This window comes from Mytilus edulis, chromosome 3 (assembly GCF_963676685.1).
Source record: "Mytilus edulis chromosome 3, xbMytEdul2.2, whole genome shotgun sequence".
In the NCBI taxonomy this organism is placed as follows: Eukaryota; Metazoa; Mollusca; class Bivalvia; order Mytilida; family Mytilidae; genus Mytilus; species Mytilus edulis.
The window spans coordinates 8,051,298-8,303,614 of record NC_092346.1 but is presented as its reverse complement, the minus strand read 5'-3'; the positions used below and the strand labels follow the sequence as shown (position 1 = coordinate 8,303,614).

At 32.0% G+C, this 252,317-nt stretch overlaps 9 protein-coding genes and 4 long non-coding RNA genes across 18 annotated transcripts in view; 8 read left to right on the top strand and 5 right to left on the bottom strand.

Annotated features, from left to right (window-relative positions):
• The first annotated feature begins 2,861 nt into the window (after positions 1 to 2,861).
• On the top strand, positions 2,862 to 3,077 carry LOC139514166 (uncharacterized). The gene is made up of 2 exons (XR_011662577.1): positions 2,862 to 2,985; positions 3,017 to 3,077. It is a non-coding gene; the product is annotated as an uncharacterized lncRNA (long non-coding RNA).
• Positions 3,078 to 21,295: 18,218 nt separating this feature from the next.
• LOC139514167 (uncharacterized) lies at positions 21,296 to 27,851 on the top strand. Of its 3 annotated transcripts, none has more exons than XR_011662579.1 (4): positions 21,296 to 21,326; positions 25,695 to 25,763; positions 26,974 to 27,085; positions 27,741 to 27,851. It is a non-coding gene; the product is annotated as an uncharacterized lncRNA (long non-coding RNA). The 3 variants fall into 3 exon arrangements; XR_011662580.1 differs by lacking the exon at positions 21,296 to 21,326 and adding an exon at positions 21,805 to 21,823; XR_011662578.1 differs by lacking the exon at positions 21,296 to 21,326 and having other exon boundaries at positions 25,638 to 25,763.
• A 3,614-nt stretch (positions 27,852 to 31,465) lies between these two features.
• Positions 31,466 to 69,899, top strand: LOC139514161 (L-asparaginase-like). Of its 2 annotated transcripts, XM_071302946.1 has the most exons (15): positions 31,466 to 31,672; positions 33,642 to 33,759; positions 40,360 to 40,392; positions 47,357 to 47,465; positions 48,039 to 48,164; positions 54,829 to 54,912; positions 55,390 to 55,516; positions 56,089 to 56,201; positions 58,078 to 58,263; positions 62,004 to 62,117; positions 63,468 to 63,584; positions 65,610 to 65,705; positions 66,044 to 66,291; positions 66,913 to 67,012; positions 68,118 to 69,899. In XM_071302946.1, exons 1-15 carry the CDS (start codon positions 31,498 to 31,500, stop codon positions 68,289 to 68,291), a joined length of 1,920 nt encoding a protein of 639 aa, XP_071159047.1. In that variant the 5' UTR covers positions 31,466 to 31,497; the 3' UTR covers positions 68,292 to 69,899. The 2 variants fall into 2 exon arrangements, with proteins under 2 accessions (XP_071159047.1, XP_071159048.1); XM_071302947.1 differs by lacking the exon at positions 40,360 to 40,392.
• A 267-nt stretch (positions 69,900 to 70,166) lies between these two features.
• LOC139514168 (uncharacterized) lies at positions 70,167 to 75,766 on the top strand. Its single transcript, XR_011662581.1, has 4 exons — positions 70,167 to 70,695; positions 72,730 to 73,467; positions 73,920 to 74,507; positions 74,832 to 75,766. It is a non-coding gene; the product is annotated as an uncharacterized lncRNA (long non-coding RNA).
• A 3,290-nt stretch (positions 75,767 to 79,056) lies between these two features.
• LOC139515715 (large ribosomal subunit protein mL49-like) lies at positions 79,057 to 84,833 on the bottom strand. The gene is made up of 4 exons (XM_071305378.1): positions 84,693 to 84,833; positions 80,656 to 80,845; positions 79,980 to 80,113; positions 79,057 to 79,390 (listed from the first exon to the last, which is right to left on the bottom strand). Exons 1-4 carry the CDS (start codon positions 84,777 to 84,779, stop codon positions 79,238 to 79,240), a joined length of 564 nt encoding a protein of 187 aa, XP_071161479.1. The 5' UTR covers positions 84,780 to 84,833; the 3' UTR covers positions 79,057 to 79,237.
• Positions 84,834 to 86,442: 1,609 nt separating this feature from the next.
• On the top strand, positions 86,443 to 108,336 carry LOC139514160 (mitogen-activated protein kinase kinase kinase 9-like). The gene is made up of 8 exons (XM_071302945.1): positions 86,443 to 87,482; positions 97,544 to 97,724; positions 98,686 to 98,834; positions 100,272 to 100,447; positions 101,372 to 101,618; positions 102,684 to 102,806; positions 103,536 to 103,703; positions 105,552 to 108,336. Exons 1-8 carry the CDS (start codon positions 86,756 to 86,758, stop codon positions 106,649 to 106,651), a joined length of 2,871 nt encoding a protein of 956 aa, XP_071159046.1. The 5' UTR covers positions 86,443 to 86,755; the 3' UTR covers positions 106,652 to 108,336.
• Positions 108,337 to 115,800: 7,464 nt separating this feature from the next.
• Positions 115,801 to 123,673, bottom strand: LOC139514159 (U11/U12 small nuclear ribonucleoprotein 48 kDa protein-like). Of its 3 annotated transcripts, XM_071302943.1 has the most exons (10): positions 123,540 to 123,673; positions 122,070 to 122,205; positions 121,091 to 121,207; positions 120,177 to 120,228; positions 119,655 to 119,708; positions 118,123 to 118,311; positions 117,544 to 117,662; positions 117,169 to 117,245; positions 116,323 to 116,567; positions 115,801 to 115,877 (listed from the first exon to the last, which is right to left on the bottom strand). In XM_071302943.1, the coding sequence occupies exons 2-9, from the start codon at positions 122,199 to 122,201 to the stop codon at positions 116,363 to 116,365; spliced, it is 945 nt and encodes a 314-aa protein (XP_071159044.1). In that variant the 5' UTR covers positions 122,202 to 122,205; positions 123,540 to 123,673; the 3' UTR covers positions 115,801 to 115,877; positions 116,323 to 116,362. The 3 variants fall into 3 exon arrangements, with proteins under 3 accessions (XP_071159044.1, XP_071159043.1, XP_071159045.1); XM_071302942.1 differs by lacking the exon at positions 115,801 to 115,877 and having other exon boundaries at positions 116,250 to 116,567; XM_071302944.1 differs by lacking the exon at positions 115,801 to 115,877 and having other exon boundaries at positions 116,250 to 116,567; positions 123,624 to 123,644.
• Positions 123,674 to 126,224: 2,551 nt separating this feature from the next.
• On the top strand, positions 126,225 to 130,479 carry LOC139514158 (NPC intracellular cholesterol transporter 2-like). Its single transcript, XM_071302941.1, has 4 exons — positions 126,225 to 126,603; positions 127,917 to 128,021; positions 128,433 to 128,608; positions 129,097 to 130,479. The coding sequence occupies exons 1-4, from the start codon at positions 126,516 to 126,518 to the stop codon at positions 129,181 to 129,183; spliced, it is 456 nt and encodes a 151-aa protein (XP_071159042.1). The 5' UTR covers positions 126,225 to 126,515; the 3' UTR covers positions 129,184 to 130,479.
• A 4,827-nt stretch (positions 130,480 to 135,306) lies between these two features.
• On the top strand, positions 135,307 to 173,552 carry LOC139514157 (exocyst complex component 5-like). The gene is made up of 18 exons (XM_071302939.1): positions 135,307 to 135,434; positions 137,859 to 138,092; positions 140,892 to 141,089; positions 141,431 to 141,498; positions 143,794 to 143,822; positions 144,901 to 145,010; positions 145,706 to 145,750; positions 147,512 to 147,652; positions 150,210 to 150,286; positions 150,942 to 151,052; positions 154,184 to 154,279; positions 154,789 to 154,957; positions 168,282 to 168,390; positions 168,618 to 168,741; positions 169,316 to 169,511; positions 170,676 to 170,832; positions 171,411 to 171,571; positions 172,508 to 173,552. Exons 1-18 carry the CDS (start codon positions 135,399 to 135,401, stop codon positions 172,592 to 172,594), a joined length of 2,148 nt encoding a protein of 715 aa, XP_071159040.1. The 5' UTR covers positions 135,307 to 135,398; the 3' UTR covers positions 172,595 to 173,552.
• LOC139518135 (complement C1q-like protein 3) lies at positions 164,095 to 167,051 on the bottom strand. Its single transcript, XM_071309829.1, has 3 exons — positions 166,889 to 167,051; positions 165,812 to 165,895; positions 164,095 to 164,474 (listed from the first exon to the last, which is right to left on the bottom strand). The coding sequence occupies exons 1-3, from the start codon at positions 166,968 to 166,970 to the stop codon at positions 164,095 to 164,097; spliced, it is 546 nt and encodes a 181-aa protein (XP_071165930.1). The 5' UTR covers positions 166,971 to 167,051.
• Positions 173,553 to 175,715: 2,163 nt separating the features above from the next.
• On the bottom strand, positions 175,716 to 199,376 carry LOC139515714 (uncharacterized G-patch domain protein DDB_G0278987-like). The gene is made up of 8 exons (XM_071305377.1): positions 199,235 to 199,376; positions 190,461 to 190,501; positions 189,751 to 189,937; positions 188,753 to 188,871; positions 184,087 to 184,126; positions 181,821 to 182,029; positions 179,111 to 179,530; positions 175,716 to 177,255 (listed from the first exon to the last, which is right to left on the bottom strand). The coding sequence occupies exons 1-8, from the start codon at positions 199,287 to 199,289 to the stop codon at positions 177,205 to 177,207; spliced, it is 1,122 nt and encodes a 373-aa protein (XP_071161478.1). The 5' UTR covers positions 199,290 to 199,376; the 3' UTR covers positions 175,716 to 177,204.
• Positions 199,377 to 221,318: 21,942 nt separating this feature from the next.
• LOC139514154 (uncharacterized) lies at positions 221,319 to 238,165 on the bottom strand. The gene is made up of 13 exons (XM_071302938.1): positions 237,863 to 238,165; positions 236,450 to 236,592; positions 235,462 to 235,552; positions 234,357 to 234,436; positions 233,204 to 233,283; positions 232,323 to 232,509; positions 231,654 to 231,878; positions 230,988 to 231,059; positions 230,384 to 230,555; positions 229,560 to 229,757; positions 228,979 to 229,065; positions 226,723 to 227,852; positions 221,319 to 226,161 (listed from the first exon to the last, which is right to left on the bottom strand). Exons 2-13 carry the CDS (start codon positions 236,540 to 236,542, stop codon positions 225,619 to 225,621), a joined length of 2,958 nt encoding a protein of 985 aa, XP_071159039.1. The 5' UTR covers positions 236,543 to 236,592; positions 237,863 to 238,165; the 3' UTR covers positions 221,319 to 225,618.
• Positions 238,136 to 252,317, top strand: part of LOC139514156 (uncharacterized) — a 19,213-nt gene continuing 5,031 nt past the window's right edge. The window contains exon 1 of the long non-coding RNA XR_011662575.1: positions 238,136 to 238,213. This is a non-coding gene — a long non-coding RNA (uncharacterized lncRNA). The remainder of the gene's footprint in view (positions 238,214 to 252,317) is intronic.

The window sequence follows — 252,317 nt, the reverse complement described above, 5'->3', positions numbered from 1 at the left end:
AGATTAATAACCCTAAGCAATTCTTTAAATTTTAGACGCATTAAACAATTGTATCTATACCTGCTAAATCATATACAAGTACCTTGTAACTAATAGATTAATTCACTGATTTTTATCCAATCTAATACAGATTAGTTATAACAGCTTTGTTGACCTTGAGCAATTTGGTGTAAGTGTTTTAAAGTTTGTTTCCATCTTATTTCTCAGCACCAACCAATGAAACTACAAATGTCGGAATGTGCAAGTAGACAAGTTACGGTAACGATATGAAAAAGAATTTTCAGAAATCCGAATGTGCAAGTAGACAAGTTACGGTAACGATATGAAAAAGAATTTTCAGAAATCCGAATGTGCAAGTAGACAAGTTACGGTAACGATATGAAAAAGAATTTTCAGAAATCCTGCATCTAGGACTTCACATAAGTACAAATGTACACCACAGATTTGGATCACTTGTTTATAGAATTTATTTATTTAATTGGACAACTTCTCAAAGAAAAGCCAAATATTATGGCTATAGCTAGGATTGATTTGTAGAAATTTGTTGAAAGGATTCACAAGATATAAAACCATGCCAATTTATATTGAAAGAAATTAAAGTTGAGAAAGTTCACCTATAAATATAAAATACCAAGTTTGACTTGATACTGAAACGAATTCTGAGTATTGGATGTTTGTTGCAGGTTTCCATTTCTGTTTTAATTTAGAAATCTACAAAATGAAAATGCAGGAATGGCTGTATAGTTTATATAAGATCAGAATATTTGATAAAAAGGGATAGATATATTTGGACAAAGATGAGACCTCATCCTTGAAATTTTGATATAGTTTTCACACGCTGTGTGTTACCCTTTGAAGCTTTGTGGTGGAATAGGGTTATATTTGGACATATAAGCTATTTATACATTTTACTATCAGCTAGTATACGTGTGCGGGATGCATAGGATTAATTAAATTATTTTATAGTTAAGAGGACTATCTTATTGGATATAACCATAATAGATGCAAGACATCCCTCAATATAGAAGTACATCCCTCAAAAATGAAGGCTAAATATGGCAAATATGATTGAACCAACAAGAAAACCATTAGCAAGAAAATAAATGATAATTTGTTTAAAGAATTTTATAATAGCTATACTTCAGTTTGCAGACCATATCAACCTTTTGATCTAGATTCCTTTCAGATTATCTATCCATTGTTTCCAAACAGGTCTAATTTATGATTTAGCAAGTGAGGAAATGCTCGCCCATTCTGCTGTAAACGGACAATGCTTCATCTTATTCTTGGGATATTTTCACATGCTATAACTGAAAGCTTTCACTGGACTAGGGTTGTATATTGGAACAGATGTATATAAAAACTACATAGATTAACAACAAACTCAAAGTAATTGATTAGATGCAAGTGAACCCTGAAAAAAACTGACGGGCAATAAGGATTGCACCAAATTAATAGGTATAAATAGGTCATTTACAAAATTTATGAAGGTTTTAGCAATTCAGATGTTGTTTGGGAAAATGCAGACGGGATTCCTTTCAGCTTAAAATGTCGTAAATCTAGTGTTAAATTCAGCATTTTGTGAGGCAAGGCTTGACCATAAACGGCATTCTGCAGTAAATGGATAATACTTCTTGGCGTTTAAATACTTGTAATTTTCATACCTTTTATTCAGGCTTCCTGTAATCAATGCAGTCCAGACTTCAAGGATAAGATTTCTTCCAGATTAATATGTCCTTTGCTTTAATCCAAATTCAAACAGATCTGAGGTAAAATTAAGCATTTGTGAGGCAGTGCTCCACCTTTTCAAAGTAAATGGATAATGCCATGTATCTCCTGCTGAATAGATCAATTTTTGGATTGAATTCATTTGAAGTCAATTTTTGCAAACCATCTATTTAGGTTACCAGATTGAGAAACCCTTCAAGATGATTCTAAAAGCCAGTCAACACGAGTAGATTCTTCAGGATTCTTATTGGTTGAAATTAATTGGTTCATCTATTTCAGATTTTTAGATGTAATGAAATTATCAAAAGGTTTCTTTGCATTCAGTCAACTTAAACAGGACAAAAAAAAAAAAAAAAAAAATTCTTAATATTCTAGGAAGACTAGTTTAAATGTGCTGTTTGCCCAAATAAAACCAAGGAAAAGAAGACTGAACTAAACAAAACCACTTTATTTCCAAATTATATTCAAATGATGTCAAAGGTTTTTGCAGTAAAAAAGATTTATTTAAGAAGAGACCACAACTGCAATGGGATTTCTTTCAGGTTTGGATGTTAAAAAGAAAAGTTCTGGTGTTTGATATTTTGAAAAAGGATAGAAGTACCTTTGCAGTTTTATCCAGTAAAATTTTCAGATGTCTTGATCAAATATAGGAACCAAATCCCTATTAGATGCAAAAAGAAATACAATTTCAGCTCGAGCATGGACTTTTTAAAATATTTTTATCATTGCACATTTCTAATACAGTTGAACATAACCAACAGCCCATGTGGATGCGCTCTTTATGAAATATCTACCCAAAGCGACTTGAAATCAGTAAAGAAAATGAAAGGTATCGCAATATAAATTTTATCACATTGGTCAAAACCCATTAGAAGATAATAGGACACAGCTTAGAGTTGTATCAACTTGTATTCAAATTAAAGCGTCTTAGAAGATTGTCATATTTCAGATCCAGTTTCAAGTCTAATGCTTAAAGTTAAATATAAAATGCAGATGTTTTCAATATCAAGATGGATTATGTACCAACATGTACCTAGTAGAAATTTATTTTAATTTTAGACGTGCTTCCATATAAACAACAAAGCTTTAAAAGAAGGGGAAAGAAAAGCCACCCAAAGGACTAATTATAGAATTATATCATCACATAGTCGAGCAATTGTGGCTCTAATAACAAATTATAATTTTAGAATTTGCAAGACTTCACTAACAAAGGGAATATAAAAATAGGCAAAACTAATCAAGATGCTTCCATATGAGGTACAAGGCTGACTTTGCACTTCCATATGAGGTACAAGGCTGACTTTGCAAAGCACCAATGGAAGATAAAACTCTGCTAACCTAATCAACAATATCATAAGATATATAAAGTCCTGTTTTAAGGTGTAACCAATATTTGCAGAGGGAAGTCATAAAGGGAAGTAACTTGAACTCATGGATTTATGTTTCTTTTTTGAAGTTCTAGCAGACAACAGATCTACTGTTGGACAGGGTAATATTTTTAGGTTAAGCGATTGGGTGTTCACAATTTGATATTTCGACAAAGAACCCTTGCATTACAGTAACTGATGTTAAAAAACAAACTTAATTTTTTTCCAATTCAAACAGAAATGTATATATGCTAGCATACAACTGAACTACACAACATTTTTAGCCTTTTAAGGAAAAGATGAATAGTGTCAATTGATTCAAAGCTTTTGAGAAAAAGAAATGGAATGAAACCGATTTTCAGGAGAAAAAATGTAGTTTTAATTGCAGAACCACTATCAACATTTAGACCCATTACTGAATTTGATGAAGCTAAGTTGAGGCTTTTTATATATTGTTTTCCATTTACCAAGCCTGAAGATGTGTTCATGTATTCAGGCAACAAATATTTCTTTTCATAGAAACAGTCGGGAGGCTCTTTTAAAAGAAGCAGTTTAAAAGCTGTAAAGAATTCACAGGTTTAAGATTTGGAAGAAGAGGTGGCCATTTCAAGAAGAAACTAGTATTTATATCCATGAATATGCATTCTTTAGTGTTCGTTAATTAGATGTTCCAAAATTTTAATTCCAAGCTTAATCATGAAGTTAATACAGGTCTCAAGTTATAATCTTGACAACATTGCAGAATCAAATAATTAATTAATGCACTTTTCAATCTAACAAGAAATTTCTTTGAGTTGAAACATTTTCTTTTTAGTTATAATTATAATTGCTATAGTATGAGTTTCTTAATAACTTGAGCTTAAATATATATATTCACAACTTTAAATTATGGATGTTGCATGAAGTCCGATGGTTTATAGATGTAAATCTTGAGGGTTTGGGAGGGATTAATCACTTCGCTCTTTATAGTGCTGTCATTGTATCAAGATGCTGAATGAATGTGAAGCTTGCATATTTTGATGAATCGCTAGCCTGTACAGTGAACCAAAAATTGGAGGTAGTGTTTGTTGTCTGTCTGTATCATTGAAACAATTATTTGCCTGAAACTTTTTTGATTTGATAAACATTAAGCATGTGTTCAAAAAATTATGGTTTCTTTTTTGTAAAAGACATTTGAAATGCTTTATATTCACTTTGAAAATATAGATATAATCAAATAACAGTAATTAATACTTAAATATTATCAAAATTTTTGTGAATGTATATACATGCTGGTATGCAAATGGGAGGGGTTGATTTTCAGGGCAGTTTCATTGTTTTCATAACAAGACCTGCTGTGTGTTGAGGGAAATCTACATGCCATTATGGTAGTAAGAGGAAAGGGATTAAAGCTAGGTTAATAGTCCTTATCCAGATATATGCTGTCTCCTTCAATCCAAACGCCAGATAATATAGAAGCTTAACAAAATATCTGCGGTATGAAGTAGTTGTAAAAATGCATGAAATATTTAAAAAGTTTTGTTTATAACTTTCTAATACAACTTGTTTGATTTCTCATTTGGACAAAGAATAAATGCACCTTTGAAGTTATCTTGCTACCTATAGTATACTTAATCATCTTCAATTAGCCTTTCAATTTTTGCTTACTTTTGAAGTTAATATTTTCAAGGTATATTAATGTAAATAAATTATAGATTAACTTCTAACTATAAATGCAATAGTCTAGTTTGGGGGCGGGGATTAATATGCAATAGATTTTTTTGGCAGTGAATGTGGTGATCATTAACAGCAGATTTCTGCACATGCACTAGGCCCAGTTGTGATACAGCACATCTGGAATGGAGTCCAATTTAGTAATGATATGGGAAAATATGTAGTTTATATTCCAACAATGGAAGCACAGAAAAGTTTGTCAAGTATGTTATAAAGATCATTATGGGATTGAGAAGTCTGATGTAAAATGTATACTGTATTGAAAGTAAGAACACATTTATTGATATACAAATTTATTGGTAATTTACAGTCATGACTGTTGATAAATATTTTATTGTAGATTTTGATTGTCATGTTTTTTTTTAAATTCTTATACAATGCATACATATCACAAATTACTTGATTAATAGAGTTGTCTAAAGCATATTTAACAGGAAAAATAATGTCTTATTTTGCTACATTTGTCTGGTGTTTTATATCATATACAAATATAAGTTTTGGCAAATAACAGTATCATTTGTATTAATATTGTTGTGTGATTGTTAATATCTATGCATCAGGAAGGGTTGATTTTCAGTGCATTTTCCATGTCCTCAAAGATCTGTTGTATGTTGAGGGAAATCTGTATGCCACTCTAATCAAAAGGGTAATAAATGTCGGTCCAGGCTGTCTTCTCTCCTATCCCAAGATGTTCCATGCTAGAAGCTTTTTCACCAAATCTGCGGTATGAAGTAGTTGGTAAATTTGCATGAAATATTTGAAGTTTTGTTAGCTGTTTAATAACACTTGAAAGGATTTCTCACCTGTACAAAAATAAATGCACCTTTGAAGTGTACCTTGCTTCCTATAATATACTTAATCATCTTCAAGTAGCTTTTTCAATTTTCATCAATAAATTAATGTTCTGAAGTACAGTATTATAAATGTATGCTTAACTGCTAACTATATAAATGCATTAGTCTACAGTTGTAGTTTGGGGGAGGGGATTAATATGCAATAGACTTTTTTGGCAGTGAATGTGGTGATCATTAACAGCAGATTTCTGCACATGCACTTGACCCAGTATAATACAGCACATCTCCTGGAATGGAGTCCCATTTAGTAATAACCCTAATGAAGATGATACCATGTGTATAATGAGAAGAAACAAAATCTGTACAGAGATGTGGAGTAATATTGAGTTCAGTTGGTAAGCCCATTTTCTAAATGGCATTTTTGTTTAAGTAAAATAGAACTGTTGAAACTTTACAGAATTTATTTTTTTAAAATGTGTGTTGACAAAGAAATTAAATGTAGAATTAATGCAAAAAATATTTGACCTAAATTAAATATTAATAATAACAGTAACATGATTATCAGATAAAAAGGTCTAATTAATTCAAATTTTGATACACTTCTGAAAAAATTGAAGAAATATCTTTTAAGCATAAAGGTACTGGAAGTATACAGTAATTTTGTAGTTAACTTTATAATCATAATGGGGGGATTGGGAATACATATATTTTTTAATTGCTACAGATAGCGATATTATCATGTACTCCTTTCCGTGACCAGTTCTAAAAGGAACAATCTCTGTGGTCGTATTTGGCCAGCATCTGACCCTGTTGCTTTAAAACGAAGATAAATTTTACAGGTATTGTGTTTGAATCTTATTGTTCTGTGTTGATCTCATGATTTATGATGAATTCTTGTGAATGGTAATTTCTTTCCTTTCATTGTTTCAGCAACTAATTTTACAAAGAAAATAGATTTTTTATGGGTTATATAGATTAAAAATTTTAGGAATCCAGCTTTTAAAGTTTGTTTTCAGGTCCGACATGAATTTAAAGGCAAATGAGGATTTGATTTTCTAAAAACAAATTTGGGTGGGGGTTTGTGTACTTTTAATCATTTATAGTTTATTGTCAGGAAATGACTATGTTGAGAGATAAGAAAATAGATCAGTGACCCCAAGAGTGACCTGGTAACCATTATAACTTATTTTGTGTTGTACTGTATTTTATTTAGTGTTTGATTTTCAAATGAAATATAAATCATTATTAATTTAAAATCAATTAATTTCATAATAATTTCATAAATCATATTTTTATGTGGGAGGTTTCTCAACTTGTATTCAATTTTTTTTGTGAATCAAACTACCTAAAAGTGGGAAATTTGATGGAAAAGGGCAACTAATCATATCTTTTGTCAGTGATACCTTTGGTAATAGGAAGACTCAGCTTGTGATTTGCTAGCTTAAGTTAAGTATAAAAGAAACCTATGGGACTTAACAGATTGAATGCTGTTTAACATGTGAAAATATGCAAGTTAAATTTCTTGATTGGAAGCACAGAAAAGGTTGTCAAGTATGTTAAAAGATCCTCATTGGGCAAAGAACATCGATGTAAAATGTATACTGTATTGAAAGTAAGAACACATTTATTGATATACAGATTAATTAGTTATAATTTATAGTTTTGACAAACATGCTATTGTAAATGTTTGATTGTCATGGTTTGTTTTATAATTCTTGTATTTCTGATAATTTTATCTTTAAAAAAATCTTTTACGCATGTTTAACATCAAAGATAATGCTTAAGTTTGCAATATGTATCTGAAGTTTTAAACCATATAGAAATATAAGTTTTGGCAAATAACAGCAACACTTGTATTAATATTTTTGTGTGATCATAAATATCTATATACCTCGGGTGGGGTTGATTTTCAGTTGCATTCGTACATGTTCTTGAAGATCTGTTGTATGTGGAAGGAAAACTGTATGCCACTATGATCATCTGCTTAAAGAGTAATAAATGTCAGTCCAGGCTGTCTTCTCCTATCCCAAGATCGTAACAAGCTTTGACCAAATATGCGGTATGAAGTAGTTGTAAAATTGCATGAAATATTTGAAATTTTTTGTTAGCTTTTAATTACCACTTGAATGATTTCTCACTTGTACAAAGAATAAATGCTCTTTTGAAGTCTAACTTGCTACCTCTATAAATATACTAAATAATCTTAAATAGCATTTAAAAATTTTTGCTTCATTTTTCAAGTTTATATATTTCAGTAAACTTGATTTTAATTAAAATACAGAACTTTTAAGAAGTAGGTGCTTTACTGCTAATTATGATATATTTGCTTGGTTTGGGGGAGGGGATTAATATGAAATATATTTTCTTGACAGTGTTGTGTCATAACCATGAACAGCAGATTTCTGCACATGTGCTTTGCCTAGTTATCATGCAGCATTTATCTCCATCACTTCCTGTCTAAGTAGTTAGAACTACTATGTGTATAATGTAAATCAGGTGAAAAAGGAAATATGTTAAACGATGTGGAGTAAATTGAGTTCAAATTGGTAAGCCCAATTTTTTATTGTCTTGCTGAAGTTCAACCATGATTTTGCAAAGTAAAAAAGAATTCAGAATGCAGTTTTAATTTTTGAGACAATTAGAAAATATTCAAATGTAAAATAATCGTAACCAAAATATATTTATATCTTAGAATGATGAAAGAAAGAACTTGTTACTTTTGTTTATTTTCTTGTACTTGTATAAGCATCAATTGTGATTGCAAGTTATTTTTTTAATGGATAAGTTAATTGTACGCTGGAAGTAAAAGCTTATATTCGTGTTGTAGTTATTTTATAATAATAAAGGGGGGATTGGGTTATAAATGTTTTTTTCCTTGCTACAGATAGTGATTTTTACATGTTCTCCTTCCTATGAGCATTATCTATATCATCCCATTTATCCAGCATCCATGTCTCTTGATTCAGTAGGAAAACCATAAAATCTACAGGTATTGTGTTTCAAACATATTGTTCTGTTTTCATCTCATGATAACTTATTAATGGTAAATTCTTTGTCTTTCATTATTTTCAGCTAAGACTAAGATACACATACATTTCTTATTGCTGGGTGATTTTGGTTCAAGTTTTCATCAGGAGCCTTCTTTCTTTTAAACTTATAAAGTTTATTTTGGAACATGAATTATAAAGATAAATTGAGGATTTGATCTTTTAGACATAAACTGGGGAGGGGGTATGTGTATTTTTAATCTCTTAAAGTTTATTGTTAGGAAATAGTGAGGTTTATTGTCAGGAAATGTTAAGAGATAGAAAACATATCTGTGACCTGGAGACTGGTAACCATTATAACTTATTGAGTGTTTTAATTCAAATGAAAATAAAGCAGTTTTAATATTAACAACTTATTTCTTTAATATTCAGATTTTATTGTTGTTGGTTTCTCGACTTGTATTAAAATTTTCTGTAAATTAATCTTTTATGTTTTAAAAAAGTGGGAGAGTGGCAGGGGGCACTGCATTACTAATAATTTATTTGTCAGACTCCTTGAAAACAGCAGGTTAACTTGCAGTGGTAAGGCATCCTCACAGTTTCTTTTATTGATCCTGCTTGAAAGAATCATTTCCCATGTAAAGGTAGAGAGATTAACACGTCCTGTACCAGAACAGTAGCTTAAAACTGCCTTAAAGTAGAGAAGTTCATGAAAGATCATATGCATAACCATGAGTTGTAAAACGGTAACCTATATGTCTTAGTGTATTAAGTAAATGATTTCAAACATGTCAAAAACAAGTTTTCACATATCTGTACTATTTAAATTGCAAACATAATTAATATAAAATCAAACTTTAATGATATTTGTATTGTAAATATTATTGTTTGTTCAAGAATTACCTATAAATCTTAACTTCTGTTAGTATTGTCAGTTCATTAATTGGTCAAATTAGAAAAATAAGGTGTTAGGCTGTTATTAACCAATTTTTTACCAGCTAAGTACGACCTGTGGAAGAATGTCCTGAATTAGAGGAAAGAAGCATAGCATGTCGTGTGACAGAAAGCTTGAAACAGACAAAGTTAATAGAAAGAGGTTCATTATGATAGCCTGTATAAAATAATATTTAGCAGAAAGATCAGGGGACAAAAGAATGTGTTTTCTTTTCTCATTAGAAAATGAAATTTGAATATATTGAATATTTTTTTTATCTATAGTAAATATATATCTTGTGAAAATGTTGAGAATTTTATAGGTTAACCAATGCTTAATGAAATGTTGTATCAAAACTTCTACTTGAGTAATTTATATTTCAATTATTTGAAATTTGTTTTCAGTTTGAATTTATGGATAAAAAGGGGTAGGGAAGGGTTATACTGATAATATTCTTTTTTGTTGGTGAAACTATTTGAATGGCAGATTGTGCTTTGGATATCAGACAGTTTGTAACAAAGAACTTTCCATAATACAGTTACATGTTTGACCTCTGTAAAGTAATAGCTTGAAAGTTGAACCTACACAGAATGTTTGAGGGTAAATAGTAAGTGGATGAGATTATTCTTCATATATTGTGAAAGGGAAGCTAAATGTCAAAAGTTAACTTACAGTGTCATCTAAATATTCAAAGATTATATCTTGTATACAAATAGAAAGTTAAATGTTATTTCAGAATTTAAAATGAATCGGTGTAAAAGTAGAATATATCAGTTTAAGTGTATATTATTTAAGTATGCAAGTTCTTTTATTGCTTGTTTTGTAGCTAAATATTTAAGTTTCTGTGTTAAAGTTGGGTTGGGGAGGGATGGGGTAACCTATAATATCTTATTTGTCAGTGGTCCTCGAAGATACCAGATTCACAATCAGTGGAAAAGACCCAAGATCTGCTTCCTGTGATGGTCCTTGTACCCTGTTCCAAGGTAGATAGAACGATGATCCCTGTTCAAGAAAAGTTTGGAACTAGACATTAAATAAAAATAAAAATTTGAAAAAGGTTTTGCTTTTGAGTAAGCTGTGAATATGGCATGATTTAATTTGTAACATAATAAATTTTGAGAATTTAAGAAAGCTTAAATATTAGTACAAATTAAAAAAATATATTCAATTGTTAAAATGATCAGATATGTTATTCAAATTAATAAGTTAATTCAGAAACTGGGGGATGGGGTATGATTAACATTTCTTATTGCCAGAAAAAGAATCAAAAATTTAAAAGGAATGGAAACGTGTGGATATTGGCCCTCAAGTCTATGTAACAGTCAAAGGGAATAGTACATCCTGTGACAAAGGTTTAAAACAAGTACAGTAAAGTTTGAAAAAAGTCATGTATTAAAAAAGACCTGAAGCCGAGAAGGGGAAGAAAGAGAGGCTTGGACAAAAGAAGGGTATTTCATATATCTAAGTTATATATCTATAATTTTTATCTTACAGATTTTTATTTTATAAGTTGTTTAAATATTATAACTATATGAGGTTTAATTAATTGGAGGTTTTGTTGTCTTGTAATTTTTTTTATTAAGAACAAATTAACTATAGATTATAGTGAATTGTAGGATTGTTGCTTTGACATATATATATATTGTAGGTATAAGAATTTAATGATGCAAGTTTGGTATCATTTGACAGTGAATTAGGTGCTTACATTCCCTTATTGTTCTGCTGTAAAATGTACTTGTATTAACTGTGTGATTATTTCAAAGCATTTGTAAGGAAACATTTATTGTTAAGCGTGATTGAGTATATTTATAAGCTCTTGAATGGTCCTATCCATATAATATATGTAATGTTGCATAATATGCTTGCACTTATTTCAATTGAAATCATCTAATTATAATATTTAGTATTTTTTTTTAATGTATGATTTACATTGATATTGACTTTGACTATACTCGTGATAATGGTGGGTGGGTGCATATTAATTACAAGTTTTTGCTTTTATGTTAGCTCGGTATAACAGATGGATTGAAATATGTGAGATGACTAGTGTTGTGTTGTGCCTCAAACTAGGTTGAAAGTGTAGTAAATATCCTTTGATGAAATGTGACTGTGTTTAAAAACCATAAGTAGATATTGAAATATGTAATGCCACTATAGAAGCTTATTGAAACGAGTTGTTTATTTTCCACTCAAGTGTGACCTACATTACATGTAAAGGTATGCATTGGTGTTGTTTGCATGAAATTAATTTTAAAATATTTTTTTATGGGAAAGAAATGATGTTATTTACTGATGATAACTGAATTGGAACTTTGTAGGGTGGGTAGGGAATTATATTTTTGTTGTTGATTTAATTGAAATGTTGACAAGATATATATGTAAATATCTTAATAATTGTAGAATTAAAAAAAAACAAACTACGGGGTGGGATATTATTATCAGTCTTTAGTGTTCACAGTTTGCACCATAAAAGACCAGCGAATAGAGAATGTCCCTCCAACAGTATAAGCAAAGACGTTCAAACTATATACATGTATTGCGTTTCTTGTTAGCTACTGATGCTGTTTGTCAAGCTTTCACAAGTAAGCATATTACTTTCATAGTTGAAAACACTTGCAGTTTCTTGTATTGATATTAAAACATTTATTATAGTAGTTGAAGATAGCAATGTTTGAAATGAATGAGAATAATGCATAAATAATGATGAAAAGTAAGAAGGTATTATATTGTTAGTGAATATTTCTATTTCAAGGTCATATAAATATTCATGTCTTGTTGAGATTTTTCCTCCGATTTTAAGAACTTATATGTATATACTTTATAGCCATACCATATGAAAATTGAAAAAAGATAGAAAACTAGATGTTATTGTATGTAAAAATTTGGAGGGGGTGGGGTTGTAATTTAAATCGTTAGTATTCCAGTGTGACACAGTTGAAAAAGCATCAATGGTCCATAAAGTTCCAGACAATGTAAAATTGAAATAGGTGGCCTGGAAGTTTTTGGTGCTGACCGTCAAGTTCGGTGGCAAGTAACAAGTTTATTACTCTAATGAAATTGAAAATTATTCCTTCTGTTTGTAGGAATTTTGTTGTTGTATCCTTGTATTTGCTTTTATTTTTCACTAACGAAATTTATTCAGGAAAGAAAAGATTTTGTATTCTATTTTGATTTATACCTGTTTGTTGATCTTTGCTTTGTAGAAAGTTTTAATCACTAAATCATAATGCTAAACGGGGGATGTTGGGGGCGTACAAATTTCTTTCTTTTATAGTATAGACCATATTGGTTAACGCTTGTGGTATCTCACGAGGTATGGCAGTGCAGCTTTGATGGTGTGTAATATACTCCAATATTTGACCAGTACATGCATCACATTACTTGTATTATTTTTGTAACTGCATGCAATTAGCAAAACACATGCTCCCACTTTACCAAGTGTCACCAGTTTAGTTTAATTCTTGGATATTGGTTCTTCTTAATCATGTTGACCTTTGTTATTATATATACTAACCATTTTCATAATCTGATTATTCCTTATTAGTTAGTCTAGAAGTGTAGCTCTCAACTTGTATATGATTTGTATTGTCACTTTCTGATGGCTGAAGTTGTTTTCTATTTATAAGGTCTTTCCTTATGTATTGTAACAGGGCGGCTGCTTTTGAATTTGTTTTCAATATTTTTAATCATTTATCCACAGCTCTTGCTTTTTGTACCTCAAAAGTAGGCAAGTGAAGGTATGCATTAATTTTTCCCATTATTTATAATATTGTGTATGTTTGATGTTTAAATTGATTTACATTATTTTTTTTCAAATTATTTTAAATATCAGCAATAAGTGGAAAAGAGATTTTTTTAAAAGGTTTTACGAGTTGAGAATAATAAATAAAGGGGTGTGAAAATTTTAAAGGGGGTGGGGGGGGGGGGGGGTAATTATAATTCTTATTCACAGTATTGACTGTTCAAGACCAGTGAAAAGTGAAGCAATATTGTCCCTCCATGAAAAAAAAATGTTACCAAAACTGAAACCTGCCTGTCTTGTTGACTTTTGATGCTGTTTGTCAAGCTTTTGCTTTGGGAGGCAAGTAAACATTCATTTGTTTTTGTCATGCTAAATAAAATAGATACTAGAACAATTATTATACTACTATAAAAATGTGAATGTCTAAAACATATTACATATGAGCATAAATGATAACATAACAGTAATAGTGATCATTCTATTTATTTTATTATTCTGCTAGTCTTAAAAGATCTTATCTCAGATTTAAAGGTAAATAGATTAAGACATATCATATTGATGTTTGAAAAGAGGTAGAAAAACGTACTTGTATATGAAATTTTGGGGGATGGGGACTGTTAATAATCATTAGTTTTCCAGTGTGCATCATCATCACCAGAAGTAAAGGTCCATCTTAAAGCTCCAGACAATAAATAAGATTGTAATGAGCATGTCGCATATAAAGCTATTTCTGACGAGCTTTCAAGTACAGTGGCAAGTAAACATACATTTATCAGTTGCATACTTACCAATATAGCAGTTCCAATTTTATTGCGCAATACTAATTAAAGGATCCTTCTATTAGTTTGAATATTTATAATGAATACAGGCATTTTACATTTTCTTATAAAATGTTGCAATTATATTGTAATGCAAGGATTTTATATTCATATTTTTTATTGCCAATTTGTTTTCACTACCATTGTAATGATGTTGGGTGGTTGGGGTTTTTGACTAACATTGATTTGTTTATCTCAAAAGCACAGACTGGATTGAAAATCCTGTAGTATGAAGAAAGTGGAAAAGTTGGTTGAACATAAGTGGTACATTGTTATCTGTAGTAGTCAATAAATAGTCGTTTAAATTGTAAACACTTCAGAACTTACATTTTATTTTGACCTACTTTCGTCACTTTGCAGTGAAAATCATAAAAAGATATGTAACAATTATAATTATCTGATGAGGAATGACTAGTTTTGTTCTTTTAGATGTGCTAAAAATTCTCGCAATCTCATCACTTTTGTTTTATTAATCTTCGCTTTGTAGAAAGTTTTTAAACATGCTGTAAATCATGATACAGGAAAACTAGTTGTTATTGTATGTAAAAATTTGGAGGGGGAGGGGTTGTAATTTAAATCGTTAGTATTCCACAGTGTGACACAGTTGAAAAAGCATCAATGGTCCATAAAGTTCCAGACAATATAAAATTGAAATACGTGGCCTGGAAGGTTTTGGTGCTGACCGTCAAGTTCGGTGGCAAGTAACAAGTTTATTACTCTAATGAAATTGAAAATTATTCCTTCTGTTTGTAGGAATTTTGTTGTTGTATCCTTGTATTTGCTTTTATTTTTCACTAACAATTACATTATTCAGGAAAGAAAAGATTTTGTATTCTATTTTGATTTATACCTGTTTGTTGATCTTTGCTTTGTAGAAAGTTTTAATCACTAAATCATAATGCTAAACGGGGGATGTTGGGGGCGTACAAATTTCTTTCTTTTGCAGTATAGCCTTTATTGGTTAACGCTTGTGGTATCTAATGAGGTATGGCAGTGAAGCTTTGTTCTTGTTATTGTGTTACATATACCAGTATTTTACCAATGCATGCATCACATAATTTTATTTTTGTAACTGCATACAATTAGCAAATCACTTGCTCCCACTTAAATAAGTGTCACCAGTTTAGTTACATTCTTGGATAATGGTTCTATTTAGTCATGATTTTTTACTAACCAAATTCATAATCTGAATATTCCTAGATAATCTGCTAGTGAAGCTTTTTTTACCTACATGATCTTGTGTTTAAGTGTGCAGTTGCCATTATAAATATGGAAATGGGGTGGGGGAGTTCACATTTTTTCTTTTGTAGTATATACTTGACTGCTATGGTCAATGTACACAGTTATCTGGTGAGGAATGATGGTGAAGCTTTGTTCTTGTTGGTGTGTTAGATATTCCAGCTATTTACCAGTGCATGTATGGCGTAACTTTTAATTTGTACTCGCATACACTAAGCAAAACATGCTCCCACTTTCATACTAGCTATCACATCTTCTTGGATATAAATGGTTATATTTATTCATGTTGATCTTTGTAATATTTATTTACTAACAATTTCCGTAATCTGAATTATCCTAGCTAGTGTAGCTTTTAACTTTTTGTTGACAATGTTGAGATTTTTTTGTCCTACTTTCAGTAATACTTGATATTGTTTTCCATTTTGATGTTTTTTCATCCTTGTATTTAAAACACAGGAACTGCGCTTGGATTGCAATCAGTTATATTGTTTGATTTTTTTCTATAGCACTAGCTTCAAGTTTCTACAAGATATATAAGCCAATTTTAGATTATGCATTTTCTAGTTGTAATATTTAAAAACCTATATCTATTTAATTCTATTTATAATTTTTTAGGGATTTTTTTTTAATAATCCCATAAATAACATTAGGTTTGCAGAGTTTTTATTTAGGTCGCTGTATCTGTGTGCCATGTTTATGTAAATGGACCTGCCAATGACGTAAGAAAATACTTTTGGGAGAATAAAAGGAGGTGGTTTTGGGAGCCTGACGTGGAAGTAACTTTTTTTTTTAAACATATTTGTTTATATTATATCAATAATAGAAATATTTTAACAAAAAGTTCAATGGGTTTGAAATTTCTTTTTAATATGTAAGTTTAACTATTGATTCATTAACTAAGTTAAATCTTAATATGCCAAGATAATGAAGATATATATAGAAATTAAAGAAAATGATAATTAAAGGGGTGGGGCGATGATAATAATTTTTATTGTTCACAGTGTAAACCATACAAGTCCAGTGAATAGAATAGCAACAAAGTCCCTCTGTATAAAACTTGGAAGGTAAACATGAAATATGCCTGTCTAGTTAGATATTGATGCTGTTCCGCGAAAGGCAAGTAAACATTAAGTTGTTACTTTCATACTTTGAAGTATCTTGCAACGTTTCTTGTTTTTTTGTAACAATTATGTAGGAGTTGAAAATGACTGTTTCCTTTGAATGAGAAAACTGTGAAGTTGCATTTAAATGTATATAATGGATTAGCAATTACTTATTTATATTGAGAGGTTGAAAAATACAATTTAGATTATGTATAATGGAGGGGGGTAGGGGAATGAATGATAATCATTAGTATTCCACAGTGTACACCATTATAAAATGCGGCGAGTGTCCATCATAAAGTTCCAGGCTATATAAAATAGAAACCGGCATGTCTAGTAAGCTGTTGACTTTTAGCTTTCAAGTAGAGTGGCAAGTACACATTAATATATTACTTTCATGCAAATGAAATGATTGTTTTATCGTTACTGGATTTATTTATTTTTTCATTCTTTGTATTAAAGATTGTTTATACTGTAGAACAATTGTAATGTAATGCAAGGCTTTTTTTTAGTAGTGTTATTTTTGAGATTATATCTTTTTATACTAGTAGTTGATTGATGTGGGTGGGTGGGGTGAATTATATGTTCCAACTTTATTTGCCAGAAAGAAGCAAAAGTTGAGCTGAGATCAATTGAAGAAAATGGTATGAATTGTCAGATTTATTTCTGTCTTGTTTATAGTTTTGCATTTTTAGTTTTAAACATTTTGATTTACATTTGTAAAAAAGGAAGCAGAGTTCTTTATTAGATAAAATCAAGAAAATTTATTTGATAAGATTACAGGTGAAAGTTGCACATAAACTGACTATAAAATAAGAAATTATTTGTTGATTTTTCATCAAAATGGGTAGGGTGGGGATTTGACTAATATTGACATTTTTTCTCAGAAAGAAGCATGCAATGGATTATGTAGACAGTGGTAAAATTGGTGAATGATGTGAGTGTTTTTAAACCTCGAAGGGATCAATAAACAATAATATAATTTATATACACTGAGGAAAGAAGATTTAGATTTTTATTTTGACCTATGTGTTAATCTTGCAATGACAATGTTTTGCAGTAAATGATGTCTTTCACGTTGGAATAAGGGGGTGGGTAGTTCACATTTATTTCTTTTGTAGTATCAACCATAGGTTATCTGGTGAGGAATGATGGTGTAGCTTTGTTCTTGTTGGTGTGTTACATATTCCAGTATTTTACCAGTGCATGCATCACTTTAATTGTTTTTTGTACTTGTATACACTTTAGCTAAAAAATATGCTCTGTCTTTCATAGATGTCACCTGTTTAGTTAATTCTTGGATAATGGTTCTTTTAATCGTGTTGATCTGTTTTATACTATACTAACCAATTTCATATTCCTAGATTATCAGCTAGTGCAGCATTGAACTTTATGGATATATAATATATGTGTATTGTCACGTTCTAAATGCTGATGTTGCTTTTTATTTTGAGGTCTTTAATCCTTATCTATGATAACAGGTCAGCTGCTTTTATTTTGCATACTCAGCATTAATGATTTATCCACAGCACATTTATGTATAGATATTTGGTTTGTCACATTCTAAGCTTTTTTAATTTGAGGTCTTTATTGGTAATGTATTATAACGGGTCAGCTGCTTTTGATTTGTGTATATGTCATCATTAATTGTTTATCCATAGCACTTTTTTTATATACATATGCAAGTTGGGTAGCAGAAATTTTCAGCAAGCATGAATCCGTGATGGAGAAGGTAGAAGTAAATATATGACCAAGGAAGGCAAATAAGATAACTATGCAAGGGTCCTGATATTTGGCTCACTAAAATTGGCATGCAAGGAAGTGAGACAACACTGCCAGCTGGTCAGAGCAGAGGATAAACCTACCTCCCTCTCTCTCAGTTTGGCTTGAAAGGAGAGAGTAAGGGTTGGGTAGCCGGCTCGCAGCAATAACCTGTGCACATTAGACCTCCAAAATATAAATGTCTTTTAGCAAATTTGTTAGAATAATCAATTAATTGATCTTTCAACTAGTGTTCATTGTTCAACTTAAATAATGCTCATTATGGATAATTTGGTAATAAACTAAACATTATATTAAAGAAAAAAAAAAAATGCTTCCAAAATTTAAAAGAACGTTCTCAAAATGTTGTATTCAGTAACTTTATTTAGCAACATCAATAATGGTAATTTTAAACCAGTTTAATAAGCTAAAAATCTATATAAAAAGACTAGATAAAAAAGGAAAAAGATTTTGAAGTAATGGAATGATTTAAATATTGTTAATTGTGCAGAGTACTAGTAAAAAAGAATTGTAAATATTATTAAAGTATTGAATAAAATTTATCATATAAAATATAATTGAGTTTGTTGTTACTTGTTTTTTTAAGGAACAATGTTATAAAGCATATAGTGTATAAAACCAGAGTTGGTCCACTTCAGTGGTGAAGATGCATTTCAAAGATGTGGAATGGTGGTGAAGATGCATTTCAAAGATGTGGAATGATCACCAATGATAATTCTCCTTCCATTTTTATATTTAAGAATTATAGGTCAATCTACAACTCAACAATGAGCAAATGGCAAAGTTGGCTGCAAAAGACAATGAAATGTCACATATAATAATAAAACAATTCAACTGAAAAAACTGGGCAGGCATTATATACAAATTAGTAACAAATACATTATACTTCAACAAACAACCAACAAATTATAGGTTCTTTGGACAGGCACATGGAAAATATTTCTGGGTTTATTGGCGTCATATTTTGCGAGGCTACATAATTGAGATTAATGCACTTCAATGATGAAAATATGTACTAAAATGTACAAGTATTTTAAAAAAGGCCATCATGATCACAAAGAAAAACACTGAAAATATCAAGTGTAAAACTTAAAACAGCTACTTATATTTAGTAAGCTCACCAAAAATTCTGAATAGATCTTGAATGCTCCAGACTGGTTAATCTGACTCGTCGATTATAATGTTATGTTCCAGAGGTTGTGTCCCTCATTTGAGTTTATGTGGTGTCAATCACATCGTGCGGTTCTTCAGTGTCAAAATAGCATTGCAGCAGCTCAAGATCGTATTGTAATGCAATACCTGATCTAAATATGACTTTAAAATCAGTATTCACTGTAACTCGATGAGCAGTTGACTTGTAATGATCTGCTAAGAGGTCTACAAATGTTTTTAGTTGTGCATACTACATACATAGACAGACAACTATTTACTTTAAAAAAAAAATAGGGGAAAACTCCTATATCCACACGAGACCTGTGTCCATTGAATAATCTTAATACCTATAGAGACGTGAATTAAGCACAGTTTGAATGTAAACTTCAAAGAAGTTTTAGCTTGTACAATCTATACAATACAAATTAAAAAAAAGATGGCAAAGCAACTCCTGTCAGCTTGAAAAGAAAAATATATTTACAGAAAAAGTGAACAAATCTAGTAATAAAACAAGACAAAATTAAATGCTTGATTAGACTGAACAGATGAGAAATATTTCCATTATATATTGTCAAATTGGGTGAGCAATCCAAAATAAACACCAACAAAAAAGTTGAGTTTTTTATTTTATTACAAAATTGTAACAACATATGATTTAAATAATAAAAAAAATAAAGTTATGACATGTCAGAAGCATCATGAATGTTTATCACTCACATTCATTAGGATTTTCTTTGTATGGAGCGCGGGAGGGTCAAAATGCGAAAATGAGTATAGTGTTATTCAAAATCAATTTCTCGGCCATGCCCGAAGTGCATCAATGAAGGAATGGCAGGCACACCAGCAGCTGCCCTTAGTCAATGCACTACTCTTGTGGCCGGTAAAAACTTATCACATGTTGATGAAAAGCGAAAGTGGCGCTCCTCCCTTGACGATAGTTTTTCTTGGTCTACGAAATATCGATCTATCCCGTGCAGTTGCAATTTGTCGATATCTGTTTGTTAGTCACTAAACTGTTGACTTGTGTACATTTAATCAAGCCACGACATCAGAAACACTCATTCTGGCATCAACCATTGCAATAGCCTTCTGACGGTCATTTTCGGGGAGGCCAGGTTGACGCCCCATGCAATTTTTTCAAACTTTTTTTGTGTTTTTCTTACCAATGGTGTGTTTTTGAACGTTAGTGAAACAAAAAAATAAATTTTGTTTTTAAAGTACAGATACACAAGGTAAAACATCAATTACACGTGGAAAGCTAAAATGGCGCGAACTCGATCATCCAGAAAAAAAGTAAGACTGTTAAAAATTACAGGTAAAACTAAGGATTAAATATCAATGATGTTTAAAAAAAAAATTACAGAAAAAAAAAAAGAAAAATTGAAAAAAAAAGTGTTGCTAAACTTTTTGGGCTCAGTATACATATTATATACCTTATAGTAAAACATAAATAAAACAACAGTATACAAATGGAAAAAAAAACCTTATTAAAACGTGTTGCATCAGAATTGCCTTGGCACCTACCTGCATCGGGAACATCCAAAATGAATAAATCTAGAAGCAAACATACTGAGCCAAATACATGGACCCTGGTTCCTTAATTGTTTGGAAGGACACAATTTACGAAAGCATTGCATAGCTGAAACAAACATTTTGAACAATTCCAAGACCGAGTTAATTTAACTGAGAAAAACTTTGGGAGAATTTCTTCATTATCTCCATTTCATCTGGACTGATGGAATAAAAAGGGTACATTTTAAAAATATACAGACGAAATACTAGGATGACAGATTTTGAAATTATATATAGTAATGTCAACTCAAATATATGATGGACAATAGATGGTGTTCAGCACCAAATTCAGAACTGTCTTGGTCGTGGTGGTCTGTTTTTACAAGGGGTACAATCAAAATCACGTGATGGATATACACACACCGGAAGTAACAGTCGAGCAGACCGCTTGAAAGGTAAGTAGTCGTATTAACTTGTTTATATCAATAAAATTTAATAAATAAGGTAGTGCACCGAATGTAAGATACTATCTAGTTTTGAAATACACAATTATCCTTGCTGGAAAGCGTGCAGTTAATGCGAACACTTCGACACAGTTCCAAAATTTCACCGTCGAAGTGTTTGCAATAACTGCACGCTTTCTAGCAAAAACAATTGTGTATTTTAAAACTACATACCATCCGACATTCGGTGTGCCAACTTATAAATCAAAATTTAATTGATATAAACAAGAAAATGCAACTACTAACCTTTCAAGCGGCGAGTTCGACTAACTTCCGGTGAGTGTATATCCATCACGTGATTTTGATTGTACCCCTTGTTTTATACGACTGCAAATTATTTATCGTATAATAGTATGACATCGTTGTTGTGTTACGAAGATAGTTGGATTCTGGACAACAACTTGAGTATAAGTGACAGTGTATTGATCTCTATGAACCACAACAGGAAGGTTGGGATTGACTTTTGGGGTTATTTGCCTAACTGCTGAGGAAATAAGGACTAAAACAGCCATTTCAGGACAATGTTTGGTGTATGCATTGTACCACATCAAAAGGAAGGTTGGGATTTGATTTTGGGGTTGTGGTCCAAACCACATAACTCAAATTTTTGAACGTGGGGGTTCTTTAATATGCTGAAATTAACTCTGTGGATTTCGTCCAATCGGGGTTCAAAATTCAACTTGGATTGATTTCAACAAAATTGAATAAATGGGGTTCTTTGGTATTCTGAATCTGTGTACTAGTACTAGATTTTTTGAATTTTGGCTCTGTTGTCGAATTAGTCTAAATTGAGGTTGAATGGGTCCACAATTTAACTTTGTTTGATTTCATCAAATATTGTACTCTTTGCATTCTTTGATGTCCTAAATTTAATATGACAAACAAAATGTGCTAAGATTGCCATTGAGACAAATCGAACCAATATATCCTCTTCAGATTTTGAATATTGGATCATAATAGATAAATATCGGATTTTGAAATTTTTATGTTAGACCACATTCCATCTGTTTCAGAAACGTTTGATATGTGAAATCACAGTGGTACGGTCTACTGTTTGAAATTTACTGATCGCTATCAGATTTTTTTTAAATAACGAGGTAAGCTTTATAGATCTTTATGGCCCATTTATAGGCATCATGTTTTCTGGTCTGTGCGTCCGTATGCAGTTCGTTCGTCCGTCCGTCTGTCCCACTTCAGGTTAAAGTTTTTGGTCGAGGTAGTTTTTGATAAAGTTGAAGTCCAATCTACTTGAAACTTAGTATACATGCTCCTAATGATATAACCTTTCTAATTTTAGTGCCAAATTATAGTTCTGACCCCAATTACACGGTCCACTGAACATAGAAAATGATAGTGCGATAGGGACATCCGTGTACTATGGACGCATTCTTGTTCAAGTAGGCTTTGTATACATGTTTATTTTTTAGAACTTCCTGGAAGTTTTAATTCTTGGTGTTCTTGAGTATGCATATGCTGTGTCAAATATCTAATCGAAATCCAAATTCAGAGCTGTTTCATGCTTGAGTGTAGTGCCCCGACTGTTCAATGTTCCATTCTATGTTGCGCAATGATGAGCATTTATTATTGGTATAGGAAGCAGGAATATCCAGATAGAGAGAACCCCGACTTTCTATAGAACAAGAGTGCACTCGCTTAAATGTGTCGCCACCTTTACTTTTATGTTGATATTGTCCTAAATATAAAGCTTTTAATACTGCAAGTATCCAAGAAAATGAGGTCAAGGTCAGATAAACCAAACCGGAAATACATATACACCTTACAATCATTCAATACACCACATATAGATGACCTATTCTTTATCGTTTTTAAGAAGCAGAGTTCAAGGCCAGATGAACCATGCCATACATATGTGTACATCCTACAATCAATCTTTGCATTATACATAATTCATGTATTACTTAAAAGAAACAAACGTAACCATGAAAACTTAACATTGACCAATGAATCACGAAAATGAGGTCAAGGTCATGATTCCTGCCAGACAGACATATGTACACCTTACAATCATTCCATACAGAAATATAGTTGACCAATGGGTTATAGTTTAAAAAAAATAAAACACAAACACTGAGCAATGAACCATGAAAATAAGGTCAAGGTAAAAATAAAACTGCCAATCGTCAAATATTTCCATACACCAAATATGGTTGACCTATTACTTATAGTGTTTAACAAAAAGACCAAAAACACACAGAAATTTAACTTTATTCACTGAACCATAAAAAAATGAGGTCATGGTCAGATGACACCTGCCAGTTGGGCATGTACAACTTACAATCATTCTTTGTACCAAATATAGAACGCCTATTGTTTATAGTATCTAATATATAAACTTAATCACGAAACTTTAAAATATGACCTTGTTCACTCATCCATGAAATGAGGTCAAGGTCAGATGAAATCTGTATGACGGGCACGAGGGCCTTGTTAGGTACGCACATACTAAATATAGTTATCCTATTACTCGTAATAAGAGTGAAAATTACTTTACAAGACATCTTAACTTTTTTTCCAAGAAGTCATTGAACCATGAAAATGAGGCCAAGGACAATGAAAAAAATTATCTGATTGTATATGTTTTACACGTGCTCGATATCCATGCTTTTTTGTTGATTGTTTACTATAAGGTGACAATCGATAAACTTCTGCTTTTAACGAGAAGGGTCATGCTAAGGTCACGTGCATATACAGAAAATTGCTGACGAATTGCTTCCTGGAAGCAAGCAATTAAAATAGTGCAAACTTCTTCTAAATGTGGACAAATTAAAGAATTTTCTTCAGAAAAAGGTATATGTACATAAGTTTTATATTGCAAACTATCCATTTTAAAACATCATATGCATCATTTTTTTTAATTTGAGGTTTCATATGAATTTAAGATTAAGTCGAACACGCCTGCTGCAATTGTAGTTCGATCTTACAACCTGTCAGAGTGTTGACAGGCTAGTGACAAAAGTGAATTACTTAGTCCACTCCGTCTCGGCCACTAACAAACTCATAAAAGTAGAGTTAGACACAAACTTTTGCAATATACCGAGAATAAATCTACAGAATATTTATGCAGATAAAACAATAAACAAAAAATATACACTGGTCCCAATTGTTGAACAGCATAAGTAAATCTTTATCGAGGATGATAAAACGTTCTTTCCCCAAGCACTTGGAGTGGGAAAATTTCGTATCACTCTATGGCTCGACGTTAGGTTCCAATCATTTGCATCAGCAAGGTAATAAAAACCATTATGGTCACATTGCAGTACTTGAAAAGTCAGTTCAAAATACCAGGTTAAATTCAATTTTAGACTTGTCTCATCATTGGAAATAGTGAGCTAGACCGAATTCTTCTGTCCCTATATTGCATATATTTACTAATTTACATTTGCTTTTTATTAATTTTGCAATTTTTAATTTTTTTTGCAATATAAATAAAAAGCAAATGTAAATTAGTAAATATATGCATTATAGTGACAGAAGAATTCGGTCTAATAGTGAGCACAAACGGGCATATACTCTAAATTTCGAACTCATTAATTGATATTCATTGAAATTTGAAACCGTTTGATCCATCAGAGTAGAGGCCAAAAAATCCAAAACAACCACTTGTATGCAAGTTGTGTGACAATGTCGCATATAGAACAAGGAGTACATTTCCATTTGAATATTACATCTTAGATAGAAAAACGTGCTGTCTGTCATATCATTCTGTTTCTCGTTTATTTTGTAAAAAAATCTGTGTTTTTATTTTCCTTCTTTTGAGTTGTGTCACATTTTGTCATTTGGGTGCCTTTTGTCAAACTGCTATGTATCGAATGAAATTTATCCGATCATTTTTTATGTTTTTTGAAAGGGTCAAAATATTATGTCAAAATTAATCGAGTCAAATTAAGTTTATACAATGTGTTCTGTACCACTTAATAAATCGACGTCAAATATCTTTTATTTTATAAGTTCGTAGTCTTCAATCAGACTTGGATGGAGTGTTGTCTCATTGGCACTCACACCACATCTTCTTATATATATATCTGTATATAGAAAAAGACAGAGCAAATTGCCAATTTTCACTCAAACAGTTATTCGCGTTATTAACCACACATAGAACAAACTCACCAATTATTGACTCATTATTGTGCAATGGAACATCAATATTTCCCCCTCTATTTAGTTAATGAGTAACACTCACTTTCACTTGGAATATAAACATGTCATTACTAACAATTATAACTGTATAAAAAAGGAATTAAATCTATAAATATCAGTTTAAATATAGACACGGTTACGTTTATTGATATTATATTCCAGAAAGACATTTAAACATTTATATTGGTATTCGCCATTTTGGAACTGGACAGGCTTTAAAAGGTTTGGACGGTATGTATTTATACACAATTAACTTTGATTATTGATTCTCCATATGTTTTCACAACATTACCAAACTATTTAATACAGCTGTTATTTTCTTCGTGGTCGCGTTCTCGAGTACAGCTAGGAGCTGCTATATGAGTTCACTTGCCAACCAAATACATTCAAAAAGATTTTTGCAGCTTTTTCAATTAAACGGCTGACGTGATACTATCCAGGAAGAGTTAAAGATTGGCTCTGACAAAATTATATGCATTTCTTTGTACACTGCAGGGTCGGATCCAGGTGGAGGGTTTTGGGGGGTTGTAACCCCTTTTTTGAACGATCAATGCATTTGAATGGGGACATACATGTATAGTTGGACCCCCCCCTTTTCTCCGGGGTTGGGATCCCCTTTAAAAGTGACTAAATTTGCCACTGCACCGTGACCTTTCCCGTTAAAATTACGACTGTAGCTCAAAGCAGGATTAATTCATTTTCATATTGTAAACAAAGTAATGTCCATTATTTCCATGTGCAACTTTGTCCATATTATATAGATATTTGTATGAAATTGTCTGGTTAAAAGGAGGTTATTCGAGGTCATATATACATGGACATTTTTTTTATTACTGTTGATACTAAAGTATGTCCTCCAAGGGAAAAATACTATGAAAAATATTCGGCAGGTATTTATGTTAATGAGACAGTAATCCAACAACAAATATTACCGAAATGCATCTGATAGGCAATATCCAGTCTTGAAAAAAGACGGGTGTTATACAATATGTCAAGCTGTAAATAATAGTGTAATACTTACACTTTAAAGTACAATGTAGTACAGCCAAAGAATGGTACACTTGACCAATATTATCTTATATCTATACTGTTTATGTACGTACGACAGAAATTACTGATCAAAACTGAATGGGGATCAAGTAAATGAAATATATCAAATAGAGAGGCATCCAGCTCGATAAAACCTATAGTACATGATAGACAATCGAAAATCAAATTAAAACCTTTCTTAAATAATTTCTATACAGTTCCAATCTAATGAAAATATATAATAGAACTCTGATTTCATCCGTATGAAATAAGAGTTCTATACTGATTTTAATTAGATTGTATATAATTCACGTTGTGAAATATTCTCAAACTACAAAACTGAATGTTTGCATAATAATGTCATGTGCAGTCTTAGAACTCTTATTAAAGATAAAAACTTTTGTTTTTTTAGTGAGGAAATATAATGGATTCTAATGGGCTGCTGTACAGGGGTTTGCTGCTACTTCTGAAACTTATTTTAGCCTTTTTCGCTGTTTTAGCTCTGTGCTATATTTTTATTATCGGTAAGTGCACCCAGGCATAGAAAAAATGCAATGTAATTATAATGTAAGCTTAAACTCTTGCGACACATGGATTTTAAGGAGATTTGGGAATACGAGACAATGAGGTACTACGTAGTTTCACCCAAACAACATAAAAATACTTAACACATAAAAACCTGGAAGTAACCATATGACCTTTATGGATGGTCAATCTTTCGTACAGCAAATAATATTTTATGTTATGACAAATCATGTCACCACTATATTGAACTACATTTGGGTTTTGAAAATGTACCATCGACTCGTAAAAACAACTAAAAAACATAGAATGATCAAATATTGATGTGATGAAAGCACCGATGGTCACCCCTATATGATGAAATTGATAATAAATACTATATTTACATTAATAAAGCAATCACGTGATGGTCAGTAGTTAATTTAATTTGTACCTTTGAAATATGTCAAATAGAATCATAATTGACTGAATTTTGGAGAGAACTAATAGTAAATGTGTGTGTGTGTTTTTTTTTTATTTTAATAGAATTATTCCAAAGACCAGGAAGGGGAATAGGTCATTATATATTATTTCTATCTTAGCATCTGCAGATATCAAACTATATATCGACAATACCGTTTCATGCAGTGCTCATGTACAATCCGTTTTCTTTTGCAGTTACCAGAAAATGATTGAAATAACTGAACTAGAAACGCAAAGACTACAGTTGTTGAAATCCACGTGATCACTGCAATATTGTGCTTGCTACTGGAGATTCATATAGATTGACTCGAGAAAAAAACACTGAAACAATTGTTACATGATAATATATGCTACAAAAAAGAACTTGTTTTAAATACTCTTTATTTGAGTCAGGTGAAATAAATTGTTCTTGGAAATATTTCTTTTGTATTTATAGTATCAGCTCATTTCTATACAACAACAAGCTAGTATTGATTTTGCAGCAAAACAATGTGAAACGCATGATACATTGATATACACTACAGTTAATCATAGACTCTTGCCAAATGAATTATATCAACTGAAAGATGTACATATTAGGCCATGTGATACTGCTGTTTAAGTTTTCATACATAAAATACGAAAGTTCAATATTGGAAAATTGAGTTAATCTCTTCTTACAGAGTAAGGTGTTCAACAAACCGTCGCTACCGATTTTTACAGATACAATTGAAGGTATATTTAAGAAAAAATTAAGAAAATGTGCTATGAGTGCAAATGAGACCACACTCCATCCAAGTCACACTGTATAAAAGTAAACATTATAGGTCAAAGAACGGTCTTCAACATGAAGCGGCTTGGCTCACATCAAACAGCAAGCTTTTAAGGGCCCGAAATGACTAACAGGAAAACCAAAGGTCTAATCTATAAAAAAGACTAATGAACCACATCAACAAACGACAACCACTGAACAACAGGTTCCTATCTTAGGAAAGGTGAAATTTTATATAAACGGAATCTTTTTTGTATGCATAAGACGTACTATATGGGTAAATTAGATGTAAAATATATGCAAGACTAATACACAGTCATTAAGTATGATTATAATCCTTAGTATGACAATGATTTGATAGCAATTCATTACAATTATGCTGGCGTTGACAGGAGCAAAATTTAACCATCGTAGTATTATCAAGGGGTATTCTGAGAGATATTCGGAGAGAAAGAAGCTTAAACTAGTTCATTCCAATTCACCAACTAAGCTGGCATTGTATCATTGGCGTTTTTATCTACAGCGAAGAAAAAATGTAATACAATAGTCAACAGATCATCCTCGGTAAATTCCTCCAGAATGCCACGTTGTCACCCTTTCAAAGCTGTTGACTTTATATTGTTTTCTAACTTTAGACAACATCAATCAATTTTATGAAAGAGAAGCGAAAGATACCAGAACGACATTTAAACTCATAAGTTGAAAATATAAACAAACAACAGTATAAAAAACACACAACACAACGCATAAAGACTGAGCGACTGATCTTATGTGCTCTGGAAATATATGCATATCCTGCTCAGTATGTGGCACCCGTCGTGTTGCTCGTACGTGTAAGTACAAACCTAGTTATATTAACTAAGTATAATTCGGAAGGTCGCATTCTTGGAAAAGGGGACGGGATTGTGGTTACGACAATTGGAACATGCTGTTGTCATCTGTGAAACAGACATTCCACAAAGGCCAATCAACTGGAAATGGCGTCCGTGAAATTTACGAAAGAATTGTTTCAACTTCATCACTTGATACTATTGGTTTGATAACTGACTAGATTGTTAGCAACATTAAACATCTATCAAGGAAATCATTAAAGAAAATATATAACTTTTGGAATAACTTTTCAACTGTGAGATATATACTTACTTGTACTCTGTATGCCTGCACTTCTGGAATTTGGCGGCGACATAGATATGGGAAGTTAACAATTGAAATAATCTTTTTTGTCGAAAAGTTTTGTTTTCAACCGACCCTCATGCCTTGTCAATTTCTGGATGTAAGTCAAGATATGAGGCTGACTTAACTGTATCTTGTATATTTTATCCCAAGTTGGATGGGATAAATGCGTTCAACATAGTCGACAAATTTTGAATTATTTAGTAAGAAAACATCATTTATTTAGCGGAAAGTGAAACTTATTCACTACTTGAACGCTTATTACTATTAAACACAGATCATATTCGAATTTGGGCTGTGATGTCAGTATTATTGTTCTCGAGTTATATCCCTTAAAAACTGGAAAAAAGGATTCCGTTCTCTAACTTTAATTCCTCACCCAAATGATCCCCAATGTCATGAAACTTAATTGTGCTTTACTGATAAACACAGATCAAGTTCGAATTTTGGTAACATCGAGCTATGTCTCTTCATTAATTGAAAATTTGATGAAATTGCTGTATAATTAAAAGCAGCGGCATCCAAATCTATAGTCCAAATAATTATGACGTCTTGAAAGGCTATTAATTAATTATATTTTTTTTCTTTGACGCCTTACTTCGAACTACCAAATCTAGAGGACACTTTTTTTTCATTATTAGATAAAGTGTGACGAACAAGTGTTTAGTTGGTTATTTTGCCGTGATGCAACTTGAACTCAATTAAGTGTGTATTCTTGTGTGTGTGCTGTCTTGTTTGGTGTCTACGTTTCACTCGTACACGGAACGACAAATGCCAAGTATACTCTTTAACAGGGTTACCCTAAAAATCTCTGGTAGCGTGATTAAGGGAATCCTGGTCACATAAATAAATAAATGGATCCTGGTATAGTCTGAACGAAGTCTTGCAAGTTAACATAAACACAAAGTCGATTAAAAGTTCAATACTGTATTATTCAATAATCCAAACTACATGTAACAGTAATATAAGTTTACAACATCTAAACTGCAGGCTCAACAATACGGTGGTATAATCATAAATCGGAAGTACACACCTCTCGTACACAAAATCGTCTCCCTCGTATATCGTATCTCGTCTCCCTTCTCACTATCTATTTCTCTCTTTTATACTACTCTAGTAACCTGATTACAATATGGTTAAATGACTCTGAACAAAGAAATATTCTACAGGAGCTATAAAACAGGGACGAAAGATACCAAAGGGACAGTCAAACTCATAAATCCAAAACAAACTGACAACGCCATGGCTAAAAATGAAAAAGACAAACAGAAAAACAATAGTACACATGACACAACATAGAAAACTAAAGAATAAACAACACGAACCCCAGGAGCCCGAAGCCCGGAGCCCGGAGCTAAGGTCAACCGAAGCTAAGGTCAATCGAGACACCTGTATAAACTTAGCACAGGGGCACCAGCTGATTAACATGATTGATCTGACATTTAACAAGTACAATCTGATTGAAGGCGATAAACATAGATTGTAAGGAATTACTTTATAACAGTTAATGCGGCTAAGTAATTAATCTAATTATATCATGATCATAAAACCCAGTGATGCATGTAATAAACGAAAAACGTTACAAAAGATAACATCAAATAATACAATATAGAGAAAAACTCTAATCATTCAACAAATTCATGTAACCCGACTGAATAGTGAATGGGAGAAAACATTCTATTAATACCCGTCAGAAGTGCTTTTCTGAAAAAACCTGCATTGGAAAAACTACAACATAAAATCTATCTAATATCGGTATTGAGAGTTAAACTCAATATTAACATATCAACAAATCAAGTTTTTATTCAGCGTTGAACTTGAAATCCATACAAAGTGAAAAAAATAATCACTGTTCATGTTGTGAACCAGACTACTCAGAAGAGGTGTGCCTACATTGGCTGAATTTATATTACAGATTACAGATTAATTTTCGGTCCTTCCTATTCCATTCAAAATCAGGACACCTCTGGTATTTAGCAGTATTACATGATTTCTTCTTCAATGTGAAAATAGAAAAGTTAAATAAGGATGGAATCAGACGAAACTCTCACAAATGGGAATTCAAATGAGTTTGATTTGTCTATTAGAGAAGCAGAACTTAAGAAAATTGTTATACATGAATCTATTGATCAAGAAGCGGAGGCCAGAATTCTGGTTTTGTACACTGGTGGTACAATTGGAATGAAATCAAATAATCAGGGAGGTATAAATGAACTTCTGCAATTACATGTATACATAACTTTGGATTATTGTTCTTGACCTCTGTCATACATTAAAGTAACACCATTAAGGGAAAACGTTGTTAATATCTTATTTAATCCGTATTAAGATATTCCAAAGCACTTACATAAGAATTTAAGACCAGCAACTGAAGAAATCATGAGAGACTCCTTCCTGTTAAATCATGGCATTGTACCAAGTTTTCACGAAAAGCCTATACTGTATTAGAAGTAACCTTAAAGGACTCATGCCTGAGCTGGTACTTTGCTAGTCCAAATAATTATGACGTCTTGAAAGGCTATGATATTTTTTTCTTTGACGCCTTAGGACATGTAGGAAGGAGTCAAAGCAATAAGATAAAATAGCCTTCCAAGACGTCATAATAGGGCTATTCACGGTAAGGTCGACCATATTGGATAGGGGGCAGATTTTCATAATGGAAGTAATAATGGTGTGAAAAATACGGGAAAACATCATTAAAATAGGGCAGTTGCTTAGAAACATGCATAGGAATCGCTTTTTGTCTGCCATTACTAGATATCACACAGGTTCCCGTTAAATTTTGACACCATGAAACAAAATGTCTGACGCCACAATGGAAAAGAGATTGTTGTATGCGTCAAAAGTTCAAGCGGACGTGTCAGCCATGATAAGGGTTAAAATTTATTCTGAATTTCCTCCATTTTATACAGCCTAGGGTATACAACTTATACAAAAGATACCAAAGAGTTATTCAAATTGACATTGCCATGGCAAAAACATGTCATAAAAACCAAAGCTGTTCAAAACACAACAATGAGAAATAAAGACTGAGTAACACAAACCCCACCAACATTGACCAAAACCCAGGGGTGATCTGAGGTGCTCTGGAAGACTAAACAGATCCTGTTCAACATGTGGCATCCAGTGGTCCAAGGACACAGTTATCGTCCTTTGGTTTTCGTTGTCTACGAATATAGTCCCTAGTGTAAAAAGTGTATAACTTGCATGTTTTATTTGATACACTTTCCAAATTTATTTCTTGATATTAAATGCATGAAATATTAAGTAGGAGGATGTATTTACATGTTAAAAAAATTTGGGTGCTGAATCTTTATGTTAAGTAGTGATTTGGTCCAGTTCAAAAAGGTCAAATTTTATCACGTCTGAAGCTGTCAAATTGAATTTTACACCCCCTTAACACAGAATTGTCAATATTTTGAGTTAGAGCTGGTAGAAGTTTCTATAATTTTGATATTATTTGTCTCACTGGTAGTACACTACACTGTAAAAATCTTTTTGAGAAAGAGCAGGTGCGATTTTTTTAATTTGAATTTATGGTCTAAAAGAAATGTACTACGAAATAACTGTGTTCTCGGGACAGTGGTGTTGTTCATATTGTGAGTACAAACCAAATATTCCATAACACTCAACCAAAGTGGATGGCGACTGTAAAATTTTGTTAACAATTGTATATTGAAATGATAGAGCATTAGAGAATCGCTTTATTATGTTAAAAAGCTGACATAAGAATTTCAAAATATTCAAACTATTTGTGTCATTTAAGCTTCAATTAGGCTCATGGTACCCTAGTTTCAATAAACATGAACAAAAATTATTGAGACATGGGGTATTTATCCATGAAATTTTCAGCATACAACAAGGTCTATTTACCCTCATTTCAAAAAGCTAATTTCATATTTTAGGTCCTTTTTGTCTTGCCTTTCAAGACATAGGTGTTGTTTATTGGCAGCTTTTGCATCTTAAATGTCTTAAAAGGCGGCATCATAAATTGTAAGTTTTCTGGATATGAAGCCATGTTGAATACTTGTTAAAAAAGAAGTTTTCCAAATGACATTGTGATGTCCTTAATTTTAAGTTGTTCAGTAGTCAAACATTTGTTGTCCAATTGTTAACTTTGGTACTGGTAGTCATATTCTGTTATTCTCAATAATAATTTCCTTTTTTTTCAGTATATGAGCCAAAAGCAAACTTCCTTGTAGGTGAGTTGAAACATCTTCCAATGTTTCACGATGTTGAGTATGCTGAGAAATATCTTACATCAGATGATGCAGATTACCTTGCAATGCCGTAAGTCAATTATAACATATGTAGGAATAGCACCTTTGCAAATAAAAGAGGCGGAAGTTTTGTATTAAAAAAAACCCATAACATTAGAAACATTCATGCAATACATTTTTGTTACTGGTACAAATGTATTTTGTATTACATGTATTTAGAAATCAAATGTTTAAGTGCACAGAAAAATCACTCATGAATGTTATTTGTTCATGAAATTGAATCAGAGCAAAAATAGGGTGAATACTGGTGATAACATGCTAAAAAATGCTAATTTAAGATCCTTTCAGGTAAAAAAAGGTAAACAATTCAGAGGAAATTTTGATTATATGATTTTTGATAAAATATTGTATAGTTTTGATTTAAAATATGCCATCTTTATGGGACAATGATGGGTTATCAATATGCTTTTGAAATTTTGCAGTCACAGACCAGACACTAATATTTTGAGAACTTTTGCATATATATATATATATATTCTATTGGCCTGCAGTAGAAATTCTTATAGTGTAGTAATTTTACAACACTGGGTGACACTAATGTGTACTATATTCTATAAGTAAAATTTTTCTTGAAATAAGCCTGTTTTTGCAAAAAATAATATTGCACGTGAGTGTCACCAGGAACATATATATTAGATATAATGTTCCCAGGTGTCACCAAGGCTTTGCTAATTTTCACATTTTTTAAAGCTTTTCTTAAGACTCTTGAAAAAAATGTGGTTAGTAATGATATCAGACAAATGTGCAATAATTTATTTTTCAGGGCCAATTATTCCTCTAATTTCTTCCTTCTCCTTTGCCAGATTTCTGGATTTTAGACAATTTTTGGCCCTCTTATATTACCGGTATAGCTTTACTAAATATTGAAATTTTTCTGAATTTCTTTTTTGACACTTTCTGTTGTTGTGAGAGTGTTTTTATTATTTAATCAATGAGTAAACTGAAGAGCTTTTATCTGCTTAGGAAAACAGCAGAATCGAAAATTTATAAAAATAACCCCAGATCATATAAATATGTAATAATTTTTAGCTAAAAGCAAATACATTCTGTCTTCTAATACATTGTAAAAATTATCTCTTTTCAAAGACTAGAACGTCCTTCTTGGTATGTTTTGGTGTTTATTTTGTGGTACTCACTGTGCTAATGAATGAGGGTTTGCATGGGGACCAGGAGGTCTTCATTTATATATTCTATAACCTTGTAGAACATTTTTTCTCATTTATTTTTATCTTTATTATACCCCATGGAACCATAGGGTATATTTTGACCTGTCCGTCAGTCAGCCTATCTGTCAGTTCTGTTCTTGTCATCTCAACTCCTCTATAACCACACTACAGAATTTTATGAAACTTAGTAGACAGGAAATTATGATTAAATTTTTATTCTAGGAGTTATGGCCTTTGAACTTAAAAAATTTTGGCCTAATATATACTACTGCATCAGTTTGTCATCCCAACTCCTCTGAAACCACACAACAAAATTTCATGAAACTCTGTAGATAGTTAAAACATGCCATGTATATTATGTAGATGTGCATATTGACTGGAAGTTATAACTAAATTTTTATGCCCCATTTATGGGCATTATGTTTTCTGGTCTATGCGTCCGTTTGTCCGTCCGTTCATTCATTTGTCCATTTTCCGTCCATTCGTCCTGCTTTAGGTTAAAGTTTATGGTCAAGGTTGTCTTTGATGAAGTTGAAGTACAATCAACTAGAAACTTAGTACACATGTTCCCTATGAGATTTTCCTCTAATTTCAAGGTCTACTGAACATAGAAAATGAGTGTACTGGGGACACATTCTTGTTATGCTAGGAGTTGTTCTCCTTAGAAATCAGAATTTTTGCCTAAATATACTTCTGCAAGAGTTTCAATTATGAATGTTATTGCAACTATTCTGTCACCACACAACAGAATTTCATGAAACTTTGTAGATAATAAGGACATAATATTTAGATGTGCACGTCTGCAAGACATTTTTATCAAATTTACTTTTGTAGGAGTTTTATAAGTCTTTCAACTTAGGAATCTGGTGAGATTTAGTTTGCCCAGTCAAGTGAGTAACAATGTTGGGGCGTGGGGTCTGTGAGCATGCTCAAAAAGGTTCTTTAATTTCTAATATTTTTATATCAGCACCCCTTTTTCCTCTATTCTTTAATGGTTTTGCCTATTGTTCACTTTCCTATATTGTTGCCCATATTTCTCTATTCTGTAACTGTTAACCCCATGCAGATCCTCATGAATGCTTCAATGTTTTTTAAAATTTAAATAACACATTGAAATGACTTTGGCAGTAACACAGATTTTATTATGTGTATTATTATATTTGTAAAATAAGTTACAATTTACAACAATACTTGTATTAAATAAACTATTTTAATATATTACCAACTTTTGACTGACTGCAGAGTATATGATTTTTAGACAGGTTACCTACTCTGTGATAGGAAATTTAAGTAGGTCTTACTTCTTTGACATTGTGATTGAACTTGAGGCCTTTAGTTACAGGAGGTATAAAGAGTTAAAATACCAGATTTATTTCATATCAGGAATTTTTTTACTGGGAAATCAAGGTTTTTTTTTTTGGGGGGGGGGGGTCAAACATCGAATCGTTATATGCACTAAACCTAACTAAACCTAAACAGCACAAGGTTTACATTTATTATAAAAACATTTCCAGATTCCCTGGAATCATTTACTAACCTACTGATGTTTATATTCTGAGGTTAGAGGTCAAGCTTAGTTTAAGGGTCCAGTTTAATCCTTGTCAAACTTTTCGTAATGGTCTTCAGGGTAAAATTGGTCTAATTAAGTGCTGGTATATATTATTAACCATTGAACCCCCATTTCTACTGAATATCAAGGTCAAAGATTCAGCTATAGTTGAAGGTTAAGTTGGTCAGGTCATTATATAACCATAGACTGGGTGTATTTTTTTCATGCTCAGTATAAATTCTGGTGAGTTTCAAGGTCATATGTAAAAGGTCAGAGGTAAAATTGATTTATCATATATTCTGTTACAAAATTTATTTGGTGACAATGAGATGCTTTGCTTTGCAGTTTAGACTAATACATTTAATGTGCATTCTGCATGCTTTGTATAGTTTTTCATTGTACTCAGCTTGAAACAGATAGAAATTCTTGGCACAGTCTCACAGTCTACCTGTTTTTTAAGCTTTGTACAAACAAATTTTATATTTCAAGACTATGTATAGTTATTCTACATTTGTTCTACATTAGTAATCATGATATATTATAAGAAGATGCAACAATTTATGGATTTTTTTCTACCATAATTACGTAAATAACAGTTCAGTAAATTGTTGCATTACTTCTACTGTAAAATCAATGTACGGTAATTGTGCACTACCCTTAGAACTACTGTCAAATTATTGCATATAATATTATCTGTCTGATGAACTCAGGTGCTCTAGAAGGGAAAGCAGTAACAAAATCAAAATTGCTTATGACTTTAATATAACTTACTTCACTTCCAACATAATTTGTTTTTACGTTTCAATTAATACCTTAGAACTTTAAACAATTCTTAATAAAATTAAAGTTGTAAGAAAATAAGTTAACACCCACATGTAAGTCTGTTGCTATTGATTTTCACCTGCCAATTTGCCAATATATATTGCATTCAAGCTATTTCTGTCTCCTTGACGGAGTCAAAAAGCGAGACATAGGTATGCTGTTTCCGGCGATGACGGCGTCAACAATGTATTAGTTTGTGATTAGGTCTAGTTTATGGTGAATCACAGGCGGTAGGTCAATCATATTTGGTATGCTGTTGTATAAGCATTGGCACATCTCATTGCCATGGAGATTATTTGGCCCTGCCCCCTCAGTCATGGTCTATTGACTTCAAAACTTTTTCTTATTTTACATGTATTAGTTTGTGATTAGGTCAGTTTATGCGGAACCACAAGTGGTAGGTCAATGATATTTGGTATGTAGTTGTGTAAGCATCGCCATATCTCATTTCCATGGAGATAATTTGGCTCTGCCCTCTTAGTCATGGTCTGTTGACTTCAAAACTTTTTCTTATTTTACATGTATTAGTTTGTGATTAGGTCAGTTTATGCGGAACCACAAGTGGTAGGTCAATGATATTTGGTATGTAGTTGTGTAAGCATCGCCATATCTCATTTCCATGGAGATAATTTGGCTCTGCCCTCTTAGTCATGGTCTATTGACTTTGAAAATTTTCCTGATTTATCATATTAGGTCAATTCAAGGGGAACCATTAGTGGTAAGCCAATGTTAATTGGTATTCAGTTGTATAAGCATTGGCACAGTCACAGTCAAATGACTTTGAAACTTATCTTAGATTACTATTAGTTTGTGATTAGATCAGTTTAAGATGAACTGCTAATGTTAAGTCAATGATATTTGGTATGCAAATTTATTGGCATTTGCAAGTATCATTTGCATGGAGATTATATAGCCCCACCCCCTCTTATTGACTTTGAAACTTTTCTTTAGTTTACTTGTTAATGTTTGTATTTAGATTTGGGAACGACTTATTATAAGTCAATGGTCATGATGGTATTTGGTATGCAGTTGCATGTAAGCATTGGCACATCTCATTTACATGGAGATTGTTTAGCCATGTAACTCAGTCATGGTTCATTGACTTTGAATATTTTCATAAATTGTGTAAGATGTGTATTGCTATTTTGATTTCAACATTTGCATAATCAAAATTACAAAAAGGCGAGACATATCTCTGTGATAACAGTTTAGAACTGTTAACCTGATATTCTGACTCAGGTTGCATGTTTGTTTTGGAAATGCATTCGAATGCTGAATTTATATAATGTTTTTACCACCGAAACTAATCATATGAGAACAACAACTACGGCAATTCTGCAAACACTCTAGACAAAGTCTTTACACATGATTAAAAAAATTATCACTAAAACATACTTTATTCTATATATATATGCACATTCATATCTAACTTCTACAACTGTAGAAACATTATAGGAAATATAATGTAGAAAAAATTAATATAATGAAAGGTAAAAGTACAGTTTACAGTATATTACTACATGTATACACATGGTGATTCATTTAGAAATCCTACATGCTTCCATAAGTGAATCACAATGAAAAAATGGGATTTCTGGTGATTGAAGTTGACAGTAATATGATTTGCAACTCTGCCATTTATTATTTTTGAATATGCTGATAGATATTTCAGAGTGAATAACAGTCAAAATAAATTACCCACCATAACCAGCATTCAAAGAGAATCACCAACAACTACCAGTATACAGAGTGAATCTCAAAGAATCACCAACAATCACCAGCATTCAATGTGAATCACCCACCATAACCAGTATTCAGAGTGAATCTCAAACAATCACCAACAATCACCAGCATTCAATGTGAATCAACCACCATCACCAGTATTCAGAGAAATCACCTACATGTAAAATCACAAGCAATCGTCCATAATTACCAGCATTCAGAGAGAATCACAAACAATTACCAGTTAACAGGACGAATCACCAACTTTAACCTGCATTCAGAGAGAATCGCCAAAAATCACTGACATTCAGAGAGAATCGCCTAAAATCACTGACATTCAGAGATAATCACCTACATGTACAATCACAAGCAATCGTCCATAATTACCAGCATTCAGAGAGAATCACAAACAATTACCAGTTAACAGGGCGAATCACCAACTTTAACCTGCATTCAGAGAGAATCACCTAAAATCACTGACATTCAGAGATAATCACTTACAAACGCCCACAATCACCAGCTTTCAAGCTGAATCACCCACCATCACCACTTTCAGAGAGAATAACCTACATTCACTGGCATTCAGAGAGAATCACTTCCAAATACCCACAATTACCAGCTATCAGGGTGAATCACCCACCATCACCACTTTCAGAGAGAATAACCTACAATCACTGGCATTCAGAGAAAACTTACAAACACCCACAATTACCAGCATTCAGAGTGAATCACCCACACTCATCAGCATTTAATATGAATCCATCATACCCACCAGCATTCAGAGGGAATAACACATTATCACCAGCATTTAGCTCGAATTACCAATTATCACAATCATTAAATATGGATCATCAACAATCACCAGCATTTAGTATGGATCATCCATAATCACCAGCATTTAGTTTATATCACCCACAATCAACAGAAAAATTTGATTGAATGACCCATGTTGTCATCAGAAATGAATTTACATTTTACAAACACCAGCAGTGAAATTGTGGCATACCAGTAATCTTTTATCACCAGCATTCAGAGTGAATCACCCACAATCATCAACATTAAAATTGCATCATCCACGAACACCAGCAATGAAATTTCATCCCACAAAATCACCAGCATTTAGTTTGAGTCACCCACAATCACCCACTCTCATATTGATACCCCAACAATCACCCCAATCAAAGTGAATCACCAACAAGACCTACCATTCAGTATAAAACATTGCCACTATTTGTAGATTTTAAGTGAATCACCAACAATATCTAGCATTTAGTATGAAAAATCACCTTTATTCATAACTTTCATGTAAATTATTACTGTAGTAATTAACATTATTGGTATATTTTCATAGTTTTTATAACCATCCAGATCCAGATGTGAATAGGTAAACATTCTTTGTTGTTCACTTAACTTCTAACCATCCTTGGAAACTCAAGATTTTCTTTTGCATTCCTTTCTCTGTCGTTCTGATGTCAATTAGAATAAAATCTATGTTGTGGTAACTTAAAGAAAAGAATAAGTTGTCATAAATACACCAATTTTGATTTAAAAAGATAATTTTCTACAAGATATATATTTAAATACAGTATCAAATTGATATTTTATTTATTTCTGGAAAGGAAGCACAAATATTTCCTGCAGATACATTGCACTAGGAAAAAAGTGATTGAACCAATCAAAATCATTGTTCTATTTGACTTGAAGATGAACAGAGAAATGAATAGGAAAAGACAACCCTGGGTTTCAATTGAGGACTAAATGTATTAACATTTTGAATGGCTATTTTATTGTTGTATGATTTCTATGGCTCCTAATTTTATAGTTGGTTTCCATGGCTACCTAATGTTTTTGTGTTGGTGTCTAGATGGTAGTTGTACTTCTTTGTTGTTTATTTCATAGAATGCTGACAATAAGGGCAGACAACTCTATTGTCTAAAATATTGTCAGTAACAATAAAAATTGATAACTGTTGAAATTAAAATTGCTCAGTAGAAGTAAGAAAAAAATCAACTTGACTCAACTGAGGCAAGTAATTTTCTCATGTGCAATTTTAATTTCAACAACTAACAATTAATATAAATTTATATAGGAGTATGTACAGGAATATATGTGGACTAGTAAGTGTCCCCTGCAGTTTGAAAGTCTTTATGTATATACTTATATGTACTTATTACCCATGCATGGATTTTTTTTCAAACATACTGAAACTGTGGATTAAAAAAATCATTATTAAACATGGGATAACAGTTTTTTGTGGTAAAATGTAACCCAGCCACTATATAAATGTTAAACAAAAATAAATATTTTCTTTAGGATTGAATGATTTGGACACTACGAAATCAATTATTTACAAAAATGTTATTTTTTTCTGTAATCCACAAAAATGAGTACCCACTAAAAATTTCAGAATCCACAGTAACTTTGTTATGGTGAAAATTCTGTGTAAATGATTTGTCTTAAATTAGGGTGGTACCTAACACCTGAACTAAAATTAATTTGGCTCGTTTAATTTTCTTAAAATTTTGACAAAGTATTTACTTTGAACTTTTGACAAAAATATAAAAGTTTCAAAAAAATTGAACCAACCGTTTAATCTTTTACACTGGTTATATAGCAGTTTGACAAACACTTATTTTGATTATTGAGAAGCTTAATATTCCCTTAACAACACAACGTAATTAAAACGTTTAGCTGATTTTACAGAGTTATCTCCCTGTAGTGTTAGGTACCGCCTTAATAATGTAATTAGCCATTTAACACTATAAAGCTGAAAATTTTATTTATTGTACCTTGTATCCTTCTTGCCTTGTAACGTCTTTTCATCTCTTGGCATCCATCTTCTATTGATATACTAAAACATATTTACCGTAATACAAATTTTCATAATTATACCCCCGCTTTAAAAAAGGGGGGATATACTGTTTTACCTCTGTCTGTCAGTCTGTCCGTCCATCAGTCCGTCCGTCCGTCAGTCAGTCAGTCAGTCCGTCCCATGAAACTTTCGTCACATTTTTCTCAGGAACTACACATCCACCCTTTCTGTAATTTGGTATCAACATTTATATATGTCAGCCATACCGTGTGATGCGTTTTCAGATTCATCACTTGACAACTTCCTGTTTACCGAACACTTGTCTGATTTTACACATGATAGCCAAGTTGAAAATTTTCGTCACATTTTTCTCAGGAACTACAATACAAGGATTTCTGAAATTTGGTTTCAGGATTTATATAAGTCAGCTATACCGTGTGATGCGTTTTCAGATTCATCACTCGACAACTTCCTGTTTACCGAACACTTGTATGATTTTACACATGATAGCCAAGTTGAAAATTTTCGTCACATTTTTCTCAGGAACTACAATACAAGGATTTCTGAAATTTGGTTTCAGGATTTATATAAGTCAGCTATACCGTGTGATGCGTTTTCAGATTCATCACTCGACTACTTCCTGTTTACCGAACACTTGCATATTTTTACACTATTAATATTATCCACTTGCGGCGGGGGTATCATCAGTGAGCAGTAGCTCGCAGTTTCACTTGTTTGTTTACTCTTTAGTGTATGCTTAGATTAATTTACTGAAACTTTATTGGGATTGAATTTCAAAAGGTATCTTAAATCATTGAATTTAAAGATCTACCATTTCATTATCATGATTTTGAATTAAATTGATTGAACAAAAAATATTACAAAAATCTTATACATAAATTTTCTAGTATGCTTGGATAAGCTGACTACAAACTTTACACTGTATTTAAGGTGAATGAGGGCTCCCTTTTAGTATTGAAAATGTTCTTACAACAATTTCAATATGCAAACAGAGTGGTGTGTCATGTGCCTCTAGCACAGCTGTTTATTAGTAACTGCCAAACTAAAAAGTAAAATCACAAAAATACTGAACTCAGAGGAAAATCAATTCGGAAAGTCCATAATCACATGGCAAAATCAAATAACAAAACGCATCAAAAACGAATGGACAAGAACTGTCATATTCCTGACTTGGTACAGGCATTTTCAAATGTAGAAAATGGTGGATTGAACCTGGTTTTATAGCTAGCTAAACCTCTCACTTGTATGACAGTCGCATCAAATTCCATTATATAGTCACCGATGCGTGAACAAAACAAACAGACATAATAGGTAAAAATGTCAAAAATAGGGGTACAGCAGTCAACATTGTGTTATCATCTTAATCACTATAAAAACAAAAATGTAACGAAGAAGCACAAAAAGGCATACATCAAATTATTTGTCTATGTAAGATGCACCCATCAAGGAAGGAGGGTATGGGTACTGGTGTAAAATTGCGCGTTTGAAATTCGCACAGGTAGACATGAAATAATTTTGTCGTTCAAAGTATGACGGGATGCATAAATACAGTCACGCAAAATAGATATAACAAACACTGACTTAGCAGTTAAAGTAATAATAATAAATAAAATAATAGTGTGGTTCAAAGTATGACGTGATACATAAGTACAGAGTCACGTAAAATGTATATCACAAAAAAAGTTGGTTAACAGTAAAAGTAATATTAATGAATAAAATAAATTTGTCATTCAAAGTATGACAAGATACGTAGGTACAGAGTCACATCATAAAATAATTTTGTCATTCAAAGTATGACAAGATACATAGGTACAGAGTCACATCATAAAATAATTTTGTCGTTCAAAGTATGATGGGATACATAAGCACAGAGTTACGTCAAAAGGATATCTCTAAAACAGACAACAGTAAAAGTAATATTAATAAAGACAAATAAAAGAATAATATAACACGTAATTAAGATGATAAACAACGTCAGTACGCAAAATCTATACTTCAAGACCATCGTGTATTATTTGTGAAGTTGATACGGAATATTTATCAACAAGTTCTGGGTACCTTCCGATGAACTTTTTTAGAAAAAGGACGAGACGTTCTTTGACATACCCCTGGTTCATCAACTTTCTGCTCAGACACTGGTGACGTTTTACAAATTCTGAGTAGGAGCTGCAAGCTCTTGAATACCGAATAAGTTGGGAAATGTATATTCCATATGCAGGTGAAGTTGGTATGTTGCTACTAAGGTGGGGGAAATTGATAATTTCAAAATCAAAATCGTCTCGTTTGTCATAGATTCTGGTACTAAGATGACTGTGTATGTCAAATTCGAGGTATAAGTCTAAAAATGAGGCGGATGAAGCCGTGTCTGTTGTCTCTTTAATTTCTAGTTCTGGTGGATATATTAATGGAACCCAATCAGAAAAGTTTGGATTGTTAATGGAAAGAACATCATCAATATATCTGAAAGTGAAATTAAATAACCTGGCTTCTTTGATCTTCTTGTTTTTGACAAGTGTCTGAAGGAACTCTGATTCATATGAAAACAAGAAGAGGTCAGCAAGGAGAGGCGCGCAGTTCGTTCCCATAGGAATGCCGACAGTTTGTTGAAAAAGTCTACCTCCAAACTCAACAAATATGTTGTCGATAAGAAACTCCAGCATACTGACCACTTGTTCTTTTGTGTAGCAGGTTTTACCTTTTTGTTTGTCACTATTAACGAAATATGCCTTATGAAATCCCAAAGTAATAAATTTATAGCGTATGCTACCATTTTTATGTTGAAAGGCATTGTGGATTATTTCTTTTAGGCGATTTTTCAATTTCACATGGGGAATGGTGGTATACAGGGTTGAAAAATCAAAAGTTTTGATAGAACTAATTTCAGAAATAGACCGAGATTTAAAATTGTCTAGAAGTTCTTTAGAATTTTTAAGAATCCACATATGGTTAATACCACTACGCGAGTAAACAGTTTCACAGTATTTCTGAAGACCCTCTTTCACTGCGGATAAAATTTTAGTCAATCTAATGGACAATTCTTTAGTGGAACATGAAGATGAGCCAGCAATATACCGTTGTTTGTACGGAATTTTATGAAGCTTTGGTATCCAATACAAACAAGGTAAGTCCTCCGATTTGGTGTTCAATGTAATGTTTATGGAAGCCATGAAGGACTTATGATTTGCTAAAATCTCATCCTTGTCAAATGATATGTCTTTGTATGTGGGATTACCTGAGTGCTCCTTTATACCCAATTCTTTTACAAGACATTCGTAGTAATACGATTTACATACAAAGACAATATTATTTGAAGCTTTGTCCGCAGGAACAACAACATACGTATCATGAAGAGATGATAGACATTTCATGGCCTCTTTGTCTCTGAAAATGGACTTTGGTCGATCGTTAACACAGTTTTTCAACTTGTGAATGCGACGTTTTATCAGAGACCTGATAGTTTTAACCCATTCTGACAAAGTGTCCAGTTCAACTTCTTCTCGTTTAGCCCATGCTCTGGCGTAGTCCTCAATGGAATCCATAATTATTTTGAAGTTATGGTTCCAATTGATGTGTTGGGGTTCTCTAAACTTAGGACCATGAGAAATCACCTTTCGGAGATTTTCATGTTGAATTATGTTTAGATCTCCAGTTATAACATGACCAGAGGGGCTGTAATTATAAGGCGAGTGGGAACAGTCACATGTCGGAGGGCTTTTTAAGTATTGTTCTAAGTCAAGGTCCTGCAATGCTTGTTTATAGTTAAATATTTTAGGTGCAATGGTTTTGGTGTAACTGTAGGATACAATAGGAACAGATTGATTTTGAAAATAAATAGGAATTTTAGATGTTACCTCCTTGTGATGTAGAACGTTGCCGAGATTGATTGCATCAATTCCTCTATTGGCAAAATCAACAGGAAGGAATTTCCTCTTTTCCTCATGTAAAGGTTCCGATCTTACTGGTTTGAAAAGTCGGAAAAGAGCTACATCACAAATAATACTGACTAGTCTGTATATTGTAGAAAATGTATTGGTGCCTCCTTTGTCAAGTGCATAATCTCTCAAACGTTTTAGAAAATTAACTGGCAGTGAAAAGAGAATAGTTCTTATGTAATGTAACCCTAGTGGATGATGAAGATGTGAAAGAAGGTCATCAAAGCTCCCAGAGAGTGATCTAGATTTGGAAGACTTTTTAACATTAGGCCGATGGTAATGTTTTTGCCCATGACTACGTTGTTGTCGTAAGGTAGTATTAAATAAACTCATTACATTAATATCACTGCAGGCAGGACTTGACAAATTTCCTACTCCTTTAATATTGTCATTGCAACCATATGGCATTGCAGTCCCTAACTCCCTTATCCAGAAATTTTCTCTATCTTTGCGGAAAGGAGTACTTAGTACAGGGCTATTTGTGTGGTGATAAATTTTCTCAATGATGCGTACTTTCATAGATAAAGAAGGATCATGGTCCGGTTGATTAAAATGGTTATAAAGAACTCTAAATTGAGGATCTTTATTATCAGACCGGTGTTGATTCATTCTTTTACGCAAAGTTTGACGAGTTTCACCAACATAAAGTAGTCCACACAAAGTACATTCGATTCCGTACACGACATTGTCCGTGGAACAGTCCAGAGGCTCGAAAGATTTAGTATAATAAGTTTTAGATGTTAAATTACTAGTGAAATCAGGAGTCGTGATTAACATATCACATGTCTTACATGTGCTCCTTTTTCCTTTTTTATACTTGAATTTAATTTTGATTTATATAGCTTTTGCAATTGTTTGAATTTGCATATTTTGTTCAACTTAAATTCAAATTTACTCAAAAAATTGTGAGTAGGATATTATATTATTTCTAGGCACCTTTCATTAGAAGAAGAAAGACAATAGATTGATGATAGAATATATGTATCATGACCACTCTTGTTTTATATGAAGTTTATGCAGTTTAAAAATTGTAGGTTTCATGAAAGACAGGTAATAATTTGACGGTATCCTTACAGACAGGTAATAATAAGACTAGAGAGTCAAGCTGGCCTAACAGTTTCTTATTAAATGTAATAGAAGAAGCCTAATAATGTTTGAAAAAACTTATACACCATACCCTGTCTAGAATTTTAGCAGTCTTTCAGGCACTGTCAAACAAAGTATGACTGAAAATTCAGAAATAAATGCTAGCATTTATTATTTTGAAATTCTTGACTTCCAGCAAAAATGTAAAATCATATTAATTTGATTGAACTTTTTTTGAACAAACATCACTACTGCAATTACAAATTTGAAAGGTTTTATTAATGCAAATTGTGATATATTTTTTGCATGAAAAAAAAATGTACATCTCAATAATTTCTGAATTTGCAGTATTATAATTTAGACATGACCTATGTTTAATTTTATTATACATTTACAGGTGTCTGTTTTTTGATGTTTTTGAAATGTTGAACATGGTCAAATAAATGAAAACATTTTTTAGTCTTTGATCCATTAACGGTTTGTTTATATTTTTGTAGGTATAGCAAAGGAAAAAGAATATTATACAAAATAATTGAATATGATCCGTTATTAGACTCCAGTAACATGAACATGACTGATTGGTTTAGAATAGCTACAGATATACATGTAGGTATTTGTTTTACTACCGCCCACTCTGTGTGTATGTATGAGGGAGTAATTGATCATTTATATGTACAACAATACATGGGGAAAGATTTCCTTTAATAACAGGGGTATGAGAAGAATGGTTAAGGTGGCAAGTTCCTTTTAAAATTTATTTGTCCTCTGTCCCCCTTTAAAAATTCCATGCCATTTGAATATCGTAGTATAAATGAATAAAATTAACTGGTCTTATAAGCTTGCTCTGTATAAAATTAGCTTGTTACCAGTCCAACCCCCTCTACCAATATTATACTAGTGGTATCTTGATCGATAAACTGGGTAAAAATGAAACTGGATTATAGTTCAGATTGATGTGATGCCAACAATAATAAATTGCAAACATTTCTGAATTTACAGTAAATGAAGATATAAAAAACATTTTTTTCATGTTTTTATGCAAAATATCAAATGTGTTTTTATATTCCACCCAAGACAGTTATTTATGATATGGGCTGGTGCTGAAACTCTATCCTAGTTGATAGTATTATTCAGTCAATTTGTCCTGCTATGTTATCTAACTGATTATACATTTTATAGAGCCATTATGAGCAGTTTGATGGTTTTATAGTTCTTCACGGAACAGATACAATGGCCTATACAGCTTCAGCATTGTCTTTTATCTGTGAAAATCTGGGCAAACCAATCATATTGACTGGATCACAGGTATGGTATTTTATGAAATTTTATACATTAAATCTATGGGAATAAGTGAGGTATACATCATTAAGTCAGCAAACAAACATAGAAATTAACCAATACCAGTAGACATCTTGAGGACAACTATACAACCTTTAACAATAGACCAGAGTTTTACAATATGTCACTCAAGCTCTAACCCTTCTCGTCTTTAATACTTATGAATAAATCAGACAGTTCTCTTCTGAATATTTTTTTGCAGGTTGATTTTTAGCTCACCTGGCCCACAGGGCCAAGTGAGCTTTTCCCATCACTTGGCGTCTGTCGTCCGTCGTCGTTAACTTTTACAAAAATCTTCTCCTCTGAAACTACTGGGCCAAATTTAACCAAACTTCGCCACAATCATCACTAGGGTATCTAGTTTAAAAAATGTGTCTGGTGACCCGGCCAACCAACCAAGATGGCCGCCAATGGCTAAAAATAGAACATAGGGGTAAAATGTAGATTTTGATTTATAACTCTGAAACCAAAGCATTTAGAGCAAATCTTACATGGGGGTTTAATTGTTTATCAGGTCAAGATCTATCTGCTCTGAAATTTTCAGATGAATCGGACAACTGGTTGTTGGGTTGCTGCCCCTGAATTGGTAATTTTAAGGAAATTTTGCCGTATTTGGTTATTATCTTGAATATTATTATAGATAGAGATAAACTGTAAACAGCAATAATGTTCAGCAAAGTAAGATCTACAAATAAGTCAGCATGACCAAAATGGTCAGTTGACCCCTTAAGGAGTTATTGCCCTTTATAGTCATTTTTTACCAATTTTTCGTAAATTTTAGTTATCTTTTACAAAAATCTTCTCCTCTGAAACTACTGGAACAAATTTAACCAAAGTTGTCCACAATCATCATTAGGGTATCTAGTTTGAGAAATTTGTCAGATGCCCGCGAACCAAGATGGCAGACATGACTAAAAATAGTACAGAGGGTAAAATGCAGTTTTTGGCTCATATCTCTGAAATTAAAGCATTAAGAGCAAATCTTCTGTGAATAAAATTCTTCCTTAGGTTAAGATCTATCTGCTTTGAAATTTTCAGACCAATCGGGTAACTTGTTGTTGGGTTGCTGCCCCTGAATTGGTAATTTTAAGAAAATTTTGCAGCTTTTGGTTATTATCTTGATTATTATTATAGATAGAGATAAACTGTAAACAGTGATAATGTCAATGAAAGTAAGAGCTACAAATAAGTCAGAATGACCAAAGTGGTTAATTGTTCCCTTAAGGAGTTATTGCCTTTATAGTCAATTTTTAACAATTTTTATAAATTTTGTAAATCTTTGTAAATTTTTACAAAATATTTTCCACTGTCACTTCTGGGCCAAGTTCATTATAGGTAAAGATAATTGTAAGCAGCAAGATTGTTCAGTAAAGTAAGATCTACAAAGGCATCACCAACATCAAAACACAATTTTGTCATGAATCCTTCTGTGTCCTTTGTTTAATATGCACATAGACCAAGGTGAGCGACACATGCTCTTTAGAGCCTCTAGTTCTGTTATACACAACATTAATACAGTAACCCAACAACAAAAGTTTACAAAAAAAGGCAAAGACTAACTGACATAAAAGTAAACAGCTATAGGTCATTGTTAATCCTTTAACAATGAGAAAAACCTGGTATATAGCATGATTAGCTAGAATGTAAAGTACATATTTCACCAATTAATCTATAACATTCTTTGTAACTTTTCTGGGCAAAAAAAAACAATTTTAAGCAATTAGTGACATGATTCTTTACTGAGCATATGACTGGGTTATGATATATTCTTAGTTTCCATGAAAATGTGAGATATTTGTAAAATACTACAGTACACATGTAGTAAAATAAGATTTATATTGAGTAGAATGTTAGTAAATATAAAGATTTACTTGCATAATGTTATTTATATATTTGCTGCTAGATTATTGCAAAATAAATTTATTATCTATATAGGAATCATAGGTTGGCATTAGTGGTACTATCCAAATCAACGTTTTCACCAGTTCTAGGTTTTTTCTTTACTTAATTATTTTTCACATCTTTTTGAACATATATTATATATTTCGCCTCTCTTTTTAGCTCACCTGGCCCGAAGGGCCAAGTGAGCTTTTCCCATCACTTTGCGTCCGGCGTCCGGCGTCGTCGTCGTCCGTCGTCTGTCGTCCGTCGTCGTCCGTCGTCGTTAACTTTTACAAAAATCTTCTCCTCTGAAACTACTGGGCCAAATTGAACCAAACTTGGCCACAATCATCATTGGGGTATCTAGTTTAAAAAATGTGTGGCGTGACAAAGTCAACCAACCAAAATGGCCACCACGGCTAAAAATAGAACATAGGGGTAAAATGCAGTTTTTGGCTTATAACTCAAAAACCAAAGCATTTAGAGGAAATCTGACATGGGGTAAATATGTTTATCAGGTCAAGATCTATCTGCCCTGAAATTTTCAGATGAATCGGTCAACCCGTTGTTGGGTTCCTGCCCCTGAATTGGTCATTTTGAGGAAATTTTGCTGTTTTTGGTTATTATCTTGAATATTATTATAGATAGAGATAAACTGTAAACAGCAATAATGTTCGGCAAAGTTAGATTTACAAATAAGTCAACATGACCGAAATGGCTTGTTGACCCCTTTAGGAGTTATTGCCCTTTATAGTCAATTTTCAACCATTTTTCATAAATCTAAGTAATCTTTTACAAAAATCTTCTCCTCTGAAACTACTGGGCCAAATTAATCCAAACTTGGCCACAATCATCTTTGGGGTATCTTGTTTAAAAAATGTGTGGCGTGACCCGGTCAACCAACCAAGATGGCCGCCACGGCTAAAAATAGAACATAGGGGTAAAATGCAGTTTTTGGCTTATAACTCAAAAACCAAAGCATTTAGAGGAAATCTGATGTGGGTAAAAATGTTCATCAGGTCAAGATCTATCTGCCCTGAAATTTTCAGATGAATCGGTCAACCTGTTGTTGGGTTGCTGACCCTGAATTGGTAATTTTGAGGAAATTTTGCTGTTTTTGGTTATTATCTTGAATATTATTATAGATAGAGATAAACTGTAAACAGCAATAATGTTCATCAAAGTAAGATTTACAAATAAGTCAACATGACCGAAATGGTCAGTTGACCCCTTTAGGAGTTATTGCCCTTTATAGTCAATTTTTAACCATTTTTCGTAAATCTTAGTTATCTTTTACAAAAATCTTCTCCTCTGAAACTACGGGGCCAAATTAATTCAAACTTAACCACAATCATCTTTGAGGTACCTTGTTTGAAAAATGTGTCCGATGACCTGGCCATCCAACCAAGATGGCCACCATGGCTAAAAATAGAACAGGGGTAAAATGTAGTTTTTTGCTTATAACTCTGAAACCAAATCATTTAGAGGAAATCTGACAAGGAGTTAAATTGTTAATCAAGTCAATATATATCTGCCCTGAAATATTCAAATGAATTGGACAACCGGTTGTTGGGTTGCTGCCCTCCAATTGGTAATTTTTAAAGAAATTTTGCTGTTTTTGGTTATTATCTTGAATACTATTATAGATAGCGATAAACTGTAAACAGCGATAATGTTCATCAAAGTAAGATCTACAAATAAGTCCACATGACCTAAATGGTCAATTGACCCATTAAGGAGTTATTGCCCTTTATAGTCAATTTTTTTTTCTCTGTTACTAATGGGCAAAGTTCATTATAGATATAATTGTAAGAAGCAAGAATGTTCAGTAAAGTAAAAACTTCAAACACATCACCATCACCAAAATACAATTTTGTCATGAATCCATTTGTGTCCTTTGTTTAATATTCACATAGACCAAGGTGAGCGACACAGGCTCTTTATAGCCTCTAGTTCATAAATCTAAGTAATCTTTTACAAAAATCTTCTCCTCTGAAACTACTGGGCCAAATTAATCCAAACTTGGCCACAATCATCTTTGGGGTATCTAGTTTAAAAAATGTGTGGCGTGACCCGGTCAACCAACCAAGATGGCCGCCACGGCTAAAAATAGAACATAGGGGTAAAATGCAGTTTTTGGCTTATAACTCAAAAACCAAAGCATTTAGAGGAAATCTGATGTGGGTAAAAATGTTTATCAGGTCAAGATCTATCTGCCCTGAAATTTTCAGATGAATCGGTCAACCTGTTGTTGGGTTGCTGCCCCTGAATTGGTAATTTTGAGGAAATTTTGCCGTTTTTGGTTATTATCTTGAATATTATTATAGATAGAGATAAACTGTTAACAGCAATAATGTTCAGCAAAGTTAGATTTACAAATAAGTCAACATGACCGAAATGGTCAGTTGACCCCTTTAGGAGTTATTGCCCTTTATAGTCAATTTTTAACCATTTTTTGTAAATCTTAGTTATCTTTTACAAAAATCTTCTCCTCTGAAACTACTAGGCCAAATTAATTCAAACTTAAACACAATTATCTTTGAGGTACCTTGTTTGAAAAATGTGTCCGATGACCTGGCCATCCAACCAAGATGGCCACCACGGCTAAAAATAGAACAGGGGTAAAATGTAGTTTTTTGCTTATAACTCTGAAACCAAATCATTTAGAGGAAATCTGACATGGAGTTAAATTGTTAATCAAGTCAATATATATCTGCCCTGAAATATTCAAATGAATTGGACAACCGGTTGTTGGGTTGCTGCCCTCCAATTGGTAATTTTTAAAGAAATTTTGCTGTTTTTGGTTATTATCTTGAATACTATTATAGATAGCGATAAACTGTAAACAGCGATAATGTTCATCAAAGTAAGATCTTACAAATAAGTCCACATGACCTAAATGGTCAATTGACCCCTTAAGGAGTTATTGCCCTTTATAGTCAATTTTTAACAATTTTCATTAATTTGGTAAATTTATGTAAATTTTTACCAAATATTTTTCTCTGTTACTAATGGGCAAAGTTCATTATAGATATAATTGTAAGAAGCAAGAATGTTCAGTAAAGTAAGAACTTCAAACACATCACCATCACCAAAATACAATTTTGTCATGAATCCATTTGTGACTCCTTTGTTTAATATGCACATAGACCAAGGTGAGCGACACAGGCTCTTTAGAGCCTCTAGTTTATTGGTAATTTTTGCTTTATTTTTCCTTTTATATGCAGTACTAATTTTTACCTCACTTGACCCTTAGGGACCACATGAGCTAAAACCATCAATTGGCATTATTGTAATATATTGCAAACTTTATCAAAAAACTTCTCCAAAAAGAAATACACAAACCAATACCACTTCTGTAGGAGTTGTTGTCTGGAGAATTTTTACCTATTTTTTTGTGTTCGTGGCAATTTAAAAAAAAAAAAACTGCTAAGAGGGAAAAAAAAACCAGTATTAATCATCTACAAAATAAAGGTGAAGGAAATTAGTAATTGACTATTTATCACAAATTTTGTCCTTAATTTTGCAATAACAATGTGTAGAAAATCAGAAAGTCTATACTTACCGGTATATATTCTGGGCAGGAATTAGAATCACACAAACAATCCTACTTTGAATTTTAAAGATGACGGCCATTGTTGTAAACTTTTTATGGGAGCATCTTGTAAGATCGACTATTCTTTCTATCTCTTTTCTCCTATTTTTCTGGTACATTGATTTTTTATTTTCTATTTTCTATTTTTCTAGAATTTGATATAATTAATAAAGATAATTATTATAATCAGCAAATATTTCAAATTATTTGTCTGTCTTATTCTATATCCAAATATACAGATACATCTTTTGTGCTTAAATGAGATTTATTTTCTGCTTTACTCAAGTTTTTAACTTATATAATTTTATAGGATGAACTTTTATAATTATTAGTTGCAATTTTCTGTACCATAGTAATTATTTTGCATGAAGAAGAAAAGGAGTAGTGAAATATGTCAATACAGGGGTGGATCCAGCCATTTTGAAAAGGGGGGTTCCCAACACAGAGTAAAGGGGGGTTCCAGTTATATGCTCCCATTCAAATGCATTGATCGTCCAAAAAAAAAGAGGGGGGTTTCCAACCCCCGGACCCTCCCCCCCTTTGGATTCGCCAATGCAACAAGATAGCAATCTAAAACCAATAAAACAAACACAGAAAGCCATATATAAGTCAATATTGTACTAGCTGTCTTAATCAATTGTCTTTACCATATGTGTAAACTCTGAAGTTTAATTAGAATGAGTTCAACATATTCATATCTCTTTTTAACTGTTTTAGAGTTGCTGTCATTGCTTCTTTAAAAATTCTAAATTTTGAAGTTTTATTTACAAAGAATCCCTCAGTGTAATGGATTTTAAATATTATGTACAACATAAGATAGATTAAACATGTAGTCTCAAGCCCTCACCCTATATTTTATATTTCCTGATTTTGATGGTACTTTTATATCAGAGTGATTTTAATTAAATCAGCTCTTGATTTTTATAAAAAAGGTAAATTTTGTGGATTCAGGTTGGTGAACATACCACTCAACTATATTAAAACCCATTAACCAAAGACTGAAGAGTGTAAGTTTCCCTAAAAATAGACACCAAGAGATGTTTTTAGTCATAGGCTATAGATAAGCACTAACATGTGAAGTTCTGAATTCAATTGTTTAGTCTTCACAAATCATTAGGGAATTTAGTTCAATGAATGTTATTTTTTCATTAATAGATACCAATATTTGAGATAAGAAGTGATGGAAGAGACAATTTTTTGTCATCGTTGATATTCGCTGGACATTATTGCATTCCAGAAGTAAGTTGCTTCTCATATTTTATTGCGACTTGAAGTTGTTCACTTTAGAATCTAATGGATTATGGGTAAGGTAAGTTCATTGTGCCCAAAAACGAAAATAATGTCACACGTTTGGTTATATTTCTGATTTTTAGGACTTTGTTAACCAATCACAAAAAATAGTACATGCACAGCAAAGAAATTGCTTTTATTGCTGTTTTTCATCTGAAAGTCTTAGTGAGGCCTTCAACCATCGCAAAACATCTCTCACATCACTGTAAGTTTTAAGACAGTCCCTGGCACTGGTATGAGCAGACTATTTGCAAAAATAATTCAGATAGACTTTGGACGGTTTTAAAAACTCTCTTTCTCTCTCTATCTTAAATGATATATAGATTGTTAATAACTTACCTTTAGTATGATCTCCATAGAAAAATGGGATAATTTGATGTAATGTTATTGGAAGAAAAATGTATTTGCTTTAATTTTGTTTATCAGGTCATGGTTTCTTTTGACAACAAAATTTTAAGAGGAAACAGAACATCGAAGAAAGATTCTTCCAGTTTTGATGCATTCTGGTCACCAAATCTTCCACCATTGGCTAATCTCGAAATCAAAGTAACGGGTATGAAAATTACTTTATTGAAGACATTTACTGTCATTACTGAAATTATCCAATTTATTTCACATGTAAAATTATTGGTTTTTATTTCACTGGGAAATCACAGTAGTTTATTGCAACCAATGTAATGAAGAATTTTATTAAATGTGGTTTTGTGAGAATGTTTACTGAGTTCATGTGGAGAAAAAACTGCAAATTTACATTGGGACACTTTTTATACATTGACCTTTGGATTTTATAATTCTTTATAGAAGTTGTAATATTTTTTTTTGTAGTTGATTGGGATGCTATATAGAGATCTTGATTATTTGAGAAGTTTTATGTTTTACTTGTAGTTGATTGGGATGCTATATATAGATCTGGATCATGTGAGAAGTTTTATGTTTTACTTGTAGTTGATTGGGATGCTATATATAGATCTGGATCATGTGAGAAGTTTTATGTTTTACTTGTAGTTGATTGGGATGCTATATATAGATCTGGATCATGTGAGAAGTTTTATATTTTACTTGTAGTTGATTGGGATGCTATATATAGATCTGGATCATGTGAGAAGTTTCATGTTTTACTTGTAGTTGATTGGGATGCTATATATAGATCTGGATCATGTGAGAAGTTTTCAGTAGCTACAACTTTCTGTAGAAATGTTGGTGTATTGAGATTGTTCCCAGGAATCACAGCACAGACTGTAAGTATACATAGCTAAAGGGTTAGCTATTCATAGTTATTCTTAAACAAGGTAGTCTGGTCCTCTCTCCTGTCCCATACAGGTAAATTGAAAAGGCCACAACATCCTCATTATGGTCCTTAGTTGATTACCAGAGAATTGGCACAGAGCAAATCATTCAAAAGTTTGTAACTCATTTCAAATTTGATATTGTGACTTAAGCAAAAGATGTACTCCACAAACTTTGAAAGATACCCCTATTTTAGAAACAAAGCAGTATGATAAATAATACATAATAAACTTATGTTTAATGCATTCCATATCGCATCTGTTTGCATACAGATCAAATATCATCATACTTAGAGATGTCCATTCTTTTAATGCAGATTTTTCTCTCTCAATCAAACCAAATAAAAGTAGACAAGTCAAGGTTGGCAAGTTACCATGGTTACTTTACATTTTCTTATTATTTTTCCTCATTATTAGCTTTGAGATGTGTGCCCTAGAATTGTATATACCGTATTTATTCTATTTAAAGCCCCCCTTTTAATTAACGCCCCCCTACCAAAAATAGTGTGTTCAGAACTTTTGACTTCTAATAAAAGCCCCCATTTTGTAGTTAAAAAAATAAAATTGAAACTTACCCATTACAATATTGCAAAGACATCGACCCGGTCACTCAGAAACATGAATGAAAAATCAATAACGCCCATGTTTTAAGGTTTATGACCCCATTTCATTTTCATTTATCAAAACAGTTTTGATACTATTGAAGTTTGAAAAGTTCGTACAAAAATGGCTACAGAAGGGGTCATAAACCTTAATCCACTCCGATAATACAACACAATGTGTACAAGTTCCAAAAATAGATCTGTCAGTTACACAGTACACTATTTTAAAAGTTCAACGTTATAAACAGGCATGCATTTGTAAACTAATATTGAATAAATTCATTCGAAAATTTTAACAAATTATTAGATGAGGTCACATTACCGATAAATGCTATTTATAGATTATGGAGACAATAAGAAACACGTGTATGTTACTATAGTCTGTTTCAACAAAATTCAGGTAAAGGTCAATGAAGTAAGGTACGGAATTCGTTTCTCTAATGACGCCCCCCTTTCGGAAATTGTCTTCGCCCCCGGAGCATTTATTAGAATAAATATGGTAAGCTATTTTTTGTAGACACTTTTGCATTGTCTGGCTAAATTGTTCATATAATTGTTGCTGATACTTTGACTTGACTTACTTGACTTAATCCACTTCGTCCCAAGGGGGACATAGGGCGACTACAGTTTCTCTCCAATTCTTCCTTTCCATGGCTGTTTGTTTTGTTTCTTTCCAGGTCCTCCCAATTTTGCTTAGCTCAGTTGTTAGTCCCCTGCGCAAGGTATTTTTTGGACTCCCCCTTTTTCGATGTCCTTGGGGGGTTCCATTCTAGGGCTTGCTTGGTAATGTTTGTGTCTTTTTTTCTGAGGGTATGCCCGATCCACTTACACTTTCTTGTTCTTATTATCTGAGTTGTTGGCTGTTGTTTGGTTCTTCCCCATAACTCATTGTTGGATATTTTGTTTGGCCATCTGATGTTGAGGATGTTACTCAAACATTTATTGACAAAAATTTGGATTGATTTGATAGATGCAGCTGATTCTCTCCAGGTTTCTGATCTGTATAAAAGTACAGATTTGACATTTGTGGTAAATACCCTTAACTTTGTGCTAGTTCTTAAAGCATTACTCCGCCAAACAGGTTTAAGCATGGAAAATACCTGCTATGCTTTCTGAATTCTCACCGATATGTCATCGTCTGTGCCTCCTGATGTACTGACAATACTTCCAAGGTACTGATACTTTGAAATGGAACATTAATGCTATGGTGGAAATATGTTTTGTAGGTTCGTGCATTTATGTCAACACCGATGCAGGGTGTAGTATTACAGACATATGGAGCAGGTAATGCCCCCAGTAATAGACCTGACCTATTACAGTCGTTTAAAGAGGCTACAAATATGGGAGTTATCATTGTGAATATCACTCAGTGTAATAGAGGATTTGTTGACACATCTTACGAGACAGGAAAGGTAAACTTTATTTGTTGATTAAATTAAATGGGGTAATTAATTAAAGCCTTTTGAAACCTATTGAAGAGATGCAATTAGAAATGTATTAACATGATCTAAATCATAAGTATTTTATTTCATATTTATATCTTTTATGGGTCTGCTTCATTAGTTCAAGATCAGGCTATGCCAGGTAAGCAAAATCACATGACCTGGTTAAAAGTGGCTAAAAGCAAAACGAGGGGAAAATACTGAATCAAAGATGGTGACTAAATACATTTATATTATTTGCTTTTCAAGCTGTCAAATCTAAAAAAAAAAGAAGGGACCTGTTATATATGTACGATTTTTTTTCGAATACCTTATTTGTTGAAATTACCTTTCTCAGAGATAATTTTATACGTTTGGAAATAAAATATGGTGAAGTATTCTATTTATTGTCCTAGTGGACCATTACAGGATCACATTACAATATAGTTTGATTGAAAATGTTACAATCTGCATCTTTCAATGTTGACATTTTGTGCTTTGCGTTTTTTGACTACTCTGATTATTCTTTGCTGGTTTGTTAAGACTGACAAGGGCTGCTTATGCCTATATTTGCCTGCTTCTGATTTATTAGCAAATTAAGTGACTGTGCCTATACTAGAAGTACCTACCTATATTAAGCTGGAGTTTGTATAATATAAAGAAATAATATAGTTCAATATTTTGAAAAAGATATGTAAATTGTTTTAATACATTACTAACAAAGTAATACCTTTAGACATGAATGGTCTGTATAATATAATTAATCATTGATAATTTATGTATCAAGATAAACAATAAGGTAAGCTAGAGCAAGGTCTGCACACCTTTCTGATGCATGTATTACATATGGTGCAATTTGTATGGTTCATATAGGATTGGTACAAATGTTAGCAACGTAAATCTCGTATATTAAATCAGTTAAAATGATGCCAGTAGACTGTTTTGGAATAACTGCTGTCAAACTTGTAACTGATACTTTTCTCCTATAATGATAAAACAGTTTCACCTAGTTCAAAAAGTTTCTGTCCTAATTGTGGATGAAACATTTTATATTGTTTTCAATCATCCTTCTGGTGAGGGAACTTAAGGTATCATTTAAAAGAATCAGAGACACATATTTCATGCAATTTTTAAACATTTATAAAGCTACTGAAAAAAGTATGATAAAAAATGAAATAAGTTCTATGGTAAATCTCTATCTGGGTAAAGATGCGCAATTCATTTCAGATAGGCGGTAATGGTAGCTTTTCTCAATTCTTCAGCCTATTGAAACATAGATATGTATGAATGCTCGTGTCGAAGCTGAGACATTTTGCACATATGTGGTTAAATTTTTAGGGTACGAAGTGAGATTCATTTTAGCACATCACGAAAACCCTTTTGTGATGTGGCTTCTTGAGGTAAAAAAAAACCCCTTTTTTCACACAACATGTATTTTGAAAATTTAGATCTTTGCATACATTTATTAACTCCATAGTTTGTATCCCATTATTCTATGGTCCTCTGATCTCAAAATAAGCAAAAATGGTTAAGCTCAGTCATTAGTTAAATATTGAAACATGTCCAATATCACTACACAGAGATTTTTTGTTAACACACTACTTTTGAGTTCCTTACTTTGAGGCACATTAGGGATATTAACCCATTTAAAGAACTTTCTACCTAATTGAGATCCCACACTTTGAAAGTTTAAAAAGTTGACATTTATGTGCCACAGAATATTCACAGATATATGCTTTAATTATTTTTATGCCCCACCTACGATAGTAGAGGGCATTATGTTTTCTGGTCTGTGCCTCTGTTCGTCCGTCCGTTCGTCCGTCTGTGCGTCTGTTCGCTTCAGGTTAAAGTTTTTGGTCAAGGTAGTTTTTGATGAAGTTAAAGTTACATCAACTTGAAACTTAGTACACATGTTCCCTATGATATGATCTTTCGAATTATAATTCCAAATTAAAGTTTTGACCCCAATTTCACGGTCCACTGAACATAGAAAATGATAGTGCGAGTTGGGCATCCGTGTACTATGGACACATTCTTGTTCACTTTGTGATATTTATTAAAATGCACTGTTTTCTTGCACAGACATTGTTTGATTTCATGGTCAAGTTCTATTTGCTTAGACAAAAAAAAATAAGTTCAATATATGCATCACAATTATAATATACTTTGTAAAATTATTCTCACACTTCATAATTTGTTAAAATTTATATTTAGGAAAAACAAACTATTTATAAATAGAAGTTTAGATTGATTGAACTTGAAAATTTGCACAAACTTTGTCTTGACTCACAAAATTCCCAAATATTTTGGTTGCTTGTCAAATCCTCTATTTGTTTTGTCTTGGCTCTCCAAAGAATCAAAATTTTGTTCACAAGTTTTGCTGTGATTCACCAACATAGTTTTGCTGTGATTCATTAACATCTCACAAGTTTTGTTGTGATTCACCAACATCTCAAAAGTTTTGACTTGATTCACCAAAATCTAAAAAGTATTAAATTGATTCACTTATATCTCACAAGTTTTGCTGTGATTCACCAACATCTCAAAAGTTTTGACTTGATTCACCAACATCTCAAAAGTTTTGATGTGATTCACCAACATCTCAAAAGTTTTGATTGATTCACTAACATCTCAAAAGTTTTGACTTGATTCACCAACATCTCAAAAGTTTTGATGCAATTCACTAACATCTCAAAAGTTTTGACTGGATTCACCAACATCTCAAAAGTTTTAACTAAATTCACCAACATCTCAAAAGTTTTGATGTGATTCACTTACATCTCAAAAGTTTTGATGTGATTCACTAACATCTCAAAAGTTTTGACTTGATTCACCAACATCTCAAAAGTTTTGACTTGATTCACCAGCATCTCAAAAGTTTTGACTTGATTCACTAATATCTCATAAGTTTTAACTTGATTCACCAACATCTCAAAAGTTTTGACTTGATTCACCAACATTTCAAAAGTTTTGACTTGATTCACCAGCATCTCAAAAGATTTGACTTTATTCACCAACATCTCAAAAGTTTTGATGTGATTCACTAACATCTGTAAAGTTTTGATGTGATTCCCTTACATCTCAAAAGTTTTGATGTAATTCACTAACATCTCAATAGTTTTGATGTGATTCACCAACATCTCACAAGTTTATATTTGATTCACAACAGTTCACAAGTTTTGCTGTGATTCACCAACTTCTCAAAAGTTTTGCCCAGACTTACTAATATCTCACAATTTTTGCAGTGATTCACCAGGATCTCAAAAGTTTTGACTTGGTTCATCAACATCTCACAAGTTTTGCTGTGATTCACAAACTTCACACAAGTATTGCTTGATTCAATAACTCAAAGTATTGCCTTGACTCACCAAATGCATAAATGCTGTCTTGACTACCAGTAATTATAATAATAGTTTCATATGTTTCAACTCTTCAAAGTTTCACAAATTTGATCTGAACTTGTTTATGTTCAATAAGTATTTTTTTCTGAACTCACCAAGTTGAATTTGCGTCTGGCGTATATACTAAATTTAGTCCTGGTATCTATGATGAGTTTATTTGTAATATTTATCCCCTGGCCTTGCGGTCAGAAAACTTTCGAGCATGATTTTTGTACTCAGACTCAAGAATCAACCAATCAAAATACTGGATTTTGTGTTTCGAGCATGATTTTTGTGCTCCGAGCACTGAGCAAAGTTTTATGACTTCAACCCCTGGTATACATTTTACAGGCATTGTCAGATGTTGGAGTTATTGGAGGGGGAGATATGACTCCAGAGGCTGCACTGACCAAGCTATCTTACATACTGGGAAAGGAAACCTACACAAATGAGAAGAAAAGGGCGGTAAGTATTTTTCATTGTCAGCCATGAGTGAGGTAATACCAGGGTAGAGGTATGACAGATATGACAGCTGTGGTAAAGTTGCTGTTTAAACTTCAGAAGGATTGTAACCATGCCAAAATCAGGAAATTTCAGAAGGAAAAAAAAAATCGAAAAGTTAATAATTTTAAATTGTTGTGAAATTATTTAAGGAATGACTGTCATATTTTTTCTGTCTATTTTTTTATGAAGAAATAACATAACAAAATTGGTGCACACTGAATAACTCACGTAGCGGGTTATTTAACAGTGTGCACCACATTTTTTATGTTATTTCAAATAGACAGAAAAAATATTACAGTCATTTCTTATAATTTAATTCTTAATTCATATTAAACTGTAGAAAACCATGAAAAAACGTTGATGACGTCACGGTCACATGACTTAATTATGTCTATGGGCTGAAAACAAAATAACGTCAGCCAATCAGAAGACATGTTACATCCAAAATTAAATTATTTCATAATAATCAAATATTATACCAAAGGAGTCAGTCAAATAAGATTATTTTACATGGTATTTATATTTATATTTCTATAGATTTAGGTCTCAATAAAGTCATAAGAGACTTGTAGATTATTGTTGTTTTTCCAAAAAGAGGGTGTTTCTTAGCTACAAACTCATCCAGGGACAACAGCCCTAAAACGAGATATGGCCAAGAAACATACAAGTTTGAAAGACCAATGATAATCTGTATATCTCTATTTTGCCTATAGTGTCTTTGGTGTTTACATTGACAACAGCACATGCACCCTTCGTTTGTAGCAATACTTTTCTTTCTGAAGCGAGTAGCTATGAAAAATTATCACAAAAAAAAGGTCAGAGGGAAAAGTTAACAAAATAGCGATAAATAATGTATCTTGCAATAGCTTCTATTATGAGCTAACTGTAATGTATTTAAAACTGCTGTTTACATAGCTGTTCAATTTGGGAGTCATCGTTGTGGTCCAAAGCCATGGGATGTCAATTTCTTAAACAACAGAAACTCAAAACTTGGAAATCAATTAGGAAACATTTTAATGACAATCTTAAATTTCATGATAAAAACAATACACTCGCATTGTCAGAAAATATGTATTATATTCGAACTAGCCACTAAAAAAGAGAAGAGCTGGGAATAGCTCAGTGGAAAAATATAACATGTAAAATAAAAATGTGAATGGAGATAGGGAATGTGTCAAAGAGACAACAACCCGACCAAAGAGTAGAAAAGATGTCTTCATTTAACATGATCAGAAGTATGGATGTTGCTTGGATACCAGTTCATTAAATGATTGTTCTGTCTTGTAATATTTTTGTTTTCTTTATTGATAGATGATGAGTCGCAATCTGAGAGGAGAGTTGAAGGTTGTAGTCAAGGAAGACATGTCTATAATGGATTTTGAGTTAATAGAAGGTGTGGCTAAAACGTTATGTCTTAGTAGTAAAGAGGTAAACAGTTTACACTATTTTTATAAAATTCTTGTATGATTTCCATATCTACAATTCTTGAATGTGATTAAAGTGTTAGAATTGATTTCTTGGCTTGCACTTCGATAGATCAAGCTGTGGAATTTATGTAACCTATGTCGATTTCACTGTGACAGATATTCATGTGCTATATACAGTGTTCTCCCCAGGCCGTTTAAGCGCCGCGATTTTCAGTGCTATTACAATTTCCTGCTGTTCTATTGCACTGACCACAGCGCTATCCATTGCAAGCTCGTCGCTATATTTTTTTCGTAATTTTCGTAATTTTTCAAATTTCACGCTTATTTTCACTTCGGATCACATGATCGACTAGTTTACCATTTCTGAATGAATTATTTCCGTTGTATTAAGTAACTCCGTGGGACCAGTCTTACAAATTTTACAAAATGGCGACTTTGAAAGATGAAAATAAACAAAGATTTCAACATTGACATCTATTGTTTTAATTGATAGAATATATAGAGGCATATATGAATAATTAAAATGAGATGAAATAAATTGACCGCATTTGCCAACAACACTCAAAATTTTGTTGAACAAACTTTGAGAACAAACAATGATTTTAAAAACGATCAAACACAGGGGTTTGTTACAATTTGACGGTCTTACTATCCATACGAACCTCAAAAATGAGCAAATCTTTGAAGTATTAATTATAACCTTTTTGAACTAATTATTGGTAAGGCAGCAATTCTACAGTAATGAATTTTACCATTTGAAAACAATTGAGAGGATATATGATTAGAAAAACAAACCCTAAGCTGATACGACTTGAGAAATTCACTTTCTCGATGTCCAGCTTGGATGAAGCCATTTGAATATTATATAATGTTAAGGTCAGAAAAATTACAAATCACTATGCTAAAAAATGTCAATTCCTGTCAAACGTTGTAAGGTTAACAGTACACTGCTACAGTGGGTTACAAAACCAAATACAGAAGCTGACAATGAATGACTTTATTGTTGGTCCTACATGTTTTGCAACATCACCTGTTAGTGATAAGAAATCTTCACATAGGCAGTCTTGTATAGACCCATCATGGAAAAGACTGGAATAAATTACAACCTGAAATTTCAAACAGCACTTCTACAGACTAACCCATGAAGTACTCCTTAAAACCTTTTCTCACTTAAACTAAATGTACCTATTGTTTTTATCTCAATATAAAAATAAAATAAAATAAAAAATGTAAAAATTAAAAGTCCAATAAAAATTGTAAAGTTTATAAAAAAAATAGAGAAAAATTGAAAATAATTTTAAAAAGCAACCTCAATCAGGCATGCGCCAGAATGTAATCTTCAAAATGTTGATGGTTTTCTGTAACTAAAGAAGATTACAAGAGAAAACATCAATAGCATAATACATGTATAAGAAAAACACAAAACAAATCAATTACAAACCAACCGCGCGTCGCGACAAAGTTAAAGAGAATTGTTGAAAATCACGCGCTTACCACAGCGCTATCCAAAAATCCTGGGGAGAACACTGCTATATATGAAAAATGGAATATAAAGAAAAATTATAACTAACATTCTAGTTCAAAATTATAAGGATTATTCACATTTTTGCCAGCGGTTTGATATATAAACTGGGACTATCCACTCACAAACTGGACAACAGTCTTCCTGTTTAATCCAATAGTAACTCTAAACATGATGTCATCTTGAAAGCATATTTGCTACATTGACACATTGTACATTTTGTTCATAACCTTAAGGTCATCAGGAAGTTAATGAAAGTCAACAGAACACTTTCAGCAACTTGAATGAAAGCTATTCCATCAAAAGTTGAGGTTGGGGTGGAAAGCCCAGTAGATGTATAAAGTATGAATGATGGAGTTTTTGACACTTTAGAATACGAAGATTTCTTATTAAAGCATTTATTTGAGGAAATGAGAGAAACAAAATGCTTATTTTCCTAATTTGCCCTGGCATGTATTTTTATTGGGATAGCCATGACACATGATATATTTTTGTATATTACAGGAAGTGGTCAAATTAAAGGATGCATTGTACCCCAATCTGATGTGTACCTCGGCTAAAACTGGAGATATTCTGGCTTTAGAGAAACTTAGAGGAACTGTAAGTAGGACATTTTATGAAGTTATAAGTCGGCAACTTAATTTATTTTAAATTAGGTAAACTAATCTCTTCTGTCCATATTTAAAAGAGAATTGTTTTTTGGTGAATTATAATTTACAGTGAAAGTTTCAATGTAAATTGATCCTTATTATAGAAAATTTCCAAAGTATTTAAAATAGATTCTGTAGATCTCTTTTTAGCATGCTTTGTTGCATTAGTTAATTTCTGCTGTCACATATATTTTGAAATTCTCTCTCAGAAAATCATCTTTTAAAGATTTTAGAATATTTACTTGTAAACAATGAAGTAACTTATTTTAACATTTTATTTTTCTAAAGGGCGGTAATTTTTCCTCAGCAAACCAAGATGGCCGAACAGCTTTACATGTGGCTTGTAGAGAAGGACATTTAGAGGTTGTACAATATTTGTTACAACACGGAGCAAGTGTCCATGCCAAAGATCTCGACAAGAAAACTCCTTTGATGGATGCTGTTCAAAACAAACATTTCAGCATAATATCTATACTGGTACAGACTGGGGCTATTATAACCTTACAACCAGTCATTCTTGCCATGGAATTATGTAGGTATGTAGCTTAGAATGGCTTTAGTACAAATACTCAATCAATTAAGATTGTTACAAAAATTCAGCTTTATAAATCAAAATTGTGGGGTAGAATTGGGAATATCATTAAGATAAAGATATTTGGATCAAGCTGTTTTAAAAATAGCATGAACAATTACAGAATAAGGTTGCAGGAAATAAAGTCACAATAATAAATTCAACAAAATAATAAGTAAATTGTTAAATTGAATTTTTGTTTTGTATTTGTTCTGATAGTGTTCATTTCGGAGGTTCCTCATGGGGGTGTCAAAGTAATCACATAATCGCAAATTGTTTGCCAATATAATCACATAATCATTAATTATTTTTTAAAACAAGATAATTAAATAATCGAAAATACAGTCCTAGTTTATCAAATAATCAAATAATCATTGATTATTTTTTAAAACAAGATCATCAAATAATCGAAGATACAGTCCTAGTTTATCAAATAATCAAATAATCATTAAATATTTGGTCCGGTAATCAAATAATCAAATAATCATTAAATATTTGGACTGGTAATCACATAATCAGAAACCCCATGAGGAGCCTCATTTTTTTTCTTTCTTATAGACTTAATATGAAAATACTTCTCTTCTAGGGCCTCATCTCAGGAGGATGTTGATACATTAAAAGCCTGGAAAATAGCGGGAGCAGATTTAAACGAAAGTGATTACGACAATAGAACAGCTTTACATGTGGTATATTTCATTTTTAGTAGAAATAGTTCCTCTAATCTTGATAGCTATCAATGAACAAATTTTAGTAGAGGCAGGGATCTGCCAATGTTTTAATTTATTATTCTATCTCTGGCCACTAAAACTCGTGTTTGCCATGGTCATTTCTGACAATGAAAAATTAATTTCATCTTACAGCATTTCAAGATTACACATGTTCACCATGTTCACATGGTGACAAATATAATTCATATATATATGGAAGTTTTTAACGACCTTGACTGGCTATACAGCCCTTGCACGGTCGGTGAATATAATTCTATTCAACATTGTTCATTTATATAGGGCTTTTATTACCTTTGATAAACTGATAGACCCTAATTGTTGTAAAAAAAAATTACCAACTGACAAAAAGCATGCACCTGTTTGTCATTAGGAGAATTGTCTAAGTTACCGTCTATGGACAACTGAAAAATTGTTATTGTAATGTAAAGTGAGTAATAGTTTTATTTTGTTATCATTAAAAAATAATATAATATATTAGTCTTTCTGTAGTCTGTTTTTCTTTGTGCAATCTCATTTTACAAATAGTAGTCAAGTAATAAGGTCAGAAATCTATATATATACAGTGTTTCGATCAACATAAGGTTGTATAAATAAAAATAAAACAAAATAATCATATTGGTAATACTAATTGACAATAAAAAGAATAATGGCGCACTCGCTACATATTCTTTTTGATAAAGTCAGTTTCTTGTGTATAATTAGGAGTTTAGTATGACGTTCATTATCACTGAACTAGTATACATATTTTTATGGAGCCAGCTGAAGGATGCCTCCGGGTGCGAGAGTTTCTCACTACATTGAAGACCCATTGGTGGCCTTCGGCTGTTGTCTACTCTATGGTCGGGTTGTTGTCGCTTTGACACATTCCCCATTTCCTTTCCCAATTTTATTTTTAGTATAAAGCTTAAAAATGCCATTATTCTATATTCATGTACATTTTTGTCTCCCTTTGTTAGAAATAGGAAAGATAAGCTTAGAATTTTTTGAAACTAAAGTTAGCAATAAAGTTTTGGCTAATTGTTATAAAGCTAATTTTATTAAATAATTTATTACTTTTTCACAGGCTGTAAGTTTAGGACATGTTGAAACTGTAAAATTTCTGCTGGACAATGGAGCATCATGGATGTTAAATGATGCATTTGGAAAAACAGCAGAAGAACATGCAGAATTATTAGGAAGAGAGGAAATATTAAAACTGATCAGCAAGGCTAAAGAAAATCATACACAAGGAACATAACTTTTTGTTTAGAGCACAATATATCCTTTACATCAAAATTTACATGAATGTGATAGTTTGAAAATGTTATGTACCGGTGCTGTGAATGTATTAATTGGCACCATGTGTGGTACCTATTTTTATCAATCTTTTATTCGTGAAAATTATTACTAATGAAATACAGGTACACATTTGTAAGTTGTTAATACAAAATTTATTCTAATTTCATCCAGTACTTTTAACATATGTGTTAAATTACAAGCTTTGGTGTTTGTATTTACCCTGACATCTTCCTCAAATAGTTTATGCCTTTGTGTTCAAAGCCAAAGATCATTCTTGTCTTACACTGTATTTATTTTATTTATTAGGTAGTTGAATGTTGAGGTCTTTAACCTTCTTCATAACAACTTAATGATTTAAGTCAGATGGCAAAATATTTATACTTAGAAATTATATTAAAGTAGATTTGTCACAGTCAAACCTGTATATTTAGGTCATTCTTTAAAAAAGAGAAAAGTAACCTGATATGTGGGTCGTAATTGTGGTACCTTCATGAAAACAAACAGTAAAACATACATCTTTTCAAATGAGGTTCACAGTAATTTTTAGTGCATGAAGATAAATTGAACACTTTTCTTAACGTTATAAAAATCGACTGATTTTGACAAATTATCTTTTTTTTTTTCTCAAAAAATAAAGGTAACAAAAATTATTTGAGACCTCTAACAAAACACAATTAGGATATGTTGACGAAACACAGTAAGATTTTGAAGGTTTGACTGTATTTAGAAATTTAAGAGAGATAAAAAAAAGAGTTTGATTTTGTTAGTATAGTACATTCCTTTGTTTTTATATTGAATTGAATTTTATCTTATCTCTTGTCATGTTTAGATAATAATCTTTAATGTTAAGTTGAAGTGCTATTTGATCTAATTGTTTTGTATTGAATTTGTTTTGAATCAGATTTTAATAGATGGTTTTTACAATCAATGTCTGAACTTAACATGAATCTCATTTTGAATTAATACTGTAAATGTGAAATTAATGCATTAATTTTTTTTATTGTCTAAGTGGTCTGTTTTTATTATTTGTTTATGCCATTTTTCTCTGGGCTGGACCGCATAAATACGCCTCTGAATGGTGAACTTCAATATGAGGATATGTAAAATATGAAAACCAGAATACCTTTAAACTAGCTCTAATATATTTCAGCTTAGAACCCGCCAAAAAAAATTGGACTTCTGACCTTACAATTCTTTGCAAGTAACTGCACAAATGTATACATAGTTTTGCATTGTTAACTTTACATATTGTTATTAATTGTTTTCATATTTATTGTTATACATTGTTATAAGTTGTAAGGCATTCAAGTTAATCCGAGTGAGTATGCGTGGAAGTCTTAAATAACAAGATTATTTTATTGAATCTCCCTAGAATGCTAGGCTATCAGGGTAGAAGTGCTGTAGAAATAGAAGTGCTGTAGAATAAATCTATAAACTGTAAACTCCTGCCAGTATTAGACACTGATCAAATTTTCTTTGATGAACAAAGTTTGTACAATGAATCTCTTTCTCAAGTGCACCTACACTTAAATAGTTCTCGTTTAAATAAAAATGAATAAATGATTTAAGGAAAATTGTTCTAAAAGTTGTTTTCTTAGTGTGTAATTTATATAATACTGTTTATTAAATATAAAATAATGATTATTTATTTATAGAAAACATATCATTATGTAATTGAATGCGTTTACTGTAGATTCATTATTTTTGTTGGATACCAAATCTCATGGTTTTCTCGACTACAGGGGAACCACATATTTTATATGTTCAACACATTTCAAGTTTTTTTAAGGAATGTATGTTGACTTTGCCTAAACCAGGAAATTTAATATCCATGAAAATGCCAGTATTCTTCAATCCACGAAAATTGGTACCCACAAAAATAAATGCATCCAATATATGTCATCAACAATTTGTGCAAGAAACAAAAAAGCATCTGTGTCCTTATTTGTTTTCTTTTGACAACAGATGTTGTACATGTATATACCAGTATACTGTTGTAATTTAGTCCACATTTTACACACATAGTACATAATTACTTGGTCAGGAATCAAGATTTTTTTGTTCAATTTTGTTTGTCAAAACATATTTACTCAAAACATATAAACTTATTACATTTAACTTTAAGAAAAAACTTTAATAAAATAGCATTCTTTTACAATCTTGTCAATATTTAGATATTAGGAACAGTCAATAAAATATATTTTGCTGCCAGAAGTCTATACAATGTTTTGATGTGAGTGAAATATCTTTGTGCTCATATTAATATTGATAAAAAAAATATGTTTAATTTTAACTTTTTAGGTCAAGTGTGTGAATATTTACTTGATTAATGATGTCACAATGACTATACAGATGACATTTCTGTAACAAGATTATATCATATCTTAATTTGCATATATTGAATATTTATACTATTTCTACAATTTGAAGGACCTAATTATGGCTCCTATTACAAAAATAATTCTTTGATGTGACACATATGGTTAGGCTCATAAATATTGATTCTAGTAATGTATGTTTCAATGGTATTTGTTTTTAGTGATTTTTATTTAATCTTTGTTATCATTAACAGTTTGAGTTAATGTTGTGAATTATTAAGTGCTTTATTTTATTTTGTGTAACCATGGAAGTATTATATTGACAGGAACTCCAACGAAAAATTAGCACATTCGCACCCCACTGATTTCTTTAGGAAAATAAAAGGTTCCGACTCAGTATGTCAAGTATGTGATAACTCCTTTGTGGGGTATCTGCGATGCCGCCCTCGCGTGTGTAGTTTACAGAAACTGATCTTATCACGTGATCTGTTATCGAGGGTCTAATCTACCTACCAATGTAAATAAACACGGAAACTCCCGTGGCTAATTGCGAATCGCTACATGAATAACGACACCTGTTTCTATTCAATAATTGAAGACTACAGCTGAAACAATCTTAAAAATCGGTCCATATTTAACAGAATGACAAAAGAAAAATGACTGTATTTGGAAAGAAGATAAGATTATTTTTAGTTTTGTCTAATATGTTTTTATCACTAGAACTAGGAAATCGGAAAATATCGGATTATGCAGATTACATGACTCTGAAGTAGAGTGTTTGCAGAAAATAATTTGATGTCCGTGTAGTGTGCCTGATGGCGCCTGATAACTCAAATTTTAAGTTAAAGATTGTAAATTTTAATCCAGTGTAACACAAATATTAATAGTTTCTCGATCGTAAAATGTAACTTAACATATTTATAGAAATTGTTTTAAGCACTAAGAGGTGGATAGTTATACGCCCGTGATTGTCTCTAGTATGTATCAAGTTAAAACACAGATTACATGTACACCTTTTTTTTTTTTTAAATTCAACCTGGTCCGAGATTGCTCTGGAGTCTGACGGATTTGCATTGGGAAATTTATAAAATTTTCTTTTTGTTGAAATGAATGAAACATTTGACACGGGACTTTCAGTAAACAATTCAACAAGTGATTTGTTAGCAGTAAACCTCAATTATACATGCAGATTACAACTATTTGTTTCCTTACACAAGACATTTATTATAATTCAATATAAAAATAAGAAGATATGATTGCCAATAAGACTACTCTCCACCAGAGATCAAATGAAACAGAAGTTTTCAACTATAGGTCACCTTACAGCCTTAAACATATTTTAGCAAATCCATTTCATATATGAAAAAAATTCTATTGGCCTGATTGTGCACAAAACAAATAACAGAGAAACAAATAAGCGAATATAAAGAATAAATAGATATTTGCGATTGAAAATGATGTCTATGCAAACGATTATGTGTTTTTTTCTGTTTTTTTTTGGGGGGGGGGGGGGGGGGGATCATATGGCATCTGTTTGAAATTAATCAGTTAGTTGTCAGTAATGATTTTGTTTCACATTGGTAGCGCAAAAGGGGGATGGTTAATTTTTTACTACAACTGAATCAAATGAAGAATAGCATTACTTTTTTTTCAGTAAACTGATATGGCGGAACTGTGGTGGAAAAATTTTGTTTTGCAGTCGGGTCCTTCACACGGAATCATCTTTTCTACTGAACATGTTTCAGATTTACAAAAGCAATGAAACTCTTCAATTTCTTCTCCGATAATTTTTTAAAATTATTCATCATCAAAATCGTGCATGTCCATATTGATTAGTGAAATATTTGTAAATGTTGATAGTTTATTAACATAGAAAACCTAAAAACTATAAATTGTCAACTGTCAAATATTGGCATCCTTGACATTTATGTATACATCCGGTTACTTCGGTAAATTCCGTAATTACGAGTATCCCGAAAACGTCGTTGAACCCATGCATCGATACAACTAATTGAAAGATGTCAAATTAATTAACAGATATTTAACGATTTTGCGGCATCGCACTATAAACGTTTGAAGTCGGTTTGTTGGAGTTCCTGTCAATATAATACTTCCATGGTGTAACTTAAAGATTTAATAGACACCTTATTACAGAACTGATTATTACATGTGAAGCCATCTGTTGCTCAGAGTTTTTTGCAAGTTTTTTATACCTACAATTATCTATGGATAAACGTAATAGAAAAATGCATTTTATTATACATCAGTACATTTTTCAAACTAAATGTTAGATCCTAATGATTCAAAATGATTAGTGTTATATCAGTTTTCGTGGATTTACTGGGTATGGATTAATTTAAATAATTTAATAACAATACATGTAGTATAAGAATAGAAACCACTGGGATTGGAAAAATGTCTCATGGGGGTCTCATTGGGGGGTTCTGATCCCGATCCCGCTTACTGTTTTGTCAGATTCCCGTATCCTGCTTACACTATGTACGTAAGCAATTCTCATTTTTTTGTAATTTCCTGTGTCCCGCTAGATTTCGTTTCCTGTTTTCACAGCACAATAATTTGACTTTTACGTGTCACGCTTACAAAAATTGGCAATCCCGTGTCACTCTTAGACCCCAATGAGACCCACTCTCATGAACTCTCTACATTATTTGGTTTATATGTATATTTGTTTTCAAAATAGTTTTTTATGCCCGACCTACGATAGAAGGCCATTATGTTTTCTTGTCTTTTTTCGCCAATCAGACTGATTTTATCATTTAGCAAATATCCTTGTCTCTCCTGTTATTTACAGATGCTGTTTGTCATACAGATTGTGCAAAATAACAGCACACTTCATTTCAAAATTTTGAAAAATCTTTAATATACTAAATTCAATAAGTAGTTAACAAAGTTTTCAAATATATATAATTTATAAATAAATGTGTTTGTAAGTAATTGTGCATACCTACTAAAAAAAACTAGAGGCTCTCAAGAGCCTGTGTCGCTCACCTGTTAATGTGTTTACTGATGTCGGCCATCTTTGTTGGTAGGCGGGGTCATTAGACACTCTTTTAAAAAATAGATACCCTAGTATTATGATTGTGGCCAAGTTTGGTTAAATTTGGCCAAGTAGTTTTAGAAAAGATTTTTATACAAATCCCATGATTAAAAAAGAAAAGAAAACAAGTACACAACACAATATAGAAAACTAAAAAATAAGATGCAAGAACCTCACAAAAAACTGGGGATGATCTAAGATGCTTTGGAAGGGTTATATTATATTATGAAGTTAAGTTAACATCAGTTTGAAACATAAAACACATGTTCATTGTGGCTACTTGTGAACTTTTTAGAATAGACTACTGTAAATTCAGAAATTATTGCAAGGTTTTATAATTGCGAAAAATGTGAGAAACTTTTATGAACGCAATAATTTAAACTCCCATTTAAAAAAAATTTATATGAATTAAACAGGACTTTTCTCAAAATCGTAAAAATTAACATTGCTTTTTTGACTGAAATGACGAAATCGCAATTATAAATGCACGCAATTATTTCTGAATCTACAGTATTTTCATATGACCAATTGGTGACTACAGATTTTCATTTGTTTCTAAGGTTACCTAATCTGTTGTAGTACATCCTGGTTCTCAGCCAGGTAAGAACAATAAAAAGAAGTAATATTATCAGGTTTGCAATTTTGGAGGGAAAGTTTACTGTTTTCTATTTTTTGGTTGTCCATGGAAAACACAAAACAGTCAATTTTCTCCCAAATTTGTACCAATTGACAGCTTGGTTTTACTTTTTTGTGTTGCTCTTAATTGACCAGTTCCAGGATGTCCTTGAGTAGGTAACTAGTAAAACAAGAATGTGTCCTCAGTACACGAATGCCCCACTCGCACTATCATTTTCTATGTTCAGTGGACCGTGAAATTCGGGTAAAATCTCTAATTTGGCATTAAAATTAGAAAGATCATATCCTAGGGAACATGTGTACCAAGTTTGAAGTCAATTGGACTTCAACTTCATCAAAAACTACCTTGACCAAAAACTTTAACCTGAAGCGGGACAGACGGACGAACAGACGGACGGACGGATGGACGAACGGACGGACGGACGGACGGACGGACGAACGGACGGACGCACAGACCAGAAAACATAATGCCCCTCTACTATCGTAGGTGGGGCATAAAAATATGAACTCTGAATTCATAAGTCGGTAACATGAAAATAGTCTGATAGGGTTTTGACCAAAATTTTGATGTTCACTGAAGTGTGGGAAATGTTTTCATGAGGACACTAGTTCTTGCTTGTATATTTTATTATATTCCTTTCTGACTTTTGAATCTCCAATTAGTTTTTTTTAGTGCAGCTATTTATGTTGATATCATTCATTAGATAATCAAATTGTATCATCAATGTCATGTAGAATTTTTATTCCTGGGTTTCAAACTTAGTAGATTTTACATTTATTCATAACGATAAATATACAGTATATGTACATTTTTGGAAAATATATGATTTATTTGTACAAGCTTTAGAAACAAGACAGAAAGACACGTCTAGCTTTTCTCCTATTTCATAGCCAGTACAACTACATTTTCTATTTCTGACAATATGTATATACTGTTTTTTTATCCTGCAATTTGCATCTGGCACTTGAAGCTTTAGTTGTCTAATTCCAAATCATTGTCTCTGATTTTCTAAAAACTTACCCTCAGTTAACTTCCCACCAATGTTTACAATACATTACTTGGTCAGAAATCAATATTTTATTAAGTCTTATACAATGTATATATATATATATATATATATATATATACGCTGTAATCCTTCAAACAGATAGCATTTAAATGAATAAAATCACCCTATTCATATATCCATAAATGAACCTAATATTGAATGGATCATTTCATACCATCTCCTTTGCACCCAGGAATAAAAGTGCTGCTTGCATAGTACATCCATTCTTAATATACTATTAAGTTTTATGGTTTTTAATCCAGTGTTTCTGTTTAAGAATAATTTCAGTTAATATTTATTAGGGTGCTTTTTCATGTTTTTTTAACATTTTTGTAGTGAATCATTAAAAATTAAATAAAACTTTGAAAATTTATTTTGTCTTTGATTTTATGTTTAGTCATAGACATCAGGAATTTTATCTGTTCAGGTGCATGCGACAGTTATTTTTCTCTTCATTTGTGTGCATGACTGATTCTATCTGTTAAAAGAGAGACAAAAGATACCAAAGGTCATAAATTGAAAATAAACTGACAACGCCATGGCTAAAAATGAAAAAGACAAACAATAGTACACATGACACAACATAGAAAACTAAAGAATAAACAACACGAACCCCAACAAAAACTAGGGGTGATCTCAGGTGCTCCGGAAGGGTAAGCAGATCCTGCTCCACATGTGGCACCCATCGTGTTGCTTATGTGATAACAAATCTGGTAAATAGTCTGATTCGGTAGGTCACATTCATCAAAGGGAAGGAGATTGTAGTTACGACGTAAGGAAAATATCCAATATCATTGGTGAAACGGTGATTCCATAACAGTCAACCAACTCGTGATGGCGTCCGAAAAATTTACGAAGGGATGATTTCAACTTTAGCATTTGGAACTCTTGGTTTATCGGTAATAGCTTCCTTGTGAGCAGCAACCCTCTATCAAGAAAATCATGATAGGAAATGCAAGCATGGGAATATCGTATCAATTGGGGATATATACCCCGTATGCAGGTGCTGCTGGAATGTTGCTACTTAGAAATGGAAAGTTCACAATTAAAGCTGAAATCATCTCTTTTGTCGTAAAGTTTTGTTTTCAACCGACCCTCATTGTCAAGGTGCTTGCCCAAGTGAGTTGATTTATTCGTTTGCTTGCACTAGAGATTCTATCTGTTCAGTTGCATGCATAATAAATTGTTCAATCTTTGTGTCATCTTGAAAGAGTAAAAAAACAAGACTTAGGTATTCTGTATTAGTTTGTGATTAGGTCAGTTTATGGGAAACCACTTGTGGTAGGTCAATGATATTTGGTATGCAGTTGTATTAGTATTGGCACACCTTGTTTCCTTGGAGATTTATTGGCCTGCCACCTCAGTAAGTTTACATGTATTTGTTTGTGATTTTGTCAGTGTATGGGAAACTACTAGTTGTACAAGCATTGGCACATGTCCTTTCCATGGAGATAGTTTGCCAAAAATAGTTAAACTACTGCTTATACCTGTAGTATCTGAGAACCAGACCTATCTAAAAAATACCAATGACCCATGAGGTCAGGTGAACCCTGCCAGAAAAACCTGTTCACCATACAATGATAAAATACAACAAATATAGTTTACCTATTGATTATAGTAGCTCAGGAACTGATCTAACAAGGAAAGCTTTACATTGACCATTGAACCATGCAATTATTAGTTCAAGGTCAGATGAACCTTGCCAGACATGTACAACTTTATTATTCCATACAAGTTACAACTAATATAGTTGACCTATTACTTGTACGCTTTACTTATAGTTTCTCACAGACAGACCAAACCACAAATACTTAACATTGATCAACTAAAGGTGATAATGAAGTCAATGGGTATATTCACCTTATTATTCTATACACCAAATATAGCTGACCCATAGCTTATAGTAAAACATGTCAAACTATGAAACTTGACAAAGACCAATGAGTCATGTAAATAAGTTAAGGTCAGAAGACTGCCAGACAGATATATACACTTTCAAATTATTTCAAACCAAGTATAGAGTTGATAATCCTATTGCTCAGATAAACAGACGTTTCTAGGAGAAGTTAACATTGACCATTGAACCATGAAAATGAGGTCAAGGTTGGGAGACTATCAGACTGACATGAACACATCGCTATGTTGTTTATTTTATTCCATTGAAGCATTCTAAAATTTAAAGCTTTATACAAATAGTTAATGTGCTGCTTACTCCAATACTGCAAACCTTAACCATAAAAGATTCCCCGAGACCAGCTGGATTAGGCTTGGTGTATCTAAACATTTTCAGAATTTAAAAATAAATTTAACATTTTTGGCCCCAAGTTGTTGTATGTAATATTAAAATAACACTATATAAAATTTGAAGTGATTTTCTGGATGAACCTTCAAAATTGATGGCCAAGGATTTTTAAGTATCATAACGTGTTAGAAACAATAGCATATAACCTAGTGATTATGTTATGTGTTTGTTGCATGTCTGTCTCATCTCAACAAGGCTGACAAGGTCAATAAGATTGCATATTTTATAAAAACCAGTTGTTGGCATGACACGGGTTATGTTCTTCTCATATATGTTATGATTGTATGATACTAAACCCCTAACAGGAAGGATTTTGTCTGATATTCATATGATGAAGACATAATCTTTCAATTAGTTTAATTGAAGTCTGGAGCTGGCATGTCAGTTAACTGCTAGTAGTCTGTTGTTATTTATGTTTTGTTTATTTTCTTCGGTTACATCTTCTGACATAAGACTCTGACTTCTCTTGAACTGAGTTTTAATGTGTGTATTGTAATGCGTTTATTTTTGTGCATTGGCTAGAGGTATAGGTAGAGGGTTGCGATCTCATTAACATGTTTAACCCTGCCGCATTTTTGCGCCTGTCCCAAGTCAGGAGCCTCTGGCCTTTGTTAGTCTTGTATTATTTTAAATTTTAGTTTCTTGTGTACAATTTGGAGTTTAGTATGGCGTTCATTATCACTGAACTAGTATATATATTTGTTTAGGGGCCAGCTGTAGGACACCTCTGGGTGCCGGAATTTCTTGCTGCATTGACGACCTGTTGGTGACCATCTGCTGTTGTCTGCTCTATGGTCGGGTTGTTGTCTCTTTGACACATTCCCCATTTCCATTCTCAATTTTATGAGTTTAACTTATATTCCATATGTTCTTGTTCATTCACGAATACTTGCTATAGGATAAATTCTGAAATATTTATTGCCTACAATCGTATTATTTGGTATGTTGGTGCATTTGAGAGTGTCTGACAATGCACTTCAGATAAGGTCACATGACACAGTTCTACCAATCACTGTAAAAGAGGGAGACTACACCAAAGGGGCATTCAAAAACCAAAACACATCACCAAACTCATAAACCATCAAAACAAATATATTCTCTATAAACCCTAAACTGGGCCAACATAAAACTTTTGAAATGACAACATGGTATTCAGGACAAAGGATAGACAAGACTGTCACAAGTAGAAAACAACACAGACATTAAAAAGAAATAAGGAAAAAGTAAAACTGAAAAAAAGCAAAAGTTAAAATGCAACCCTTTGAAACAAAACTCAGGTACTCCTGAAGGGTAGGCAGTTCTTGTTCAACTTTTGGCACCTCGATGTGTTCCTCATCACTAATAATGATTAAGCATCTAGATAACTTATATGAATAATTTATGTTTTAATAATAAGCTGATTCAAATAAAACATAAATTATTTTCCCTGGCGAATAAAATGATTGCAACATTTTCTTCAACTCTGATAAATCAGACAATCTTCAGTTCTAAGGAAATTTATAAAAAATAACTTTAATAAATGAGTATAAGATTTAAAGCTATCTAAAATCCTTTGTCTATCAGCCATCTTCCAACTAATTCAACATGATTTCCTTTTAATGTCACTCTTCTTGTCACTTCAGATACTTCTGTTAATAACGGAAATCTCATTGCAACTGTGTCTTCTATGTGACTCTTCAAATCCTTTTCAAATTGCTAAAAATATATACCATAATCTGCATTTAGATGATTTAGTGATAAAAGATACCAATAAATTGTCTGTTAATAGATAATTTATTAATAGAACAGATAGCCAAAATGCATCTTCCATTAAAAGAAGGCTTGTGCATTATCATAGAAATGGCATTATTTAAATTTGTGTTATTTCCCTTGGCCACCAACCAATTTTTTAAAAACATTTCATCTCCCCTTTTCTATTTTGACATCCTCACCCTGAACTAAACCTATGGAAAGTTGACATTATTACATGATAGTGTGTAAAATTAGATCAGATATGAATAAATGAAATATTTAGGATCTAAAGTATAACCTCCGATCTAAATTATAGAACTTAAACTTTGTATATTTTCAATTCTTACTAAACTTATTCTATGCTGAAAGTTTTGTGTTATTTTCTTTTTTCCTTTTGGCAATCTGGATTATGTCCCTTGGCATATCTGACATTATTTAACATTTTTGAAATTTTTTGATTATATTGCTTAAAATTCTAAAATATGTATTTTATTCATTCATTTGCATATCAACTTGAATATCAACAGCTTTTCTTTCGTCTAAACAAACATACCCATATATCACCATGAACTCTATTGATAACTGTTGTAATTTTTGTTCCACGCAGTGTTGTCTGTTTCACGTAAACTGGCAAATTGTGATTCTTGTTTCTTTCTACTGAATATGGAAGATCTTTTGTTTTCTCTCCTTAAATAAAAAAATAAGGTAAAAATGCACTCAATATCTATATTCAATATGAATAATCGCATCAATTTTTTTTTAAATGTTCTACATAATTTCCTAAAGGATGAAACTCAATACTGAACAGTTGACCTACTGAGAGCCCATCACTATGTAACCAGGTATTTAAATTAAATAAAAGATGAGTGTGTTTGAAGACATAAATGCCCTCACAAAAGGGGTAAACTCTAGAATGTGACTCACTGCCCACATTGGAACTCTGCTAGTTTTGGTTCTTAAAAAACATTGTGTAAGAATTTCATAAAATTAAGATAAAGAAAACTTAGTTATAGTGTGGAAACAAAAATGGCACAAGAGAGATGGAAGGACAGAAAGATGATCAACACTGAAATAAATGTGTCTGATGCCTACGGCAGGTGCATACAAATTTGGGTAGGTAGATGGGCTATTGAATGATTTTTTTCTGTTGACCATAGAAATAGTTTTGAGGTCTTGGGTTACAACCTGATCCCTATATATTTCTTCCCCTGTAAATTATTAAAACTTACTGTCAGGAGGTACCCAGCCTGATGGTGTTGGATATGAAGTATGAACAGGTAGGTCAGGAATATTTCTTCTTGGCAAAATTTTTTCTACAAATTTAAACTCCTCAGTTGATTCTTCAAATTGTGTCAAAGTATCCTTTGGTGGCAACTGCTCTGCAGTGTACAAGTATTTTATACTAACTTGACATGGAGCCTAAAAAATAAAATCATTTAAAATATATATATATTAAAACCAGATGCTCTGCAGGGTGCAGCTTTATACGACCGCAGAGGTTGAACCCTGAACAGTTGGGGCAAGTATGGACACAACATTCAAGAATTTGGATTGTGATTAAATAGTTGACACAGCAAAGGTTTCGGACACAGAATGAATGTGGTCTAATGAACTTAAAATATTTTTTTGGCCTTTGAGCAATTCACTATGCTGTTGAATATTAATCCTCTCAAAAAAATGTTTGAAGAAATTTTCTTTTTATTTATGAAATCTGAAATGAGAAAAATTTAACCCCCCCCCCCCTTTTTTTTTCACATCCCCCTTTCCCTTTTTCCAAAACTGATCTCAATTCAAATTTCTAATGAAGTTTGCAACAATAACTACTCATTTAAATACATCATAAAATATTAAAATGTAACAAAAGGTGCTTGTTATCATTGAATGGTAAAGATTGTTTTAATTTATCAGTTGGTAGTAAAAGTGAATATACATTGTATATTGTATAAAACAATGATTTAAGTTGATTCAACTACTATTCTGGACAAAGAAAGATAACTCCAATCAATTGAAAAGTTCTTGCTATTGCACAATATTGTGCAATTAGATCTTTCTTGCTATTGTGCAATACTGTGCAATTGAAAATATTTGCTATTGCACAATACTGTGCAATTGAAGAGTTCTTGCTATTGCGCAATACTGAGCAATTGAAAATTTCTTGCTATTGCACAATACTGTGCAATTGAAGATTTCTTGCTATTGCTGAATACTGTGCAATTGAAAATTTCTTGCTATTGCACAATACTTAATATAATAATTTTGGATCCTGATTTGAACCAACTTGAAAACTGGGCCCATAATCAAAAATCTAAGTACATGTTTAGATTCAGCATACCAAAAAAGCCCAAGAATTCAATTTTTGTTAAAATGAAACTTAGTTTAATTTTGGACCCTTTGGACTTTAATGTAGACCAATTTGAAAACGGGACTAAAAATTAAGAATCTACATACACAGTTAGATTTGGCTTATCAAAGAACCCCAATTATTCAATTTTTGATGAAATCAAACAAAGTTTAATTTTGGACCCCGATTTGGACCAACTTGAAAACTGGGCCAATAATCAAAAATCTAAGTACATTTTTAGATTTAGCATATCAAAGAACCCCAAGGATTCAATTTTTGTTAAAATCAAACTAAATTTAATTTTGGACCCTTTGGGCCCCTTATTCTTAAACTGTTAGGACCAAAACTCCAAAAATCAAACCCAACCTTCCTTTAGTGGTCATGAACCTTGTGTATAAAATTGATAGATTTCTATTTGCTTATGCTAAAGTTATGGTGCGAAAACAAAGAATAATGCTTACTTGGGCCTCTTTTTGGCCCCTAATTCCTGAACTGTTCAGACCTCAACTCCCAAAATCAATCCCAACCTTCCTTTTGTGGTCATACACCTTGTGTCATAATTTCATTGATTTCTATTTACTTATACTAAAGTTATTGTGCGAAAACCAAGAATAATGCTTATTTGGGCCCTTTTTTGGCCCCTAATTCCTTAACTGTTTGAACTTAAACTCCCAAAATCAATCCCAACCTTCCTTTTGTGGTCATAAACCTTGTGTCAAAATTTCATAGATTTCTATTTACTTAAACTAAAGTTATAGTGCGAAAACCAAGAAAATGCTTATTTGGACCCTTTTTGGCCCCTAATTCCTAAAATGTTGGGAACAAAACTCCCAAAATCAATCCCAACCTATCTTTTGTGGTCATTAACCTTGTGTTAAAATTTCATAGATTCCTATCCACTTTTACTAAAGTTAGAGTGCGAAAACTAAAAGTATTCGGACGACGACGATGATGACGACGCCAACATGATACCAATATAGGACCAAAACATTTTTAAATTTTGCGGTCGTATAAAAAATACTCACTAGTGGTTCTATAGACTGTCAAAGTCGTCTAAACCGCTTCTACCCAAATTCTCATACTTACATAACCTTATCCAATTCTTTCAAAGACCCATACACTTTTGTTTATCAAAATATTGAAAATTGATAACAATATCATGAGGCCAACTCAAATGGTCATAATGCATTATCTAAAGGAGCATTAGCTGTCAAATTCATGATCAGCTATTTTACTTAAATTCTTACATTTGATTTATAACATTCTTAAACATAAATGCAAATTACAAAAAAATCAAAAGAAACGACTTACAATGGAAAGACTAGGAATAACGTATCAGCTTTTAATGTGTAAATTAGACTACATTTTTAAAAGCGAATCCAGGGCCTTTTGCCCAAAAACATATTCGCCCTTTTCACTTTCGCACCTTATTTTATTGGTTTTGTGTTTAATAATTTTGTAATTGTTTATACTGTATTGTTATAACAAAAAATATCATTTTTTAAAATAATGTGAAAACATTGCATTTTTTTATGTGTTGATGAATAAATCTAAAATTATGGTTGGGTTTAGAGTGTATTGCTAAAAATAATATTTTTGTTCATTGTTTCCAAATTAAGTGGGATCAAAAATGTTGTAAACAGTTATCTTTCACGTTTTTCATTTGAAATCTTCAATGTTTTACTTTTACCAACCTAAATACTTGCAGTATTTACATAAAAAGCAATCATGATTTTCAAACACACCACAATAATACCAAATTAAGCTGTGTATAAATACCAATTAGCAGTAATCTAAATCATTTAGTAATTAGTCATCAAATTTTTTTGGGGTATATATTCATTAAAAAAAACAACCTTATAATTCAAATGGAATTTGAATAAACATTGGGTGCAAACTGTAGGGTGGGAACGTTTATAAGGTACAAATGTCTATTGGGCGCGAACGGACCTGACAATGCTACATGCCATCAACATTTTAAATAACCATCAAGATTACCCCTCTATACAACTTATCACTATTTTGAAATCTGTCCTGATTGACCCAAGAATCTGACCTGCTTGAACTTTTAAAGTCAAACAACAATATCTTTTCCATTGTGGCATCAGATACTTTTTATTATGACGTCAAAATTTTACGGGAACTTTTGAGATGTCCAGTAATCATGGTAATGGCAGACAAATAGCGATAAGTTGTATTTAACTTGTATGTTAATTTTTATATGATATCTAGAGGCGACTTGATTCAGTCTGCACAATTAGCCACTAGTCCGATGCCCCAGACTAGTAAAATTTCATTCGGACTAGTAAGTTTTTGCAAAACTTTGTTTGGCCCAATCAGAAAAATGTCAGAATATTGGTCTTCGGACTAGTAGCTGAAAAAGTTTTTGATGCAGACTGACTTGATTTAAAGCTTTTTAAACTACAAAAGGTTAACCTGAACTCAGGATATATTTTAAGGTGTAAACAAAGCTACTTTAACCCTCTTGCTGCCGGGGGACACATATGTCCACACCGGCAGTGCCGGAGGGGCACATATGTCCATGGTTAAATTTGTGCAAGCTTCTCATCAATGTTGTATCTCTTTTAATTAGAAGACCGAAGCTTAAACAGTGTTGTGATTTCTCCAATGGGTCCCAAATGTAACGGTCATTATGTTGTGACGTCATATATCGAATAACGTTGTTGTTTTGGCAAGTTTACGTCACAGACGTCGAGCTGTCATATTTTCCGGCATATGAAATGCAACCTTGAAAAACGGTCGGCAGCAAGGAGGTTAAGTATATCTGTAAAATGATGAACATGAAAACCCAAAAACTCCAAGGGCATCACTTTAAATCACTTTAAATAGTTTGTGCACGCCTTGGCGAGGTAAACTGTTCACTACTGCAAAATAAACTATATTCTTATCGTTTATTTAACAAACCGAGTTATAAATTGTGTTATGGGGCTGTATATTTGTCCTTTGTAAAATTCTGAAAATCAATCGAAAATTCTTCATGGAGGCTGCCATTTTGTTTTACTTTTTCAGTAACGACAACTCTTTTCTGGTTTTTTTTAACTGTTATCCACACTTTATTGTTGTTATTATGAATTCAAATATTTACTGAAAACCAAAGCTTTGAAATCCTTTTTTTTTTAATACTTTTCATGCGCTTTCTATTGTAGTTTGCAGTTTAGAACATCATAGAACTACCTAAAAAAAGTGTTTAGTTTCCGACAATAGGGTGCACTCGACTTTGTATTTGACCTTCATTTGTCATAGTAAAACAAACAAAAAAAAGTTGTATCCTTGTAATTAGTGAAAGAGATTATAGTGATAAATGGTTTTCTTAATACTTCATTTTTTTTTCTTTTAAAAGCAAACTTTCTTTTTCATTGATCTTGATGTTATTTAGGCACAACTGATTTTTTTTATTTTTTTTACATGTATGAGATATATTATACTTCAGTGGCGGATCCAGAACTTAATAGTTATCATAGGGGGGAACTGACTGACCTAAGAGGGGCCACTCCAGTCATGCTTTAGTGATCCCCTTATAATCAACCAAATTTTCCCCACAAATCTGAATAAACATGTATATATATATTGTAATATTGTAAAGATAAGATTACTTTTCATTGCAAGTGGAACACTTTTTATGTTGGAATGCTTGGCACTGATGGATCCAGACATTTCCATAAGTCGGTGCCCTAACGGCCTCCAGTCATGTTTCAGTGATTCCCTATATAATTAACATTTTATTCAATCTATTTGATCCCTGTTGATGTAAATGTCCTTTGGTTTTGTGAGTCTTTGTTTACTCCTTGGTTTTGATTGTTATTGTCTGAAAGGATTTAATTTTAATTAGATTGCATTTTATTTCCCCACAAAAAGGCGGCACAAAATCGTGAGCTTAAAAACGTAAAATCCTGAGGTCCCGAATTTAAAGAAATTTAAATACCAACATCCCAAAATTCGAAGCAAGAATTCCCAGATCCTGATGTCCAAAAAAGGTCCTGCCCCCCCCCCCCCCCCCCACGTGCTTGCATTTCCTATCATGATTTTCTTGATAGAGGGTTACTGCTCACAAGGAAGCTATTAAACCAAGAGTTCCAAATGGTGAAGTTGAAATCATCCCTTCGTAAATTTTACGGACGCCATCACGAGTTGGTTGACCGTTATGGAATAACCGTTTCACAAATGATATCGGATATGTTCCTTACGTCGTAACTACAATCCCCTTCCCTTTCATGAATGTGACTTACCGAATTAGACTATTTGCCGGATTTGTAATCACATATTAAAGCAACACGACGGGTGCCACATGTGGAGCAGGATCTGCTTACCCTTCCGGAGCACCTCGGTGAGATCACCCCTAGTTTTTGGTGGGGTTCGTGTTGTTTATTCTTTAGTTTTCTATGTTGTGTCATGTGTACCATTGTTTTTCTGTTTGTCTTTTTCATTTTTAGCCATGGCGTTGTCAGTTTGTTTTAGATTTATGAGTTAGACTGTCCCTTTGGTATCTTTCGTCCCTCTTTTATGTACCTTGTTGATATTCCTAGAGAACATGTGATTACTTTAGATGAAATAAGAATTTAATTGGAATATAGTTTGTTTAATTACTACAATGTCTAGTATTGATTTACTTATACATAATATATCCTTCCCTTTTAAAAAGATCAGAGCAGTCGCCATGTTTTTAGAACTACCCTATGAGATTGACCTCAAGGTCAAAGTACATGAAGAATGGCGGCTCGTCTTACGATAATAGACAAAGGTGTATGAAAATGGATTTACAAGAAAAACGATGAATCAAATGTCTTAGGAATACTTGTTTTTAATATAATCTTTTCGAAAAATTTACAGTTCAAATAATCACAACGTTATTTTAATTCGTATGGCTCAATTAACAGGGCGATTCTGTGCCAAAGCGACAGAAGAGTACAAAACAACACCAGTTTTGGTGATTGTTTTGAACGCGATAAGGTTGGTTAGGAACTCTGTTAATGCCTAGTACATTCTCTTGTCCCCAGAGTTCGATGGCATCGAACAAAAACAATGCTTACAACCGAGTTCAGACGACGAGTAACCGTTTATGGACAGCTGTTTTTGATTATGAAGCCAGGCGTGAAGATGAACTAACCCTTAGAAGGGGTACACTTTTAGAAGTTTTATCAACAGATTCACATATATCAGGAGATGAAGGTTGGTGGACAGGTAGGGTTGGTAATAAAGTTGGTATCTTCCCAAGTAACTTTGTTGCAATTGACATTAACAGCAGCGTTGCTAGTGGACTCCATAACATTCCATCAAATCGACCCTTTGAAATAGATTTCAATGAATTGCAGTTGGAAGAAGTTATTGGTGTTGGTGGGTTTGGTAAAGTGTATCGTGGAATATGGAACGGAGAAGAGGTTGCTGTCAAGGCTGCTAGGCAAGATCCAGATGAACCAGTTATTTCTACGATCGAAAGTGTCCGACAAGAGGCTAAAGTGTTTTGGTTACTTGATCACATTAACATTGCTGCTTTGAAAGGAGTCTGTTTAAAAGAACCAAATTTATGTTTAGTTATAGAATATGCAGCAGGTGGATCTTTAAATAGAATATTATATGGCCGAAGAATCCCACCCGATGTTCTTGTTGACTGGGCTATTCAGATTGCTAGGGGAATGAACTATTTACATGAGGAATCCCCCATTCCTCTTATACATCGTGACCTCAAATCAAGCAATAGTAAGTATTAAGGTGTTTGATTTAGAATACATTTTGTAGTTTAAAACTTTTAAAACTAATTATACCCCCGCTTTAAAAAAGGGGGGTATACTGTTTTACCTCTGTCTGTCCGTCCGTCCGTCAGTCAGTCCGTCCCATGAAACTTTCGTCACATTTTTCTCAGGAACTACAATACATGGATTTCTGAAATTTGGTTTCAGGATTTATATAAGTCAGCTATACCGTGTGATGCGTTTTCAGATTCATCACTTGACAACTTCCTGTTTACCGAACACTTGTATGATTTTACACATGATAGCCAAGTTGAAAATTTTCGTCACATTTTTCTCAGGAACTACAATACAAGGATTTCTGAAATTTGGTTTCAGGATTTATATAAGTCAGCTATACCGTGTGATGCGTTTTCAGATCCATCACTCGACAACTTCCTGTTTACCGAACACTTGCATTTTTTTACACTATTAATATTATCCACTTGCGGCGGGGGTATCATCAGTGAGCAGTAGCTCGCAGTTTCACTTGTTAATATCAGCATTCCTCCCACAATTACATGTAGTAACCATGTTGCACAGTCCATTTGAAATAAAATGTGGGATCCTCACCCTGGGGCAGTAAGACACTGCTTTACAATTTATTTATGTGCATGTGTATGAGTACTTCAATAGCGCAGCAGATAAAGCAGTAATACAATGAATTCCTGTGTTAAGTGGACGCTTTAGGAAACTACCCTAATCAAGTCTTCATTCATATATATATTATATGATACTTAAAATTAAAATATTAAACATTGGGGTTGTAAAGTTCTTCTCTACAAGCCAACAGAATCCAACTAAAATTTTCCAAAAATTGAGCTTCTGGCTTGTGGACTCTAAAAAGTTAAACGTGAAGGCTGATGTTTTTACAGGACATGTCCTGTCAACCCTGTCACAGGCTGTGCTAATTTGTAAGGACTGGTGTATCTATATATTGTGTCTTAAAATATATTTTCCAGGATCAGTGACAATGTTTAAGTACCCTAGTTGAATCAGAGAATAATATGACAGTAATATACATGTACCAGTTTTGCATTTGTAAATGCATTTGCTTGTTAAAGTTTTCTCCTCAATCTTAATCATGTTAATATGTGGATATTTCACTTTTAATCAAAAGAGTGCACTACATGTAGCATGACTAGGGTCTGTATTCAATACTATTCATGTATTTATATGCACGAGTTAAAGCCAAAACTGGTACCTTGGATGTAAAGATACAATTACATAGATATAGGAAGATATGGTATGAGTGCCAATGAGACAACTTTCCATCCAAATAACAATTTAAACCATTAAACATTGTTAAAGGTCAAGGTACGGCCTTCAACACAGAGCCTTGGCTCACACCGAACAACAAGCTACATGTATAAAGGGCCCCAAAATTACTAGTTTAAAACCATTCAAATGAGAAAACCAACGGTCTAATCTACATGTATATAAAAAACCAGAAACACATAAATTACATAAAAAAATGACTACTACTGTAATCAGATTGCTCACTTAGGACAGGTGCAAACACCAGTTGAATCCATATATGTTTAGTAGTACACCAGACATTGCCAGAATGAATCTATTCTTAGATTTACATTTGACTGGAGTTGGAATGCTACATGTGCCACTTAAATTTCAACACAATCTTGATCATGAAACATAGAATACTAGTACAGCTCAATTTGGACAGTTTTGGCAACAATTCAAAACTTAATCCTCTATATTATCTCAAAAATATTTTTTTGTTATTTTATGGACATGATGGATAAGTTAAGTATCACTTGAGTAAATCATTTTGATTTTAACATAGTCCATAGATCTACAGAGGAAGTTTGAATTTGACAGATCTATATCACATTAACAGTACTGGTCATGAGTTATGTCCCTTAGTTTTGTTTTAAATTGGTTTTTTTTTCTGGCTTTTTGATTTAAGAGTAAGAAGGTTACCTCCTCTTGCAGACATTGGGCCAAAGTCATTAAGATTAAAATGTACATTGTGTAGATGTATACAGTAAGAATTATTTGTAAGAAAGAGGATCAAAATATTAAGCAATGTTGTGCTTAAATGCATGTATTTCATAGCTAACAATACATTGTTGGTTTTACTCATTTTTGAAGGCATTAAATAATAACTACTTGTACAATGTCACCATGTTGCTTTCTTGTACATTTTACAAATTACTTTGAACTTTTGTGGATAGTTGAATTGTCACATTGGAAATGCACATATCCTTTTTATTAAACAATGTCCATGATTTTCTTGTACATGTGTTGATGGGGGCCTCTGTGGCCAAGTGGTCTATGTAGTTCTACTACTGTATAAATCACTAGCCAGTCAATAATGATGTTGTGAGTTCGAAACCCCTTCGTGTGAGTGCACTAGTACATGAATCCAATCCTGAATTTAAACGCTTCTGTTGGAAATTTGGTTGCAACGTTAACTACAACTTAGAGAGAAATGAAAATTACCAGTAGAATAAGATCTTTGAATGAAATCAAAGGGCTAAATTGTGTGTCCACTCCTTATACATGTACAGGTATTTTGTATGGGGAATGACTGTAAGGTGTACTGGTACATGTACATGCTTTTTCTTGCAAGTTTTATCTGACCTTGACCTCATTACCAGTAGAATAAGATCTTTGAATGAAATCAAAGGGCTAAATAGTGTGTCCACTCTTTAAACATGTACAGGTATTTTGTATGGGGAATGACTGTAAGGTGTACTGGTACATGTACATGCTTTTTCTTGCAAGTTTTATCTGACCTTGACCTCATTACCAGTAGAATAAGATCTTTGAATGAAATCAAAGGGCTAAATAGTGTGTCCACTCTTTATACATGTACAGGTATTTTGTATGGGGAATGACTGTAAGGTGTACTGGTACATGCTTTTTCTTACAAGTTTTATCTGACCTTGACCTTTTGTTACATTTGTAATTTTTGATGGTTTGGTCTTGTGTTCTTTTAGCAATACATATACATTCTGTTTTTTCCCCCCATTTCTTAGATACATGTGCAAATGTACTATATATGACAATGTATTATAAGGAAAAGGTCAACTACATGTTTATACATTGTATATAAATGTTTATGTTGTATTGATTTGAAGATTTCTGTTTGAAGGGTACAATGTATATCTGATATTTCCCTTATTTATATGGTTCATTGGTCATATACATATGCTGGTTAAAAGTAAGTTTTCTCTTGTGTGTTTTAAATGAGAAAAAAACAACTAGTACACTCAAGTTAAATTGAAAAATTGCTCAGCAAGACAGAATCTACAAATTTATAGTCAAATTTCAAAAACCTTCAGTCTACTTTTATAGGAGTTATTTCCCTTATAACTGACCATTTTTCCAAAACAATATTGTAGAGTATTTATTTAATTAAGATTTAATTAAAAAGATAGATGCACATATAGCAGACTGAAACTTGAAACTTGAAACACATGAACATAATTAAAAATCATATCAATTTTCAATTTTGAAGGTGATACATGTATACATAGATTCTGTTTTAAAAAAAGTAGATCCTTAAATTTGTAACAGAAGAAATAACAAGAAGAAAAGATTATGGAAATTACATATTGTTGTTTATCAATGATTGTAACTGCACTGCATGTGTATTTAAACGTCTTACATGTAGAACAATTATAGTAAATATGTAACAGGTTGAACTACTTTTTTTCTCAATCTGTTTAAATCGATCATTGTCTGAACCAGTTTGTTTAATATAATTCTTATAAGTTTCCAGTTGACATACATAAGACACAAATATGAGTTCAAACAGACTGCATTATATATTACATGATTGTGGTTGTGTTATTATCCTGCTTTTATCACAATGTATACCATTATAGATAAGGAGGGATTATTAGAACACCTTTTTAAAAAAGATCGTATGAACTTTTAACAGTAGGATAGGCTCGTTTCATTTAAATTTCAATTGAAAACTATAAAACTTGTAACATGATATGTTTGTAACCTGTCAAGGATGAATTCATCTTCAGTGTGTAGGTGGGTGGGTCTTGTTTAAATTTAGGACACTATCAGACCGGATTTCCCTGACCTGGACACTGTGATTCAAGGCCATAAATTATCATATCTGTAGACTTATTATTATCATATCTCATATAGTTATTATTATGTTTTTTAAAGATTACATGTAAAGATACATGTTTTTCATCATGGGTTAAAATAGTGCAAGGGCTTGAAGGCCAAACAAATATATATATGTTTCCTGTCCCTTATAAACAAATACATGTACAATGTACATGAACTAATTACAAGTCCAGAACATTTCTCTACATGTTTTAAGTCTATCTCAAATTTTTAAAAACTTTTTTTTTTTAACCTAATTAGCTTTCCTATTTGTTCTATCAGGAGACCAGAAACATATATGCATATATAATTTGGGCTTGCATATACATGTATTAACTAGCTTGTTTTATAAAGCATAAGTAACAGGAGAAGCCAGGAAGAGTTTTGTGTTTATATTTAGACAAATCCTATTGGCCAATAAGTCTTTGTACCTGATTGACATACTTCTTAAGGGCAAACTGTGTTTACAAGGGCCAGTAGATGGGAAAATAGACTAGACTTGTTGATCCTGGCAAATATTCATTAATTCAACCCTAGAAACCTCAACATCCTTTTGAATTTAGCCCTTGAAAAAAATCTGCTAGGCCTCACTGTTATTTCAAAATGCCAAAATTCTTTTGGTCCTTTTCAAAATTTGGTGGTCGGGACCGTGTGAGCACCACTTGTTAAGAACCCCATTTTCTTGTTGCAGTGTAACCTTAAATAGATTATAATAATTGTTCTTTTGAATGGTCCATTTTATAGCAACTTTATATATACATTTTTAGGAATATTTTCAACAGATTTCATTGAAACATTAGGTATATTTTTGTATTAAAAATGTACATTTACATATAGGTTATTGCAATTTTAGAACAAACAATTATCTATATCTATATTTGAAATTGTCAAGTTTATATTTTCTTGATTTAATTCAACATCATTGAAGTTTAAATAAAAAAAAGTATTTTTCTAATTCGTGTGCGGTACAAATTTGCAAGCTTGACTAAGAAAATTAATTTTGTTAATAAAAGTTTGACTTTTTGTATAGTATAAAACACAAACATATAATGACAGAAAATTGTTTTGATTGGTGTTCGCTAATTCATCACTTTGATTAAATTTGTAAGAGATAACGTTTTTTGTCTTTGAGGGTTAAACTGAATGATGTCAGATTTGAAAATGTGGGTTAAAACTGGGTCTGTTTCATGTTAAAAAAAAAAGATCAATTTGTGTACATGTGTAACTTTAAAACAAGAGTAAACATTAGATTTATATCTGTCAATATTAGTGGTTGGCAGTGTGACACAACTTTGTAAAAACATAAACCTATGACATTTTGGATGATGTGATTTTATTCCAGCTATGTAAAATATTTCATTTAATAACCAGACTTACATTGATTATATATGCAAATGCATTTTAATGGGTTAATTGGTTGACGAAATTGACAATAGAAATGAACATAAAATCTGTTACGTTAGAAAATACAGGTAGATCAAAAACATTGTCCATTCAGTCATTTTCTTACTGAAATTTTTAATTAAAATACAATTTTCCAGTGTTTTACTCAAGGCAATAAAAACGTCAAATACAATTTTTGGAATATAGGGACCATTATAATGTATTCATTAGAGAGGACTTGTTTAGTGATGTTAAAAATACAAAACAGATTTTTAACTATCAGTCAAAGTTTGATAAAACATGATATATGTGAAAATATACTGTTTATGTGCCAGCACTTTTATAGTGAAAACTCTGCAAACATCTAACACAATGTCTTTATAATGCAGGGATCACCAATAAAAAAATCATGGGTTAACTGTTTAGAAATTTTAATCGATGTATACCTTTTGCAATTTACTTTTTAATAAATACATATGTATGTGTGTACCCAAATGAATGTGTCTTAAATTTATCCTTTAATTTTATGATTGAGAATTAAAGGTACCAGGATTATTGTTTTGAAAATTATACTAAGTATCTCATTCCACCTCAGAATTTAATTAAGATTCATCATATGAGAAACCCAATGGGTGGGGCTTAAAACTTGAGGTTGAAGGAGAAACACCCTTATAGTTACATAATTAAACGGTTGGGATACCTGTAATGGAATACTGTATTCTAATCTCATAAAACGTTTTTTGCTATTTAAATGCTAACTGAACAAATTAAATATATCGTGCAAATTATTGAAACTTGGTTAAATATCAATTTGAAAGGTAACCTGACTTATTTACACTTATAAATTTTGCAGTTCAGTCTTTCATGTCTTTGAAATTAAACTTGTAAATATTTATTATTTTGCATAACATGGTCAAAACACATAGAGTCTGACTACTTTTATAATACACAAGTACACACCCGTGATATCGCGGGTCCATGACTGAATTAATGTATATAACTATGCCTAAGCCTTATTTTAGTAATTGGTATTGTCATCTGATAAAGTCATGTCGATTATAAGATACACAGTTTTCTCTGCTTTCAAATCTTTCTGTTTGAACCCGTCGACCTGGAACTTATCAATTATTGGAAATATTAATTATTTGGAAAACAAAAGGTCGAGGCTATCCAGGAATGGGGTATTTTTTAATCAACAGCATTGTCCTATATTAGTTATCTTAGAAAGTCTTGCTGATTGCTGAATAAAGCTACAATAGGGAACAATTTGACAATGATTGAATTAAGTAGTGTCAGCCCTTTGATTATGACCCGTGTATATAGCAAAATCCTAAATACACCGTTTGGTGATGCGCCTGTCAAATGCGGAACGTACAGATAAGGTAATAGCTAACAGGTGAATATACTATTGGTATCGGTATCGGATTAGACCCGGAACTTGTTAATTATTGGCAATATTAATTATGTGGAAAACAAAAGGGTCTGGAGTGGTGTAATTTTTAATCTACACCATTGTCCTATATTAGTTATATATAGAGTTGAATTCTTTGATTTGTCGTTTTTACCCGATGACGGCTGACAAATTGGACCTCGTAATTTTAGTATTATAGATGTATTTTGATAGTCCTGAATATTCCGCTAGTTCCTGGTTGTTTCTAAATTTGCATGTTTTGTAGATCTCTATATCACTGCTCAAGTTAACAATTTTCAACTTTTTAATGATTGTTAATTTTTGTTGGATACAAAATTGGACAACATGGACATTTTAATTTGCCTATTTTATATTTATGCAAAAAAAGAGAAAAAAAAAATCTTAAATGTCATTAGTAAACAAGCCAAGATGACATAATATAGTAATATTTTTAATGGAGATGAATTATGACAACAGTTATGTGTATGTCTTTAAAAGTGTGAAATAGGTCAACTTGTGGAATATAAATTTAAAAAACCAAAAAAACACATGACATCTTTTACGTCATATATATTTGATAATTGTTTTTTAGTGAAAATTAAAAATTTAGTCTTTTCCGGCAATACCACTGTTTTGGAGACCAAGCTTTCACATAAACATTATTTTTTTTATATTTTAGACATTTGTCATTGTCAAATACCGGTAATGGCTATATACATATAGTCTGCCAGAATCTCTAGAATTAGGATGCTTAATTCAGTTCATATTAATTTGTCATCTACCTGCCATGGGAATCCCACTCTAGCCCACTCAAATTAATTAACCTTAAAGTTTAACCTATTTTCCATGCTTTTAGTAAAAGAATAAGAATAATGATCAAAGATGTGGTATTATTACCAATAAAAACGACTTTTGCCCGAAAAAATGTTAACAAGGTTCAGTTATAAGCTGTTGAATAATAAAACAAGAAGATATATTGTTGCAAATGAGAAAGCAAATGGTATACATGTATTCAGGAACATATATATTAATATATATATATATGTTAGATATACTGTTCCCAGATGTACTGCATATAATAACAAGCTTTAAAAGACCTTGACGTGACAATATTTAATAAAAAACAAAAACCTCTGAATTACAGGCTTTTGATTTGGGACTGGCACATACAAAATATGGAGGAGTAAAAAAAATTTGCAGATGCCCAAAATCATACCCTCCCTTAGTTTGGGACAGCTGTGAAACAGCACAAAATACAACAAAAAACAGCTGAAAATGGTTTGACTCATCAGATGATCACACAAACAACACAAAAAAACAACAATTTATATAAGTTTTTAAGACACAAATCTAAGAATCCTTGCAGCAACTGATAGCTTGTTCAAAAACAAAAATAGATAATAAAAAAATCATATATCCAAGACTTATGTAAAAGAAGAGAAATGACATATCCACCATGTCCACTCAAAAAGGTTACACAGGGGACCATTCAAAATCCTTGCACTTCCTGTGCCCTTGAAATAATGTCCCACAGCCCTGACCACCATTCTATATTGCTGTGAAAGATTGTACTGGCCTAAAAAAGTAGACATATGTTTTCCTCAAAATGAAATGGACCATATCTGATGTCTTAGATGGCAGCTATGTACTCTGATAATGTAAAATCTTAGTTAAGATATTTGTCTTTATTAAGGAAAACTAATTATGACTAAAAGGAGATCTGGTAGACATTTTCACTGAATTAAAATTGAAAATGGAAATGGGCAATGTGTCAAAGAGACAACAACCCAACTAAAGAGCAAAAACATATTTTTAGTGCACTTTTGTAAAGGGGCTAGCTGAAGAGCATTTCCAGGTGCAGGATTTTCTCGCTGCATTGAGGTGAGGTTCATTTATTTTCGTGGGTATTAATTTTCGTGGAGTGCTGAAAACTTGCATATTCATGCATGGATATTTGATTTCGTGGTTTTGCCAATATCTGTATACAAAGCCTATTGAAAATATGTTATTCGTTGAACATTTGAATTCGTGGATCACCTGTACCCACGAAACCCACGAAAATTGGTATCCAATGAATAATAATGAATCCACAGTATTTGTTCAGGTGGTTGTTTCTTTGACACTTTCACTGTTTCCTTTCACAATTTTGTGTATACATCTATAAAACATAAACCCTATGACACAGAAGAACCAAAAGACAATAAGAGGTCAATATACTGTCTTCTACAATAAACAAGTGTCATGATCCAATGTTTGAATGAAATAAACTGACACTATTAAACACCAAACTCCCCTGTTTGATTATGTAAATCACATGTTAACACTCACTCAACATGCTAAACACTGTAGTAATTACCAACATTTGAAAAAAAATGGTGTCATTAATTATTACATGTATAAAAATTGTAGTCGTTCATTAATTACTTAATTACACAGTGTGGTCTGCGGTAAATGGTCAAATAAATTACGGGAAAATTAGTAGTATGAGTAGTACATTAAAGTCATTTCTTTGAAAAAGTAAAACCACTTTTTTTGACAGAGATCATAAAGCCCAGTTTGAATTTTAAGCACTTACGTTAACTTCTTATATTGATGGCCTTGGCTTACAATTAAAGATACATGTATGATGAGAAATTAAAAGTAAGGGCTGTAAGACTATTTTAACAGCACAATTCTGAACACTTTAATAAATAATATTAATATTATTTTGATGGGGAACATTCGCTGCCAGCTGCCATGTTTAATTAACCTCTCTAGATTTCTTAGTTTTGGTAGAGTTGTCTCTCCTTTTGCTGTTGCAATATGCATCTTTTAAATTTATTATTATGTCTAAATGTCTTCAAATCCGTCCAAATATACTCTATGCACTATGCTTTACTTAAAAGATAGTTATTAGTCAGAATACGCAATGTTAAAGGGAGGTATGTCTATTTTTAGTCTGGGAAACTACCCTGTATTCCACATATATATGGGCATTTAAAGTGTTCAGGTAAACAGAAACAGTCGGAAGAACATTTGGATATTGAAAAAACAAAAAGTATCCAAACCTGCCCTGTTTTAATTTTGGTACTCCGTAGAGTTATATGCCCTTTTGCTTTTGCAATACACATCTTTTATACATATTACTATTATTTTTCTTTCAGTACTCATCAAAGAACCAGTAGAAAATGACGACATTTATGAAAAAACATTGAAAATAACGGACTTTGGTTTAGCAAGAGAGGTATCCAAGACAACCAGGATGAGTGCTGCAGGAACATATGCATGGATGGCACCAGAAGTTATTAAAACTTCTACCTTCTCCAAAAGCAGTGATGTCTGGAGGTATTAAAGTATTATTTAGCTCGGTTCATTTATTTTTTTTCATGAATTCAAGAAAATGTATTTGTTAGTATAAACTGTAAAACCACCAATTATTTACATAAAAACTGTACATTAATATTTCTTTAGAGGAAATTAACATAGTTTATATAAAATCATCACTTAAACCGTAGTTGAACTAATTTCCTCTCACCAGTGAATTCATCAACAAAGTAATTTGTCGTAATTTAGCTACAATGGATCAAACACCACATATAAAATAATACAAAAGTAAATATTTGTAAAATCTTTGCTTTCTAAGTATCTGTTTGCAAAAATTTACATTGAAATGACCATGATGACAGATTTACAAAATTACAAGCAGTAGCTTATACAAAAATTTAATGAACAAATGAATATGTATGAAGCAACTTTCTTAAGTTACAGCCTTTTGAGGAAGTTCCCTTGTCATGTTTAGGGATTTTTGTCAAGTTTTCGGAATCTTTTGGTTTTATCTATTTGAATACTTTAAAAAAAATTGCCCATTGACCCCCAATTTTTTTTTTTATAAATCTTTTAGATGTATAATGATAAGCCATCTGTAAAAGTCTTATAAAATTGTAATCATTTTTTAATAGTTTTTGAGAACCTTAACTTTACAATGATAAACCTATGAAAACTCAAGAGAGAATATTTTCCTGTCAAAACTTCAATGGCTAATATCTTGAAAACAAGCACTGTGCTTGACCTATATAATTTTTTTGCTCTTTTGATTCCTTGATTAATCCTCTATCAATATAAACTAGTGTTTTGAAAAGTTAATTATTTTGAAACTGTGAAGCGAACTCCCTGAAACTAGAATATTTTTTTGTTGAACAAATAAATGACAAACAGGCAGGACAAAAATATTAAATACATGTATGTCTTCCACTTAAAGAAAAAACAATTTTTGTAATGCTATGATATTTTTTTGTGATATTTGTAGCTATGGTGTTTTATTGTGGGAGTTACTAACAGGAGAAACGCCATACAAAGGAATCGATGCCCTTGGTGTAGCTTATGGTGTGGCTGTAAACAAGCTGACACTACCAATACCATCTACCTGCCCCGGCCTCTTCTCCAAACTCATGTCAGGTAAACATCACAAACAAAATATTCTATTGACAGGTATCAGGCTAGTAGAAATGTCCTTAAAAATCGTTTTTTGCTGAAGAGAGGCAAAAGATACCCAGAGGGACATTCAAACTCATAAGTCGAAAATAAAGTTACAAAGTATGGCTAAATAAGAAAAAGACAAACATACAACCAATAGTACACAAAACACAACATACAAAACTAAAAGACTAAATAGCAACATGTACCATACCAAAAACTGGTGTAGATCTCGGGATGCTCTGGTAGTGTACCCCTTATGTTAAACCTACCAGTTAAGTAAATAGAAATCATTATCAGTGTGACGATAGTAGAGGGGTATTATGTTTTCTGGTCTGTGCTTCCCTTCGTTCGTCCGTCCGTTTGTCTGTGCATCTGTTCAGGTTAAAGCTTTTGGTCAAGGTAGTTTTTGATGAAGCTGAAGTACAATCAACTTGAAACGTAGTACATATGTTCCCTATAATAGAATCTTTCTAATTTTAATGCCAAATTAGATTATTACCCAATTTCATGGTCCATGGAACATGGAAAAGGATAGTGCGAGTGGGGCATCCATGTACTTTGGACACATTCTTGTTACTTTCTACATTACCCAAGTTTATCTGGCTCATTAATTCAGATGGGCAATCATGACATGGCATAGATCATGAACATTAAACTGATTACTGTCTCTAATATTGAATATAATAACTACATGTATAATATCAATAGGAACCAACATGACACCATCAAGATAAACCATTTATTTGTCAACTGTAAAATCACAGACATGCAAAAAGTAAAATAACAAAAATACCAAACTATTTAAGAAAAATAAAAAAAACGGAAAGTCACTTATTAAATGGCAAAATCAAAAGCTCAAACACATTAAACAAATGGAAAACAAATCTCAGATACATAGAAACAAGAGGCATAATTTGACTATTACCAGAACAACATAAAACCCTACTAAGGGACAATTACAAGAATCTGAAACAAATATCTAAAACATCTTACAATAATATGAATAAACAAAGATGAAGGGTACATGTCAATTAGAGCAACCCAATAAAAATAACCAAAATACATTAGAGAACAAACATACAGTAGTAAATTCTGTTGTGAATAAATTTGAATAAAAATGCAAATAAAAGTGCAGGTTACATAAAAGTTGTAAGAAACATATTGATATAAGTTATAACTGCTTTATAATGCAGAAATAGTATTTTTATTTACTTTCGTTTCATTAATAATTGGTTGCTTTAGGAACAAATGCATTTTGGTTAATATTTGATTTTGTGGTCTTTCAAAAGTCTGCTTTGAACATTAAAATTTGTTGTTCACATATACCCCAAAAAAAAAAACACATGAAAAAAACTCATAAATGATATTGTATCCACAGTACTTTGAATGATACTTAACAATTATATATTTTAACAGATTGTTGGCATCAGGAATCCCACGAACGGCCAACGTTTCAGGAAATTCTGTCTCGTCTTGCGGACATTGCTGCCTCGCCATTTATGACTACACCTCAGGAGTCTTTTCAAACTATGCAAGAGGACTGGCGACTGGAAATTGAAGCTATGTTTGATGAACTCCGTAGCAAAGAAAAGGTAATTTAATCATTACCAGTTTACCAAACTTGTTAAAAGCTGGGGAAATTAAAATATAGACAGTAAAATTTACAAAATATAGTATTATAAAAATAAAAAGATGTGGTATAATTGCAAATGAGACATCAACCCACCAGAGAATAAATGATGAAATGTTAGCAAATAAACGTACTGGAAATCTTCAAATATGAGCAAATATCGTTTGTTAAAGTAAAGGCTGGTCCAGAAATGAATGTAGTATGGGTTAGTAGACACTTTTAATTTTACCCAATCAGCATTTAATTTTAATTCACTATTTTCTATAATTGTACAGGTTATCTTTATTAAATTTTAAATTAGTGTCTCCTACCCCTTTTACAATTAGTTCTAGAACATCCCCAAGCTTTGAAAGTCCAAACATAACAAAATGAGAAACAATTGAAATAATAAACTATCAGCCTGATTTATGTACAAAACAATAACGGAAAAACAAATAATAAACTATCAGCCTGATTTATGTACAAAACAATAACGGAAAAACAAATAATAAACTATCAGCCTGATTTATGTACAAAACAATAACGGAAAAACAAATAATAAACTATCAGCCTGATTTATGTACAAAACAATAACGGAAAAACAAATATTTTAGACAGCCACTAACGGTAATAATGAATTACAGGCTCTAGATCTGGTTAATATGAAAATAAGGAGTAGTTGTATGCTTGCAAATAAGACAACTATCTATAAGAATACTGCCTCTTTCTTTAAGAATTTCTCATTCAATTTCTGAAAGGAAATGTTTATCAAGTACCACATGAGTACTGGGTTCTCCTTGATTTTTGTTACATTTTTACAGTACAATAGGTTATCATTTAAAAATAAAGAAAGGCTTCAGAAGTAGTACAATTGTTTTAATTCATTGTATATTTGAATTTTTAACAGGAACTACGTTGTAGAGAGGAAGAACTGACAAAAGCAGCATTACAACAGAAGAAAGTAGAGGAATTGTTACATAAACGAGAGCAAGAGCTGAAAGAAAGAGAAATAGAACTTGTAGAAAGAGAACTTAACATTATGATTTTACAACAGATTATGGGAGCCCCAAAACCACGAATTAGGAAGGGAAAGTTTAAAAAGAGTCGTCTGAAATTAATCAAAGCTGGAGGCCCTGCTATTAGTCAGCCTTCAGGTAAAGTGACAATGCATTTTAGCTGATTTGGTTAATTTATGCTCAGAAACTGTGTTGGATGTGAAAATTCAAAGCTTTTGAAACAAGATGGACTTTTAGTGGCCACATTTTAAATTTCCTATTTGCTCACTAAACAGAAGCACTTAACAATTTGTTTTGTATGCAGCTGCTTTGAAATGAACAATAAAAACACTAATAAACAGTCTAAAGTCATTTGATAATTGAAAAAAAAACACATTCACATTCAAATGCAGCATTATCATACAATGTAAGTAGATATAAGAAGATGTGGTATCATTGCCAATGTGATAACTCTCCATCCAAGTCACAAATTGTAAAAGTACAAATAAACTACTACAGGTCAAAGAACGGCCTTCAACAATGAGCCTTGTCTTTAACTAAAAATAAAAATATGTGACTTTGAAAAAAAAGCACATCAATCTATTACAACACACAACAATTTGTTTTTTATGCAGAAATTTTAAACAGTTACACAGGCTTAGAATATCATTTGTCTTCAAAATAAAATTTAAAGGAAAATCTGAAAGCTAGCAGAGTTTAGGATATTGCAGTCAGTCTGTAAGAAATAACATGACATATTCAGAAATAATTGAATTTATAATGTCTGTCATAGAGGACAGGTTGGCAGATAAAAAGATGTACCGTTTATAAAGAGGTGTGTTTCATCAAAGTAGTCATTTATAAGAATTAAAGGATTGATTGGCAAATTTTTATTTATTGGGTATTAAATTTTTTGACACATGACTTGTTCATGACTGAAGAGAGACAACTCTTATTAAATTTTTAGATCCAACTTAATATCCTTCATGGAAAGATTTTGGTCCACTATTTAAGAAAAATATAACTTATTTTTGTGTATATTTGCATTAACAGTAAATTAAAACATAGATCTTTTCTTGAAAATTTTTATGAATTAATTAAATGAATTATGATTTTTGTTTCAGATTTCGGCCATAACATTACAGTACAACATGAATTATGATTTTTGTTTCAGATTTCCACCATAACATTACAGTACAACATGAATTATAATTTTTGTTTCAGATTTCCGCCATAACATAACAGTACAACATGAGTTTCATCCTCCTGCACCGTCAAGTCCTGATAGTCATGATAGTCCACCTCAGTCTCCTGCGTATACACCTGCTAGACTTCGTGCAATAGCATGTAAGATAACCATTTTGTATATATTGTCACTTTTTTTTTGTCATTTAATAAGTAAACATCTGGCAATGTAATATTTTTTTATACTTTCTGTGCTTTTGCAATGAAGACATTTAGTCGCTATGTTTAGTAACCACTTTACAGATTTCCAACTAACATCAGTTTATTGTTTCATAACTAACATCAGTTTATTGTTTCATGAAAATTGATCAAAACTGATAGATATAAAGATTCTATGTACTTGTATTTATCCTGATGGCATTGACATAGGAACCAAAACATGTCGATCATATTAAATAACTACAGAAACTCCTAAATAGTTGTAACAGTCTTCGTATTTACTTACTGTATAGCAGGTTATTTTCTCAGTGTGTAACATTTTGTTGTTTTTTTGCGAATAGAACGAAATCGCCAAAATAAATTCCACCAATTTAAAAGTGCACATGTAAAGGTATTGATAAAAGTTTTGAATCTGCCAAAATAATACCAGCAAATTATTTTGTATACATTATTCAATGAATATCGTGAAATTTTACACCTGCAAAAAAATACAGCTATACGGTATCTTTGTTGCAAGCTAAGCTCAGTTCAAAAGAAGCCTCAAATAATTCTGTTGTTTATATATTTTACAGATCAAGCGTCAGAAGAAGTAAAGGAGGGGGCATGGGAACTTGTTCAGCTTTGAAGGAGCACCTGACATATTTTAATTTTGTTTATTTATATATTATACAGATCCAGCATCAGAAGGGGTTAAGGGGAGGACGTGGGGACCAAGTTCAGTTCAGAAGGAGCGACATCAAAGACAATCAATTTACTTTGCTGATGGAAGATGGTCTAAAAGTGCTCCAACTCTGAAGAATATGGGTGGACATTCCAACATTGGAGCTCTCAGAGATTTATGTAATATTTTTTATTTATTTAAATAATATCTTGTTTAAAACCATGAATATCCTTTTATTTAAAGTTAAATGTTAATTACAAATGAATTCTTTTAATTTTAAATGTATGAACATTTGTCATTGTATGTTAAAACAAATACCAAATCAATTTATCATAAATTTTATTTACATCAAGGGCATACGATTCAGTTACAGGGGATAATGACGTTGCTAACGTGAAATGCTATTTTCGAATCGTCAAACTGTGACATATAGGGAAAAGATGTATTTTTCGACTGGTTATTATCATTCAAACTGATTTAATTTGAAAACGAGTTCATGGACATCTTTCTTAAAATGACATTTGTACTTAAAATCAGATTTTAAGAAAAGGTTTAATGGTTGGTAAGCCTTTTTGGAAATATATGAATTAACATTACTTCTACACACAGATATATATTGAAGATTAAAAAATCATGGAAACATGTTACAATGGGAACATGTTACATATCTTTGTACATAATCTTAAATTACACACCTTAGCTCAGATGGATTTTGTTAATTTTATATGCACTCTTTGGACTATGGAAATGATCAAATGCACCTGAGCTTTATAAAAATATGAAAATGTGATATGATTGACAAACTCTACACAATGATTAAATGTACTTAATAAGAGGAAGCTTTGTCACAAGTTTTGATACATGTATGATGTAGATGTTTTGATACATGTATGATGTAGATGTTTTGAAAAGTTAAGTATGAGAGTTATATGGTAGCTGGTCATTATGAAAAAGTACAAATGTTTCACTGCTCAAATAAAAAATGTATACAAATGGCTAAACCTCAGATTGTGTCTTTAAATAAAATACTTACATTACTCCCTTCACAAGTAAAACATCTGCCTCTTAAGGGCATACGATACAGTTACAGGGGAGGTAATGACGTTGCTAACGTAAAATGTTATTTTCGCGATGTCAAACGGTGACATATCGGGAAAAGATGCATTTTTCGACTGATTTTATCATTCCAACTGATTTAATTTGAAAACGAGTGCATGGACCCCTATTTATTAAAACGACATTTTGTTTCATTTTGCAGAGAGATTATGTGGACAAAATTTAATAAAACTGTTAATAGTGCATTTTTTTTTATTTTGAGGAATATACAGCAAAAAATACGTTTTTTTCTCAATTCATGACCATTTGATAAATTTGATAAATGAGTTATTTCTGAATAAAAAATGCATATTTTTTTTTTATACTTATAAAATGCAGAAATAACAAATTATTTTACAAAAAATAATCTGTGTTTATCTTTTAAAACAAAAAAGTTATGGCTTTCTTACGAAAGGGAAAATACGGCCACAAATCTGAATTTTGAGCAAATATACAAAATTTCGACGGGATCAAAACTGTATCGTATGCCCTTAAGTTTCTGTCTAATCATTATTTGTGGGATACCAATTTTAGTGGATTTTTTGGGTATAGGTAAACACTACAAATTTAATTGTTAAAAGAAATACAAATTTTCTGTAGGCTTGGATGCAGACCTTTACAAACTTGGAAAGAAAGTTTCCACAATAACACAATTTTTCTTTCAGCTTGTATGCAGAGTTTTTTTTATAAACTTTGAAAATACTCCACAGAAATACAAGTTTTCAGACTTTTTTTTATAAACTTTGAAATACTCCTCAGAAATACAAGTTTTCAACAATTCAGGATCATTCCTAACCACGAAAAAATAACTGAATCAGCAGTCCATTGAAAAAGATATCTTTATCAGTTAGATTCCAATAAGAATTTAGTTTCACGATTCATATTGCATTAATTTAACCAATCAATTCACATAATGTGTCTTAACTTTTCAGATGATGATGAGAACGACTGGCCATCAGACGTGAACGATTCTAAAAAACACATTCCAAATGGTGGAGAAATGAGCAGTTTTAAGTTGTCAAATAAACGGTCTGATAAGTCAGATAAAATAATCGATAGTGCTTTAATGAACATGGCTTCTATGTTGTGTTCAGTGGCTATAGGTTATGATGTACGGGTTCCAATTCAGAAAGATGACACAAAAGTGACTCGCAGGAAGAGAGACTCGTATATCGGGAACCGAAGAGATGCTTATAATCAAGCCGTTCGTGACTCGTTTATTGAATCAGATGATGCAGCTGCATATCGTTTTACTTCGGCAGCAGGGTATCCACATAATACATATCATGGATATCAGGTGAAACGGAGACCAAGTTTGAACTTCGATGATATGCCTTTGCAGTTTAAGGACTTTGCCGAATGTGACAGCCCATCTACTCTTCAATCTACAAGTACACTTACATCCCAGACAACGGTTCAGAGGAGGTCGTTGTATGGAAGTGATAGTGACTCACCTATTCCAGAACGAACCCATAACGTTTTACAACGTCAAACATCAAATAGTAGCAATTATGACACTCCAAAATCTTCTAAAAATAGGCATTCAGTGACGTTTGAGGACGATGTTTTACGTGATGCCAAAAACTTGTCATTTGTAAATACCTCATCACAAGATCAGGGTTCACAAAATTCCAGGAATTCTTCAGAGTATTCAAAGCGTCAGTCAGAACAGAGTGATCCTGCTCCACCTATACCTCCCAGGAGAAAACCTAACGGTGAAACCCCAGAGAGGCCAAAAACCTTGGACATGGGGCCACGCAATAGGCCCACTCTCACACGATATTCTGCCACACAGCCAATGTTTAACGGGAAAAAAGATTCTCCACAAAGTTCAGGTGACATAGTTTCTAGTTCTGATAATACACCGTACTTCTCAACCAGATCGAGTTTGTCACCTGGTCACACCCCACCTCATATTGCCCATCAGACGACACTGCTAGATATTGATGTAGACGGCCAGAGTCAGGATGGTACAAGACCATTACTGTATGGCCAAAAATTTACAATTTCTGATAATGATGTACTTTACTGAACAAAACCAGTTTCAGAGCAACTCTGAATATTTTTTTTTAATATAAATTTGATTGCTGTATTTTTACCTCCTCCTAAAAATTTGCCTTACTGAAAGAAGAAAAAAATGTTGATCATTTTTTACCAAGAGAATTTCATATTCATGTTCACTATTTTTTTACTTAGTTTTAAATTTCAAACTATGCAGTATACTAATTTTCCTACCAACTGAACAAAGCAAATTAACAAAATTGAGATACAGCAAACAAAATATTTTAGAAAATTGCCTGAATTTTTTTTATGTTGCATTATGTATTTTTTTGGTATTTATTGAGTTCCATTTAGCAAAAACGCTAACTCAGTTAGTAAATGTACGGCGGCTTTTCTCTGTGATTTTCTCGTTACATTTCAGTCAAAAAGACCCAATTAATTACCACCTGTATTGCAATTTTTTTTTATTGAGTTATTTATATTCATTGTAACTATATTCTTCCATTAATTTCACCTGATTAACAATGGATCAATTGGCTGCATAAAAATAAACAATTTGTTAAAGGAAAGAACTAAAATGTATAATATATATATACACAAAGATTCTACCACTGCATTGAGTTTGTTACAATAGTACTTAACTTCAGATTGTTAATATTTTAATTTAAGTGTTCATATTGAGAAATATCTTACTGTGCGAATATATATATAAACTATTCTTAAAATAGAAAGGGCCTAACTATGCAGCCAATTAAGCCGTTGTTAATCAGGTGGAAATTATTCAATAATAACCACATCGTAGATTGTACAAATAGTAACAGTAAAATTCAAATGTTAGAAAAACATTTTAGTTCACTAGCAGACATTATAACTAGTTCACAGTATACTGAACATCACACGTGAAGCATCACATCCTTCCAGTTACCATAGTTACACTGTTCATTTCTTACTTTTTTGGCAGAGGAATTATATAAATAAATTTTTCACAGAATTTTAATGCTATTGGTCCAGTAAATGTACTTTAGAATTATTGGCCAAACTTGATAAAAAAATTATGATATAAATACATTTAAATGTTCTACTGCATAAATGGACTCAGTTGGTGCATCTTTTCTTTTGTTCGATATAGAAAATGAAAAATTTTGAATGTAGAATTCATCTTTATCACTCATTATGTACAATGTTGGCTCTTTTTATCCACCGAAGTCTATAAAAAAAATGATTAGCTGTTCATTGCTCCTTTTTGAGCAAAGGTTCAATGTTTATAAATTATCATAAATGCCTTATTTTGGCCCCAAAAATCAAATTCTCTAGTATTATAAATAGATATTCCAATTGATCAAAGATATATATATAACCCACTACTTTCTTTTATCAATATTCCATAAAATAATTCATTTTTATGCTGGAAAAGTAGCCTTAGAAACTTCGTTCAATTTTTTTTACTGAACTAAAAATGAAAAATTTCTTTCGTTTTGCATAGGTTTGTCAATATAACTGAATGTCTTTTTCTTTTTTATCGCAAACTACATTATTTTCAGAGTTGATCTGAACGGACTTGTGATATGTACAGGTTTTTTTTGTATATTTTAATTGCTATTAAATCAAAGAATTTTAATTAAGTTTATGGAAGGCCATTTTAAGAACAAAAATATTTTTGTTATTTGTTATATATACTATTTGTACTAAAGTGTATTTGTAAAAAAAAGATAAAAAGTGAATGTTATTTATATATATTGTGTATTTTTGTTATGTAAAAATGTATGTAGATAATGGTCACTCATATATTCACAATTTTATTACTTATTATAATATAAGAACTAGGATGAGTGAATATTTGTGACGAAAACCTGGGTAAAATAAATCTGACATCACAAAATGAAATCCATACAATGGTGCAGTGCTAAACTAGTCATTGATTCATAAAACTGTCTGTATTCATTGAGTGAAGGGATTTGATTGGTTAAATACTGTCTGTCTTCATTGAGTGAAGGGAACTAATAGGTCAATAATTACTCTCTGTTTTCATTGAATGAAGAGATTTGGTTGGGCCACATGTAAATCTTACAGTTGTCATTGTTATAGATCAAAATTAAATTTATGTAATGTTTAAAGAGAGGCTTTCATTAATATGAAACATTAGAAATTGTTAAAATCAGATATTATTTCAAGACATTTCAAGATTTGACCAAGATGTCATGAAAATTGAAAATGATGTAATATGAAAAATAAAAGGCAGCTGTCATCTAAATCAGACTAGTCTGCATGGGCGGTTCCATCCATTTTAAAAAGGGGTGTTCCAACTATATGCTCCCATTCAAATGCATTGATCGTCCAAAAATAGGGGAGGTTTCCAACCCCCAGAACCCGCTTGGATCCGCCACTGGTCTGATTTAAAATGTTGACATATAGAATCAACATGGGATTGGTTTTTGCAGTTTGGCACTTTCTTTAAACTTCTTTTAAACAAGCATAAAATTCAAACATATTGTGGAAATGATATAAAATCAGTTTATTTATTCAATATTGTCTCTTTAAAATGTTTTTCTATAAAAGGCTATTATTAAAAGCACAGGGATTAAATTTGATAGCAGAAAAGATTACATGTACTTTTCACCAACAAACCATACACATTGAAGCAGTTGATCTGATTGTTACCATGGTTACGTAAGGATCTGATGTAAATAGTATTGAGTTCAGCATAATATCATTGTCAGATTTATGTTACTTGGGGTAGGTGCAATACTCAAATTTAGTTACGTTGCTAAATATAGAATTTATATGGCTAGTAGATGGTAGGTCATAATATTATCATCAAGCTCTTTATAATTCAATGAGTTTTACGAACAAGAAAAGAAGATAATTTTACATACTGTGGATTCAATTGTTTTTGTGGGAACCAATTATCGTGGATTAAGGAAATCTTTCAATTTTGTGTTTGAAATTTGATTCTGTAGTTTAGTACAAGTTTGCCTATAACCCAATAGCAAATGTGTACTTCTTTAACCCTTTCCTCCATAGTGACGCCTTTTAACGCCACCACCTTTACTCCCCAATGACGCCTGTGTAGTACCTCAGTTGAAATACTTTGACTACAAAGTGTCTGCTTCAGACTTAATAAAATTTGTATCCAATATGAAAAGGATATTCATAAGAATATCTGACTTGAATTTATTTGATGAAATATTTGTTTTTCGCAATTTGTTTATACTTTAAAGCATATATTTAGCATTTTATTGAAAAATCCTATACGAATCAAATATGCAAACAAAAAAAAATGTCAATGGAGGAAAGGGTTAAATATTTAAATTCATGGTTCACCTGTACCAATGAAGTCTTCGTAAATTTGTATCCCACGAATAAAAATGAATCCACAGAAAACCCTTGAATTTTATTCACCAATATATTATTTTTTTAATAGAAACTAATTTGTTTTTGTTCAGTCAGTTTTGTACATTTTATTTTAGATGTTAAAGTAGATGAAATCATATGTTGGTTTTCTTATGTAAACTTTTTTTTTTAAATTTTGTTTGTGATCCCAATTTGCCTTTTTAGAATCTAAAGGAATATGGGTAATCTCATTGTACATCATAATGAAAATAACACTAAGTCATTAGTGGAATTTCCATTGTTTGAAAAGATTTAAACCAATCACAACATTTTGGTGTATGCTTTTGAAATATTTCCCAAAATGCATTAGATTTTGAAACAGCCAATTATTGACCTGTATGTAAAATGTTTTGATTTGATTTATTTCTTTAAAAAAAATATTATTGACTATAGAGAGAGAACCTTTTTTTCCTCTTATTATATAAAAAAGTAGTTCACTATTTTATCGTTGACATGAATTTTAATAGTCAGTAGATGAAAATATTATGACCTACTCTTGTGCTTTTTATTATGTAAAATGGTATCTACTTAAGTTAGTAGTCAGTAACTGTGATTTAAAAACACCAAACAACTTTCAGGAGTGATGTACACTAAGGTGACTTATTTGTGATTACAATGGACAACTTTTAGGATAGTGAGTGATTTTGACTATTTTTAAAGATGGCTGATCCAAAATATTTTATTTAGAAGTGTCAGGGTTTAAAGTATGGGAATTTTACAGGGAAAAAAATTGATTGTTATTTGTAATGAAAAGGTGACGAGTTTTTCTTCTCATTTGAAATTTTTTTATGAAATCAGTTGTAGATACATAAAACTCTGGATGTTCCACAGAATTGGCTGATTTATGTGTATATTGTTTAGTAAGCAGAATGAAGACATTATAATACCAAATTTCTTAATTCACTTGCTCAAATTTACTATAAATAGAACAAAATTTCTTAATTGTATAAACATGTGTATACACGGTTTCATGAATTTTTAACTAGATGAACAATTTTTTTATAGTTTCTTAACATTGTGAATTTAAATGATTTTTAGTTTTTAAAGGATTTTTTTTAAAACCTTTTTGATCTGAAAAAATAAAGGTGATAAAAATAGAAATGTGCATGCAATATTTACCAACAATCAGCAAAAATTATTAATTAGAATTAAGAAGAAGTGCATTTAAATTGAGCAGAAATTGCTGATACCAAAAATCAAAATGGTCCTTTATCATTTTTTTTTTTTTTTATAATTGATTGAATGTAATCAAAAGTTTCAAGTTGATTATGTAAAATGAAATAGTGATTAAAATCGAGCCAACTACTTTTTTCATATCTATGTACTTAATTTTATATTATTTTATATCATAATTATTTGAATATTTATAAATCGTCTCCAAATATTACAGTGCTGGAAGTTTGAATTTTCATGTCATTTATAAGTCTCACATATCACCCAGTGATACTTTATAGTTAGTTTATCAAAAATTAAATGTATTCTCCCTAGTGGGCCTCTACCTAGATTTTACTTCCTGTTTATGGTCAGACTGAATTGTCAATGATAGTCCCAAAAGAGAAAAACAGGGTTTTGGTTTATTTTTGTAATAATCATATATATATATCTAAAAGATACATTAGAATGTTAGCTTTCAGTAGAATATATATTCCGGAATACATGTATATGACGGAAAACTGTGGATTCATGTATTTTTCTAGGTATCAATTTTTTGTGGACACATCATTTTATGGTTTTGCCAAAAGCTACATAAAAAAACCTATAGAAAAATATGGAATTCATTAAACACTTAAATTAGTTGCTATAAACCTATATCAACGAAAACCATGAAATTAGTACCCCACGAATAACTATGAATCCACAGTACTGCATTTGGTAGGTATTTGTAAAGAATGGAAAAGTATAAGATTAAGTGATAAATGTATTGCAATGTTGTTTGGTGTTTTATTGATAAGCATTTATATTTTATTTAATAGATCTAACGCTGTTGTATATGCTTATTTTTATTTTATATGAATTAATATAACAGTAAAAACACAATATATTTCTGTCATCACAAAATGAAGTGTATTGATTTATGTGGAAAGGGATTTTCTGAGGAAATGACCAAAAATAAAAACTACAACAGATTTATCTTTGTTTGTCATAATGTATTCTTTCATCAAATTTTGTATCTTTGTCTTAAGGTAGTACCTAACACTACAGGGAGATAACTCTGTAAAATCAGCAGAATGTTTTAATGACGATGTATTCTTAAGGGAATATTAAGCTTCTCAATGATCAAAATGAGTGTTTGTCAAACTGCTATATAACTAGTGTATTTTTTCTGATTAAACGGTTGGTTCAATTTTTTTGATTTTTTTATAATTTTGTCAAAGGGTCAAAGTAAATACTTTGTCAAAATTTTAAGAAAATTATACGAACCAAATTAATTTTAGTTCAGGTGTTAGGTACCACCTTAACCATTTTGGTTAGGTTTGGATGTAAGGTGTTTGAGCTGAAACTTAGTCATTCATGTCTAAGAAGGCAAAGAAGGCTACCAAGTTTATGTTATGTAACTTAGTCATTCGTGTCTAAGAAGGCAAAGGAGGCTACCAAGTTTATGTTATGTAACTTAGTCATTCGTGTCTAAGAAGGCAAAGGAGGCTACCAAGTTTATGTTATGTAACTTAGTCATTCGTGTCTAAGAAGGCAAAGGAGGCTACCAAGTTTACGTTATGTAACTTAGTCATTCGTGTCTAAGAAGGCAAAGGAGGCTACCAAGTTTATGTTATGTAACTTAGTCATTCGTGTCTAAGAAGGCAAAGGAGGCTACCAAGTTTAAGTTTTGGGTTGCTCCAATGGCTTTCTTCCAACAGCATTTAATCTTTGCACAATGATTTAACACATTGAATAAGTCCTCGTCTTACACAGATTTAAATGATTTTTTTCGCAGGTTTCCCATGTGAAGATTTGTTTGTCATTGAATGCTATAAAAAGTACCTAGTCTGTGCAATGTTCAACTCCCAACAATTATCCTTTCAACATTATTCAAAATTTCCAATGTTCAACCTATCTCATGAGTCCTGACATAAGTAATAGATTGAATAAATATATTTGGTTTGTTGTATAATATACATTTCTGTCTGACCATTCTTCCAACCTTGACCTCTTTACATGGTTCAATGATCAAAGTTGAATTATTGTGAGCAGCACAATCAAGTTTAAGCACATATTGTTGGCCTTTCTTATTTCTTATAGATGCTGACCTATTCAATATATATTTCAAATCAAATTGTAGCAATTCTCCAAATACTTCAACATAGGTTTAATCTAAGGTAGTTGAAAATACCAAATATTTTTGTTGATTCTTAAATGATCCTATATTATAAAAGAAGTTATTTTGTAGTGTACCAATTTCAGGCATCTTTCTGTACATAAACACAATAGATAACTTTCGAGTTTGATTCATTTCTGTCAAAAACTTTGGTTTTAGTGAACATCCTTCATGCATTTAGGGACATTGTCACTTCCATTGAATCCATTTCCATATTGAGTGAGTGGTTGTAACTTGGAATACAATGTAATATGTTGCTTTATTGCACAATTTTTTTTGCCAATTAAATTCTTATGATGGACAATCAGCACGGCTTTCATTAGGGAATTTTGATTAATACCTACAGAAAAAACTTTATTTCTAGTTTATCCAGCACAATGACGATCACTAAGACGCTTGATGAACGTTAATAGTGCAGGGATACAGGCGATCCCTTTATCTAATAAATGAAGGCATAAAGAGGGATAATTGACGACTTTTTCTATTGAATGGCATAACTTGAAAGTGGTCTTTTAACATATAAAACTTTCCCTATGTCACAAAGCTGTCTAAAACCATCACAATCATCATATCATTTTATGTTTGTTTAAAAGTTCGTTTTGTTCCTTCTTTCTCAAAATAAAACAGCATTTTAATGGAATAATCATACAAGAGAAATTTGCTTTGAAATTTTATTCATTGTTTACATTTATTAGCAAAACAGACAAACAAAAATAGAAAAATATTCTTATAAAAAGTAACAACAATGATGTAAAACAAATGACATGCGTTAAATGGCAAATGTGAAAATTACAAAAACATGAATGTACTGTAAATTCAGAAATTATTGTGATTTTGTCATTTTAGACTTAAATGCAATTATATTTTTTACGATTTTGAGAAAAATCCAGTTTAATTCATATAAATAATTTCAAAATACAAGTTTAAATTATTGCGTTAACAACTCTGTCGCTTTTTTCGCATTTTTATAAAAACCTCGCAATAATTTATTATAGGATTAAACACATTTTTTCTAGAGGTTATTGATGTGTAAACCGGGGCGATTAACTCACAAACTGAATAAAAGTCCGAAGGACTTTTATGTCAAGTTTGTGAGTAAGAGACCCGGTTTACACATCAATAACCTCTAGAAAAAATGTGTTTAATCCTTATAATTCTTCAGCCAAACATACGCGATTATTTATTTACATTATTTGCTTGATGGCTGCTATATTTCCCATCAAAAGCACAATGGCAAGTCGTAGCTAAGGAGTACGCCGCCATCTTGACTTTCTAAAAACCATAACTGAAATGTTCAATAAATGCACAGAATCTAAAATGAAATAGCACCTACCTCAAAAACTTCATTTTAATTCAATATTATCCGAATTTGAAGCGTACACGTAACGAAATAATCTTTCCCTTGAAAATTTTTATCCGTTTGACGTCGTGTTTTGCTATGACGTAAATTCGCCAAATCCTCCATGAAATTTCGCGGAATTTTATTTAAATTTTATTTTTATACATTTTCGAAGCTTTAGTGCATTTATTTTAATTCTTTTTTGTTTGTTATATATGCATTAGAATAGAAACAACTGTTACGCAATTGTTTTATAATCTCAATTTGCTGAAAATCCCAGTATCCCTGCAAGAATGTGTATCGCGCATGAATAGATTACGAAAGTAGTTTTGGAAACATGGTTTATCGAAGTGTAAACCTAGAGAAAAATTCTAATTGACCAATCCAATTCAAGTATTTATAGATATGCAAATGATATAAGAATTATGAATTTAAAGTACTTACAGAACCAATAACAATGTTTTAAAGCAAAGATAATATCAACATGAACAGATATTTCATCAAAAATATGAATCTATACATACATTTTATAGATATAAAGCATTTATCAAACCAAAAATTTGAAACCAGTGAATGACATTATTAGGCAGTGTAACTGGTTCCCTGTGATAAGAGAGCCAGAGTAGGATGCAGATCTTCTATTAAATTTACATACATGTCAAATTTGAGTTAAAAAATATCCTTATGGTACCGGTATTTAATTTCATGGTCTCTTTATTGTCATACTACCATCAAGACTTAGTTATTAATTTGAAAATATTTGATATTGAAGTAATTAACAATAATGTATTTCATACTACTGCCCTTCAATTGCTAGAAACTAGTAATATTTTCAAGGAAGGTGAATAACTCTAATCAATTTATAATTGAAGATTCAAATTCTGGTGTGCTTGAAACAAATACCATAAGATTGCCACTGATAGGTCTCACCTTGGCCGATTACACAAATTACTTTATGTTACTTCCACAAATTTGTTTGAGTTACATAAAGGTTAAATGAGAAAGAAATAAGGGTCCCTTATGATATCAGAAGAATTCAACATATTTAGATGGTATCAATTAGAGATTTATTGAAAATTTATTAAAAAACCAATCAGATTTAATTCAATCTATAACCCATGTCAAATCATGTTTTCTTGTAGTTTCTATAAAGTAAACATCCTTTTAAATGTACCTCTCAAACAACAAACAAACTGATGACAATGACCTTTATGTCAAGGGGTACAATCAAAATCACGTGATGGGTATACACACACCGGAAGTTACAGTCGAACTCGCCGCTTGAAAGGTTAGTAGCTGCATTTTCTTGTTTATATCAATTAAATTTTGATTAATAAGTTGGCACACCGAATGTCGGATAGTATGTAGTTTTAAAATACACAATTGTTTTTGCTAGAAAGCGTGCAGTTATTGCAAACACTTCGACGGTGAAATTTTGAAACTGTGTCGAAGTGTTCGCATTAACTGCACGCTTTCCAGCAAGGATAATTGTGTATTTCAAAACTAGATAGTATCCTACATTCAGTGCACTACCTTATTTATTAAATTTTATTGATATAAACAAGTAAATACGACTACTTACCTTTCAAGCGGTCTGCTCGACTGTTACTTCCGGTGTGTGTATATCTATCACGTGATTTTGATTGTACCCCTTGTATGTTCAATGGTAACAAGTTAGCTATATGAGATACAATAAATGACTATTGCCTTGACCTTGACCTATATCTTGATCTACTTTCAGACCTTGACCTACTTTTTGACCTAGAAGCAGATTTATTTGAGTGTTTATGTTTATGCTTCTTATGTTTCTTCTTCTTTTTCACTTTACTTCTTCCTCTATGGTCCTTGTCTTCTTTTTCTTCATCATTAAGTTCATCTGATTCATCTAGTTTCTCTTCTAGCTTACTGCAAAATGAAACAAATTTTAATACATTAACTCTCTCTTAAAAGCTTTTTGAATATTGGTAAAGTCTTCATGTTTTATATACTGTAGTATCAAAAGAAAGATCATTCTTCTCATGGTTCTGTTCTATGCATGAAGAAGAACACTGACTGTCATAGAAGCCCATGCCTTACAATGACTGACAGAATAAAACAACAAAAATATCCAATCTGTTACAGTGAAATTTCAACATGTCGTTGTTTGTATTGTAGCAAAGTTCATATGATTGACAGAGAGATTCGCCTTTATATAAAATTCAAATTGTCCAATTAGAATTATCACAGAGATCTGAAAAAGGAACAATTTTAGACCTATGTTTTGAGAATGAAATCCTGTTTATGATTAAGACTGGCAAGAGGGGGGTTATTGAGCAATTAAAACTGGTCTACCACAGCCACACATTTTGTGCCCATATATACCAAGTGAGGTTATCTGGATCCTGTCTTTTTTGTTGTTGTTTGTACTGTTTTAGGAGGAGTTGGTGGTTGGTATTGTCTGTCTTAATTTTTTTAATTTTTCCTGTTAACCTTTTTTAAGTTCCAGACAAAATGTCCAATCCTTTACCTTGGTTTTGCTTCAGCTTCTTCTTGTCTCAACATGGCCACGTATTCTGTCTGATTTTCTATCACTTCCCTGATAATCTAAATAAACAAATCAAATTAACATATGGTGGTCAATATTGAAAGATTAACATGAATCCTTTAAAGTGATTTACTAGAAAAAGCAGGAAATAAATCAATGGAATGATCGAACTACAAAAAATGTATAAACTGAGAAGGTATACTTTCAAAACTTATGTTCAAACATTTAAGATTTATAATTAATTGATGCGTTTACACAGAACACACATTCTTTTGCAAGACTGAATTTGAGAAAACTTTCTTTTGACCTGTTGAACTTAAACCCTACTGTAGGTAATATTAACTAATTTGGACATACCTCAGTGTAAGATTTCCTTGTTATATGTACATTCTTTGCCCTGTAAGATTGCCTTCTGCGTTTATAATCTCTTTGTTGTGCCAAGTATTCCATATAGCTTTTCGGCTTGTTTCTATCTACTGAAAACAATGTTTTTTAGAATGAAGCAAAAAGTATACAATCTAAAAATGTTTTTTCATTCACCATGAAGAACTTTTTTTTAGAAAAGTGCATCTGTAGGTTTTGATTTTGATAAAAGAAATATGCTTCAGATAAAAATAAAAGCATTTGATGTACTTAACATTGATTTAAACCTTTAAACCTAGAATTTAATTTTTTAATATAAGTTGTAAACAAGTTAAACAGAAGGTCTACAATCTGTCTTTTTAATATCATATTCTTAGAAGACATTTTTCAACTTTTTGATTTTAACATTACTCAAAGTATTGAAGGGGGAGATTTGGAAAAAATATGCAAGACAGGAGTTTTAAGTAAAAAAATAAAGGCAGGATGAGCAACTTCAAATGAATTTTTTTATCCTAACCTCCCCCCCCCCCCCATCAAATCAAATGGTTGCTCCCTAAATAATCCACTACTCACATGCATCTTTTTGCTTCACCATTTCTTGTAAATCAGTGGATAAGAACTGGTCTGATTCATGCCTGTTTAGTCTCCTCTCATTTTTAGCTTTCTCCACTACATAGTCGTGAATAGCTGCCCTCTCAGCTGGTGTCAACTGAACTGTCACCTCATTTGGTGTCAAAGGTACTTTATCTTGTGCAAAAAATACTGAACAAAAATAAACAAAAAGTTAATCATTGAAAAATTACATCTAAGATTAATATTTCATAATTTTTCTTCTCATTTATACTTTTCAACTTATATTAACTTTTCTATGTGTTTGTACACTGATTTGCTATTTTTGAAAGTACATATTTATGTACAATTTTTGCATATTTTTAACCTTAACCCTTTCCTCCATTGACATTTTTTTTTTGCATACTTGATTCTCAAAGGATTTTTCAATAAAATGCTAAAAATATGCTTTAAATTATAAACAAATTGCGAAAAACAAATATTTCATCAAATAAATTCAAGTCAGATATTCTTATGAATATCCTTTTCATATTGGATACAAATTTTATTAAACCTGAAGCAGACACTTTGTAGTCAAAGTATTTCAACTGAGGTACTTCACAGGCGTCAAAAGGCGTCATTATGGAGTAAAGGGGGTGGTGTCAAAAGGCGTCACTATGGAGGAAAGGGTTAAAGCATTTTGATTTGTATTAAGATTTTGTTGGTTTATTTGCTTATGGGAAATAATTGTGCATATTGCTCCATTGGTGAATATGTTTTTGCTTTGAAATGATCTATCACACATGAATTTAAGAAAGTGGAATTAAATGAAATTAAACTACTGTAAACCAACTTATTTTCGCGGATACTTTATTTCGCGTTTTACGATTTCTAGTCCACTTCGCGGCTATTTAATTTCGCGATTTTCTTATCTACTTGATGTAGTTTGATAAGTAAAGATCCAAGTTATACATATTCGCGACGATTTATATTCGCGTTATTTTTCTACTCGCAAATGTCGCGAAAATAAATCGCTCGCGAAAATAAGTTTGTTTACAGTATTTCAACTGCATACCTGAATTAGATTGCACTTATAAACCTATCTATAATAGCTAGATGCAACGTTGTTCCATCAAATTGTAAATTGGACTCTTCTTTGATTATGTCATCATTTCTCTCATCCAATCGTTTTTTTAAAGTTTATATTTGCATTTATCACTGATGTTGTTTTTAAACCGTTTTGATTTCATTTTTGATTTTTGGTGTTTTAAAGCCACCTTTAAGATCCTATCTGTTTTTGGGCTATTTCGTCGCGGCCAGTTTTTATTGGTGGAGAAAGTCAGAGTGCCCGAAAAAAACCAGAACCTTCGATAGGAAAACTCACAATCCTAGTAGATTTGAGTCCAGTGCACCTGCACAAGCTGGGTTCAAACTCACAAACTCAGTGTTGACTGGCTAGTGATTACAGTAGCACCTTCTTAGACCATTCCGCTACAGAGGCCCCTTAACTGTTTTGAAGATCAGTTGATATTGTATAATTTAATGAATATACATACTTGAATGATTCTGTACATGATGGTCTCTTAATACTCTGTTCATTGTTTCTCTGTCTGAAATATAGTAAACAAGCACTTTCATGCACATATCCTAAGTCAAGACCCTGTTTGTTCAAGGTTGTCATTTTTTGGAGTGGTTTTATAAGTGTTAATATTACCTTAACAATACAATGTGATTAAAACGTTTAGCTGATTTTTACAGAGTTATCTCCCTGTAGTGTTATGTACCACCTAAAGCCAACTAAGAAAATGAGTTTTATTAACAAGGGAGATAATTACACACACACTTTCTCAAACACTTACATCAGGGTTAAAATCTGAGTATTTTAAATAAAATGAAAACAAAGTACTAAGTTTAACAGCTATATTTTTTTTTATCTCAAGTATTGAATATGTTGACTAACAGAACAATGTAAATCCTTTGTTATTTATAATATAATGTTGAACATTCAATGCTATATTTACGGTGTTTTTACTTACAGATGTGTCTTTCAATGCTATATTTCTGCTTTTTGTACTTACCAATGTGTACGCTGCTACTTGTTGGGTCTTGTGTATATCCAATAACATCAGCCTTTAAAAAAAAAACGATTGTACATTTGAATAAAAGGCTTACATAAATTGTTTTAATTCCGATTTCCAATAGAAGACTTTCACAGATATTCATTTTCCTGTTCATATTTAATGTCACAATGTTTATAATATGATGTCTTCGTAAGCATTATAGTTCACACAATAACATCAATTACTTCAAACAATCTCTGTTCAACTGGTTTAACTCGTTAATTAAAAGGAAATTAAATTGGGCTATAAGAAATCTGACCTCAACTTAGACAATTCCATTCTAACATGACATTTTTGTGCATAAAATGCATCATTAAATTGTCAAATTTTGAAATTCATGATTCTCTGAGTATATCAACATGTAAACTACCACAAATATCAACAAGGGGACATTATACAAGACTAGAAAATCTTACATGCCTTACCAAAAATGCAAAAATTTATCAATCTGTCAGAAAATGTCATAATCAAAGATCGTGGCTAGTGTCATAAGTGAAATAGTAAAAAGTAAAAGACTTAGTTCATTAAGTATAGCGAAAACCACAAATGTAAAAAAGAAGATGTGGTATGATTGCCAATGAGACAACTATCCACAAAAGACCAAAATGACACAGACATTAACAACTATAGGTCACTGTACGGCCTTCAACAATGAGCAAAGCCCATACCACATAGTCAGCTATAAAAGGCCCCGATAAGACGATGTAAAACAATTCAAACGAGAAAACTAAAGGCGCCTATACATACATTAGTAACTCTTGTTTAATGACAGGCATTAAATGTTTTTTAATGATTTCAAGTGTTCACAATTTCCTGTCTAACATGCACAGTAACTTTGATTTAAACAATTTCTATTTGACTAGTAAAATTACCAAGTCTTCTTTTCTGTAGCCAACAAACAATAGTTCACATTTTTCTTCATGCTTAGTCAGATCTTTCCTGGGCATTCTGTGACTGCTGTCGAATGAACATGAAACAATATCGTCTTGCTACAACAAATAAAATAACATACATACATGTAAATGTGAATTCATTACTATTCTTTGGATACCAATCTTCATGGATTTCGTGGGTACAGGTTAACCATGAATTCTAATGTTCAACAAATTGCAAATTTTCTATCTATAGGCTTGTATGCATGCAGACTTCAGGAAACCCACAAAATCGAGGAGGGGGGGATACCTTTTTATGTTTACCTGTTTTGGCCTTTTTCAGGTAACTGTTTTCAATCTAAACTGTTAACTGTTTTCAATGCACTGTGTTAACTGTTATCAACATTTTGCAACATTTTTTAATTTGTTGTTAACTGTTTTTGCCAAAATCAAGGCATGATAACAGACTCCCTATTGCCCCCTCTTAAACAGAAACTTACCAAATTCTCTTATAACAGTAAAATAGCCTGAAACCACGTGCACGTTATCAATAGGCTGACAAGGATTGGGCCATACCACTTATTGGGAGATTATCGTATAAATCATACAAGTTTAAGGCTAGGTTGAACAAATTTGTCCTGCCTTTTTTTTCAGTTTTAATCTCAGTCCTGCCTTTTTATTTTTCATTCTATTTGGTGTTGCTTCTTTTTTTTTATCCTGACTTGTTTACATAAATTGACATCTTGCCTTTTTGGGGGGACGAAAGTGTCTCATCCTGCATTTTTTTTTACTCAATACTCCTGTCCTGACAATTTTTTTTCTAATTTCATTCAAAGATCACTTCTATGAATAATTAGGTATATATGGTATAGGGGCATCTCAATGATCTGACATTTAATTTGGCCAAATATAAAAAACACACCTAGATCTACATTGTTGACCTTATTATTGATTAGGGATGTGGAATATTATACCTAACCTTTATAAAGTGCTCTGGTGTCCATCCTACATACTCCAGGATATGTGTAACTTCATTCTGGCATTCTTTGAGATAATCCTGTAAATCTCTTACGGTACTGTCCCTGTCCTCCAACAAGTTATATTCCATCATATTTCTGAATAAGAATTTTTATATCATTAAAAAAAAAAATCAATAAAATGAAATTAAGCAGCGTTATCTTTATCATTTTACTACTGGTTAAATAATCATTACAGTGTTTACTGGCTGGTCATTATCGAGTATGATACGATTTTGACATGCCTATAAAAAAAGTGAATCTGTGAGCTACTGCTCACTAATGATACCCCTGCCCACTTAAGGTATATTGTTAACCGGAAGTTGTTAAGTAATGAATATGAAACTTCATTGCAGAATACAGCTGACTTTAAATATATAAAGCATGAAACTAAATTTCAGAAATCCTTGTATTGTTATTCCTGAGAAAAATGTGACGAAAATTTTCAACTTGGCTATCATGTATAAATTAAATGATACAAGTGTTTCGGTTAACAGGAAGTTGTTGGCTGTTGTTCTGAAAACGCATCACATGGTAAAGCTGACTTGTATAAACCCTGAAACCAAATTTCAGAAATCCTTGCATTATAGTTCAGAGTGTTCCTGAGAAAAGCCATAGTGATGAAAATTTTCAATTTGGCTATTATGTGTAAAATGATGTAATTAAGTGTTCCGTAAACAGGAATTTGTTGAGTGATGACTCTGAAAACGCATCACAAGATGTAGCTTACTTATAAAAACCCTGAAACTAAATTTCAGAAATCTTTGTATTGTAGTTCTTGAGAAACATGCAACAACAAAAATCATGGGCTGGACAGTGAATGGAAATGAGGAATATATGTCCAAAAGACAACAACCTGACCAAAGAGCTGAAGGCCACAAATGGGTCTTCAACACAGCGAGAAATTCCCATACCCTGAGGTGGGCATCAAATGGCCCCTAAATAAAATTGTGTACTAGTTCAGAGTAAATGGATGTCATACTAAACTCCAAAACATATAAATTTAACCACAAAGCCAAAGGTTCCCATCATGAAGAAAATATCTGACATCACAATAGAAAGGGGATTGTTATATGAAATCAATAGTTCAAAAGTTGAAAATTCTTTGGTCATCAGACGCAGATTTCCAAATAGTGATAAGGTGTAGCCGTATGAGTCCATTATCTGAATAAAAAGGGGGAGGCATCACCTTGCAGAACATTTTTTATTTATCAAAATTTGATGTAATAATTATTGAAATTTACATCATTTGAATTATAATTTAGTGAATTATAAACATAAGAAGCCTAGTGTCAGTATAAATTATTCAGTCCCAAAATTATAATTTAGATAGTCGACCTTCCCACTCCATAGATAGAGACAAGTGCGTATCATTGGATAAGCATGCTAAAATTTTTAGATTTGTATGAAATTAAATTACTCTGAGTTCTTACTTGACATTAACAGGGAACACACCAACACGAATCAGGGGAGATGGATACAAGACATCATTTTAGTTACTAAATTAGTATTCCTACATTATCTACCCATTTCGGGTTTTGGTTAGATCTGAATCTTTCTTTACAGGGCGAATATCCCCAGCTCGACCCAAATAGACTTCGTCCCTTAAAGATAAAATGATATGAATGACGCTTTAGAAAAATATTACATATACATTTGTATATATATAAAAATTGAAAATTATGAAATTAAAAATAATTTTTTTAATCATTAACAATACTGTTAAACCAGGTATGCGCTAGAAAGTAATCATCAACCAACCAGTTGATGTTTTTCTGTAAGCGATGCAAGTTTTTCATTAATATGATATTTATTTAAATAACTTTACCGACTTTATAGTGAATCCGGACAGAATAAGAATACTAAGAATAAGACTAGAATAAGTGGAAGAAGTAAATTATTCTTATTCTTAGTACGTCCTTATATTCGTTTTGGACTTTATATATAAATCATACACCCCCCCCCCCCCCCCGGAAAAAAAATCCAAAAAAAATCACGAGATTGGAGAATGTCACAGTATAACTCAAAGGAAATTAATCGCCGAGATGTTATTATTTAAGGTTTACGAGGGTTGTTTTTGAAACAATAAAAACTTAGTTCGAATATTGTAGTGTTTTGCTATACTTGGAATGACAATACATTATGTAGTGTTCTTCACTTGTTTTTCCAATTATTAGTCATACTTTTAAAATGCCATGGTAGTAGTTGTTCTCTTTGTATGCACCTTCTTTGGTTATCTTCTGGTTCTATAACAGGAACCAGCCCACCAGCCCCTACACAATATAAACTTTTGGCTTGAGTCTCAGGCATGTCTGGAGATCTTGCAGTTCCAGTTTGGCTAGTGCACTAGAAACAAATCCATCGTCTCTTGAAAACAATTTATAAATTGATAAAAGGCCAAGTAAAATATTATAGTACTATTTCTTGAATTAAAAACATCCTCCTTTTGTGTATGTATCAACCGACAAAGCACCTAACACAATATGGAAGTAGTTTGAAGAGAATGCTACATTCGTTGGTAATGTAAACTTAAATGAATGAAAATTCGTCTACAAAAAAGACCCTGCGCTCTATGCACGGATAGTCAAATAGTTAACCCTATTATATATTGGATTCTCAAACTACGCATACACAATAATGCAAACACTCTTGTGACGTTTTGGATAAATTACATGCTTAAACGGGTCCGTACAATTCGGTTGACAATTATGACTGCTCGACTCTGTACACTTCACTTCAACACAATCCTATCAAACAGACGTTCTTTCATTTGATTAAAGTGTCCTTTTGATAATAGTTGTCACCTCTACAACTCATTAATGACAGATATATACCTAACTTAACAACATTTAAGTGCGTTCTGGTAATACCATTTTTTAACAGGTTTTAGATATTCCTATGGGCACAAATTGTGCCTCTTTGTTACCAGATTCGGGCTGTATTGTAACTTAGTGAATCGTGGCCAAACTCACAGGAGAGATCCGTTTAAATTCCATTTTTAAATTGATAGATTTATAACGCTTGTATAAATTGCGTTCACGATACATTTTCTTTTAATAATTAAGAGTTGTGCAATAATTAACACTACGAAAATGTACACAAGGGAATGTGCTTTAAATAGTTAGTGTATACTAGATTACAGCAATAATTGTCCTTTCTTTAAATCATATATTTTAATTTCACACGAGGAACTCTCTACAAAAAGAAAGGCGGGATACATAAAAAAAAAAGATAAACAGTTATTTAACAATCGAAAACGAATAGATGATATCATGACAAAAAAGAAAAACGATTTTATATTTATATACGACAAAATTGAGACCTACAAAAACAGGGATGATCAAATGTTCTTCTGAAGGGATAGCAGGTCCTGATAGCAGATCCTGCTCTACATATGTGACACCCGTCGTGTTGCTTGTGTAAGTACAAACCTGGTGATAAGACTGATTCAATTTACAAGAAACACATTGTTTTTAAGTAGGATTTGTCCTTCCCTATAACAAAACATTTGTAAAGTTAGAACAAACTAGACGATTTTTCGTTCCCCTTTGTCTATCTTTTCAACAACAAAAAATATGGAAGAATTTGAATAGTATGTATTTTTTTTTGTCTAAGATGGATCATCGGTAAATATTTCTCCAGATAGATGATTTTTTTTATTCTTTGCCAAAGTGGAGATTTTTTTTTTTTTTTTTTTTTAAATATAATGAAAAAATGGATCCCCAGCTATATTTCAAGTTAACGTCGTGCAAAATTGTATAATGTTTGATTTTTCACGATAATAGCCACAAAATATGTAAAAATTGATGAAAAATGGGAATGTGTATTTTTTACATTTTGTTGAAAGGAATAATATCTTCTTCCTTTATATAGTTATCAAAGGTACCAGGATTATAATTTAGTACGCCAGACGCGCGTTTCGTCTACATAAGACTCATCAGTGACGCTCATATCAAAATGTTATAAAGCCAAACAATTACAAAGTTGAAGATCATTGAGGATCCAAAATTCCAAAAAGTTGTGCCAAATACGGCTAAGGAAATCTATGCCTGGAATAAGAAAATCCTTAGTTTTTCGAAAAATTTAAACTTTTGTCAACAGGAAATTTATAAAAAATATTTATCACTGGTGTCCCATCGGTTTTGCTATTTTAACGTTACACTGTCTTTTGCTCCTTTTTGTATATCTTGTTTTGTAAATATTGGAATGCTTTCTATTTAGTATGGTGTGAGTTTACTGTGGTACGACTTTGGAAAGGTACGAGGTTATCCATTGGAGTATGAGTTTGTAACAGAACGATCTTTGGAAAATCGTACGATTGTCACGTGACAGTTAAGTGTATCACAGGATTGAAGTTGTCAAGAACTTGAAGAAGGAACTATTATTATAAGGTGGAGCTGCAGAAAAGAATGGACAAATTTATAGCTGCTGTTATCCTGGTTGTGTGTATGTCTGTAGATTTTAGCTCAGGCAAAACACCGTTCCATACTTGTAAAAGTGAGTTTTGTAAATCTCTATCACTGACACTATCATGCAGATGCATCTGTCTCGCTCTGTAGAAAATGCATGTCCAGAACCATGCTAATTTTTTCACATGCATGTTTCTTTATTTATCTCAGCATTCACCGAATAAGAAAGCATCCCAAGTCAGGAGCCTCTGGCCTTTAGTCTTGTATTATTTTAATTTTAGTTCCTTGTGTACAATTTGGAAATTAGTATGGCGTTCATTATCACTGAACTAGTATATATTTGTTTAGGGGCCAGTTAAAGGACGCCTCCGGGTGCGGGAATTTCTCGCTACATTGAAGAACTGTTGGTGACCTTCTGCTGTTGTTTTTTTCTATGGTCGGGTTGTTGTCTCTTTGGCACATTCCCCATTTCCAATAATCCATTCTCAATTTTATGAACACGCAACTACAAAAATATGTTGCAAGAAAATTAGTATTATTTCTGGGTGCAAATTCGGATATTTTTACTCAAAATGTCACTGCATCCCCCTTTTTTAGACCAAGGATGTGTATACAAATACTTGTATAGACATTACTTCTTTGTATCTATTTTAAATCCAAATGAGGATTGTAAAGCCAAAAACATTGTTGTGTTCCTTCCTACCTACATGACTTACCATAAATTTTCATACATGTACATGTACTTTAAGAGACCCACTACACGAGTATTACTCATGTAGTGGGTCTCATTGGGGTCTAAGCGTGACGTGGGATTGCCAATTTTTTGTAAGCGTGACACGTGAATGTCAAATTATTGTGGCTTGAAAACGGGAAATGAGGTCTTGCAGGACCCAGGAAATGACAATAAAATGAGAATTGCTTACGTTCATAGTGTAAGCGGGATACGGGAATCTGACAAAACAGTAAGTGGAACCCCCGAATGAGACCCCCCCCCCCCCCCCATGTACACTAACAGGCATTATTGGCATTTTTGGTTACACACTTTCAAAATAAATATATGATCTACCAAATTATTTAAGCAACATGTACTCACAGGGTTTTTGAAAGCGTTTATAGGTTAAGAGAATAATGGACCAATACTTCAAAAAGTGGTAAAAAAAAAGTAAAGAATAAAGGAAAAATATGTCAAATATTAAATAAAAAATAGTTCAATAGATCTAGAGAATAAAAACAGGGTTATAAAATATGAACAATAGAGGATAAAAGACAAATTTTATAAAAAATGAAGGGAAGTAGCCTGAAAAATTATAGAATTAACAATTGAGTGACAACCCATCGACATTTTCCTTTATGTTTAGAATCAGGAAACATCTTTAACAAATTGCCTTTGTTTTATTTCAGGTGGATCATCTAAAGTAACAAATGTAGTAATTCCAGGATGTAATGCTCCTCCTTGTAAGCTAAAGAAAGGATCAAGTGCTGCTATGTCAATATCATTTACTGCAGGTATAATCAATAGATACATTATACATGTTATATATTATATATTCTCTTGAATAATACAACAGGTTAATCTAAACTAATGCCATCAGGAATTCATCTAGGACAACGATTTGGATCAAATTTGTACCTGTTTAAAACTGAGAGAAAAGTGTACATGTATCACAAATACATTCGTAATTTTCATGCTGATTTTCATACATTACAGGGTTAGCAAAACCCTGCTGGTTATTTGAGTATTGACCAGCCAAATATTGTATTTAAACATGTAAATTTTATTTGTTCATCCTGAATATGCCACTAGACATGCTTGATAAGGCCAAGCAAGCAACAATATATCAATCACAAATTACACATGTATGAAAGTATATTTGATGTCATGTTATAAATTTATAACAAATACATGTATGTTTACAGGAGAGGGGTATACAAAGGTAACAGCTGATGTCCATGGTGTAATTAGTTACATACCAGTTCCATTTACACCACCAAATGTGGATGGCTGTCAACATAGTGGACTGACCTGTCCTTTGACAAAGGGAAAGAACTATGTTTACAATAATACCATTCCCATTAAAAGCAGTTATCCAAATGTAAGTTATTTTAGTAATACATATATCCCAATTTAAGATTTTACAATATTTTTATTATTGTGAACATTTTGACTAAAGGTATCGCAAAAATTAATTAATTCAATGCATTTAAAAGTTTAAAAAGGGGGGGGGGGACTTCCTGGTATAAAGTTCTTGGATACATACATGATATTTGTACACAATTTTAGTTGATTTCACCGAGACAGCAACCCAACAGTACTACTAAACTAAATTTATTTATTCTAATAATTAGAAGTCAACACATCTCTAAAAGAGCAACTTTATTATTACATAAAACATAAACTCTAGTTAGTTAAAAGGTGTTGTGTTTTTTCTACTAAAAATAATTACACAGGAAATGGTTACTTGTATATAATTGACATGGTTATTTTGTTTATTTTATCTATCTAAGTAGAAAACACATACAGGAAGTTGTTACATGTACTTGTATCTTTACCTAACATGATTATTCTTTATATATATTTCAGTTGCAACTTGTAGTACGATGGGAGCTTTTGGATGAGAATAACAAAGACATTCTGTGTATTGAAATTCCAGCTGAAATATCTGATTAAGATACCAAAAAACATGAACAATCTAAACAAGGACGTCTTTGATATTTATTTTCCCATTCTAAATTAAACATTATGTAAGGGAGATAATCACTCAATTAATTGTACACTTTCTATTAAAAAAACAAACATCGAAAAGAATCTCCCCCATATTTGGTGGCAAATATATTTCCAAAAAGGTGTGCTCTGAAAAAAAAGGTTCAAGTTAATAACAAACCTTGCATTAGTTCAGAAATATTTTCAATGTTGACCAAATCTCATTAAATACTATTTGTTTTGTTAAACATTTGTTACGTTTACAATGATATTGTTATGTATATATATGTGTTCCATAGGATGAAGCAATGTAAACTTTTTCTTTAGACAATTACAATTGATTATTAGAGGCATGAAATTTAAAAAAATTAAACATCATTTTCTTCTAGAATATATGATTCTTTGCCTTACTTGGATGAAGACTTCATTTTCAAAATAAGAATATGGTTACCTGCCATAGTAAAAAGGAAAGTTAAAACCTTAGTCAAAAGTAACAAAAAGTTATGTTTTCAAATTTTCAGAAAAGCAAGATTGACCAATATCTTAATATAAAAATATAGCCTGTACATTTTTGTTTACATGTGTTTGTTGTTATTTTTGTAAGTCAGATTTAAGATGAATGGGTTGGTTGTTTATGCTTTTCCCAATGTATGAATGCACAAATTACAATCTTTTAATTGCTTTTCATTAGTGTATTAATTTAAAACGATTGCATTTTTTTTTCTTGATCTGTATTAAGAGTGCGTTTGCGAAAATGTCTGAATTGTGTGACATCGAATGATAAAAGCGTGGTGTTAAACAAATCTTTTATAGCTTTAAATAATATCTAAAGTTTACTCAAAGTTCATAAATACTGTAAATGCTTGTTAAACTCAATGCTGAAGTGGATAATTGTTTAAAATGCATAATATGGATTTATATCATCAAGATCATAATTGTACAATGAAAATATGTTATTATTCTTACATTGTTCTGACAAATAGACAAAGCTTTTTAATAATTTTTTGATTGATTTATAAAAATATAAACAAATGTCTAAAAACTAATGTAATTTTTTTTTTTTTTTTTAAATTACATTGTAATTTTATACACTTTTTTATTGTCAGGAAGAAATCTCTTTGAAATATGATTAATGATCTGTTATAGCCTTTTGTAATCTTTAATATAAGAGATTATCATGCTTGCTTTTATATTGTCACTTCACATTTATATACAAATGAACATTTTATAGGTCTATTTTCAATAAAAAAATCTTTCTGTTTATTTTTCTGTTTTGTTATATGGGACATTTTTTTTACTGAATGTTTCTTGTAATGGTTGGTCTGTGTTCAAATGATTCAGTTTGATTTTGTAAACCAACTGTGTAGTCCTTTATCCAGGTCATGTTAAAGTTGTAGAAAAAATGGATTATGTTTTGTAAATATAACCGCAGGCAAGATGGTAGAGCAATGTTGTCGTCATCCTAAGACAATAACTTCCGTAAGTTAATGGATCTGAATGAAATTGTACCACAAGGTTCCATACCTAAAAAGGAAGATCTGTGATTGATTTTAGGGGTTAGCATGGTCATAACTGTTTAGGAATTGGGGCTAAAAACAATGCTATGACCTATAGTTGTTAATGTCTGTGTCATTTTTGTCTTTTGTGGATAGTTGTCTCATTGGCAATCATACCACATCTTCTTTTTTATACTATGTATAACTACCGGTAGTAATTAAAATTGAGAATGGAAATGGGAACATGTCAAAGAGACAACAACCCAACTAGAGCAGAAAACTGCCCAACCCCACGAAAGGGTCTTCAAACATGACGAGAAAATCTCTTTCTAGGTGGACTTCAGCTGGCCACTAAAACTGAAATGTGTACTAGAGAAAAAGGATGTCATGCTTAACATATAAATGAATTTAGATTAAAAATCATACAAGACTAACAAACGCCAGAGTCTCCTGGCTTGGGACATGCAAAATTGTGACTGGGTTAAACCTGTTTAGTGAGATCTCAACCCTTCGCCAATAGCTGTAGCCAATCTAGAAAAAACAAACACACACCAAAATGCACATCAGCTTAAAAAAATCAGTCTGATGTCAGAATATGTAATAAAAGAAACTGTAAAACAACTTCTTAGTCCTTCATCTAGGTCATATTGAAGTTGCAGAAAAAATAGACTATGGTATGACATTGTCGTCTTCATCCAAAGACATTTGGTATCCAGACAATAACTTGTATGTCAGTGAATGGATCTCAATGAAGTTGTATCACAATATTCCATACCTAAATATGAAGGTTTGTGTTTGATTTAAGGCAGGTAAACATGGCCCTAACTGTTATTAAAGAGACAACAACCGGACCAGAGCAGAAAACAGCCCAAGCCCACAAAAGGGTATTCAAACATGTGACTACATGTACTAGATAAAGTATTTATAGTATAAAGTGTTCTATTTCAGAATGAAATAGACCTAGATACTTTATATCTTGTATACAAGTGTCCTATATTATGAAGTTTTTGTTTGCTATATGTCTGTTGCCTTTGATCTCATTTTTGTCGAGCCTTCGACTTAAGTCGAAAAAGCGAGACTAAGCGATCCTACATTCCGTCGTTGTCAGCGTCAACAAATATTCACTCTGTGGTTAAAGTTTTTGAAATTTTAATAACTTTCTTAAACTATACTGGATTTCTACTAAACTTTGACAGAAGCTTGTTTATGATCATAAGATAGTATTCAGAAGTAAATTTTGTAAAAATAAAATTCCATTTTTTCCGTATTTTACTATAAATGGACTTAGTTTTTTCTGCGGGGAAACAAAACATTCACTCTGTGGTTAAAGTTTTTAGAATTTTAATAACTTTCTTAAACTATCCTGGGTTTGTACCAAACTTGGACAGAAGCTTGTTTATGATCATAAGATAGTATCCAGAAGTAAATTTTGTAAAAATAAAATTCCATTTTTTCCGTATTTTACTATAAATGGACTTAGTTTTTTTCTGCGGGGAAACAAAACATTCACTCTGTGGTTAAAGTTTTTAGAATTTTAATAACTTTCTTAAACTATCCTGGGTTTGTACCAAACTTGGACAGAAGCTTTTTTATGATCATAAGATAGTATCCAGAAGTAAATTTTGTAAAAATGAAATTCCATTTTTTCCGTATTTTACTATAAATGGACTTAGTTTTTTCTGCGGGGAAACAAAACATTCACTCTGTGGTTAAAGTTTTTAGAATTTTAATAACTTTCTGAAACTATCTTGGGTTTGTACCAAACTTAAATAGCAGCTTGTTTATGATCATAAGATAGTATCCAGAAGTAAATTTTGTAAATAAATAAATCCATTTTTCCATATTTTAGTTTTAAATGGACTTAGTTTTTCTGCGGGGAACCATTACATTCACTCTGTGGTTAAAGTTTTTAAAATTTTAATAACTTTCTTAAACTATCCTGGGTTTGTACCAAACATGAGCAGAAGCTTATTTATGATCATAAGATTGTATCCAGAAGTATTTAAAAGTTTGTAAAAAATTACTTAAATTTTTCTGTAATTTACTTTTAAATGGACTTAGATTTTCTTACAATCATAAAATAGTAAGAAGAGGAATATTTTTATTGATTTTTTTCCTCATTGTTGTTGAGCCTGCGATTTACAGCAAAAAATAGGCGAGACACTGGGTTCCGCGGAACCCTTACAAATTTTTATTATTAAGTGACTGAAATGAAAAAAACTTTAGTTTTCTTTATCACATGAATTTCTTACTTGATAACTTTGTTTGGTATGAGGATGCCTTTGCAAAGACTAAATGTCTGTCAGACAGTGTTAACCTGAACTTGGCCTCATTTTAAAGAACAGTATTCAAGGTTAGATATAAAAGTAAAGTCCATATCTCAGATACTTAAAGCAATAGGTTAAATAGGTCAACTTTATGTGGCATATGGACAGATATCCATAGATATAGGAAGATTTGGTATGAGTGCCTATGAGACAACTCTCCATCCAAATAACAATGTATAAAAGTAAACCATAATAGGTCAAGGTACAGCCTTCAACGCAGAGCTTTGGCTCACACAGAACAACAAGCTACAAAGGGCCCCAAAATAACTAGTGTAAAACCATTCAAACGGGTCTAATCTATATAAAAAAGAGAAACACAAATAACAAATGACAACTACTGTACACCAGATTCCTAACCTGATTGGTAAGACCTGGTAAGGTTCATACAAACTGGTTCCATTTTGCAGTATTTGTTGGTGAATGTTCAGTTTTAGTGGTTGTGTCTGGATCTCAGGTATAATAAGCAATTTGGTGTAATTAAAAATTGTGAAGTTTAAAATTAACATGTTTGCTGGCAAGGTTCTTCTGAATTTGACCTCATTAACCTGAATCATCCATAGAATTAAATGTTACTGATACTAGTAGTTAAATCTTCATCCATGATCAGTAAAGCAGGGACAGCCATTTACGTTTGTGCATTCTCATTTTATTATTTAAGTTCCCATATGCTCTATTGAACTTGGTCAATTTTACTTTCCTATATTGTTTTAATATCATTGACTAGAACTGGGGTATTGCTATAAAATAATGTGGATTGGGTATTCTTATGTCTTTAGTTGTTTTGAGTTTGGTTTCTTTGCATTTGGAAATTTTAACTTCAGCTCTGACCTTATCAAGATTCTGATAGCATGGTTAATTGTACATGTTTTGCATTATTGAAACGTCCCAGTGAATAGTAAGGGAGCTACCATTTGATTTAAGGGGAGGGCAGGATGATACTGAAAAATGCAGGACAGGAGGTTTGAGTAAGCAAGGACAGGATGAGCAACTGTGCAAAAAAAAACTCAGGATAGCAATTTATGTAAAAAAAAAGTCAGGATAGCAATTTATGTAAAAAAAAAGTCAGGATAGCAATTTAAGTAAAAAAAGTCAGGATCGATACTGGTAAACTAATAAAAAAACACAGGACCAAATAAAGTGAAAAATACAAAAGAAGGACGGAGATTACAACTTAAATAATGCAGGACAAAATATTTCATCCTATACTTATTTGAGGTAAACTTGAAAAAAAACCAATAAAACATGCTTGATTTCTGTAACCACTTGAAACTCATCTATCCCACACAATCCTTTGTGTGTCATGTTTGAAAATTTGGAAAAATGTTCATGCTGATTAACAAATGTTGCTACACCCACAAAAGCAGAGCCTGGGACATTTTGAGTAAATGATTCATAAATCTCCTTTGCATTTTGTAGAAGATGATTCTAATAGCTATCAAACGTGGTTGACACTAAACATTATTCTATATGTAAAAAGATAATTGGGGAAATTATATAAGATGTCCTGAAAAGTGACAATTAATTTTATATATATCGATATATAGTTCCAACTTTTAATAAGAATTGCAGCTGATAAGGCAAACTACCTGAGTTCAATGCAGTTTAACAAAGAACCCTATGATAAGACAAAGAAATACACATGTAGTGCATACAATATCTGGAGGGGGACAACTAATTCATAAACTCGATGATCATAACACCAACAAAAAATTAGCAATTACTATCCACATTGATCTGTGTCCACACATTTTTTTATAAAATAGAAATTAGTGTAAAAGAAATTGCACACAACATTTGGTAAATATCTGTTTAAAAAAAAATGATTAATGACATGGCAGACATCATAGATGTATTAAACCGTTGAAGAAATAACTAGAGGCTTCCAGGAGCCCCGGATGACTTGATTTACTTTAAAAATACCCAAATAAATTTTTGAAAAAGTAAGACTTTCATCAGAACCAATGTGGAAACTTATTGCAAGTCTAGTTTGATTGTTTTGCTCAGCATTTCATGAGAATAAGATCGTTGATGATTGTGGCCAAGTTTGGTTAAATTTGGACCAGTAGTTAAACTTTTAGAGGAGAAGATTTTTGTAAAAGTTAACATACGACGACGACGAGGGCGGACAAACAGTATGTGTAACAGTTATAGTAGTCATTCAGTCGTGGAATAATAAGGTATTAGTAGACATATCTTTTTTTTTTTACTCACATGTCAACAATTTTAATAATAAAGTTTTGAGGAATATAAAAATCCGGAAATACTTCGTCTTCAGTCCGATATATGCGTCCTAAATTTATTATATCTGATTAGAGTTATTTCCCTTGGGCACTGAAAAAGTTGGAAAAAGTACATCGATATGTCTCATCAAGTGTCCTTAGAAGAACTCGAACAGGTATCAAGAAAAGCATAAGTATAATTTGTGATATTTAGACTCGTGATTTTAAATAGGACGAAAATGTGAGCCTCTGACACGATTCAAAAGTGATGTTGGAGCAAAATATTTTAATCGTCTGCTTCATCTTTCCAAACTAACTTCCTCTTTTGAAGATTGACACTTTAAGCCGATACTGATCTAGTCTGTCTATAACACAACAGCTGCTTCATATGTCCAGAATTATAGCCAGCTAACAGACAATGAGTTATTGACAGACTGGGCGTGACAACTGAAGGCTGCAAATTATTCATAGAAATTTTCTCTCTTCACTGACATGATATACCTTCTGGTAAATTAGTCAATTTCAGACACCTTTTGCATCGCTGTTGTAATGTTTTATAGATAAATCTCATAGGAAAGCTTACAGATGTGATACCCTAATGTGTTATGTCTTGTATGAAAGTACCTGTAAATTCCTCCGTTATCCGAATAACCCATTGGCATTGAGAGCTGTGGGTGGAATTCATGTACACTCTCTATTGGGATTAATAGGGATGTTATATTTATGACATGTTATTGTTTTAAAAGGACAATCCCCATCCCAACAAAAACATGACAAAGGGAGTGCTAGGACATCGGGAAGTCTGTAATTGTTGTTATGGTAGAGGTAGCAGAATGTCTCGGAGAGGACCACCAGGCTACTTGGCGGAAACAGACAAAGCAGAGAGATATCAGAACTTGAGAAGATTGATCTCCAGGTCAGAGAAGGGAGCCCCAAAAATACCCATTCTAGTTTTTATTACGATCTGAGAAGTGTGGGAGGGTAAAAATCATCCTTGTGATGTACTGAAATTTCCAGCGCCCAGAGTCAGAATCGTCCCTGGGACTTTCAGCACTGTAGTCATCAGTCTTCAACACTAGACCACTAACCCACATATTCTTTCCCCTTTGTCTCTGTTTGTGTTAAGTTTGCACTTTTCAATATAGACTTTAAGAGTGCATAATTTATCTTTGTTTCAAATAAAGAAATACTTGGCATGAGTAAATTTTTATTCTGTCCAATGCTACAACATTTCATTGCATAAATAAGATAATAACCATCTTTGGAAGTTAAACAATCAAATTTTCACCCTTTCTGTCTTGTTTACAAGCTACATGTACATGTACTTACTTACATGTACCATGTTTGATTTTACCAAGTTTCCAAAATATTTATAGAAGCACCAAATGAAAAAAGAATGGTGCTTTGAAACACCCAAGATTCATGTATAATTATGTTTATGACTCATATTTTATTACTGCAATAAAATGTAGCATTAATTTCCTACAACTGTCAAATCAAGGGAATGTTTTTTGGTCTGCAACTGGATGTGATGTACCAAGATTAGGTGGTATTTCACCTACAACTCCATATAAAAATTCTTTCATTTAATAATCTTTATATGCATACAAAATGGTTGTTCAATATTATATTTTGAAAGGCACCTTTTGTGTATGTGCGTAGACCCCTCTTATTCGGAGCACCCCTCAAGAGCTGCAAGAGTACAGTGGAATCCATGTACACTCCCAATCAGGATTAAAGAAGATATGCCACTAATGTATTTACAACAATATTGACAAGGACAATCCCCGCCCTAACACAAAGAGAGGGATAGGACACCAGGCAGTCTTTTATTATGTTGGAGGAAGCCAAAATATTTGGAGAGAACCACTAGGCTGCTCGGTAGGAACAGACAAAACCAAAGAGATTTCACTTTCAGAAGATTGATTTCCATGTGAAAGTAGGGTCAACCTTGACCTATCGAGGCCCCAATAGGACCTCTAACTATATACATAATTGCAAGCACTAAATGACCAAGATTATGTTTTCCTACAACATGTACAAGCAGGTTGAACTAAAACATCTTGAACAAAAGAGATACTTATTTCTTCACAATTTAAAAACTGACAACCAAAAATCATAATATTGTGACATTTTTTTAGTCTGCTTCTTACTTAGAACCTCTCTGTCACTGTAGTAAACACTTAATGCTGGTTTGACTGTGAAATGAAAAAATATCATGCATTCACATATACATTTTGTACTGTAATTATAACCTCTCAATAATTTGGAATAAACTACTAAATGAAATAAAACTATATAAACATCTTAATACTTTTAAAAGAAGAACTTTCTAACTCTCCAATGTTTTTTTAATGTTTGTGTATAATGTATTATTATATGTTTCTTATTCTACAGACAAACATTTAGCATGAAAGTTGAATTATATGTTCAAGAAGTTATAATATTTGTGCTACTTATTCTGTGTGTTTAGTGTGATGGCCTCAAGGTAGACAAGTGAATGCTAATTTAGTCATCCTCTTTTCATTATAATTATCATTATTAATAATATAAGAGCATGTTCTTAAGAATTCTAAATGGAATGTTTAATATTTTTGAAGGAGCCATTTGATGCTCATGAATTTGTCGAGAGAATAGCATGGAGAACAATTCACAATAGAGACCAGGCACAGTTCAACCCAATGCTTCTACATACAGCTTTTGAAAAGATGATTAAAGATCTGGAGGGAAAAAATGCACAAATAGAAAAGAAAATTGAAAAATTAGAAGAAAATTGTAAAGACGAGGAAAAACGTCATTGGCAAAGAGTAGCTGAACTTCAAAAGAAAAACCAGGTTAGTATTTATAACTATAAAAAGATGTGGTATGACTGCCAATGAGGCAACTCTTCATCCATTAGATACAAGAAGATGTGGTATGACTGCCAATGAGACAACTCTTCATCCATTAGATACAAGAAGATGTGGTATGACTGCCAATGAGACAACTCTTCATCCATTAGATACAAGAAGATGTGGTATGACTGCCAATGAGGCAACTCTTCATCCATTAGATACAAGAAGATGTGGTATGACTGCCAATGAGACAACTCTTCATCCATTAGATACAAGAAGATGTGGTATGACTGCCAATGAGACAACTCTTCATCCATTAGATACAAGAAGATGTGGTATGACTGCCAATGAGACAACTCTTCATCCATTAGATACAAGAAGATGTGGTATGACTGCCAATGAGACAACTCTTCATCCATTAGATACAAGAAGATGTGGTATGACTGCCAATGAGGCAACTCTTCATCCATTAGATACAAGAAGATGTGGTATGACTGCCAATGAGGCAACTCTTCATCCATTAGATACAAGAAGATGTGGTATGACTGCCAATGAGACAACTCTTCATCCATTAGATACAAGAAGATGTGGTATGACTGCCAATGAGACAACTCTTCATCCATTAGATACAAGAAGATGTGGTATGACTGCCAATGAGACAACTCTTCATCCATTAGATACAAGAAGATGTGGTATGACTGCCAATGAGACAACTCTTCATCCATTAGATACAAGAAGATGTGGTATGACTGCCAATGAGACAACTCTTCATCCATTAGATACAAGAAGATGTGGTATGACTGCCAATGAGGCAACTCTTCATCCATTAGATACAAGAAGATGTGGTATGACTGCCAATGAGACAACTCTTCATCCATTAGATACAAGAAGATGTGGTATGACTGCCAATGAGACAACTCTTCATCCATTAGATACAAGAAGATGTGGTATGACTGCCAATGAGACAACTCGTCATCCATTAGATACAAGAAGATGTGGTATGACTGCCAATGAGGCAACTCTTCATCCATTAGATACAAGAAGATGTGGTATGACTGCCAATGAGGCAACTCTTCATCCATTAGATACAAGAAGATGTGGTATGACTGCCAATGAGACAACTCTTCATCCATTAGATACAAGAAGATGTGGTATGACTGCCAATGAGACAACTCTTCATCCATTAGATACAAGAAGATGTGGTATGACTGCCAATGAGACAACTCTTCATCCATTAGATACAAGAAGATGTGGTATGACTGCCAATGAGGCAACTCTTCATCCATTAGATACAAGAAGATGTGGTATGACTGCCAATGAGACAACTCTTCATCCATTAGATACAAGAAGATGTGGTATGACTGCCAATGAGACAACTCTTCATCCATTAGATACAAGAAGATGTGGTATGACTGCCAATGAGACAACTCTTCATCCATTAGATACAAGAAGATGTGGTATGACTGCCAATGAGGCAACTCTTCATCCATTAGATACAAGAAGATGTGGTATGACTGCCAATGAGGCAACTCTTCATCCATTAGATACAAGAAGATGTGGTATGACTGCCAATGAGACAACTCTTCATCCATTAGATACAAGAAGATGTGGTATGACTGCCAATGAGACAACTCTTCATCCATTAGATACAAGAAGATGTGGTATGACTGCCAATGAGACAACTCTTCATCCATTAGATACAAGAAGATGTGGTATGACTGCCAATGAGACAACTCTTCATCCATTAGATACAAGAAGATGTGGTATGACTGCCAATGAGACAACTCTTCATCCATTAGATACAAGAAGATGTGGTATGACTGCCAATGAGGCAACTCTTCATCCATTAGATACAAGAAGATGTGGTATGACTGCCAATGAGACAACTCTTCATCCATTAGATACAAGAAGATGTGGTATGACTGCCAATGAGACAACTCTTCATCCATTAGATACAAGAAGATGTGGTATGACTGCCAATGAGACAACTCGTCATCCATTAGATACAAGAAGATGTGGTATGACTGCCAATGAGGCAACTCTTCATCCATTAGATACAAGAAGATGTGGTATGACTGCCAATGAGGCAACTCTTCATCCATTAGATACAAGAAGATGTGGTATGACTGCCAATGAGACAACTCTTCATCCATTAGATACAAGAAGATGTGGTATGACTGCCATTGAGACAATTCTTCATCCATTAGATACAAGAAGATGTGGTATGAGTGCCAATGAGACAACTCTTCATCCAAGTCACAATTTGTAAAAGTAAACCATAAAATGATTATAGGTCAAAGTTTGGTCTTCAACACAGAACCTTGGCTCACACCAAACAGCAAGCTATAAAGGGACCTCAAAAATGACTAGTGTAAAAAAAATTCAAACAGAAAATAAATTATAAATAGATTGATAATTGGTGTTTAACACTATTTTCCTCATGATTAGCTATATGATGGTGGCTAGTTTTTATGGGTGGATGAAGCATGAGTTTGCTTGGAGAGAACCTACAACCTTTGGCAGGAAAATATATAACCCTTGTCAATAATTAAGATCATTTAATGCACCTTGTCAAAATCAAATTTAAGCCTCCAACATGGATATTGACTCTTTTTACTTTGTACAGGTAGAATGATTGTGTAACATTTGTAATGTCATTCATTGTTTGAGATCAAAGATGCCGTTTTTGTAAAAGATCATTTTTTTTATTTTTGTGTACAAAAGATTAATCATTCTTAGGTTTGCAACAACCACAAAAGTTTAAAAACAATGCTATTTCATTTATTGTCTTTTTTGCAGTCAACATATTCCCACTTCCAAGTTTTAGATGAGAAGATAAACTTAGTAGCCACCAAAGTAGTACACTTGGGAGACCAACTAGAAGGTGTAAATAATCCCAGAGCCAAGGCAGTCGAAGCTAAAAAGTTAATGAGCTACATGTCAGAATTCTTATCTGATGGTCCACCTAAATCAGATCTCTTCACAGACCCTGCCAAGGTATGATCTTATCTTAAGTTAATTAGAGAGCCATATATAAGTCAATAGCTGTTAGATGCACATACCTTATTAGAAATTCTGTTTTAATTGTATTGGTTTTTTTTAAGTTATTCTATTTTCTAGGTTAACTACTTTTATTAATCAGTTTCAATTTTATATTGCACAAGGAAATATATTTCAAATAATTGGTTTAATTATTTATAGCCACTGATTAAATATGCCTAACAAAGGTAGATTCATTAATTAAAATTACTTGATAATTATTCATTGTACTGTCAGCATTGACAAATTTTCCTACTTCCTCGGGAATTAAATTAAAATAAATGTTTGTATTATTTCAGTTAGAGCAAGCTGCAGACATCATACAGAAATTATATCATGTGGCATTAGAATTACCATCAAATGAAAGGTACTAATACTGAAGTGTCTTCTATGATTAAAATTATCTTTTTATTACTGTAAATTCAGAAATTGTTGCTGAAAATTAGTAGATACAAGTACACACCTGTGATATCGCGGGTCCGTGACTGACTTAAAGTAAATAACTATGCCTAAGCCTTATTTTAGTAATTGGTATTGTCATCTGATAAAGTCATGTCGATTATAAGATACACAGTTTTTTTTTTGCTTTCAAATCTTTCTGTTTGAACCCTGGAACTTATCAATTATTGGTAATATTAATTAGTTGGAAAACAAAAGGTCCTGGCTATCCAGGAATGGAGTATTTTTTAATCAACAGCATTGTCCTATATTAGTTATCTTAGAAAGTCTTGCTGATTGATGAATAACACTACAATAGGGAACAATTTGACAATGATATAATTTAGTAGTGTCAGCCCTTTGATTATGACCCGTGTATATAGCAAAATCCTAAATACACCGTTTGGCGGTGCGCCTGTCAAATGCGGAACGTACAGATAAGGTAATAGGTAACAGGTGAATATACTATTGGTATCGGTATCGGATTCGACCCGGAACTTGTTAATTATTGGCAATATCAATTATGTTGAAAACAAAAGGGTCTGGAGTGGTGTAATTTTTAATCTACACCATTGTTCTATATTAGTTTTATATAGAGTTGAATTCTTTGATTTGTCGTTTTTACCCGATGACGGCTGACAAATCGTAATTTTAGTATTATAGATGCCAATACACATAATTAACAGCGCCTGGTGATGTTTCATAGCCTGACTGTTTGTATCATAGCATGACCCGTTTCGGTCCAAAAGGACCTTCATCAGAGGCAGAATATATTCTGATGAAGGTCTGTTTGGACCGAAACTGGTCAGGCTATGAAACATCATCAGGCAATGTTAATTATGTGTATTGGCATATCTACTATATTTTTATGCTTTTACATTCCCCCTCCGCTGATACACATAATTTATATGGCTTCTACTAAGGAAAGCTCCATTTGGAGTTAATGTGTTTAGAGACCTCTTATGTCAGTACACCTTTCCTGTGCCTAAGAAATTATTGCTGTTATTTTATTATTGGGAATAATGCGACTGGATGAGTATTGTATTAATAAGAACTCACATTTTGATAACTGAGATATAGATCTACATTCCCTTTTTTTTGAAATCGCAATAATTAAACTTGCATTCTTGTCCATTCTTGAAAAATAGCAATGCTAAATGCACGCAATAATTTTTGAATTTGCAGTAATCATTTCCATTAATGATTTTATGATATTTAATTATCCTATCTGTCAAATTTACTTTCATGAATTTTCTGCATTTCTCCATGTTCTGTCAATTTTTTTGGTCATTTCTTCACTACTCTGAATGTAAGTGTGAGTAACTACTCCCTCAAGATAAACCTTAATAAGGGCTTGGGTACACCCATGTGTTTTATGATGTTTGACATTGAAATAGTCAAGATTCAGGATTCAAAGATGCAAATCCTTTATTTAACCTCAGACACATTGAGTGTACAAGAGAACAACATACATAGCAAATACATTGAAATTGAATATATCATAATAAATTGTTATTTAAAGAGGGTAAACTCAGTTAGTTACAATAAACTAATCTTCCCTGAGGCCCTCGCATACAAATTACAATACAATCAAAACAGATATTTACACATAGTTAATTTACTGTCAAGTAGTTCAATGTATTGTTATTAACATAAGATATAATGCTGTTTAAGTTGTATACATGAAACCAAAAAATCAAATGAAAATAAAAAATATACAAATACATTGTAGCAAACATTTCTTATCAGGGTTGTGTTACATGTAGGTACTTCTTGATACTTTGCTTAAAAGTAAAAGTGTTTTGAGCTTTACGCATTTTGTGTGGTTGTCCATTCCATAATACTGATCCAGAATAAGCAAAGGATATATATGATATCAGTATGATATCATGCTTCAACACATTATTGAAGTTCTATAGATACATAGTTTCTCTAACATATACTTTGAGATTTTTATTTGACTAGACATATTTATGTACCGGAAGATATAAGAAGATATGGTATGAGTGCCAATGAGACAACTCTCCATCCAAGTCACAATTTGTAAAGTTAACCATTATAGGTCAAAGTACTGTCTTCAACACAGAACCTTAGCTGTACACTTAAAAGTTTTAGATGTATTGAATTTGAATAAACAAAATTCTTTTTATTCTAATATTCTTATTGTTAGGTAAATGTATCATTTCACTTCACTTTTAAATCAATTTCTTTTACATTTGTATAGTTATGACAATGCAAGAAAGAAAATTTGGGGTATGTATCTACAACAGTTTCAATTTATAATCAGTTCAAAGGTGTAAAATGATAACCTCACCGAATGTCAAATAATTATGAGATATAATCTGTGAGCCCCTTATTTTAAGACCATGAACCTTTGCAAGTTTACTGCCATGGAGAGAGATATTTGAAATATGTTTAAGATCAACATGTGTATCTAATATCTAAAACCAATGATATGTTTTTGTTAGTTGTATGTTTATTATTAAAATTACACATATGATTACATGTTTTGCCTCTCTGTAATTCTTTAATCCAATAAAAAATGTAGTTAGTTTCTAAATATGAGGAAGAAACTTAGAAAAACATTATTGCGATCCATATGAAAGTTTTCAACAGAGTCATCTCCCCTTGGTCAAGGTATTTAAACAGAGTCATCTCCCCTTGGTCAAGGTATTTAAACAGAGTCATCTCCCCTTGGTCAAGGTATTTAAACAGAGTCATCTCCCCTTGGTCAAGGTATTTAAACTTTTGTCTGTTCTATTGTCCCATTGAATAAATATTATAATTATTGTTAAAATCTGTCAATTTATTTATTTGATGAGAAAATTATCTTCCAAATTGATGAAAATACATGTATTAAATCACAAAACTGCATATATATATATGATGTTGTATAATAAGGTTTGCAATAATTTTTTTTATTCATTTGTTGTTAACTAATAGTAATTTATTTGATAAACACACTTGAATGAATAAGAAATAGTTTGCTTGGTCTGTTTTGTTGTCCCCTTAAGGTGGTACCTAACACTACAGCTAAACGTTTTAATTACATTGTGTTGTTAAGGGAATATTAAGATTCTCAATGATCAAAATAAGTGTTTGTCAAACTGCTATACAACCAGTGTAATTTTTCTGATAAAATGGTATGTTCAAATTTTTTGAAATTTTTATATTTTAGTAAAAGGGTCAAAGTAAATACTTTGTCAAAATTTTAAGAAAATTAAACGACCCAAATTAATTTTAGCTAAAGTGTTGGGTACCACCTTAACATTTTTATTATAATTCATGATCACCAAACATTGCATTAATGTTGTATTTGCATTAATTCCAGACAAATACAATAACATCGAGAGTGAATTGATCAAGGAATTCACAAAGGCTCACACTGAAGGGGATAAGAAGAAAATGAAAAGGGTTGCTATGGTTTTATCTAATTTTAAGGTTTGTTATAATTAAAATCTGTATCATAATAGAATGTTAAGGATTTTTGGAACACTTGCTTTTTCCTTTTTATCTGGTATTCAAAGTCCTGTAATTTAATCAATGTAGTTCCAACAATAAATTTGCCAGCTAACTGCTTCTTTTTCTCAAAATCTCAAAAATATTAATTTGTATATTAACTTACTTGATTACTGAACAAATTTAATGAATCTCACTTTTATTTTAAAGAAATGGGCTTTCAATAAATTTGTATTGTGGTTTATAATCCCATGTTTAAATGATTTTCACATTCATGAGTATTCCCAATATTCTGGTACTGTAAGTTCAGAAATTATTGTGTGCAATTTTTCATGAACGGACAAAAATTCTAGTTTAATTATTGCGATATAAAAAAAATCAGCATAAAGATCTATGATTCAATTATCAGAATGTGAGTTCTTACTATTGCGATATTCACCTTGTTGCATTATTCACATTGATAAAAACCTTGCAATAATTTCTGAATTTACAGTAACTCATTCATTAAATCTGATAGGAGTATGATTAGAACTTTCTAAAAAAAAACAATGACCTTCAGCTAACATGTGATTTATTCATAATCTACCAAGTATGTGCACAAAATGTTTGAAGAAAATCATTTTGTGAAATGTAATTTTCAGAAAAGAAATGTTAATGTGACAAACACTGTTTTGTAGGGATACGGTCAGTGTATTGATGCGTTTATTGAAGAAGCTCAGCGGGTAAGTTGTTTACAAACTAAAATTTCAAAGAAATTTTATATTTTGAACAATAATAGCTTCATAGCAAAATAATTGTATATGTAAAAAATGCACAGTTGGTTTAGTTTGAGATGAGTTCAACTATCTTTTTATTTGTCAAAATGACACGACAATGGATCTCCGAATTTTTTTTATTCCACAATATTATTTGAATAATCCATGTGAAGCTAAAATGTATGGTATGCTTATACTATGTCATATAGAGTTACTTAAAAACTTGTCTCTGTTTATTAAAAAAATGAGTCCACTGTTTTAAACCTGGACTCCTGTATCCTCTCTATCCCTCATGTTTTTGTATTTACACTGCTCATTGTAGATTATATTGCGTTTTGTATATTGTATAATATTATGTTTTGTGTTTGGTTATGTTGCATACTTTTGTGTCTGGGTTGTTGAAATAAAATCTTGAAATCATAACTGAAGTTGTAAAGAAAGAACATTGTTATTAACAAATGAATATGGAAATATGGTTTACACCTGTTTTAACATTTAAAATTGGTGTTTTTCTTAAAATTTTGCTGGATTGATTACCATCAACCATTGATATCAGATCTGTCATAAAGCATGGTATTGTCAAGTTGAAATGTGTAATCCATTTGTAGTATTTTTCTCAAGACTTATTCTATCATAACATTTACTGCCTTTAATATTTGCACTATATATTTCATATTGAATTTTGGGAGACAAAAATTACTGCTCTTATCCATTTAAATCTAACCACAAAGATATGAACAATGATATTTTCTATATGTCTGTCAACAAGGAGCAAAACCCAAAAGATCCCAAGACAAGAAAATATGATACAATTCAAAAGAAAAAAATACAGACAGGCTGTCCTGCACATCACAAAAAAAAAGTTAGGGTTAAAATTAATAGTAAGCCATGAACTATTCAGTATACTGGGGTAAATGCAATCAATTTTAATCTAAAATAAAGTCGTGGAAAAGAGGCCTGATTTCTACTTACCAAAAACAATTGTAGCTAGCAATCAACCATAATGTCTGGATTATGTTATGTGACAGACACACAGCAACCAACCATAATGTCTGGATTATGTCATGTGACAGACACACATTGAACATAGTAGGATTAAATAGTTTGTGAGCACTCCACTCTTTTTCTCACTTGTAAAACTCATTTTTTCAAGTATGCACCACTTTGATTTGAAACTTATTCTGCCATGAAATAATGTTTCCTTATTGTAAAATCATCTTTACTTACAGTTAAAAGTAAAAACACAAAAATACCGAACTCCCAAGAAAATTCTAAATGAAATGGCAAAATCAAAAGGTCAAGCACATCAAACAAATCAAATCAAAGTTTTATTTATTGTTGATACATAGTAAACAAAGTAACACAAGCTCTAGTGACCTTTTAAAATTGATGTTATAATAATTTACACACAAGCACACAGGCAAATAACATGCAAACAAAACATACATACATTACAGCAGGAATCAGGATATTAAAAGCACATACATGCCATAAGCAAATAAAATAATACTGTTCATGCAATATAAAATCATAGCTAGCTAATTTTAGTTTTTATAAAGAAAGGAAAAAAAAAAGCAAAGCTAAGCTCAAATCCCAAAGCACTAATGGCATGCATTACATTGGCATGAGCTGCCATTCCAGGTCTGTATTAGATTGGAAAATTGATTTAGAGACAAATGGATGAGAATGGTCATATTCATAATTTAACTTCAAGTTTATATTTTTCAGAATGCATTCAACAAAGCCGACTTATTTGATGATATTGTACCATGTTGTAGTAGAACTAATGAACTTATAACAGAAGTTTTCAGTAATCATGATGCTGTCATGGCAAAGTTTGTACAGAATATCTACCACAATAAATTACAGGTAAGGCTACACCAAGTCATGGCAAAGTTTGTACAGAATATCTATCACAATAAATTACAGGTAAGGCTACACCAAGTCATGGCAAAGTTTGTACAGAATATCTATCACAATAAATTACAGGTAAGGCTACACAAAGTTAATTTTTATACAACTGCAAAATATTTTGCAGTCGTATTTTGGTATCACTTTGTCATTTGGTTTCCCTGACAATAACTTTAGTATAAGTAAGAAATCGATGAAACTCAAACAAAAGGTTTATGACCTCAAATGAAAGTTGGGATTGTTTTTGGGGTTATGGTCCAAACAGTTTAAGAATAAGGGGCCAAAATAAGCATTTTTCTAGTGGAAGGGTGTATGGATCTCTCTGAAATTATACCATAAGTTTCAATACAACAAAGGGGTGGTTAGAATTGGCTTTGGGGGTTATGGCTCAAACAGTTAAATTCAAATCACACAAAAAAGGGGGTAAAACAAGAGTGTCCTGGTTAATGGATAACATAATTTTAAAGCAGTGTAAGGGAGGTAATTCAAACACAATTTTAATTTGTCTGAATTACCTCCCTTACACTGCTCTTAAATTATGTAATTAAGTTACAGCATAGCATATTGCACAGAAGCAAAGAAATTAATATAAATTCAAATCACATAACCAATTCCAGTTCTTTGACTTCAGTTATTCTGTGTCAGAAATCTATTATGTGTCAGATATTTAATTACAATCCAAATTCAGACCTGTACCAAGTGCTAATATAGTGTCCATTTTTACCCCACCTGTTCAGAGTTGGATCCTCTGCGGTCGTATCCAGCTGTGCTCAGCGAAGCAATTTATTAGATTCTCTTCCCTCTCTTTGAAAATTCTTTGTTGAAAAGAAAGTGTCCAACAACATCCAAATTTTGTATTTGAGATAATCATCTGTCATGATAGGAGTGGGACATTATAAACTGGTAAGTGCATTTCTGTTTATCCATTAATCTGTCCATTGGGTTCATCCTGATCAGTTTAGAAAGTTTTGGGTTTCAGTTGTTTACCATGAAGTTGTGGTAAAATAAAAATAAAATTAAGTACACATTTTCATTGTGATGTGATCTTTTTAAATTATAGACAAAATTCAAGTTTTGACCATTTCACATTCAAATATACATAGAAAGCTGGAAGTGTTACGTCCATACAATCTCAGATTTAAGTTTTGGATCACATGAACTTGAAGCAGGGCTTCCAAAAAACATTTGAGCCAGCCGGACATTTTATATCTGATCCCGATTTTAATCCCTTAAGACTAAGTCACAATTATGGTAATCAGATGGCCATTCCAATGATAATGAAATTAGATTAAAAAACGATTTTAAACTTTACTTTGTTTTGGATGTTTGGATGTAAACTGTTAAATTGGCAGTGCATCATTCAAAGTGTGCACTTCAGCGTGCTCATATCTGCCATAGACTCTTTATTTGTGCAAAATGACATGTCAAAAACTTCATTTTCGTTTTGAAAATCACTTTTTTCTAAAACCGGATGTTGACTTGACAATGGTAAAACATTGACCGTAAACGGATACGTAAAATCCGTGTACGTTTGCAAAGCATGACTGAGTGAAGAAGATCTTTCCACGTTATTTCTTCAACAAAATTCTTGAAATGAACGTTAAGATACAGGTATCAATGATAATTTTAGCATTTTGAAGAAATAAAGGATGCATAATTTAATTTCCCACCTTTGCACATGCGCACACGTGTTCTAGTTTATTCGACGTAGTTCTGACGATTTTTCATTTAAACCTTTTAAATTTTTTTATCAAATCATGTAGATAAACTAATTTCTTATAATTTTAATCTTTTGGACTAAATCAATGAGCTACAAACCGCTGAAATGTAAGAAAATAATTGTGAATAGACCGATCAATTTATACGATGTCCGGTAATGAACATAGTTTACCTGTCACCTGAGCAGGTAGATATCACCTGTCCAACAACTGATTAGCCTTGATTAAAATTAGAAAGTATTGAAGTAGGGGTTGTTTTGATAGTAATTAATCATCATGTCACTTTTATGACCGGAAATGTGTAGAAGTTAAAGGCAAAAGGTTGGGTCAAAAAGATCGTGACTTATGTTAAAATGACCGAAAAAGCCTTGAAAAGTAAAATGTATATGACCGTTTCATGCTTTGCCCAGCCGGACTTTTACCGGACATTAATCAAATGTCCGGAATATATGACCGTTTTGGAAGCCCTGACTTGAAGCTTAGTTGACATGTTCATTATAACGGGTATGTATTATCAAGGTCTGCTGAACCCATATTCTTGTTTTTGTCCGAAAAAAAAATCACCTGTTAGTCAACATACATATTTCCTGTAGGGGTGTATGCAAATTTGTCAAAACAGCATAATAAAATATCCATAGAACTACAATTTTCCTTCATTAATTTAAAATGGGTGGCCATGCTTCTTTCACTGTTTTTTATTTTAAAAGCAGCAAGGGGTTAGGCGGTAATCTATAAAAATCATCAGTCTTATTCTTAAAATAGAGAAAAAAATAACTACACTTTATTTTTCTCTTCAGAAATACATTTATTCCAAACTTGATAATGAAGTAGATCCTGAGGTTTACTTAGATAGCTTGTATAAACTGTATACCAGGTTAGTGAAACTTTAATATAAAGTAAAGTCATTTAATTTTTTATTGCATTTTGTAATTATAATGTAACATTGAATTTTAAAAAGTACTATTTATAATTCAAAAGTCGTATTGGTTTTTCTGACTACTCTTAAAGTACATTGTAATATTTGAGTTGTTTATTTGAAAAGCATTGCTTTTTTTTATTACCTGCTTTTATAGAATACTTAATATAATATAAAAGGTAGGAAAGAATGTCATCAAAATTACACAGAAGCAGCAATAAATCAAATATAAAACAAAGACTCAAAGGATTTATTTTTATAAAAATTATCAAAGTAAAAAAGTAACTAATTTATTCAAATAGGGAATGAATTTAGGATATTGCACCTATAGTGAAGATAAAGATTGTTTTGGTATATTTTACAAGAAAAGAAAATTTCCTTTAACAATAATATAATTATCTGTTATTTATGTCTTCAATGAGAGGAAGGGAGAAGACCCCTGAAAAAATTTGATTGGGTCTATAACAATTGTTTTAGCATAAAGTATTAGGCCTTCTTCATGGTTAATTCAGAAAAGGAGATGTAAATTAAAAATGATTATGAAATGTATAAGAAATAGAACTGTATTCAATAGTATATAAGTTGACAGTGAGTGTTTTTTCTTACGTTACAGAACAATCAAGCTATCAGAAGAGTTGTCACAATTCAAAATGGGGAATGACAGTCTGTTTCTAGCAAAACTTACTAAAAGCATATTCCACAAACATCTTGATGCTTATATAGGGTAAGCAGATAAATATATCTTAAGGATATCACTACTGTAAATTCAGAAATTATTGAAATTTTGTCATTTGAGACTAAAATGCGATTTAAATTTTTGCGATATTGAGAAAAATCCTGTTTAATTCATATCAAAAATTTCAAAATGCATGTTTATATTTTTGCGATTATCACCCTGACGCATTTTTCGCAATAAATAAAACATCGCAATAATTTCTGAATTTACAGTATGTATACAAATCACTTTTTAGTATATCATGTGTAAAATACTGCTAAAAAAAGTACTGGAAAATACTGCTTTATAACAGATATGAAAGTTATAGATTATTATTTTCCATAAAGGTTTAATTTTTTATAACATGAAGTCAAACAGACATATTAAAATGGTCATTTTACTATTAATTATGCTTTCATAAGAATCAACATTTATTAGTTTTGGGTCAAATGATCATCAGCAATCTTTTAAGATCATGTTGATGGTTTAAATTTTTAAAATGCATACAAAATGTTGATATTTTATAGCCATTCCATGCATTGTTTATTGTTACTTAAGGAAATTTTACTTATAAACACCAGTAACATGTTGTTTGGGATTTTGCAGCTTATGTTTCTTTTACATACACAAAATATTATACAGGATATTGATCTTTATACTGTTAATGACCTTGAAACAGCAAACACAGATAAAATGAAAACAAAGACATAATTTGCTCAACTTTAAAAAAAAAAAAAGTTAAATGAAGCTATGACATTGTATAGGTTATTGTTGATCATTATAACGAGAATGGATTTTTTAGCTTTGAGCCAAGACAGCGAAAGTGAGAAAAGCAATTGAGTTGAGATGACTAATGATAATCTATTTATAGCTATTCTACCTATGATGACGTTGTTAATTTCATTGACAACTTGCAAGTGCTGCCTTAGTTTCTAGTGATAATTTTTCAAATCCCTATACTGTGCTGTGAAAGGAAATTATCAGCCAGTAAGTTCAAAGGAAAATTACGTAAAATAGGGATAATAATTATTACATTTTATTTTGACGTAGTTAGGTTAAGTTTTATCAGGTTGATGACATATAATATTCATTAAATGTATTGACTTTATTTACTGATGAAAGTCATTAAAACCTCATCATTATGCATAATTAATTGATAATCATGAATTACAGCAGAAATAGTTGTTCATATGATAACTAATTTTTTACAAATAGTCAATTTTGTTATGAAATATATATATGTTTGTTTTTTTGGGTTTTTTTAATGATTGCCCTTGATAACAAGACAAGACAACATATTTTATTTCCTCAGACACAAACATGAACAAGAGGTCCTAAACACTAGGGCAATCATTAAAAAAAACCCAAAAAAACAAACATATATATATATTTCATAACAGAACCTAGTTTAGTTTAGTTTAAAACATATTTTATTGTACAAACAAATGGATTAAACAAAAGTTTTTCAATTTAGTTCCGTCTTCTCCATAGTTTAGTGTAAGGTTAATGTGTTAATGTATTTTACTTCAAAAATTTTGATTTCAAAAGAAATGCATGTCATTATATGTAAATAATGACATTGCATGCATGTTTCATTATGATACATTATTTTGATTGGCTAACAGCAATCTCGCATCCCTCTGAAACAGATATTCATTATATAATGAAAAGTAACATTCATGATGACACGAGGTCCCACAATAAAGTGCACTGGTAAATTAAAGAAAAACTTGATAGAAATCCCGTTTTCATAATCCTAGCTAAAAATGTAATTATAAGTATTGAATGCTTCTTTTTGTAATTTCAAAGGGTTGAAAAAGCGTTGACCATGTGCACATTTTTAGAATGAAGTGCTTCCGCCCCTTATAGAAAATGTATTTCAGTCAACACTTTTACACCCCATTGAATTTACAAAAAGAAGCATTCAATTCTTAAACAAAGTACATTGCTTAAAAGAAATTGGTGACTGAAAATTCAGATTAAACTTTTTTTTGGCTACCTAACAGTTTCTTAACACAAACATAATATTTCAATTTGGACAGCGAATTTTTACATATTTGCACATGACACAGCACATACTGATATACCATATTCAATGAATATGTGTTTTTTACTTAATATTGAGACTGAATACTTTGTTATTTTGTTTTCATACTTATTTTTGTCATTATTGATTTTTTTTAGCAATTTCATGCATACAATCTTTAAAGTTAAATTTTTCAAATTTTAATTGACGTCATAAAGGTGTTATGAAATTGCAATTAATGAAAACATCATTTGTTACAGAAACAGTCTTTATCAAATTTATATGAGTGGTCTTATTAATAAACTTGTAATTGTAGCAGTAAAAAAATAATAGATTTTAATCATAAATTCTAAGAATAAGAAATTTTACACTTATTTCAGAATAGATCCTGAACATAGATTAAATCTATCATACACATACAATATTAATGCCTTCAATTTAATTTCAAAAGTTCATATGTACTTTTAATAGTGGAATTTATCATGTAATATTTTGCTCTTCCAAAAGTTGAACAATAATTGTGTGACTTATACAACTTGCATTGCAGCATATGGTTTGCTAATTTTTGAAGGTCGAGTGATGACCTACAGTTGCTAACCCTCTATGTTATTTGGTCTCTGGTGGAATTTTGTTTTTTTTGGCAATCATACGACATCTTTTTATTTTTTTATTTACATGAAAGGTTGCAAGTTAAAAATCTAGGTTAATTTGTTAGTCTTTGTATAGAGAGTTGCTGCACCAATATTAAGGAATATTGTCCCAATCAGTATATCATTGCACATGCATGCTTTGTGTGTCCTACATGATATACTGCAATATACTCCTTAATATTAGTGCAATAGTAGTTTAACCCTTTTATAATAAAATTCATCATTGATGATACTTCCTCAATTCCACCATCTTGTTTATCTCTTGTTTGTTTGCATTCAAATATTGATTTACTATGAAACTCACTATAAATGTAGTGCATACTAAATTTGATGGACAAAGTTTAACTCGGTCAAGATACAATTTTTTTCACACATGGTTCTGTGCAGTTTGAGTTTAATTTTAGCAGTGTAAGATCCATATCAAAGTGATAGCATATGTCATTGTGTCAAACCATATCATTTAGGTTTGAAACAAAGTACTTGAAAGAAAGATGTTCTGCCCATCTTCAACGATATTATGAAGTGAATGGCCACCAAAAGAAACAGATACAATCAGGAGGGTAAGATTTATTACAGTAGAGTTTATACAATTGAAGAAAGAAATAGTTTTTCTCAAACAAGTCAGGTTCCTGTAGTTCAGTGGTTGTCGTTGGTTCAAGCCGATCATATTTGTTTTTTTTTAAATTGTTTTGTTATAAATAGGGCAGTTAGCTTTTCTCAGTTGAATTGTTTCATATTTTTCATGTCGATGGCTTTTATAACTGACCATATATTATTGGTTGTTTGCATTGTTGGAGGCTGTACTGTTTCCTTATAATTGCTTTCATCCACTTCATTTTAATTTTGGTAGATAGTTGTCTCATTGGCAATCATACCACATCTCCTTAATTTTATATCAAACATTTATGTGAATATGAATGTGAATTACTATGAAACTCACTATAAATGTAGTGAAAACAATTTCAAATATTTTGTCCTAGAAGAAAACATATAAAACATCTGCACATTTGGATCCTGTCAAATTATTTTTTTGAACCAAAAAAAATACTATTTGAATTATCTATTTTAGTATAACAGAATTACGTCGGGACTTACAAGCAAAGATTGGTACAATGACAAAGACAGGAATAAATATAGGTCCAACGATTGAGAATTATGGCGGGGAAACATTTCTATCACAGGAAGTTACCATTAGTATCCTACAGGAATCAAAGAATGCATTTAAAAGATGTCATGTGGTATGTAATTTGATCTATTCAATTTATTTATATCATGTGTGGAAGAAGGCACTCTAAAAATACATCTTTGCTACACAACAGCCCTTATTGATTTTGCTTTTTCCAACTGCCCACAGTGAACATATTACCTGTGCCCACTCTTGCTATAGTCTCTTTTTTTGGGTAAAAATATTGATTATAAACGCTTATCTGCAATAAAGTCTTGATTCAACAAAAGAAATTGCATGTCAACTCCTATGGGTGGACAGAGTGGACAATCTAGAAATTTCGTCCACCCGGAGGTTGATAATTGATTAACAACAAGAAAAATTGCTATTTGTCAATAATCAATAAAATTCAAGAATTTTTTTTTTTTTATCAATTAGAATATATAACAGAATTTCTAAAACTTTTACAGTAGACAGCATTAACTGAGTTATCCTGGCCTCGTTTCACAAAAAAATGGCCACATGTTATGTGGAAATGTTCATAATTTTCTCTAAAATCTGAAGATATTTGTGAAATTAGTTGCTCAACTTTTTTTTAGATTTTTTTATCAAATATCTTTTATATAATATTTATGCAAAAAACATGTTTTTTTTTAAATATCCACCATAAGACAACTCAAGACCAATGTTCAGAAAACCATAGTTATCCAATTTTTGAATTTGTCATTTTATTTTCAACCTAAGAACAGAAAACAGATATTTTTGATGTCTTTGATAATACACAAAACACTTACACTTTCACCCGGAAATCTTCTATTTGTAAAATTCTATTACATACTGCAGCATACAAAAAGTTTTAAAAAGTCTAGTGATGCCAAAAAAGGGCAAATGAATTCATACTGGTATGTGGAAAGACTATATTTGCTGAATTTTAATTTAACATAATAAGACTGTTGACCATAAGAGAAATGGATTTAACAACTCTTGAGAATTGGATATATGATATCAACTTTGGTTACTTAATTTGATTAATATAATAAACTCTATAAAGGCTCGTTTATTATTACTAGTATATTAAAATCAATTAACGAGAGTTGATATCAAGTGATATCCAAATGTTCACTCGTTATGAAACCTATATAATATTTTCTTCCATTATTATAACCATCATAACCAATATTGTATAGAGTATGTGGTTTAACTACATGACGAAAAAGAAGAACGAAAAGGATTATCAAGTCCAGAGTTTTGTAACAAGAAAATCCCAAGAAAACTGAATGTGAACTCAAATCCTCAGAAATTTAAATCATTTAATGTTTTTCTTGTTAAAATCCAGTGTTAACATTATTGGTTAAAAAAGAGGACTTAGTTGTGGTAGAAAAGTCCTAGTAATGGTTCAAAATATCAAGGCATAAATACTTAATCTACAGATTCCGTCTCGTTTCTGCTGTGATTTGCTCAAATGTTTATTGCAATTTGTATATGTTTATTGTATTTTCTACCTGTCATTTTAAAAAGACAAGAAGATGCCCACAAAATTAGGAAAGTGTTTTAGCACAGAGTTTTCTAATTTTTGGTGCAGAACTTCGACTGATCATGCACGAAAGCGTATAAGACACAGATCGATAACTTTCTCTGAATTTTGATATTTTCAGAAATTGGCGTTTACTACCAGTACCGGGTCTATTTATCAACATATTGAGTAGGTCCTCTGTTATACAAGTGGTTTTACCTTATAATAGAAAATGACAGTCACAAAATCTGTACACCAACATGTCATATCAAATCAATTATATGACTTGCAATTGATGTATCTTGTAATAGTATACCAAATATACCCAACAAGAATATAATTTTAACTATTTATTTTAAAATCTCATACAGTTTAGTACAGTGCAACAATATTATGATAAGAAAAATAAAGGAAACTACAAAAAAATAAATAATTGTCTACCCTATTTATTAAATAAAATCAATTGAAAGTATGTTATTGGTTTTCAAGTACATTTTATGATTAGTTTCTTAACAGTTTTAATTCACACGGAAAAATATTATTTCTTATACAAATGACAACAATTATTTGGAATAGATATATTAAATATTCCTAAGAACAACAACTCTTATTGCAAAAAATGGGAGTCAATTCATGTTTGAATCAAAATATGGAATTCTGAATATAAATTAAAAATAGACTTACCATTTCCAGCATTACAGTTTCCCTCTACCTCAAGAAAATTGGTCCTGAAAATAACTATGACGAGAATCAAAAAACACTTAGTAACATGAATTGTAAATTTTCCTTTGATCTTGTGGTGAGTTAACGCGGTTATTTTTAGCAGAGTGCGTTAACTGAATGATTTTTAAGTTATTTCACTCTCGAATCCCGTCTTAGAGAACTTCTTGTTTGAAAAGCAAAGAATGGGAGGAGCTTAATCCAGTGCATTAACTTCCATCTCAAAGGTTGTTAATGCACAGTCTAGCTCCACCTCCTTGGAGTAGTAATTAGAGAGCAACCATTTGAACTTCATGGGGGCTATGTTGGTTTTTGTCTCAGTCGGAAATTTGTTTTTGCACAAATATTATTTAGCTTTTCAACGCTATCAATGAAATGATATTTTTATTCAATATTTAACACTATAAGGTATGGAGAAAGTCTGGATTCAAAATTTATTTTTTTGTCATCTGCTTGACCAGAATAAACAAAAAACTTTCCATCAGATTGGGGATCAGAATATCTTTTTTTTCACACGCATAAAGTTCTATTTTCGTGTATTGAACAAGCTTCAAACATATGTTCCTGTACCTTACATGAATTCAACAAGCATTCAATAAACCGATCTTCCCCCGTTTTGGGGAAACGAAAGAACATTTTGATTTACCTTCATAATTGGTATTAGGGATATGTTTCCTTTTTACCACAAGGTCCTTTGAAACTACAAGTCTTTTTTTATGTTTTGATGGCAAATAATAGAATAAATGTTTGCATTACATAGCCCCTCCCCCCTTTTTCTCTCCCAACCCGGTGACACCCCCTTTTTCAAGACTATCAAGTATGAATCAAGCAGCAATAATTCTTTGAATTTTAAACGTACCTTTATCGGACAAACAAATCCAACTAACATTAATTTTCTGAAATCAGATATATATAGTATCACGCCACTATTTGATTGACATATCTAAAAGTGCAGAAATGTTTCATTGGTTAGGGTTTAACTTTTAACATGTGTCATAGCCCATTAATGTTACAAATCATATGTAGAGACACCTTACTCATTAACATATTTAATCCACTCAAAGCTACGCTTTTCGTGAATTAAATAAGTTAATTCGTAAAAGGCATGCTATATATATAACTTGTAACTCTCAAACAGTTTGAAATTATGCTTGAGAAAAGTTTGTTATATATTTTTTAGCAGATTGTACAATGCTTGTAAAGGCTGTTGCTTGTTGAAATTAATATTTGATGTAAGATGATCCTTTTGTTTACGGTTTAAATTTCTCAGAGTGAGAACACTTTGCAGGTAAAAATGTAATGCAATCTATAGAAAGAGTAAACTTCCTACTTCCTGCTTCAGAATATGACATGATTTCAAATTTTTGAATTAATAACAAATATTTAGACTTTTTGCATAACATTTCAAAGAAAAGAACACATTGATTTGCTTATTCCTTGTAAATTTGTTGGAGAATACATGAAGTTCTATCATTGAAGTATGGTATTTTTGTATCAATAATGCTGTTTTGTATGACATAATTGTAAAGATTTCATAGCTATAAATATGTTTAAACATATTTTGCAATCATAACTTATTTATTGAGATTCCACAACAAAATCAAATGCAAGATTCTTTATAGGGTGTAATATGTCACATTAGGTTTTATTTACTTGAATTTGACAGTTGTAGGTTGCACTTTGTAAATACAGCTGTGTCTCAAACCACGCCTCTTTTCGGGAGATTTAGAATATTCATAGATAATTAATTTTGTTTACACATTGGTTCCCAGTTCTGATCTGTAGGTTGCATCTCATAGAGACACAACTTGGGAATGCTACCAGTAAATATACATGTGAATATTGTTTATATTGAAATCTGTGGTGACCCTACAGTCAAGGTAGGGGTAGTTAAGAAATTTAGTGTTAGTATTAACTCTCAGAAGTTTGGGGCATGTAAATGTTGAAAATATGCCGCACAGCCCTATATTTTGACCTTTGAAAAAAATAAGTTGTGCATATGAACTTTCCAATTGAGGATATGATTTTTTTCAAAACTTCATAGTAAAAGTGGTACAGTTTTAGCCCTAAAAGGAGTTCCTATGTGAAAATGCATTGTCAATATTTACAGAAATGCAACCTGTAAGATGTTAACACTGCATTTCATTGCAAAACTTCTGAGTCATAAACATGTATCTTTGTGGTTTCAGATTGCATTAAACAATTATTGTGAACCCTATCATAGTTTTCCACAGATTCACCTGCAAGTTACCTATCGATTTAAACTTTTGTAAGTTATATTGCCCCATCTAACAAATACAATAGCTATTGTTCTCTGTTTAGTTTATGCAATGGGACCTTTAAATTTCTTGCAAGAGAAATCTATCACTCACTGATTAATTTACCTGAACAAAAAATTGAACTGTCAATGATGGAAATACATGTACAAATAAGTAATTATAAAACTGCATGTGATGTTGTATTTATTCAATCAAAAACACATTTTCATTTTTTTTTTTATATAAACACTGATTTAAAAATTAAAAGTTGATTTCAGATCAAATTTCAACACTTTACCTATTAAAATTTGCTTTTTAGCTCACCTGGCCCAAAGGGCCAAGTGAGCTTTTCCCATCACTTTGCGTCCGTCGTCGTTAACTTTTACAAAAATCTTCTCCTCTAAAACTACTGGGCCAAATTAAACTAAACTTGGCCACAATCATCATTGGGGTATCTAGTTTAAAAAATGTGTCCGGTGACCCGGCCAACCAACCAAGATGGCTGCCATGGCTAAAAATAGAACATAGGGGTAAAATGCAGTTTTTGGCTTATAACTCAAAAACCAAAGCATTTAGATCAAATCTGACATGGGGTAAAATTGTTTATCAGGTCAACATCTATCTGCCCTGAAATTTTCAGATGAATTGGACAACCCGTTGTTGGGTTGCTGCCCCTGACTTGGTAATTTAAAGGAAATTTTACTGTTTTTGGTTATTATCTTGAATATTATTATAGATAGAGATAAACTGTAAACAGCAATAATGTTCAGCAAAGTAAGATTTACAGATAAGTCAAATGACCAAAATGGTCAGTTGACCCCTTTAGGAGTTATTGTCCTTTATAGTCAATTTTTAACCATTTTTCGTAAATCTTAGTAATCTTTTACAAAAATCTTCTCCTCTAAAACTACTGGGCCAAATTAATCCAAACTTGGCCACAATCATCTTTGGGGTATTTAGTTTAAAAAATGTGTCCGGTGACCCAGTCATCAAACCAAGATGGCCGCCATGGCTAAAAATAGAACATAGGGGTAAAATGTAGATTTTGGCTTATAACTCTAAAACCAAAGCATTTAGAGCAAATCTGATATGGTGTAAAATAATCTATTAGGTCAGGATCTATCTGCCCTGAAATTTTCAGACAAATCGGACAACCTGTTGTTGTGTTGCTGCCCCTGAATTAGTAATTTTAAGGAAATTTTGCAGTTTTTGCTCATTATCTTGAATATTATTATAGATAGAGATAAACTGTAAACATCAATAATGTTCAGCAAAGTAAGATCTACAAATAAGTCAACATGACCAAAATTGTCAGTTAACCCATTAAGGAGTTATTGCCCTTAGCCTTTGGAGCAAATCTGACAGGGGATAATTTGTTTATCAGGTCAAGATCTATCTGCCCTGAAATTTTCAGACAAAACAGACAACCTGTTGTTGGGTTGCTGCCCCAGAACTAGTAATTTTAAGGAAATTTTGCAGTTTTTATACGACCGCAAAAATTTTAATTTTTTGGTCGTATATTGCTATCACGTTGGCGTCGTCGTCGTCGTCCGAATACTTTTAGTTTTCGCACTCTAACTTTAGTAAAAGTGAATAGAAATCAATGAAATTTTAACACAAGGTTTATGACCACAAAAGGAAGGTTGGGATTGATTTTGGGAGTTTTGGTCCCAACATTGTAGGAATTAGGGGCCAAAAAGGGCCCAAATAAGCATTTTCTTGGTTTTCGCACTATAACTTTAGTTTAAGTGAATAGAAATCTATGAAATTTTGACACAAGGTTTATGACCACAAAAGGAAGGTTGGGATTGATTTTGGGAGTTTTGGTTCCAACAGTTTAGGAATAAAGGGCCAAAAAAGGGCCCAAATAAGCATTATTCTTGGTTTTCGCACAATAACTTTAGTATAAGTTAATAGAAATCAATGAAATTTTAACACAAGGTTTATGACCACAAAAGGAAGGTTGGTATTGATTTCTGGAGTTGAGGTCACAACAGTTTATGAATTAGGGGCCAAAAAGGGGCCCAAATAAGCATTATTCTTGGTTTTCGCACAATAACTTTAGTATAAGTAAATAGAAATCTATGAAATTTAAACACAAGGTTTATGACCATAAAAGGAAGGTTGGGTTTGATTTTGGGAGTTTTGGTCCTAACAGTTTAGGAATAAGGGGCCCAAAGGGTCCAAAATAGAACTTTGTGTGATTTCATCAAAAATTGAATAATTGGGGTTCTTTGATATGCCGATTCTAACTATATATGTAGATTCTTAATTTTTAGTCCCGTTTTCAAATTGGTCTACATTAAGGTCCAAAGGGTCCAAAATTAAACTTAGTTTGATTTTAACAAAAATTGAATCCTTGGGGTTCTTTGATATGCTGAATTTAAAAATGTACTTAGATTTTTAATTATTAGTCTAGTTTTCAAGTTGGTCAAAATGGGGGTCCAAAATTAAACTTTGTTTGATTTCATCAAAAATTGAAAAAATGGGTTCTTTGATATGCCAAATCTAACTGTGTATGTAGATTCTTAATTTTTGGTCCAGTTTTGAAATTGGTCTACGTTAAGGTCCAAAGGGTCCAAAATTAAACTAAGTTTGATTTCAACAAAAATTAAATTCTTGGGCTTATTTGATATGCTTTATCTAAATATGTACTTTGATTTTTGATTATGGGCCCAGTTTTCAAGTTGGTCCAAATCAGGATTCCATATCAAGTATTGTGCAATAGCAAGAAATTTTCAATTGCACAGTATTGCACAATAGCAAGAAATATCTAATTGCACAATATTGTGCAATAGCAATTAATTTTCAATTGGAGTTATCTTTCTTTGTATAGAATAGTAGTTGATAATATATGTTGGAAATTTGCCAGACATGACTATGATGTCATATTCTATTTTTAATTGCCAATAACTTTATGTAAATAACTTCATTGGAAATTTGCCAATATAAAATGTTGCTGATGAAGCTTTTTTTCCTTATCTTATCTAAAATGTTTTTAGATAGTGTATGTTGGACATTTGCCAGACATGACTATGATGTCATTTTCTATTTTTATTTGCCAATAACTTTATGTAAATAACTTCATTGGAAATTTGCCAATATAAAATGTTTCTGATGAAGTTTTTTTTATTGTTTTATACAATAAACAATGTATATTCACTTTTACTACCAACCAATCTTTACCATTCAGTGATAACAAGCACTTTATTTTACATTTTAATATTTTATGATGTATTTAAAAGAGTAGTTATTGTTGCAAACTCCATTAGAAATTTGAATTGATATCAGTTTTGGAAAAAGGGAAACGGGGATGTGAAAAAAAAGGGGGGGGGGTTAAATTTTTCTCATTTCAGATTTCATAAATAAAAAGAAAATTTCTTCAAACATTTTTTTGAGAGGATTAATATTCAACAGCATAGTGAATTGCTCAAAGGCAAAAAAAAACTTTTAAGTTCATTAGACCACATTCATTCTGTGTCAGAAACCTATGCTGTGTCAACTATTTAATTTTAGTTTAAAAGTTTGAAGAAGAAATCTTTAATTGATTTGTAAAATCTTGACATTTGTTTTGTGTAAAAAAAAACCCATGTATTGTCAAAAATTTGATCACAATCCAAATTCAGAGCTGTATAACGCTTGAATGTTTTGTCCATACTTGCCCCAACTGTTCAGGGTTCGACCTCTGCGGTCGTATAAAGCTGCGCCCTGCGGAGCACCTGGTTGGTTATTATCTTGAATATTATTATAGATAGAGATAAACTGTAAACAGCAATAATGTTCAGCAAAGTAAGATCTACTGATAAGTCAACAAAACCAAAATTGTCAGTTGACCCATTAAGGAGTTATTGCCCTTTATAGTCATTTTTTAACAATTTTTGTAAATTTTAAGAATATATTTTCCACTGTAATTACTTGGCTAAGTTCATTATAGATAGAGATAATTATAGCAAGAAGAATGTCCAGTAAAGTAAGATCTACAAACACATCATGATCACCAAAACACAATTTGGTCATGAATTTATCTGTGTCCATTGTTTAATATGCACATAGACCAAGGTGAGCGACACAGGCTCTTGAGAGCCTCTAGTTTTAAGGTGTTCTTTATTTAAAATATATAATGTGAATAGATCTATTTTTTGTCAAAAAGTGTTTACTTATATAAGTATAACGTATTCCAAAACAGAACTTCATTGGTGTTGATTTTGTTAAACCTCATTTTGGGAACTTTTCAACTTTCTTATTTGGAATCTGCCACCTGTCTATTGTTGAAGGCTGTATGTTGCCCTCTAGAATTCTTTTTGGCTTCTTTATGTTGTTTGTTTACTGTCTCGTTGATGTATACCTCATATCTCCTTTTATTTGTAAATATCTAAATGTTATTTTTCAATTTAAAAGTATGGTTAAATGTTTATGAAGGTTAACAGAAAGAAACAGAGAAAATTTGACATGTAACTTAAAGAACATTTAAGTATATGATTGTTAAAAAAAAAACTACCATGAAGGTACAATGATATGACCTCTGTAAACTTTGAAAACACTATGTAATATGCTGATACATGTACCACATTAACATTTGAACAGAATTTATCATAATCTACCAATTTAACCATTGGAAGCTTATTTATGGTTTGGCCAATACAGTGACAATAAAGTTCATAATCCTTATGTTTGCATTACATGTCAAAAGAGAATGAAAAACAGATTACAATTTTATTGTTATAGCAGGTAACCAGAAAAATAGGTGAACTCCTTTTGAACTCCAAATGAGGAACCAGTTTTTACATAGACACGATCCCCTTTCTCCAGGTCCATCATCACACTTTGAGTTTGTGAATCGTTACTGGTAGGGACAATAAATCCTTTTATGTAAATATCATTATTTTTCATCAAATTGAAAAATGCTGATCCAGATCCATGTAACAGAATTGTACATGAGAAGTGGTATAGGCCACCACTTGGTGCTGTAAACACTCCAGTGTTAGGGTTGTAGTTATTTCCTTGATTCACTTCAACTTTATCAAACTTGAAAACACCATATTTACTCATCCTAACATCAGTCTTCAGGATAGCTGTAAATGCTGTTCTTCTATTACGTTCTGAAACAAGAAATAGTTCACAAAACATTACACTGGAAGTCACAAAAAATTGAATAAACAGAAACTGCCTTTCAGCGCTCCTTTTTTTTAATTTGTATTAAAATTCAATGTGGCATCCATTTACATTTATAAAATTAATGTTTACTCCCCATAAGGCCTATATACAGAGTTATGAAGTTTATTAAGGATGTACAAATGATGTTTACTATTTTCAAGCAATACTAGAACACACCCGCGAAATCGCGGGCATTCAGAGCGTAGTTTAAAGTATGTAAAGTGTTGTTTGAAGAATTTTGTGAAATATTGAATGACTGGAGAATTTCAGCAAAAGTATCATAAATCATAGGTTATTGGGGACAGGAAAATGTTTTTTTTTATCCCTCCTCCTTTATTTCCAAAATTCCCAATTTGTGGTTTTCTATCAATTTCAGTATGAATATACATTTAGTATGTTATGAACATTTAAGTAAGGAGCCTGTAATTCAGTGGTTGTCGTTTGTTTATGTGTTACATATTTGTTTGTCATTCATCTTTTGTACATAAATAAGGCCGCTAGTTATTGTTTTACATTGTCATTTCCGTGCCTTTTAAAGCTGAGTATGCGGTATGGTCTTTGCTCGTTGTTGAAGGCTGTACGATGACCTATAGTTGTTAATTTCTGTGTAATTTTGGTCTCTTGTGGAGAGTTGTCAACATGGCAATCATACCACATCTTCTTTTTTTTGTAATCAATGAATTTTGTAAAAGAATTTCAGAAAAGGTATCAAAAGTGCACATGAATAATTTTAGCGCTTATCTGTATCTATATATAAATAAAGTGTATTTACTTTCAATTCTAAGTTTTCTAATCGATCCATGGTGGTCATTGATATAGTATACAGGCCCTCTCTATTTAATAAACTCTGTGACCACCGTGGATAGTAAACTTGAAAATGATAGCAGATAGAATTCTGAAAATACACTTTATTCGTAGTATATGTATGTTCAAAGTATACAGAAAAACGCAAACCGGAAGTATAATCTGACTTAAAATTTTTTCCAATGATGGGACAATATCCGGATGCCCTTTTTCTCATTTTTCTCCCAAAATAACTCAATCTGAATAATCATATGAATGGATGACAAATGCGACTATGCACTGTACCTATAGGACACAGAGGCGTGTTGATTAATTTATTGTGGAAAGAAGAGAAGCGACACCCAAAATGAGGTCTTCTCGTTTAATAGTATAGATATGCATATATGTATAAATTCTCCTTTAACCACAGTTGGTTTAGTGTTTTATAAATGGAATGAAGAACACTCTATGTTGTAGTTAACAAAACAGGACTATTTACCTTTACATTCACATTTGCTTGGAGAACTACCAGGTCTATTCATCAACATATGGAGTAGGTCTTCTGTTATACAAGTGGTTTTACCTGAAGAGAAAAAAATGGACATGTGCACATAAGATAAACTAGACAAAGATGATGCCCTGCTGTATGAATTATTACTGTTCAAATGACATTAGATTAACCAAGCAGTGATATCCTTTGGTTGTGTCTATACAACACATTTGACCACCACCACCCCCACCATAATTATGATTTATTCTAGTTTAGGACAACTCAAGTATTACAAAATTAACAGGATGTAAAAACTCTAAATGTTAAAAGATATAAAAATGCACAGTGGTTGTCGTTGGTTTGTATCTGTAATATTTGTATTTTGTAAATTGTTTTGTTATACATTAGGTTGTTATTTTTCTCAATTGAATTGTTTCATATTTCAGGTCAGGGTCTTAATAGCTGACTATACAGTATGGATTTTTCTCATTGTTGAATGCAGTAGGGTTGACTATAATAATTTACATCCCCTTCATTTGAATTTTGGTGGATAAATGATTCATTGGCAATTATACCACATCTTATTTAATACTTGATAAGAGCAATATTTAATTAACAGCTGTTCTTGGTACCATTGGAACTAATGTGACAATTATTTACACAACTGCATACAAGCATAATGACACTGGACATTTGACATAAGAGCATTTAAAGGATTGCACTTTAACATGCTGTCATTTAAAATAAAAACCAAAAATCATGACGGTACCAAGCATTTAGTATATGAAGTTAAATCCTGCATAAACTTTTACTTTTTACTGAAAAATGTATGAGAAGTAAACTGGACAAACCATGCCCCCCCTCCACATGCATAATTTCTACCAAAAAGAAATATCTTGCCTTTAATGAAAGATTTAAAGAAAAACTAAATATTGGTGATTGGCACACAGTTTGTACATATTCCAATACCCTGAATAATATAAAAGTTCCAGCTTTAAATCTGTTGGAGGAGTTATCTGGACAAATTATTTACCTGCATGCATAAGTTAAAAGGGAAAAGGGTATAGATTTTATAAAATGGCTTACCTTTTCCAGCATTGCAATCTGCTCCCACCTTCAGAAAGTTTGCCCTGATAATTACAACAACAAGAACCAAATAACACTTCATTCTTACTCTCAAACTATGAATCTGTTTGACATTTTGCCTTACCCATCCTATGGTATATAAAGTGTGATTAGCAGATGTACCATGTTGCGACCTTTGCATGCTGGAATTGATATTATTGAAAAAATGAAATAAAATCCTTTTAATTTTCATTTAACATGCTATTTCTTAGAAAGTGAAGACTTCCCAGTTTAGGATATGACAAGAATTCATATTGTATCAGTATGGACATTAGAATTTCTATTCCTTGGTTTAGCTGTACTTTAATCAATAGAACTGGTTAGTTCCTGATAATATGAGGTTTAGCATGTGATAGTCCGACCAATGATGTTTTTCTAGAGTTGTTACCATTTGGACTGACAAAATGTAGTCAACACTCACTTTGTTATAACAACTTGTCTTACAAATTTAAGTTTAAAGATCTACATGAACCTTTATACATTGTTGAATTGTAACATACATATACTCATATTTGTTGGTATTCTTTTAAATTCAGCTTTCTGGAATGACGCTTTCTAAAACTTTTTAGAAATATTGACCCTTAGAAGTTTCGCATTAAAAAAATCTAATAAGTTTTAAAATGAAATGTGACCAAAAAAACTTTTTCTTCGTGGCATTATACATTTTTTAAGGAGTTATCCATCCAAGAAAAATCACTCTAACTCAAATTTCACTAATCATTAACTTTCATTTAGTTTAGATTCTATAGTTCCCTATATCTACTGGCCCCTGAAGAGTTTATTGGTTTTGAACTTAACATCATGTCCTAATAAATGAGTAGATTTCCCGGATTTCCACAATTGTTAGTTTTGAGTCATGCATTACAGTTTCATTACCAAACACATTTACATTGATTATCATTAATGGCTACTTTATCTTAATTTCAAATAAAGTGGCAGTTGTTTCCTGTCAAAACTGTACCTTATCCTGACTTGTGCTGAAAAAATCAGCATACCCTTAATTGCATATTAGAGCGTACTGGTTCCCGGAAGTTTGGCAGTACAAAAACAGGAATTTCAAACTGAACAACAGGCCAAATGTGCCCTCCTATTATAATTTCATTAATTTCTTTATTATTTAAATAAATCTTTCAACAATGGTTCTACAGTGATCCGAAGTCCCCAAGCTTTCGTTTGATACAAACACTACCCAAATATATCCACTATTGACAAAGATATGGCCCTGCGTAGGAACTATTTTGTTTAAAATATGTACTACTTTCTTGTATGTTCTTTCCACCGGGCCTGAATTAGTGGTTCTACCTACAGCTAGTTCATCTTTATTTTCCATATTTTTTTTTTGGTTATGTTACAGTTATGCACCCATTCTGATTTGGCAGGAAATGCAGAGAAGATATTATGTGTACTTATACAGTATTTAGTATTGGAGCATATTGATTATGCTGTAGAACTAGGACTTCAAGGTAAGTTTTATGTTAACAAGAAACAATACCCTACTTTTCAAACATTTCAAAAGTGAAAAATCATGTTATTTATTATTTAAATAAACAAAAACTAAGGTTGCCACTGCTAGCCAATGTTTCTCTTCTGAAACCTTGCCTTGTAATTTTTTCCAGAAACATCATGTTGAACAATATGTAACACGAGGTATAAATGAATGTAAAAATAATTCATCTTTTCCTTTTTACAGCCATTCCGTTACCTGATCCTAAAAGTCAACCAGAAATCTACTTCTTTGATGTAGTAGGACAGGCCAACACTTTGTTCCATCTGTTTGAGAAACAGTTCCAGGATAGCTTGATTCCACTAGTTCTGTAAGTTTTATGTTAGTTTTACCTTTTTACAATCAATAGAAGTCAGATCAAGTGTTTTCCTTTTGCTTACATGGATCTGAGAATGCTCCATTCAACTTTCTGTATTGAAGACTTTTTAGGGATATCTGTTTTTTTTTCTGTAACAGTACACATTTAAATAAATTCGGAGGCAAACATTTCATAAGCTGAATTGATTACTTCCAGAACAGATATCAGAATGGAGTGTTGTCCTTTCCCTGTTTGTTTTTTTTGGCATATTGTTATATTGCTATAATTTTCATGTTCTTGATCATTTTATTTACTAACCTAAATGAAGCTTGTAGATGCATCTGGCCTGGCTCCTTTTGGCGTGCATAAGATTCCCCTAGTTTTTATTACTGCCTTGAATTGTCTTCTCAATGAATTTATTAAATTTGAACATTGATAGACTACTGTTGCCTATATATAATAACTTTCATTAATAACACAGGTCCACCCCAAAACATAGCCTTTGTTTACAGAAAAGGCGACAGTTATGGGAACTGTTAAGATTTTATTTAATAACTTTGTATAACGTTTTTCATTAATAATACAGGTCCTCCCCCAAACATAGCCTGTGTTTACAGAAGAGGCGACAGTTGCGTGAACAGTTAGAGGGTAAGATAGATACTGGTTTAGACAGAGCTGTGGCAGCTGTGGCAGGCTGGGTCAGAAATATACTCAGCGCTGAACAGAAGAAGACCGATTTCAAACCAGAAGATGATAGCGTACTAGGACAGATGAACACACCCGTGAGTACAGATCAAAGTTCCAATGTGTTAATGAATAATGTTAACAGAATACTGTGGGTTGATTATTATTGGTTGGATACCAATTTTAGTGGTTTTCATTGGTACTGGTGAACCACAAATTCATATATGCAACAAATTACAAATGTTCAATCAGGTTTTGGAAAAACCATGAAATCACATATCCACAAAAATAATTGAATCTAGAGTAAGTAAAATGTACATCAAAATGTCATAAGTCTATAAGATACATATGAAAAAACATAACTGTCTGACAATTTTGTGCATATGATAAAGTCTTCCACGTCCTACCAAAAATTATAGTTGAGCATTATGTTTTCCAGTCTGTTCCTCTGTCGAACCATTAATTCATTTATCAGGTAGTTCTCATGACCTGTCTCAGGTGACATTTTTTAGTCAAGGTACTTGTAGTATACCATGAAATTATTTCAACTTATAACACTTTAAAAAAAAAAGATGTGGTATAATAACAGCCTAATTTATGTACCAAATAATGAAATAAAAACAAATATATTAAACATGTTTATTATTGTATTTTTCAAGATGACCCCAATTTAGCAGTTCATTGAACTTATAAATATAAACAAGGGGAGATAATTGGTATACATCCATTAGATTTTTCTTTTACAGTTATTAGTCATTTCTGTATTGTTAACTTATTCAATTATCTTCATAAATATGATATGGTTTAGATCTATCTGTTTAGAATATTAATATCTGAATTATATCCAATGATAATTGGCTTATTGGTAATGTGATCTACTTAAATTTTTTATTAAAATATTAATTGTATGTTAAGCAGCAATCTAAATTGAAATAAAATATTATGATACATTGTTGGTTCATTCAATTATAGAATATCACCAAAAGGGGTTGCAACTGATAGTTTACAATACATTTTCATATATTTTTCATTTCCTAAACTATTATATATTGTAAAAATTATTTATTTTTCAGTTTTTTATGATCTATCTTGCTAAAATATTATACAAACTATATGCCAAGGAGAAATATTTTTCTGAATTTGAAGAAAAAAAACTGCATCAGTCTGGTTCATTCTTTTAATTGAAAAAAAAAACAACATTTTGTTGCATACCTCCATAGACAAATGATACAAGTTGTATGATCTGTTGCACTTTATTTTAGGCTTGTGCCAAAGTAGTGAAGTTTATTTCATCTATAGCACAGACAATTCACTCATATTTAGATGGGAAGAATGTTGAAGTTGTATTAACAGACCTGGGAACCAGACTACATAGAGTTATCTTTGAACATCTTCAACAGTTCCAGTATAATTCTTTAGGTGAGTTGTAAAAAGTCTCATTGAACAGGATACCAGTAATAGTAATAGTCCTCAGCAGTTTCAATAAAATTCCTTATGTAAGGAGTCTCACTAGCAGGTTATTTAATTGCCTGTTCATCATAAGCAGTTGCAGTATAATCTTTTGCTGTGAGGGCATTTACAAATGTCAGCTCCTAGGTTACAAAGACATTTTCGAGAATAAACAGCACCTTTAAAATGTTTTTCATATAAGATCAAGAGACACTTTTTTCAGAATCAAACCTTGTGCATTGTAAAAGTTTTAGTTTGATTTAAATCCAAATGTAAATTTAAATTTTTTTTATGACTTGAGTTGCCTTGTAGAAAATTTCATCTCTGTATTATTAAATGGGGATGTCAATGATAAAGAAACACAACAACAAAAAAGGGTAAAACCAGAAGTTGTAAAGTTTCTACTAGAACTAACCCATAAGTTATGTTCCTATTAGCACCATGCTCACACACCATACAAACACATATACCATAGCCTAAGCCATAAACAACTAAATCTTTAATGGACATATCAGTTTCTAAATAACCTTTTATGAACTGTTTTACAGGAGCAATGTTGGTGATCTGTGATGTCAATGAATACAGAAGAAGTATTAAAGACTTCAAGATTCCTCTTGTGTTAGAACTGTTTGAGAAGTTACATGCTCTTTGTAACTTGTTAGTCGTAGTACCAGATAACCTGAAACAAGTCTGCAGTGGTGAACAACTGGTAAGGATTATTATCAAATTCTGTGCATTACAACATTTTATGCCCCACCTACGATTGTAGAGAGGCATTATGGTCTGTGTGCCCGTCTGTTCATTCAGGTTAACGTTTTTGGTCAAGGTAGTTTTTGATGAAATTGAAGTCCAATCAACTTCAAACTTATTTCACATGTTCCCTATGATTTGATCTTTCTAATTTAAATGCCAAATTAGATTTTTACCCTAATTTCACGGTCCACTGAACATAGAAAATGATAGTGCGAGTGGGGCATACATGTACTTTGGACACATTCTTGTTAATTCTGTGTTTCAGTATCTGATGCATTCTGGATAATATTTTCAAATTGATACACCAAAACATGTGTTTTGTAAGCAACATCATAAACAATGAATATCTGAGGAATGATTTGATACTATTTTCCATTCCATTTGATGAAGGAACACTAAAATAAGGGTTAATTCTTTTTTTTTTTTTTTAAATTCAATATTATCCATGTAAAACATTTATTTTTATTTGTTTAGATATTTTAAGTTTCCACCAGCTTGTATTCATTTTATGACTTTACAGGTGATTTTTTTTATAAAGAGGTTGGAGAAACTAACAGGACAGTCAAATCTCATTAGTCTATAAAAAAGGCAAACAAACAGAGTTGTCTCATTGGCAATCATACCACATCTTTTTTATAAAATATAAAAAGATGATTATGTCCACACAATGTTGATGTCCTGTCTGGTAATTAAAAATAAACCCATGAAGAGGCTCAACGCTGCATAGATATTTAAAAGTCGAGAAACACAACCTGAAGTGAATTTAGGTGCTTGGAAGGCTGAGAAGTTTCTGTTCCAAATGTGTCACCCCTCATGTTTAAATTATCTAACTGGAGTTACCGTTTTTATTGAACATATATAGTATCTATTCATTATTATTATTTTATTATAGGTTGGTTTAGATAAGTCAGTGCTGATGGGTTTTATACAACTTAGATATGACTTCAGGACAGCGAAACTGGCAAATGTACTTAAATAAGAACAAATGTACTTAAATAAGAACAATTTTGATTTTTAATTGAGTCCAGTAACAGTTGGTGTATCAGACTTCAACCATTTTTAAAACAAGGAACATACATAAGTGAAACCATTTAAGACTGTGATGAATGTCAGTTTAAGATTGATGACGGTTTTATTAATGGAGTACGTTTTCATTGCTGCCAAGATGAAGAAAAGTATTTCATATATGTATGGGGAAAGTGCAATATATATTATCTGAGTCATAATTGTATTTTATTTTATAACAAGCCTATATGGATTTAAGTTTCAGATTTGATTACTGTGCATTAGAATTTCACTTTTTGTATAAAACTGGTATACATAATTTTACTAAAAAATGTATAGAGTGAACCTGTAAGATTTAGGGATATCTCATTCAAACCCATACAAAGGGAAGTAACTTATGAAGTGAGTAAAATCTTATGTTTTTCACATTTTATAATGAATGTATTAATATTATTATAGTATTTTTTCCTTCTAATTTTAATGCATTACTGCTTGATATACACATTCAGTCATTTCTTAAATTCAATTCCAGTTTGTTCTGTTTATAGTTTAAACCTGTTAAATTGAGAGATTTTCATAGGAGATGACTCTTTATAATCCTGCAGGATTTTTTAATAAGATAAAGCAGCATGTTAAGATAGACTTAAAGTTTTATCCATTGCAGATCAAATCTGTATTGGCTATTGATGATTCCAGTTGTTAGAATCCAATGAAAATTTCAAATTTTTTTCCTTGATTATCTCAAATTGAAATCCTTTTAAAAAATGAAATTGTATTAAGCAAAAGTGGGATATTCCAAGTCAGTCATTTACTTATTCTATATGAGAAGTTGACATCTCCTCAATAATTAGGATTTACAATGATTTATTGATTATTTTTTTTTGTATTACTGATATGTTATTTTTGTTATCAAATAAATGATTATTGTATAAGTTTAATTTTTTTATTATTCAGATCAGGGCTTCCAAAAAATATTTAAGCCAGCCGGACATTTTATATCTGATCCCGATTTTAATCCCTAAGACTAAGTCACAAAAAGCAATTTAAATAAATTATAGTAATCAGATGGCCATCCCAATGATTGACATCAGATTAAAAAAAACGTTAATAAACTTTACTTTGATATGAATTTGATGTTCTGACGTAAACTGTTAAATTGACAGTGCATCATTCAAAGTGTGCACATCAGCGTGCTTTATCTGCCTTAGACTCTTTATTTGTGCAAAATGATGTTGTCAAAACTTTACTTTCGTTTTTAAACCGGATGTTGACATGACAATGGTAAAACATGGACCATGTACGGATACGTGAAATCCGTGTACATTTCACAAAGCACGACTGAGTGAAGGAGCTCTTTCCACGTTATTTTTTCAACAAAATACTTCAAATGAACTTTAGATACAGGGGTTGAATGATAATTTTAGCATTTTTGAAGAAATGTAGGATGCATAATTAAACTTCCCACCTGTGCACATGCGCACATGTGTTCCAGTTTGTACTATCGTAGTTCGGACGATTTTTTTAAATTTTTCATCAAATCATGTTTATAAACATATTTCTTATAATTTTAATCTTTTGGTCTAAATCAATTAGATACAAACCGCTGAAATGTTAAAAAATAATTGTTAATAGACCGATCAATTTATAAGATGTCGGGTACTGAAAATAGTTTACCTGTCACCTGAACAGGTAGATTTCAGGCTTCACCGATTTAAGCTGTCCAACAACTAATTAGCCTTGATTAAAATTAGAAAGTATTGAAGTAGGGGTTGTTTTGATAGTAATTAATCATCATGTCACTTTTATGACCGGAAATGTGTGGCTGTTAAAGGCAAAATATTGGTTCAAAAAGATCGTGAATTATGTAAAAATGACCGAAAAAACCTTGATATCTAAAAAGTAAAAGACCGTTTCATGCTTTTCCCAGCCGGACTTTTACCGGACATTATACAATTGTCCGGAATATATGACCGTTTTGGAAGCCTTGATTCAGATTGATATTTAAAAAAAAAAATCATGTATAGACATTGAGATTTATACAAGAAATATAGCTTGAATGTCATGCATGTTGAGGAAATTGACAGGCTCGAAAAAAGAGTCAAATTGATTTATTATTGTAGTTTTATTGTTAAACCTGCAAGGAAAGTCACAGAATGTTAGACATAGCGCTACTAATTAGATGTCAGCAGTGTAAACTTGTATTTGTATTTTTATAAGCAATGGGCAACAAATATTTGATGCACTGAATGATTATAAGGTGTACTTTCTGTCTTGAGGTTTTAATCTGACCTTGACCCAATGTTCATGTGTCAGTGGTCAATGTTAAGTGTATGCTGTTTTGTCCTTTTCCACTACATCAGCTATATTTTTTTCATAGAATGATTACTTAGTGTATACCTGTCTGGCTGAGTTCATCTGACCTTTACCTCATTTTATAAGTGCATTGGTCAATGTAAAGATTTCATGATAAGGTCTGTTCCTCAGTAACTCAAATCAGTAAGTCATATTATTATACGTCTGCAATGATTGTAAGGGAGACATTTTCATCTGTCCTTTACATCATTTACATGTCAGTTTATGTGTTGCTTGTGCTAAAACTTTTATCTTTGAAATTTCAACATTCAAATACTCAGCAAATCAGATAAGACATTTCAGAGTTGAAAGGATTATATCTGCCTGAAATATACCCATCTCCAAATTGATTGGTAATGATGCTAAATGTTGACATAGTAATGAAATATGGCTTCAAGGATCTCTCCAGTCTGGCAGTAAAACCCCATGTTGATGTAGTATTTATTTGGATGTACAGAATGTACCCATAACAAGCTACACCAATATAAAGATGGAGGCTTTTTGCCACTGGACTATAAGTATACAATGAACAATAAACAACTTGACCACAACTTAAACTAAGATCAAAACAGCCTCTGGTTGAAGGTGGTACAGTGACCTATAGTTGTTAATTTCTGTGTCATTTGGTCTCTTGTGAAAAGTTGTCTTATGTGCAATCTAACACTTCTTATTTATATAGTTATCTATAGTGTGAATGTTTGTTATTTGAAAGCAAGAAATTGAGGCTTAAAAAAGTAACTAACTTTTAAAACATTTTAAAAGAATTTATATAATAGAGAAACAGATCAGACATAAGTCGTTAAAAACAACCATACAATAAAAATGATTAAAACCTAGTTTTAACTGCCGAAACATTAAACAGAGTATCCAAACTAGATCAAATTGAACAGAGTACCAGTTAATGAGATTTGATATGTTAAGAACAATAAAAGGCATTCATTTATTTTAAGAATTTTGAGAAATATGCTATATTTTGTCACAAAAAAGAGTGATGCTATATCACTTTGCATCTTGGGAGAATGTACTATAAACAATGCATCCTGGGAGAATGTATTTTTAACAATGCATCTGGGGAGAATGTATTTTAACAAGTAGCTATTTTATAGCTGGTAAAGATATAACAAGAAATAACAACATTTAAAGATTATAAAAATAAACAAATATGAAAAATGCAAACATGATGTAAACAATGAAATTCTTCCTCCTTCTCAAAATCTTCATGCTTTTTAATATGAATAATCTAAAAAAAATTCTCTAGTTTTTCTAATTTTAGATATGAATATTCTAGAAATGTGCATGTTTTAAAATACAAATTATCTAAAAATGTGCAGATTAAGAATCAACTCTTTGAATATTAAAAATTTGCACATAAGTATTAAGGTGTTCATTGGCTTCAAGTAATAAAATGTATTTTAAGTTGTGAATATTCAGGTTCATAATTGAAACTGGCATTTTTTGGGCAAGAAATGCACTCTTTTAGACTGTTAAGACTTTACCTTTACTTGGATAAAAAAAATATGTACAAAGTAAATGCTATTCTACTAAATTGGGTTTTAACCTTTGCTTGATCTAGATTCAAGGAGATCATATTTTTTCTGTTATAATAAGATAAGTTTGTAGGTACTCCTACAATTGATTCTTACATTTGCTTCTTAGTTTAATGGTTAATTACACAGTTATGTCCCCTTTGGGATGTCAATCACTGTTAATTGATATATTGCATGGTAAAGATCCAATCCTTTCCTTTTCATATACTATTTGAACACTATATTGGGTGAAAAACTGGTTAGTGCAAGGAATTACATACTTTGACATGGAAAATTCTTTGTTTAATTGTTAATAATTACAAAATTATTTCCCTTTTTGGATGCTCAACATCAATTGGTTCATTGCATGACAAAGATCCATTTATAGTTATATCACTTACAATATTAAGGCTTATGGTACAACAATGGGGAAAAGTGATAAGTGCAAGGGTTATATCAGCACTAGATGATTGCATCACACAGTATGGAAAATCAGATTTGTTTTTATGTTTAAAGAAGGTATAATAGATCATAATTGACAATTTATAATGTTCAGAATTTACATATTTTCTTGAAGTAGTGAGGTCTGTCATCTTCTATGTTAAATGATATCCTGAATTCCATGACAACAGTTCTTTGGCATATGTAAAACATGATATGTGAATCTAATGGTATGTGAATCCATGGTGTTTGTCTTTTTTCACTTTCACATTACAGATCTGTGCTTCTCTTCCTTTGTCAACTTGTACAGCTCATTCTGTCAAATAATGAAAAATTATGTCAGGGAAGAAATATCATAAATGGATGCTTATGTTGGCTTAATTTTATGAAAATATAAACATATAATGCTACTTTACAGTATGCACTAACTAACTGGAAGATTTCAGTGGAATTTTACAGTTTTTAACCGGATTTTTGTGACAAAAATGTCGGTTATTGATTTGGGGATGTACGGCGGGCGGCCGGGCGGCCGGGCGGCCGGGCGGGCGGGCGGCCGGGCGGGCGGGCGGGCGGGCGGCAATCAAATGTTGTCCGTGCATTAACTCATGAACCGTTCAACCAAAGCTTTTAAAATTTTAATATGTTATTACTGACAACTATACGAAGGTCAAGTTCAATAATGGCGATTTTGACTTTTACCGTTCAGGAGTTATGGTTCTTGAAAGGCGGCAATCAAATGTTGTCCGTGCATTAACTCATGAACCGTTCAACCAAAGCTTTTAAAATTTTAATATGTTATTACTGACAACTATATGGAGGTCAAGTTAAATAATGGCGATTTTGACTTTTACCGTTCAGGAGTTATGGTTCTTGAAAGATTGAAAAATGGAGTTTTCAGTCGTGTCCGTGCATTTACTCATGAACTGTTCTACCAAAGTTTCCCAAATTTTAATATGTTGTTACTGATGACAGAATGGAGGTCAAGTTCAATAATGACGATTTTGACTTTTACCGTTCAGGAGTTATGGTTCTTGAAAGATTGAAAAATGGAGTTTCCAGTCGTGTCCGTGCATTTATGCATGAACTGTTCTACCAAAGCTTCCAAAATTTTAATATGCTGTTACTGATGACAAAATGGAGGTCAAGTTCAATAATGACGATTTTGACTTTTACCGTTCAGGAGTTATGGTTCTTGAAAGATTGAAAAATGGTGTTTCCCGTCGTGTCTGTGCATTTTCTCATGAAACATTCAACCAAAGCTTTTGAAATTTTAATATGTTGTTACTGATGACAAAATAGAGGTCAAGTTCCATAATGACGATTTTGACTTTTACTGTTCAGGAGTTATGGTTCTTGAAAGATTGTAAAATGGCGTTTGTTGCATTTACTCATGAACCATTCAATCTAAGCTTTTCAAATATTATTATTTCAAAATGTTGATACTGATGACAAAATGGAGGTCAAATTTGATATTGATGATTTTCACTTTCACCATTCATCAGTAATGGTTCTTGTGATATTGCCAGGACACAAATAAATGTAAATAAATCCGGTTTGCTGTCGTTGTGACAGCCTCTTGTATATCAGTGTACTTGTCCAATGTCAAGGCCTTTATTTCAGTAGTTGTTTTCTTACTTTTTTTTATTTATTTAGTTTTTAAGTACTTACATAAATTCGCTTTTGAGACTTTTTGTATGAATTGTTTTTCATTGGTAGTGTGGTATGGGTTTTGCTCATCAATATATGATGTATGGTGACTGATAATTGCTAACTTCTATACTATTTTATCTCTGTTGGAAAGTTGTCTAATTGGTAATTATACCACATCTTCTTTTTTTTTGTAATTATGTAAAACTGGATCATTAATAATTGATTTGTGTACTTTGATGAACTTTGATGTACTTTGAGTCATTGTTCACATTCAGTGTTGCTTGTTCCCCACTCCTTCACTTTTTGCAATAGATAGTGTCAAAATCTCATACTTTATTGTTTATTGTAGGACAATATTTGTGAGCACTGTCAGGGAGAAAAAATGTCATTTGAACTTTTTTTGCTAAATGTTTGGAAACAAAGTTTGAGAGACATCTTCTAAGCACAACGACATGAAAACATTTTATTGGGGAAACAAAGGTTTTTTCTTTTTTTTTCAAATAATAAAATTTTCAGTATACCTCGTTTTCATCACTGTCTATGCTGTCAGACGATCTGCTACCTGATTTGTCTTTAGAGGATCTATCATTGCTGTCAGTATCACTAAGTTCTGGACTGTCTACTTTATATTTGTTCTCTGAAGATTCTGAATTGCTTCCACTGTCCTTATGTTTACCATAGTTCTTCCAGAATTCACCCTTGCTCTGGTCATTCTCTTGTTTCTTGTTGTTTGCTTTATGTTTTTTCCAGACCTCAGCTTCTTTTGAAATTTTGTTATAACTTTCATCTGAATTCATTTCTTTGTGTTCCTTCCAATTCCGAGATTTGTGCTGCCTTGGTTTGTGTCTTTGATTTCCATTATTTTTGTATGTCTTCCAGTATTCTGCTTTAGATAATTCTTCAGAGGCATTGCTTTCATCTGATTTAGAGTCTTCCTCTTTCTGTTAAAACACCAAAATGAACTGTTAAGAGATTTTAAATTTTAGCAGTTTGTTGTTTTTTCATTATTTACTTGAAGGCTTTTGAAGTGTATGCACGTACTGCAGTACATTGTAGCTTGAAAATTAAAAAAACTCTATTGAATAAAAGGAATACAGAAGAAACCTATAGAAGGAAAAAAGAAATATTGAAGATTTTTATGGAATAGAATTTGTAACGATATCGCCTCGTCTTATTAATACTAGTGTTGGGGTTGCGACTAGCTCATGAACAAAAACACATCTTACGTTAACGACATTTTAATAAGAGAGAGTAAAACAAAAAGGCGTTTCCGGACATCACTTGTACAGTTCCGTAAAACATATAAACTGAATTACACATATACATATAATATATATCTAAATATATAACATCCCCCGGCAGAAAGAAAATTCCCAATGAATTTTTGCATATGTGGAATTCATACCATAATCAAATAAAATACATGATCAATAATACCAATATAGCTTTCTAACTTCCATAATATTCAAACTTTCAATATATAAAAACAAACAAGTAACTGGTATGGATAACTTTGTGGAATAAGCATCTTGTAACAAATTGCAGAGTACTACATGTATAGAAAATATCTTGTTCGTCATAAACGTGACAGTTAATATCATATGATATAAATTACTATGAAATCACCAGAGACCTTACTCTTATTTTGTAGATAAATGCTAAACGTGATAAAATATGCACACTTTCAAAGAGTCTCACACAAAAATACAATATAAGACCAGCTCATACTACTCTCATGCACTCTGAATTTCTCGTGAACCATACTATTCACAGCAATACTACTCAGGTTATTCGTGATTAACATATAAAAGTCACTGACAGGTATTCATACAATATCATTTGGTTATCTATGCCTTACTATTCCAATTTCCATGTTTTGGGGGTATTAAACTTATTTCACTAACAATCCGCACTACAGAAAAAACAATGTTCATTTCTTAAAATAAAGTGTAGTTTTCTTTATAAAGTTTTGACAATACGATTAAGTCTTTAACTAATCCTTGCAACTTTCGAAATTACAAACAAAAGTTTTATACGATACGCAAAATCCTATATTCAAAATGAAAAAAAAAACACAAAAAAACCCTTCTTTTAACTACATGTTCTAAAGTCAATGAATTTGCCTTTCAAAAGTAATTTAGGCTAACTGCCTTTAAATTCTAATAAAAGCTTCATTACAAAAAAAAAATAGTTTATCAAACAAAATTATTCATGTTATCAATAATCAATACAAAATATTGCAATAATCATATATGTAAGTGATGCCGGAATGATATAATAAAACATCAATGCATAATAATACAAAATATAATAGGGAACACACAATAAATGTTCACAATTCTCTTTTCTTTTGCCTCTTGGTCTTCATTTGCCCCAATAAAAATACAATGTTTTATATATATATCACACGGAAAAAATCAGTAATGAGAAAAATCTCACATACTGTACGCTCAGCTGTAAGTAGACGAGCAGAAATGAGATAAATCTCACATTCTACATAAATGAAAATAAATACAGGCAATGCATACTATAATTAATCTTTATTTTTGCAATCTCATATTATTCCAATTTATTTCGTCTATACAAGACCATATATATTTGAATATACCCACGGACGTCCATGATGTTTTCTGACACGGGGAAGAATCATCTACTATGTATAAATGACGATTCAATGTATTAAAATAAATGTCTCTATGTTTGTTTGGATATATAGTTTTAAAATAAATATTTGTTCGAATAATTCACTAGTCTAATGCTCTCATAATGTATCCATATTGACGAATCAACCACGTGTATCGTCCTCGTGTATGGGGTCTACATGTATTATTAACGGGAGTCACATTTTCAAAAATAATTAAAATGTCTTTTAAAAACAGCAAATATTCTCATAAAATTGTTAAAAGTCTCCTAATAATCTTTTTAGGGTCACTCCACCATGTAACGATATCGCCTCGTCTTATTAATACTAGTGTTGGGGTTGCGACTAGCTCATGAACAAAAACACATCTTACGTTAACGACATTTTAATAAGAGAGAGTAAAACAAAAAGGCGTTTCCGGACATCACTTGTACAGTTCCGTAAAACATATAAACTGAATTACACATATACATATAATATATATCTAAATATATAACAAATTAATATTGAAAATAGAATGGATATTGGAGAGGTTTATTAAAAAAAATGAATATTGAAGAGCTCTGTGAAATACAAGGGATATTACTCACCGATGAGTCATGGCTTCGTTTCAGGTCGGAATATGTGATTTGATTGGAACCACCCTCCTTTAGCTGATCCGTATCATCTATATCTTTAATCAGTTTCATTTCATCTGAACCCTGGTTTAAATTATCATCTGCTTCAAACGAACCACCTTCTACTGGAAATGTCATATCTATAGTCTCTTCTGGGTTCTCCTTCTGTCGTTTGTTCATTTCTGTCATTGGAAAAAAAAAGAAAAAAAAAAGTGAAATACAGAGCCCAAAAGACAAAAGAATACAGTCAATGTTGTCTTTTTCCTTAGTATGTAATCTGATGATATTTTATATATATTTTTGTGAATGTTTTCAACTATGGTTTGCAGAATTTATCAGTAGATGCTAAACAGGACATAAAATAAGTTTTAAATGCCCAAGTAACAAAATTATTATTATAGAACTGCTTTAAATAGAAATCAAACTTATGCTAGCTCAAGCGCACGTATATGTGTAAAAGTATAAGAGGCTAGCTCAAGTCACGTATATGTGTAAAAGTATAAGACGCTAGCTCAAGCGCACGTATATGTGTAAAAGTATAAGAGGCTAGCTCAAGGGCACGTATATGTGTAAAAGTATAAGACGCTAGCTCAAGTCACGTATATGTGTAAAAGTATAAGAGGCTAGCTCAAGTCACGTATATGTGTAAAAGTATAAGACGCTAGCTCAAGTCACGTATATGTGTAAAAGTATAAGAGGCTAGCTCAAGTCACGTATATGTGTAAAAGTATAAGACGCTAGCTCAAGCGCACGTATATGTGTAAATGTATAAGAGGCTAGCTCAAGGGCACGTATATATGTGTAAAAGTATAAGACGCTAGCTCAAGCGCACGTATATGTGTAAAAGTATAAGAGGCTAGCTCAAGGGCACGTATATATGTGTAAAAGTATAAGACGCTAGCTCAAGCGCACATATATGTGTAAAAGTATAAGACGCTATCTCAAGTCACGTATATGTGTAAAAGTATAAGAGGCGAGCTCAAGGGCACGTATATGTGTAAAAGTATAAGACGCTATCTCAAGTCACGTATATGTGTAAAAGTATAAGAGGCTAGCTCAAGGGCACGTATATGTGTAAAAGTATAAGAGGCTAGCTCAAGTCACGGATATGTGTAAAAGTATAAGACGCTAGCTCAAGTCACGTATATGTGTAAAAGTATAAGACGCTATCTCAAGCGCACGTATATGTGTAAAAGTATAAGAGGCTAGCTCAAGGGCACGTATATGTGTAAAAGTATAAGACGCTATCTCAAGTCACGTATATGTGTAAAAGTATAAGAGGCTAGCTCAAGGGCACATATATGTGTAAAAGTATAAGAGGCTAGCTCAAGTCACGTATATGTGTAAAAGTATAAGACGTTAGCTCAAGTCACGTATATGTGTAAAAGTATAAGACGCTATCTCAAGCGCACGTATATGTGTAAAAGTATAAGAGGCTAGCTCAAGGGCACGTATATGTGTAAAAGTATAAGACGCTATCTCAAGTCACGTATATGTGTAAAAGTATAAGAGGCTAGCTCAAGGGCACGTATATGTGTAAAAGTATAAGAGGCTAGCTCAAGTCACGTATATGTGTAAAAGTATAAGACGCTAGCTCAAGTCACGTATATGTGTAAAAGTATAAGACGCTATCTCAAGCGCACGTATATGTGTAAAAGTATAGGACTTTGATTGGTTTTGATACATTCGAATTTTTAGTATGTTTTGCAGGTTCGTATATATCAACTCAATTTCCCACTGGACGTTAAGCAAACAACAATCAATCAATCAATCAACCTTAATTTTCAAACAGTTACATACTTTGGATAGAGATTTTTTTCAACCCGAAATATGTTAACAGATCTTTTGATATCCGACGCAGATCACCAGACATTTAATGTAATAAACAACATGGACAATAGAAGCAATGAATTATTGACGATCTCCCATTAGTCTGTAACTTTTAACTAAAAAGGTAAACATGCATGAGATATTCAAAACTGGACGAGTATAGTAAACTACGACCAATCATGCAATCATTTGATTGAAAGAATGAATGATTAAATGGAAAAACTAATTACTTAAATAATACAGCTCCTCACAAGAGACCAAATGAGACAGAAAAATAAACAGCTATAGGTCCTCGTACGGTCTTCAATAATGAGGAAAACCCACAGTTATAAAAGGCATGTGTTTTCATAAGTTTGTAATTTCGGTAAAATACTGTGCATAAGAGATGTTAAGGAAATGATTTACCTACCATTGTATGCTCCCATCTTTTTTACAACCCTCTTTGGAGCCTACAAATGAAACAAGGAATAGAGCACTCACCATAAATTTATAAACCTTACTGTACGGTATTGTTAACTTTTAAACAAAGGAGGTAAACATGCATATATATTGGTTTACTTTTACAAAATGTGACATGGACGGAGAGTTGTCACTCATTCCAAACCTTCTTATACCGGTATCTATATACGAATTTAAGTGTATGTGCTGCTGAAATACATGACAGTAGAGAAAAATGAAAACAACACTATGTAAATTTTATACGATGTCAAAGTTTTTGACCTTGGAAAGACATGATGAAATTGGACAGTCAATTGATGACCATGACTGTTGCGGGGTGGGTAACTGAAAGTAATCAACAAAGCAGTCTATTTTCGAAAAATTTGCATTACAGATTAACTTGGTTCTCAAAAACACTTGTATATAAATCGAATTATACACAAGTCAATGGTCTGAACTGCATTACTAACGTCCATTCGATTAAACAAGAAGATCTATCCAATAATGCGTTTAATCATATGCCTAATGATAACTTTCTTGGTAATTCATATGTCTGGGGAATAAAATATGAGATATTTACGTGGTAATACACCAAGGAGGTGGCATGTTTATTGTATAAAAGTGAATTCTATATTTGTTATGATTAATTGTTAAAGAGAAAACTTGTAAGGGTCTTGTAATACATTTCACCTGGAAACTTATACTGCAATGCTTATAATGTCAGTCAATCATAAAAGAAAGAGGATCCGAAGAGCCAGAATCGCTCACTGAAAAACAAGAGAGATTTTTTTTTCTCTCAAGGGCAATAACTCTTCTCAGGGGTAATTTGACAATTTGTCGATCTTTACTTATTTGTAGATCATATTTTGTTGAACATTTTTGTTATCGAAACTTAAGTTTCCATTTTCATTTAAGGCAATAACTCTTATAAGGTAGCATTTTGGTCATGTATTTCAAGTGATGAAAATTACTATCTACGAGTAGATTCATGTTAAATAAAACTAGAGGCTCTCAAGAGCCTGTATCGCTCACCTGACTCTACTTGGGTTTTTGAAATCATATAAAAACAGATAAAATTTGACTACAAAGTAACAACACTTGGCCAGCACCTCATTAGCAAAGGACTATTCATGCTATGTTTGATATCATTCAATTCCTTGGTTCTCTAGAAGAAGACTTTTGTATGCATTTTCCAAAGGGTCCTATGTTAAACTAAGCCCCCCCCCCCCCCCCCGCTGGCAGCCATCTTGGATGATGGATCGGAGACAAAGTAACAACACTTGGTCAGCATCTCATAAGTAACGTTCATGCCATGTTTGGTTTCATTCCATTTAGTGGTTCTCTAGAAGAAGTCATTTGTATGCATTTCCCATAGGGTCCTATGTTAAACTAAGTCCCCCGTTGGCGGCCATCTTGGATGATGGATCGGCTATAAAGTAACAACACTTGGTCAGCACCTCATAAGGCACAATTATACCATGTTTGGTTTCATTCCATTCAGTGGTTCTCTAGAAGAAGTCATTTGTATGCATTTCCCATAGGATCCTATGTTAAACTAAGTCCCCCGCTGGCGGCCATCTTGAATGATGGATCGGCTACAAAGTAACAACACTTGGTCAGCACCTCATAAGGAACATTCATGCCATGTTTGGTTTCATTCCATTCTGTGGTTCTCTAAAAGAAGTCATTTGTATGCATTTCCCATAGGATCCTATGTTAAACTAAGTCCCCCGCTGGCGGCCATCTCGGATGATGGATCGGCTACAAAGAAACAACACTTGGTCATCACCTCATAAGGAACATTCATGTCATGTCTTCTTATATCGATGTGTAGGGTACTTTTGATAAGGCCTTCAAACATTAACTTAAACTATCGGTAATACGAGTAACCGGTTAGGCAAAAGTGTACGATTTGACAACACTAAATGAAACCAAACATGGCATGAATGTGTCTTATGAGGTGCTGACCAAGTGTTGTTACTTTGTAGCCGATCCATCATCCAAGATGGCCGCCAGCGGGGGACTAAGTTTAACTTAGGACCCTATGGTAATGCATACAAATGACTTCTTCTAGAGAACCACTAAATGAAATCAAACCAAACATGGCATGAATGTGCCTTATGAGGTGCTGACCAAGTGTTGTTACTTTGTAGCCTATCCATCATCCAAGATGGCCGCCAGCGGGGGACTTAGTTTAACTTCGGGCCAGGTGAGCTAAAAAAGTTGTTTGTTTCTCTGATTTCTGCTATAATATTTTACAAACATTGTTTATTTGCGACAGAAAGTTGTTGCTTCAAAATCAACATAGAAGACGAGACCCGTGGTGTTGTCTATCCTTCTACTTGATTTTTTATTGGCCGCCTTTGAATTGTCTATTTTCAGTCTTTTCTGATGTTTGCGCTGAAGCGAACAGCTGACTCCGTGTAACTTGTGTTTAATACTAATCGATTGTAGACCTAATTAAACCATTTCATTTTACAACATAACATAACATTGTCAGGTTAACCGTTTTTTACACTATTGTTAAGAATTTTACGTTCTTGTGCGTCTCGCATTACGGTCTTTACAAGGCATTCAGCTGCCTATGGACATAACTGCAGGCATTTAATTGTGTTATATTCCAAACAATTGAAATTTCCTTTTGATATTTCATGGGTTTATAAAATTTCAGTGAATCTGGTTTTTCTTTTGTAACAATACATAAAAGTAGAAAACAAGATTCAATTTGCTTTCGGGGAATTTAGTTAAACAACGAAGAATAGTTCAAGGTTATACGAGATGCTTTGTTATTTTTAGCTCACCTGTCCCGAAGGGCCAAGTGAGCTTTTCTCATCACTTGGCGTCCGTCGTCCGTTGTCGTCTGTCGTTGTCCGTTGTCGTTAACATTTTACATTTTGAACTTCTTCTAGAGAACCACTGAATGGAATCAAACCAAACATGGCTCGAATGTTCCTTATGAGGTGCTGATCAAGTGTTGTTATTTTGTAGCCGATCCATCATCCAAGATGGCCGCCAGCGGGGACCTTAGTTTAACATTGGACCCTATGGGAAATGCATACTAATGACTTCGTTTAGAGAACCACAAAATAGAATCAAACCAAACATGGCATGACTGTTCCTTATGAGGTGCTGACCAAGTGTTGTAGCTTTGTAGCCGATCCATCATCCAAGATGGCCGCCAGCGGGGGACTTAGTTTAACATAGGACCATATATGGGAAATGCATACAAATGACTTCTTTTAGAGAACTGTTGAATGGAATGAAACCAAACATGGCATGCACGTTCCTTATGAGGCGCTGACCAAGTGTTATTACTAGGAAGCCGATGTACCATCCAAGATGCCCGTCAGCGGGGGACTTAGTTTAACATAGGACTCTAAGGGAAATGCATACAAATGACTTCTTTTAGAGAACCACTGAATGGAATCAAACCAAACATGGTATGAATGTTCCTTATGAGGTGCTGACCAAGTGTTGTTACTTTGTAGCCGATCCCATCATCCAAGATGGCCGCCAGCGGGGGACTTAGTTAAACATAGGACCCTAAGGGAAATGCATACAAATGACTTCAGTTAGAGAACCGTTGAATCAAATGAAACTAAACATGGCATGAATGTTCCTTATGAGGTGCTGACCAATTGTTGTTACTTTATAGCCGATCTATTATCCAAGATGGCCGCTAGGGTGGACTTAGTTTAACCTAAGACCCTTTGGGAAATGCATACAAATGACTTCTATTAGAGAACCAATGAGTGGAATGAAACCAAACATGGCATGAATAGATCTTATGAGGTGCTGACCAAGTGTTATTACTTTGTAGCCGATCCATCATCCAAGATGGCCGTCAGCGGGGGACTTAGTTTATCATAGGACCCTTTGGGAAATGCATACAAATGACTTCTTTTAGAGAACAACTGAATGGAATCAAACCAAACATGGCATGAATAGATCTTATGAGGTGCTGACCAAGGGTTGTTACTTTGTAGCCGATCCATCATCCAAGATGGCCACCAGCAGGGGATTTAGTTTAACATAGGATCCTATGGGAAATACATACACATGACTTATTGCATACAAAAGTCTTCTTTTAGAGAACCACTGAATGGAATGAAACCCTACATAGCATGAATGTTCCTTATGAGATGCTGACCAAGTGTTGTAACTTTGTGGCCAAAATCTTTTTTTTTAATATGATTTCAAAAACCCAAGTAGAGTCAGGTGAACGAAACAGGCTCTCAAATACAGGTTCTTGAGAGCCTCTAGTTTTATTTTGCGATCGTATCATGTGTACTCAGTTACCTTGGTTATATTTCTTAAATTATTATAAATCAAAATCAGGCTATTTGATACTCTTGTAAATATTCTGTATACACTTGGACAATGATTGACTCAAACCTGCTCTCATTTCGACACTCAGTCTCTGTCCAAAAAGGGTCAAGCCAATTTCAATTTGTAACTTTCGAATCGCATTTCGCAAATGTGCAAAATTAAGAGCAAAGATATCTGAGTTTGGTTAGTTCTCGAATTAACCATGATGTTAAGTTCTCGCATTAACCATGATTCCTTCTTCCTGAAAAAATAGGACACCCTCTAAATCATCATTGAGCAATGCTACTATACTACTTAGAAAATATTACCTGTTGAAGTTGTGGCGGTGGTAACTGAAAGTCTCGTGGGAGTACTATATCATCCTTGTCAGATAGTACTGTGTCGTGTTCAGATGACAAAACCTGTTCTGCTAGGCTCCTTTCCTCGTCTAAAAAATAAAAAGTTTAATGATAACCAAACATGAGCACTGCAACAATAGCTCACATTATGATATGACAATTCACATATACAATTCAAATACCAGCTTTTGCTTTCTAGCAATTCACATAACAACTATTAGCTTTTTTGCAATTCACAAAACAGCTATGCATTTTCGGACAATGCACAAACCAGCTATTAGCTTCTCACACTCTTACATAATTCACATACCGGCTATTCGATTCTGGCAATTTATATTCAATTAACATACCAGCTATTACCTTTCTGACAAATAATATACAGTTTTTACACAAGCCATTAGCTTTCTGAAAATTCTTATACATTACACATAATAGCCAGTACCTTTCGGCCAATACACAATTAGTTAATATACCAACTATTAACCTTTTACATTCATTTTCAATTCACAAACCAGCTACTAGCTTTCTTTCACCAGTTCACATACAGCTCACATACAAGCTTCTATTTTTTTTTGGCAATACATAGATAATTCCCATCAGAGCTATTCGCTTTCTGAGACCTATACCCAATCAACATACCAGCTATAAGCTTTCTGACAATTCATTTACAACTCACATTCCAGCTATGAACTGTCTGATAATTCATCAACTCTTCACATACCAGCTACTAGTATTAGCTTTCTGACATTAATCAACATTTCACCTACCAGATATTAGCTTTACCGATATTTCACCTACCAGCTATTAGCTAACTGATATTTCACCTACCAGCTATTAGCTAACTGACCTATTAGCTTCTGGTACTCGTACACACAATTCACCTACCAGCTATTAGCTTCTGGTACTCGTACACAATTCACATACCAACTGTTAGCTTTCTGACAGTTCTTAAAAAAATATTTACATACCAGCTATTAGCTTTCTGACGATTTCTGGATGGTCTCTGAGCGTTAACAATACATCTCTGATAACATTTCCTACGTCTATTCCTTTGGCAGCATTCCCCCATTCTTCATCGTCATTGTCCTCACTGTTTTCTGATGATTTTGTTATTGTTGGCTTTTGTGATTCCAGTTCTTTTTCCAAGTTTGTCACCTTTAGTTAAAGCGGAGATAATTAATGCACACTTAAATATTTCTCACATTTTGTGTAAAAGGCATTTAGTTGTATCAAAAACCAAATAGAGCAAGGAACACTGAAATTTACTAAATTAAAAAATTAAAAAAAAAGAAGAAAAAAAAGAAAAGTAAAACAAATGTTACAAATCTGGATTCGATTTTATCTATAATTGTCAATAGCTTACATTAGTGTGGTAGAAACCCAACAACTCAATAAAAGCAAAAACAAAAAAGGTAAATATACGTCATCTTTAAGGACTTGCTTGGCTAGATGACGCTAGAGTGCAATATACTAAAAAACATGGAAATTCCACGCGGCCACAGTAACTAATAAAACGGTCGAACGACGCCAGAGCAATCCCAGACTTATTTACGTTAAGAGGCTTAAAATACCGAACAAATTATAGGTGACATTTCTTTAACAGACCGACCAAGTTTGGTTGCACTATAGAAAAGAGTTCGAAAAAAATATTAAAACACATATCACGTGAGTGACTTACATCTTTGTTTTCCTTCTCCACTTCAGTAGGTTTCATCAAAACTACAAGACAAAATAATTCTTTGTATTTCATTATACAAATATATCTAATAATTTGTTACATCACCAGGTGCGAACTAGTCTAGTTTCTTTGAAAATAAAAACATAAATCTGCATTTTTCCAGCTCCTCAATCATTTTGCATAAAGGTTAACTATTGACTTTTTACATTTTTTGGCATTGTTCCTTAATGTCCAGTTACAAATGTTTCATCATACATATTCATGACGAGATCATGCAAAGGGGTGTTAAGTCCGATTCCTCATGGGGAGAAAGAACCCAGGCCTATCAAACATAGGCAGTTCAAATTGCTAGTCCACCTTCCTGTCGCGATGCCAGTCATCTTGACCTACATATTGTATTCATTTTTAATGGTTTCTCATCATCCTGGATAAGCATGAAATTATTGCCAGTGAACATTTAGGGAGTTCGCTTCTCAGTTTCAAAATAATTAACTTTTCAAAACACTAGTTTATATTGATAGGGAATTAATAAAGGAATAAACCATAATGCCTATGTGTTGCCATTTTTCTGACATTTTTTTTAACGCAATAATTCTCAATCGAATAAAGGTTATTTGGACGGCTTGTCTAGAATAATCGAATCTCGATATCCATCGGTTGTGCTGAATGTTGTTTTATAATCATTTTAGTTTGCTTATAATCTTCAGAACTTTATCGGTCCGAGTTGTACCGCTACATATTTTTCCTGTTTTTGTCATTATTGCTTTTCGCTTTCATTCTTTCTAATTTTGTTTGTCTGTTTGTGGATTTGTTTGGTTTTGTTGTAAGCTATGAGGATGTTACAGAAATTAGAATTCCAGAGAATAAAATAACAATTAATCTTCTCCCACCAAAACACAGACAATAAAATTTGCAGAATTCATTCCAACATAAAACTAAACTGTAACCGTATTTTCAGAATTATCATTTAACGTGGGATAATGGAACGGAGAATTATTTGTATAATGTTACAATTTCACTATTATGCTAAAATTACAGTATCATTTATAATTTGAAAGTTTGTGATTGACGTTAATTGAAATTTGATTGGATATTCTGAAGCAGACTTTAATCATTCTGTTTATTGTCGAGGTTATTTGTGTTATTATAGCATACTATAATATTTCAAAAAAACTTTTAAAATGTTAAATATCCTTTAAAGATTATAATCAAATATGGAATCAGTTTAACATTTTAAACTCGGAAAAGTAAAATGTTTAAGAGTGAAATCAGAGTTTTGCCGTTTGTCAATAATATGTTTGTCAAGCTATTAAAGAACATTGTTATATTAAATTTAAAATGTCATAAGTTTCACAAATTACTTAGTTGAATGGCATGGTCTGTTTATTTATTGCTTGAAAAGAAATTAATAAATATCAGATATTGGAAAATTTCGAAGAATAAAAATTCGATACGAATAGAAACCTTGCGTAATTTAGCGATGTAAGTAGCCAGGAACCACACTGAAATAGACGTTTAAATCCCGTCACGTTTTAAAAACATTGAATATTGTTCAATTAGACGTCAGCCCTGCGACTACATGACGAATGCGATATACCAGGAGCTCTCAAGAGCCTTAGTGTAATCGCTCCCCTGACATTGATCGGGCTAACGTGTTGCATTTGAAGGCATATTAAATATAAAAGCAAAAAAGAATTAAGAAGTTTCTATGTATTGGCACCATAGTGACGCAGTCTAGAGCTTTGAAGCATCAATTAATCATAATATATTTTTTACATTGACTACAATGATGAATTTCAATATCTGACAGTCAATTAAAAAGAAAGTAAACCGATTTTATATCAATATTTCATAATTCAAGGGTAAATGAAGATACGCGTAGGACGGATAACAATCTTAATTGAGGTTTTGATTATAGTCCAAACTAAGTTCTTTAATCAGGTGCGTCGAAAATGGTAAGCAGTGACGGATCAAGAAATTTTGATAAGTGGGGGCACACCAGTGACTGCCTAAGAGGGAACCCGCTCCGGTAACGCTTCAGAGGTTCGCTATATGGTCAACCAATTTTTCCCACAAAGGGGAGCAGTCTCCCCTAAGTCAGACTCTGGTAGGCATCTTCTGCTACATGTTCACCACACGTCATGTGATTCAAAGGCCAAACCGACCCCGGAACTCAAAATTGTTTCGGATTGATATTAGTAAGTATGTTGTGATTTGCGAAAAAGTTGAAATGTCACTAGTGAGCTGAGAAAGTAAGACAATAACAAATAACCAATTCATCATCCCATCTGAAGTCATAATCTTCAATTATCCACCACCAACAAAAGGAAGTGGAGGTAGGCAACTTTATACATCACCGTACGGCATTCATTAAGAGCAAAACTTATATTGTAACAGTATGATGTATCGTATGTCTATGATGTACCGGTATGTTTACACAGTTTGTAACAGTATCATGTATCGTATGTCTATGATGTACCGGTATGTTTACACAGTTTTGAATGCTGGATCCCAATTATTGTCACATAAACCTAGTATGTCTGTGTGGGTTGCTTATAATTTTGTTAATATAACAGAACTATAAACTATAAACAACTGCCATACAAGTGGGAGGGTTAACTAGCAATAGAACTAGGTTTAATCAACTATTTTCTTTAGTATTTGAGTATTTATAACCCTTAACAGTCAAACTACGCTCCTTTTTAGCTTGATATTTACCTAATGCCGAATGCTTGTTATAAGTCCAAGAATTACTACATATTTTTTATATCAATTCTCTGGTTTTATGTTCTAGTTAACCTTTATCATAGAGTTACGTACGGATTTTTTAATGGCATATCATTGATAGCCTCTGTTGAATGTAATCAATTCTTTTGTAGACTGTACAATTAAGAGCTTGACATATGATAGGAAGATGGTCTATTGTTGAGGACCGTATATTGACCTTTTAGTGTCGTTGGGTTTCTATGTTATTGACTTTTACCTAACTTCCTTATTTATTCATAAATGTAATATTTATTTCACTGTCGCCTTGGCAAACGTTGCAAACGTAGAAACATCATGTGCTGTATATAATAGTTAAGCTTTTAAATACAATTTATACATTTATGCAATGTTATTTTTCAGGATAAATACAATGACGGGAATGACTGAATATCATGTATTATTTCTTTGCTCTTTGTCATGAGGTTTGAAGCCGTTGTATAATATTATAAAGACTGATTGAGTAGGTCATACCGACGTAATCTTGATGTGGTTAGATATTATAGTTAAGTTGTTCAAGACCTTCAAGCTAGTGTTGAGGCGAAGAAAAACACTGAAGCTCTATTACATTTTCCACAATTGTTTTCCCTGTCTTTGACTTATTTAATACAATATAACACGTAAGTTTGGGATTTCAAATTTAAAATCAAACCAAGAATGAAAACTAAATAGATCAAAATAAATTCTGTCGTCAGAGATTCTCTACTACGTAAAGAAGAGCACAATGATCTCGATACGAATACATGAAAATGTGAGATACGGAACCAAACGATACCATATGACATCTCAAGGTCAATTATTTCATCAGACTTTAATATGATTCAAGGCAGATTTGAATATAGCATTTACTTAGCCTCTTTTAGAACAAGTTAAAGTCAGCACTGCGAACTTAACAACTCAGAAACTTGAAGAAAAAGGAAAACAGTTTATTCGTGATTACGCCGATATATTTCCGAAAGGCGACTCGGATATGGAACATTCTACACTTGTACAACTTAAAATAGAACTTAAGGATGATAAACCGATTAAACAAAAATACAGGCGAATACAAACTTCAATGATTGAAGAAGTTCGATCCAACTAACACCAATTAATGTAAACAGGAATTATAAAGAAATCACATAGTCCTTTCTCATCAAATGTTGTCTTAGAGTCTGAGAATGTGTGTTGATTTTAGACAGCTTAACAAGAAGTCTCGTCTTGATGCCTATGATATACCTCGATTGTCTAGCAGAAAATAAGTACTTATCAACCGTAGATATGAATTCAGGCTATCATCAAGAATAGTTATACAAACTGCATGAAGAGTGTTCAGCTTTTACTGTCGGTCCTTTTGTAGGTAACCGTTGGATTATCGAACTTACCAGCGTTTAATAGAAGATTGCTTCGGAGACTTATATTTGAAAATATGTTGTATATTAATAGATGCCATAATCATATATACTAGAACATTTGAAGAACATATGGAGAGATGGAAACTTGTTTTTGACAGAATTAGGAATTCTTGTTTGAAATTGGCAATAGCTAAATGTGCCTTCTTCAAACCAAAGGTAAAGTATGTAGGCCATATAGTCTCAGAGGAACGAGTTTAAACTGACCCAGACAAAATAGAGAAAAATAAGAATTGACCAACACCGAAAACAAGAGAGGAAACTAGACAATATATTGGTTTTTGCAGGATACTACCGTATATTTAAACGAAACTTTAGTCAGATTTCTAAAAAAATTACCGAATTAATGCCCACACCAGCTAAAAAGAATAAAAAGAAAAAGCATACCAAAAAATCTTGAAATTAGAGAGAAAAACAGGAAATTGCATTTGAAAAACTAGAGGAACTTTTATCAATAGCACCAGTTTTAGGACATGCCGATTATACAAAAGCCTTTGAGTTACACACAGATGCTAGTGGATCAGGATAAGGTGCTGTATTATATCAAGAAGGAAATTTTTAACCATGCTGTACTCTCTATGTTAGGAGCTTTGGAACCAAATCATAAACTCCATTGGAAATTACATGTAGAATCACTTGTTTATGCATATAAATGTACAATACATCAATAAACTAATCAATAACCATACTTTTTAATGTTTAGTAGAAAATCGCAATTACCTATAGATTTAGTTTTCGGTTAGTTACAGAAAAACAACGAAAACCGCAAACAAAATATGTTCAGGAATTAAGGGAAAGGTTAGTAGAGGTTTATGAATTTAATAGCAGCTGCAAACTTAAGAAATGCTCATGTAAAACGTAAGGAAGGTTATGATCTAAGAGCAAGAGGTGCAGCGATTGCAAAAGGAGATACAGTTTTAGTTAGAAAAGTTGTGTTCGACGGGAAACATAAAATTGCGGATAAGTGGTAGGACGAACCATATATAGTTATATCACAACCCCATTTAGAAATACCAGTTTTCAATGTAAAAAAGGAAAATGGCGGAGGCAGATTAAGAACTCTCCACCGAAATCTACAACTACAACATTAGCCATATTTTAGAACAAACCGTTACAACTCCACATAGTCATAGTTACAGACAATTCGGACTTAGCTACTGAGTCTTCATCAGAGGATGAATATCATTTTGTACCTGCTATGACAGCAGACAGTGCTCCAACAAGCACTAGAGATACTGTTGTGTTACAGGAAGTAGAAACAGAACAACAGGATACAACAGAAGAAGTTATCAGTGATAATTATGAAATTGGAAGTGCTTTCGGTATTAATGAATCAGAGGATCATGATAGTGATAATACGTTAGATAATTTAGTTCTTACGCCTTTACCTCCACATAGACGGTCGCTTCATGCTAGGAGATAACCCAGGTGGCTAAGGTCTAGGGATTTTGTTTTCAGATATTTGTATACGTTCAAGATGGAGCAAATCCAACAAACAAATAACCCAAGGATATATAGATATCAAGAATTCATGTATTTCACCTTCTATTAACATCATCTTTTGAAATAAACGAGCGCTCCAAAATACCCAAATAGTCTATAAATACTATAGAAGATTGTCTGTGTCCTTTATTTCATTTTCATTTTAATGTTTGACAAAAACTAGAGGGGCAAACACATACCCCCAATTTTCTACCCAAGTGAAATAACAAAACTACACAAGAGAAGGTCAAACAACAAACAAGAGTTTCGACTGCTCTTATATTTGCACGTAAACCTGAACTCATTAAATCTGTTTTGTAAAAGGAATCACAAAGCAGACCAATATAGACTGTAATTTTGTTTCGTACGTCCTGATATTGAAATTATAACACATATTCTTGTGAAGTGAAAAAAACCCATGTTTAATTGGATATTAAGCAATCTACAAAAGTGTATTATTGCAAATTGCTCCCTTGTCAATGGCTTATGTGTCTAGTCAGAAAGAAACAAGCAACTCTATTTCTCTAGTGGCATTTGGTTTTGTTAAATAACCCTCAATATAAAATCATTATACTGATATGTTTTATACCGCTAGGAGATTGTAATTTAAGCATGGATCTAAAAATCCTAAAGGAATAATTCATTTGAATCACATACTGACTAAATTCTGCGCGCGTCAGTAAAGGATCAAATTGGAAACAAGATAGAAAAGTATTATTGTTTTGGATCAAAGAAGAATAATATATTGTGTAAGAATGATTATAAATCAATATCTACCTTCTTCAAATACGACAAAAATGTCAAATATCTTATAGCAAATCGATAGCTATCACGTATTAGAACCAAAAAGCTTCCGTTATTACGCAAAGACTTATGAAGTACGTCAAAGCAATTTGGACAACCTGCATAGAACATATGAAAGTAATTAGGGAGACAGTGTATGTCTCAAGTGGTAATGGTTAATTCTACTATCTCTGGCCATAGAAGTTAATCAGTAGAAGTGTTAATGCACTTAGGGAATGCAGTCATAAAAGGTTTTATGACCATATAAAACACAATGTTGCTATTAAAAATGCGTTTTCCATTAATGCTTTTTAACCCTTTGTATACATGCGGAAAACAGCGACATATAAAAACAAACCATCAAAAATACCAAAAACAAAACAAATATCACGAAAAAAAAGCAACAACTAAAATCCATTACCAAACAAGCACAATAGATTTACTCAGAATAAAAAAAACACAATCAACTATCGAAACAGTGAAACAAGAAAGGAAAATAATAAATAAACAAATTATCTTTCCATATCTGTTAAATTCGATAGATACGTAATTCCCGTAGGTTCTTAGTATCGATCATGAATATAAAATTCTATTTAGTAAATCTTAATTATTCAATGATTGACCAAATAGCTTACTTCAATTTATAAATTCATTAATTAATTTATTTGTTATTGAATATCATAAAATCGAAAAATCAATGGCTACTTTTATGAATAACATATAGCCAACGAATTTCCGTCTACTTATATTCCATAAACCAGCCATCGAATGTTAATTAAAGGTGCAAAATCTTTAAACTTAATAATAAATTAACAAAAATGCCGAACTCCAATTTAAGTCCAGTGAATAGTATATAAAACCTAACAAAATGAAAGTTCAAGAGATCATCGCCGATTTTTTTTTATGGATTCGTGTTTGTCAGAATTAAGTTTTCTATGTCGAAATGTACTATTATATTATTATTCATGTATTTCTCTTTCTGTGAGGTCCTTTTTGCAACATTTATTTTTACTGTATTCCTGTCATGTTATGTTGTCATTTTAGCGGTATATTTAACATTGCCATAAAGCGGGGAGGCTTGGATAGCCTCAAAAGCAGGTTCAACCCACCCTTTTTTTCGTAAAATGTCCAGTACCAAGTCAAGAATATGGCAGTTGTTATCTATCTAATAATTCGTTTCTACGTATGTTGCATTGTTGTTTGATTTTTGTTGCACTTCAGTGTTCTGTTGTTTCGTTGTTTTCCTCTAATTGTTGATGTCTTTCCCTCGGTTTTAGTTTGGTTTTGAATGTCCCTCATGTATCTTACAACTCTCTTTTTAGACTTAACCAACAAATGGAACGAATGGAATATTGAAAAAATGCATTTGAAAAACTTGACATGATCTAGAACCGCTATACATACATTCATATTTTTAATTTTTGGTATAATCATATCTTATAAAACTAGATGTTTATTGTGTTATGATTGTGTTTATCATGATTCATAGGGTTGTAACTGCATTTGAATAAACAGATGAATAAATGATTATATAAATGTGAGAAAATGCACATATACATATCACTTTCAAACATGTTTCCCTTTCATTATACTTGAATATTGTTAAGGATTTGAAATGTTATTTCTATTCACTTATGTATTTTTCCTGTATGATTGTACATTATGAGATGGTTGACTTTACAATTACGCAGTTAACAGTAACATTGGAAACTGTATATTCAGCGAACGGTCGCATAGTTGTCCGTAGTCCGACCAGTATGAGAAGTTCTTTAACCAGATAATAATCTTCCAATGGTATTTCAAAAAGTCGGTGCATCTGTTTTTAATGTGACACGAATTAATTCGATAGGTAGGTCGGTAACGGAACACACGGAGGTAGAGACAATCGGGGACTAAGTCACTCATAAAGCTTTGAAAATATCTATTCAATCCCGCCACTTTTCAATCAAAAGTCGATATTAAATTTGAAATACTAGTCAGTCAACTCGGCAAGCCTCGCGTTTTAAACTTGAAAATAAAACTGTCATGAGAGGATAAACATCGTTTCATACTAGAAGAAGCGGCAAAATCCATGTCTTCCATAGGAAGATATAGCGTCGAATATGAACGAATGAATACTTTATTCTCTTAAAACAATTGTTACAGAGAACATATACATATTAACAATATACAAACTTATATAACACCTCGAATTTACAGAAATAACTATCGCCTGAAAATCTATCAAAATGAAAGAAGTGAAATAAACCTATTCTAAAGCACCGACAATGTTTTTTTTGGATGAACCCTTTTACAATGCATGTCAATTTTCTTTTAATAAATCAAATTTAAATCAATTACAATTATTTGACTTACCCTGGTGTGATAGAATTAACACCACTGCTATGACCACCTCGCCATGTGATGCCATGTTTCTCTATGCAATAATATCTCAATATTCCAATATATACCGTTATTCTCATTCGGATCAATCTGAATGCCGATGAAACTAGGGATCAATAATTATACTACGCAAAACAGCAAAACATTAATAATTTACTTGTTTGATTGATTAGTGTTTTGTGTCGTCTTAATAATTAATAAGTTTTATATAACAAATCTTCTTCTTGATGTAACTCTAGAAGCAGGGATTTGGTTTCCCACAGAGAGTAATTTTATCACCACATGGTCATTTTTCAGACAATTTACTGGTGCGTTTTCGTCAATACTAGTATAAATTATTAAAAAGGTAAAAAAGAATAAGACGTTGGAATTGGAAAAGACGAATTCATTATATATAAGTGGTGAAGAAAAAATTCAATAACTGCAATATGAAATATCACAAAAGAAACACACATCCTACTTGATAGTTCTCTGGAAGATTAAACCATTCCATCTCTATCCTAATGTTGTAAGATTTTTCTTTCTTATATATTAAATTATTATAGAAAATATATTGATAAGTAATATTTTGAAGATGACATATATGTGGCGAGCATATAGTTAGTGTAAGGCATTAGAAATTGGAAAAGATGAATATAACATAATATATAAGTGGTTGAGATGAGAAAAATCATTATTTATCGGTAACCATACGTAATTGTCAAATTATTTCCTGATATATGGCATACTGTAGTATTACTGCCTATTGTGTATGCTGATTAACATTTCAAATTTCAAAGAAAAATAAACAGTCCTATCCAATATCAAAAACTCTTGATTGAAATGAAATAAAAGAAATGAATAGATAACTAAATAATTAGTTACAAAAAAAGCTTCAGCGTCGACTAATGGACACTATAATTATATATGTAACATATGGTTAGCTGTAACTGCCAGATACAGGAGAAATAATGTCACATACTTCAATAATTAGAGAGTATGCATATCTGCAGTTGAATAAATTGCTTCAAATGCAAATCAATTGCTGACTCAAATGCATACACATGTTATCATTGTGAATTATTCCACCCGACAATCAAACCAGCATCAAATGGGTCTCCTTTTGATAGTGTGAGATGTATTCTAGTACACATAGACTTCATACTGCAGTCGGGATGTTAAATCTGATGCATTGTGTTTAAAGTGTGTGACGCTCGGCTTGGTAAGGAAGGACCCGCTTCTGACCTGTTTTATGGCTAAGTTTTCTTGCCTTTACAGATCTTTACATTATATATTATTTTCATTTTCAGTGGCAGACCAAATTTCCTGCTCATCGCCTCTATTAGTTACCTTAGATGCACTCATCTATCGATTTAATGTCATTTTTTTCTTTTTGACATATCTGCATGACATTTTTGCCGCAATACTTAGAAAATGAGACCGCAATAAAACGTTGATGGCTATTGAGACTGAATCTGTCATGGTGGTATCATAAGGATGTTCTACGCTCTTTTAACTCTTATCCTGATATATATCCCCAAAAGTAAATACATTTCGTTGTTTTTTCAATTATACTGTACAGTAAAAAACTGACAAGATTTGTTGGTGCGATACGAGTTTTTCTTCTGACATTTTTACAATTATGTTTAAATGAGAAAACAACAGTGTAAAATAATGTTGGTATTTTTCAAACAGGCTTTCTAATCGAATCAAAAGAAACACAATATTGTCAATACATAAAACGAGATTTTTTTCCGAGTAGAATAGTTAGAATAAGCGTCAAGACAACTATTTAGTGATAAGTTAATTATTAAAGTGTATTACAAAAATTTTGTAAAGGATGCATAAAAACAAACTATCCATTATTGAAAATTGAAGTTGTGCGATTTTTCGTACCTGTTGAATTGTACTTTAGCAGAAAAAACCAGAAATACAAACAAGCCCATTAGGTTTCTATTTGGTTATTTATGACGTCGGGTTTCTGTCTCGTTAACGTATATCCAACATATCCAATCGTTCGTAAAACAACAACGAACTAAACACAAAACTATATCAATTAGCACTGGGTTCGATACCACTGCTGATGTATGTTAATTTCTTCTGTGATCGACAGCCTTGTAGTATGTGATTCCACCCCAGTTCTGATTTAATATATAATCATTTTGATAAAATTCATTTTTAATTTCAACAATTTAACTCAGTTTAGCAAGTTCACATATAACTAGATTTTTCGCAACTGCACGAATTGCCCCGCTCTCAAAAACAATTTAAAGCAATTTTAGGAGTGTGAATTTGCAAAGTCCAAAGCACGTACTTTTGGCGAAAATCAGCTGTTCGTAACGAAACGTTAACTCTATTGAAACTCATTACAATAGAAACAAATACTAAAAATAATTTCGCAATGTTAATGTTTAGAGATAAAGTCCATATATCAACTGCTCGTTGTGGAATGACGGAAAGATTGAAAGACGGAATATCGAAATGACAGATGAGGGTAACGCTATATTACCCCGACCTAAGTTGACGAGCCAATAACAATAATGATAGTATGATTGATTGTTGAGGTAAAATTACACATCTACTACAGTATAAATTATTCCACAAGAAACACAAAGACAACCGTACTGAAAAAAAATCCTTGGAAGAGTTAGCCATTTCATCTCCATCTTGATGTTGTAACTTTTTAAAGGAGCTATCTAGGGTTTCTACTGAATGTAACTTTATCACCACATGCTCAGTCTTCAGACAATTTACTGAAAGCAACTGAATAAAAGCTGGAAAAAAGATAAATGTATCTTATATGAATAAACTCATCATAGATACCAGGATTGAAATTTTGTATTTTCGCCAGACGCGCGTTTCCTCTTTATAAGACTCATTAGTGACGCTCAGATATAAAAGTTAAAAAAGGCCAAATAAAGTACGAAGTTGAAGAGCGTTGAGGACCAACAATTCGTAAAACGTTTTGCCAAATGTTAGTTTTCTTTATTGTTTTTATATACTGAATAAAAGTATAACAACAATGCGGTATAATTGACTATGAGACAATTCTCTACCCTATATCAAATGTCGATTGAAACAATTAAAAACGACAGCATGCACTTTAATTCACGTTTTATTCAGAAAGATTAGAAAATTGGGATATTATTTTGTCTACATCAGATTTGGGCATGAATATTGAGAATATTTTATATTATTCTGAAGGCTTTTTTTTATGATTTTAAAATATACCATAGCTTTTGTTTGGTTGATTGTAGGTTGATTGTGACATAATAAATTGAATAGCAGATGATCATTTTTATCTCAGTTTATCATTCTACATGTCTATTGTTTATCTATTAAACGCCCGTCTTGATGGGGCGTATTATATTATACCGCAGTCCGAACGTCCATCTGTACGAAAAGATAACTGAAATTTGCTTTTATTCTTGTGTAGTTATTTTCAAGTTATGGTGTAAATATAAAACAAGCAGACCCATTAAACCAAGACGAGACAGGTGTAATAGGTTATGAATCTTCAAATGCATTGTTTAACGGTATTTTTTAAAAGTTATTTGAGATGCTAGAAGGTAAAAATAATGGTATAACTATTTATACAATAGTCTGCTATAGTTTAATTTTCAGTTAATGTCATGTTTACTTAAGTCTGGCTTCTCTTCAACTTTGTATTTGTTTGGCATTTTAACTGTTTTGATCTGAGCGTCACTGATGAGTCTTATGTAGACGAAACGCGCGTCTGGCGTATTGAATTATAATCCTGGTACCTTTGATAACTATTCATATATTTAATAACAACTTTATAGGTAAATAAACTCATCATAGATACCAGGACTAAATTTAGTATATACGCCAGACGCGCGTTTCGTCTACAAAAGACTCATCAGTGATGCTCGAATCCAAAAAAGCTAAAAAGGCCAAATAAAGTACGAAGTTGAAGAGCATTGAGAACCAAAATTCCTAAAAGTTTTGCCGAATACAGCTAAATATTTTTTCTACTTCTTCAGAAAATACAATAATATTGTAAGATGTTGTCGAAGACATAAGCGGCGGGCATACATTGAAACGCAATATGAATGTGAAAAGATGAATTCATCATATACATAAGTGGTTAAGCTAGAGTTATCATTATTTTGGGATTTCAATACGTAATTGGCAGAATATTTCATGACATATGACAAACTGTAGTATCATGACCTTTATTTGAGTGTTCAAATTTCACAAAAAACAAAAACCCAGACTTGTACTCGTATAAAATGAAATGAAATAAAAGAAATGAAAATATAACTAAAAAGTTATTAATCGAAAAAATAAATAAACTCATCATAGATACCAGAATTGCAATGTTTTATTCAAGCCAGGCTCGCGTTCCGTCTACAAAAGACTCATCAGTGACGCTCGAAACAAAAATGTTAAAAGGCCAAATAAAGTTCGAAGTTGAACAGCATTAAGGACCAAAAATTCCTAAAAGTTTTGCCAAATACAGCTAAGGTAATCTATTCCTGAGGTTGAACTAGTATTGCATGGCTAGCTGTTACTGTCTAGTATAGAATAAAGCATGTCATATACTTCACTTACTAGAGGGGTTTCAAATATTCAGTTGACTTAAATGTCTTAGAATGTACATTAATTTCTATTAACTCCCAATGCACACAAATATTATTAATTGGAATTTTACCACCTGACAATCAAATGAACACGACAATGGCAAGGTAAAATGTATTCAGTATACATAGACTTCCTTTTTCAGTGAGGACTCAATATTTGATGCTTGATGTAAGGTGTTTGAAGCGTGTCAAGCTTGACACAGAAGCGCCCACTTGTGACATGTTTCATGGCTAAATTTCTGTCCTTTTGCAAAATATAAGTTTTTCCAGTTACATTGGTGATCCAAATTTCTTGATCATTACCTAAGTTTATTCACTTCGGAGCACTTATCTATCTATGTATTGTCAATTTTTTTTCGCTCTGAAATATCTGCATGCAATATTTTCGCACCTCCTAGAAAGAGACCGCAAATCCACGTCGATAGCTCTGGAAAGACTAAATCTGTCATGGGGATTTCAAGGCTGATCTACGCTGTTTCCCCTCTGACTTGTCTATTGTGTCAAATATAAGTTGTCCAGAAGTCAAGTATATTGCTAATATGTTCTTATCATGATATATATATACCAAAGCGTTAATACATTTTTCTCATTTTCAATTGTACTTTACAACAACAAAAATAAAGGCAATATCAGTATACCGCTGTTCGACGTTAGGAGCTATGATTTGCAGCTGTGACGTTTATTGATGCGAATATTCTTCTGAAATTTTACTCTTTTGTGCAAAAATATCTCTCTGAGTGAAAAACAAGAGTGAACAAATAATGTGTGTATTTTTTCAAAATCGTTTTCTCACTTTCATTAAATGAATAGAAACAGAATGTCAATTAGATATCGATACGTTTTCGATTGGAATAGTTAAAATCAGCGTATAGACCACTTGAATGTTAGTTGGAAATATTAAGTATAGTATTTATTTAGTCAAAAGTAAATAATTAAAACGACTTTAAAAATATTTAGCTTAGAAGATGAATGATATCAATCAAGTCATTATTGAAACTGTAAGTTGTGTGATTTTTCAGTTATTGTTGATTTGTACTTTAGCGGAAATAAACCAGGCGTACAAACTAAAACTGTCTATTGTTGAAGACATTATTTTGCCCATTTGCTTTCTATGTGGTTATGTTTGTTGTTGTGTTTATGTCTCTTTTACGTTTACTCAGCGGCTCCAATTATTCATAAAACAACACCGAAAGAAACATGAAACCATTTACCCTCGTACCAATTACCACTGGGTTCGATACCACTGTCTATTAGTTTCTGTTGGTATCAACAGCCTTTTAGTATGTGTATGTGCTCCCACACAAGCAATGATTTAATGCACATATTTGTATACTAGTAATTTTTTTTTCAATTTCAATAATTTTATTTATTTTAACAAGTTTTATCATATAACTAGATGTGTCGGAACGACAGAAATGGCCCCGCTCGTAAAAAAAAAGGTGAAGCGATCTTAGGAGTGCAAACTTTCAAAGTTTTAAGCCTGTAATTTTGTCAAAAATCAGTGGTTTGGAACTAAATATGAACTCTATGTAGCCCATCATAGTAGATTCACACACTAAAAATCTCAATTTGTTAGGTGATTAGAAAAAAATTCCGTATAACTGTTCGTTGCAAAATTCCAGAAAAACGGAATGACGAAATGATGGATAAGGGTAACACAATATGATCCCGACCTAAGTTGGCGGCCCCATAACAATAAGGATTGGTTGGTTGATTGTTGAAGTAGAAACACATCTACTGTGGTATGAAATATCTCATTAAAACACAAACACAACTTGACAAAAAACAAGAGTTAGCCATTCCATCTCTATCTTCATGTTGTAACTTCAAAAAAAGCTAGGAATACTATTTCCATCAGAGAGTAATTTTACCACAGCATGATCTGTCTTTAGACAATTTACTGGTGCATTTTGGTCAATATTGTATATACATACGTATTATTATAGCTATTTTTTTTATTGTATAATATTTTTCTTTCATCTTAAGAAAATTTAATGATATCGTTAGAAGTTGTCGGAGACAAACATATGGTGAGCATGGAATGTAACGAAATAGAAATTGGAACAGATGAATTCATAATACATAAGTGGTTGAGTTAGAGAAAAACAAATCATTATTTTGCGGTTGTAATACGTAATTGGCAAATCATTTCATGACATATGGCATACTGTAGTATCGTTGACTTTTGTGTATGCTAATTAAGATTTCAAATTTCATAGAAAAAATAAATTGACATGTCAAATATCAAAAATCTTTTAAAGTAATGAAATAAAAAAAATGAATATAAAACTAAATGATTAGTCACACAAATTAGACCCATCGTCGATTAGTGAACATTTATATGATTATATGTATAACCAGCTGTAACTGCCTGGAATAAAATAAACATGTCCTTCACTTTATCGGTTAGAGAGATTTCATAATTATCTTCAGTTGACTAAAAAGTAAAATAAAAATATAGCGAACTTCGAACAAAATTCAAAACGGATATTCCGCAATCAGAACCTCAAACACATCAAACGAATGGAAAAAAACTGTCACATTCCTAATTCAGTTCAGTCTAGAAAATAGTGGATTAAACCTGATTTAATAGCTAATTTAACCTCGAACTGGTATGGAAGTCGCATAAAGTTCCATGATATTGACAACAATGTTTGAACAAAACAAACATATATTATAGATAAAAATGTCACAAATAGGTGTACAGCAGTCAACATTGTGTTATAATATTAATCACTTTGAAAAAAGTATCCAGATAAACGCAAAATGTTAAAAGCCACAAATATGTCAACAAAGAAAAACATAGTCAAACACACAAACAAAAGCGAAAGACATGCATATATGAATTTACCATAGCCCAATAAGACAATGATGAGATGTATATGTACTCAGCCATCGTGGTGTCAAATGAATATTACCAAAAATAGACTAAACAGTATAAAAGAGGGACGAAAGATACCAAAGGGACAGTCAAACTCATCAATCTAAAACAAACTGACAACGCCATGTATAAGTAATTATTAACAAAGACAAATAAAGGAACACTATAACGCAATTAAGATGATAAATAACGTCAGTACCTACAATCAATACTTCAAGAAAATCGTGTATTATTTGTAAAGTTGATACGTAATATTTACCGTCAGTACCTACAATCAATACTTCAAGAGAATCATGCATTATTTGTAAAGTTGATACGGAATATTTACCAACAAGGTCTTGGTATCTTACAATGAACTTTTTTTCAAAAAAGGACGAGACTTTCTTTGACCTTACTCTTGTTCATTAACTTTTGCTTAGACACTGGTGACGTTTTACAAATTCTAAGTAGCAGCTGCTTATATACATAATGTATCACATAATAATATCAAAATTGAAATCGTCTCGTTTGTCATAGATTTTTGGTACTGAGATTACCGCTAATGTCAAATTCGAGGTATAAGTGTTAAAATGCGGCGGAGGAAGCCGTGTCTGTTGTTTCTTTAATTTTTAGTCCAGGAGGATAATATAAAAAGAACCCAATTAGAAAAGTTTGGATTGTTCATGGAAAGATATGAATGTGAAATTAAATGACCTTGCTTTTTTTTTATCTTTTTTTTTTGACAAGTGTCTGAAAGAACTCAGACTTATATGAAAATAAAAGAGGTTGACAAGTAAAGGCGCACATATCGTTTCCAAAGGAATGCCGACGATTTGTTGAAAAAGTATACCTCCAAATTCAACAAACAATAAGAAACTCCACCACTCTGAATACTAGTTTCTCTGTGTAGCATGTTTTACCTTTTTGTTCACTATTAACACAATATGCCGTATTATATGGTATCCAAACGTAATAAAATTATTGCGTATGCTACCATTATATTGATGAAAAGCATTGTGAATCATTTCTTGTAGACGATTTTTCAGTTTCACATGGGAAATTCTTTTAAATGCATGTCAATTACTGACCAAATTAAGTGTATACAAATATTATAAACTGGATTTTCCCACCCGACAATCATATCAACACCAAATGTGTTTCCAGTTGGCAGAGTTAGATGTATTAGTAAACTTATACTTCCTTTTATATTGGGTATAATGTTAAATCTGATGCCTGGTGTTAGAAGCATGTCACAGGTACAAGAAACCCGTAGCAAGAACCCTTTGAATAACCCGCTTGTGACGCGATTTATTGCTAAATTTCGGTCCCTTTTCGCCTATCAGTTTTCAGTCTCAGAGATGTGGTCAAAATTTCCTGGTCTTCACCTGTTCCATTTACTTTGCAGAACTTATATATTGATGTATAGTCATTTTGTTTCGTTCTGAATATCGACAAGACATATTTGCCACAATGCTTAGAAAAAAGACCACAAATACATATTGACGCCTCTGGAGAGACTAAATGTGTCATGATGTCAAGGCTCTTTCAAACCTTGTCTATTGCGGAAAATATTTGTTAGTATTTAGTCAATTATAAGCTTATGATGTTGTGCACATTTATAAATTAAACATAAACAAAAATGTGCAGCAACGAAGAATTGTTGGTGTGATACGAGTTTTTCTACTGATTTTTTTTCACTTTTGTAAGAATGTCTGTTTGAAGATCTTTGAATGAACAACAAAAGTGAACAAATAATTGTAATTTTCAAAAACTGTTGCTAATTTTTTTGAATGATAGAAACGGAATGGTAATATATAAATCGAGATTGTTTTGATTCGAATAGTTACTATAATCGATAAGACAACTGGAATATTGTTAGGGAACATGGAGTATAATATTTAATTAGACACAAGTTAACAATTAAAAGATATATTACTAATATTTGCTTAGCAAATGAATTATAACAATCAAGTCACCCGATAAATATAAACTTGCATGGTTTTTAGTTCCTGTTACTTTGTTCTATAGCGGTATTCTATTTTGCTATTATGTGACAGTTGCTTTGATCATTATAGCAAATATTCTGTAACATGGAATACAGATAATGCAATTTGTTAAGTAAAAATTGTGGTATGAATGACGTATACAATGAATAATATGAATCATCAAAATTTCTGGACATGACAACAGACTTAATCTACCACCAGCACCTGACCCAGATAAAACTCAGACGTAAAAACCAAGGCTGTCCATTGTTGCAGAAATTATGTAACCATCTTGATTTCTTATTGGTTTTTTTTTGTCGTAGTTTTGAATCAGATCTTAGCCCAAACGAACTTCTCCATTACTTTGTCAATATTTACACTGATATACCAAAATGCATTAATGCTAGTGCTGATGACCTATCGTTATTTATATCTGATCTTACATAAGTTTTCAACCGACGTACTACGCTGAACGATCTATCCGCGGTAGCACTTGATACCGGCATTGTCAACATAATACGCAAACTAGTAGCTACAGAAAGATACAGCCCTGGACTTATACCGCATCAGGTGTATCACACAGCGAAGTTGGCATCTGATCGAGAGGTGTTACACACCAGCGTGTTCTCCATCGAGCGACACGTTTCATAAAAAAAGTATGATTCACATAAAAGGCCATTTCGCTCCTGTTTGACTAGCTCGAAAACCATACATTGGATCTGGCTGCAAATCGAACTTTATCTGTGTTTTATAGTAACATTTGATTTAGGAAAACCGATGTCAGAGAACGGAAACCGATTTCCTCTTTTTTCGGTTAAAAAGGGTATTACTCTAGAATAACAAAAGTTACAGTACCCAAATTCCAACTTGATTCAAATTGATCTGTGTTTTGATAGTAAACATTGTGTAGAAGTTTCGTAAGATTTGGTAGATACAAACTATGTAAGAGTCACTGCGGGAGCCAATTTCGAACGGGTGTACGGACGTGCATGGGTAAAGAATGAATTAAGGCATGTCACCGTTCGGCAGGGCCATAATAAGAATAAAGCCATTAGGACAAATGAATAGCATTGAAGTATAATAAAATGCGTTTTAAATTCACCGACAGTTGGACGAACGATCGACTGTTGTTTAGTGATGACAAACAGGTTAGGCTAGCTAAACCCGATCTAATTAAATAGAAATGTGTTCCTTTTTTTATAAACTCTAAGATAGAATGCTGAAAATCGTTAACATTTAGTTTTGTTCAGCACGCCGATGTGTGTTGGCGAAAAGGGATCTACGCGTCTGTTGAATTAGAAACCACAACTCCACTGCAATATAAAATACTAGTACCTATTGTATCACATCATAAACACTAGCGCGCAAACTTAAAAGTTGGGTATTAGTTCGCAAGTTTTGAAAGATTTAGCTAATCCTGCTACATTAGGACACCCGTCGTGTGCCCAAAATCGGAGGATAAGTCGCATTTAATGATATCACTAATGAGACTAAGGGGCTTGTAACTATACGACAAGAAGTCTAGTTTTAACAGCTTTTTATTCAAATAAATTGAATCGGATTAGATATGACAAGTAGAGTTGAGGGAGACTATAAAGCACGTAATCCAATTATTTTATACTATAGAGATATGATTTACTTCATTCATGGATATGTGTTTTATTTTGTTGACATAAAGATCATTTTTGAGACTAGTGAGGAGATAAAGGATTAAAAATTTATTCAACTTCAGATGCTCGGCACAATAAAATTTTCATAAGAACAGAAATTTAGAATGACATTAAACAACATAATAAAGATATCAGTTCGGAGGGAAAACGCTGAAAAGAAAAACAAATAACTCTCAATTTCGAAATTACATATTTCAGACGCTCTATGTGTACGATCGCGCCGTACGCTTAAACAATAATTTATATTAACAGAATTTGGATTTGTAGTTACAGTGTAATACAATACCATTTAGTTTTACAATTGACATTATGATGACTCTAGGGGAATTTCTATATCCATCTTGTAATAAATAGGAGAAAATATCAATTGACAGGTGCGCATTTGTACATTTAATGTCATATTAGTCAAAAACTGCTTACAGCTAGCATTTGATTACTGTAACAGAGGATTAGATATTTTACAATATAAAACTACTGGAATTAGGCCTTTACAAGCTATAATTAATAACGGCATAAATAGCTAAGCAAGGAAGAGGATTGTGAAATATGTTGACACTAATATGAATAAACTCATCATAGATTTGAGACATGAGTTTCGTCTACAAAAGACCCATTAGTAATGCTCCAAACAAAAAAGTAAAAATGAAGACCAAATAAAGTACGATATTTAAGAGAATTCGTAAGAAAACTTAACGACCACAATCAAAAATCAGAAAGCTACTTGTACGAGTGTATTGTGCCATGAAAACCCGGAAATACCACAGAAATTACTACTACAACTCACATATGTCTGCATTGGTACATAAAACATTAAATACTGTCACATGTTAATATGTCCAAAAGTGAAGGATAATAGCCTTCTTTATACTAATGGTTTTGGCTTCTAAATAAATTTGTGCTGAAAACAGGTCTTACTTAATGAAATCTTAAAGCCTCATTTACCATTTGGTCACCATAATACCAACATGACTGGAGATTAAACATTTTTGTAAAACAAGCTCGAAATTTTATTCAGTTGATTGAAACATAAAGACAACGTAACGAGTGCCACTACTGGTGTAAGAACTGCGAAGCGTTCCATGATTTCTTTACTCCACCCATTTTTCCTTGATTTAGGGTTGCATCTTATTCTGTATTTTGACTGTTACTTGCATTGTCACTGTGGCATGGTTGTGATCGCCTTGTGAATTTAATTCCATGCACCCTTTATATTCTAGTCACGACATATCAGAAGTAAAACTAAAAGAGAAATCGAAAAACTTGAAAAGGAGGGGATAACATAATTTCAATGTGTTTCCTTCTTAAAATAGAGGATATGATATAGTTGCAATGATGACGCAACTTAAGATCACAAGCAAAACACAAGTAACTGTAAACAATAAATACAAATACCACGGCATATACCACGTCGTTGAGAGCACATTCTGCTGCAGTCACATAACAGAATGATTCTAATATATCTATAAGATAAGATAAGATAAGATAAGAATTTTATTAATCTAATCAAGAACCCATAAAGGGCATCATTTTACAACACAATATGATTGGAAAAAGCAAAACAGATAACTAATACATACTATAACGTTATGAACAGGATCAGAGCCTAACACATGTGTTTTACATAACTATTATATTAAATCTTATAACAATAAAATACTAAATTACTTCATATATTTTGTTTACATCTGGATCTTATTTCTAAACCTTTAATAATGTAATTTCCTAGGCACACGAGAGTTGGTAAATGCTCATTTGTGAACAGCCAGAAATATTTCTTATCATTAGGTAGTTCTTTAAAATTAGTACAAAAAGTGATAACTTTATCAAATAATAATTTCCTCTGTTCATCATATAATGGACAATTTACTGTAAAATGGGTCTCATCTTCAATATAATTTGATCCATGTGATAAGCAGTAATAACATAGACGTTGAATTCTCTCTATGTCTATATAAAAGAACTGATTAAACCTTTGAATAAATGAAACTTAATTGATACATAAGTTATGCAACGGAATAAATTGAAATACCTGCTTCATTGTTTAAACAAGAACTCGTAAATGATTTAAAGTGCCAATAATGTAGAAGACATGCATATTGACATTATTATTTCTTTGTCTGTAGACTATATATATGTCGTGTACAAGTACAAGTATATGAAAATGAATCCTTATCGATTCTCTGTCTATTCTATTTTGTAATTAAAGATTAATACAAATAGTTAAATGACAGAGGACGAGTAATTGAAATGAACTCCCACTTAAGCGCAATTGCAAAATAAATATTGTTCAAACAATGAAAAATAGAAATTTCTTATATACATATTTGAATTTTAAGCAATAGCTAATCTTATACACATTGCGAATAAACAAAAACAGACAAATTCGCTGCTGTGTAGACTTAAGGAAACGTAATGATGTCATTGTCTATTACGTTTATATATTACCACCTATTGATTATCTAATCCTTAATCAAGAACTTGCTCGTAATCAAATGCTAAGTCTCTTATTTAGACTAAATTTAAAATGACATCTAAACAAACGTAATGTCTTGTTTTGCAACGAGTTCAGCATTTGGTTATTCAAGATATCACCTTCAAGGACAATTCTTTCGTTTAAAATCTGTTTTAAGGTGAATTTAGAAATGCTTATATTTAAGAGCTTCAGTGAAGAATTACAAAATGACTACTTCTATTTCAAAAAGATAATTGGACAACCTTGCACATTGTGTATCTGTCGATATTATAGAATGAATAATTGATTTTTAAAGAGATATAGGAATTAAGCCGAATAGGCAAAATAGCTCGAGGAAGCGAAAAATGTATTATAAAAAAAAAAAGAAAACCTGACAAACAGGAAAAGGAGGACAGAATTGATGTAATAAAACTATAACCTATTTGATAAAATGTGACACATATATAACATAAGGAAACCAATTACTATGATGTCTGAAAAATATTGCAAGACTCCACTGGGAACCATGTGTTCAACAGTATCAACCTTTTTTTGAAATTCTGAAAGGAAACCGTGCGACAGATACTATATATGCTGTAAGAATTGTGCATATTCCATAATTTCAGTTTAAAATGAATCATTTCTCGATCAGGGTTCGTTTTGTATCATGTTAATGATGATAATAGAATTGAACTCCAAATAAAAGTATTAGTATCCGAAAGGTTTTTTTTTTATATATAATAAACCATTTTTTTTAATTAAGAAGCCGAAGGAATGTGGATCATGTGACCTATTATGTGATTACTAGTGCAACGAACAACGAAAATACAACATAAAAGAGGGACGAAAGAAACCAAAGGGACAGTCAAACTCATAAATCTAAAACAAACTGACAACGCCATGGCTAAAAATGAAAAAGACAAACAAACAACAGCACACATGACACAACATAGAAAACTAAAGAATAAACACAACACGAACTCCACCAAAAAACTAGGGGTGATCGCAGGTGCTCCGGAAGGGTAAGCAGATCCTGCTCCACATGTAGCACCCGTCGTGTTGCTTATGTGATAACAATTCCGGTAAATAGTCTAATTCGGTCACATTCATGAAAGGGAAGGGGATTGTAGTTACAACGTAAGGAACATATCCGATATCATTTGTGAAACGGTTATTCCATAACGGTCAACCAACTCGTGATGGCGTCCATAAAATTTACGAAGGGATGATTTCAACTACACCATTTGGAACTCTTGGTTTAATAGCTTCCTTGTGAGCAGCAACCCTCTATCAAGAAAATCATGATAGGAAATGCAAGCACGGGAATGTCGTATCAATTGGGAGATATATACCCCGTATGCAGGTGCTGCTGGAATGTTGCTACTTAGAAATGGAAAGTTCACAATTGGAAAGCTGAAATCATCTCTTTTGTCGTAAAGTTTTGTTTTCAACCGACCCTCATTGTCAATTTCTAGATGTAAGTCAAGATATGAGGCCGACGTAACTGTATCTGTAGTATCCTTAACGGGTGCAACTACTGGTATAAGATCGGCAAAGCGTTTCAGGGAAAATAATTTAAATTAACCACATGATTTTGTCATGATATAGCGTTGATTCCTATCTTTATTTTTCTGTGTGTTGGTTGTTACTTGCCAACAATGAAATAAAATGTTCAACACTATAAAACCAAATAACTGTTTCAATAAAGAAACACAAAATGCCATATAATCAAAGTGCATAAGCAAAAATGAAAGATAAGAACTCAACATTGACCATAGATATGTATAGCACAATAACACAATGGCGGAATGTACAAGTACCGATCCATGTCATAAGTATATATTCCAAAATGGATAAAAAGTAAAGGTTACAAATATACAAGGACATAAAGGGGAACTTTGACACGTAATTAAGATGATAAATAGCGATAGTACCGAGTATCTTCACTTCAACATCATCGAGTATCATTTGTGAAGTTGATACAGAATATTAATCAACAAGGTCTTGATATCTTCCAATGATTTTTTAAGACGTTCTTTGACATAACCTTGGTGACATTGTATAAAGTCTGAATAGCAGTTGCAAAGTCTTGAATACCGAATTGGTTTGGAATGGATTATTCCATATGCAGATGAAGTTGGTATACTGCTGATAAGGTGGGAAAATTTATAATTTCAAAACTAAAATCGTCTCGCTTGTCAAAGATTATGGTTTTATGATGACCACGCATGTCAAATTCGGAGCCATTTCTTAAATTTCTAGTTTTGAAGGATATATCAATGGAACTCAATCCGAGGTGCTAATTGAAAGAACATCATCAATATATCTAAATATGAAATTAAATGATCTGGCTTTTTTGACATTCTGACTGTCTGATTTCATCCAAAGTAAAAGTATCTTCTATTCATCCACAACTATGTCTAAGTATCAAATATCATTAATCAAGAGATTTGATATGCTTGCAATGAGCCACATGTCCCCCAAAAACATAAGGACGGGTATGTAAGCAACGACAAGTCACAACCACAAAAAATATATAAGTGCATAACACCACATGACTGGGAACGCGATTTACCTCTACCACAACACCTAATGTCTACCAGATATAATTATTGTAGTTGTTTTAAAAAAAAGGAGGTTTAACCTAAACTGAAATAAAAGTGTGATCTTATTGGTTATGTAACGCAATAAAAGGAAATACCTGCTATGTTGTGTAAAGAGAACATGCAAATGATTTAAGTGCTTCTACGGAAGAAAGCCTGCATATTGACATTTAATTCCTTCTTTGTCTGTAGATTATAATAAAGTATCCTTATCGATCGTTAGTATATTTTATTTTGTAATTAGAGATTTAACACAAATAGGTAACAGAGGACGAGTAACTGACATGCGTTCCAACTTTGACATATTAAATTATAAACCTGGTACCTTTGATAACTATTAGCGCAATTTCAAAAGAAAGATTGCTATTCAAAAACAGGCATTTGAAAAGGTATTTGAATTTAAAAGCTTTTAGATATTCATGACAACTTGACATAATTACATGTTGGTTCGAGGTGCTCAGTCTTCAGTTTCTATCTTTTGTTAACTTTTGTTAACTTTTGGTTGTTTGTTGTTTTTTCTTTTCTTATTAGGCTATGGCGTTGTCAGTTTATTTGCTTTCTATGAGCTTGAATGTCCCTCTGTAATCCTTCACCCTTCAATTCGTATGTTGCCTTAACTCTGTGACTTGGTTCTGAATGTTACTTTATTGCCAAAAACTCTGTGACTTGGTTCTAACAGTAACTTTATTGCCAAAACTCTGTTACTTGGTTCTAACAGTAACTTTATTGCCTTTGTGGCTTGATTCTGACTGAAACTTTATTACCTTATTTTTGTGACTTGGTTCAGACTGTTACTTCATTGCTTTAACTCTGTTACTTGGTACTGACAGTTACTTCATTGCCTTAACTCTGTGACTTAGTTCTGACTGTTACTACATGGGCTTAATTCTGACTTGTAATTGACTATTACTGCATTGCCTCTGTTGATTGATTCTGACTGTTACTTCATTGCCTCAACAATGTGACTTAGTTCTGACTGTTTTATGAATTTGATTTGAATTGCATATTAAGTATCTGTTTTCCACAACAAAGTCCAAAAATTTCAATTGGAATGCATATAATGAAAAAAATGGTGTGATTGCAATAAAACAACTATTCACCTGAGACCCTAGGACTCGTATTTAAGTAACTATAGATCAAAAATCTAAAACCCATACTCAGTAAGGCAGCAACCATTTGATTTTCTGGGGGGGGGGGGGGGGGGGGGCTATGGTTTTTTTTTTGTGCAAACTTTTTTTTTCGCCTTTGGCGAAGAACAATCTTTTTTTTTAGCGACAAACCGAAAACCATTTTTTTTTTCAATTTTAGCATTACATATAGTGGCAGCTGAGGGTGAAACAAACAATTTTTTTTTTCTCAGGGTCCAAAACAAATTATTTTTTTCACCAAAACCTGGAAACAAACTTTTTTTTCCAAAAAAAACCATAGCCCTCCCCCCCAGAAAATCAAATGGTTGCTGCCTAACTGTTTTTAAAGTAAGAGCAGACACCACAGACTTTTGAACGCACTTTAATGCACCCACCAATCTGCTTCTCAGATATATTGTATAAAAGCAAAGACACAATCGATTAAACTTTACACTAAATGAAAGTTTGAATACAGTATTAGTTAAGCAATGGAATAAATTGAAATACCTTAGTTATTGCTTAAAGAGAACACACACATGACTTAAGTGCTTCTAATGCAGGAAGCAACATATTGACATAGCATTCTTTCTTTGTCTGTAAATTCATTAATGAATCCCTATCGATCTTCTGTCTATTTTATTTTGCAATTAAAGATTTCTACGAAAAGTTAATTAACAGAGGAGAAGTTAATGGCATGGGCTCAAAATTAAGCAAAATTGCAAAATAAATATTGTTCAAACAAAGAAAAAATGAATGTGAGTTAAAACATAAACGGTACCAATCGTCATGCACCAGATGCGTATTTTGACAACTAATAAAGTTGAGAATGGAAATGGGGAATGTGTCAAAGAGACAATAACCCGACCATAGAACAGACAACAGCAGAAGGTCACCAATTGGTCTTCATTGCAGCGAGAAATTCTCGCACCCGGAGGCGTCCTTCAGCTGGCCCCTAAACAAATATATATATACTAGTTCAGTGATGATGAACGCCATACTAAACTCCAAATTTTACACAAGATACTAAAATTAAAAATAATACAAAACTAACAAAGGCCAGAGGTTCCTGACTTTGGACAGGCGCAAAAATGCGGTGGGGTTAAACATGTTTATGAGATCTCAACCCTCCCCGATACCTCTAGCCAATGAAGAAAAGTAAACGCATAACAATATGCACATTAAAATTCAGTTCAAAAGAAGTCCGAGTCTCATGTCAGAAGATGTAGCCAAAGAAAATAAACAAAATGACAATAATACATAAATAACAATAATGTCCCTTCAATGCCAAATATTTGAAAATTCAAAACCTAAAATATACCCAAATTCGGACAAGGAATCAGAGGTTTGCATGAGGGAAAAAATTATAACAGCAAATTTCAATCCTCCAATATTCGTATTTTAATGTCAGTACCGAAGTACTGGCTACTGAGTATTTGAATTCAAACAATAGTTCATTATATAAATATTGGGAATTGAAATATTTCAAAGTGGATAAATTTGCTGCTGTTTAGACTAAAGGAAACTTAATGCTGTCATTGTCTATTATGTCAATATAATACCACCTATTGATTATTTAATCGTAAATTAATACTAAGCGTTTCATTCGAACTGAGTTTGGTACAATGACATCTTGACAAATTGGATATATTGTTTAGCAACGAGTTCAGCTTTAGGTAATTCAATAAAATCAACGGTACCAATTTTGTTGCACCAGATGCGCATTTCGACAATACATGTCTCTTCAGTGATGCTCGTGGCCAAAATATTTGAAATCCAAAGCTTATATAAAACATGAAGAGCTATAATTCAAAAGGTCCAAAAAGTATAGCCAAATTCGTGAAAGGAATCAGAGCTTTGCATGAGGGAGATACATTCCTTAATTTATAATAATTTCTAATATTTTGTAACAGCAAATTTTAATAACATAAAAAATACGTATTTTCATGCCAGTACCGAAGTACTGGCTACTGGGCTGGTGATACCCTCGGGGACTAATAGTCCACCAGCAGAGGCATCGACCCAGTGGTAGTAATAAAATCAACGGTACCAATTTTGTTGCACCAGATGCGCATTTCGACAATACATGTCTCTTCAGTGATGCTCGTGGCCAAAATATTTGAAATCCAAAGCTTATATAAAACATAATATCCCCTATGAGGACATAAATTCCCTTTTAAATCTGTTTCAAGCTTAATTCTAATATGCCGGGAAATAAAAGTTTCAATATAAAAGGATATTAAAAAATTTAAAAAATACCATGGCTAAAACTTTTGAACTTTTGCAAAAGAGCATACTGGTGATGTGAACTAGAGTTATATAGATCGTCCTCATATAAATGTAACTATATATATAAAAGAAAGAAATTAAAATCACAAAAATACTGAACTCCGAAAAAATTCAAAACGGAAAGTCCCTAATCAAATGGCAAAATCAAAAGCTCAAACACATTAAACGAATGGATAACAACTGTCATATTCCTGACTTGGGTCAGACATTTTCTTATAGAGAAAATGGTGGATTAAAGCTGGTTTTAAAGCTAACTAAACCGCTCGCTTGTATGACAGTTGCATCAAATACCATTATATTGACAACGATGTGTGAACAAAACAAACAGACACAATAGGTAAAAATGTCACAAATAGAGATATAACAGTAACACTATCCCTACCAAAAACTGGTGATGATCTCTGGTGCTCCGGAATGGTAAGCAGATGGTTGGTGCTCCGGAATGGTAAGCAGATGGTTGCAAATGCATATGCTTTATACAATTTAGTATTTGGAAAACCAGTTTTCCTTTACAAATTTTAGACTATTGATTTTCAGTACCTTTGACCTTTTGAAAAGGCGAACTGAAAATAAATAGTGATCTTCCTCTCATTATATTTTACCACATATCTAAGTTAATTTGCAATCAGAAATAAGGTATTTGAGATGGCATTCAGAGATGAAAATTACGGACTAACTGACGAACAGATGGAGGGACGGGTTAGTTTAGGATTAGAAACTATATACCCGTAACAAATAGTTATGAAGTATATAATGAATTGAAATTGTAACCTCTGAACAGTGTAGTACCCAAGGGGTATTGCTTTACCATGCAGTCCTTACAGTTTTTTCATTGTCCAATCAAAGATTTCATTTGCCATTCTCTGAAATAAATATTAAGTCTAGGTGTGTTTCCCTGTAAATTGTAATACAATAGATCTTAATTCTGTCATATAATTGTAAGATACTCATTTAAGGTGGTTTGACAGATTGTTGATATTAAACGCCACTTTCAGCTCACGCTGGCCAGTATTTATTGGTGGGGGCAACCTTTGTACCTGTCGCCGCTGAACTTTGGCAGGAAAACTGGCAATCCTAGCTTGTTTCTTGAAAAACCTTAATCAACTTCGCTCTGACCACTGAGCCAAGATGTGTTTGAACAAAAGAACAAACAATTAAAATCTCCTGAGGGAGGTGCAAATTTAGAATTTGGGTCAAACATATATAGTAAATCTGTTGATAAAAGCGTAGAAAATTCTTCTGATAGAATAAAAAGTATACACAGAGATATGTTCCAGTTTGAATTTCTGTATGACAATGCAATTTCCCATTGGAACTCCTTTTATGGCTAAAACTGTACCACTTTTACTATGAAGTTTTGAGAAAAATCCTATCCTAGATTGGAAAATTCATATGCACTACATTTTTTTTCAAAGGTCAGAATAAAGGGCTGCGCGGCTTATTTTCAACGTTTATATGCCCTGAACTTCTAACGGTTTAAACTAACAAGAAATTTCTGAACTATCTCTACCTTGAGTGTAGGATTACAACAGATTTCAATATAAACAATATGCATATGTATATTTACTGGTAACATTCCCAAGTTATGTCTCTATGAAAAATAGAGATCATAACTGGGAACCAGTATGTAAAAAAATAATTATCAATGAATATTCTATATCTCCCCAAAAGAGGCGTTGTTTCAGACACGGCTGTATTTACAAAGTGCAACCCAAGGTACATAATTTAAGGACAAAAATATCTTCATGTAAATCAGATATGTCAATGCTTATACAACTGCATACCAAATATCACTGAACTCCCACTAGTGGTTGCCTTTTGTGTTTCTTTGATGCATTTGGCATGGCTCTGTTCTTGTGCATTCGGTCCGAGTTGTTGTGCTGTTGTGAATTTTTGTGTTCTTGTCTTTCGTTTTTGCTGATGTGAGTTGTCTGTGTTCCTTTTTATGCTTCTTTGTTACATATTAGTTTGTTTTATAGTGATTAAGATTATAACCCAATGTTGACTGCTGTACCCCTATTCTTGAATTTTTTACCCATTATGTCTGGATTTTTTTGTTAAAATTGTTTCATGCGACTGTAACACAAGTGAGACGTTTAGCTAGCTATAAAACCAGATTTAATCTACCATTTTCTAGATAAGAAAATGTCTGTAATAAGTCAGGAATATGACAGTTGTCCATTTGATTGATGTGTCTCGAGCTTTTGATTTTGCCTTTTGATTAGGGAGTTTCTGTTTTAAATTTTCCTTGGAGTTTAGTATTTTTTTGATTTTTTACTTTTTCCCTAACAACTGACTAATCACAAAGTCAATACATGTATACTTATCCAAAGTTTGTCCAAAAAATAGTGGTTACTCTGAAAATTACCCAATCACAAACTTATACGTTAGTGTTGCTTCTGGAAACAGCTTGTGTAAGTCTTACCTTTGCAACTTCATCAAGGAGACAGAACACATAAATAGAAATCAATAAATTGGACACAGTGAAAAATAAAGAAATATCAATCTTTATTATTGGATACTATACATATGAAAATATTCAATATAAAATTTAACATGATGAAGATATAAAACTCTACAAATGATATAATGGAATGAACACACAGATCTCTAATATCAACATTGTATACATCACAGAATCAGGGAAAAAAACATGGAACCTCATAATTAGACCAGATAATTCCTACATTGACATCCTTGCAGATCCCATGGTTTAACATGTGCATAGATTTTGTCTATGTCTGCCACAGAATTTCACCTCTTGATCAGACTTTTAAGTTCATCTGCAGCAGTCAAACAAATGTCACACGTATTCTTTTTTTGGGAGGAAACCTTAAGTTTTGACCAGAAAAGACATTTTTTAAAAGCTTCACTAGCACAATTTTCAAAGATGGATGAGAATATAGGAATTATATTTTATGGACTTTATCAAAATAAGTTCTTTCTTATAATTTCTGTGCACAATTTAACAAGTGCATGAAGCTGTTGGTCTGATTCATTTTCATTCATTGTTTAAACAATCTGATTGTATACAGATCCTGTGTCAGCGATTGGTTACAAGACCCTGACAATGTTCTCTTTTACTTCCTGTTTTGATTATCAGTGTGTTAACCAATTAAATACCAGCCTTCAAATTTATGTAGGTTTAAAACGAATCTGCAAACAACCTAAGAAGGTCTTAAAAACAGGAAGTTAAAGTGATCCTTTCAGTTCCTTGTAATTGAAAGGAGGACACAGGATATGTATATCAATTGTATTGTTGTTTAAAGATTATGTGTATAATAAAATCAACCAATCACATTTCTGTTAAAAATAAAAAAATATTATATTGTATTTCCTGTCGCATTACTTAAACACTATTTTCTTTGTAATTTAAAACTTTAATATGTAATGCCTGCTGCCTCAATCCTAGAATAAATATTTTGATATATAAAATTGCCTAGAAAATCAATAAAGACAGAACTATAATTTTACATTCCATTTCTGAACTAAAATAATTTCCGTCTTAAATTTCATCAAATTTTATCTGTATATCATGACTATAGTCATTATCCTTATTTCTAGTGGCATTTAGGGGTAATTAAAAAATATGAAGTTACAAAGTTGGAAATCATTTGAAAAATATACTTTAATTATCGGGCTAGGTCAAATAAGTATGAGATTAAATCAAGGATATTTTATATATTTAGAATAAACGAAAACATTTAGTGTTTATGTTTCCTTCATAAAATTAAATGGCCAGAAGTTTTATTATCAAGTTGTTTTTTTTTAGTTGTCAAAATCCAGATAACATTACATTTTTAACAAATCAGGTTCTAATAATATCATAGTAAATATTTAACACACATCTTTTATGGCCAAAATGTATGCAAGAAATGTTCTGAGGTACCTTAAAAACATTGATCTACACATTACTACTACACCAACCAGGAAGTGAATTACTAAAACACATACAGGCACCATTATCACTAGGATCAACCCTGAGCAACTCTGAATATTTACATAATTATTGCACTAGGCTATAAATATCTCAATGATATGCCTAAATATAGTATTGATACAACCAACCAATAAATGATATGTGTATAACTGTACAATTGACCTACATTACAGACAAGGCGATTTAGGTTAAATATCAGTCTTACAATTGACCTACATAACAGACAAATTGATGCAAGTTAAATATCAATCTTACAAATTTATCTACATAACAGACAGACCTGGGGCCAATTTCATTGATAATTAAATGTAATGAATAACATTACAATTACATTTCTCACTGGATGTAGTTAATTACATTAAAATTACATTGTCAATATAATTAATTACATTTCAATTACTTTTTTGGAATAAATAGACAATAAGTTGAGGTTAAGGTGAAATATCATACCTGATAGCTTTTTTCACAGCTATTGCTATTGATTATGGGCAATTCACTCTTACATTCCCCTTATACATTCAATATCACAAGACTTGATTCAAGCATCGTTTCACACAGATTTAATCAATTCCCCCGAAAATTGATATTTAACTCACTAAATCATCTTGTGTGCTATGTACAATGTATACTATACAAAATGGAAAGATCTTTTGTTAACTTACAATTCAAATGTTACAATGCCCAACTATGAATTGTACCTTATATGAATTCATTCATTAAAAGGTTAAGAAATAAATGCATATTGAAGTGGGCCAAAATACCCTAACCATGTATCAATTCAATATAATGTTACCATCTACATTTCTTGTAAAGTATGTCCAAAAACAATTTACTGCACACAATATTTAATAGAAGGTATCAATTTATTTTTAGGATAGACCTTTTAAATAATCATCCTATAATTTTGGTGTTTTGAAATTTGCATAGAAAAGTAAAATAAAAATATATATTACTCTTTTCCAAATTGACATCGCAGCATATTTTATTTTATTGTAACTGCTTCCCATGGTTGAAAATAACCTCCAGAAAAAAAACTGGCAAAGGTCAGAATGCATTTATTTGCAAAATTCTAATTTTCTATTTATTAATTGATAATGCTTCAATATTCGTTTCTTATGAACTATTAATAGTACTTATGATGTGATAAAATGTACAAGTTACAATTAAAAAAATGTTTAAACAACTGTTATTTAAAATGGAATATAAAAGTATCACAATAGTCAATATTCTGGGATAACTAAATAAAATGTTAACAAGTTAAATATATTTCTATCTACAAATGCATATCAATTGTATAAATAAAATGTGTTCATAATCCAGCTAAATATACTGAATCTATGTCATCCAATACAAACAAAAAAATAATCAAGTATTTCAATAATTGTAGTAAAAGTGTTGTATGTGCCAGAAAAAAGGAAATAACAAAAAAAAATCCTCATTCGAGTGTACATGTTTTAGGTAATATTCCAACAAGTCCCTCCAGCAAAATGAGGACAGGAAGGGAAACATATATCTATTTTGAAAAAAATGACATACATGTACATGTATGCTTATGCATCTGATGCCAGAAAAATAACATGTATAAGTCTCAACCCCTCTAACAAGAAAATGAAACAACTCTATTTCTTTCTACGTACTCTCTCCCCATAGAAAGTACTAGTAATGTAAATATAATCATCTGAATATTTTGAATGAGAAAAGATATAATTTTCAACCAGCTACCATTGACTAGCTAATATACTGATGTCATTATAAAACATTTACATAGTTACTGTACAAAGATGTAGTACTAATTGTATTGCATTCTTGGCACTGAGTTATAAAAAATCTTTGTCAATACAATACACATAAGGTTCTTGTTCTATTTGGAGATTATATATAACAGTGAATGTGGTGACAAATAGGAATCACTCACATAACTCTTCCTACAGCTCAGTTATGGCAATTTATTTCTTCCTTTTTTTTGTTAACTTTCTTGACATCTTTAAACATGTTTATAAGAATGATAATAGGAAATATCCAATTTTGACTTGTAAACAATTTTTTTTTATAGTTGTCAAAATAAATTGCTCATGATAATGGTTTATGGTATTTATTCACATCAACCTTCACCCTGCTGTACAGTGAATCTCTATACACTATTGTAAATGTGCAAATTTTGGACAGGGATAATTACGATTATTTGATAACTTAATAACGTGTGCAGATATAAAACACACGCAAATAGTTTACACAGATCAATAACACTAATGTGAAGGGCGCATTTATAATTCTATGCACCAAGTTTACCCAGCTCGTAAATCATGAAAATAACACGAAAAATCGTCATTTACATGTATGAAGAATATATCACCTTGTGTATTAGTTATAACAGAAGCATTATGATGTAACTATTATGAATATTTTGCATTTTGTTTATAAATTACTTCTAAAAATGGTGGAAAAATATATTTTCTAATGCTAAACCTGCAACACCTATTCAACAACACAAATTTGGCAGTAATAGGAAAAACATGTCTCTTGGAGACACTCATTCATTTCATTTCTTTTAAATATGTTCTCTTTGATATCATAAAACCACATGTTCTCTTTGAGACCATATAACTGAATGGTATTTCTTTGAGACCATACAACCATATTGTCTTTTTGAAACCATATAACCATATGTTCTCATCAAGGCCATGCAACCAGGTTCTCTATGAGACCATACAAACATATGTTCTCTTTGAGACCATATACAACTATACTATTTGCATAGTAATTAATTATTAACATATAGGTAATGCCGTGAGCCACTCAGATCAGGGCAGCTCAAGCTGATTTGAAACCATGCCTTTTAAATGTTCGCTGGTCATGCAATACCAATAGTTTCTTGAAGTCCACTTTGAGAATTAATGCCCCTAGCTGGTGGTTGTACTATATGAGAGTATTCTGTAGAATATTGGTCACTGTATGAAATGGCATTGGTCCATGAGGGCGAGGCTAGTAGATGTCCGAGATTTTGAGGAACACTTCGATGACTATCTTCTAATGTCTGACCATTCATAGCTGTTATTTGGGCATCTAGATCAAAGTTTTCACTGTGCCAACTGAACGGTCGCTGCGACATACTCGGTGGTCCTTGTCCACTTGGGTAAACAGCTGATAGACGACGGGGATCAAAGTCATGTGATATCCGTGATATTCGGGAGTCAGTGGATCGAATCGTTGAATTTTCGTATGATTCCACACTCCCGTCCATTGGTTGTGTTATTGGCATATAAAGAGATTTGTCATTACACAGGCCATACATAAGAGGTAAGGATAAGGCATGTGTATCAGCTTTTATTGTCTCCAACTCAGGATGTAATGTTTCACCAGAATTCAATTCTGTCGTAGATGTGCTCAGAGTTGGCTGAAATTCAATAAAATACATTAATTACATAATACAGCAAGAATGTATGTATGCATCTGAATGCTGAAAATTGCTAATTAATAAATTATCTGAATAACAGTGTGTGAAATTTTATATTTTGTCAAGTTGGGTAATATTATTGCTGACTATAGTGTATGGGTTTTGCTCTTTGTTAAAGGCTGCATGGTGACATATAGCTGCTTACATACACCTCAATTAGATTCTGGTGGTGATAGTTGTCTCATCCGCAATTAACTTTTTAAGCAGTGTATTGTCGACTCTTTTTTTATCCCTTCATAGCTTTTTATTAAAGTGTTTTGACTTTTGTAGGCTCTTTTTTTGTCTTTTCACAGCTTTAAAAAAAAATTGCTGTGATTTGTCAGTTTCTTTTTTCAACCTATTAACAAATTTCCATTCTCTGTTGGTATCTTTAGCCTCTTTTTACATGTTACATGTGCATTTATCTTTTCAGGTCTTAAGTTAGGCCAAAAAAATATATTTACATTGTTGTAAAATTGCAACTGGTATCACAAAAATTCAGAATAAAAGAACGATTCTTACCTTTTTCTCTTCATTATCTGATGGTTCTGTTGGTAATTTATCTAATGATGTATTACTATTACAAGAATGTTTTGAATCATTTAAATGCTCTGACATATCTGCAAACATTGGTGGTGGCGCTAACACTTCATGTTCTTGTAACGTTCGTTTTGTTTCCGTGTAGGACGAATTTGACATGTTACTCTGACTAACATAGGAATTCATCCCCGGAATCATCATTTCATTTGACACATACATCACACCTTGATTTTCAACAATTTGACCAGTAAAACTCTCCTGGCTATAAAAATGGTTCATATTTTGTGAACCTGACAAATCTGTTTCATAACCTTGCTCATGACTATGATGATAAAATTGGTTCATGTTTTGTGAACCTGATAAATCATGATTAGGATAAAATTGGTTCATGTTTTGTGAACCTGATAAATCATGATTATTATGATAAAATTGGTTCATGTTTTGTGAACCCGATAAATCAGGATTATGATAAAATTGGTTCATGTTTTGTGAACCGGACAGTTCATGATATTGATAATACTGTGGATCAATGTTTTGTGAACTAGTCAGTGCCGGATCACAGGCCTGCGCAGCCTGCAGCTGTCCATTAAAAGTATTATAATTATTATATGCCGGTAGCTGATACATTTGTTTGTTATAATGATAATACGGAGATATGTGATTATCACTCGTATGAATCTGTAACTGGGTCAAGTTACTTTTAAAACTGTCTGCACGACTCGCGCTTCGACTAACTGGCTGAGATAAGCAAAGTCGTTCATTATGTAGACTGGTCGTAGGAGTATGATTCATGTAAATCGGAACATTCATTTGCTGTGAGCTGTACAATGGCAAAGGCATGGCATTATGTACTGGAAAATGTCCTTGAAATCTTCCACTGCTGTTCGGAGAAATATCACGCTCTATAGAATTTCCTGAATAAGAAGTTGATAAAGTCCCGCTATAAACAGTATGGTGTTGTTGTTGAGATATACTCTGATATATTCTATCAGGTGATCTATTCATCTGCCGATTACCACCAGCAGGTCTACCAACGGAAGATGACTTGAAAAGTTCTCTTGGTCCAGATTCAGCTCCAGGACTTCTATTCATCTTTGAGGATGGCATATAGTCTGTTGGTAAAAGATAAAATAATATTGTAAGAAAGATAAAGGATGGCATATAGTAACTGCATGTTGGAGGAGAATAAATAACTGTATATGGAAAGTCCATGTTTTTATCACCATTAAAGAAAATGTAATCTTTTTCTTTTTTTCCTTTTCAGTTATCTACTTTTCAATGTTTGTATAAGGTTTTGATTTTCAAACATTTTAGCCATGACCAATATTGAACAGTCTCAACACACATCTGGTGCAGACAAAAATGATACTGGTAATGTTAATATCACTTCCTCTAAAAAATGTAATGCAGAAATGAAGTCAGTATTGACAAATTTCTGATATGTAACTTTAATATGCAAAAAATAAAAAGACACTTGATCTATGCAATTTTTTCCCATATATACTTCTAATTTGCTCATGAAGGTTTTCAAAAGACATATATTTCAACGATACAATTTTATATTATACTTCAACATAATTATATTTCAGACACTTTATGATTTTTAAGTTTTTTCTAACATTGCTGTTGCATTCATGCAAAAAAAGATACAAGGTTGACAAATTTGTGACAATTCTTATTTGCATTATATGTTGCATAAATGATACCTTGCAAAAACAAGAATGTGTCCATAGTACACGGATGCCCCACTCCCACTATCATTTTCTATGTTCAGTGGACCGTGAAATGGGGGTCAAAACTTTAATTTGGAATTTAAATTAGAAAGATCATATCATAGGGAACATGTGTACTAAGTTTCAAGTTGATGTAACTTTAACTTCATCAAAAACTACCTTGACCAAAAACTTTAACCTGAACTTTGCACTATCATTTTCTATGTTCAGTGGAACATGAAATTGGGGTCAAAACTATACTTTGGCATTAAAATTAGAAATATCATATCATGGGGAACATGTGTATTAAGTTTCATGTTGATTGGACTTCAGCTTCATCAAAAACTCCCTCAACCAAAAACTTTAACCTGAAGCGAACGGACGGACGGACGGACGGACGCACAGACGGATGCACAGACGTACGGAGGCACAGACCAGAAAACATAATGCCCCTCTACTATCGTAGGTGGGGCATAAAAAAGTTTGTTAACAATAGTCAGATATAAATATCAAATTAAAAACTTACTTGGTAATGTAGAAAATGCATTGTTTTGACTAGGTGTTCCAAACATTGACATTGGAGGTGAATCTATCATTATTTCCCTGTTGTGTTCTGAAATAGATATAGAAGCTCCTAAAAAGTGTTCAAGCGTTAAGCCTATCCGCAATTTTTTGTGCATCTGTTATTTAATTTTTCAACTGTAGAGAAATCATGTTCTCTTTTTCAAATGTTGTTGAGCATTATTTCTCATGTCGCCATATAAAACAACTTAGTATTACAGATTGTCTTGATTTCATAGTGATGATAGTAGAAAATGAACAAACTACATGTTGATTTTTTCAAGAAGAAAAGTTGGCTACATGGTGTCTAACAGTCTGCCAACTCTTGTGTATTTATCTTCTCTTGACAATCAAATTTCAAAACATTATCTCTTGAGTGTAGAAAAATATTGGAACTAACTTATTGCAGCGATAGAATCTATAGTTTAACCTATATATATTAGAGGGTGACTTGGCAAGATATATTTTTTGTAAATATAAAAGTGATTTTTATTCATGTAGTAGGTTCATATATTTAACCATATGATTTCATTAAATTCCCAGTACCTTCATCCTCAAAGCTGATTGTCATTTTGTCACTAGCTATGCCCGATGTTGTATTAGAACTGGCATTACTGACAACTGAATATCTCACATTCAGTACAGATTTTGTACTAGGTGATAAACTTCCCCTAAACGATCCTCCATGTGCCTTTAAGTCTTTAGGGTCACTATAAATGTACAATTCTCTGTATCTTTTCTTATCTGAAATATACAAGTATAGTTTTATGCAATATGATCAAGGGTATAGAAAGGGTCATTTTGACAGTATTGATCGATTGATTTCAAGTAACTGAAATGAAATTTAATTTTTTCGTGAAAAGGATTCAGAAATTTAACAGAGATCTGACTTTATCAGCTTTATTTTTTAAGAGATAGGCTATCAAGTTTTCAATTCAAAGAAGAATAACTCAACTTGTAAACTTCTGGAGTTAGACAATCATGTCTGTTGATGTAATTTTATTCCTTTGGTTTGGTTAAGCTCAGGTGTATTCATGACATTCAGGACATTCATGAAGTGGGTGTGCCATTTTGTTCTCGCACACAATTCCTGGCGAAAAGTGAAGTTTTAATATTTAATGTTTTCCTAAAAATGTTACAGAGGAGTATGCCATCGGTGAGCTGGTAAAAATAACAAAATCCACCTCAACTGTAGAGTATTTTATATTTGTTGTATATTTTGTCATTTTTTTTAACCTTCTTCATCTTGCTATGTGTTCATTGTTGAAGACCATTTGGTAACCTATAATTTATAATATCTATGTCATTTGGTGGATAGCCATCTTATTTGAAACAATACCACATCTCCTTACTTTATAACAATTGTTTACCTTGTTCCTCCAAATGTCTTATTTCCATCAGTTTAGGATGTATTGCTAACTGGAACATGTGTGTTTGTTTACATAGTTGTAATAAGTATTTTGATTTAGTATCACAGTCTGTATAATAAGCAAATTTCCTCCCTTCAGGTGCACCAGCAGCTCGGATCTCAAATTTCTTTTTCTATAAATAAATACATAAAAACATATATAAGTAAAATAGAATAAAATTCAACATATCAACTTTAACAGATTTAAATTCATTACTAATGGTATTTTAAAATGTTAATAGCAAATATCTAATGAAGAATTCAAGTTTTTGTAATTTGAACCTTCAAGTTCCTTTCCTAATTGTCTAATAACATATAAAAGATTTGCCTGAATTTTCTGCAAATTTTCTGTTTAGTTACTGCAATAACATGCACCAATTATGTTTATTTTTGATGCTTCTGGTGAAAAATTGACAACTTGTACTTATTTATAAATAAAACATTTAAGATAAAAAGCTAATTTAGAACAAATCAATGATTGTTATATATGCCGGTAGTTTATGTTGTTGATAAATATTGTTTTCTAAGAATTATTTTCTGTTATAGTCACAATAATGATAACATACTTCAAAGAATAATTTTCCAATATCTGGCCACAGGAATGTTGATATCAAATTCTTCAAGCTTTCATCTACCTCCTGTAAAATAAAAAACAATTTTTACAAAATTATCTGTATTTTAATATGAATGTATCAAATTTGTATATGCATCTTTAACATCATTCTGTATGTTAAAGGTAAAATGTTTTTCTCAAGCTGATCTATTTTCAATACAATTCCCCCTTTCATAATCTATAGAATTATCTTGTTTACACACCAAATAAGCATAATGAATTGTTTCATATTTATAAAGTTGACCACACGATATGGGTAGTTCTCATTGTTGAATGTCGTACAGATGCCTATAATTACTTACAACTATTTCATTTGAACTCTGATGGATTGTTGTCTCATTTGCAATTATACCACATCTCTTATTTTTGTATAGCATTATGCCAAATGTTTATTAAATTGATTGCTAAATCTTAAAGTTTAGGTGTTTACTTTTGAAAATGATAATGCATAATGCTTTTGGAATCTGAAAAGGTGTATTGTACATGCACTTCTGAATTTTTCCTGGTCAATAGCATTCTCATGCCCTTTACACAATACATGTATCTTTGATGGAAAGAAAGTTGGTATTTAAGTCTAGGACTAGGTTTGCTTTTTGAAGATCAGGCCCTATAATAATACCTCATATATTTCTATTCCTTTTGCACAAATTCCAAGCCATGCATTCCAATTTTTATCTGTTTTTCTTTTTTTTAATCGATAAAAATGCAAGTTATATGCAGCTGGTGATATTGATGCCTCTCTGATAAATTTGAACTCTGCCTCAGACTTGCTAAGGTTATGCAGATCTTGGTGTATCAATGGAGTATTCTTACAGATATAATCTTTCCCTCTCTTGTTACAGATCTGTAATACATAGAATATACAATTAGAATACATTTGTTGATGATTCATTATATATTGATTTATAGAGAAAATAAAGTCATCATTCTAACTAAAAATGTATAAGAATTATCTCCCCTGTTTTTCCTTATTTTTTTTTCCTACTTCTTTTAAACCTTGAAGATCTGTTCTTGATTTTGAATAACAAAACTATATTAAACATTTATGTAACATTACCTTAATTGTTTCACAACAGATGAGAATTTGCTAGAAATGATTGTTTTAGGTAACTTCTGTGTACTATGTATAATAAAGAAATTGAAATGGACAATCCTGATCAAAAACAGAATAACCGAATTTCACTAAAAGTAAAATTTGAATGATACCTTTTTACAAGCAATATCATAATGTCTTTAAGTAAAATTAAGCACCATATACAAACAAAATGTTTCATAAGCAACAAATTACCCATGCAGGAAAATATTCTCTGGGATCAAAGTACTGGCCGCCATGTTTAGATTTGACATAGTTTCCACTATCAGCTTGGAGGGCATAGGAGACCAGCTGGAAACATTTCTCCTCTGTAGAAACATGACCATAATTGTGTATGTTGTCTTTCAGTTGAAGATAGTATAGGTGTCGAGTCACCTTCTCCCTGCAAAATTGAATTCATACTAAATGTTTACAAATTGTTTTTAACAAATCAGATTTTTTCTTAACAAACTTACTGCTTGGCTAAAGAATGATAAAAGATAGCTGATTAAAATCTAGTGGCATATCAAATGCATTTTACGGACAATAACATGTCATTTTTTATATGAATATTAAGCCTATATTGTACTTTTAAGTTTTAATTTGAATATTAAACCTATATTGTACTTTATCAACAAGCTCGGCAGCATTTTTAACATGCTAGTTCACAAGGTAACAGTAGGTATGAAGGCATGTCAACATTCACAGATATATAATTCTGATTATGAGCCTACAAGCCTTTGCTTTTACTCCCTTAATGTCAAGTGCTTAGCAGTGAAGCAGTAAATACCAATTTCAATGTCTTTGGTTAACCTGGCTCAGGATCAATACAAGACCTCTTACACTGCAGATGAGCATGCAATAATAAAATTCTGTTGAATAGGTTTTTCATGAATTTTACTTTTTAACGTAACTTTAAGCTGGAGAGATCTACTGCTTAACAGCAATTATTCATAATTTTCACCTTTAGATAGTTAATAAGTTTTACTTTAGTCTACAGTATATTATTTGTCCTTCTATATTTCTAATATCACACATCATATTAAAAGTATAAATAAAATATTTTATGCTGATATATTTTTATCCAAAAAACTTACCTTAATAAGACAATCTGGTCGACATAAAACTGAACACGAAAGTAGAGAGAAACTAATGGCTGGCCATCTGTATCCAAGCCCTGTAAATATACACATGATCAATATTATTTTCTTATTTTGCACCTTACAGATATTTTTAAATTAATTTGTAGAAACTGAAGTGATATATATTCATTGTTTGTGACCTAGGCAGTATATTTTCATTCCATTTTATCAAATTCATAATAATATTTAAGCTCAAGGAATCATATTGGTCTCTGCTCAAAGTCCACATTATAGCAACAGTAGTGATACAGTAGTTTGACTACTTAGCCTACTCTGTCACAGAGGTCTCTGTTTAAGATACAATTATATAAAATGATGTAAACTGGAGTTATCTTACTCAATAATATGATAAGCAAGTCTTTTAAGAATTTATTATCTTGATTGAAATTTAAAACAATCTTCTCGAAAAGTGATTGTTTGAAGGTTTTGACCACCAACATTTTGTAAAGGACCAACACAATTATGGTATTTTGCAATAGAAGACCAGCAGTTTCTTCAAAGAATAGGGTTCTTGAACTCTTTTAAAAGGTCCATTTAGACCAAGATATATAGATTCCTACACTGCAACAAGTGTATTACCATATTTCTCCACTCGAGACAGTTAAATTTTATTATTTAAAGCGCGAGGCTTGCCAAGCTCTTTAAATAACTAAAATTTAACTGTGGAGAAATATCGTAATACACGAGTTATAGTGTAGGAATCTGTTTCTCTAATGATTTTTATCCTTCTTTTTCAAAGATTTTCAGAAACTTGTGTTCTTTATATGCGACGTCATCAGGCATGGTCGCCTTTTTTCATGACGTCACAATAGGAAAATTCAGAAGAAAACAAAACATTTAGACGTCATAATCAAATTTCGACTAATCATTTGCCGAGAACAGATTTTTCACTAGTGAGGAGAAATATTTTCTCACACCGGTCAGGAAATGTGAAAATAGCACAAAAATTAGAGAAATCTAAAATAAACACTGTTTTGAACACTATTCCGCTTTTGGGTAAACATTCTTTCAAAGTTATTCAAAGCAAAACAAATGAAAGTACATGTAAATAACATAAAAAAATATTTTTTTTAAAAGTTTTTAAACACCATTACATATATATATATACCTCTGAGGTTCCAGATTTCCAGCTCTTTGGAGCAAACTTGTGAATTTTTTCTTCTAACGGAAGAAAGTGATATTCGCCCTCTGTAATATAAATAAACACTATTTATAATACTACATAAATATAAACAGTTAGGAACTAAGATGGAAGCATCCAACATACTTATATGTGTATCACTATATATGTATATGTACCAATTATAAAGTTAAAGATTTAAGGGGGAAGTTCATACCTCCATATTATTTAAAATATCCAAATGTTAAAAAAGTACTGGGCATGCTTAACTATTGTAATAATAATGTGCTGTCTAAGCTGTCAATTTTTATTCAAAAGGTAGAAAAGATGCTTGTCTGATTTAAAACTGCAATAAGCTAAGATTTATCTCCGAAGATGTATAATTTAAAAATGTATACTGTATGTATTATGAAATATGTTGTGATCTATATTGTGCATAATATGCTCCTGTTACGCAGTCTTCTGCGGCTGAGTTTTCTTTAATCAACTATGAAACTAATTACTGGTGTATAGCTATCAATATAGTCTTGAGAATACTTGTCATATTTGTGTGCAAGTATTTTGTTCTGGAAAGAATACCCAAATTTTAACTGTCCTTGAATCAGTAAAATGAACTGTCATAAAATTCTGAATTATCTCCCCTTAAAATCATGATTTTTGCTTTACATGATTAACTTTCCCTTTTAACTTCATTATTTTTTTATAATTTTATATTAATAATTATTGAATTTAACTGGTGCATGCACATATTTTATGAAGGCCTAAATCTTGCATTTCTACACATGCAGAAAAGAAATGATGTTTACGGTTTAATACTGGCTATATGTTTAATAGTGACAGTTTTTTAAAACTTATAAATTCCTGTAGTTTTTATATAACTTTTAATTTGTTAATGTTTGTTGCATATACTGGAAGATCTTAAGTTTTTCCTGTTATTATCTTATATAGCTACCGCAATATTTCTAATCTCTAATTTTTTTACCATTATTAAATAATCACCATGCAATAATTTTTGAATTTACTGTATCTAACAAAACTTTGTCAAAATTATTCCACTTGAGATATAGATATTATCCTCTTACTATGTACCCACCTTTTTTCTGTGACAGTCCAAAATATTCAGTCTCTCTTAAACTAAGTTGAGTGGCTATCTGATTAAAAACATCGTGAAATTTTGATTTGACCTGAGAAGATAAAAATTAAAATCAAATGAAATCAACTGCATTACAACATCACAAAGCTTTGGACATACAACATGCTTGCAGAAATGTTTTGGTCAATGATTCTCTTAGAGCTTACTTCATTTTGAAGTTCCAATAACAACTTTGAGTGCAGACTTTAAAAAAATGCTTGTTTCCCCTTTTCAATTTTTATTTTGTTATGAAGCATGAAGTTGATATTACCCTTTTGTGATTTCCAAACTAAAATATGAAATTGTAGTTCAGTGGTTTGTCGTTTAATGTGTTACATATTTGTTTTTCGTTCATTTTTTGTACATAAATTTGGCAGTTAGTTTTCTTGTTTGAATTGTTTTACATTGTCATTTTAGGGCCTTTTATAGCTGACTATGCAGTATGGGTTTTGCTCATTGTTGAAAGCCGTATGGTGACATACAGTTGTTAATTTCTGTGTCATTTGGTCACTTGTTGTCTCATTGGCAATCTTCTTTTTAATGTTTAACACCTTCACATTGTTTATGTGCTTGTCCCAAGTCAGGAGCCTATAGTTCAGTGGTCGTCATTGGTTCTTATGTCTTATTTGGTTTTTTTTCCGTAACTGCTTTTTTTATAAAATAGCTTTATTTTTCTCATTTCAATTTTTTCACATCGGGGTATTATACATGTATATAGCTTGCTATACGGTTATGGTTTTGTTCATTGTTTAAGGCTATAAGATGATCTTTAGTTGCTAGCATCTTGTCATCTCTGGTGGAGAGTTTTCTCTTTGGCAATCAAACCAAATTTTTGTACATTCTTAGAATAAGCCCAATAATAAATGAATGCAATTTCTTAATTTACAGTAGTTCATTTGAATTACTCGCGTAAGTTGCCTTCAATCATAACAGAACTATTTATACTCACATCTACATTTATTAAACATTGTGTACCATCCAGCAGTATTACATTTACAACTTTTCTCTTTTTCCCGGAATGATGCAATGTTAATGAGGACATAATGTTTATAAACTCTTGTTATATTCCATCAAGTTCAGATCTAGGTATATCTGAAGAAGAAAAAAAAACATGAATCTGCTAAAATCATAGAAGAGGCTGTAAACCTTTATGTAGAGATATAGATATGTATACTGTCCATAATAATTATATGACATTTTTACTTCATAGTATTTTTGTTTGACAAAGTTAAAGTTACATGTACTGCATCAATTGTACATGTTGTATGTTCAATTCCAAGTATGGAATATTGATTAAAAATGGAAAATTATATCACTTTTGAAAAAGTGTATTTTGTAACTTTTGCACATATTCATGTTCTATGCCTCCTCATTTTATTCATCATGAATAACAGAAGATATTTGTTCATCTACATGTAGGAATAGAAACTGTAATATGTTACAGGAATGTGAAAAATACCTAGATTCAAATACAGTTGCAACTGTTGAATCAGTTAGATATTGTTTAAAATATAGAAATGCTGATAAGTGATAAAAGGAATAATACACCCTTTTCAATAACAATGACTAATATATAAATTTCCATAAATGTCTGACACATACAATCATTTAACAATGTACATGTCCGAGCAAAGTAATCAACTTCAGTCTCAGATTAGTCTTTTAATAAAATGTGCCAACAGGTAAAAACTAATATTATTATGAACATGTACAGTTTTTGTACACATATTGTAAATGTTGTGTACATGACCTTAAACATGTTTAATTTGGACATTGTATCTCTAGATTTAATTGTCACATTTTGTCAAGACAAGACCTTGAAAGATTACATTTACATTTTTGTTACATGTAGTTGTTTCCTACAATTGCATACAGCCACCTCCTTTGGTATCAGTTGGATATAATGTAACAAACTATTTAACAATCGTACCGCATCTTCTTACTTTCATATGGCATAAACTAAACTCAGAAAGAAGGAGGATCATAACTCTACCAAGTAAGGAGGTTCAATGCCAACTAACACAATCAAGCTCTTACATTACAGAAACCAAACTGAATTTTTCAAAGGCCCATCCTTGTAATAAATGGTACAGGCATCTAAAATATTTGTGACCGACAACAGAATTATAGCATGTTTTAAATCATAAATCATATTTGTTCATAAAAGAATAATACCATTATATAGGAATGTTTCCATTCTTGACATTTCAAGCCTTACTTTCAACAGTATGTTCATAAAAAGACAGCATAGCTGCGTAGGTTACTCAAGCGATGAAAATTTACGGTGCTCCGGGCTACGAGAATATGCCGCTCATTTAAAACACCACAAGAAAAGGAATAGAGGCTGTAAAAAGTTATTTACCTTGTGCAAAATTAAAATATCGGGATGATATAACGACATCACGCTATGAAATTGCCATTAAATGATCTAATGAGTTATTATTCAACAAAAATTCCGCACATTCCAATCTTCTTTGTGGATTTACACCATTAGTAGGACACCTGTGCCTCGATTTCAAAACAAAAATAATCTCTAAAATACAAAATAGATTATATATATATTTGTATACATTTAAAGAATACATAATAAAATAAATAGGATCAACAAACACTCAAATTATTTACTTTATTCATTATATAAATATTAGTGTTTTGAGACTACACAAATGCAAATCTCCCCAATGACCACAAAACACAGAAGCATGACTAGCAGGTATGTAACTTTTAAAACTTTATATAAAATATGTGATAAATGAAAACATAGGGAAAACAACTGAAAAAAATCAATTATGAAGAAATCTTGACTATCCAAAACTGGTTCATAGATATACCTCAAAACACCAAAAAACATTTACCAAAATTAGATATGGCACAAAATGTGCACCTGAATATAGGTATCTTGTTTTGTTACCCCCATTGAAGCAATGGTTACATTGGTTACATTGGTTACACACATGGACCTTTAGTAAATGATATGCAATGGTGGCTTTATCTGTTGCAAACTGTACATTAATGGCTGTCCCTGGGGAATCCAGTAAAAATTTGTAACCAGCCTGTGAAAGTCTGGTTACAATGGTTACATGCATGGGAAATCAGGTTACACTGGTTACATACATGCAGAATTTGGTTACAGTGAAAAATGCATAGAGAAATCAGTTACAATGGTTACACACATGGGAAAGTTGGGTTACAATGGTTACATGCATGGAGAATCAGGTTACAATGGTTACATGCATGGGAAAGACGGGTTACAATGGTAACATACATGGGAAAGTCGGGTTACAATGGTTACATGCATGGAGAATCTGGTTACAATGGTTACACACATGGGAAAGTAGGGTTACAATGGTTACATACATAGGAAAATCAGGTTACAATGGTTACATACATGGGGGAATCAGGTTACAATGGTTACATGCATGGGGAATCAGGTTACAATAGTTACATACATGGGAAAATCAGGTTACAATGGTTACATGCATGGAGAATTAGGTTACAATGGTTACATGCATGGGGGAATCCGGTTACAATGGTTACATACATGTACATGGGGAATCAGGTTACAATGGTTACATGCATGGGGAATCTGGTTACAATGGTTACGTGCAAAGGGAATTAGGTTACAATGGTTACATACATGGAGAATTAGGTTACAATGGTTACATACATGGGGATTCAGGTTACAATGGTTACATGCATGGAGAATCAGGTTACAATGGTTACAGTAATACACGCATGGAGAATTAGGTTACAATGGTTACATACATGGGGAATCTGGTTACAATGGTTACATGCATGGGGAATCTGGTTACAATGGTTACACGCATGGAGAATTAGGTTACAATGGTTACACACATGGAGAATTAGGTTACAATGGTTACATGCATGGGGGAATCAGGTTACAATGGTTACATACATGGGGAATCAGGTTACAATGGTTACAAGCATGGGGAATCTGGTTACAATGGTTACACGCATGGAGAATTAGGTTACAATGGTTACACGCATGGAGAATTAGGTTACAATGGTTACACGCATGGAGAATTAGGTTACAATGGTTACATACATGGGGAATCTGGTTACAATGGTTACATGCATGGAGAATCAGGTTACAATGGTTACACGCATGGAGAATTAGGTTACAATGGTTACATACATGGGGGAATCAGGTTACAATGGTTACATACATGGGAAAATCAGGTTACAATGGTTACATGCATGGAGAATCAGGTTACAAGGGTTACACACATGGAGAATTGGGTTACAATGGTTACATACATGGGGAATCTGGTTACAATGGTTACATGCATGGAGAATCAGGTTACAATGGTTACACGCATGGAGAATTAGGTTACAATGGTTACATACATGGGGGAATCAGGTTACAATGGTTACATACATGGGAAAATCAGGTTACAATGGTTACATGCATGGAGAATTAGGTTACAATGGTTACATACATGGGGAATCAGGTTACAATGGTTACATACATGGGGAATCAGGTTACAATGGTTACATGCATGGGAAAATCAGGTTACAATGGTTACATACATGGGGAATCAGGTTACAATGGTTACATGCATGGGGAATCTGGTTACAATGGTTACACGCATGGAGAATTAGGTTACAATGGTTACACGCATGGAGAATTAGGTTACAATGGTTACATGCATGGGGGAATCAGGTTACAATGGTTACATACATGGAGAATCAGGTTACAATGGTTACATACATGGGAAATCAGGTTACAATGGTTACACGCATGGGGAATCAGGTTACAATGGTTACATGCATGGGAAATCAGGTTACAATGGTGACATGCATGGAGAATCAGGTTACAATGGTTACATACATGGAGAATCAGGTTACAATGGTTACATACATGGAGAATCAGGTAACAATGGTTACATACATGGGAAAGTCAGGTTACAATGGTTACATACATAAAAAAAATCAGGTTACAATGGTTACATGCATGGGGAATCAGGTTACAATGGTTACATACATGGGAAAGTCGGGTTACAATGGTTACATGCATGGAGAATCAGGTTACAATGGTTACATACATGGGAAAGTCTGGTTACAATGGTTACATGCATGGAGAATCAGGTTACAATGGTTACATACATGGGAAAGTTGGGTTACAATGGTTACATGCATGCAGTATCAGGTTACAATGGTTACATGCATGGAGAATCAAGTTACAATGGTTACATACATGGGAAAGTCGGGTTACAATGGTTACATGCATGGAGAATCAGGTTACAATGGTTACATGCATGGAGAATCAGGTTACAATGGTTACATACATGGGAAAGTCAGGTTACAATGGTTACATACATAAAAAGATCAGGTTACAATGGTTACATACATGGAGAATCAGGTTACAATGGTTACATACATGGGAAAGTCGGGTTACAATGGTTACATGCATGGAGAATCAGGTTACAATGGTTACATACATGGGAAAGTCGGGTTACAATGGTTACATGCATGGGAAAGTCAGGTTACAATGGTTACATGCATCATACTCTAAATGTGCTTTTCAAGGTCATAACTTAAAAGTCTGTTATTGTCCCGACATACTTTATACTTTATGATAAATCTGTTTGAAAATGTCTTATGCACGTACAATCTGAACTGACTTGGTGTCTTCTGCGACAGACCTCAGAGACTAAGTATAACACAGTAGTCTCAGGACCAACTTAGTCAAGTTGTTAAACTCCCTTAGTAGAGGGTCTCTAAAAACACCGCAAAGGACCTCCTTTGTGCACAAAGGAGCACTAAGGACCCTAAAAAAGTTTGATAAAAGCACAAAGGACCTGAAATTCCCTTTAAAGCATAAAAATATTCTGATTCCTGAAGAAAAATGTAAAAAAAATAAAATAATTTCAATAAAAATTGTGATTTTTATAATGTACGATTGGATGTTATCACCGATATCGGATTGGAACCGACTTTATATCCGGGAAAGTGATAGCTCATGTATGTAAAATTTTATATAGTTGTAATATGATATAAATGATAAAAACGTCAATTATTATTCTTAATATTTTGTTGTTGTAATATATTTTAAGATAACAGACTTTACCAAAACTACGAAAATTATGTAAGGATACCGATGTTTTGCTTTCATATTTCATCATCAGCTAGCTTTCTTATGTATGTCAGTATTATATCAGTGCTATGACGAAAACGTTTCTAAAGGCACAAAGGGAATACTATGGCAATAATTATAAAGGTAGGTAATTAGTTTAAATTTGTCAATCCGTATTTCATAAACTTCAAAATACACTATGTTTTTATGGTGTTTTTAACTGGCTGTTTATGTATTGGCACTGGTATAGATTCAAGGTTTGCTGTATTGGCCTCGAGACCCGTAGGTATATTATTATTGTGCATATGTCTATAGTTTTCTTTTGTTTTTTTAAATATATTTATAATTTAAAAATACATATTTTATTATTTTCTGAATGTAATTGTTTTTAACGCTAATAATTAACTGTAAAGAATTCATGAAACAATCCTTATTAATGCTCGAGTCGAAATCTTGACCAACAATGTTTGCTTTATTTTTGTTCGGTTTATTACCCAGTCTGTATTTATATCATATGTTTGTGTTTTCTCAATATTTTCTAATTCATGAATGTATTACTAAATAAAATCTTATAGAAAAGGGTCGTAATATTATGCATATCCGTACCCATTACAGAACACATGACTGTGCAGTTCGTATATCTTCAACTTTAATACCAATTTAACTTAATACATATTTTTTTTCTTAAAAAATATTACAACAAAATATTAAAAATAATGAATGACGTTTTTATCATTAATATCATATTAAAACTATTTAAAAGTTCACATACATGAGCTATCATATAGCCCGGATATAAAGTCGGTTCCAAACCGATACCGGTGATTATACCAAATCGTACATCATAAAAATCGCAATTTTTATTGAAACTATTTTATTTTTTTTACATTTTTCTTCAGGAATTATAATATTTTAATGCTTTAAAGGGAAATTAAGGTCCTTTGTGCTCTTATTAAACTTCTTTGAGGTCCTTAGTGCTCCTTTGTGCACAAAGGAGGTCCTTTGCGGTGTTTTTAGAGACCGCTTAGTAGAAGGACTTTGTTAATGTTCATGTCAAGACCAATTACGGAATCACATTTAGCCTGGGAACATTCTTTTGAATAATTCAGTGTTTTATCTGAATTCATAAATGTTAATTGATTATGATGGTGTTTTTTTTGTGTTGACAATGATCATCCAAAAAAAAATTAACAATATGCTGGTTGTTAATCTTGAACAGTAAAAAAACCTGAAACAACATCTTCTACTCATTATTTTAGTCTAACTTTTTTATATAATGCTATTCAATTTTTGAAATTGCCTTAAAATTAATGAATTAATAAACATCTTCCCCAATGTAACATTATATTAATTTGTTTATTACTTATAATTTAAACTCTGTTTATAACTTACAGTCCAAACTCTGTTTATTACATATTATTTAAACTCTGGGTATAACTTACAATCTTAACCTTGTTTATTACTTATAATTCAAACTCAGATTAATACCTAATTTATAAATGTTTACATCTTACATATTGTCTATTCTAGAGACATATAATATATGCATTATATGTTTCTGTCATTTCATATTTCATATGCATGGCATATATATCTATATAATTATTTGTTTCAAATGGAAAGTTGTAAATTTCTTCAACATGCATGACATGTTCAAATGTAAATCAAATAGGTTAGAAAAATAAATATAATTAATATCAAAATTATTGAATTAAAATTACGAGTGTGTCCTTGTATTCATGTACGTATTTATTGAAAAAAAAACTTTGTATTAAAATAAACCCTAAAAAAAGGTTAGTCCTAAAATAAAACCATTCCCTTTATATTGAAAGGTTTAAAGACATTATAATGAAATTTTAAATTTGTTTAACTTATATCAAAACTATAAATATATATGTTATATACATGTGAAATTCAACAAGAATAAACAGATTGTTGAAGAAGTGGTTGATAAGATAATCAATGTCTTAAAATTTGCCTCTCTGTAATTGTTAATTTTTATAGGGATTGTGATCCGGTGGCGGCGTTAGCTAAGTGCTTAAAAGCTTAATATTTTAGAAGGTGGAAGACCTGGAAGCGTCATATTTGGTATATAGATGCCTCATGTTAGGAAGTTTCCGTCAGTCACTTGTCCAATGTTCTTAACCTCATTTTCATGGTTCAGTGGTTATAATTAAGTTGTTGTGTTTTGGTCTGTATTACTTATGCTGTATGTATTAGGTCTACTATTTGGTGTAAAGAATGATTGTATGGTGTACATGTCTAGCTGACAGGTGTCATCTGACCTTGACCTCATTTTCATGGCTCAGTGGTCAAAGTTAAAGTTTCAAATTGAGTTTTGGTATTTTTTTCCTAATGCTATATGCAATAGATTAACTAGATTTGGTGTATGAAATATTTTATGATTTATATGTCAGTAGCACAGGTTTTATTTTACCTTGACCTTATTTTCACAGTTCATTGGTCAGTGTTAAGTTTTTGTGTTTTGGTTTGTTTTTCTTTAAATATAAGCAATAGGTCAACTATATTTGTTGTACATGGTAGAACTGTTAGCTGTAAGCTGAAAGTTAAGAAGACCGCATTAAATAATTTTAATTTATAGCATTATGAATGCAATCTCCTTTAACATCTTTAAGAATGCAGGAAAGAAAGTCACAGGATTCTATTTTGGAAATTTTAAAAGAAACTGGGACTTCAGAGGCGGATTTAGAGGGGTTTTCAGGGGCCAGGGCCCCACTTTTCTGGGATAAAAATGGTTGATGATATAGGGAATCACTGAAGCATGACTGGAGTGGGCCCATCTTAGGCAGTCAGTGTGCCCCACTTATGAAAATGTCTGGATCAGCCACTTTTAAACACAGCTGGTTAAACATGATGGGACTTGAGAATGTTTTGGTAGTAATTGGTGCTTACAACTACAGCAAAGGACTTGTCTTGGTGCACTAGAAACAAAGTTTTAAAACTAATTACCATAAATCAGTGTTTTAGAAGCACAGAGTGCATATATGAAAACATTTGAGAAAGATCTGAGAGTCTTTGTTCAAATTGATTAATTGGTGATGTTGAAGATGAGCTTTATTTTTTGTTAGAATGCCCTCTTTTTGATATTGAGAGGGAAGATTTTTTTTAAATACATTTCTCACAATTGTTATAATTTTAAAAATTTAAATAAATCTTATAAATTGTTATGGCTCTTACCCAAGAAAATTAAACTCTTATGGAAAAATTATATTTGTGACCGTTTTGAATTAAGGGGATCAGGTATACATATTGAATATAAGTCAAGTACTAGTAAACGATTTGAGAATAAATGCATATAATGTTATTTCATTCTTTTAATTATTCACAATATATATGTGGTTTTGGTTCTGCTTCTGCCCAATGCTTATATACTAAATATATATTTACATTTGACTATTATTGTTGTTGTTACCAATTATGTAAATCAATTGTATCTGATTTTATGCCCTTTATGGGTCCTGTAATTTGGGAAATAAAAATATTCTATACTATTCTATTATATTATATTCTATTCTATGATGTAAGAAAAGATAAGCATATAAAACCATAAATAAAAGTTTGGTATTTACAGATATTATGACTTTGTAATTAAATTACTTTATAATTAGCACATTACACATGACTGATGACTTTGTGCAAATTGCAAAATATCATATTCAATCAACCATATCAGAGACATAAATACACACTGACCATATCCAATAAACAATTGAAAATTTAATGGTCATGATGGTACAAAAAAATGTAGTTATTGACTTCACTGAATGGCTTGGGGTTACAAATAAGGCATCCCCCTAAAGTAACATAAAATCCGAATTTTTTAGCATTTAATTGCAAGTTTTTTCCGTTCTCTAACATTAGTTTGCCTCAAACAAATGTTATGAAACTTATACACAATGCTTATTACCACATAATACAGGCTTGGGCACAGGACATTTTAGCGAGAGAGAAAAAAGACTACTAGGGAATATTTTAGCGCCTACATTAGAGCCCATTTTAGCGTGTGATTACTCTGTTCTCCTGTATTTTGGATAGTCCATTTTAGCGAAAGCTGACCCTGGTTGAATAATACTAGCATCACTATAACCATGAACAATAATTTATACTGGTTTAATGTTTAAGTTGTTTATATATTCATCATGGAAATACAATAAGAGATGTATCGAATTCGCAGATTATCTCTTAGAAGAAACTGGGAAGAACTGAAGATTCTATATTCCCACTTAAGCTTTGGGCAGTGTAATTCAAAGCAACCAATTAATGGTCCAGAGTCTTTCCATGCCCATTATAATGAGCAATTTTATAGTTGTCACCCAGCTATTTACATTTTCCTTGATACTATTATTAAATTTCAAACAACAACATATTTAAAATTACAAAGTATACAGGAATGTGCACCACATTCTAGACAAGATAAAGAGAAAGAACAGTTCCGTATGCAATTCTATGAATAGTATTGTACAGGGAGTATATTCATGCAGAGCCCATTATGTACTTTCTCATAGGATATATAAATATCAGGGTAGAACAGAATTTTAACATATTTTTTTATTTAACCTTTTAGACTTTTAGTGCTGTATTTAATCTGAATATAAATTACAGACTAGAACAGACTTTTAACATTTGAATTAATCTTTTTAACTATTAGTGCTGTATTTTAATGGACAAGATATGTTTTATAGTGCTGTCTTGAGTCTATTCAAGTTTTTTATTGATCATACATTATTTATTAGAATGGGTTAAAATATTTCTCTAAAATGGTCATTGACATTTTTAATTTTCACTAAAATGGGTTAAACATCTGGTGCTTAAAAGGCTTCTTCTTTGGCGCTAAAACATCAGATTCCCTGTGCTGTGGTTTCATATATATGTTTTCAACCTGTATACCGGTACGGGCACGCCCACCGGTACATGGTATACATGTATTGGTCTTAAGACACATCTTAATTAGTCTTAAGAAAGTCTTCTAAGATAAGATATGTTTGAATTTTGGGGTCTTAGGATAGTTGTAACAGTTACGATGTCCCAAGTCAAAATAAAAACAACAAATGAGGCATAAACTAAATAATAAAAAAACTAAAACAATATTAAACTATTATAACAAATGAATTAAATAAACAAAGTATTCCTCAATTTTTGTTAAAGATTTAATTGTGTTAAATTATTTCAGTAAATTTCAGACAAATTTGATGAATAAGATACTTCTAGCTATCAACAAAGATTGTATATAAGTAATTAGTTTGAGTTTTGGGAATAATAAGGAATATTACTAGGACTTTGTCTGGGTGTTCTAGAACCAACCTAATGCACATATCTTAATATATTGATCACATGGTTATTTAAACTTTACAGATTGCACAGACTTTTTGCGATCTGGTCAAAAGATTTAGTATATATTTTGTTTTGTTAAAAAAATATTTTTGATGTTTCATTTTATGTATTCTTTTCATTTCGCTATCTATGTTATTTGTAAATTTATGTGTATTTGTCTCAGTAAACCGACAGAAAGTCAAAGAACAAAATGTCACAGGACATAAAGTCACAAAGATAGGACAACAAGTCACATGACAAAAGGTCACAAATAATTTGTTGCCAATTGTTTGAATATGTAAGTGATGTATTCACTTTTTAATTCATATATTCATATTAAAGTTTAGGAAATGTGTCATTATACTTGAAAAATGATTATTTATTTAATAAAAATCATGCAAAGGATATATTTATTGGCACAATGAAGCCATTAAAGTGTCAAGCCACTTTCACATTTTGTTTTTTTAACAATTATTTAACCATCTGATTAATTCTCATTTTGGGCAGAATCAATTTGCGCCAATTGCAGTTTTGAAAAGATATTAATTGCGCCACTCTCTTTTATTTTGATGGTATTAATTGCGCCAATAAATGAAATGAAATTGCGCCACATTTACCTGTTAATATTTGTTACCTATATCATACCTGTACAATGTTTTACCTATATCAAGACAAGACAAGACAAATACTTTATTAAAGTCTCGCCACTTGTTACATATAAAATATACAGCTTTTTAAAACACAAGTTAACAACAAGAGCCACTCTATAAAGAGTTTTGAGAGACTATAAAAAAAAAATTCTTAAAATTAAAATGCAAATACAAGTCAACTATCACGAGTATAAAATACATTTTCGCTTTTTTTAAATTTCATAGCAGATTTTGGTAGTATAAAATATCATACTTTCATTTGTAAAAAGAAATATAATTTTTTCATTATCAGTGTCCAGAAATTAGAACGTCAAATTTTGAGAACTGCGTGTAAAAGAAAAGCAACCAATGTGTTGTCAGAGCGACCTTCAAAAATAATAAATTCAGAGATCTTCAAAATTGAAGAAGAAAATTTAGAAAAGAAAGATTTAAAATATGTGTGTCAGTCTATGTATAGAGAGAGAAGAAAACTGCGTCCGGCTTAATCTAAAAATCGAGCAGAATTTCACAGACTAATGGATGATATTGGTGTTGTTACAAACAAAGATGATGACCTTGTATTGTGTAACGATCCGGAAAGCGGTATAATTTTATTAGGATGCAAGGCTAATTTGAAATTTCAGTGTACAATGTCAGAGGAATTTTTTGCTGTTGGTACCTAGTCATTCATTTAGTTGTTATATATAAATAAACTTGGCGCTCTTAGATGATTATTTTATTGGCGCAAATGATACCTATAGTTTTGAAAATTAGGTGGCGCAAAAGAGGTATTGGCGCAATTAAGTTGTGGCGCAAATGAGTTACTTTTTGGCGCAAAAAGATATCGCCCGATATTTTTTGGATAAATTTTGTTTACAAAGTTGGTTTATATACAATAGTTAAAAAAAAATACCAAAATATTTTTGTAGAAATAAGCGTTTTTTATTCAAAGAAAATAGCCAGAAAAAAATAATTGTGACTTTTTGTTCTGTCACTTATTGTCCGTGACGTTTTGTCTATTACTTTTTGTTCTGTGACTTTCTGTCCTGCATTCTTTGTCGCTCCTGTTATGCAGGAAATCTGCGTCCGAGTGTATTTGGAATAAACAGTTTAAACAGTACAGTAGATATTGCGGTGGAATATCAAATTTGTATAAATGTTCATTAATATTGTTATCGCTCATTATTTTTTTTTATCATATTGAAAAATTTTCTTAGCTCTCAGAATAAAGTGAATCTTAATTGCATTATGAAAAGAAACTAGTTAATGAAAAATTTTCTTGCTTTTTAAAACAATTGAAAATCAAGTATGTTATCGTCAGTTTGGCTAATATCTGTCAGTTAATAACCAAAATTTGTCTTCAGAAAAAATAAATACACTTCTACCATGTCTATAGATTGTGACATTTTTATGGTCTATTAATAAAATCATTTTTTTTTCTCTGTGTATTATATTGTCGAAACTGCTGGACTGGCATGATACATATATATACACATTGATAATGAAAATGTATTAAATTTTAAACATGCAAAGGATATATTTATTGGCAAAATGAACCAATTTAAGTACCAAGTCACTTAGGCATTTTTTCTTCATATAAACAATTATTTGATAATTATTAATGACATTTATTAAATACATTTTAATTACAAAGTTGCTTCATATATTAAACTTAAAGGCAAATACAAAATTTTTTTTTAGTGTTTTCTTATTCAAAGAAAAATAATCTCAAAACTGAATTGTGACTTTTTGTCCTGTGATTTTTTTGTCCGTGAAATTTTGAGCTGTGACTCTCTGTCCTACATTCATATAATCTTGTATACATATTTCACTTAAACCAGACCTTTTAGATAAAGTTAATACATTGTAATAACTGCAGGGACTTGAATGAATTAGACTATTTAAAGATACTTGTCTAGTAGTCTCAGATATATGACAATACAAAATATTATCAAATTTTGCTGTAATAAATATATTTTTAATACATTGTATGTGTGTAATAAATATATGTTGAATATATTTATTCAATAGAGAAATAATGAATTGCCTAAATTATATTTAAAATAAGTCCTAAAGATATTATCTTAAACATTTGTTAAACAATGTTAAATGCAGATCCGTCTCTCTTAGTATAAACAATTTTGAATTTAGAAAATTGATTTTAGAAACACCTTTTCAATAGAAAAAGACAGGTATTGTGAAAGTTTGCATTATATATGAAGATGACATTCATTTAATCTTCAGTTGTCAAAAAGTACTTGTAAAATATAACATAAATTGATAGAAGTTAAAGAAAAAAATTTAACATCAAAACAAAGTCACAAGACATTTAAAAAAAAAATTATAAGGCTATATGTGTTTTATATGTCTCTGGTTCAACTAGTTGTATTTTTTCATTTTATTTTTTGAATTTTCTGGTCATATTCACAGTAATTAAATTTGACAAACACATATTTTACCTGAGACACTTTACCTGTAGGTTATGTAACTTTAACACTTCAATGCAGTCATGATTTCCCTTTATCCTTGACTAGTTTTTGATAAATACCTTGTGTATTAACAGAGACATATATACATATATATGTCTCTGGTATTAATTAGCAACAGGGAGTATAATGATGGACACATAGGGCCATCATGGTGGACATAGTTTTATAGCCACCGATAAAAAGATAAAGTCACAAGTATTTTAACCATTGTAACTTGACTTCCCAAGGAATGTAACCATTGTAACCTGATTCTCCATGCATGTAACCATTGTACAGAATTCCCCAGGCATGTATGTAACCATTGTAACCTGATTCTCCATGCATGTAACCATTGCAACCTGATTTTCCCATACATGTAACCATTGTAACCTATTTCTCCATGCATGTAACCATTGTAACCAAATTCTCCATGCATGTAACCATTGTAACCTATTTCTCCATGCATGTAACCATTGTAACCTATTTCTCCATGCATGTAACCATTGTAACCAAATTCTCCATGTATGTAACCATTGTAACCCGATTCCCCATGTATGTAACCATTGTAACCTGATTCTCCATGCATGTAACCATTGTAACCTGATTCTCCATGTATGTAACCATTGTAACCTGATTCTCCATGCATGTAACCATTGCAACCTGATTTTCCCATACATGTAACCATTGTAACCTATTTCTCCAGGTATGTAACCATTGTAACCAAATTCTCCATGCATGTAACCATTGTAATCTATTTCTCCATGCATGTAACCATTGTAACCAAATTCTCCATGTATGTAACCATTGTAACCCGATTCCCCATGTATGTAACCATTGTAACCTGATTCACCATGCATGTAACCATTGTAACCTGATTTTCCCATACATGTAACCATTGTAACCTGACTTTCCCATGTATGTAACCATTGTAACCCGACTTCCCCATGCATGTAACCATTGTAACCTGATTCCCTATACATGTAACCATTGTAACCCTCAATCATTGTAACCTAAATAACTTATGTAACCTCAAAGCCATGAATAATGGGGTTGCCATGGTAACAAGATGGCTAAAAGGGATTCTTGCATGTGTGTAACCAGTGTAACCAATGTAACCATTAGGTCAATGGAGGTTACAAATGTACCAGGATTTGAAAATTTCTGAATATGATGATTTATGATAGTTTGTATGAGTGTAACCAATGTAACCAATGTAACCATTATGTCAATGGGGGTTACAAAACAAGGTAACTGAATTATGGTGCACATTTTGTGCCTTATATGACCAAAATAGAGAAAGTCCTGAGTAAAAACAAGCAAACCATTACCAAATTGAAAAATGATGAAAGACAAACAACAATAACAGGTTAAAAATAATCTCGCTAACAAATGGAAGGGAACTTAGGTGCTCTAGAAGTGTACACCGTTTCTGCTCCTTAATGTGGCACCCATCTTGATGCTGAATCGCAGTATTAAAAATCTAGTATATATGTCGGGTTCTGTAATGATCTGTAATGCATCTATCTAGAAGAAAAAAACATGATTGTGAACATATCAGTAGTTATAAACAAACAAACAAATATTCTTGTCTTGTTATGTTTGGCAGGTGTGTTTTTCAACAGACTATCGGCATTCCAATGGGAACCAATTGTGCCCCTCTTCTTCCTGACTTTTTTCTTTATTATTATGAGGCTGACTTCATACAGGAACTTCGTAGGAAGCAAGATACGAAGTTATCATCCTTTTACTTTACGTTTTGCTATAAATAATATAAATAGTGTTCTCTCACTGAATAATTCTAAATTTAGTGACTATGTCAGTCAGGGGTACTACTTGTACAAGTTATTTTTAATTACTTTAAGAAGTAATATTAAAATACTTATATTTAAGTAAATTTGTAGGATACTTGTAAAAGTGAATTTTATTTACTTGCATAGGTAAAACAAAATATTGGCTGAGTCATGTCCCATAGACATTCAGATTTGTTTACTTGTAGAAGTAAAAAAGTCATCCTATATTCTTTTATTGAATTCTTATGATTTCTTTGCTCTAATAGAATTTTAAATTATCTGCCCTTTGCAGATGTCAAATTTACGAATCATTTAAGTGTAATTTCATGGACAATGAAAATCCCATTTGCCTGTTATCTTCAGAACACTGCTCATTTTCAAGTCCCCAAGGATCAATTTTTGAAGTCCTTGCACAAATACTTTAAGATTTCTGCGCAAATAATAAAGATTTCTGCGCAATCAGTTTCTTTGTTGAATTAATGAGATAAAACATTAAACTCTA

Bases quoted from the DNA above. Each gene is read 5' to 3' on its own strand.
- LOC139518135 (XM_071309829.1), bottom strand. From the start codon at position 166,970: ATGAAGTGTTATTTGGTTCTTGTTGTTGTAATTATCAGGGCAAACTTT. The intron at 165,896-166,888 runs GTAAGCCATTTT...TTTTCTCTTCAG, and splicing joins AGATTGCAATGCTGGAAAAG to GTAAAACCACTTGTATAACA. The intron at 164,475-165,811 runs GTAAATAGTCCT...TTCTTGTTTCAG, and splicing joins AAGCAAATGTGAATGTAAAG to AACGTAATAGAAGAACAGCA.
- LOC139515715 (XM_071305378.1), bottom strand. From the start codon at position 84,779: ATGGCAGCCTCCATGAAGAATTTTCGATTGATTTTCAGAATTTTACAA. The intron at 80,114-80,655 runs GTAAGTTTTAAT...TTTTTATTTAAG, and splicing joins AGGCTGGGTACCTCCTGACA to GAGAGAAAACAAAAGATCTT. The intron at 79,391-79,979 runs GTATGTTTGTTT...ATATATTTTTAG, and splicing joins GAGTTCATGGTGATATATGG to CAATTTGAAAAGGATTTGAA.
- LOC139514160 (XM_071302945.1), top strand. From the start codon at position 86,756: ATGCCTAGTACATTCTCTTGTCCCCAGAGTTCGATGGCATCGAACAAA. The intron at 98,835-100,271 runs GTAAACATCACA...ATATTTTAACAG, and splicing joins CTTCTCCAAACTCATGTCAG to ATTGTTGGCATCAGGAATCC. The intron at 100,448-101,371 runs GTAATTTAATCA...AATTTTTAACAG, and splicing joins AACTCCGTAGCAAAGAAAAG to GAACTACGTTGTAGAGAGGA.
- LOC139514158 (XM_071302941.1), top strand. From the start codon at position 126,516: ATGGACAAATTTATAGCTGCTGTTATCCTGGTTGTGTGTATGTCTGTA. The intron at 126,604-127,916 runs GTGAGTTTTGTA...GTTTTATTTCAG, and splicing joins ACCGTTCCATACTTGTAAAA to GTGGATCATCTAAAGTAACA. The intron at 128,022-128,432 runs GTATAATCAATA...GTATGTTTACAG, and splicing joins GTCAATATCATTTACTGCAG to GAGAGGGGTATACAAAGGTA.
- LOC139514157 (XM_071302939.1), top strand. From the start codon at position 135,399: ATGTCTCATCAAGTGTCCTTAGAAGAACTCGAACAG. The intron at 138,093-140,891 runs GTTAGTATTTAT...TCTTTTTTGCAG, and splicing joins AACTTCAAAAGAAAAACCAG to TCAACATATTCCCACTTCCA. The intron at 150,287-150,941 runs GTTAGTGAAACT...CTTACGTTACAG, and splicing joins TTGTATAAACTGTATACCAG to AACAATCAAGCTATCAGAAG.
- LOC139514154 (XM_071302938.1), bottom strand. From the start codon at position 236,542: ATGTCCTCATTAACATTGCATCATTCCGGGAAAAAGAGAAAAGTTGTA. The intron at 232,510-233,203 runs GTAAGTTTTTTG...TCAATTTTGCAG, and splicing joins GACCAGATTGTCTTATTAAG to GGAGAAGGTGACTCGACACC. The intron at 229,758-230,383 runs GTAAACAATTGT...TGTATATTTCAG, and splicing joins AAGACATTTGGAGGAACAAG to ATAAGAAAAGATACAGAGAA.
- LOC139514161 (XM_071302946.1), top strand. From the start codon at position 31,498: ATGGAATCAGACGAAACTCTCACAAATGGGAATTCAAATGAGTTTGAT. The intron at 40,393-47,356 runs GTAAACATTCTT...ATATTTTTGTAG, and splicing joins CCAGATCCAGATGTGAATAG to GTATAGCAAAGGAAAAAGAA. The intron at 58,264-62,003 runs GTAAACTTTATT...TACATTTTACAG, and splicing joins CATCTTACGAGACAGGAAAG to GCATTGTCAGATGTTGGAGT.
- LOC139514159 (XM_071302943.1), bottom strand. From the start codon at position 122,201: ATGATGGAATATAACTTGTTGGAGGACAGGGACAGTACCGTAAGAGAT. The intron at 119,709-120,176 runs GTAAGTACAAAA...ACTATATTTCAG, and splicing joins AAGTAGCAGCGTACACATTG to ACAGAGAAACAATGAACAGA. The intron at 118,312-119,654 runs GTATGTATATTC...ATTTTTGTTCAG, and splicing joins TCATGTACAGAATCATTCAA to TATTTTTTGCACAAGATAAA.
- LOC139515714 (XM_071305377.1), bottom strand. From the start codon at position 199,289: ATGGCATCACATGGCGAGGTGGTCATAGCAGTGGTGTTAATTCTATCA. The intron at 190,502-199,234 runs GTAAGTCAAATA...TTTGTCTTGTAG, and splicing joins GTTAATTCTATCACACCAGG to TTTTGATGAAACCTACTGAA. The intron at 189,938-190,460 runs GTAAGTCACTCA...CTTTAACTAAAG, and splicing joins TGGAGAAGGAAAACAAAGAT to GTGACAAACTTGGAAAAAGA.